At 49.7% G+C, this 267,249-nt stretch overlaps 3 protein-coding genes across 4 annotated transcripts; 1 reads left to right on the top strand and 2 right to left on the bottom strand.

The window, feature by feature from the left end:
- Positions 1-10,513: 10,513 nt before the first annotated feature.
- On the top strand, positions 10,514-64,849 carry DGLUCY (D-glutamate cyclase; the record flags this gene model as incomplete). The annotated part of the gene is given in 13 exon segments (XM_079699197.1): positions 10,514-10,621; positions 15,736-15,890; positions 18,423-18,621; positions 20,425-20,492; positions 24,220-24,311; positions 25,891-26,094; positions 30,235-30,495; positions 35,865-35,964; positions 39,412-39,560; positions 42,523-42,587; positions 42,591-42,645; positions 57,409-57,560; positions 64,700-64,849. Coding segments are annotated over 13 exon segments (1,758 nt in total).
- A 7,571-nt stretch (positions 64,850-72,420) lies between these two features.
- Positions 72,421-73,536, bottom strand: GPR68 (G protein-coupled receptor 68; the record flags this gene model as incomplete). Its single annotated transcript, XM_079698966.1, has 1 exon — positions 72,421-73,536. The coding sequence occupies one exon, from the start codon at positions 73,534-73,536 to the stop codon at positions 72,421-72,423; it is 1,116 nt and encodes a 371-aa protein (XP_079555092.1).
- Positions 73,537-102,046: 28,510 nt separating this feature from the next.
- Positions 102,047-227,970, bottom strand: CCDC88C (coiled-coil domain containing 88C; the record flags this gene model as incomplete). 2 transcript variants are annotated; one of them, XM_079699613.1, is made up of 30 exons in its annotated part: positions 102,047-103,201; positions 106,626-106,918; positions 107,705-107,773; positions 110,010-110,078; positions 113,977-114,165; positions 119,066-119,304; positions 120,651-120,740; positions 123,394-123,539; positions 125,342-125,528; positions 127,535-127,678; positions 130,910-131,187; positions 132,320-132,481; positions 133,616-133,804; positions 134,216-134,357; positions 135,620-135,747; positions 138,249-139,292; positions 140,767-140,904; positions 145,661-145,845; positions 148,944-149,088; positions 149,736-149,882; positions 156,791-156,949; positions 157,307-157,388; positions 158,053-158,237; positions 158,630-158,770; positions 161,623-161,706; positions 162,465-162,523; positions 175,686-175,755; positions 219,912-220,020; positions 227,056-227,156; positions 227,908-227,970. In XM_079699613.1, 30 exons carry the CDS (start codon positions 227,965-227,967, stop codon positions 102,203-102,205), a joined length of 6,033 nt encoding a protein of 2,010 aa, XP_079555739.1. In that variant the 3' UTR covers positions 102,047-102,202. The 2 variants fall into 2 exon arrangements, with proteins under 2 accessions (XP_079555739.1, XP_079555738.1); XM_079699612.1 differs by lacking the exon at positions 107,705-107,773 and having other exon boundaries at positions 157,295-157,388; positions 227,908-227,967.
- Positions 227,971-267,249: the final 39,279 nt, after the last annotated feature.

The raw sequence follows: 267,249 nt of genomic DNA on the forward strand, positions 1-267,249 counted from the left end.
TCACTTCTTGTGCGGGCTCCCTCCGCCCCAGGAATTTTCTATCTGCAGCAAGTAGAGTGCAGACTTCCCGGAGCCTCGGGACACATCACCCCCAAGATGATGCTGATGCTGATAGTAAGCCTTTTATTTTTTAAGGCCAACTACAACAAAAACACGGAAACTGGAAATGAGCAAGGTCCACGTGAGCAATCACAAGGTATAACAACAGCTGCGGGAGAAGGTGACTGCAGGGAAGTGGATTGCCCCCCTTTTCCTTGTGTTCTGTTTTTAGCCTGTGTTTTTCAGAGCAAGTAGGTGCCATGGTGATAGGTGCCATAGAAATAGATGGAGCACACCGCCCAGCGTGGGGCTGCCGAGCCAGCCGTTCCCATGGAAATGCACAGAGCCCTGGGAAGAGCCCAGGATTCTGCTGTGTTCTGGCTGCAGCGCACAGCAGGCCCCCTGAAGGGCCCGGCTCCAGTCAACCACGTGACACTGCTTTAGGATGGCCCCTTGAGGCTTCCAACTTTCTCACCAAGTTTGTCCAAGGTCCCTGATAGCACACCCTCCCTCCGAGGGCACCCATGGGAGCTTCTCTCTGAGTCATACCAGAGACTGTCTTATGGAGCTTTGGCTTTGCCCATCTGGGCCAATAGTGGCCTCTAACACTGCCGGCGGTCCTGTCCCCACTGTTGGGAACACACTGTCCCCATCCTGACTAGATGTGGAACTGTCACTGGTTTTTTGCAATGGTAATAAAGAGCTTTTACCACTGGGATTGAGTCCCAGACATTTGGTAACCAGGAATACTCATAAAATGAAATCTCAGAGGATCTCAACATGAAAGCAGAGCGGGGAAGGGCGTAATCAATCACGTCTGAGGTTGTGCTTTCAGTTAGTGAACCTCGGACAGTGCAGACTCAGGCCCAGCCTCACAACTGTTTCCGGATGCAGCTTTAATGCACTGAAAGACCCTTTGAAACAACTGCTCAAGCTGTCCCATAGCATTTATATAACCATCTTAGCATCGCTGTCTGTAGATGTATGTAAATGATCCTGTTGGAGCTTAGCTTGTTTTTATTTGGATTTAAACCAATTACACGTCTTCTGAAATATAACCCATGTGTACACACGCCCTTTAAACCTAACTGTCTTATATTAGGCCTGGCATAAGAGGGTGAAGTTTAAAGGACATACGTTATAATATCTGTTCCATCATATTTACTTCTGCAATGGGGCTCTATTACATATACTTGTTTCCATACATTTGTACTATCAGATGGCATACATCCTTCAGGGAAGCGGAAGTATAATTCTGGACTAAAGTATAGTCCTGAGACCAGTAATTCTAAGCATTGACCAATTGAAGTTAATTTTACTCTCAATTAAAGAAACACATACACACGTACCCTTAACAAAGGAATTTTTTTTAAAAAAATTAATAATCCATATCACCATCAACTCATGAATTATTGCCCAGGTAGTTACAGATTGTGAAAATCATAACATTGGAAGGCGCTAAAAGTAATGTCTATCCTGGCATATCTGGCATTTGACATGAAGACACTGAGCCCCAAAGAGTCGAGGTGCTTTGCTGTTTAGCTCAGCGTATCTTCTGTGTATGCAGGCGGTGTGTCAGGTCATTACCACACGGCCAGCCCTTTCCCAGCAGTGGAAATGCATGGAGTCTCCCACCCCTCCAACTAGCGAGTGGTGCTCACAGTGACCTTGAAGTAGGCCTGTAGGTCATGCTATTTGTGGAGCTGTGCAGTAGAAGGGTAGCCAGACATTAAAGCAACTTCCTGGTTTGTCCCTAGGACTCATCCGTGAAACCATGTCACTCCACATTTACTGTTCATAGCATCATACACGTAACCTGCATCTGGGTTCTGTATATCATGTTTTGTGGTTACAGGAATTTGGTGTGACCAAGCATTGCAGAGCCTCTGAATTAAATAAGCAAACACGTGTGCTCTAGTTTTACAGGCGAAGCAAACTATGAGACAGAAGGGCTTGCCTTTCTTGCCCATAGCGCTCTCATACCTTGGAGTTTTGCCACTTGGTTGGATTGCTTTCTTTGGCCTAGTAACTAAAAGCAGATTTGCTTTGAAGAACAAGGCTCTCAAATCTTCTATAACTCTCTAAGAATGGACATTCACAGTCATGTTTGGCAGACAGAGTTTTCCCAGATTTTCATAGAGTCATAAAGTTAATGTTTGGCCATGTGAAGCATAAACAAAGAAACCTTCCTTTCCTAGATAAGCTCCTTTCCATGGAGTTGGAACAGGAAGCCTGAGTTAGAGAATAGTTGATATTTAATTCAAGAGACACACAAACCCTTGTGTCACTTTTCCCAACAATTTGTAACTAAACATTTAATGTGACTGCACCTTAACAATCACAGTTTCCTTTTAAAATTTTAATTAAAACTTTTTATCGTGGGAAAATATGTACAACACAAAATTTATACCATGTTAACCAGTTTTAAGTGTACGGTTCAGTGGTATTGAATACACACGCATTGTTGTGCAACCGTCACCACCACCCGCCTCCAGATCTTTTTCTTCATCCTTATCTTAAAATCTGTCCCCATTAAGCACTAACTCCCCACCCCCAGCCCTTGGCAACCACTGTTAATATTTTCTGTCTCAGTGAGTTTGGCTATTCTAGTATCTCATATAAATATAATCATATGGTATTTGTCCTTTTGTGGCTGACTTATTTCACTTAGCATAATGTCCTCAAAGTTCATCCATGTCGTCACATGTGACAGAATTTCCTTCCTTTTAAAGGCTAAATAATATTCCATTGTTTGTATATACCACATTTTGTTTATCTACCATTTCACTTTTCTATAGTTTATTTCTTATCATTTTAAAATTTTGAAACAATCACAAAGTGACAGAAAAATTGCAAGGGCAGTACCCCCCAAAAAAACCACCTCTTTTTTTCTTGAACACTTTGAGAATAAGATGCCCTGATCCTCATCATTTTCCCATACTTTTCTGTGTTTTTCTATAAACAAAGACACTTTCTTACCTCGCCACAATGCAACCACCAACACCAGAAAGCTGACACAGATTCATAACCACCATGGAATCCTCAGACTCCGTCCAAGGTTTGCCAAGCATCGCAATAGTGTCTTTTATCACAAAAGGATCCAGCTCAGAATCACTCTTGCATGTTCGGATGTCTTTTTGTCTCCTGCAGGCTAGAACACCTCCTCAGCCTCTCCTTGACTTTTATGACCTTGACACTTTTGAACATCACAGACTTTGTAGAATGTCTGCCTAAGGTTTCCTCATGGTCAGATTCAGGGGATGCATCTCTGGCAGAAATATCACAGCAGTGACACTGTGCTCTTCTTGCACCCTGCCAAGGGGTTCACCATTGTGATTTGTTTCTATACTAAAGATGTGCACTTTGATCCCATGATTAAGGTGGTGTCTACCAGGTTTCACCACTATAAAGTTAGTCTTTTCCTCCTTTCTGATTAATAGGTATTTTATGGGGAGGTACTTTATTTATTTATTTAGGCTGCACTGGGTCCTAGTTGCGGCACACAGGATCTTCATTGCAGCATGCAGGATCTTTTAGTTGCATCATGTAGACTCTTACTTGCGGCATGCATGCGGGATCTAGTTCCCCAGCCAGGGATTGAACCTGGGCCTCCTGCATTGGGAGCAAGGAGTCTTACCCACTGGACCACCAGGGAAGTCCCTGGGGAGGTACTCTGAAACTAGGTAAATATCCCATGCCTCATCAACTTTAATTATTTTTTATATCCGTATAGACTTATGGATTCCTGTATTAGTGAGTTATACTCCATTCCCATCATTATTTAAAGCACACCTTGGCCCCAGTTTGACCAGTGAGAGCCCCTTCAATCTGTGTCCTTTCTGTATGGGCCCATCATTCTTTGAGCACATCCATGTGCCATGTGCATGACAAGATGTTCAAGGCTTATCTTCTGTTCTTGCCCCAGTTCTGGAAATCAGCCTCTTCTCCAAGGAGTCTTAATTCATTTTAATGGAAAATGGTATTTAGAATCCAAGATCTGGGCAGTAGATGTGCTCATTCCTATTGAGATGTTGCTGCTCCCAGGCAGGGCTAAGGAATATACGTTTCTCTGCAAACACACACACACACAGATACACTCCTTACTCTCTGATACCATTTGCCAGGCTGCCATTCCCCAACACCCTGAAGAATCCCCCCTTACCCTGGTCAGGCTGTGACACCACAGGCCAGGCCACCCTCTGTGGGGATGTCCTCCCCCACCTTCGGCCTTCGTGGCTTCCTGCCCTCCATCCCCGCCATGGACTCCTACCTCTCCACTCCGCCTAATGACTTTAGGACCAAATTGTTTAGGAAGAGGAAGTGGAAGGGACCGCCACTGACTTTGGTTGAAAGTTGTTGTACTGCTAACAATCCTTTGCATATTGGGAACACTTGTATCTGACCTATTAAATAGACAATTCTAATCGTGACTGCCAGCATTTCCCCGATCTTTTGTCTCTGTTATTGTAATGAAAAAATTTCTATGAAATATTTATACAACCAGGATGCCTTCTTCCTTACAGCAACATCTACTTTGCAAATTCGCAGTTGTATTTAGGCTGCCACCAGCAACTTTCCTGGCAAACATTGAACAACTCCCACCCCAAAAATTAATGAGTGAAGACAAGGTCTGTACACCTACTTAATTCCGGGCTTCCATTATCAAGTTATAGGACTCTGGGGAGGTGACCCAGGGGACAGCTACAGAAACCAGACATGGAGTTTTGGAACACTGTGAACTGCCTTGTAGTGAATAATGAGATCTTCCCGGCTGGACGGTGAACATCAAGGAAATGGGCTGTGTCTTCTACTATTTTCTGTACCCCTCAAGGTCAGGTCCTAAGTATGATCTGTGTACGTACATACGTGATGCTTCTCGGGCTTGCTGGCCGACAGAGCTGTGACGGCTTCCTCGTGGCAGTGAGGGAGAAAGAGCATGAGTTACAAGATCCGACGGATGCCTGTTGGACTTTATCCGCCTTGACCTCCGTGATCACAAATTGTTCTTTAAGACACTTGCTTCAGGGCTTCCCTGGTGGTGCAGTGGTTGAGAGTCCGCCTGCCGAATCAGGGGACACGGGTTCGTGCCCCGGTCCGGGAAGATCCCACATGCCGCGGAGCAGCTGGGCCCGTGAGCCATGGTCGCTGAGCCTGCGCGTCTGGAGCCTGTGCTCCGCAACGGGAGAGGCCACAACAGTGAGAGGCCCACGCACAGCAAAAAAAAAAAACCCACAACAACACTTGCTTCTTTGGCTGCTGAGCCACATCTCCTCCCTCCCTGGCTGCCTCATCCTGGTTGCCTTTGTACTGATACATCCCATTTGCTCTGCCCATCCCCCGCCTCCCGGACAGAGGACATTTATTGGGTGCCTTCCATGTGCCAGGCATTGTTACAGGTGCTGGAGATACTGCAAGGAATAAAACAGACCAAAAGGCCTGTCCTGGCAGAACTGAAGGGAAGCAGAAAACCTTCTCCCTTGTGTGTGTGTGATCCCGTGGTCCCACTTCACAGGAGCAACTTCCGCTGAGCGCTGGCTGGTCCAGCAGGGCACACAAAGGGTTAAGGCAGCCTCTCTCCTGCCAGGTTCTTTTTTGGGAGGGAGGCCTTCTAGACACTCATGTCTCTGGCCTGGCCTCCTATCTCATCTGCCAGCTTCCTACTTTGCCTGCCCTGCAGTCCGTCTGCTACCTGTAGCCAGAGCCATCTTCATAAAGGGCACATCTTACCGAGTCACTCTATTGCTGAAAACCTTCATGATTTCCCATTGCTCTGGGGACAAATCCAAATTCCTTCGGGAGCTGGCCTCTGCTTACCCTCCCAGCCCCTGCTCCGTTCACCTCCTCCCGTGCAGTGTATACTCCAGCGGCACCGGAAGCTGGATCCCTGCACGTGCTTCCCTGCCTTCGCTCGTGCTGTGCCCTGGCCTAGAGCGCCCTTCCTCCCTGCCCTTCTGCTAGTCTGACCCCTACTCTTCGTTCTAGACTCAGCCCCTTTTTCTCCTCCACCTGCAGTCCACGTGGCCCAGGAACGCTCAGCACATGCAGTTATAGTTACCTATTTATTTTTCTGTCTCTCCCTGGGAGATGACACAATGGTAATTATGTGTTTACTGTCTGTCTCTGGGGGATGGTAAACCCTCTGTGTGCGTGGGCTGTGTCTGTCTCATTCCCACTGTATCTGCGGCACGCTGAGCTGGGCGAGGAGGAATAAACATACACAATGCTTGCACCTTGCTACCTGTGGGCCCGGCCAGGAATTGTTCTAAGAACCTCACAAGCGTCGCTAAAATCCTCACCACAACTCAATGAGAGCAAACGGTTATTAGCCCCTGTTTACAGGTGAGAAAATAGGCACAGAGCAGTTAATGATGCCCTCTTAAGTGTAGAGGCAGGCTTAGAATCCAGACAGTTTACCCCAAAACTGTGCTCTGGACCACAGTGCCTGTTGCATGGATGGGTGGTGGATGGTGCCTGGACCCTGGGCATCGAGCAAGCACTTGGTGAATGACAGCTGTTGTTATTATCACTGTGGTGTTCACACTCCCAGGCATCCACGTCTTTCAAATGGGAATAGGATCTGTTTTTCTCACCTCCGTATATTCAGCATACCCCACATGGTTGGGACTAAATAAATATTTCCTGAAAGAGTGAAAACCAAGTGACTCAGATCCTCAGAAGTATAAGGAATAACTTATTTTATCATAATGACCTGATTCTACCTTCCTACTGTGTGTTTAAATTAAATTCCTTTTTTTTATTATGTAATACTTACATGTTGTGCTATTCAAAGTTGCAGAGAGTCCCTATTCCACGAGGGCCACCCCGTGGCACAACTCCAGAGGGTGCCATTCACGTAAAATCGTGTAGCAGCCACTGCTCCTGCTCAAGCCCCCATCTGCTCAGTTTCCCTTTCTACAGCCACCACTGGTACCAAGCTCATCTCCATCCTTCCAGAGCAGGTCTCTGTGCGTTTGAACTGATCGGTTGTGTGTATGTTATTCAATACAGAATTCTTCACCTGGCCTTGTTCATTTTACATCTTTGGGAGATTTTGCATTTGAGGCATATAGAGTAGGCTTATTCTTTTAATGGTTACATATTATCTATGTATGGTTTAGATGGATGGCATGGATGTACCATAGTTTAGCTACTCCTCTACTTAACCAGTCCTCCGTGTATTTAAGCAGCCTCTATTAGGTTGTTTCTAAATTGTTTCTATTATAAACAGTGCTGCCTCTGTGCTGGCATTATCTCATCCACTTTTGAACACATCTGGAGGTTATATTCCCAGAACTGGATTGCTTGGGTAAAGCAGAGGAATGACTTTCTAATGGTAGAATTTCAGTCATCCGTGACAGGCACAGATAAGATATTTTTACACTGAGGCTTTGGGTGTTTCAGATCCTGCTAAGGAATTGATTGGCCATGGGTCCTCCTCTCTGGCATATTCGATACTGGGGAATGCTATCTGTGGGTTTGATAGTTTGTTATTCTCTAAAGAGAAAAGAGAGACCTCACAGCAGAAAGGTGGCTTCTTGGAGTCTGACCAAGTCTTACTGACTGGATCCCATCTTCCCTGACTTCTAGAGTAAGACCTTGCAGGACAACGCAACACCTGGGCCACTCAGCAGTGAGTTCACCGAGGTCCTGAGAAGCCTGAGTTCAGGGATCAGTCCACAAAGAAACATGTTTGAACTCTGGCCCCAGAATCACCTTGTGGGGAAAGGGACAAGGCCTCTGATGTTCCTGAGGATGTGATTCCTATTAGCACCACAGGATAGATGATGGATGGGTGGGTGGATGGATGGATGGTTGGATGGATACATAGATACATAGAAAATATCCATAGATAAATAGGTATTGATCAAGCAAGCATGAACTTAGACTTGCTTTTGAATTTGGGCTCTGCTACTTCCTATTTATGGAACTTCTTTGATTTCCCTCAGCCCCAGTTTCCTTGTCTATAGTGGGAATGTCTTCTTTGTGGGGCAGTGATGAGGAGCCAGTGGTTATAAACCAATGAGGGTGAAGGGCCTAGCACAGTGCCTGGCCCACCGTGCTCACCCCTGTGTGGTTGTAGCTGCTATCATTTATTTTATGACTGACTTGCTCTGGTTGGTTTATTGAGGGCATTTCTTTGCCAGGAGCCAATGAACATGTACTTCACGCTCGGTTTGGCCCCTGCCTTCAAGGGAACGACCCTCTTGAGTGGGGGTCCTCGACCTACTTCCCCTCCCAGCGTGCACGGCCAGTGACATTCAAGTGTCTGGCACACTCGCCGCATGCACTGCACAGGGCAGGATTTCTAGCTACACTCATCTATCTCCAGGCTAGGGAAGTAACATTATTATAGGAATTACCTAGATCCACTTACATTTATATTAAAACAATAAATAAATAAAGGAAAGAAAAGGCAATTACCCTCAGATTTGGGTCTTCTGGCTGCAATTTATTTGCAAAAGAGCATCCAGCTTGCATCTGCTGCCTTATAGAGCAATCATGGGGAGCAAGGGCCCACAGCTACCTGTGGGGTGTCTCATTTCATTGGGTTTGGGGTAAACTCCATTCTCTCCTCCAGATGTGAAGTGAGGTCAGTTATCAGAGGGGTCTGGACACTGACCCACATGATTATGGAATGGTTCTCTCTTCAAACTTTGCTGAATGCCTGGCTGAGGTGCTAAGCCCTCCACAAACCTCAAGGGAACCACAGACATCCAGGACCTTAGCTGGTACCTTGGATGCTTGGCTAAAAGGTCAGGCCTGCCAGGCCCAGTGGGGGCTTGCTCAGTCCGGCAGGCAAGCACAGGATTGACCTGCCAAATCAGCTGCTTTAAGCCTCAGTATCTTCAACTGGGGTATGGAATCCAATCTCACCTGACTCTCCCGGCACCCCTACCCCAGCCCATGGGGACCGACCGTCCTCTCCTCTGTGCCTCCATGGCCCTTTGTTCCTGCAGCTATGAAAGCACCTGCAGTCAGTTTCAAATATATCTCTACCCCTTCCAGGACAGTATCATTTATACTTTTTGTGTTAGAGATTTTATACAATCTCAAATTCTTCATGAAAATAGCCATGCAGTTTACATGTTCTTCTGTCTGGGAGATGAGAGTTGAAAACACACACTGGGGGCTTCCCTGGTGGCGCAGTGATTGAGAGTCCTCCTGCCGATGCAGGGGACACGGGTTCATGCCCCGGTCTGGGAAGATCCCACATGCCACGGAGCGTCTGGGCCCGTGAGCCATGGCCGCTGAGCCTGCGTGTCCGGAGCCTGTGCTCCACAACGGGAGAGGCCACAGCAGTGAGAGGCCCGCGTACCGCAAAAAAAAAAAAAAAGAAAAAGAAAACACACATTGGTGATTTGGAATTCCACTGGGCTCGTCTCTGTAGATAGAAAGAACTGTGGAAAATCAGGCTTGTCCAGAACCTTCACTATGGACACTGCCCTTGAATCCTGCTTTCAACCAGCCTGCAGTCAGTCATTCAACAAACATGTATGAACTCCCACTTTTGTGTCAGGCACGTGGTATATTTAGATGAGGAAGGCGTGGCTGTGCCTTGGAGGCCAACACAACATGGCTATCTAGCCCTAGATTTTGCTGACATATTGATGCCTCTCTTTCTAGAGTATAAGAAGTCAATTTATAGGATTACTTTTTGAGCATATTTTCCTAGAGCTTTGAGACTATCTCTATATTTTAAAATTTACAGTTTTTATTCATTCACCAAAAATCTGTGTAAGACACTGTGCCTATAGTAGTGGTGAGAGGAGGGGATATAAAGAAGAAAACATAAAATCTCTACCTTCTATGTCCTAAATCTAAATAACAAGTCATCTGTAGACAGAAAATCTAGCCTATTAATTCCTTTGTGAGTTCACGTGGTATGCATTCATTTCTTCAGTTACTCATAAGTAGGTTTGGTGTGTGCTACGTGCTTAGGCTGTGATAAGTGCTCTGGGGGCTGAGGAAGAGCCCTAAGTTATGGACTTACCCTCTAGGCACTCGGGGTCTCTCTGGGAGAGAGAAAGGGGGTTCAGGGTCAAGTAGAACATCAGGCTGACTGCAACTCCAGGCCAAAATCAGTGGCTCAAAGAATGCTTTGGGGGCAAGGCAGCTCAGCGCCAGCCAGCACGAGCCTGTTGGGTACATCTTGGAGGTAGAAGATTCTGAACCAGTTCTGAGGAGTGGAAAGGCCTTCTGGGAGGGAGGCAGGGAGGACAGTCCAGGCCAGAGAAAGAGCACAAGCAAAGCTCTTGAAGTGTCAGGAATTTCTCATTAGAAACTGAGACATGAAGGGGATAGGGCTGGGGGAGAGCTTGCTCCAAATAACAGCCACGCCAGGACAGGGCCAGGAGCAGCCCTGGGCAGGTCGGGAGGTGGTCCTGATGCTGGATCTGCTGCCTTCCAGGGAGCTGTGCTTTCTCATCTGTCCCTCTCTGTCCTATAACCCAGATCCTCTGTAGCCCATTCAGGGATGACCTTCACACTCCACTTGAAGTCCTGCCTTCCCTCTGCTGTGAGGAGTTTGATTCTACAGAAGAAGCCAAACATCAGAAACATGTCCAGCATGGCTAGGGGTGAGTGGTGCTAAGATGTTAAAAAAATATTCCCCTTGGGCTTCCCTGGTGGCGCAGTGGTTGAGAGTCCGCCTGCCGATGCAGGGGACACGGGTTCGTGCCCCGGTCTGGGAAGATCCCACATGCCGCGGAGCGGCTGGGCCCGTGAGCCATGGCCGCTGAGCCTGCGCGTGCGGAGCCTGTGCTCTGCAACGGGAGAGGCCACAACAGTGAGAGGCCCGCGTACCGCAAAAAAATATATATATATATATTCCCTGGAAATAGCAGCCATGTAGGGCCCAGGAACTCCTGAGACGCTTAGCTTCTGCACGGGAGACGGAAAGTAAGAGCAGAAGGAGATTCTCGCTGGTCACTAATTAACTTTCCAGAAGGAGCGGGCACCTTGGACCAGACTCAGGTGTGAAGTCTATTACCAACCAGCTCTGCTTGGTCCCCATAGCTCCATAGGGAGAACCGCCAACGACCTCCAATGATAGAAAGCTTTTCCCTTCTGGGAAAAGTGCCCCCATATTACGCTGCATTTTAATCTGCTTTTGATTCAGACCAAGTCTCCCTCCTTGGACTGGTCTTCTTGGACTGGTGGCACCCATCTCCCTACTACATCCCAGGAGTGACACCCAAGGCTCTAAAAGGTCCTGCAAGAAAAAACAGATATCCAAATTGTCACTGACCTGAATCCCAGCAAAATTTCACAATGAGAAAGACGTTTCTGGTTATGGTGGAGTCACCAGCAACACAGATTAAAGTACTAAAGCAGGACAATTGTCCTTGTTTATGGACACGTCCGGCCTCTGTTGCTATTTGTGGGCCAACAATTATCTAGTCTTGCCTAACAAACCACCCCAAACTTAGTGGTTTAAACCATAATTCTGCCCTGAGGCTGGGCTCCACGGGTGTCCGCTGGGCTAGACCACGAAGGTGGCTTCTTCCTCACATGTCTGGAGTGTCCACTGGGATGGCTGGAACCACTGGGACTAGCCTCTCATTTCTCTCTCTAGGAAGCCCCTCTAGCAGTGGAAGCCAAACTTCTTTACGGAGTAGCTCAGGCCTCCATGGGAAATATTCCACGAGGACAAGCCCTAATGCACAAGCACATATCAAGCCTCTGCTTGCATCACACCTCCTCATGTCCCGTTAGCACAGCAAGTCATGTGGCCCAGGCCAGCGTCAAGGGGGAGGGGGCTCCCAGTGTTGTGAATACCGGGAAGTGTGCTTTACAGGGTCAGCAAGTAACAGTGGACCACAACCCTTCGTACACATGATGGACCAGTAAACTCTAGCTCAACCAGGTCAACCCTGCTCACTAGAACCTTGGGGGGCCAAGGGCGCAGGCGGCTCCTTACTGGCTGTTGCTGTGGGCAGACTGTGTGACCTCTCTGAGCCTCATCTATTACTGAAAGTAACCACGGAATCTTCCCCACAGAGCTGATGTACATAAGATGCGGGACCCACGTTAGCTGCTGTCTGTCGTGGATTCTCCACAAGGGAAGCAGCTCATTTTGTGGAACAGCTGGAGCTCTCCAGCTTGAGACTACGTCTTCCAGGGCTTTAGATCAGATTAGGAACTTTAAAAGGCTTTTGCTTCTTCTTCTTCTTTTTTTTTCTCTTGTTATTAAGTTAAAAAAAATGAAAACATTGCTTTTTGGGTAAAAGGACTCAGAGGACTCACTTCATTTCTCGCCACAAAGAAAAAGCTATCGTGACCTTAGATGGAGCCCGAGAGAGCTGACCATAAAGTAGCCCCACCTCGTGTGTCCACCGCCCCTCCAAAAAGGCACCACGGAGCCTTCTATTCCATGTCCTGTTATAATGGGGATGACGCGGGGACTTTCTATGACCAGCAGCAGAGATGAGCAAAACCAAAACACAGTGCCTTCTGAAGAACATTTAATTAAAAAGGAAACAGAGAAGCTTTGTGCACATAATACCTCGTGATTTATGGTATTAATCCAGTTTCCTCTTGAAACAGGCTTCGGAGGTAAGAAAGGGGTGGGTAGGGGATGGGAGGCCTCTAGGCTGGCTGTATTCCCTTCCCTCACTCCAGATTATTTTTGGAGAATTCTGGGCTTGCTTGAGCCGTGCAACCAGCTTCCTTGAGCTTTCGGCAGTGGGGGGTGTTCAGTTTGACCTCCTTTGGAAAGTCTGTAGCATTGGCAGGCTCTGTAGGGTTTGAGGTAATGAGTTCCAGGCAGTTAGAGCAGGAGCCAGTCCCAGACTTTCCCTGCAGAGGGTCACATCTGCTTCACTACCCTATGCCCAAGGAGGAAGATGCTGGAGGTGATGGACCCATCCTGGGGAGGCCCATGCCCGCAGCCCAGTGGTGACCTCAGAGGGACACAGGGGTCATCTGTCTGAGGCTTAAATCCTGGCTGTGCCACATACCAGCTGTATAACCCTGGGAAAGTCACTCTATCTCTCTGAGCCTTACTCTCCTCTTGTATAAAATACAGATGATGGATTACACATGTAAATTACTTAGCACAGAGATCCTGGTACATAATAAGCACTCAGAAAATATTAGCTGACAGATATTATTGCAGAAAAGAAATGTCCACTTGTTGATAGAGCATACCTGGCATTTAGGAGATTTGTCACCAAGGTTATTTCTCCAAAAGAGTATATTTTTCTTTGGGATGATCTTTTTTTTTAAGGAAATAGTCCTTTTTTTTGAAACATAACTTTTCTTGTTTGTTTTTCCTCCAGTTAGTTTTCCTCCAGATACCTATTTATTGCATAAATTTTAGAATATTGAGGAAAGCACAAAGAAGGAAATTAAAATCACCCACAATCTTGTCAGCGGAGATAGCCGTGATTAACATGAAGATGTGTTTCCTTCTAGTTCTTTCTCTTATCTCCTTTAAAAAGGAGAATATGCTGAACATAATGTTGTGTTACCTAGTAATGTTCCTTTAACAGTACATCCCAAATATCTTCTAATATCTTTAAATATTTCTTCTGTACCATAATTTTAAATGTCTATACAAGATTCACTGAATGAATGTAACTCCAACTCCTACTTTCCGAATACCTGTGTTAGGTAATTTACACACAGGAAAGGACTCAAGGAGTTCTCTTTGAGGTCGGTATGATTACTGCCATCTTATCCATGGGAAAACCAAGCCCAGGGTCACAGCACTGGCCAGAGGCAGAACCAGGATTCAAACTCAGGTTTGTTTGCCTCCAAAGCCAAAGGACGTCCCGTTCCAGAGGTGCGCTGGTTGCCCCCAGAGGAGATTGTGGCGTGCACGTGGGGGTCTTCCTCTAAAACTCCAGTAAGACTATCTCTTTGGAGGAGAGTTGAGGATTCTGAGCCTGCTCAGTTAAGAACCTGCCCAGACAAAAGAAGTGAACAGTCTCTTTCCCAAAAAGGATACCCAAATGGCCAATACAGCATACAAAAAGGCACTCATCTGCATTACTCATTAGGAGGGTGCAAATTAAAACCACAGTTCGATGCCACTGGAAAGGCTGGAATGAAAAAGGCAGGTAATACCAAGTGTTGAAGAGGATATGGAGCAACCACGAACTCACACGCCACTGGTGGGAGTATAAACCGGTACAACTGAGATAGGCTGGGACCTGGGACCCTTTGCTGCAGTGCTGCAATGCTTGCACCTGGACAAATGTCTCCTCGAGCTACAAAATGCAAAGAAACTATAAAGGCTAAAAATAACTGTGTGCATGCGCAGTTGGGGAAAATTCTGGACAAAAGATACAAAAAGACCGAAAAACCCAACTGCCACTTCTGAAGAGCTGGGAGCAAAAACAGGGTGTCAGAAGCAAAAGCGGGGTACTGTGCATGACCCCTGCACTCAACGCCACCAAAAGGCTGGGCAAAACACCTAAGCCACCGCTCCGGCCCAGCCCCTAGACACACCCCTACCCTCACCCCATGTAAGGAACCAGCTTACCCTGTGTCGGGAAGCGAGCAAGAGAACCTGTTACTTATTTTCGTTCCCTCCTGTGGCCGCAGGGGCCCCAATAAAGGGGCCAATCACCAAACCCAGAATTTCTTGATTGACCTCTTATCAATTTCTATTGATTGGGGAAGGCCAAGAACCTGTCAATATCACAACCACTTTGGAACCTGCTTGGCAGTATCTACTAAAGCCGAGCAATTATGTTTCCTACAACTGTAGGTATGTGCCAAACAGAACCGTGCACATGTGTGCCCAAAATGCATGTACTAAAATGTTCACGGAGGCACCATTTGTAATAACCTGACACTGGAAGCGATTCAAATATCCATCAGCAATAGTTTTAGGTAAATGCATTGTAGTAATGAGTATACCACAGAGCAATGAGAATGAACCCACTATTGGTGAGTGAAGGAAGGTAGGCTGAAAAGACACATACTGTGTGGTTCCGTTCTAGGAAGAACATGTACGGAGAACAGGCAAAAGTAATCTGTGGGGCTTCCCTGATGGCGCAGTGGTTGAGAGTCCGCCTGCCCATGCAGGGGACGTGGCTTCGTGCCCTGGTCCAGGAGGATCCCACATGCCGCGGAGCGGCTGGGCCCGTGAGCCATGGCTGCTGAGCCTGTGCGTCCGGAGCCTGTGCTCTGCAATGGGAGAGGCCACAACAGTGAGAGGCCCGCGTAACGCAAAAAAAAAAAAAAAAGTAATCTGTGGCGTTAGAAGTCAGTGGCTATCCCTGTGGGGGGGCGTGTGGAGGATGATGACCAGAAGGGGCATAGGGGGTCCTGGGATGCTGGTAACACTCTGTGTCTTGACCAGGATGCCGGTTCCATGGTGTGTTCATTTTGTGAAAGTTACCAAGCTGTACACATACGTGCGTTTTTCTGTGTATATGTTATGCTTCAATAAAAAGTTAAATTAAAAAGCCTCTACAGGGGCTTCCCTGGTGGCGCAGTGGTTGAGAGTCCGCCTGCCGATGCAGGGGACACGGGTTCTTGACCCGGTCTGGGAAGATCCCACGTGCCGCGGAGCGGCTAGGACCGTGATCCATGGCCGCTCAGCCTGCGCGTCCGGAGCCTGTGCTCCGCAACGGGAGAGGCCACAACAGTGAGAGGCCCGCGTACTGCAAAAAAAAAAAAAAAAAAAAAAAAAAAAGCCTCTACAAGAAGGAACTGACTGCATTCTTCCCTTCTCTCACCAGACCCACGGCTCCAGCCAGTGTGGTGGTCCTGCCCAGGTCCCTTGCTCCGGCCTTTGAAAAGTTCTGCCAGGTCAACAGTGGCCCTCTGCCGCTGCTGGGCGAAAGTGAGCCAGGCAAGTGGACGTTGCCTGCCCTGGATGCTGTCCCAGGTACCAGGTAAAAAACCTGAGTTTTCGGGGTTAAATCTTGGGAGTGGCCAGATGCTGCAGCCAGGTGTGTCTGTCACCAGGGACCTCTTTGTCCAACCACGGGGACCCCATGGTGCCTGGCATGGAGCCTCACTCCATGTTGCTTTGGAAGGGGCTGACGTCTTCGCATGTCCACTCCTAACCCTGTCCCCTGCCCCTGCCCCTGCCCTGGGAAAAATCTTTGGGACTACCAAGAAAGTCCAGCCCTGGACAGATGGCACTGCCATCCGTCCACTTCGTCACCCAAGCTAGAAACCTGACTCCACAGGATTAAGAAGGAAATAAAACCACCTGCAATTACGTCCAGAGACAGACATTGTTAATACTGTCATGAATGTTCTCCCAGACTTTTTTTTTTTTTTTTTTTTTTGCGGTACACGGGCCTCTCACTGCTGTGGCCTCTCCCGTTGCGGAGCACAGGCTCCGGACACGCAGGCTCAGCGGCCATGGCTCACGGGCCCAGCCACTCCGCTGCACGTGGGATCCTCCCAGACCGGGGCACGAACCCGCGTCCCTTGCATCGGCAGGCGGACTCTCAACCACTGCGCCACCAGGGAAGCCCTCCCAGACTTTTAAAATACAACATATGGAATAAATGGCCCTACTGATTCTGCTTCCAAGGAGCACTTGGGGAGCCCACATTTCTCCTGCCCTCCTAGCTCAGGCTCACATCTCTCTCCGAAAATCCTGTGACATCTTAACTGCTCTCCTTGTCCCACTCTTTCCCTCTGCTATTCTCCCACCCCATCCCCATCTTCTCTCCCACTGGAGTGACTTTTTCTACATCTGATCACGTGACTCCCTCGTTTAAAGTTCTTCAGTGTAGGGACTTCACTGGTGGCGCAGTGATTAAGATTTCGTGCACCCAATGCAGGGGGCCCAGGTTCGATCCCTCGTCAGGGAACTAGATCCCACATGCATGCTGCAACTAAGGAGCCCACATGCCACAACTAAGGAGCTCCTAAGACCCAGCACAACCAAATACATACATACATAGATAAATAAAATATTTTAAAAAGAAAAAGTTCTTTGGTGCCTTCCTGTGGCTTGTACTTTACTTGATATCAGGCCCTGGCTCAGTACCGACCCCCCTCCGACAGTCCAGTCATCCCCAACCGTCTCCTCAGAGAAAAAGTTCCCAGGAACATTCTTCTCTTATCATTTGTGGACTCCAGGGGTGGCAGCGTCCTTCAGAGCCCCACCTGGGTCCGAGGTCAACTCCTTTACTAGCCCCTCCCATGCTGCCATCTCAGCGGCTTTTAGGGGCTTGATGCCTCCATGCTGTTCACATTGCTGCTCCCCCTGCCTAGGATGTGCTTTCTTCCTTGTCAAACTGGTGAACTCCTATTCAGCCTTTAGGACCCAGCTCCAGCATCTCCCCATTTGTGGGAGAGAATAGATTTCTCCCTTCTCTGAGTTACTCCTCTATCTAGGCAGTTAGCACTCACTGCTCTGTATTGCTAGCATCTGATTTCAATGGAGTCTCGCCTACCAAAGTAGGATTTCATGCTTCTTAAAGGCTGGCCGTTATCCTCTCCATCACTATAGCCCATCACCTGGCCTGTGCCTGGCACGGAGGAGCGACTCAGCAAAATGGTTTTGGAGTGAATGAAGAATAGGCTTGGGCCTCCCTGGTGGCGCAGTGGTTGAGAGTCCGCCTGCCGATGCAGGGGACACGGGTTCGTGCCCCGGTCCGGGAAGATCCCACATGCCACAGAGCGGCTGGGCCCGTGAGCCATGGCCGCTGAGCCTGCGCGTCCGGAGCCTGTGCTCCGCAGCGGGAGAGGCCACAACAGTGAGAGGCCCGCGTACCGCAAAAAAAAAAAAAAAAAAAGAATAGGCTTATAACTAAAGACTTTCAACCCTGTGGAGGCGTTTCTCTAAGAAAGCAGAGAAAGGCCTTTCCACTGCTAGCACTGAGAGCTTCCTTGTCCCTTTGGTCTGCGGGCCTCGCCTCGATGGCAGAGAGGGCGCCATTGTCTTTTTCTTGCTGGTTTGGCTGGTTTCCGGTTGAGGTTACAGGGAATATAATAGGGCAGAGGCAGGAGCTACAGTATATTCATGCTGATTGGATAGTTTCCAGTCCGGAAAGGATGAAGGATGTTGAAGGATGCCAGCAAGGCCCCCTGCCCCAAACTGTGCTCACCACCTCGGTGCTGGTGTCTGAAATTTCAGCCCCAGGTGTCCTCTTCTCCCTCCCCAGTCCCTTTTTAAAATGCATTGTCAGGGCTTCCTGGTGGCGCAGTGGTTGAGAGTCCGCCTGCCGATGCGGGGGACACGGGTTCGTGCCCCGGTCCGGGAAGATCCCACGTGCCGCGGAGCGGCTGGGCCCGTGAGCCATGGCCGCTGAGCCTGCGCGTCCGGAGCCTGTGCTCCGCAACGGGAGAGGCCACAGCAGTGAGAGGCCCGCGTACCACAAAAAAAAAAAAAAAAAAAAAAAAAGCATTGTCAGAGTCCATACCGAGTCTGGGGGCCTATGAGCTTTCCCTTGTGTCTCCAGGACGGGCTGTCCCCAGTTCTGGAAGTATAAGTTCAGCACCTGCACGGGCAGCCTGACCTCGCTGGAGGAGTCCTTGGAGCAGCTGAAGGACACGGTGGCCTTCCTCCTGGGCAGCAGCTTCTCCCTGGAAGGGGCCTGGGAGAAGGGGGGCCTCCCCAGAAGGGACTCAGCAGGCCACGGCCACATGGGTGCATACAAGGTAGGGACGCAATCCACAAGGGCAGAATGACATGAGAATGTGGGTCATCTTGTATTGTCCTGCAGTGGGGAGAACCATGGTGCAGGAGGCAAGAGACCTAAGCTCTGGCCACTTTCTAGCTGGACAACCCAGGACAAGCGGTTAACCTCTCTGGGCTCTTTTTCCTCATCTGGAAAATGGGACCACCAGCCTCTCCCCTGCCCACCTCTGGGACTGCTGTGAGCACCCAGCATGCCCTTGGGAGTGCGAGTCAAGCCCTTCCGGACAGATCATTGTGCTGTGTAAACCAAACCTGTTTGGATTTGTCTGGCTCCTTTAACTTCGGGCACCTCAGTGAGATTTTTGAAAAAGCTCCCTGGCAGCGGGGAGAGTGCGCCTGGCTGGGTAAACGCCCAGGGATTTGTGGCAGAGCCTTGGCCAGGCTGTTAGCTGCTAGGTCACGTCTCTGTCAGGAAAGCTGGGTCATGTTCTTGGCCAGAGGCGGCCGCTGGTGGTCACTAATGCAGAGTGGCTGCCTCTCGGGGGACGTGCCCGCCATGGGGCTGCCTCCCTGCTGTGTTTGTGAGGTTTCATTCCAGCCACTGCTTGTCACGGGGTGGGGAGATGGAGGCAGTGGAGAACCCGATCCCTCAGTCCCCTGACCCCCTTCTGGACACTTGTGTGAAGTCTGGGAATGTACTCTGCTCGATGGATGGGCAGCCAGTGTCAACAGCCAGCCCCGGGTTTCTTTACGGAGGACGCAGATTGGAGATTTCATCTTGGGTCTGAGACATTTATTAAAACTTGCCTGGTTTGGGCTCCTGCCAGAGGGGCCCAGGCTGCCTCTGATGAGAGACGAGGCTGCCCACAGTGCGTGCTGCTTTTCATGTGTGAAATATGTGTCTGAGCGGTTTTCTTGACAGTTGCGAAGCGGGGCGGGGGTTGGGGGTGGGGGTGCAGAATCGCAGCTGCTGGCTGGGCCCCTGCAGGGCTGACCCTGGAACACACCGCAGTCTGTGGCAGGTAGGAGCTGGGAGGGCCTCGCGGCTCATCCTGGCCAGCCTTTCATTTTAGACGCAGAAGCTGAGGCTCGAGAGAGAAAGGGGCTTGCCTAAATCCCAAAGCCAGGCTGGAACCCAGGACTCCTGGCTCCCATCTGTAAGATGCCCCTAGTGGAGGTGTGACAATCACAAGATGCTTTGCACAGAGGTGCCCATTGCTGCCCAGAGGCAGCGCTCTGCAGAGCCACGGTCTAGCCACACCTCACCATCCCAGTGGGTACCAGACAGCTTTCTGTTTAACATCGATGCCTCTGCCCGTTGGCTGCTGGGAGAAATGGCCAGGCTGCCATCATGGATTCAGTTGGCGGCCTTGAGGGGATGCAGGGAGTCCCCCAGAAGGAGGCGCCTTGGCCTTGAGGAGTGCTGCCGGTCTCTTGTGAGTGTCCCTGGCATGTGCTCCCTCCTGCGTGCTGTTCTTCAGACATCAACCTGGCAGGCACACCAAGGTTTCATCCTGCTGCTGACAGGGTGCTAACAGCACGCCCTTCAGGCAGTTGCCAAGACTGTCCCAGTGGTATATCCTCCTGGCCATGGCCTGAAGCTTTCATAAGCCCCACTACAGGGACCAGAAAACATTCGGGGGTCGGGGGGAAAAACCAACATAAGCAGGGAAAGTCACACAGGTCATCCTGGGCAGCTTCTACTGAGGCAGGAGGAGTGAGCAGGGCTCAGTGGGGTCTGTGGACTCATAGGGCAGAGGAGACCCTGGGGCCTCCTTCGAGGCTCCCGCTTCCTGGGGACCCTCTGCCTCTGATTCTCCTAGAGGTCTTCATTTGCGTTCACGGGCCCCTTGAGGTCGGCGGAGAAAATTCAGAGGGTCTATGAAATTGGGTGGGGAAAAAATTTGCATTTTTTTTCATAGCCTCAAACTGAAATTGAGTGTTTCCTTCCCTTATGATTGTAATGAAAAAAAAAAAAGAAAAAACCAGCACCACGTCAGCAGCCCCTGTGATTTGGTGGCTGCCCAGAGAAATCACAGACATGCTCATGTCACACTCAGTCCTTCCTGACATCTCAGAAATATCCTGTATGGGGGCTTCCCTGGTGGCGCAGTGGTTGGGAGTCTGCCTGCCGATGCATGGGACGTGGGTTCGTGCCCCGGTCTGGGAGGATCCTGCGTGCTGCGGAGCGGCTGGACCCATGGGCCGTGGCTGCTGGACCTGTGCGTCTGGAGCCTGTGCTCCGCAACGGGAGAGGCCACGGCAGTGAGAGGCCCGCGTACCGCAAAAAAAAAAAAAAAAAATCTATCTATCTATCTATCTATCTATCTATCTATCTATCTATATATATATATCCTGTATGTTGATCACTACTTCAAAATTCCAAGGGTAGGTCTGCCATCTTGTTCCTTGCTTGAATTGCTAATGAAGAAGCATACCTATCACCATATGGTAGTTTTTTCATAATTTGATAACTGCTTTTGCAGCATAATTGGTTTCCTTTGTAATCCTATGCATTTCCTTTTACACTGTTAAAAATACTACTACGCAGGTCCATAGCTGCACCAGACTTCCAAAGGGGTCCAGGGTGAGTACAAAATTAAGATTCTCTGGTTTAGACCAATAACTACCAGCAATCTTCCTCAACTCTATGTCACATAAAAGTAGAAGCTATATCTTTATGATGGCTACTTGGACCTCCTCCTTCACTGAGCTGCTTTGAGCTCTTGGTCCTGAGGGCTTTCATCCGTGCTGCTTCTATTTTTTAACATTTTTTCACCTGATTTCTTGACAGAGGTGCCTTGTGCCACCATTGCTGGCTTTTGCTGCCCTCTGGTGGTCACAGTGAGGCCAGTTCCCAAGGACAAACTGTAATGGCTGGTGCAGGCCTGTTGCTCCGTGGGGGGTGAGCATGGACAACCGGTTCTCATTGGCGACCCAGGTCAGTGTCCACTCTCGTTCATGATTCTGACAGCTGCACGTGGACTTCTGCCTGAGAAGACGGGAACTTGCTGTGTTCCTGAGTTCCCCTGACTTGTCCTCATCTTTCCCAGCGGTCCTGGGGGTTAAGGCCCTGGACAAGACCCAGATTCCTGCAGTAGCACCAGGGCTGGGTTTGCAGGTGCCCTTCAGGCCTGAAGGTGGCACCCTTGGCAGAACAGCCAGCCTCATCCATTGGTCCCTGTGAACTTCAAGTGAACCAGGGGTTGGGGAAGCAGGTGGTGGAGGATGTCAGCAGAGCTATTTGTCTTGAAATTTGAAATCATAGTAACTGCTAATCTAGGCAATTGTTCAGTGGCATATCTGGGCAGGGGACAGCTCACTTCCAAATGTTAACTTGAACCAAAAGCCATTGATCCCCAGTGTATTAACTCAGTCTGATGGCAAGTGAGCAGATTCAAGCGTGGAAGCTTCCCAGGCCTCTTGGAGGCTCTCAGAGGGCCTGATGAGAGCTTGGGATTGGGTCTTGGGTGAGAGTCAGAGTTCAGAGTAATTGAACTCACTCAGCTGCTTAACAAACAAAATCAGACAAAGCCCGGCCTTCTGTAAAAATGCAATCAGCACTTGTCACCTCCCTCACAGAAAGACGGTCTCAGGACCACCCAGAGCAGAGTGTCGGCCGTTTTATCATTAGTGGGATGAATCGAACCCAGTACATCCATCTTTGCTGTCTTCGTGAGCGCTCTGAGATCGGCCAGGGGTAGGGATGCTGTTGGTCGTCAAGCAGCAGAGTTTCTGTCTAGGTTATGTGACTCGGTCTGCACCAAGATACGCTGAAAATCTCAACCTGTATGATGACAGTGTTGGACTAAATGCCCCCTAGTCTCCTCCAGCGACCACACCAAGCATTTAAGATTCCATGCTCTGAAACTATGCACCTCAAAATGGACTAGAGGTCAGCAAGCATTCTGGGTTGGTAAAGTCCTGACTCCTGGCGTCCTCCCTGGGCTTCTCCAGTTTACAGTGGTTCTGTGACTAGAGCTGCTCTTGGAGAAAGAACCATAAACTACTCAACATGTTCAAATCAGATAGTACCAGCCAGTGCAGGACCCAGTGCAATTCACTTTCTTCTTCCATTTTTAAAAATATTTTATTTTTTTTTATTTAGTTTATTTTTTACTTTTTGGCTGCATCGAGTCTTCATTGTGGCATGCAGGCTTCTCTCTACTTGTGGCGTGCGGGTTTTCTCTCTCTAGTTGTGGTGCGCGGGCTCCGGAGTTCTCAGGTTCTGCAGTGTGCTGCATGCGGGCTGTCTTGCTGAGGCGTACGAGTTCAGTAGTTGTGATTCACGGGCTTAGTTCCCCCGTGGCATGTGGGATCTTAGTTCCTCTACCAGGGATCGAACCCGCGTCCCCTGCATTGGAAGGCAGATTCTTTACCACTGGACCACCAGGGAGGTCCCTTTTTTTTTTTAATATAAGACAATTTTTAAATAATTTTTATTTTTAAGATTAAGCATCCTCATTGACAATCCAGAAACAGTCCGTGCTCTTTGGATGCACACACTTAAAATGGTTGAAAGTGATTCCCCAATTTTCAATGGCAAGGTATGAAAAAAGAACATGTTCACAAATGCAGATGAATTCCTTTGTTGGGTATCAAAGATCTTTCCAAACCTGACCACGGGGAGCCTGTGGTGTGTCAGCCAGGGCATGTTCCATTGTTCTGGCCTTCTCAGCTGACCAGTTTTGAAGCTGCCAGCGCCTGCAGTACGTCTGGGCTTAAGGGGGCTGTTACTCTGACCTAGGAGGGAATTGGGTGGGTTTCCAGTTCCTGAATGCACAGGCTTATGGTGCAATGACTTAAGGAATAAAGTCATAAAACACAGGCCTATATCCCACAGCAAAGATCTTTCTGACTGTTTTTCATCCCAGTGCTGGGTCTCACCAGAGAAGCTTGTCTTTCAGCTCAAATATGTTTTGATTAAATATATTTCTATCAGAGGAAGGCTCACGGTCCAATCTAACAGAAGTGCCAAAGTTTTGTTTGATATTTTGAGACATCTTGGAGGTTAGTGGGGCTTTGAGAGCAAAGGTGAAGGCAAGCAACTCAATTAAGCAAAGCATTTCACGTGGTATTTGCCTGGTGTTTGAAAGCAATACTGTCGGTCCATTTTTTCAAAGGCCAAGGGTGCTATTACACTGAAGCGACACACGAGGGCCCCCTAACTAGCACACAGTAAGGTAAGGATGTGACAGAGACGTTAAAAATAACTGTTGCAACCCATTGTTGTAGACAGAGGAAGGTTCTAGCCAGGTCAGCCCGGCTTGCACTACAAATAATAGAATTTAGTGCTACTTTCAATTTATTTTTAAAGCATTCATGGGCGCTTAGCTATTAGAATGGCCTCATGATAGGGGAAGATTATCTCTAATATGGCGATAGGGCATAAACACCAAGATCCAGGGGATTCTATTCGTTTATTCACACAAATGTATTGGGAGCCTACTCTGTGCCCAGATCTTAGGAATAAAATGCCACAGGAGACAAGGTGCAGTTCTCAGGGAGCTTGTGGTCATTTACAAGTGTGTGTGTGCTCACGTGTGTACACACATCCACACACCCACCGTAAACATCCTCCAGCACGATGGTCTCAGCCCTCTCCTGTCCCCTGCCAGGGGGATGCCCTGGAGAAGAGCTCTTACTGCGGCTGGGATCCCAGTGTTCTGGCCTTCTCAGCTGACCAGTCTCGAAGCTGTCAGCGCCTGCAGTATGTCTGGGCTTAAGGGGGCTGTTACTCTAACCTCGGAGGGAATTGGCATCATTGGTCAGGGACCACCTTGAATCTTTCTAGTTTATAAAAATCATGCTCAAACTTCAATATTTCAACTTCTATTAGCAATAGATTAATTGCTGCACATCTCACCACAGATGGGCCAAAACCCCATGTCACACTTCGAGCTGACTGTTCTAGTGTGTGATGGCTTTAGAGTGACCAATTTTAGGTTTTGCCCCAGACACAGAAAAACAATTGCATTCATCGAAATCCTTAGTTCTTCCACTTTTTATCACAGCTGAAAGTTAAGTTAGAATGCTTGACGCATCTGTCAGTAGGTTTTCCTTCTGAAGTGTTGGCTGACTTTGGCTTTCTGTTAGATCTGAGAAATTTTACAGTTTCCTGTGAAATCCAAGACGTTGTTACTTACTCAATTCATGTCTACATTGATTGAGCACTTACTGTGTGCACCTGTGAGATGGATAAGCCATGGTCCCTCTTCTCTGGGACTATACATCTGAGTGGGGTTGAAGTACTCAAGGATCATAATGACACTGAAGAAAGCAGAAGGTCTAAATTAAGTTATAGTGAGGATTAAGCACCTAACAGGCCAGGCACAAGGACATGAGAATGGATAAGATATAGCACCTGGTTCAATAATGCAAAGCATCACTTATACCGAGGGCTTACACTGGACCAGGCACTTTGCGAAACACTTTTATGTGCATTTTCCAGTTCACTTCTGACAACAACCAGATGAGGGATTATCATTATTTTACAGTTGAAGAAACAGGTTTACAGAGGACAAAGTCACATCTCCTGCTCAAGTGTGTTCACCATGCAAAGTCCTGTCTTAATAACTGTGCTACAGGGCATCCGTTGCCCAGAATCTAGTGGGGGAGAACAAAATTAGCATAGGGCTTCCCTGGTGACGCAGTGGTTGAGAGTCCGCCTGCTGATGCAGGGGACATGGGTTTGTGCCCTGGTCCAGGAAGACCCCACATGCCGCGGAGCGGCTGGGCCCGTGAGCCGTGGCCGCTGAGCCTGTGCATCCGGAGCCTGTGCTCCGCAACGGGAGAGGCCGCAGCAGTGAGAGGCCCGCGTACCACAAAAAAATTTTAAAAAATTAGCATAAACCAAAACAAAATATACGGGACATGAGAAAAATAGAAGCTATGTTCAGAGAGAACTATTTGTCAGCAGATCTAACAACGGCTGCAAAGTAAAGCAAGATGGCTTGATGCGTTGTACATGTTTAGTAAGTACTTTCTGATATCCATGGGATTGCATTGGTGGAAACTCCTAGAGCCCCAACTGTAGCTGTGGGTACCTCACTTCTTTGCCCACACTCAACCCATCTTCACTTTCCTAAAAATCTGGGGCCCCCGTTAATGTGGAACTTGATTTAGTCGTAAGCCAGCTTGTTCTGACCTGGTGCCAACAAATGGTTAAGGAGTGCCGTTGGCTAAGTCAAGGCATGGGCGCCATCTTTCCCATTAACGGTGGGCTAGATGGTCATGGACAGGGTTTGATGAAGTGGTCTGGGCTCAGCCCCTCCTGTTGTGTGCCTTAGAAATGCCCCTGGCTTTCACCAGCTCACTGGGTTGCACAGTTATGACTGACCTGAAGGGTACAGCAGCTCCAGCCAGATGTCTCACCCCTGAGGGAATGCCAGAGATCCATCACATTTCCCAGGATCCTTTGCACTGCAGCATGGTGTCAGCTTCAGTCGCTCAGAAGATCAGAGAACTGGAGATGATAATTGCCATCGACCTAGGTAAGAAACCAAGCAGTCACACCTCAAGGACCTGGAGAAGTTCATCACTGATGAATGTTCAGGGGAAAAAGCAGCATGCCAACTGTATTTACAGTATGATTTTTTTTTTAATGCTAATACTGTGCATGAATCCGGAAAAGAAGTAAATGCACCAAAATACTAACAGTGAAGATCTCTGGATAGCGTGATTGTGGATGATTTTTGTTTTCTTCATTTTTTTCCCCCAAATTTTCAACACTCAACGTATGAGGGAGTTTGGGAGGTGGGCACGTTCCCATCCAGAACTAAATTGGGGTTGACTAGGGAAGAAAAAGGGAGAGGAATGGTTCCTAGGTAGTCAACTACCACCATTTAACCAATGTCATCCGTCATTCCGTAATAATGTCCCTAATCATCTTCTTTTGTGCCATTGCCTGGGGTTGGGCGTAGACCAGATTTTGTGCACCGGGCAGCGGAGACAGGAGGTGGGGAGGGGGTTGGATTGATCCTCCTCAGTGGATCCTTGGTGGGGCAGGACCCTGCAGAGACAACCTCACCACAGTTTGCAGCCGACATATATATTGTATTTGGTGTCTCAGAAGATAGCCCTTCTGTGGTTTGAGAGCCGCTGACTTTCTAGACATGAGACAGGGCTGGTGGGGTCCAGTAGGGGTCTGCTGGTTCCAGTTAGGAGGAGGTTTGCTGGAAGGTGCTTGTCTGTTCGTTCATTCACTCATTCATTCATTCATGCTGCAGAAAACACAGTTTCCTTTACACGAAAACGCACAGTAAATTTGGGATACCTGCTCATTACCGAGGCACCTTTCAGGACACACACGTACGTAGAGTCGTGGCTGTGTATACACAGAGTCTCTGACATAGCTGGTCTCCTTGGTGAATAGTTTTAAAACTTCTGCAATACTTTCTGTCTCACAAACATGCTTACCCAGGCTGACGGCTCTCCCGCTCAGTACAAGCGTCATGAGGGAAGATGTGTTATTAGCTCTGCCATTAGCTCAGATAAAGAAGTAACTGGGAAGCAAATTTACTGCAGACACGGTGCTCCCGTTGCTTAATCAAAATGATCTGGGAGGTCGTCCACAGCAGTACCCTCAGTGCTTGGGTGAACTGTGTGTCAAGGCTTGAAGCATGAGGCTCGGGGGATAGGCAGATTTATGACTGTCCAGAGGTGCCAATATTGTTTATCAAGGAACGTCTTTAACCCTCAAGAACAGCAGAGGCTTCTGATTCCCACTGTATTAAATAAGCAGGTATAAGGTTGATGGCCATATATTGAACACCAGTCACTGAGCCTAATAATAGAGCCACTCAGTCATTTTTGAGAGGACCTCAAATGGCTGGCATTTGGGGTGCCTGGAGAAGATGAAGAAATGCAGGTTTATAATGGTAATGTTTGTGCTAATGATAACATCATCATAGATGCATGGACTGCTTTCAAGTTGACAAAGGTCTCTCTCCCCTCTTCTCTCTATCGGTGCTCACCACATCCTATTAAATAGATTACATTCCAATTTTTTTCTTTCTTTTTTTTTTTTTTTTAAAGAAGATGTTGGGGGTAGGAGTTTATTAATTAATTTATTTATTTTGCTGTGTTCGGTCTTCGTTTCTGTGCGAGGGCTTTCTCTAGTTGTGGCAAGCGGGGGCCACTCTTCATCGTGGTGCACGGGCCTCTCACTATCGCGGCCTCTCTTGTCGTGGAGCACAGGCTCCAGATGCGCAGGCTCAGTAGTTGTGGCTCACGGGCCTAGTTGCTCCACGGCATGTGGGATCCTCCCAGACCAGAGCTCGAACCCGTGTCCCCTGCATTAGCAGGCAGATTCTCAACCACTGTGCCACCAGGGAAGCCTCCAATTTTTTTCTTTTAAGATGTTGTTATTCTTCTCCCCACTTATCAACAGTAATTCATTTTTATTGTAGAAACATCAGAAAACATGAAAGAGGCAATAAAAATTACCAGGATCCCATCACAATTAACCATTATTAACAGTTTTATGTTTGCCCTTAAAGTCTTTTTCTTCAGTCTTGAACCTATAAGACTGAATGTATATATATATACACACACACATGTATATATGTATATTCCAATATATATATTGGAATCATACTGTGATACTATTTTAGGACTTGCTTCTTTCCCTTTTAAATATATTGTGAACATCCTTCTATATCATTAAATATCACCACAACATCCTTTATAGTGTTTGCATAGAATTCTATTTTATGAATGTTCTACCATTTTATTAATAGCCTATTATTTGACACCACAAGCAATGCTGCAATGAACATCCTTATGACTACATTTGTGTACATACCCATGATCACTTTATTAGGATAAATTCCTAGAAGTAAATTGCTGGCTCCAGTGGAGTGTACAAATCTAAGGTACAAATCACCCTCCAGACAGATGTTCCCGTTTCCACTCCCACGGGCGGTACGTGAGGGGCCCTTGCCTCACAGCCTTCCTCCACCTGGACCACCCCCAGCTCCATGTAGGAAAACTGATGTTCAGAGCCATCAAAGGACGAGGCCAAGGTCACGCAGCTGTGATGTGCCAGTGCCTGGACTTGATTGTACGTTTCCAGATGCTGAATCTGGAGCTGTTCCTCCATAATCAGAATCCACACCCTGTGTCCCTCCACGTTGTCCAGGTACCTCGAATGCAAGTTGACGCCCCCCGCGTCCCTTAGGCCTCCCCCCTCATTTCAGCCGCAGCTGGGGTGGGGGTTCTAAGTCACATCCCCCCCTTCCACGGCACAGATACGCCCCGAGGTGGCCTGAGCATGGACAAAGGCACAATGGTATGTGATGAGAGTCCGGAGGCTGTGCTGCCTTCTGGGACTGGCTTGGCAGCCACGGTGGCATTTGTAGGATGCAGCTGGTGCCCGGCCCAACCGACCCCCACCCCCCACCCCCCGGTTCACTGCAGCTGCAGTGGGCGGTTCCCAGCACATCAGCTTCCCACCTGGGCCTCGGGTCTCTCTGTTTCTCCAGGAGAGCAGGCGCAGCCCCGAAGTGCCAGGGAGTCAACGCCCCGACGGGCAGCCTTCACCCAGTAGGGGGCAGAGCTGGTGCGTACTGCTCAGTCTCCCTGTCCTCTGGCAGGACAGTCCCCAGGGGCTACTGCTTGGTTTCTTTTTCTTTTTTTTTTTTTTTGCGGTACACAGGCCTCTCACTGCTGTGGCCTCTCCCGTTGCGGAGCACAGGCTCCGGACGCGCAGGCTCAGCGGCCATGGCTCACGGGCCCAGTCGCTCTGCGGCATGTGGGATCTTCCCAGACCGGGGCACAAACCCGTGTCCCCTGCATCAGCAGGCGGACTCTCAACCACTGCGCCACCAGGGAAGCCCTGCTTGGTTTCTTAGAGGATCTCGAGCAGGATTGAGCCGCCGTTGCCTTCGGAGTTAACCTGCTCACTCACACATCCTTTCATGGCTTTTCACCTCCTCCCTCTTCTGACTTCTTTCCTGGGCTCCCTCTCCACTGAAATACCTGCCCCCAAGCCCCTGTCTTAGGGTCTGCTTTGGGGGAATCCCCAGCTAAGACAGCCCTGTTTCCCTTCCTCCTTCTGTATTCCCTGTATTGGTTAGAGCTTGCTAAACTGCTCTAACAAATGACCCCCAAGAGGCTTTGCTCAAATACAGCAGAAATGTGTGCCTCTTTCACACAACGGTCCAGGGCGGGTCCTCCAGGGTGAGTGTTCCAGCTCTGCAGGAGGGGAATCTGCTCCCTCGCGGACACTCAGGGACCCAGCAGCTCCGCATCCCATAGTGAGACCCCCAGGGGGCGCTGGCTGTCAACAGCCCAGCTCCCGGGAAGGGAAGAGCTTGGAGTAGAGACTGGAGGTGTATGACCAGGCCAGGGGGAGCCCACATCACCACTCCCACTCTCTTTCCACTGCTCTCCAATTGTCACATGGAGAGGACCTGGTCTCGAGGCCACACTTAACTGAAAGAGAGGCTGATGGGTCCCTTACCCAGTGACCCTTCTCAACTGGCCCGGGAGGGGTCTGCCACACCTTCAAATCCACTTCTGAAACAAAAACAAACAAACGAACAAAAAACCAAGCTACTGTCCCCATAAGATGCTACTTGAAACACAGTTATGTGATTTTGCGATTTGATTTTGTTTTTGCGTAATTTTAGGCAGCCGGGGGATCGGGCACCTGCTCCGTCCAGGCGAGCTGCTGCGGGCCTCCCGGTCTCCGTCCCACGCCCGCTCTGTGCCCCTCACCACCGACTTCCCTGAGCATCTCAACCACGAGCCTCCAGAAGAGACAGAGTGCCCGCCGGGAGCCGTGGCTCTGGCTGCCTTCCTGCAGGCCTGGGGGAAGGGGGTCTCCATGGTCGTTGACCAGAGAGCCTTGAATTTGCACAAGAAGCTTGTTGACGAGGCTGTCCAGCGAGGTGAGCAGTGAGAGGAGGGGAGTCCCTTTACCCAGATGAGGCTTCGTGGGCGGAGGGTGGAGGGAATCAGCGTTTGTGGGACTTCCTCCGGGTGCCCAGGCACAGTGCTATGCACCTGACACGGGGCGTTTTCCTTAACACTCAGAACAACTCTTTGCTATAAACAGCATTATCCCCATTTTACAGATGAAGAGACTGAGGCTCTGAGAGGGCCAGGTGATTTAACCAGGAGGGGATGATGAGCTGGAATTTGAAGCCGGGTCCACCAGGCCCCGTGCACATGCTTCCCCCGTGAGAGGCAGGGGTGACCTGCAGAGGACACTGAGCCGCCCGGGACAGGCTTGGACCCCCGAGTTGAGGGTAGAATGGTCGAGAATAGAGTGGTGGAGAGGCTGAGACAGCCGTGTCCCACAAAGCCCAAATGGGCAGGATGCCCCACGCTTCCCAGGTTCCCAGAACACCCAGATGGGCATCAGGGCCGAGAGTGCTGACCATACGAGCCTGGGGCGCTGCTGTCAGTGTGTCAGGACCGGCCTAGGGTGCAGGGTGAACAGCTGCTCCTCATCTCTCGTCGTTCTGTGGGTGTCACTCAGGCGTCAGCCAGGAGCCTGGTGACTCTACGGCGCTTCCGACTGCCTGTCTCTCTGTGTCCCTCAAAATGCATTCTTCAGAGAAGTGTTTTTGTCTTCTTAGCCTCTAAAAAGGGCTTCCACCTCAGGAAGCCATATCCTAAAGCGCCTGCTACGTTAGAAGTTGTGAAAAGGCTGTGTCTGGACATACAGAACCCATTTCACATGATAAGTGGGTATTGAGTACCTAATATGTGCCAGGCGCTCTTTAAGGCTCTTGAGATCCATCGGTGAACCAGACTGACAGCCACCCTGCCCTCATGGAGTCATGGAGACGGTAAACAGCATAGGAAAATAATACAGTGCGTGTATAGTGTGTTAGAAGGTGATACGCTATGGAATAGAGTGGCCCGGGACCAGGGGGACGGGGAGTGATAGGCCAGGCGTGAAGGGGGTGCACAGGTGTGGGCTGCTCTCTTAAACAAGAGGGTCAGGGAAGACCTCCTGGACAGGGTGCCATGTGAGCAAGGCTTGAAGTGGGTGCAAGAGTGAGGCCTGGGCTGGCTGCGGGAAGAGTGTCCCTGGCTGTGACAATGGCCATGAGGTGGAGTGGGGGCCGGCAGGCTTAAGACATAGGGACAGGAGATGGGCCAGGTTACGGCAGGTGGGAGATGAGGCTGGTGCCCTGTGGCGAGTCCTTCTGTTCCCCCAGTGATTTCAGCCACAGCTGGGGTGGAAGCTCTGAGTCACACAGACGGCCCAGGCCAGTGCTCTGTGGGGAATTCTCCAAAAACCCCTGCAAAACCACCCAGCCTGGAAGTATGGGGACTAATGCCTCCAGGGCCCCCTCAACCCGTGGAGGGTGGGAGCTGCCGTCCTGCCTCCCGTCTTTTGGAGACACGCAGGTCCCGGAGGAACTGAGACCCCATTGCCTTGAAAAGGCACAGACCCTCCTGTTGGCTTTTCCTCCTTCCCGTCCTCACTGTCCCTGTTCCCTCCTGGGATCATCTCCCAAATAAACCACCTGCACCCAAGTCTTTGTCTCAGACTCTGGTTTCAGGGGACCCCAAAGAGATGAATGGTAGAGATGGAGGTTGTGAGAAGCAGCCAGATCTGTCTATGTTTCGAAGGTAGAGTCGTGACTGCTCTCATGTTCGGGGCAGGGGACTGAGAGGATGGAACTGGCGTGGACTGGGACAGGGAAGACCATGGTGGAGCAGGCCTGACCTTGCACCCTGTTGGTGAGGGTGTAAAATGGGGCAGCCGCTGTGGAAAACAGTATGGCAGTTCCTCAAAAAATTAAAAATAGAAAATACCATATGATTCAGCAATGCCACTTCTGGGCATGTACCCAAAAGAACGGAAAGCAGGGACTCAGATATTTCCACACCCGTTTGCACACCCAGCAGCATTGTTCACAGGAGGCAAAAGGTGGGAACAACCCAGGCGTCCATTAACGGATGACTGGATAAACACAGTGTGGTCTATACATACAGTGGAATGTTACTCAGCCTTAAAAAGGAAGGACATTCTGACACCTGCTACAACACAGATGAACCCTGAGGACATTATGCTGAGTGAAATAAGCCAGTCACAAAAAGACAAACCTGTATGACTCCACTTATATGAGGTAGGTAGAGTAATTAAAATCACAGGGACAAAGGGTAGAATGGTGGTTGCTGGGGACTGGGGTCGGGGGAAGGGGTAGTAAGTGTTTAATGGGTACAGGGCTTCAGTTTGGGAAGATGTAAAAGTTCTGGGGATGGGGCTTCCCCGGTGGTGCAGTGGATGAGAGTCCGCCTGCCGATGCAGGGGACACGGGTTCGTGCCCCGGTCCGGGAGGATCCCACATGCCGCGGAGCGGCTGGGCCCATGAGCCATGGCCGCTGAGCCTGCGCGTCTGGACCCTGTGCTCCGCGATGGGAGGGAGAGGCCACAACAGTGAGAGGCCCGAAGTTCTGGGGATGGATGGTGGGGATACTTGCACGATGATGTGAATGTGCTTAACGCCAGAGAACGGTACTCTTAAAGATGGATAAGATGGTAAATTTTACGTTAGGTGTGTTTTACCACAATTACAATTTGAAAAAATTTATAAGAGTGCAAGTTTGAGCCTGGGTAAAGGTAACTGAAAGTGTGGGTACCTATTAGACGTGCAAGTGGGGAAGAGAGCAGGCAATCAGATCCACGAGTCGAGTTCAGGAGAGCCATCTGGGCTGGAAAGAGAAACTGGAGAACAGTTGCCATATTGATGGCCTCAAAGTCAAGACACTGGATGACATCATGGAGGGAGTAAGTGGAGACAGAGAGAAGGACCCAGATTGCGCCCTGGGACGCTCCATGCCCAGAGGTCAAGGGGAAGAGCAGGGTCCTTCGTCCAAGAAGGATCAGCACTGAGGAAGGAGGAAAACCAAGGACCGTGTTGTCACCAAGGAGAAGGGACAGCCAACTGTGCCCACTGCTTCACAGGCCAGCAGGCTCTTCCATCTGGCCACCGCCCTGCTGGGTGTTTTTTGCTGCCCACTTTCCCAGAAGTCACTCTGCCCTCCTGCTCACCTGACCGCCGGCTCCATGCTGGACCTCCGCTCAGAACTGGGTCTTGCCCACACAGTGGCTTGGAATTTGGAATTCGCTGTATTAGATTTTGCACAACTTTCATTACATGTGGACGAAGAAAGTAGAAGCAATTTGGCCTTTTAATGTCAATGATTTCAGTTCTTTTTTTATGTGAAGCCTGGGAAAGGTTTAAAGAAGAAAATTCAGTCATTGATTCCCTGTCTTGAAGATAAATTGACAAATTGGTTCTTTATAGCTTAGGTGCAGGGTCTCCTCTTGCCCCGACCTTCCTTGCCCGGGCTTCTTTCTCTCTGTGCGGCCCCCTTGGGGATATGCTATGTTCCCCACCCTGTGTGGCTCCCTGCTGCCCCGTCTTACTAGTATCCTGTATCCTCAATCCAATTTCAAAGAAATAAAGAGCCAGGCTTTACACAGCACCTGCTTTGTGCCAGGCCCCCAGCTTGGTGCTTGGCAAACATCACACCATTGCGTCCACAGCAATCCTGGGAGAGGGCCTGATTGACCCCATTCTGCAGAGGGGGAAACCAAAGCTCAGAGAGGTCCCATGGCTTGCCCAAGGTCACACAGCCAGGAATTGTTGTCTGGTTCTATTCAACCCCCTTGCGGGGCCAACAGCCTGCCCCTCACAGCACACAGAGGGGCTGGGTCTTTCGACCTGTCGTGACTGCCCCCCATTCCCCGGGGTGTCACGTCACACATAGACTGTGCCTCAGGAGTATCCCTTGATGGACCTACTGCCCTCCACTTGTCTTTCCCCCTAGGCGGGGGGTGGAACTGGAGAAGGGGGGTTGGGAGAGCCCCGGTAGGGGCACTTCAGGATCTCTGACAGCTCCTTGCCCTCAGCTTGCCCCATCGACCCACTGGGGTGGCCGCGACAGCTCCCAAAGGGCTTGGGGTGACAACGTGGGGCAGCTGGGGTGGGAAGCAGTTGTCTCGAGGCCATATGGTTTTAACATAGACAAGGTGCTTATTTGGGTTGGCTTTATGTGAGGGGGTGAGGGGCTGATGATGGAGCTTATGGGGGTAACCAAAGCTCCCCCAACCGCCCCTTGATACTGCTGCTGGGCCACAGAGCAGTCCAGGAGCTCCTGCAGAACCAGCAGGACCGTGAGTACTGGGTGCACCATCCCCGTCCCAGGCCTTCTGTTAGCCTCTGGATAAGACTTCGTCCTGGGCCAGCGAATATGCAAAGATTCTACCTCAAAAGGCTCTGAGGGGGGTTAGTTAATGGAAACCAAATCAATTTTATTTTATTATGGGATTTGTGTGTGTGTTCCACATATTCTACAATAATATGTATTATTATTACAATTAGCAAGTGTGCTTTTTTTTTTTTTTGTGGTACGTGGGCCTCTCACTGTTGCGGCCTCTCCCGTTGCAGAGCACAGGCTCCGGACGCGCAGTCTCAGCGGCCGTGGCTCACAGGCCCAGCCGCTCCACAGCATGTGGGATCCTCCCGGACCAGGGCACGAACCCATGTCCCCTGCATCGGCAGGCAGACTCTCAACCACTGCACCACCAGGGAAGTCCGAAAGTGTGCTATTTTTAAGAGTCAAATTCACTTTGGAAATCACTTGATGCCAATAATTAACTCAAGGCCCAGACGCTGGGATTTTTCCTCTGTTTTCTTGAACTTCCCTAAAGATAGTCAAGGGGGTGGGGTTGGGGAACAGATGAGAACTTAAGTTGGGAATTAGTCACGACACCAATCTACCTACTTGGCTTTGCCCAAGTCATTTAACATCTCTAAGCCTCAGTTTTCCTCCTCTGTAAAATGGGGAAATAATGGTTCTTATCACACATAATTGTTGTGAAAATTGAGAGTCTGCGTGTCACATGCTTAGCAGAGAGCTGGCTCACTGTCACGACGGGCACCTAACCGAGTCCCCAGCACTCACGATGGCAGCGCGCCAGGATAGGGCTCTGGTCACATGGTACTGCGGGCATCTGTGTGCAGCATATTTGCTCACCTACAAGACTGGTGACACTAGCCCGATTCCACTCCCATGCCGGCCAGCTCTAGGGTTTACTCAGGACTGAAAGTAAACTTCAGTATCCTCTGTGTCTAAGTCTTGGCTTACCTAGCAAAGTATTCTACAGGTAGATGTGATTCAATAATGGTAACTAATGGATACTTTCCAAAGAAGCTTTTGAAAAGCCAAAATGAATTCCCCAAACGCAGCACTAGGGCTGATGGCTCCGCCCTCTGCCTTTATTTTCAAGGTGTTCTGAAGAGGCAGGTCCCAATATTAACCTACCAAGGCGGATCGGCGGGAGCTGCTCAGGCGTTTCTATGCAGAGACGGGAACCCCAAGTCACCCAGGTATGTGTGTCCCATCCCAGTTTAAGTGGGTGACAGTGGAGAAGCCCACGTGCTGTTAACTTTGACAACAGCATTTCTGCACACCTCAGTCCCCCAGAAAGGACAGAGCTAGGAGTCCAGTGTCCTGATGGGCCAGACTCACCAATGAGGCTAGGGGGTTTCAAGGTGTCTGGGGCCTTTGCAGAGGATTGCTGGACGTAGCAAGTCCCTGAGAGATGGCATGTCTTCCTGACAGAGGGAGAAGATCGGAAAATTATAAAATAAACAAAAACTAGCAGTTTCTCAAACTCGGTTACCACCCATTAAAGAGAAGTGAAATCATTTCAGTGGGGGGTGACCAGCATCTTTGGAAAATGAAATAGAAATAGAAATATCATTGTATTTCTTGTGTAGTAATGGTAAGTACTCTCTTGTGAAACTGTGTGCGTGTGTGTGTGTGTGTATTTTTCACTGTGTGCTGTGGTCAAACATTTGTGAAAAATACTTCTTAATTATATGTAGGGATGTATTTCAGATCTTGTAACTTTTAAGAGTGTTTTGCAAACTTTTTTGACAACAATCCACAGTAATACATTTTGCATTGCAAACCAGTACACACATACACATAACTAAAACAGAAATTTCAAAGAACAATATTTACTCTTGCTATGTTCAATATACCCTGATATTTTCTATTCTATTCTATTCTATTCTATTCTATTCTATCCTATCCTATCCTATCCTATCCTATTGTATCCTGTTCTAGTCCACTTTTCAGAAAATGCTGACCTGGCCTAATAAGTTTATTTCACATAAGCAGAAACACACCATTGTAAAGCAATTATACTCCAATAAAGATGTTTAAAAGAAATAATGTTTATTTCACAACCACTAACAAGTATCCACTTCAAATGTTAAAACACTGCTTTAAGAGGCCTGGAGGGCATAGCTGCCCTGCAGCTCCTAGCAGAACCTGGCGCTTATAATGAGGACCCTGAGTCAACAAGGAAAAGTTTGATGGGGGATCCAACATGCTATTTAAAGCTGCCAGAACATGTGTGGCACATATTAGAAATGTTTATTTCTCCAAAAGGTTGGCATACAAACAAAGCTCTGGCAAATCAGGGAGAAACTAGAAAATTCTCTCAGGTGGGACCCCTGATGCCAGATAACACAGGTATTGCTCTGCTTGCTGCGTGGAGGGGGGCTGAGCCAGATCTGACTGTGCAGAGAGAGGATTCCGCTGTCTTTGGAGAAGATGCATTAACTCTTCCCAAGGCGTAGGCCTCCCAGGACTGGATTACTTCCCGCTGTATCTCAATGGACCATTATGGCCTAAAGCAATCAATCCACTGTCACAAGGTATGTAATGAGTTCCCCTGGGGGAAAAGTCCAGAGCAGAGGATGTATTCATCTCAACTGGAGCTCTTGTTCTGAACTGCCTTTTCGGCGCCATTGATATACGTCTAGAGGAAATTCAGCGTCAAAGCTCTTTCCACTTCCTGGTTCTGCCTCTCAGAAAAAGTGATTGCCTTCTCCTGCACTGGGCATGTAGCCTCAGGACCACATTCTAACACCTACTCCGTGGCCTGCCATCCAAGCATACGAGGTGCACCACCTTCTAGCACAACCAAAGGACATGGACAGGCACGTAGATTTTGATTTTTAAAACATGTACAGCAGGGCTTCCCTGGTGGCGCAGTGGTTAAGAATCCGCCTGACAATGCAGGGGACATGGGTTCAAGCCCTGGTCTGGGAGGATCCCACATGACGCGGAGCAACTAAGCCCATGCGCCACAACTACTGAGCCCATGTGCCACAACTACTGAAGCTCGTGTGCCTAGAGCCCATGCTCCACAACAAGAGAAGCCACCGCAGTGAGAAGCCTGCTCGCCGCAACTAGAGAAAGCCCGCGCGCAGAAACGAAGACGCAACGCGGCCAAAGATAAATAAATTAATTAATTAAACAAACAAACAAAAAAACATGTAGAGCAAAAGCATTCAGAGTGAAGGGTTCTTTTTTGATATTGTGGTAAAACATGCATAACATAAATTTTACCATTTTAACCATTTTTTAGTGTGCAGTTCAGTGGTAATAAGGTATATTCACATAGCTGTGCAACTATCACCACCATTCATCTCTTGAAATTTTTCATCTTCCCAAATGGAACTCTATCCCCATTAAATAATAACTCCCCATCCCCCCGTCTCCCCAGCCCCTGGCAACCACTGTCCTACTTCCTGTCTCTAAGAATTTGACTGCTCTAGTATCCCATATAAGTGAAATCATGCAGTGTTTGTCCTTTTGTGACAGGCTTATTTCACTTAGCAAAATACCCTCAAAGTTCACGCATGTTATAAGGTGTCAGAATTTCCCTCCTCTCTAAGGCTGAATAATATTTCCTTGTATGTACAGACCACATTTTGCTTCCTTGTTCATCCATCAATGGACCGGTTGCTTCCACCTTCTGCCTAATGTGAATAATGCCACTATGAACATGGTTGCATAAAGACCTCTTTGGAACCCAGCTTTCAATTCTTTTGGGTCTATACCCAGAAGCAGAATTGTTGGATCATACGGTAATCCTATTTTAAATTTTTTGAGTAACTACCGTATAGTTTTCCACAGCAGAGTTAAGATTTTAAAGAACTCCATCTTGGGGGGGATTTAGAGAGACATAAAAGTGCAATTTTCATGTTCTTAAATTAGATTTTCAAAACAGTGTTCCTCCTAATCATGATAGCATCCACACCAGTAACTCTTAGCGGGCCCTGAGTAGGTGTGGAGGTCTGTGCTAAGTGTCTCTTGTGCATTTTCTCACTTAAGCCTTTCGACACAGTATGAGACACGTACTGTTGTCAGGTCCTCTGACAGATGCAGAAAATGAGGGCTAGAGGGTTTAAGAGACTCGCCCAAGGCCAGCAGCCTCAAGACCTGGAACTGTACACGATCTGATTCCGCAACCCACCTTCTTACCACCATCCTATCCGTGCCCTTTCTCTATCTCCTGCTGTCTAAATAAGTTTATCTTGTGTTAGAGTCATTTGTCTTCTATTTCAATTCCTTTTGAGTCTGTTTTGTGTCTGTAAAGTGAACAAGATCCTGGGATAGGGCAGCAGTGGGCCAGTAGCAGCCAACACTCAACCCACTGGGCGCTGATGCCCCTCTGGTTAACGGAGCCCTGGGCGGGGCACCAGCAGCATCTACCATGGTGACCCTGACCGTCGGCCTTCCTGCTCTCACAGCCTCTGTCTCTAATATGCTGCCAGAGATTCTGATACTGTTTCTTAAAATGATCTGAGAGACCAACCCCCAGCACAGGCTCTGGCACACAGTGGATGTTCAACCAAGTTCTGTAGGAAAGAAGGAAACGAAGACGGAAGGGTCCTTCGCACAAACACAGGAAGGCATGAGCCAGCCAGGCACCTGGCTCTCCATAAGGACCCTGTGCCCTCACCCCCCGGCAGGTTTGACCATCTGGTGGTGATCGAGCGTACGGGAAGGGCTGCCGATGGCAATTACTACAACACAAGGAAGAGGAACATCAAGCACTTGGTGGACCCCATTGACGATCTTTTCCTTGCAGTGCAGAAGGTTCCTGGAATCTCATCAACTGGTAAGCAGGAGGCACTGAGAATGCGACAAGAACATGTCAGCACTAAAAACCTTTTTTATTGACTGTTGAACACATGACAAAAAGGAGTTATATGGGACCATTGTTTTCCACTTCAGACATGGTCTTTGTTTATTCTGGTTGGTATAGACAATAACGATGCTGACGTTTAGAAATCCAGTGTTCCCACGAGCAGGAAAGGGAAATGATGCTTAACTGAGCATATTCTATTTGTCCAACTCTAAAACATCAAAACTAATAATAAAATAATGACAATGATAAGATCAAGCCATGGTATATTATTTTGGTCATACAGGGTGAATGTACCATATGTATTCTGTATCATCTTATGAAGTTTATTCATTTTTAACTATATCTTGAATGTATGATCAATGTGATATTTTGATTGCTAATAATGTGATCATTCATGTTTGTATAGAAATTTATGGTATTCAAAGAGGTTTCACAATCATTGTATTGTTTAAGCCCCTCTTAAAACCTGTAGGTAAGGCAGGTATAGTTTCCAAATGTGAGGCCTAGGGAGGTATCTCGAGGTTGCCTAGTTAATTAGGAGTAAAGTCCAGACTCCCAGGGCCCTACTGACTATGCTTTTCGTGGGACCGTGTTGCCTTTATGAATTTCTGAAAGGCTTAATGTGACTGGGACGCCAGCATTCCTCCCCTGGGGTGGGAACCAGAGCGTGGAGAAATGAAGGCACGTTTGTCGTGTTCCATATTTACTTTTTCTGTCCATTCAAACACTTCAGAGTGTTTCCCAGACTCCTTAGTTGCCTTTGGCTTTTGGGGTTTTGATGAGACAATGAAAGCCTTCCTGGCTGAGTAGAAAACGTCCGCAAATCGCCCTGGTCTTTCCCAGAAGAGGCCTTGGGTGTGGTGCCCCCAGTGGGGCTGGCTTCGTGTTTCCTGCCTCTCTGGACTGGGGAGGCCTCCCAGGATAGAGCGGAAGGGCTTTCTGTGTCCACACGGGCCAGCAGGGTCCACAGGAGCTGTAGAGCAAACACTCTTCCCCGACTGAATGGACCCCCGATCTGTGCTCTTCCCCCTAACGATGCCCACAAGATCCCAGAGGAAGCCCCTCCTGTGGCTGCCCAGCCCCCTGCTCAGCAGAGTTACCCCCCAAACCCTCCTTTCCCTGCTCTTCTCCATCAACACCCCTATTCCTCAGTTCCACAGGCAGCTGCCTTGTCAGGGAATCACACTCAATTGAGAATCAAGACACCCATGTCCCACTCACTACCCGGCTCCTGCCCCTCTCAGAGACTCTGTAAAGTGAGGTCAAGTCCACAGACAGGACACACCTGAGGAGTGAACAAGACGAGCTTCATAAAATGTTAAAGGGCAGAGACAGAAATAGACAAGATATCAGTGCCACGTGTTGTATTTCCTTTCATTCAATGGAGTGTCATGGATCTAGAAAACTGTTCTGAGAAAAATCCTCAGGGTGAGGACCTAAGGCATCTGGTCATCCACAATCATCCCATTCTTTTGGCCGAGACCAGGTCTCTGATGCCCAAGGTGAGTCAGCTCCAGGCCCCTCTCCACCGTCACGCAATGAATGCTTGCCTCTGGTGGAATTCTTCCACATATTTGTAGAAATAGACACAAAAACAGTCATACAACCATTCTGTAGGCTTGAGGGGCCCAGCCCTCTGTCCTTGGGGCACTGGGATAATCCCCTTGGTGAATGGTTATCTTGAGGCAGCTGCAACCATCTTCCAGAGGCAGATTCAGCTGACCTCTAGTCTACGGAATCCTCCAGAAACACGTGGACGCAGGACCAAATGGTGTTCCTAGGGCACCACCTCAAAGGGCACAGGCTGCAGGGCTTGTTAGAGTTTTTATCATCTTGTTCCTGCAAGGGTGGAGTTACCTGGTAATTACTTCTAGCCAATCCACCTCTCTTGAACACCTTTTATTTCACCAATGAATTAAATAATTTCCGACAGGGCTTCCTTGGTGGCGCCGTGGTTAAGAACCCGCCTGCCAATGCAGGGGACACGGGTTCGAGCCCTGGTCCCGGAAGATCCCACATGCCGCGGAGCAACTAAGCCCGTGTGCCACAACTACTGAGCCTGTGCTCTAGAGCCCGCGAGCCACAACTACTGAACTCCGCGTGCTTAGAGCCTGTGCTCCACAAGAGAAGCCACCGCAATGAGAAGCCCACACACTGCAACGGAGAGTAGCCCCCGCTCGCCGCAACTAGAGAAAGCCCACGCCCAGCAACGAAGACCCAAGATAGCCAAAAATAAATAAATAAAATTAAATTTTAAAAAAAGAAAATTTCTGACATTTACTTATTCTAACATATTTATTCTAGCATTTATTATGCTAGAATAATTAACAAACCTTCTGGTGCCTAGCAGATTGGCCTTTATTCTGTGGTCGCTTTCAAATGCTAACAGGCCACCCCTGGGGTGTGAATTCCTCATTATGCTGCTTCACATATTAACCAGGCGCCTATCTGGTGTAGATTAAAATTAACTAAAATGACACACATACATTCCACATACTTGAAACAGAAGGCTTTAAATTACAGAATTGACTTTAACAACCTATACCCGTTCCCTTCTGCCAATGGAATGCTGTCTGGTCACAGTAATGAGACTCAGGGCCTTGTGGCCCCTCCCTGAGCAGGAGCTACTGGCAAGGAGAGGAAGTCCTGGGTGTCACCATCTCTCGTGGACCTGGCGCCCCATCTGTGACTGGAGAATGTGACCCAAGAGTGGACACAGCCACACTCTGCTGAGTTCCAAACCTGGACTCATTTTTAACTGGAGAAGTTTCTAGAATACCTGAAGAAGTCCAGCATCTCCTGGTAGAGTGAAAATGTATCCAGAGCCAACCCCTTTCCCCACCCTGAGGCACATGTGAAGGGGCTGCTCTGCCCCATAACCACGCCACATTTTGCCTGATCCTCTGCCCTGACTCAGTTCCCTTACCTCCAGGGGTCGGTGACGGAGGCAACGAGCTTGGGAAGGGCAAAGTCAAGGAGGCCGTGAAGAGGCACATATGAAATGGGGACATCATTGCCTGTAACGTGGAGACTGACTTTGCAGTCATCATCGCTGGTGAGTGCTCAGACGGCCAGCCAATCAGGCAAGGCTCCCTGGGGGAGGGACCTGGCTTGGAGCCTGTCCAGCCAGAAACTCATCTCCTCCATGAGTGGAGTCTAGAGGGCACCAGGGTAAGAAGGGGACCTGGTTCTTAGCCTCTGGCCTCTCAGTCAGTCATTCAACAAACATTTGCTGTGGCCCAGACATGGCTCTGTGTACTGAAGCTGGAGCAGCAAGGGCCCTGCTCCACGGAGTGCCTGCTCTCGTGTTGGGAGATGGACATGAGCCCTAACAAAGAAATATGCCAGATGGTGCTAAACAGTGAGAAGAGCTACAGGTAGATGAGAGAGAGTGACAGGCAGGCCACTTTAGATCAGTGCTCTGAAGAGGGGTCACCTCTGCTTTTATCTGTACCTCCTGTGGGGTGGAAAGGAAGAGAACAATCTGACAAACTTTGGAGGATGCAGGAGGCTTCACGCTCTCCTTTCACTTACCTCTGCCCCAGGCTGCCCTGCCCCTCCCTGCAGCTGGCCTTCCCATCAGGACCAACCTTTCCTGTGTCTGGGTCCTTCCAAGCCCCACCCTTCCTCCCTTGACTTAGTCACAAGTTTCAGGAATTTTGACCGATACCTGAGAAAGGCCCTCTCCCTTTTCATCGTCTGAGTCAAAAACAGCCCCTGAGATAAGCAGAAATCTCTGAGGGTACCAGTGCCTGGGTAAGTAAACCTGAACTGTAATGGACAAGTTGCTGGAAGCTTCGTGTGGACAAGTCTGAGAGTTAGAAGCTCCAGGGGGACCTAGTCATAGGAGGCTCCCACCCTTCTGCGAGCTTTACCTCCACAGGCTCTACCAGGTCCACACTGAATATTAGAGAAAAATCCCCTCATGCTTTAGGTAGGGGAGGGGAAAGTGAGCCATTTTTGAAATACACCAGAGCACCTGTTCTTCTGAACAAGGCCTGCCCTCAGAAGAAACTATTTTACCAGAACCTAGCCTGCTAGGGTTTTAACAGAGCCTAACTTACCTAGGGGAGAGAAATACCCAAAAGTAGATAACATGCAATAACAGATGGATAATGTAAGCAGAGAAATGGAAATTCTAATAAAGAATCAAACAGAAATGCTAGAGATAAAATACACTTGTAACAGAATGAAGAATGCCTTTGATGGGCCCATTAGTAGATTAGACATAGCTGAGAAAATAATCTCTGACCTTGATGATATGACAATGGAAACTCCCTAGACTAAAAAGATAAGAGAAAAAAGACTGAAAGGAACAGAAAAGCATATCCCAAGAATTGTGGGATAACTACAGAGCTGTAACCTATTTGTAATGGGAATCCAGATGGAGAAAGAGAAAAGAAATATTTGAAGCAATAATGACTGAGAATTTTCTCCCAAATTGATGTCAGACACTGAACAATAGATCCAGGAAACTCAGAGAATACCAAGCAGGATAAATGCCAAAAAAACTACACCTAGACATATGTTCAAATTTCAAAAAATCAACAATAAAGAAAATATGTGGAAAGAAGCTGGAGGAAAAAAACTCTTTACCAATAGAGGAGCAAAGATAAGAATTATATCCAACTTCTCCTCAGAAACCACACAAAAAAGAAGAAAGTGGAGGGAACTATTTAAAGTGTTGATAGAGAAAAATCACCAACCTAGAATTATGTATCCTGGAAACTTTTCCTTTATAAGTGAAGGAGAAATAAAGAATTACTCAGACAAACAAACATTGGGGGAATTTGTTGCTAGTAGACCTGTCTTGTAGGAAATGTTAAAAGAAATTCCTTGGTGGTGCAGTGGATAAGACTCCGTGCTCCCAATGCAGAGGGCCTGGGTTCTATCCCTGGTCAGGGAACTAGATCCCACATGCATGCCACAACTAAGAGTTTGAGTGCCACAACTAAGGAGCCCGCCTGCTTCAACTAAGACCTGGCACAACCAAATAAATAAATAAATATTAAAAAAAAAAAAAAACAGAAATTCTACAGAGAGAAGGAAAATTATATTGGTCAGAAACTTGATCTACACAAGAAGAGCATTGGAGAATGAACAAATGAAGCTAAAATTAAAATTTTTATTTCTCTTATTCTTAATTGATCTAATGGAAAACAGTTTGTTCAAAATAATAATGGCAACAATGTGTTCAATAATATGTGCTTATGTGTATATATGGGCATATATATATAATTATATATATATATATATATATATATATATATATATATATATGAAATGAATGACAGCAATGATACAAGGGATGAGAGGGAAGAATTAGGAATATTTTGTTATTATAACATGCTTGAGCTACCTGTGAAGTACTTATTTGAAAGTGGACCTGGATTCATTGTAAACATATATTGCAAACTCTAGGGCAACCACTAAAAAAAAATTTTTTTTAAAGAAGTATCATTGATATGCTAAGAAAGGAGAGAAAATAGCATCATATAAAGTGTTCAATTGAAACCATGAAAGTCAGAAAAAATGTGAAAGACAAAATAGGAAAAAGAACAAGGGCAACAAATAGAAAATAGCAACAAGTATGGTAGATAGTAATCCAACCATATCAATGATCACCTTAAATGTCAATGGTCTAAATATTCCAATTAAAAGACAGAGATTGTCAGAGTGGATCAAAAAACAAGACCCAAATATGGTTGTCTCAAGAAACCCGCTTTAAATATAAAGAAATGTATAGATTAACAGTAAAGGTTTGGAGAAAGATATATCATATTAACACTAGTCAAAACAAAGTAGGAGTAGCTATATAAATTTCAGACAGAGCAAACTTCAGAACAGTTCAGGAAAGTTACCAGGGTTAAAGGGGCATTACATAATGATAAAGGGGTAAATACTCCAAGAGGACATAACAATTCTTAATGTGCATACTCCTAAAGTGTCAGGCAAAGACTGATAGAACTGCAAGGAAGAATAGATGAATCCACTATTATAAGTGGAGACTTTAACACAGCTCTATCAGAAATGGACAAATCCAGCAGGCAGAAAATCCGTAAGGGCATAGTTGAGCTCAGCAACACCATCAATCCACTGTATATAATGGACATCTTATGCCCTACTTCATCCAACAACAATAGCCTATGCACTCTTCTCAAGCTCACATGGAACATTCACCAAGATAGACTACATTCTGGACCATAAATCCCACTTTAACAAATTTTAAAGACTAGAAATCATAACATGTCTGCTGTCAGATCACAGTGGAATCAAACTAGAAATTAGTAACAGAAAGATAGCTGGAAAAATCCCAAAATACTTGGAGATTAAACAGCACTCTTCTAAATAACACATGAGTCAAAGAAGAAATCTGAAGAGAAATTTTAAAGTATTTTGAACTCGATGAAAATACAACTTATCAAAATTTGTGGGATGCAGTGAAAGCAAGGAAAGTTTTTATATCGAATGTGTATATTAAAATCAGTAATCTAAGTGTTCACCTTAGGAAACTAAGAAATGAAGAGAAAATTAAATCCAAAGAAGGAAATAAATAATATCAATTAAAGCAGAAATCAATGAAACTGAAAACAGGAAATCAATAGAGAAAATTAAGAAAACCAAAAGCTGGTTCTTTGAAAAGATCAACAAAATTGATAAGCCTCCAGCCAAGCTAACTAAGAAAAAAAGAGAGAAGACACAAGTTACTAAAAATAAATGAGGGCACATCACTACAGATGCCATGGAAATTAAAAGAGTAATAAAAGAATGCCATCAACAACTCTGTGCCCATAAATTTGATTAAAAATGACATACTTAGGTATAAATCTAACAAAATATGTACAAAATTTAGATGAAGAAAACTGCAGAACTCTGATGAAAGATATCAAAGAAGTAAATTGAAAGATATTCCATGTTCATGGATTGGAAGACTCAACATTGTCAAGATGTCTGTTCTTCCCAACTTGATCTATAGACACAATGTAATCCAAATCAAAACCCCAGGAAGTTATTTTGTGGATATCAACAAAATGATTCTAAAGTGTATATGGAGAGACAAAAGATCCAGAATAGCCAACACAATTTCGAAGAAGAAAAAGTTGGAGGATTAACACTACCTGGCTTCAAGGCTTACTATAAAGCTACAGCAATCATGACAGTGTGGTATTGGCAAAAGAATAGACAAATAGATCAACTGAACAGAATAGAGAGCCCAGAAATAGACCCATACAGATAAAGCCAAATTATCTTTAACAAAGGAGCAAAGGTAGTCTTTTCAACAAATAGTGCTGGAACAACTGGACATCCTTCACAAAATTTCATTCAAAATGGATCACAGACCTAAATGTAAAATTCAAAACTGTAAAACTCCTAGAAGATAACATAGGAGAAAACCTTAGTTTTGGTGATGGCTTTTTAGATAAAACACCAACGCGTTATCCGTGAAAGAAAGAATTGATAAGCTGGACTTTATTAAAATTAAAAACTTCTGGAGAGTGGCCAAGATGGCAGAGTAGGAAGACCCTGAGCTCACCTCCTCCAAAATTACACCTAAATTACACCAAAATTACAACTATTTACAGAGCAACTATCAGTGAGAACAACCTGAAGACTAGCAGAAAAGATCTTCTACAACTATGGATATAAAGAAAGAACCACAATGAGATGGGAAGGGAGGTGAAGATGTGGTATAGTTAAGACCTATACCCAAGTAGACAACCCACAAATGGGAGGATAAGTACAATTACAGAGCTTCTCCCCAAGGATCAAGGGGTCTGAGCCCCACCTCGGGATCCCCAGCCTGGGGGTCCTGCACTGGGAAGACCCTATGAATGTTTGGCTTTGAAGGACAATGGGGCTTTCTTTCGGGAGAGCCAGAGGGCTGTAGGAAACAGAGACTCTGCTCTTAAAGGGAGCACACAAAATACCACACACTCTGAGACCCAGGGCAGAAGCAGCAATTTGAAAGGAGCCTGGATCAGACCCACTTGCTGATCTTGGAGAGCCCTCCAAACTATACTACAAAGCTACAGTAATCAAAACAGTATGTTACTGGCACAAAATCAGACACATAGATCAATGGAACAGAATAGAGAGCTCAGAAATGAACCCACACTTATATGGTCCATTAACCTATGACAGAGGAGGCAAGAATATACAATAGGAAAAAGACAGCCTCTTCAACAAATGGTGTTGGGAAAACTGGACAGGTACATGCAAAACAATCAAACTGGACTACTTTCTCATACCATATACAAAAATAAACTCAAAATGGATTAAAGACTTAAATGGAAGACTTGAAACCAAAAAATTTCTAGGAGAAAACATAGCCAGTACATTCTTTGACATTAGTTTTAGCAATATTTTTTTTGCATCTCTCTCCTCAGGCAAGGGAAATAAAAGCAAAAATAAATAAATAGGGCTATATCAAACTAAAAATTTTTTACACAGAAAAGAAAACTGTCAGCAAAAGGCCACCTACTGAATGGGAGAAGATATTTGTAAATGATATATTTGATAAGGGGTTAATATCCAAAATATACAAAGAACTCACAAGACTCAACATCAAAAAACCAAACAAATAGCATGATTAAAAAATGGGCAGAGGACCTGAACAGACATTTTTTTTCAAAAGAAGACATACAGATGGCTAACAGGTACATGAAAAATGCTCAACATCACTAATAATCAGGGAAATGAAAATCAAAACCACAATGAGATATCATCTCATACCCGTCACAGTGGCTGTTATCAAAAGACAACAGACAACAAGTGTTGGCAAGGATGTGGAGAAAAGGGAACCCCGTACACTGTTGGTGGGAATGTAAATTGGTGCAGCCACTATGAAAACAGTATGGAGATTCCTCAAAAACTTAAAAATAGAACTACCATACAATCCAGCAATTCCACTCCTGGGTATTTATCCAAAGAAAATTAAAACACTAATTAGACAAGGTATATGCACCCCCCCCCATGTTCATTGCAGCATTATTTTCAATAGTCAAGATACGGAAGCAACCTAAATGCCCATCAATAGATGAATGGATAAAGACGATGTGGTATATATATATATATATATATATATATATATATATATATATATATAATGGAATATTACTCAGCCATAAAAAAGAATGGAATCTTTCCATTTGCAACAACACAGATGGACTTAAAGGGGATTACGCTAAGTGTAATAAGTCAGACAGAGAAGGACAAATACTGTATGATTTCACTTATGGGGAATCTAAAAAACAAAACAAATGAACACACATATCTGAACAGAAACAGAGTAATAGATACAGAGAACAAATAGGTGATTGCCAGTGGGTTGGGGAGGAAAGAAATAGCTGAGGGAGATTAAGAAGTACAAACTCCCAGTTACAAGATAAATGAGTCATGGGTAGGAAATGTACAGTTTGAGGAATATAGTCAATAATTACATAATATCTTTGTATGGTGACAGATATTAGCCAGACTTCCAGTGGTGATCATTTTGAAATGTATAGAAATACAGAATCTCTATGTTGTATACCAGGAACTAACATAGTGTTGTAGGTCAATTACACTTCAAAAACAAACAAACAAACTGACAGAAAAAGAGATCAGATTTGTAGTTACCAGAGAAAAAGGGTGGGGGGAGGGAGAATTGGATAAAAGTGGTCAAAAGGCACAAAGTCCCAGCTATAAGATAAATAAGTACTAGGGATGTAAGGTACAACATGATAAGTATAATGAACACTGCTGTATAAGTGAAGGTTGTTAAGACAGTAAATCCTAAGAGTTCTCATCACGAGGAAAACTTGTTTTCTGTTTCTTTAATTTTGTTTCTATATGAGATGATTTGAGTTGATGGATGCTCACGAAACTTGTGGTCATCATTTCATGATGTTTGTGAGTCAAATCACTGTGCTTTACACCTTAAACTTATACAATGCTGTATATCAATTATATCTCAATAAAACTGAAAGAAGGAAATGTAAAACTTCTGCTCTGCAGAAGACAATGTCAAGAGAATGAGAAGACAAGGCATAGACTTGAAGAAAACATTTACAAAAGACGTTTCTGATAAAAGACTCTTACCCAAAATATACAAAGAACTCTTAAAACTCACTAATAATAAAATAAACAGCCCAGTTTAAAAATGGGCAAAAGACCTGAACAGACACCTCACCAAAGAAGACGTACAGATGGCAAGTAAGGATATGAAAAGATGTTCAACATCTTATGTCTCAGGTCTCAACCCTGGGTTAGCTTTTCGGCTGGGACACCCAGACAAACCCTACCCCTCAGGTGTGCCGAGCTTGCTTGCTGTCGGCATGTCTATTATTTATGAGTCCCCTTTATCCTGGGGTCTTGGATCTCAGTGGAAGGGAGCCTCTGGAGAATCTCTTTGGAAGTCCTCAGATTTCCTCAAGTTTATCTGCCACCCAGAATGTAGGTTCCCTGTATAATTGAACAAATCTCAAGGGCTTGGCCAACTGTGTCACTGATGTGATTTTAGCAGCAGGTGAAGTTCCCCAAAGAGAAAAGGTGATCCCAGTTGGCAGTGGGGAGAGAGGGACTGTTATCTGGAATGAGAGTTTCAGATGAAATTCTGTGGTTTGGGGCTGAGAGGGATGGAAAGGGGCCCATCCAATTAGGGTTGGGAGCTGCTGGGGCCTGAAAGCAGAGAAGTTTGTCTGCTCCTTCAGCTCAGCAAAGACAAGAAAGATCAAGGGCTCTGGAATCAGTAAGGAGATGGCGGCTCTTATTTCCAAGCTTTGCTGGCCTCACCCAGAAAGTGAGTCTCTTTGAGGATTAGAGAAAGCCTTTCCAAAGTCATCCAGGCTGGCCCTGGGCTGGCTAGTGTTTCTAACAAGTTCCCAGGTACTATAGGTGCCACTGGTCTTGGGACCATTCTTTGAGTTCTGCTGCTTTTAGAGGCAGGGTGATGAACCTGTTCGGGAGCAAAATTTGTGACCCCAAAATCTGTCTCCTTGGGGCTTCCCTGGTGGTGCAGTGGTTAAGAATCCGCCTGCCAGTGCAGGGGACACAGGTTTGAGCCCTGGTCCAGGAAGATCCCACATGCCACGGAACAACTAAGACCGTGCACTGCAACTACTGAGCCTGCGCTCTAGAGCCCATGAACCACAACTACTGAAGCCCACACAGCTAGACCCCGTGCTCAGTAACAAAGAGAAGCCACCACAATGAGAAACCCGCGCACCGCAACAAAGAGTAGCCCCCGCTCACCGCAACTAGAGAAAGCCCGCGGACAGCAATGAAGAGCCAATGCAGCCAAAAATAAATAAATAAATAAATCTATTAAAAAGAAAAAAAAGTTAAAAAAAAAATCTGTCTCCTTGGCCTGAGGATTAATTTAGGATGATCTTTAAAAAATGTTTATTGGAGTATATTTGATTTACAATGTTGTGTTAGTTTCAGGTGTACAGAGGATGATGATTTTTAAGAAACAGAAGACTCAGGAAGTTTTTCTTTTTAGCTCCCCCTTAGCTACATAAAGAATTTAGTTAAAAGGCCTGTTCCCAGAATAGAGCTATAACCAGAGGTTTCTGCAGAGAATACGGGCTAGGTGTAGTGGGGGAAACTCAGCATGGCCTAGAGATCAAAGTCCACCCTGTGTCCTGTTGTCTCTACATGACCCAGCAAACATTTATTTGCCAAACATTTGCTTTTCCATCTCCATGTGCATTGCCTTCCTCCCCTTTGAAGTCCCAAACCAGTACCCCCAACATCCTCTTTTGTCTTTAGCTGAGGATGGTATTTAAGATGAAGGCTTCGGCCATTTGGGTGAATTTTTCAGTTCTCCTGGGCCTCTCCCACGTATACATGTTATTAAACTCCTGTTTTATATTCTCCTGTTTATCTAACTCATGTCAATTTAATTCTTATACCAGCCAGAGGAACCTAGAAAGATGGAGGAAAATTCCTTTCTCCCCGACAGTTGTCATAATCAGCGGGATTTCCCTTTACTGGCTGGATACTACTCTCCCTGAAGCTGCTGCGGCTAAGAGATCCTGGGACAACTGACAGAAGCCATAGATGGTAAGAGTTCTTACCTGTCAGTCAGTCTCCCAGATCTCTGCTTGCAGGGTCTATTGGAAGTGAGAGTGGTAAGAGCCCTTTATTGCTTTTCTAAAGTTAGGTTAACAGGAGAAATATTTATGGAGTTAGTTCCTTGGACCCAGAGACTCTTGTTCTGAAAACTGGCAGAGTACTCTTGATTTGTTGATCCTTTTCCTCCCAAGATGGTTATCGTTTTTCTTTATCTCTCTATTGTGTTGCTTGTCGTAAGAAGGAAATTCCATAGGGTAGGACGCAGGCGTAGGTCCATTAAGCTTGTTGTCCAGGCTGGCCCCGCAGACTGGTGAGTTTGCTAGTCTCACCAGACCACTATCTATTTAGGCAAGCTACGCTTGGTGAGTTAATATTCATGAGATAAGAGCTACTGTTAAGGAATGTCTTGGAAGTCACAGCTGCACCACTGGTGGGCAAGGGTTGAGGATTGAGCGCCCTGAGGGCGCTCACCACCTCAAGTAGGCACTCGTGAAAGGCTAAGTCGGTCATGGAATGGGTTAGATCAATACTAGGTCACCCACCAACCTCAAGAAAATTTCTGTATCACGAGGTACACTGTAAAATACCTCACAATCCTCAGCCCCACAGTACATCCCTCTTAGGTATTAGTTTGGCTCCAAGAAACCCAAGACTTAGCTTAAAGCTGTTAATGTACATATAAGAAAAAAAAACTGGATGAGTTTTTTCCTTCCATCTTATTATACATCCTGAAGAGCTTGGTTTGCTGACCAGTGAGAAAAATCTCTCTGGTCTCTGCCATCAGAAGGCTATACATACTGGTATGCATTTTGCAGTCAGATAGACTGGTATTCCAAGCAGCTGTAGCCAACTGGTCAGAAGCCCAGGTAACAACCCAGGCTTCTGACTGGCGTCTCTTTGTGTGGCCATGCCAGCTCTCAGGGGAGTTTGTCATAAAGGGTCAAGTCCATAAGGGGCCTTTGTTGTTCAACCTTTGTTGCTTTATTAGTGATGCAACAAAAGTCTCCACTTTCGGGGGTTTCCCTGGTGGCGCAGTGGTTGAGAGTCTGCCTGCTGATGCAGGGGACACGGGTTCGTGCCCTGGTCCGGGAAGATCCCACATGCCGTGGAGCGGCTGGGCCCATGAGCCATGGCTGCTGAGCCTGCACGTCCGGAGCCTGTGCTCCGCAATGGGAGAGGCCACAACAGTGAGAGGCCCGCGTACCGCAAAGTCTCCACTTTCTTAGACTGTTCTGGGGAGTGAAATTTCTGGATCTTGTTAGGGCTGTGTCCTTTACATTCTTATGGGATGCCCCTTTCATCCACAGTTAAGGCATAAAAAGACTTATTGGTTTGTGTTGCTATTAAGATACTATTCGTCAATAGCAGATGATGGATCCTTTGAATTGGAAAAACTTCTAAATTGGTAAATTTTTTAGAGAACTCTCATTGTAAACAGCTGTTTTATTGGCACCTGTGGAAAGACCAAATTAAACGGTGGAAACAAAAAAATATAATGGCTAACCCTAAGAACTCCCTTAATTAAAAAACAAAACAAAACAAAAAAGATTTGGGAAACCTTATCAAATTTGGTGTCTCAGCTTCCCCTCATGGGTCTTACAGATGGTAATAAAAGCATTCAGTTAATTAACAAGAGAATGGGAAGAAACCAAGGGGAAAGTCAAGGTACTCTTCCCAAAAAGGTAGAAATTGTTGAAGGGTTATTAAGAAGGTAAATAAAACAAATATTGAAAGTTGCAGAATAAAGAGGAATCAGAAAGAGAAGACTCACGGGACTTGTCCCAGCAGGATGGAAATCTTCAGATGGCTATTAAGAAATGGGATAAGTAAAATGGACATTGATGGGATTAAAATAAAGGTTTTTAATACAGCACTATCTAAGATTAGGTGGGCCAAAGGGACACCTTTTGATCCCCAAAACATTAAAGGGCCCCAAACAAGTCCACTCTACTTACTCCAGTTTGGAGAAATTTTTTAAACTGGAAGGCAAAAATTACAATGAGAAACCTAACCAACAATCACTTGGGGCAAGAGTTAGGTCGATTAATTGAGTTAAAGATTGACAAAAGGGCCTGGGTCCCTTGGCTCAACCCCTCACTGCAGACCCAAAGCCTTTTACACAAGAGTGGGGAGATGGCAGGGGGATGGAGAGAAGTTTCTGGAACTCCTTGATGCCAGACCCTCACAACCTGTGGTACCAAAACCCATTAGTGGAACCCTGACTTGGGCTACAACAAGATTGAGAAAAGTAAAAAGTACAAGAGTTGATAAGATTATAAAAGTCGGAATGTTTGAGTGGGTGTTATATGAAGAGGTTAAACAGCGTTGCTGGAATGCTTTATGGGAATGGATGTCATGTCTGGCCCGGAACACTTCTCCTACCCAGTATTGCAAGACTGAGACTTATTGATGGGGTCCTAATGGAGGCTATGGTCAAAGGTACAAGAGTTGATGAAACTGAGGTGAAAGCTTGTAAGAAAACTGCAATGTTTGAATGGGCTTTATGTCAGGTGGTTATGTCTCTTTTGCCTGATTGTATTGTCGGGGTAGATATTGCATCTCCCTGGGAAATGTTTCCACTGCTTGGTATTGTAAGACAGGGCACATAAATCCCCCCTTTGGACAATGTTAATTAGACATGCTGATGAGAGTCAGTAGGGTTGCCTGAGCCCACACAATGTGAGATGAAAACTGGGGACTGATACTGGGGCCTGATAGGAGCAATGGTGGAGGCTTTTTGCCCCTCGGGTGAATTGGTCTGGGGTTGACTTGAGCACTCATAAAGAGGGCCTTTATTGAATACCTTGTGCAGACTTTTTGAAGGCATGATGCATTGATCTCTGAAGTTCTAAAACATAGAAATCTTTTGATTTCCATTTTAATTGGAAATCTTCTCCCTGATATAAAGAAGCAAATTAAAGAAAATATAGTTGGATGAGCAGATCAGCCTTTTGATATTATTTAAGCAGTAGCCCAGTTCTTTGTGGAATTGAAAGCAACTGTCTTTGTCTTGTAAATCTCTACAAAATCAGAAATGTAAGCACAGCCCACAGTCACCTGAGACTGAGCCTGGGGAATCAATCAGTAGAACCTGGGGGAAAAAAAAGGGAAAAAGACCTTTTCAAAAGTACTAACTGGACTTCCCTGGTGGCACAGTGGTTAAGAATCCGCATGCCAGTGCAGGGCACATGGGTTTGAGCCCTGGTCCGGGAAGATCCCACATGCCGCGGAGCAACTAAGCCTGTGCGCCAAAACTACTGAGCCTCTGCACCAGAACTACTGAAGCCCGCGCGCTCTAAGTCCCATGCTCCACAACAAGAGAAGCCACCACAATGAGAAGCCTGTGCACCACGACGAAGAGTAGCCCCTGCTTGCCTCAACTAGAGAAAGCCCGCTCACCTCTACTAGAGAAAGCCTGAGCGTAGCAACGAAGACCCAATGCAGCCAAAAAAAAAATTACTAACTGCTGGAAGTGCTCCCTCACCCAAAATCTAATTCACAGCTTCTTTAATTAATATTACTTGTCAAGGACAGATACAAATCTTAAAAGTCTTTTCCACGTATAGGAAAAAGCCTTTGCCATCTGAGTGGATAAACTTAACTTACTGCAACTGATGTTTAAGAACTAGTGAGTTTTATATTGCTATACCTGATTCATGACTAAAGTCTTAAAATGAAAGCTATGAGGTCTCTGGTTGTGTCTTGTCTGTATATCTATGCATGCATGTTATAGATAGGGTATTTTTCTACCTTCTGATGGTATTGCCAAAAGTAACTTGTAGAAGAACTCTAATTGGCTTAAAAGTAAACACTTTTGAATTAAATATTTCTAAATATAACAGACTAACACAAATATTTTTCGAGTTCACATGATCTAAGATTAACCTTTAGTAAATAAAAGCAAATTTAAAGTTACTTCTTTAATGGGCTTCCCTGGTGGCGCAGTGGTTGAGAATCTGCCTGCTAATGCAGGGGACACGGGTTCGAGCCCTGGTCTGAGAGGATCCCACATGCCGCGGAGCAACTAGGCCCGTGAGCCACAACTACTGAGCCTGCGCGTCTGGAGCCTGTGCTCCGCAACAAGAGAGGCTGCGATAGTGAGAGGCCCGCGCACTGCGATGAAGAGTGGCCCCCGCTTGCCACAACTAGAGAAAGCCCTCGCACAGAAACGAAGACCCAACACAGCAAAGATAAATAAATTAATTAATAAACTCCTACCCCCAACAAAAAAAAGAAGAAAAATTTACTGCTTTAATTAAAATAAGCATGTCTTAGAGTTATCAGCATTAAATATAAAACTTTTATTCTACCTGGGTTTACTAGTCAAATAAGTTCACGTTATGTCTGTTACGAAGTTTATCAGCAGGAGGAATAGCTTGGGATGATAGTTGACTTTAATGTCTCATGAAGTTTTCATGCGTACTCTAAACGTAATTTTTGGGAACAAATGATTTAGATAAATATTGATATAAATGGGATAAGACTTGAAAATAACTTCGAAAATCTTTTGGTAATTTAAAACTTTAGAGTTTTTCTAAGTTAAGTTAAATGATGGGAATTCATTGAATGTCTAGATCATTTCCAAATAAGATAAAATACTGAAATATTAATTGCTAAACAAGTCTAAGTTTACCTACTTTTGTCTTCTTATTACAAAAAAAAACCCTAAAGATGTTTGGGTCTATTATACATTATACATTATGAAATGTATTTAAAAAATACTGGCATAACAAACAGTTCACAATTGCTTACTTCTTAGTCTTCACTAGAAATTAAGTTTTCTAAGGGTTAAGAATTCTAATTAATATACCATAAAACTACTAAAATAAATAAGGAAAACATCTTCATATGTAAGGAAAATTTTTAAAAGGTATAAGGAATGGGAATGCATTTTGTTAAGGGAAAATAAAGTAAAAAGTTAAAAAAGGGCTTCTCTGGTTGCACAGTGGTTGAGAGTCCGCCTGCCGATGCAGGGGACACAGGTTCGTGCCCCGGTCCGGGAAGATCCCACATGCCGCGGAGCGGCTAGGCCCGTGAGCCATGGCCGCTGAGCCAGTGCGTCCTGAGCATGTGCTCTGTAACGGGAGAGGCCACGACAGTGAGAGGCCCGCGTACCACACACACAAAAAAAGTTGAAAAAAACAGAAAAAGCATAGGACAAAGTTTGAATGTGAAAAAAAAAAAAGGATTTGTAGAAGGTTTATGGAACAGGAACTCTGAGAAAAGAGTTTTGTGTGTGGTCAGGACTGGCAAAGATTAGAATATATTCAATTGAGTGAATGAATTTTAATATTAAAAGTAAGCTGATACAAAATTAGAATCTTGTTTTCTCTCTGTGTTAAGAAGACAAAAGTCTGCTCTTGATAATTTATAAAATGTTTTTCTTTACCTTTGATTAGTCTGCCTATAAAGAAGGGATTTTATGTTTTATCAAAATAATTTCCTATGTTGTTTTTATTAGGTCTTTGATTACTGGTTTGGTCCCAAACCAATGCCCCTAAAATCCTTTTTTCTTTAGCTGAAGATGGTATTTAAGGTGAGGGCTTCAGCCATTTTGGTGAGTTTCTCTGTTCTCCTGGGTTTCTCCTGTGTATACGTGTTATTAAACTTTGTTTGACTTTCTCCTGTTAATCTGTCTCATGTCAATTTAACTGTTAGACCAGCCAGAGGAACCTAGAAGAGCAGAGGAAAATTTCTTCTCCCAGGCAAATGACATGACTTTTGCGATCCTATGATGGAATCTTTTTTTTTGTTGTTCCAGGCGTTTCTAACTGGGGAGGTTATGCCTTGGCCTGTGCGCTGTACATCGTGAACTCATGGGAGGTCCACAGACGTTATCTGAGGAAGGCAGTTGGGCCCTTCAGAGCACCTGGAGAACAGAACTGGACTCAGGCCCTCCCATCCATCACTAAGGTCACATAGCCCAGCAGGCAACTCTCATGGATGCACCTTTTTCCCCAGATGAGGAGTAGACATAGTAGTTCAATCCATAAGCCAGGGGCCAGCACCACTGCGGCCCATCAGAAGCCAGAGGCAGAGCCTGCCTTAAAACAAAGGTCTCCCGGGCTTCCCTGGTGGCGCAGTGGTTGAGAATCTGCCTGCTAATGCAGGGGACATGGGTTCGAGCCCTGGGCTGGGAGGATCCCACATGCCGCGGAGCAACTAGGCCCGTGAGCCACAACTACTGAGCCTGCGCGTCCGGAGCCTGTGCTCCGCAACAAGAGAGGCCGTGATAGTGAGAGGCCTGCGCACCACGATGAAGAGTGGCCCCCGCTTGCCACAACTAGAGAAAGCCCTTGCACAGAAACGAAGACCCAACCCAGCAAAAATTAATTAATTAATTAATTAACTCCTACCCCCAACACCTTCTTAAAAAAAAAACAAAGGTCTCCCATCAGGCAACCACTGGACTGGACTTTGACCTACTAGTGACTCTAAATCATTATGAAGGATCTCATATAAATGACCATTTTCCTTCTAATTTGACTTTAGGCAGGTTGCTTAACCTCTCTGAACCTCGTTTTCTTCCTCTGTGAAATAGGGGCCGTCAGCATTCTTGGAAGAACGGAATACCTGACCCATGGTAGGCACTTCATAGCGGTAGCTGTAGGTGTCCTTAGCATCTCCCTCCAAGGAGTTTACAACCTGGCAAGGGCACTGAAACCTCCGCTGGCACCGTCAGCCATCCTACACAGTGCTAAGGTGTGAGGGCCCAAGGTGGGAAGAGGGCCCTGTGGGCTGAAGGCTGGGAGGGATAAACCCAGTGGAAGGGGAGGCATCTGGGCAGGAGGAACGGCGGGAACAAAAGCTGGGAGATGGGGACCAGCTTAGTGCTGGTTTGGGGAGACTGCTCTTGAGGTTGGTGGCAGCGAACCAGGGTGTGATAGGCGCAGAGGAGGGCTCCAGACCCCAGCGTCCCCAAAGAGGGGGCCTGCAAGTCCTCCGAAACAGTTTGCAAAATTGATTCATACATGGATTTTACTGGGCAAGAGTCTCCAAGTAGTCTAGTTTTGTCAGAGTCTCCAAGTAGTCTGGGGCCATTAAGAACCCCTGGCAGGGCTTCCCTGGTGGCACAGTGGTTGAGAGTCCGCCTGCCGATGCAGGGGACACAGGTTCGTGCCCCGGTCCGGGAAGATCCCACATGCCGTGGAGCGGCTGGGCCTGTGAGCCATGGCCGCTGAGCCTGTGTGTCCAGAGCCTGTGCTCCGCAACGGGAGAGGCCACAACAGTGAGAGGCCCGCGTACCACAAAAAAAAAAGAACCCCTGGCAGAGGGAGGTCACATTAGCCAGATCCAAGCAAACCACGACTCCTGACTGAGGCTTCTACCTGAGAAGTAACAGGGAGCCACACGAGGGCTTTGAGCCAGGAACTGGGGTCCCACTGGGTGGCTTTTGAGTGAGCTCCTCTGACTGCAGAGCCAACTGTGAAGGGCTGTGTGCAGTTCCAGGCGTTCCCCATAGACCAGTGCAGAGGCAGGACACACACGCACACGTACACACACACACACACATGCACACTCATGGCTGATTTACGTGAACTCACATATACGTGCAGGGAAAACAAAAAGAGAGAAGGCCAGCCAGCCCTCTAAGTGGTTCCAGCATTCTGCTCCCGGTCCTGGACCCCGGGCAGCGAGATGGGCCCCTGGAGACTCGGCTGTTCCTACCTCAGGCCTCAGTTCCCACGGCTCTCGTGACACCGATTCCAGCCTCAAGCCCCCACCCCAGCGGGTGCCCCTCGCAGAGCTGGGACCCGCCCACCCCGGAGAGAAGCTGGTGGCACGTCAGTCTCTACCAGGCACCTTCTAGGAGAATTCTCCAGAGTAACTGGGTCATGGGAAATTAGGGCCAAAGCCCAGACTTTACATCTAAATCCCAGGTCACGGGTGACTTCACCTGTGAGCGGACAGCTTCGCCTGAGGGCAGGCAGGCAGGAGGGTGGGAGGGCTGGGGACACCTGGAGAACAGCAGAGGGAGCTGGGGTGTTTGGCCTGCTGGAGAGGGGATTTGGGGGGGCCTGAGATCTCAACAGCTTCCTGGGGGAGGGGCACAGATACCCTCCTCGGCCGCGTGAGAGACAAAAGCAGGCCAGAAGGCAGAGGGTCTGGTTCAAGGTGAGGAAGAACTTGTTCTCCTCAGAGCGACTGCCCAAGCCTGCGAGGAGGGAGCTCTCGGACACAGGGATCGGGTCAGGGTCGGGGGAGAGGTTTCTCAAGTTCCGTCAGGCTGACCACAAGGCCACTCCCAGACAGTCCAAACAGTCTCATGCAACTTAAGGCTGCCCCAGTCTTATTCCCCCCAAAGGCATAGATGGCTAAATGAGGAAAAAACAAAACAGAAAAAACCTCTTGGAAATCAGGAACCAGGTCTTTCATATCTGCTTTCCCAGCAACTAGTGGAGGGAAACCCAGTGCTTGGTAAATCCTTGTTGAATGAATGATTGTATGAATGAATGAATGCCGTGCTTTATTAAAGCAGTGAGTCTTCCAAGTTTAGAGGCATCTAAAGGACCTTCCAGACAGCAGGAATCACCTCAGGGGCATCTTAAAGCGCACAGTGGGGCCCACCCCAGGGTTCCTGATTCAGTAGGTCTGAGATGGATTAGAGAATCTGCATCTCTGACAAGTTCTCAGGCAATATTGCTGCTGCTGCTGCGGGGACCACATTTGAGACCCTGGACTAGAGAGTGGGCTCTCAGCGTCGTGGCAGAGGCTGGTGTGGGGAGATGGGAAGGCGATCCAGGAGACAGGAAGGTTCCTGAGCGTTGAGCCTGGAGACAGCAGCTGAGATGGGGCTGGTGCTGTTGCAGGTCCCCCAGCCCGCCAGCAGCTGAGGCCCTGGGGCCCCTCGCTTGTGCGAAGCATCTGCATCCAGAGCCCCTCCCTGCCTCCTTCCTGTCCTTCTTTTACATTGTCTTGCACCCTGTCTGCTCCCTTTTTCCTTCTGCCTCTGTGTCTGTCTCCCTCCTGCACCCGCCCCCATTTCTCTCCAACACCTCCCCGGATTGGTTTGTTATCCCCACTTTACAGAGGAGGGGGCTGAGGCTCTGAGAAGGAAGGTGGCTTGCCCAAAGCCACACAGCTAGGAGGCAGAGCTGAGTCTAGGCTCTCTGACTCCATACTCTGAGCTCTTCCTGATGTGGCTCAGTAGTTTCCTAGTTTCTGGCAATGCCAGGGCACAGGAGAGGAGGGGAAAGGGGAAGCCGCGCAGCTAAGGCGACATTTTCAGGGGAGATGGTCTGCCCTAAAGGGGCCCAGAGAGCCTTCTATGCTTTCTGTACACTTCCTGGATCTGAATTGGAAAAAAACACTCAGAGGGCCGCCTCACACATGATTCCTGATTCATGCAGACACAAAAGGCTGAACCCAGCCAAACAAGTTCACGCAGCCTCACGCTTACCCTCTGGGGATGGAAATTCTCCTTCCACATCTCCAACCCAGTCTTCATAAATATATTAATAATGTACCACCCTTATAAAGAAAATAAAAGGGAACATCATTAAACCAAAATTACAAACACATTTTTGTATAGCCCCTCCTCTGGGCCAGGTCCAGGCTTGTTCTGGGAGATAGTGAGGGGTAAAGAACCCAGGGTCCACGGGGGAGGTAATTTCAGGAGCTGGGATAGAACTGTGAACACTGCTTGTGGGGACACAGAGAACAGGTGCTTGGCTCGTTCAGAGAGCTCAAGGAAGGCTGCCTGGAAGAGGTGGCACTGAACTGGGTCTTGGAGGACGAGTAGGATATAAGGAGCCAGGTGAGAAAGGGTGGGAAGGACCTTCCAGACAGCAGGACTCATGGAAGTGAAAGTGCAGAGACATGAGGCAGTGCGTTGTGCAGGGGATAACTAGAGTCGTCCTACTGGAGTTCAGTGGGTCGCTCCATGGAGACCCCTGGGTCATCAAGAGATGCCGGACAGAGCTGTGGCCTGAGTTTTGGTGAAGTTTGGCTGGTTAGGAGTGGAGGAATGTCCCTCATCTCTGTTCCGTGTGTTGCTTATAAGAAGGGCCTCTCATATTCAGGGGATGTGCTCATGACTGTAGCAGGAGTGGGCACCATGCTGAGGTGCCCAGGGAAGGTGGCCACCACCATCCAGGGCACACCCTGCCCACTCTGGCCCTTGGCTGTGCCCCAGGGGTTTTACTTGAGGGCAAAATAAATTGTTGGAGGACATTTCCCAGAGCTTATCAGGAGGCAAGAGCTGATTGATGACACCTTACAGGAGGGGCTAAGGATGGATGGATGGATGGATGGAGGGAGGGATGGAGGGATGGACAGACTGCTGGTAGGCTGGCTAGCTGGATGGATGAATGAATAGCCCGATAGATCAATGGATAATGGTTGGATGGATGATACAGAGAGGCAGGAACATGACTTCTGGCCTCATCCTGGCTACCATTCTCTTCCAGCACTTTCACCCCACTCCACTTTCGTTATATTTTTTAAATTGAGGTATAACTAACAGAGTAAAGCACATAAGCTTCAGCGTACAGTGGGTGAAGTTTTACACACGTACACATCCATGCAGCCACCACCAAGGTCACAATGCAGAACAGTTCCAACTTCCCAGGAGGCTCCTTTCTCCCACCCCACTCTGAACAGCAGCATCACCTGAAAATCAGCCCATTACGCTCCAAACATGAATCAATAGTGACCGCCCACACACTCAGCCTCGACACCCAGAAGTCATCCTGGGGCCTCTTTCCGCATCCACAATGAACTAGGCCCCAGACCCTGCCCCCTCTGCCCACTTCAGGCCTCTGTCCCTCTCCTCCTGCCCCACCGTCTCAGCCTGGACTGGTGTGGCAGTCCCCAGGCCCTCTGTCTCCAGCCACTCCCTGGTCAGTTCTCCTCCCCGCCCCACCACCTCCTCTTGGTGGGGCCTCCTTGAAGATGGTCTGGTCGTTTAGGGATTCCTGGGAATTTTCAGGCAGTCACCGTTGGCCCAGCTGGTCCCTGTGGCTCTTGGAGGCTGAGTGCCAGCCAGTTGCTAAGCTGTTGACTGATCTCGTGCACCCTGAGGACCCCCAGGGCTCTGCTGGGACCCAGAAGGATGTGAATGGTGGGGGCAGGCAGTGTGCTAGGGGGAAATGGCCCTGTGGTCCCAGGAGCCTTGCCCCACAAAGAGAGGATATGTCCCAGTGGAGGAGAAATGGGAGAATAAAGTCCAGACAATTGACAGAAGATGCCATTCTAGGCTGGGTACCCCTGGGAAGGGGCTCTTGGACAAAGGGCTTGCCTGGAAATGCTCCGGGCCTCCCTCCTACCTTGGGCCCCAGGGAAGAGTGGAAATGCAGGCTCTCGGGCCAGGTGCGAGTAGAGACAGGTCCTAGGTGATATTTGTCAACACTGTCTCCCTGTTTTGAAGTTTTCCGTGAGTGCTCCCCATAGCCCCTGGCTTGGTTCACTCCTGCTCTTGTCACCTGCGGTCCCAGTTGCCCCTCGTCCAGAAAGTCTTTCTTGAGTCACTTCAATAAATAGGATTGGTGGCCCCTGCTCTGTGCCGTGATCTCCATGGACTGTGCCTGCCTGATCAGTCATCTAGAATGTGACGCCCCCGGGAGTGTGGGGGGCAGGGACCATGTCACATTCACCACTGTATCCCTGGATCAGGTCCTGGCACAAAGCAGGTGCTCAATAAAACTTTAATGGGTGATGGAATGAATGAGCAAATGCCTGAGCAGGAAGCTGAGAACCTTTCTCTGGTCTGTCGTGATCCTCCTGCTCTAGATCCTTTTGTCCCCTTCCTTTGTTTGTAGAGGAGGAGAAGGAGGTTGTACTTGACTTCTGCCCCTCGGGCACCATCTTCTCTCCTGTGTCTTCACCTAGGACCCACCTTCCTCAGGGGGACCTGAACTGCTCAACAAGGGACAGACACGTTAGTGGCTTAGACAAGTGGTTCTTTGGCACCTTGGTTTTGGAGGGAGATGGAAGAAAGCAAATCAGATCACTTTTTTTAAAAAAATCAACAAGTCAAAGGAAGAAAGCTCTGGGCTAAAGACCAGGGGACCCAGCCCTGCCGATAATAATCCACCTCATTTCATGAGCACCTACTGTGTGCCAAGGACCGTGCTAGGTGCTTTACTTGCATTTTCTCTTTTTTTTTTAATTAATTAATTAATTTTGCCTGCGCCGTGTCTTAGTTGCGGCATGCAGGATCTTTAGTTGCGTCATGCGGGCTCTTAGTTGCGTCATGCGGGCTCTTAGTTGCGGCATGTAGTCTTCTTAGTTGTGGCATGTGAACTCTTAGTTGCAGCATGCATGCGGGATCTAGTTCTGGGATTGAACCCAGGCCCTCTGCATTGGGAGTGCAGAGCCTTACCCACTGGACCACCAGGGAAGTCCTGCATTTTCTCATTTAATCCTCACAAGAACCTTCTAAGGAGGCATTGTTATTATCATCCACCTCCCCATTATACAGATGGGGACACTGAGGCACAGAGAGGTTAACACACCTGCCAGGAAAGACCCAAGTCAGATCTGTCTGATTCTAAACCACTCTGCCTGCTGGGCCCAGGGTAGGGTTGCATTTTCTCCATGGCTCTGCTCTCTCCAGATTCTCCCACAACCGCACTGGGTAGAGTCTAGAAGGTGACTGAAGCAGGGCTAACAGAGGCTAATAGCGAGGAGGAACTCTCAGGAGGAACAGGGGCCTTCCTGGCACAAAGGCTATTGGCAGATAATGCAGAGCGGGGCAGGGCGAGGTTGGCAGGAAGTAGCCAAGCTGCCCCTGCAGAAGTGAATCTTTAGCGTCTGTTAAGAAAATGCAGATTTCCATAAAAAACATACTATATAGTTACATGAAGAAACAGCCCAAACTGTTCAAAGTAGCAGCTTCTGGGGAGTGGACTGGGGAGTCCATGAGGTGTGATGTAGGACATTGTTATTTTTCACTATGAGTCTTCCAGTGGCGTTAGTATTTTTAAACAACATTTTACTTTTAAAAAAGAGACTCTGTCAAGTCAAATGTTCTTTTTCCACTTATAAAGGTATGTATTTCTTTCTTTTTCCTCCCCCTCCACTGCTTCTATCTCTGCCCCATTTCTTTCCAGGAAGAAAAAATGTTGGGCATCCTGGTGCAGCATGGAGTCCGGAGCGGAGTCTCGGGCACCCTAGGCATGGAGGTGGACGGGCCGCCCTTCCATGGCACTCACGCCCAGATGATCCAGAAGCTGGTAGACGTCACCATGGTGCAAGCGTGACCATGCACATTACAGGCATGGGGGGGGGTGTACTAGACGGATCTAGAGAGGAGTTCCCTGAGGGCCCCGGCTTTCTTGTACAACAACCTTGCAAATAAATACTGGCCCTGGGTGAGCAACGTGCTCCACAATGGCCTGGGTCACGGCGTGCCCACCTCCTGGATTGGGGTTCGGGGCGGCGGGTAATGCAGGTGATGTGGACCGAGGAAAACAGTCCTCTGGGGTCCCTAGTTTTGGCTTTTATTCCTAAATGCCAGGAGGCATTGATTTCAACCTCCTCACCATGGCTTCTTCAGGCCACCCACGCGGTCTGCTCTGAGAGTCTTCTGACCAATCACTAATGGGGACGCCAGTGAGCAATGAACTTCCAGGCAGACACAGAGGGTCCTGAATAATCCCCCAGGCTAATTAAGAAACAGCAAAATGTACAAGTGTGTAGTGTATATTACGAAGCTCTGGGGCTTCACTAAAGGTTTACTCATCACCACCACCAACAAAATATTTATACCTTCGACATGCCCTCTTTTTCAAACAACATTCTGTTTATTTAGGCAAAAGATTGATCTCCATCCTTACATTTGTCTCCATCACTTCCCCTGTGCCCCTCCCCCTCCTTTACCCCCTTACATCCTGATCCCCCGCCGCAGAGCCTGACATCTCTCCCACCTCCTTCCCATCTGCTCACCCCCCCACTCCAGAACCAGACTCTGCCCTCCTTGCATAGAAGAGCAGCCACATTCCCGGAGCCCAGGGGTGGGTCAGGACCTTCCAGGGCTTAGATGGCTCACAGAGTCCTCTTGGACAGCTTATCAGTTTGCCCTTATCTCCTTCACAACTTCCCACTGTACATTCCCCGACAAAATCCGAAGCGGAATCACTGACCACGTCCCATTACATTCACATACTGAACCAGTACAGTATCTTGTGCTGGATCATCTAGATGGGGTAATGTAAGCAGCTTTTGGCAGGAAAGAGCTTTTGTCTTGCACTTTAGCAAAATTATATTGTAACTAACCTTAAACCAGGCACCCCCTTGCTCTACTCATCTCTGGCCCAAGCACACCTTTCAAATCTTTTGCTCACACAATACCATGCCTAAGATGTTGGTTCTTTCTGTAGATCAAAGAAGTAAAAATGAAGGATAATTAACAGACGACCAGATCTCTTCTCTAGCTTCCCCTTCAGTGATCTCAAGAACAAACTATGTGAACAAAGTAGCATCTAAAGAAAGATCACAAGGAGTCAGCGAGCCTTTCATGCAGTGGGAGATGTCAATGAGTTTGATCCCCTATCTCAATGATTAACTGAGATGACTTTCCCTTTTCCCTTTAAAAACTTTCAAGGGCTTCCCTGGTGGCACAGTGGTTGAGAGTCTGCCTGACGATGCAGGGGACACGGGTTCATGCCCCGGTCCAGGAAGATCCCACATGCGGCAGAGCAGCTGGGCCCGTGAGCCATGGCCGCTGAGCCTGCGTGTCCGGAGCCTGTGCTCTGCAACGGGAGAGGCCGCAGCAGCGAGAGGCCTGCGTACCACAAAAAAAAAAAAACAAACAAAACTTTCAAGGCCAAGCAGAATCTTTGGTGCTGGTTTTGGGGACACTAATCCACCTTCTCCCCAGATTTCAGGCTTTCTGATTAAAAGCAACGTTTTCCATTTCTACCAACACTTGTCTCTCGAGTATTGATTTTTGAACAGCGAGCAGCTGGATCTGAGTTCAGAAATAGTAGTCCTGCTTCCCAGCTATGGCCCCAAATGTTTATTGTGCCTGTTTTATTTCCTTAAGCATGTCAAGTTTGATTCTTTTAGGGGCATACATTTTAAAGCGTGGAACACATACTATAGAAATTAAATTGTACACTCCACAGCAAAACCTAAGTGTGTAGTTCAATGATCTGGGGTTAACTTCCAATGCTCCCTACACCCGGTGTGGTGAAGCCTTTGGCCAGAAGCAGCTGGGGTGGGTGCTGTCCTGACATCCCTTTGTCATTCTGGTGGGGAGTCCCACCTACGTGTCTGTGCTCCTGCTGGTGTGACATCAGGACCACTGTAATGTGTTCACCGTCCTTCTCCATTTGTGACGTCTCACAGATCGGTGAACCCACCTCAGCTCTAAGCCTCACTGACCAGGTCTCCTCCAGTTACAATTTGTGTCCCTGATTTGGGTCTGCAGAGCTCCATGTAATGGGGGCCTCTGATTGAGAGTGCATCCTGGCATTGCTGAAATCTTGATGGCTAGGGAGAGATGAAACATCACCTGCTAAGGCTCCCAGGACTTTTCTGACTCATATTTTTGGGGAATACACACTAATGGGCCTTTGGTTTTGCAGTAGTAATAGCAGAATTCTATTCTGGCATGAAGAAGTTTGAAGCCTGACTGTAATAGGCTTCAGTTACTGAAGATAACTGTAATAGGTTATCTTCCCTGTGGACAGAAGTTTATGGGGAGAGATTTAAGTCATTTGGGAAAGAGGCTAAGACCTGGGTGGAGCCCAAAGAAAGCTGAGAGTACAGGTCCTAGTTCTGGAGCAAAGCATTCAAAGGTCCCCCTGCAGGGAGAGACAGTCCTGTGGCCCTGCGGAAGGGGCTAAGGTGCAAGAAAGGGCCAGGAGAAGATCCCTTAGCAGGATCCAGCCCAGGGACCACTGGAGCTCTGAGTTCTAGGATCCAGTTTTATGCTTTTCTGTCTATAATATGATTCCCACTTAGGCCTTTAGTAAAGTTTTGCTCAAGTTCACTCTAGTCTTGGCTGTCTTTTGGGGAAGGCCTGTGTCCACATCTGAGGTGGCATTGTAGGCATGGCTCTGACCTTGAGAAACTGGTTACAGGGGGACAAGAGGTGACCTACAGGAATAGTGGGGAGGCCCAGGGTGAGAGATGGGCTGGGGTGTCCACCAGGATGGATTCCTGAGGTGTGTGAGCATTCCTGGGCATTTCTAGGAATATTGAGAGAGGATCCTGGTAAGCAGTAACTGGGATGCTCTGTGGGTGTTCAAGGGCAGGCTAGAGACCTTGGGCACATCAAGGTGCACATGCCCCACAGACCCTGCAGGTGGGATTAGAAGTTAAGCGAGCCAGGAAGGGGGTCAGGGCTCCTTAGCCCCCGGATATCCTCTGGCCAAGTGCCCCCCTTGTCGCTCAGCTGGGCAAGGCAATCCTCTGAGGTAATTTCCTGACTCTCATTGCACAGGCCCTGCTGACCGCCAGCCCCACCTTAGTCCAGCCCTCTGCATTCTACTACTTTCTGTCCATTCCATGTGGGTTCCACTGGCTCCACAGAGTCTAACTCTCAGATTCAAAAGACCACTGCTCTAGGCAGGACGGAGGTGTGGCTTAACAATTCACATAAACTCAGTATATGTCAGTGATGTGATGTGCTTGCCAGGAAGGCCATTACGTCAGTAGAAGCACAGTGTGGTAAATGGTCCCTTTCTCCCCAGCACAGGTTGGACAGACTGTCTCACTTCAGATCCAAGCACCACAATTGAAGAAGTGGGTGTTGTTCAGATGAGGTACAAGAAGGTGAATGCTCAAACCCTAAGTGGAGGTGGCTTGAAGATCTGTATGTCAGAGGCTGGCTGGATGCTCACTAATTCTGCTTCCTCTTCCTGCGTACATAGGAAAGCTACATTTCCCAGCCTCCCTTGTAGTTAGGTTGGGGCCATGTGACTCGGATCTGGCCAAAAGAACGTGAGTAGCAGGGATACCAACTACTTCCAGACTTGGCCATAACCCCCCTGTGAGATTCTTTTTGTGCTGCTTCCCCTGCCTCTGTGGATGGAAGGGGAAGACCCCGAGATGAGGGAACCTCTTGATGAACAAATCCTGAATCACTGCCATCACTTGGGAAAAAGACTTGCCAGAAAATAGTTGCTCTTTGGACTTTGCATGAACAGGAGATAAACTTTTATTGTTTTAAGGCAATGTGATTTGGGGGTATATTTGTTACTGCAGTATAATCCAGCCCTGTCTAATACAAGCTTGGAGATTTAACACTGAGAAGTAGGATATGAGACTTTTCTTCAAATACCAGTACCTAAAGGGTCATGTCTTTCCAGAGGCCAGAACTAAGGCCAGTGGGAAAAGTGGTTCCACTTTGGCTCATTAGGAGTTAAGATTTTCTGCCCAACCTTGGAATAACTTGTCTTGGGTAGTAGTGAATTGGTGTCATTGGTGGTACTTGCAGAGAAACTGGGCTGTCGTTTTGGGGAGATATACAGGGGATAATTCATAGGGAAGGAATTGGAGATCATGACCTCTGCAGGATTTTCTAACACTGATATCTAATGTCTAATCTACCAAGGTCTTTCTGATAGTTGTTGAATTAAAGCAAATGGAATTGACACACCATTTCCCCAGAGCACTGGGCACCATTGTGACCCCAGGGTTATTGCCATCAAAGACCATCATCTTGCCAGATGAATTCCTGGAGGCTGCAGGATCATGAGCTGCAAGAAGCACATTTTTCAGAAAAGCATTGAACCAAGGAGGTCCAGATTCTGGCTCTTTCTTGGTTGTACCAGCCAGAGAAAAGCAGCAGATGGGGATGTATTCTGTGCTGAAAATTTCTCCCACACTTGTCTGGCCAAACCACAGACCAGTGTGTATAAACAGGAAGATGAGCCCTCATCTTACTAAGCAACAGTGGTTAATGAGAAAGGAATCTAATTGCTTTTGCCTCCTTCAGTCCAAACCAGATGGACCTTTTCTTCCACCTTTTATCTTAGGAAAGAAAGGAGTCTTAAATCCCAATATCCTTATTTAATCTGTTTGGAAGAGGATCGATTCTTCCAGAGCACTCCAGGACTCCAGGAATCTGACTCCAGGGAAGGATTAAGTGACTAAAGCCAAATTTACATTTTAACAGGATGCATTTAATCTTTCATGATAAACATGGAGGTGCCACTGTTGAGAAGATGCTGCAGCTTCAAAAGGCTGATCACTAAATGTGGGGCTCCCCAAACAGTAAGAAGAGCCCCCCAAGGGGTGGGTACAACAGGCCTTCCTGCTTTGGCAATCTTCACTAGTGATGAGGGGACTGATCAACCCCTCCCTCACCGTGGGGAGCAGCTATTCACGGGGTAGAAGGGGTCCTGTGTCCAAGGACAGGGAAAGATATTTTCCAAACTGCAGGGCTGAGTTCTCTCTTCAGAGGGGAGGTGGCCAAATTAAGTCCCAGAGTGGATTTGCAACAATGTGCTGCAGAGCTCAAGACACTTCATGAATCTCAAGAGGGAGAAGGCCCTACTTCATTTGAAGGCTTCATCCTTCTTGGCCACTACTGGATAATCAAGGACAAATCCCCTAATTGCTGTTCAAGTTTTCTCTGAGAATGTCAATCCCTGGACCTTCCTGACTCTGTTGGGTATCTCATGGGCCCTCTAGATCCCCCTGGTGTTAGAAGACCCTCCCTCCCCATAAGAACTGCAGCACACTCCAGCTGTGGCTGGTTACTTTACTTTATTTGAAGACTCAAGTTTGCTACATAAATCCATCGCATGGTCCAACACACGTATACTTGGCATAAAAGAGAGGACAATACAAAAATACAACTCTTGATAGTAAATGGAACTGCCCTCAGCTCATGCCAGTTTATCCCAATGGGAATGTTCATGTTTAAGATCAAAACAGGAGGAAATTTGGAATGAGGAAGCATGGAGGTCTCAACCAGTGTCATTGCCCTTGTAAGATCTGGTCTGGGGCTGGGTGGCCTTTTTTTGCTACCTGCAGACCTGGTCAGTTCCTCCTCTGTGAAGGGGAAGAGAACCTCCCCAGGTTATGGAAGGCCATCCAGAAGGAGCTAGAGCAAGCCCTGGAACCCCACTTCCTTAGGGCACACCCACCCTGGGCTATCAGTCTTTGGACACCTCTGATGGGAGGGTTAAGAAACTCAGGGTGAATCTACCTCTGGGAGAGGAGAGGGGAGACATGAAGAGAGATTGAAAACAATGTTCTCCCTGGCAGCCCTTTAACAGATTCCAGAAATCTTCTACTGATGCCAGCTTCTATCTCCCCATCCCTGGTCCCTCCCCGGGCTTGAGCCCACCTAGCCTCTTAGCTGTGAGAGCTCAAATCCCAGGTCTTTGGGGGAAGTCAGAACTGGCTCCAGCCCACCGACCAGGAAATCTGAAGGGCTAGCATTTCTAAAAAGGTGGGCAGGTCCCTGGAGGAGCAAGAAGCTCCTCTGGTCCTTGGTATATCCCCCAGGCAGAGGCTTAATATGATTGGGCACAAAGTTGCAGGAGCCCTGTCACCAGCTTTCCAGGGCAGAACAAGAGATGGCGGTCAGTACCCTGGTCTGCATGTGCCCACTGTCACTCTCCAGGTGGGTGGGGTGGGACATCTGGCAGAGGAGCAGTGCTGAAGGACCAAGGAGGCAAGGCAAGCCCAAGGCCCCCTCCTCTTCTTGTCACAGGGGCTATTTAAACCACAGTGGAGCTTCACCCTGGGGCTTTGGGCTGAGAGATAACAGAGCATGCATCTCCCAGTTGTTTGTTTTGTTCTAAGAACTTGGGGAGAATGTCATGCTCCTCTCTGAGATTGCTAGGCACTCCAGTCTGTGTGGCAGGGGACACTGCCAGCAGTCACATGACCCTAGCCTCAGTGGCTTGGGGCAGAGGTGTCACGGAGACCCTGGCATTTTAACCATGGACACACACACACACACACACACACACACACAGTCGCAGGCTTCCGGGTCTGGTGTTTCAAGGTAGATAGAAACAGAAGATGAATTGAGGTGAATCTGTGTAGGGAACTCAGCTGGACGTACTGCTTTAGGCCTCTGTCCTGACCCTTGAACTTCAGTGCTGACTTTAAAGGACCACAGACATCACCCTATGGAGCCCCAGGGAGCCCTAGGATTTGTTTTCCATCAGCCCTGGGGCTTGGGGAATCTGCTCAACTCTCCTTGCCTGTGAAACTGTGACTTGGCTGTATCTGGTGCCTCTCCTCTGCCTGTTACTCCCCCACTGTCCCCCACAAACACACACTCCCAGTGCCCCAAACCTCTCCCTACATTCCTTCTCCCCATCCAACCTCCAGGCCCACTCATCTTCCTTCCCACCCCTTCGTGGAGTGAGGCTCAAGTATGAATGATGACAATACACTTTCGTGTGTCACCTCCCCCGATTACACCAGTGCATTTGGACCGGTGTCATCTGTGGCAACGGCATTGGAAGGCCCTGGCAGGTGTGCCCCCAGGTACCCACTCTCATCTCCCAGGCCCCTCTCTCCATGTCCTCACACTCTGTGTCCGTAACCCGAGCTTCTCTTTGAAAACCTCCTGGAGGTGAGCAGGTCTTCCTCCCACCAGCTGCCCAGCTGGCAGCAGACGACCCCCATGCACTGTCGGGGCTTATCCCCACACTCAACAAGCAGCCCCGTGGGACTCGGCAGCCACAGCAAGTTCCCTGGAACCAGAGAGGTTGTGCTGCGGCCCAGACCCAGGGCCCCGTGGCCCAGGTCCATCGTCCCCTCCAGCAGCAAGAGGCACCTGCCTTGGCCAAGTGAGCAGCTGTCGAGCAAGCTCAGGCCTTGCTTCGCCCCGCACGTGGGTGATGGGGCGACACAGCTAGGCCAGTCCGCCCGCTGGGGACCCTCCCGCTCCGGGTGGTTGAGAGGTCTGGAAGGCCGGGTGGAGCTTCGTCAGTACGTTGGGCTCCTCACTCTTCCCTGGGGCCTCGGGGGTGCCCAATGGGTAGGCCTCCCGGGCCCGGCCACTGCTGGCGCAGGTGAGGAAGGCCAGGCAGGCCCCACGAAGGCGGGCCAGGTCCCTGTGCGTGGTCTCGCTGACGAAGCAGTAGAGCACGGGGTCGGCCACGCAGTTGAAGCTGGTGAGGAGTAGGGAGAAGTGGTAGGCGTTGAAGATGCCCTTGGCGAAGTGGCAGCTGGACTCCCAGAGGCTGCGCACGAGCAGCAGCGCGTGGTAGGGCAGGAAGCAGGCCAGGAAGATGACCACGGTGCTGAGCACCAGCCGCTGGATCTGGTCCTTGCGGCTCTTCTGGGTGCCATGGCTGCGGCGCACGGCCCGCAGGATGCCCCGGTACGAGGCCAGTAGCAGGCAGATGGGGAAGAGGAAGCCCACCAGGAAGCGGTAGTAGTTGATGCTGCGCTGCCGGGGCTCGAGCGGGTAGTGCTCGAAGCAGACGCGGTGCCGGTCCCGGTCCTCCACCACCTCTTCGTGCATGAGAAAGTAGATGCTGGTCAGCAGCTCCTTGGCCCAGATGAGCACGCTGACTCCCACGGCGGCCTTCAGGGTGCGGAACTGATGGAAGCGGAAGGGATGGGCCACGGCCAGGTAGCGGTCGATGGAGATGCAGCAGAGGAAGCCCACGCTGATGTAGATGTTTTCGTACAGGAGGATGCCGCACAGCTGGCAGGACAGGTCGCCGTGGGACCAGTTGTCGTGCTGCAGCACGTACTGCAGCCAGAAGGGGAGCGAGCAAATGTAGAAGAGGTCGGCCACTGTCAGGTTGCACAGGTACACGCCCAGCTCATTCCGGGCCTTGATCTGCAGGTAGCCGAAGTAGAGGGACAGGCAGTTGGCTGGGAAGCCCACCACCAGCACCATGACATAGACCACCGGCGCCAGCGTCTGGTGGATGGTGTGGTCGATGGCACAGCTCAGCGAGCCGTTGTCTCCAGTGATGTTCCCCATCTTTGGGCCTGGAGGGGCCTCACCCCTCATGGGCTCAGGAAAGCACCTGTCTCTCTACCGCCATCTTGTTTCTAGGATGTGGTTCAAGCCATAGCAAAGGCTGGGCCTCATTGCTGATGGGTAAGGCCCTGAAAGTCAAAAGTGGAAAGGCTTAGGATAAGAGGAGCTAACATTTATATAGCACCTACTGTATGTCAGGCACTCTTCTAAGTGCCTCACTTAATTTAGAAGATGATCCAGCCAACCAACTCCAACTCAACTGAAATGTGACTTATGTCTCCCCATCCCCCTTCCCTGGCTTCCTGTCCCTTATTTACTTTCCTGGTCCCTTGGTGCAGCAAGCAAGGCCTGGAGCTGGCTCCAGGGAAGCTCAAGGTGGAGAACAATTCCAACCCACATAACAGTGAGGGCCCCAGCCACTCTCTTCTGCAGCATTCAGCTCCATTCACATTTTTTGTACTTGCTCACAGGAATGTACCAGGTCAGTAAACTCTGAGGCCACAGCCCCTCCTCGGGGCCTCTCCATACAGCACAATAGAGGCCCAGCCTGGTCCACATCCTGCCGTGCTCTGGCAAGAAAAAAGGCTAAGTTTCCCACAGGGCACTGCTACCTCACCTCCGTGGAATTGGGAACCTAGCACAGGGGGCCAGGCACCGACAGACATGAGCACCAGAGTAGGGTCAGCTGCTCACAGGCTGTGCAAGTCGTTTACACTTTCTTAGCCTCAGTTTCCTCATCCATAAAATAGGGATATGGGAATTCCCTGGCAGTCCAGTGGTTAGGACTCGGCGCTTTCACTGCTGGGGCCTGGGTTCAATCGCTGGTTGGGGAACTAAGATCCTGCAAGCCGTGCCACGAGGGCAATAAATAAATAAATAAATAAATAAATAAATAAATAAATAAAATGAGGATGAAAACACCTGCCCTCAGGGTCTGTATCAGGGCCACATAAAATATGTCAAAATGCATGTCATTATTTTTCCAAAGGCAATGAGGCAGAATAAAAGATGTTAGTCTTACTTGCATTAGTGAAAAGTTCACATTGCTGAGAATTTAACAAAGAAAATGCTATTGCTGTATATACAAATACATTTGAACAAGACAGAATAAAAATTTTTTGTTGTAGACCTACTTTATAAATTAATATATCAGAATGAAAGGACTGAGCTGCTCTATTGATTTAACACTTCTGTCTCAGATGAAATATCACACTGTGTCTAAATTAACTTTTTTGTTGTTGTTGTTTGTAATCATCCTTCCAAGAAGACTTTTCAGACATTTTTTTTTCCTAACCACCTGCTCCCATGAAATTTGAATAACCCAGATGTATTTCATATCTGTTTATGTATCATGGGCTTTTGGAGGATGACAAATCACTATAATATCTAAGATTTTTTTCACCCCACCTAAGAACCAATTTTCACCCCCCCTTGAGAATGCATCGTCTCTCTGGCTGCAAATTCCAAATGAACGGGGTCTGCATTAAGTTGTTTTGTGGTATTAGCAGATCAATCTTGCCCTTTGCTGTCTCTTCACCATAGTCAAGCTGGGACTCACAGACCAGATGGGAAACCCCATTCCACAACCAACAACGTCTCATCACCTGCTGACCAGGGTCCCTCCCTCCGCAGCCTCCCTCCTGCTGGCTCCTGACTGGCCCTGTAGGCACCAGAGCCCGGGCTCAGCCTGGAAGTTGGCAGAGCCTTCTGGGAAGGGGCCCAGAGATATTCCAGCCCAGCAGTTCCAGTCCTGGGGCTCATAGAGGATAAACTTGAGGGCTTCCCCCGAAATCACAGGCTCAAACTTGTAAATATGTAAGTATGTGCATTTTTCCTGGAAAAGGGTCCTGTGGCTTTCATAAGAGTCTCTAAAATGGGCGAGAGATGGGTCTGGCCCAAAGCTGCCCCCTCTCACCTGGACTCCCTGTGGCTCTCTCCGTGGCCAAGCCTCCTCCCGCCCCAGTGCTCCCACTCACGCCCCTGACCATTATCCCCCGGGCAGCCACAACAATCTTTCCAAAATACAAACTGGATCTTCCTCTTCCTTGTTTAAAACCCACTGAGACAGTTTCACAATGAGTTATCACACCCACAGTAAAACTCCCAGACTCTTACAAGACCCAGCATGATCCGGCCCCAGCTCCCCCTACCTTGTCTGCTGCCAGCCTCACTGGGCAGCTTTCTGGGCCTCGTCACCTGGCCTCGCTCCAGTCTCTCCTGGAGTGCTGCCCCCTGCCCTCTCCCCACCTCCACCTCCACCTCCACCTCAAGGCTGCTCCTTTGCCGCCGGTCTCAGCTTAAACACCACCCCCTTGTGAGGCTCTCCCTGACCACCCCACTAAAGCGGCCCTCCCCCATCACCATCACGCCTTCCTGTTTCATGGCTCCGCAGAGCTCCCATCAGTGTCTGAGCTTTTTCTTGTTTATTTACTTGTCTGCTTGCTGATGATCTGTCTCCTCCACGAGGATGTAAATTCCAAGAGGGCCCTGTGCACCTTGAACAGTGCCTGGCACACCACAGGCACTCCTGAGTACTTCTAGAATGAATAAGTGAATGCCACTTCCCCATTTTACAGATGAGGAAAATGAGGTTCGAAAGGGGAAATGACTTGCCCAAAGCCAGTCTAAGGAAGGAAGCATGGGCATTAGAATCCAGGTCTCCTTTCTCCAAGTCCCACCTTCCTGCCGCGTCTAGTCCCCACCTGAGCCTCCCCGCACCCTCTCAGTCCCTGGAAGACGAGGACGGACTCCTAGGAGGGCTCACCTCCCCATCCTCTCCAGGATACAGGCCCAGATTTCAGTGTTGGTGGTGGAGGGAGGTGCTTCTTGTTGTTGTTTTCAATTGTGGTTTGATATACATAACATAACATTTACCATGTTAACCATTTTTAAGCTCACAGTTCAGTGGCAGTACATACATTCACACTGTTGTGTAGCCATCACCACCATCCACCTCCAGAACCTCTTCAGCTTCCCCAGCTGAAAATCTGTACTCATTAAACACTAACTGCCCATCCTCCTCCCCCGAGCCCTTGGCAACCACCAGTCTACTTTGTGTCTCTATGAATTTGACTGCCCTAGGTACCGCATATAAGTGGAGTCGCACGGAATTTATCTTTTTGTGGCTGGCTTATTTCACTTAGTATAACATCCTCAAGGTTCATCCATGTAGTAGCATATGTCAGAATTCCTTCCTTTTTAAGACCCAATAATATTCCATTATATGTATAGACTGCATTTTGTTTCTCCATTTATTTGTCAGTGGACACTTGGGTTGTTTCTACCTTCTGGCTATCGTGAATAATGCTGCTGTGAACATGGGTATACTACTTGAGTCCCTGCTTTCAGTTCTTTTGGGTATATACCCAGAAGTAGAACTGCTGGATCATATGGCAGCTCTATTTTTAATTTTTTGAGGAACTGCATTCTGTTTTCCACAGAGGGCTGCACCATTTTACATTCCCACCAACAGTGCACAAGGGTGTTTTCTTGTCTTTTGTTTATATGTTTTGATGGTGAGAGGAAGGGGCGACGGGGCAGCTGAGGCCTGTGACCCCTAAACTCTGCACAGCCCCGTGAGTCACAATTTGGCCCCATTCGTCCTCCTCTTGCCAGCCCTCCTGTCCCTGGATCCCAGGCCCACACCTGAGCGGTCCCCCAGGGACACCCACCCAGGACGTCCGTGTCTCTGAATTTACGTCGGGTTCTCCGCAGTCCACATAAAATCTACCCACAGGAAGATAAAAATTCATTCATCAGCACAGGCTCCCAGGCACCAACAAAATCAGGCAAAGGAAACCAAAGTGAAAACACGTCCTGTCAGGTCTTAGGAATTTGTTGAGAGTCACCTGGCCGAAGCCTGTTGTTTGCTAGGGCTGAGTGTACGCCTGTGTGAGGCGGGCTGGTGTGACCGTTTGTGGGTTCCTCTTTCCCGGGCCGACGATAAGCGAATTCCGTCAAGCAAAGTCAGAAATACTCAAGTCTGCAGGGCAAAGAAGCAACACATACGACGTTTAGATGAAAACACCTCCTCCACACACACGGCATCACCTCTGTGATTTCAATGCCGTCACACTCTGATGACTCCCAGACGCCTCCCCACACCCAGGTGGAAGGCTGACAGAACCAGCTTCCTTCCGCTGCACAGGGCATGCTCTGTGAGGTCCACCCTGCTTTCATCGTTTTCTCCACTAGTCTGTTCTTGGAGGTGGCATCTCCTCCTGCCCAGTCACTCATGTTGGATGGCTGGCCTTCAGCTTCCTCCCTCATCTTCGTCCACAGCACCCACTTGATTACTCTGTTCTACCATTTTCAACTCCTAAATATTTCCCACATCCGTCTCCTCCTCTTTAGCTGCCTCCCCAGTGTCCCAGATCGGCTTGGTCAAGACTTCCTCCCCAGAATCAGTGCACGGCCTCCTATGGGATTCCCTGTCTCCGCCTCACCACCCTCAAAGCCATCCTCTAAAACAAAAACCTAACCTAATCACTGCCGCTTCCAACCCTTCAGTGGCTCTCCAATCATCCATCCATCTGTCCATCCATCCATCCACTCATTGACTTATTCGCTGTTACAGCAAATACTTATTGAGTGTCTATGATTATATGGAAGGCACCGTACTAGACACTGGCTCCTGGCGTAATTCAAGTTGCTTTTAGTCTCATGGGAGAGGGGAGAAGCCAAGAGAGGATTAGCTCCCAGGGAGAGTACAGGACATTAAGGGAGTTCATAGGAGGTGAACTAACCCAGCTAGAAAAGCCTTCCTGAGCAGCACTTTACTCGGAGACCAGAGGAAGGGGGCAGGGCAGCCAGGGAAGAGGGGAGTTTCTGCCTGTGGCAACAGTGCATGCAACAGGCCAGATGCCGGAGAGAGAGAACGGGCACCTGTGTGGAACTGAAAGTAGCTTGGCACAAACAGCTAGGTGTGAGGAGGGCGTGGCCAGAGAGGGGACAACAAACAGCTGTAGAAGCTGCCAACTAATTAGAAGGAGCTGGGGACAATCAGGGACACATCTGAGATGTTCTTCAGTGCTTGGTCCTCATAATCTCCCCCAAATTATCTGTTAGATGGATGGATGTGTGAAGAGGTAGGTGGGTGGATGAGTGGATGGATGGATGGGTAGGTGGATAGATGGATGAGTGAACAGGTGGATAGATGGATGAATGGGTGGGCGGATGGGTCAATGGGTGGATAGATGGATGAGTAGATGGATGAATGGATGGATGGGTGGGGGGTTTTGAGGGTGGGTGCTGGGACAATGGAAATATTATTAATAGAAACAGAAAAGTGAGAGGGAGGAATCACTGTGGCCTCCTCTCCAGCCACCTGGCCTCTGTTTAAGCTGCCTGAGCTGGTCGCAGAGGGCCCTGCTTTTTCACCCGGGCCTCATCACAACCAGCTCTCCCTTCTGCCACTCCCTGAGGACAGGCACCCCTCCATGGAAACTACACCTTGCCAGGAATGTCCCTTCTCTACCTGCTGTCCACAGAAAGCTTGTTCCCCCAAATCAAAGGCACAGTGGGCGCAAAGTGTTCTATAAATGGAAAAACGTAGATGGGATGGCAGGACCAAGCCATACCGAATGAGAGCCCTCCACATGCCAGGAACCTGAAAACCTTTCAGGAACGTTTTTGCACATTCATTCTCTCTCTCAACACTACTTCCCACCAGCGCCCATTTTACAGATGAAGAAACTGAGGCTGCTCAAGATTCTGAAACCAAGTGAGGCCCTGCAGGGTTCCCAGGCATGGAGGCCTTTTTTTGTCCCCTGTTTCTTGTAGGCAAGACTCCAGCCTCCATGACCTTCCCTGAGTTCCAAAGGGCGGATTGGAACAGTTGCTAATCAAGGGAGGAGCAGCCAAGAAACCACCTGAGACAAAATTAAAGGGACCACAGAAGCTCATCAAGATTAGGAGGCCAATCACCTGAGACAAGATTAAAGGAGTGCAAGCCCTGTGCACACCCTAATCTTGTCGGAGATCCCACCCTTGAACCTTTGCTATAAAACCCTTCATCAGATCCTCTGGGATTGGAACACATAGTTTTTCGAGGTGGGACCCTCCCCCCCGCCTAGGGTCCCCCTTTGCCTGGCAAAGTAATAAAGCTCTCCTTTTCTACTTCACCCAAAACTCTGTCTCCAAGATTCGATTCAGCTCTGGTGTACGGAGAAGCTGAGCTTTCGGCAACTATTCCACAGCTACGACGTAGGCCAGGTTTTGAACTCAGACTGGTCCACGCTTTCCTTCACACCATGCTATCTTTCTGTTCATCACAGTTGTTACAGAGTGACCGCCCTCACCTCCAGGCTTTGCCAGGCTCCAGTCCATACATATGCCACCACGAGGCCACCAGGCTTGGGCCTGGGCCAGCCCCCTGCACCTGGCAGGTCAACCATTTCCTCACCACCCATGGAGGAAAACCTACTGTGTGTCCGGGGCTGGGATCCCCAAGGTGGAGGGGATTGGGGCAAAGAATCAAAACACAGAGCTGCTGCATCTACCTCATTTTATCATCCAGCTAAGAAACCGAGAGACTACACAGGAAGCAGCACGACACTAAGAGTAAAACTGTTAGACAAATGCCCATCAGCAGAGAGGCCTCCGAGGACTTGTACGTCCAAGAGCAGTTAAGCTCCCAAAGACATGAAGGGCCTCTGACTCAAGCTGGGAGCCGCCTGCACATTCCAAACCAGAAGGCAGAGGTGCCCAGTGCCGTTCAGCTGCCGCATAAACAGTGGTTTAATCTGTCGCCGGTCTCTTCCCAGTGGTGGCACACTGGCACGCACACAGTTAGTCACTGGCCGGGTGGCCCTGATCAGGGGAGCCCCCAGCACGCCGAGCTGGGGAATTTCCTCAGCATGTTTAAACACACTTTAAACAGGGCTGTTTCATTTCCTAAAAGTACCCTTTTCAGAGGCTGTTGATGTTTCCCTCTGGGGTGGGAGTAGAATCAGGCTGCATTTTCCCCTTAGTCCCCGGCTTTCCCTTAAATAGCCTCAATCCAGCAACAGCAAGGAGACAATCTCATTTCTAAAGCCCTCATAACGGTCTCACAGTTCAATCCCATCTGGGCTCACAAAGTTGCTGTGAGTCGATGGGGCTGACACTGTGAACCCATTTCACAGAATCTGAAGCCCAGAGAGGCTATCCTAGTTGCTCAAGTTCATACAGTAAGTGGGGTGGATCTGAATCCAGAACCCAGGCTTCTAGGCACCAACTCGCTGCCTTTGAGCTCTTTTGACCACAGACCACAGTGAGGAGTGCACTTGTCATTGTAACCAGCACAAAGAGACATCACACACACAGACACACAGAGACCCAGAGCAGTACTTACCCTACCACTTGCCATGCACTCTGATCATTCCATTCTATTTTGTTTTTCTTAAGGGCGTGAGCTGCTGAATTGATTTCTGGAGCCGCTCACGGGTCATGATCCTGTTTGGAAACAGCTGGACTGACCCCCGCCTGCTCAGGGTCCAGACCCCAGGAAGGGGACTGTGTTTGCCGCCAGGTAAGGGAGCAGCAGCCTCAGGGGATCTGGGTCCTCTCTGACTCTGCCCACCAGCTAAAGCCCTGCCCTCAAACCTCAAAGAGCCGGCTTCCTCCCAGTGCTGGCTGGCTCGCAGAGGCCCGGGGAGGAGACTGAACGCCCCTGGCCCAGCCCTGGTGGACCCCCATCGGGTGACCCTGCAGCCGGGACCCAAGCTCCCCTTCCTGCGATCTCCCGCTGGCCACTCCTCCCAGCTCAGCCTAGAAAATCCCAGCTGGAGGCTGCCCATTCCTGAGCTGAGGCAGAATCATGTGAACTCAGATCTGGTGCCAGGCTGGGTGGCTGTGAGGAACGCTCGCCAGCCAGAGGATGAGGGCGGCAGGACAGCTCCCTCCAGGCACCCCGGGCCTGCCTTCCGCACACCCCAGACCTTGCAGGGAATGCTAAAGCCTGAATTAGGGGCAGGGACCCCAGGGACTTGGGGGATGCAGGAGGAGCGGGGTGAGCTGATTCTTCCCATCCAATCACCTGTGAGCACCTACAGGACACCAGGAGACACAGGATGTTGAACCCCTGAGCCAGGGATCTTGACTTGAGCCAGACAGGCTGACACTCAGATAACTAGAAAGTACCATGGACACAAGAGCAAAGGCACATCAGCAAGGGCAGGAGAAGCTGTTTCCACTCCCACCCCCGGGCAGTCACCCTTCAGCCGCTAGCAGCCAACATCTGGGTCAGTGGGTCACAACTACATTAGCAAATACCCGGGGAGCTTATAAAAAATAACACCATTGCTCAGGCCCCACCCCAGATGAATTAAATCACACTCTCTGGAGACAAGGTGCCAGCGCCAGTGTTTTTAAAAGCTCTCTGGGCGATTCCAGAGGGCGGCCAGGAGGAGAAGCACTGATGTGGAGGCGGGTGGATCCTGTTCTGCAGACCAACAGAGCTATGGCATCAGAGGAATTCTCGCATCACAGGAATTCTCTGAGTTGTTGAGTAAGGCGAGCATCAGTGTCCTTAAACAGCGTGGCCCAGAGTGGGGAGCAAGCACGGGGCTCTGGCCTCATGGGGTCTTCTGGCTCTCAGGGCTCTTTCCTAAACTCCCTCAGCACAACAGGGCCGACGGGACCCCTGGAGGTTACCTGGCTCAGCCTCCTCATTTTACAGATGGGGAAACTCAGGCCCAAAGGGGCAAAGGCTCTAGATAGGGTCTTACAGCTAAATGATAGAGCTGTGATTCTCCAAATCAGCTGCGGTGTTATTTCGGCTTAACCTCCTCCCTCCAAGGTGTCCCCTTGGAAGCTGACCGTAGGAACGTTGCTAGAGCCAGGAAGCCAACGTCCACCATGAGTGGGGGTCACTGAGGATGTGCATTGTCCCTATTTTGTTGGGTGATCTGTGGTTTCATCTTCTCCAGACAGTGAATCACTACAGTCCTGATGGGGGGGCTGTTTTGGTAGGGGGCCCAGGAAAAATCCCCCTATGCGGGGCCTGGGTCTCCAAGCAAATGCTCCTCTGCCAGCTGCACCAGAAGCCTCTGCCTTGTTCCAATGCAGTGGTGCCTGTAGACATAGAGGCTATTTTTTCTTTTTTTTTGGCTGTGCAGCGCGGCATGCGGGAACTTAGTTCCCCAGCCAGGGATCGAACCCGTGCCCCCTGCAGTGGAAGTGTGGAGTCTTAACCACTGAACCGCCAGGGAAGCCCCAGAGGCTGTTTCCGAGTGTAGAAGTCTGTGGGCTCTGCCTGACGCCATATGAAAGGACAGGAGTTGTGCGGGGAAGAGTGCAGACCCGGTTCAGTGGTGAATGCCTGGCTACCCCCAGGACACACCGACCAAAGAGCACACCCCTGGTTCTCTGTACAGGGCGGCCCAGCCTAACAAGACTCGCACAAACAGGCTGTCTACACCATCAGCATCTATACCTGTGGGAACCACTGATGGCACTGTGTCCCACCCCTTTCCCCAGGGCCAGGGACCCCCTCCACCTCCCTTCCTATTTGGCCTTTGGAACTGCAGATGGAGAGATGAGGCTGACATTGAATCGGCTAGCCCAGGGCCTCTGTGAAATGCCCACTCAGGAAGAGAAGAGAGCACCCTTACTGTGTTCTACTTTGGTGCTAAGGTGTTCTTCTTTAATCTAAAACAGGAAGGAAGCACTAGAAACTAGCATGAACTAGGATGGTGGTGGCGGTGCTGGTGATGACACCACTCCCTCGGGCTAGAAAGTCCTGCCTCACCCTCTGAGTCTCCCTAGCCAGGGTGAAGGATGGGCAGGCCCACTTGGTAGGACGTTTGTTATGGTGTCCTACAGTATTCCCCACGGGTACCCTACTGATTTGGGGCGAGTTGGGTAAAGGCCTTGGGGGCTCCCAAAGGGCTCTGACAAATACAAGAAGTGCCTATCATGAGCCGTCTGCTGTTTGACTGCAGGGACCTTCACTGACTTGTGCATTGAACGCTGGTCTTGGCCTTCCCAGGCCTTACACATCAGCACGCATCTCCGTCAGAGGAGCCGATGCAAGGCGCGCACTGTTGCAAGTTCCAAAGTGGCCAGGTGTGAATTAGGATGGCTTTAAAAACCCAGAGGAGGACCAGCAGAGAAGCTCCCAGAGTGCCTGGCACTGCTGCCCTCCCTCGTGGCGTCAGAGAAGAGGTGGGAGCAACTTGGGATCAGGGAGCAAAGTCATTGCCATTTTGGGAGCACGTGCTGAGTGCCTTCCAAATGTTTCCTGTTTTAACCCCCACCTCAACCCTATTTTGTAGGCAAGGCAACGAGACTCAGAGGGCGCCAGCATCTTGCCTAGGGTCACACAGCAGGGAAACTGCAGAGCTGTTGGACTCCAAAGACAGGGCTCTTGACTAGTTTCCTGTTGCTGCTGAAACAAATCACCACAAATTTAGCAGCTTAAGACAACACACATTTCTTATCTTACAGTCTGGCAGTCAAAAGTCAAAGTGTCAGCAGGCTTCCATTTCTTCTGGAGGGTATGGGGGGAAATCCATTTCCCTCCTTTTCCAGCTTCTAGACGTTTCTGTCATTCCTTGGCTTGCGGCCCCCTTCCATCTTCAAAGCCAGCAGTGGCAGACTGAGTCCATCTCACATTGTACCACTCTGACCTCTGCTTGCATCTTCCCATCTTGGCAGCCACAGTGATCAAACACACAGGCCTCACCGCTCAGAAGTCTCAAGCTGGCCAGGGAGCTGGGACCAGGACTCTTCATACAGACTGAAGGTGGCCCGTGAGATCCGAATGACAAATGGCACTGGACAAGGGCACAGGGGTGGGTGCTTACATGCTGTGAGCTACCGCAACGTACAAGGCACTGTGCTTCCATAAGCTGCCTTGATGGTGCCTCACAGCAATCCTGCAAGGAAATTATTATTATCCCAGCTCTACCACCAAAGAGAACAAGGGTCACCGGGCTGGCAAGTGGCAGCGCTGGGATTCAAGTCAAGGTCTGAATTAACTGTTTTTTTTTTTGTTTTTTTTTTTTTTGCGGTATGCGGGCCTTTCACTGTTGCGGCCTCTCCTGCTGTGGAGCACAGGCTCCGGACGTGCAGGCTCAGTGGCCATGGCTCACGGGCCCAGCCGCTCTGCAGCATGTGGGATCCTCCCGGACCGGGGCACGAACCCGTGTCCCCTGCATCGGCAGGCAGACTCCCAACCACTGCGCCACCAGGGAAGCCCAAACTGTATTTTAATAATTCTCAGTGCAGTGCATGGAAATGTGTATGATTGTGTGTGTCAATGTCCATCTCCCCCTCCGGACAGTAAGCTCCATGAGGAAGAAGGAGCTGGGTCTATTTTGTTCTCTGTTGGAGAGAAGGTGGTTTGGCTCAAAATGCACAACAAAAACGTGTTGAACATTTGAATGAATAAATGAATCTAAACTCCATTGCTTTCTGCAGCCCGCCTGGAAGGCCCGTGTGGTTGAAATTGAAGTTAGGAGCTAACAAACTGGGGGAGGCTGTCAGGATATGGGATGAGGCAACAGGAAGACGGTTGACTCTGAGGGCATGTGGGTGGGTGGCCACGTGTGAAAATGCATTACAGCAGAAGCCTGACAGACTTTGGTATATCTTTGGAGACTCTGTGGTCTGTCTGAGAAGGTCTGAGCTGTCTGGTGCATCCTTCCTGCTCTGAGGCCAGGGCACGAACCACAGGCCCCAAGATCGCCAAGGCAACCCCCTCCCCACCTGCCACCCCCACCAGCCTCCTGCCTCCAGCCCCAGAGTGCTCCAACCCATTAATTAATAACCGAATAATGTCTGACAGCAATCACTCCAAACACCCGGGGAGCAACCCTCCCTTTTGAGAAACAGACTTCTCCAGTGAGTAAGAGCTATAGAAATGCTCATTACGCTCAGCCTGGGCCACCTGCTAAAATCTAGTTTTCTGAATTCAAATTACTCTCTCTGGCTTCTCCCTCTTGTTTGAAAGGCATGGGGTTGGCAGAGCTGATGACTGAAGCCTCAGAGGTTCCAAGGGAACAGACACTAGAGGAGTTGCCATGTAGCATGCCTGCTCCCTCAGCCCAGAATCAGACCCAGGGAAACTGATCCTGACCAAACAAGCTCTGCGATAAGGCCCTAGTCATGGATATTTGTAACTCTGCTGGTCTTCTCCTAGGAGAAAACCTATGTCCTCTGCCAAGATTAATTAATTTGTTACCAAGGCACCCAGAAAAAAAAAAAAAAAAAGGAAAAGGAAAGGCTTTCGAGTTGTAGTGGATTCAAGATGGTTGGAAATTTTTGCTAATCTTCTCACGGAGAGGTGGGGTATAAGTCCCCTCCCCTTGAATCTAGGTGGGCTGTGTGACTACCTGACCAATAAAATAAAGTGGAAGCCACACTGTATCAGCTTCTGAGTCCAGGTCTAAAGAGGCTGGCAGCTCCCACTTCCTGTCTCTTGGGATAGTTGCTCTTGAAACCTAGATGCCATGCTGTGAGGAAGCCCAAGAAGCCTCAGAGAGGCCCACATTGAGAGGAACCTAGACCCTGGGTGACAGCCCCAGCTGCCAGCCAGGGTCAACTGGCTTACCACACGAGTGTGTGATTTTGGAGAAAGACCCTCCAGCCCCAGCTGGGTCATCTCAGCTAATGCTGCAAGTAGAGATAAGCTATCCCCATCAAGCCCTGACCAAATTGCAGATTCATGAGCAAAACAGCTGAGCTATTTTAAGCTACGATCTTCTGCAGTGGTTTGTGATGTAACAAAAGATAACTGGAACAAAAGTTTTTTTTTTTTCTCCAAGATCACATGAGGGCTTATCACACTGTGTGAGATGAGTGTAATAGTCTCCATTTTTCCCATGCGATACTAAGGGTCAGAGAGGTAAGGTATCTTGTTTGAGACCAGCCAGATAGGAAAGATGAAACTCTGTTTTTCACTCTTTGTTTGCTGTTAGACCAGGCTTCTTTCCCTACAGTGTGTCCTGTACCCAGAAGGGTGCAACATAATAGTAATAACAAGAATACTCAGAATAGTTAGGGGGCACTGCAAGGCTTTTAGGGCAAGATCTTTACCTGCATGATCTCATGCTCTAGGAGGTATACTCTATTATCATGCCCATTTCACAGATGGTGGTACTGAGGCTTAAAAGAGGGTATGTGACTTGCCCAAGGTAATAGCTCTAGGTGTTAGAGTCCAGATTTGAACCCAAGCCATCTAGTTCTGGAACTAGGCTCTCGAGTGCAGATACTCTAATCTATATAGTCTAAAGCAACCACATTGCTCCAGTCGTGCTTCCTCTGTTAGGCTCAGGAATTCTTTTCCCTCATTCCTTCTTTTGGAAGCTTATGTGTGTTGGTGGGCATGGGGGTTGAAGCCAAACCTAACCATATCATCTCAGCTTTGTAGAGTTTCAGACCATTCCCACATCTCTTTTGTCCCACAAACCCTCTGTGAAGTGGCGTGGCCAGTATTAATCTCCATTTAACAGAGGCCCAGCCACAGCAAGTGACCTGCCCAAAGCCACACAGCCTCTGGCTCCAAGTCAGCGCTTTCTCCTCGGCCCACCGCTAAACCCCAAAGAGCCTTCCCCCGCGGCTCTCTGTTCTCCAGCTTCGGGATTACCTGGGCCCGTTTGATTGCAGGCGGGGCGGGGGCGGGTGTGGGGGGGTTGCTGCCAACCAGCCACCCCACCCGCGCTCCTCTGTCCAATCACGGAAGCTTTCCCCTCCCTCGGTGGCAGGGGGTCTTATTCTGGCCCCTGTAATCCCGCCCTGTGCCTGATGAGCTGCGCTTCGTGTGAGAAGGACCGTGCAGATTTGGGGCAAGGAAAGGAAAGCCTGGCCCACACGGCATCTCTGGATCACCTGTGCCTTCGAGCTCTAGGAGGAGAAGAGTTAGCTGTCTGACTTTTGGTGGGGGGGGGGGGGGTGGGGCGCGGGGAAGGGAAGTAATTACCAGGTGGCCACGGAGCCAGCCAAGGGGGTGGCTGCTAAACCCGGCGGCAACCGCAGGAGGAGACATCCCGCCCGGCCGCCTCGCCGCTGCCATGCCTGCCCGCCGCCCTCATGCACCTGCGGAGCCCGCTCCCGGCGCCCGCCCCGCGCGCACCTGGGGCCGGGTGCCCGCACCCTCGCCGCGTGCTGGCGGGGCCGCGCGGGGGAAGGCGCGGAGCTGGTTGCTGGGGACCAGGGCCGGCCGCTGCCCGCACCACGGTGGCGAGAGGAAAAGGACTGGCCCTGGGGATGGGGGGGCACGTACCTGCGCGGCGAGATGCCGGGGCGCTGGCCGCAGTCACCCCGCGCGTCGCCCGCGTCCCTCCTACGGCCGGCGCGCGGCAAGCGGGGTGGACACCGCGTCCTCGGGCTGCCGGCCGGGGTGGTCTGGGGACGCTGGCGGCCCGCTTCCCGGCCAGACTCCCCTCCTCCTCTTCGGAACACGGAGCCACAATGTGCCCGGATTCCCGCCGCCCTCCCCCCATTCCTCCCGTCCCCGTCGGGCACACCCAGCCCCGCCCGTCAGCGCCCTGCCCTTCGCTGTGACCACAGTCCACAGCCTAGGCGCCGGCCAGGAAGAGCCGCCGAAATTGCGCAGACCCGGCTTGGAGGTCCAGCTCTCCCGGGTCCCGGGGACAGGCTCCGGAGCTGCCAGTGTGGGCTCACTCCGCGCGTGGCTGCAAAAGGACCAGGGTCCTTCTCCAGCCACATCAGAACCTCTAGGTAAGGAGAGTCCATGAAGCGACCTTTCTGTACCGTTCACCTCTGTGTCCCCAGCACCAGCACATCAGTGGCCACTCAGTACATGCAGTGTCCTGTTGCTGTCAGGGCCTCTCTCCGCCTCTCCCCGTTGCTGGACCTCGGTGCCGAGCCCGGGGATGGGGGGAGGGGGCGATGGGCAGTAAGATGGGTCTGCACTTAGGTTTGCCGTCTCCTGGATCCCTGTTCGGGTGCCTTCCAAGGCCTGAGTGGGCCTGCAGCAGAGGTGGCCAGGGACAGCATAGGGGGCCTCCTAACGGTTTTGCTGAGAATGCAAGGAGGCTTTAGGGTCCTCTGCCCCACAAGCGCACAGACAAAATCACTAACGATAGTCACAGCTCTGAGTGTCTGAGTACTTACTGTGTGCCAAGCACTGTTCTAAGCACTTAAATGCATGAACTCATTTGATCCTCAGCATATACTATTATTATCCCCATTTTACACATGGGGGAAGGAGGCACAGAGAAGTCAAGTAACCTGCCCAAGGTCATACAGGTAATAAGTAGAGGCGATGAGATTCAAACCCAAGCAGGTGAGTCCAGAGCCCTCATCACCACCTGCATCCTATCCCAAGCCACCCTTTGCTCTACCCTCAGCATCTTCTTTCACATCTGCACACCTTACCTCCTGTGTCCCTCTCCACTCAAAAGGCCTCCTGCCCCCATCTCCAGAACTCTTGCCGCAGTTTTAAGACGTGAAAGTCACCTCCCCTATCAAGCCTTCTTGGTTGTCCCAGGCAATTTGTGCTGAGCCCCCTCCCTGGTCCCTTAGCTCCCTTCCCAGCATTCTCTGCACTGCCCACTGGGGTCACTGGCCCACAGCTACCCCTCTACAGGACCCTCATTCCGGTTCTAGTGCCGGGCTCAGAGCCAGGCGCCCTATTCCTGTTTGAGAAGCGAGTGTCTGGGACTGGGTGCTGCAGGAATCTGCAGAAGCTTGTGTGGCTGGTTGTCAGGACAGACGGTCGGGGGTTAGGGCTGGAGGGCGGCTGGAGTGCACGTAGGAAGGTAAGGAGGCAGATTGATGGCTCACCTTCTGCGGACTCTTCTGGGCACCTCAAAGCTCCACACTTTGTGACGTGGCTGCTAGGTGAGTCTCTGGAAGGAAATGGACAGTGGGCAGGTGGGCCGAAGATACCCTGGAAGGAGAGGCCGAGGGAGCAGGGGGAGGCAGGGCATTTTGCTTTTCCTGCTGGGCACATGCCCAGCAACCTCCCAGCAGGCTCTTCTCACAGGCTGCATCAGCCTCTTCTGCTGGTCCTCATTTTGAAATTCCCCCTTGCAAAATCTTCACAAATGGAGTTTTCTGGATTAACTATACTCATGCCATAAAGATGCACAGATACTTTTTAAAGATTGCCATACTGAAAGCAGTTGTTAAGAGTTTGGCTTGGACCAAATCCAGAGTGCCTGAATTCCGGAGTTTGAATTTCAGCTCTGCTACCTGCCAGTAGGGTGACCTTGGACAAATCCCTTAACTTCTCTGTGCCGGGTTCTTTGTGTGTGAAATGGGGACACGGAAATTATAGCTAGTGGGAAGCAGCCGCATAGCACAGGGAGATCAGTTCGGTGCTTTGTGTCCACCTAGAGGGGTGGGATAGGGAGGGTGGGAGGGAGACACAAGAGGGAGGAGATATGGGGATATATGTATACATATAGTTGATTCACTTTGTTATACAGCAGAAACTAACACACCATTGTGTGTTAGCAATTATACTCCAATAAAGATGTTAAAAAAAAAAAAAGAGGTTGAGATGATTGCAAGAGTTAAATCAAGTAAAGCCCTTAGCTCAACACCCAGCACTTATTAGGGCTCAACAGATGTTAGCTGTTATTATTGTACACTCCAAATACCCTTTTATATATAGTTCTTATCTTTTGAATGTTTACTGCAGTTTTATTCTCTGCATTTTGCAGATCAGGAAACTGAGGTTCAGTGAATTGCCTAAGGCCACTCAGTTCTGAGTGCCTGAGCCAGGACTTGAATGGAGGCCCAGCCGTGAAGCTGCTTCCTGCAGCAGTTATGTTCTGCCTCATCCTATCCCTCCTGGAAAGAAGTGGGGTGTTAAAACCCATCATCAGTTGCTAGATCCAGGATTCGGACTCTCAGGGGTACAGTGCCTGCCGTGTAGAAAGTTTATTACCAAGTGAATCCTTCCAGGGCTGCCACATTGCACAGTTCCAAGGGTGGGCCCATACACGTTGTAACCTATCAGGTGGTGGCCTCTGGAGTTGGGGCCGTGTGGCAGTACTTGGTGTTCCTCTCTCCCTGCCTCTCTTTTTCTAGCCCGCAGTCTCTGTTTACAGATGTCCAAACATATCTAGAACCTTCCACAGTCTAAACAGTCTTCAATTAAAACAAACTCTATTTTGACTGACACTTCATTTTTTAGAGACGGAACAGCAGGTACCTATACCACTTACTTAAAGATCCAGAATTGGCCTGTGGAATAGAGGGTTGGCATCTCTGGCTATGTTCTTCCTAAGAAAATGCTAGATTTGGAGAAGCAAAGAGATTCATCGCACTGCCTGCAAAGTCACCTTTTGGCTAGACTTTGCTGTGTCTCTTGGTGTCAAGATGTCCAGTCCTTGGCAGGGCCAGCAGAATTTGTAACAAAATCTGGCATTGGCCATATAAACAACAAACAGCTTGTTCAGTTAACATGAAGCATGTATTGTTTTCCAGAAGCTTTCGGGACCGAGAGAATGGTAAATTATGGCCCATGCTCACGGAATGCTGATTTGAAATGCTGCACTAATAACTGTCTTTCTCGCCCACAGAAATCCTCTCCCACATTGGGCTGGGCTCCGGAGACGTGGTCAGAATTTCTCCATACCCGGCGCAAGTGACAATTATGTCCATTTCTTCTTTTGCAGTCTCTTGTGGGTTTTTGGCCTTGGCATTTGCATTTTACTGGTGTCAAGCCTGAGGAGGCACACAGCAGGGGCTCAGAAATGGCAGCTGATGGAAAGGATGGAAGAGCTTGTTGCCTGAGACTGGAAGTGTGTGGAGGACTTTTTATTGGCCCACCCAGATCCACACTTCACCCTTCTCCACCTACTCCACTGACTGTATCACAGGGTTCCCTTGCCCTCTGGCTTCTGCTGGGTTTGGCCAAGGGGGAGCACTCACTGGGATCAGAGGATGGCTGGGGAGTGGGGCTGGGGGCGTATTTATCCCCCAGCCAGTGTTGCTTCTGGCTGGCTGCCTCTCTTTACTGAAGTTGTCTGCTCCCGTTGGAATCTCTCTCCCGCTCTTCTCTCCCCGCTTCCTCCTCCAGGCCTGGGGACAGTAACAGCTCCCCAGAGATGCTAATCCTGAGGTGCTGCACCATCCTGCGTTGATTCCCTTAACCCTACCCACACCCTTGAAAACCATCCCTGTGTTAACCTCTCCCCAGTCACCCCGCCTGAGTGGCCTCTGCTTCCTGCAGAGACCCTGACTGATGCAGAAGTGGATGTCGCCAGATGCATCTTCATGGCGAACTCACGCTAATGGAAGGATGTGTGCATATTTCACAAGGCATACAGATTATCTACTTTAAAACACTACTGTTTTTCCGGTTCATTCTTCCAATTAGCACAGCTGGCCAGACTCACAGGAAATCTCTCCTTATCCCCCAAACGAAGGAATGAGTCCCTACCTCCTCACTCGGCTCCAGTGCCAGCTCACCTCTGGCACCGCTCAGCCCCAGGCCTCCTCTTGCAGATTCCCCTGTCCTGGACTTCCTGTCACCGAGTGCTTCCTAGTTCCTCATTCAGGTGGACAATTTTCTTTTTGAGAAATACTTGCCACTGCTGAGTCAAACAACTCCCACGATGGTTTCAGGCAACAAGGAGCTGGTTTTTCTGAAAATTATCTTTTCTGGCATCAACCACACTCCAGCAGGCTCGGGCCTGAGCTGATTAATCAGACGACTGACCTAACGCCACAATGTTTCCGCTCCCACTCAGATAATCTGTGGGCTCTCAGACAGAGTGTGACTAACGTGGACACCCAAAGGCAAGAAACTCTGAGCTCAAGTCCAGGTGAAGCATGAGCACACACACCTGGAGAGCTGGGGAACCCGTGTCGTGTTCCTGGCTAGGCTGCAGACTCCTGGAGGAGGACTTCAGGCTAGGCTTCTCAGGCTGAGGCAGTTGGGAGATGCAGTAGCATCTGAATCTCTGGGTTCAAATCCCGTATCTGTTGTGCTCTGGTTGTTAGAGCTCTGGCAAGTTACTCAGCCTCGCGGAGGCTCAGTTTCTCCTTGAAAATGGGGTTAATGATGGAGATGGGTGTAAGAATGAAATACAAATCTGGTTGACACAGAAAGCAGGAGCCCAGCCTAGCAGGTACAAAGACAGTAGGTTATGCTGGGAAGGCACAAAAGAGGGCTTGGCTGACTGAAGTAGGGTGCGCCAGGCCAGGCTGGGGTTGACCAGCCTCTTCCTTGGTTCTCTTGCTTATGGAGAATGGATCAAATCGTGGCTCTTCGCACTGGCTGTGTGACCTCAGAAAGTCACGTGACCTCTCTGTGCCTCAGTTTCCTGATCTGTGAAATGGGGATAACAACAGTGCCTCACAGGGTTGTTGTATTAAACGAGTTAATAAGAATAAATCTCTTACAACTATGCCTGCCTTTAGCTGGTGCTCACTAAATGTTAGGACACCCTCTTCATCCAGTGCCTGCGGAAGCCTTCTGTGTGCCCCTCCGGCTCAGATTCCCTGAACTCTTCCAGACTTACTTGTCCGGAGCCCCTAAAAGGAACACTTGTAAGCTCCCTTCAGCTTCCCTGGATAAGCTTAGGTGCCTCTGATGGGGTGTGGGTGGTAGGATGGTGAGAAAGGGCTGAAATGAGAGATGACTGGCAAACAATTCGTAGCCTATATGGGGTCTCACCCAGAAAATCTTGACGAAAATTCTCCCTCTGTGTTGGGCTTCAGAACTTGCCTGGTCTTCTCCCGGGCTGTTGGCTAGTGTCCTGGGGGTATAATGGTGCCAGAGAAGCCGTGTAGCCTCAAAATTAGGAGATGTTCCTTGGAGCCAGACGGCCTGGGTTCAAACCCCAGCTCTGCCACTTGCCAAGTTATTTAACCTCTTAGGGCCTCACCTGTGAAGTGAGGCTGATAAGAATGGCACCTACCTCACAGAATGTTGTGTAATGTGCTCCCAGCGGTTCGTGGCCCAGCGTAAGTGCTCGGTAAATGTCAGCTGTTGTTAATATACCACCAGCCACAGTGCCCTCAGACTACCACGGGATAGCTGTTGTGGTAGCCAGAATAATGGCCTCTGTCAAGGAGGCCCATGTCCTAAGCCTTGGAACCTGTAAACATGTTGCCTTACATGGGAAAAGAGACTTTGCAGATGTGATGAAGTTAAGGATCTGGAGATGGGGAGATTATCCTGGGCTATCCAGGTGGGCCCAACGTCATCACAAGGGTGAAAGATGGAGGCAGATGAAGGAGAGCATCAGGATGATGTAGGGTGAGAGACACCAGCCATTGTTGGCTTTGAAGATGGAAGTTGGCCCTGAGCCAAGAAATGCAGGTGGCTTCTGGAAGGTGAAAGAGGCAATGAAATGGATTTTCTCCTACAGCCTCCACAGAGGAACTCAGCCAGGAATCCCATTTCTGACCTCCAGAATTGTAAGATAATCAACTTGTGTTGTCTGAAGCCTCTGAGTTTGTGGTAGTTTGTTACAGCGGCAACAGGGAACTCAATACAGCTGCCGAGACCCAACACAGCCGCATCCTTGAAGGAGGCACTATGTTGACTCACTCCACGGTAGTTATCGAGTACCTGTGGTGCCACCCATACCGCTTTCCTTCTGGACGTGTGGGGACACGCTGGCCCCTGGAACCGAATGTCCCCTGGGCATAGGCACAGCCAGGGAGCGACTATTCAGGGGCAAGGGAGCTCAGGGCAGGCTCAGTGGGTTGAACAAGGCCTCCTGGAGAAGCTGAACCCTCCGCAGGGCCTTGAAGGATGGAGGGTGTGGGGTTTGGACAGCGAGGAGGAGGAGGAAGGTGAGGCATTACTGGAAGCAGCCCCGTGGGACCAAAGTCAAGGAGGTCAGCCTAGTTATTCATTCATTATTCATTCATCTGTTCATTCAACACCTGTGCTCCAGGCCCTGCGGGGGGTACCTGGCTAGTGAAGTGAGACAGACCTGGTGGAAGTCAATATACCATTATAATCAAACACGAAAAGCCTTACAGCAGGAGGTATGGCTTGTACAAAGGGGCGCAACAGGATGGGCTTCCTGGAGGAAGTGACCCTTCATCACAGGATGACCTGAAGGTTTGTTCTTTATTGCTTTGGGCTCTGTGTGGTACTCTGCACTCAGCAGGTGCTGACTGATAGGAGTTTAGCCATATAAAGTTTGTTATTCCCAGTCCAATTCTGTCCTAATCCATTTTATCACACTAAGGAGAAAGTCTCAGGTGGGTGCCATTATGTCTGGAGCACCACTTTAATTCTTGCTAATCTCCCTTTGTAACCTAGAGAGCCAGCCTCAGGCATAGTCTGCAGGCAACAGGTGCTAATTAAAGTTTCATACCATGGCTTGGTTTTCCTTGTTTTTATTTGTTTAATCACCTTCCTTTTGTGGCAGGGGGCACTGATTTTCCACTTCTGAGAGTAGATCACAATTTCTATTAAAATTTTATTAAAAATAAGTGTATTTAAGTATACTAGAACCATGAGTTGGGGGTTCTTCCTCTTGCCCTGGAGTTGACCACTGGGGTCCAGTTGAAGGCAGCGTCCCTCAGCGATGGGTCTGACCACTCCTTCAGGACCTCCCCATTCTAATCCCCACCCCCAACACACACACACACATGCTCAGTACTGGGGAGGGGGGAGTGGGAATTGGGATCTGAGGTGAGCACTGATTGGCTATGAGATTCTGCAGGAGAATTCTCCTAGAGCTGGGGGTGGGGGGGCTGCTGCAGGGAGAGGAGCCCAGGGGACAGGGTCTGCTTAGGCAAGGGATGTGCTAATCGGCTCAGTGTGCCTTTTTGGACAGGGAGAAAAGCAACCTGGAGAGAGACAGGAGGCAGCCAGTGGATAGTGTGTGGCCTACACGCCCTGCAACTGTCATACAGGGTTATGTGGCTGAGTGGATGAGGAGAAAAGAGCCGGCAGCTCCCAGGAGGGCTGTCCAGGGGCGGGAGCTGGCCAGCAGGGAACCTCTGAGGAACTCTGCCTTGTGCCCCTGAGGAGCCACACAGGGGGCAGCAGGGCCAGCACAGGCTGGACAGTGAGAAGAGATGACCCAGGGCAAGAGGACCTCAGGGGTGGCAGGCTGCATCATGGGACACAAACTCCTGTCCCTCTCCCTCCTGTCCCCAACACACTGAGGCCGCCAGGCCCTGGAGGAGTGGAGAAGAAGGAGGGGCCTTGGGCCTTGACCTCTCTTTAGAATGTGGGTTCTTAGACCCTCTTTGTCTTCAGTTGGGGACCCCAGGGGTCATTCTGAGGTAGGAGGGTTTGTATCCAAGGTACCAAAACAAGTGATGGACTCAGCCCAAGAAGCTGTTGAGCACAGGGGAGATCGGAAAATAGTGATGACAAGTTTCAAGTTTCTAGTCCCTGAATAGAAGTTCTGCAGCAACCCAGTCTCCAAAGTAAAATAGTCACAGAAAAACATCATGCATATAATAAAATGGAACTTGAATGGCTGAGTTTTTGAAACTCTGATTTAGAAGGGAAAGCTGGGATTGACACAGCAACTCCAATACTCTGATAACAGCTGTGATTGGAGGATTGTGGCAGGAGGAGCCACACTGTGGGAGTCCAACATACAAAAGCACCTGATCAAGAGCAAGGCAGTCAGGGAAGCCTTCCTGGAAGAGACGACTTCTCAACTGAAACCTGCAAGGGGACTAGCAGGTATCCTGGGAATCTTCCTAGAGACTGGTGTGTGGATACAGAAGGGGCCCTGTGAGCACTGATGGCGTGGTGGGGGGGGGTTGCTAACTGGTCCAGGGCTGTACTGCTGGGGGCAGGTGCTCCCTCAGTCAGCTTAGTCTTTTGGCACAAAAAGGAGAAGCAAGGCCGACCTCCCCCCAGTTACTTCTTGAATTACAGTCTGTCTCCCCAGCTATAGTATGAGTTGTCTGGGCAGAGACAGCTCCCTCCACCTGAGGCGACCGCGGAGCTGAGGGCCCATTTGCTGAAGGTCTAGAATGGATGGAAGGATCATCCGAGACAGTTAAAGGAGACGAAGCCTGAGAAGCGCCAGGCACCAGCAGGTGTTCAGTAGATAGGAGTCCCCCTACCCTCCTCCCCCTCAGGAAAGCGCTCAGCCTGGGACTGGGTCTTTGGACTTCTCCCCCAGTGCTCTCCCCTGGACCTGCCTGCAGGTACCCAGGGGCAGGGCACGTCCCCAGGGGACCTGGACGGTGTTGGACTTGCAGATCTGCCTCCAGGGACCCTGGGCAGGGCAGCTCCCTCTGGCCCGCAGCGCCCCAAACGCCACCCTTGCGGCACACCCTATGCGAGGCGGGACCCCAAAGCACCATCAATTTGGACCCTGGAATGACAGGGACCTCCCTCCCGGCCCTTCCCCCTCTCCACTCCCCCCAGAGGCCTTTATCCGAGACTGGATTTTGAATCTTCTGTCCCAGGAGGGGGCGGGCCCGGCCCTGCTGAAGGTCGGAGGTCCCCTGCGCCGCCCGCCAGCTGTCCAGGCCCCACCCGAGCCGCCCGGCGCACTCACCTCTCTCGGGTCCCGGTGCCGGAGGCCAGGCCGCGGCTCCGTCCGGCCCGGCTGAGCCCGACGCCGGCGGACGGGAGGGGAGGACGGCGGAGCGGCGGCGGCGGAGACCAGGGACCGGCGGGGGCGTGGCGCGCTCGGCCAGCGCGCCGGCTCCCGCTCCAGCTCGCCCCCCCGCCGCGCCGCCACCTGGAGACGGAGGAAGGGGCGGAGGCTCGCGGCAGACCCGCCGCGGCGGGAGCAAGGCGGCCCCAGCGGCCTGGGCAGGGTGCGGCTTCCAGAAGGGCTCCTAAGGGCCATTGCTCTCCCGTGGGGAACACGGAGGGGCCCGGAGGCTTCTTCTCCACCTGCTTATTTGGCGTCTCTTGCGTGGAGGGGAGATGGGGAAGCAGGTGGCCGGTTTGCCACGTGACTCTGTGAACTTGACCTCAGTGGGCTGGGCCCAAAAGTCAGAGCTTGGAAAGGGGAGGACTTCTGAGTCCTGCCATGACCCCCACCTCTTCCCGGGCGTGCCAGGACCTCCTTTCCCTCCCCGCGCCCCCGCTCCCCGCCCGAACCTCCCCTCCCCCGCCCCTCCAGGCTCCTGCCTGACTTCATGTTGTCCACCCTGCCCTGCGGAGACCTCTGCCCCCGTTACAGATGGAGAGGTTCCCCTGGCTCTCGGGTCTATCAGCCGCCCCGGGCCCACTCCTTCTGCTCTACTCGGTGGAGAAGGGCAAACAGGGAAAATGGAAGGAGCGAGAAGCCTGGGGCAGAGTTTCCAGCCTCCAGACTCAGCCCAAGTGGCCTCTGTGTGCCCTGTGCCGAAGGACACGGTTTGCGCACAGCAGCATCCATCCGCTAGGCTGGTCAGCTCTGCAAACCAGCTGCTCTTCTCTTTCACGTTCCTCCTCCTTGGCCCCTTCTCAGTTTTCTGTCTCTTCCTTTTCAGCCCATCCCTAAAAGGTGGCGCTCCCAGCGGTGCGCTGGAGCCAGCCTGCACTGGCATGTGAGAGCAGATTAGTGAATTTCCCGGCATTTTGCAAGTCAGTTGTTAAACACAGCCGTCATTAAAGATGAACTTATGTAAACGTACGAATAATTCATATTAAAAACAATGGTAAACACTCAAAATGTGCCACTTCCTAATTATTTTACTGTTACCTGTGCTCTTGAGGTTATTTACACCTGTTGCATCTGTATGGAAGCAATATTATATAACAGGGTACACTGCACATCTCTTTCCACCTCTGGTTAGGAACACTGTGGCGGCAGCTTGAACTCGACCATGGTGAGAGTGTTTATGCCACAGAAATTGGCAAGTGTTACCAGTTAGGGCTTGATTTATGTCTTCTGTAGTATCTAGAGTCTCTTGACTTAATTAAGAAAGTGATGGGGGCTTCCCTGGGGGCGCAGTGGTTGAGAGTCCGCCTGCCGATGCAGGGGACACGGGTTCGTGCCCCGGTCGGTCCAGGAAGATCCGACATGCCGCGGAGCAACTGGGCCCGTGAGCCATGGCCGCTGAGCCTGCGCGTCCAGAGCCTGTGTTCCACAACGGGAGAGGCCACAGCAGTGAGAGGCCCGCGTACCGCGCAAAAAAAAAAAAAAAAAAAAAAAAGTGATGGGGAAAATGTGAATAGTAGTACAGATTAAACTTAAAAGTGTGTCTTCGGTGAATATTCCAGCATGTAAACTATATGTCTATTTTTTTTTTTTTTTTAAAGTGTGCTGTGTCTCTAAGCCATTACAATGTGAACAGCACAAAAAATTGAGGAAATTTGGCCAACAATCAGAAACTGCTACCTGACGGAGCAGTCATCAACAGATGAGTGAAGTTCTGACATACATCTTTGGCTTGTTTCATTTTCATCTTACTTGCTAACATAAAGAAAACATCAACGGACATTCACATTGGAACTACACTCGTTCGTCAGTTGCAAGAATAGGTTGGCTATAAATACACAAGTTTGGCAAAAATCAGTGAGAGCATTCTAAGAGAATCAATCGGCTGTATGGATTTTACAATAAAAAGTATTATGTATTTCATATATCGTATAGCTTATTTGTAAATTCTGTGTCACAATCTTTTACATCCGTAACTGTGTGTGTGTGTGTGTGTGTGTGTGTGTGTGTGTGTGTGTGTGTGTGTGTGTGTGTATTCCCTCCCCCAGGTTGGTTGATAAACATTTTGGCTGGATGTTTAATGTTGGCTGGTGCTTCATAAGGTTTGTCCTATGCTTTCTAATTTTCTCACTTTCATGTTCTCTGCAGGGTGAGCCCCTCTTGTCTCACAGATGACCCCAAATCTCCCTCCAGGCAGAACTCACTGCTGAGCCGTGGGCATGAATATCCAGTGGCCAGCTGGATATTTCCCAGACACTCCCAGGCCAGTGTGTCTCCCAGGCCAGTGCAGAGAAGGTGGGGCCTGGGAGCTCAGGAGGGGCATGATCTGGGCTGCCCCCCTCAGTAACAGGACCCCGGGGTACTGCCCAGGACCATTGCCTGGGGTTGGCTGTGTATGCGAGTGAGGTGTCAGAATTGGAGCCAGCTGATGGAGTGATGGATAGGGTATGGGGAGGAGGGTGGGGGACATCAAACGCTGTCTCGAGGAACGAGATGGGGGAGGATGGGGAACTGCGTGTTGAGAACCTTGCGTTGGTGGTGTCTCGGGACATCCAAGCTGGAACCAGATCTGGAGGTTCCGGGGAGAGGTTGGTGTTGGATACATCTGGAGCCTCTGGGAGCAGACTGTAAGGAAAGTTGTGGATGTGTATGAGCTTGTCTGGGGCAGAGAAGGGAGTGAGAAGAGGTCTGGGTGCGCCTTGAGGTGAGCCAAAGGACCAAGCCACAAAGGGATGGGTGTGGCAGGTGTGGAGGTCACCTGGGTGAACCTCCCGAGGTGCCATGAGGGCTGAGCTGTCTGAGGCAGGCAAACTGGTTGGCAGGCTGCTACCAAAACCCAGGGTCAAGGGTATGTGTGTGACCTAGGATGAGAACAGCTGGCTAAGACGAGGGGGGCCAGATTCCAGACACATTCTCAGGTCCAGGATGTGACCTAATAAAACGTGGGTTGTGGAGAGGAGGGATGAGGCCCGCATCACAGGCATCTGTGATTGTGCGACAGCTGGTGTCGCTGGAGAAGCCAGGGAGAGGAGGTGAGGAAGCCTGCCGTCCAGGCAGGGGCTCTGAGGGGCAGTCGGTACTCCGGGAGCAGGGTGGGACCAGCCCCGGAGGGGTGCAAGGAGGGAGAGGTCTCGAAGGCGCAACCTAGGACTTGGCAAACAGGACACTTCCAGTGACCATCTGTGGAAGGAATGAGTGCATGAACGAGGGGCCGGCAAGTCTGAGGGCTGAAGAGCCATCCCACAAGGGGGAGAATCATGAGGCAGAGACTGGGAGTTCCCAGGGGAGACTGGCCAGGGGTCAAATGCTGCAAAGGCCACAGGGAATGAAGCCTGCAAGGTGGCTGCCGTTCATATGCTGGAGGAACTCTGCTGAGTGGTGAGACACCCAGACTGCAGAGGCTCGGGAAAGAACGGGTGAGAAGACAAGAGGAGACCCTCTCGAAAGTCTGGTGAGAAAGCCAAGTAGGCGCTGAGGCAGCAGCTGGACAGAAATCTACTAGAAGAAAGATTTTGACATGTGTGGATATTCATATGCCTGCCTTCCTTCCTCCTTCCCTCCCTCCCTCCATCTGACTTAAGCCTCCGATCTGAGGCCCCCAAGGTCTAAATTCCAGGTCTGGCACTTCCTAGTAGAGTAGCCTTGGGAAAATCCAACGGACTACTTCAAGCTGAGCTCCTGCCATGACACAAATCCCATATCAAAACAGGATCCAATTTACACTAAGTTAAAATAAATTCAAGTCTGGAAAAAAGCTTGTAAAGAGAGAAACCTTGCCCTCCACATTCTCTGATGACCTAGTGGCCAAGGGAGCTGTGGATTCCAGTGACTGGTGCTGAGGCAGGGACCCTGAGCCCCCAGAGCCCAGTCAACGCTGCCATAATGTGCAGTGAGGAAAACCAGGACTCAATACTGTTCCATGTCCTTTTATTACAATTGTCCTTGTGTTCCAGAATGAATGGCTATTTAATACACAACCCGAAGCACTCCTAAAAATGATCTTAGCTTCCCATTTCTTTATTATATTGAATCAAAGGGAAAAAAAATCTTCAAAAAAAAAAAATCACCAGGTTTAGTGTATCCCTGGAAGAGCACCTTTACTAAACAGGAAACAAAACGTGCCAGGAATCTGACCAAATACACAAAGCAGCAGGTGAGATTCCTGATAGAAAAGAATGACTCCCCATGGAACATAAATAGATCCCCTCAAAGTACATATATCTCACATGAGTGTGTACATACATATGTAATATATTAAAAGAAATTTGGTTTCTACCACGAGAAGTTACTCAGCAATAATAAATCAACATCTCACCTGAGACAGGGAAGTGGGGACACTGCAGCCACGTTATTAACCGAGGCGCACCTCACTCCTGTACACGCCTCCCCTCTGTATGCTGTGCACACTTGCTGGGTGGGCTTCTCTCTGCCCGGCCCCCCAGGCCCAGCAGATCCAGTGTTTGTAGAAAAGCGAGTCAGGGAAGGCAGGTGGCCCTGTGGCCTCGGAGCCCACCCTGCAGAGCCCAGGAGCTGGCTGCAGCGGGGAGGCAGACACCCGAGGCCACCGCCGCCTGCCTGGAAGGCCGCTTCGGCTCTGGGGTGAAGGGACGCGCTCGGGACCCCAGCAATGGCATGGCAGCGCGCCTGGTTTTCAACAGCGAGCCTGCCTCTGGGGTCCACCCAAGGGCCTCCAGATCTTTGTAGTTTGGCCAGTGGGGGCTTCCCCTAGGATCAAATGGCTTTTGGGAGGGGAGGAGAGTTTCCAGAGCCACCAGGGCTCAGCCCTGTGAGTGTGTGTATGTGCGTGTGCACACGCCCGCATACACACGCGCTCCAGTGGAGGTCAGCAAGTTGCAAACGAGTGTTCTACAGGGGCGCGCTCAAATAGTGTCTGCTTTGGGGTCAGTTTGTCACTGCGTTCTGAGTGTCCCTATGCCAAAGTGGATTTGTTCAAAAGATACCAGTTGCTGGAGGCTACAGATACAGAAGACAAGTTACACACCGGGGAGAGGGTGCAACCCTCTCAGGGCTTGGCACGGTGTTTTAGTAACAAAACAAACAGAAGAAACGCACGGGAACCCTTTCCTCATTGTAAAGCCCTTTCCTGGCACCACAGGCAGACGGGGAAAGGCCATCATGATGAGCAGGTGCGTCAGTAGCTTTAAGGTTTAGGAGCTGCCGGCCCAGGAGCCAAGTCACACGCAGCCGTACTCGTACCACACGGTCTGCTGGTCCCCAGCCGGCTCGGGGGATGCCGGCGTGCTCTTCGAGCTGCTCCCACGACTGAAGTCCTCGGAGGCCCGGCTGCCATGGGGAGCCAGGTCGGGGGACCTGCCCGGGCCCTTGGCAGGGAGGCCCTCGCTGTGGCCCTGCCCCGGGGCCCCGTCCCCCTCGGAGGGGCTGAACCCCGCCCGGACGGGGGCGATGGTGGCCGCCTCTCCCAAGTGCGGGGAGGCTTGGGGCTTAGTCCTGGCGGCCGGGGCTGCGGCAGGTGAGCAGTGCTGGAACTGGGAGTTGCTGCCACTGCCAGCTCCAGCGGCGATGGCCGGGGACGTGGCAGACTGCTGCAGCGGAGCCGGCCTCTCCTCCTTCGGGGGAGCCAGAGAGAAGCGCCTCGCGTCCAGTGGCCGGCTTCGGGGGCCAGAGCCCTGACAGGAGCCGCCAGCCTTTCCCACAAGCGGGGTCCGCTCCCGGGCCAGGCTGTGGGAGCTGGGAAGTGTGGAGCTCTGCAGGCTATGGCTGCCTGTGTCTCTGCCCGCCGAGGCCTCGGGACCCCCTGGCTCCTGTTTGCAGGCCTCTGGCCCGCTGGCCCGGAGGAGGTCGGCGGAGGCCAGGCTGAAGGCCCGGCTCAGGGATGCACTCCGGCCAGTGGGCGTGTGGGAAGCGGGGGGCATCGTGGCCTGCCGGAGTCTGCCCAGGGACAGGCTCTGGGGCGGCTGGGCCTGCCTCTGGGGGGCAGTGGGCAGGGCCTCGGCCTCAGCGGGTCTGAAGTTCGGCTTCACGTACTGCCCGGGCTTCAGTGGCTTCCCCTCGGAGGTGGTGACAGGCATCTTTATGGTGGGGGCCACAAAGCTGGTGGGCATCTTGGCCCCTTCCTTCCTGGTAGGTGGGCCTGGCTGGCCTCCGATGGCCGGGAGATCGCTGGCCTTTCTAAAATAGTCACTAAGCAGGTCATCCCGGCAACTGGGAGCGTCCTACAGGGAAGAGAGGAAGAATTGAGTGAGGGCCAGAGGGGCGTTGGAGACCCCTCCTCCCACCCAGGATGTCCCCTGTGCCGCCCGCATGGCCAGGACTGAAGTTTCCCGCTCAGCCTGTTGAAGGCCTAACTTCCCCACCATACACACTGCTCTGGTCAGGGGTTAGGACAATACACGGCTCATCAGGGAGAGGACCCAGAGGCCACTCAGTAGCCCCCTAACTCTTTTCTTTCTTTTTTTTTTTGGCCGCGCTTTGTGGCACGTGGGATCTTGGTTCTCCGACCAGGGATTGAACCTGTGCCCCCTGCAGTGGAAGCGCAGACTCCTAACCACTGGACCGCCTGGGAATCCCCAAGTAGCCCCTTAACTTTACAAGTAAGAAAGCAGATGCAGAGAGGAAATGACTTCCCACAAGGCTCATCCACTTTATGGAAGGGTCAGGCCAACTGTTTCAACCTGGTTCCCATATTTTCACCAAGCAGAGCAAGTGGCAGAAAGCTGACCGGCAGGACCGGACCTTCTTTGTCAGCCCACCAGGGTCAGCCACACTGCAAGGGCTTTACTGTGGGCCGCAGAGAGGAAGAGAAACAAGACCAGCTCCCAGAAAGCCAGAATCAACCACACTCAGGACCCTCACTGCCTCTCAGATGTTTCTCCTCATGTGAGAAGTAAGGGAAAAAGGAGGCACAAGGGGCAGGGGGAGGGCGGTGGGAACCAGAAAGGTCGACCGTCCAGGAGAAGAGGAGGTGACCCAGCCCTCTAGACTGTCCCCCTCAAGCGGCCGCCCCCTGCCATGGAGCTGCCACCTAGCTGGGCTTCCCCTGGCCAGGGAACCGGTGTCCTTTGCCACCATCGTGGGGACAGGAAGAGCCGCCAGGGGCCAAGCTCGATGGCCGTGTTCAGGCTCACTTCAGCCTTCTGCCAACACCTCACAGCCTAGACGAGCCAAGCGGAGGTTTCTCCTGAGGCCGACGCTGCAAGAGGCGGAAGGGAAGTGAGTCTGCATCAGCGATGAGATCAGGGGCCGAGAGCTGCTGCAATGAGACCCCAGCCCGCTGTGACCTGTCAGGGGGCATCAGTCTGCAGGACGGGTCAGCAGCTCAGGAACCACTTGCTAACAACTCCTGGCCCCTGACATCTGGATGCTCAACTTGACAGAGGTGCAATCTGTGGTTTCATGCCAGTTTGAAGCCTCACTCTTGGCGTGTGTGCAGTAAGACCCTGGGTCATCAATATGGACAAGAACCATGTATCAAGTGCTTCCCAAATGCCAGGTGCTGTGCTAGGAACCAGGGGTATAATCGCAAAAAACTTAGCTTAATTTTGAAAGCAACCCTTGTAAGGGTTGCTTAAGGTTGTATTAAAACAATATTTAATATGTAAGAAAACTGAGGTCATAGAGGATAGACATCTAGAGAGTGGCAGATTGGAGATTAGAACCTGCGGCTGTCAGACTCTGCAGCTGTTTTCAGCACCTCCTGGTCCCTTTCGGCACACTTCTAACTTCTTTAACACCCACCTTCAGGGCCACCCAGGGAGCCCATCTTGTGACACTCCCTCCCCCCAGCATCATCAGTGCTTGGGGAAGGGGGTCATGGGTGGCTTCTCCAGACCTGCTCAGAGGAGGGTATAGGGGTGCCAGGTGGGGCTATGGGGGTGAGCACCTGGGCAGAGGGGGAGAGGACGGGTGGCTCTCAGAGGGTGAGCGTCAGCTTCCAGCAGGAACAGGTGAGCAGCGGTGAGTATCTGGACAGGTCTGAGCTGAGCGCGGGGGGGCCCTGCGCCTTGCTTAGGACCCACCCCCTAAGATCTGCCCAGAGAAAGGAAACTCACGGGGACCAGCACATAATCAGAGAAGGACTGAGAAGAGGAACCATCCAGTTGCAGGCACCCCTGATTTCTGGATGCTCTTGTTTATTCCATTAGATCAGTGCTTCTCAGTGCGTGATGCCTGGACCCACACTGACAGTGAGAGCGTCGTCTGGGAACTTCATAGAGATGCAAAATCTCAGGAACTCTGGGGTCCAGCTTGTGTTCTGCCAAGCAAGTCCGATGCACACTGGAGTTTAAGACCCACTGCATCAGACCGTAAACTTCTGGAGGGCAGGTTTTCTGTCTTTCCCACCTTGGGTTCTCCAGCTTCTAACACACAGTAAGTGCTTGATACACAGACCAAACCACGAGGCCTGCTCAGAGGAGGGTAGGGGTGCCAGGTGGGGCTATGGGGGTGAGCACTGAACCACAAGACCAAACACCTAGCAAGTATGCGATAGAAATTTGCCCATTAACTGGTTTGCTTTGTTTTTTTTTTAGTGCAGGCACCGTGCATACCTCCTAACACACGGTAGCTGCTCAATAAATATCTCCCAAACAAATATTTTGTATTCTGTGTCACTGTGACCCATTAATGTGGGTCACAGAGTTTACTATAGGGCTTGAGAAAGTTCTACTGTATTTGTTTAAGGGAAATGAGAGAGAATCACTGAAGCATTAAACCTTAAAAGGTCTCAATTGCAAGACAGTGTATGTGTCATCTGTTGAATAACCCAATCGCTCATGGGACTGAATTTAGACAGAGTATGTAAAAGACAGACATGCAGCTTCAGAAAAGCTAAATGGAGACGCTGGAAAGGTGACAGCGGAGGGAATCCTAATACAGGTGATGTTTGGGGGTTAGAGCTGCAGAACAGAGGTCAGCAAACCAGAGCTACGGGCCAGGTCCAGCTGGCTGCCCATTTTTGTATGGCCTGCGAGCTAAGAATAGTTTTCACATTTTTAAATGATTGAAAAAAAATTTTTTTATAGAACGGTCTTTTGGGACATGTGAAAATTATATGAAATTCAAATGTCCATGTCCATAAGTAAAGTTTTACTGGAACACGGCCATGCCCACTCATCGACAGATGGTCTGTGGCTGCTTTCCAGCTAAAGCGGCAGAGTCGAGTAGTTGCAGCAGAGACCGTCTGGACTGACACGCCTAAAATATTTACTATCTGGCCCTTTATAGAAAAAACTTGTTGATCTCTGCTGGTGAAGGCTCAGGGGAAGTGGGCATTCCGAGCTCTGCCACAAAACCTGGTGAGATGCTAACTCCGTGAGTGGGGGGCTGGCCACTCTTCTCCCGAGAAGCTCCCAGCGGGGGGCGCACAGCACCCCTGCCCTCCATGGCGGCACCACGTTCCGCCCACTCACTTCACAGATGGAGAAACAGCCTCCGAGGTCTGGGGCTGGCTGCTGGCACCCAGGGATCTGCTGGCTCGTGGGTTTGCTCCCCACCCAAGCAGCCCTGCACCTAGGCCACGCACCCCCGCCCCATCCCCTTCTGTGACTTTGCTGCCACGGTTTCTGCCTACTGTCCCAGTTTGGGAGATAGCAAAGGAAGAGGGATTCGCTGTGTCCCTTTGAGCCCGGGGCCACTCACGGAGGAAGGGGAGCCCCGGTTGCTCTCTTCCAGGAACTCCTCCAGGGTGACCATCTCACTGCTCGGGGAGGCTGCTGAGCAGGGCCGCACCCCGCCATGGGGCTGGGCTGCGCCCCTCTTCCGGGTGCCCTCTTGGGGGAGAGGCCCATTCCGGGGTGGGGGGTACTCATGGCGGCTGAGGGCAGTGCGCCCCGGGGTGCTGGCATCCCGCGGCAGAGTGGCTGTGTCCCTACTGGGGATCAGGTCTTCGCTGCTGAAGCTCTCGGACCTGCCGTGGAGCTGGTCGGAGGAACCTGGGGTCGGGGCGGGTGACACAGAGAACACACGTGAGTCCCCCTCTCTGTCTCCAGGTGGCTCTGTGCTGCCCCCAGCTCACTTAAGACAGAGAGGACGCTGCCTGAGAACCCAGGGCGCACTTCTCCCAGGCTGGGATTTTGGATGTTAAGGACACTCTGGAATGCTTAGAATTCAGAACAAAGTGACTTGAGATAAAAGTGGAAAGCTTCTGCTAAAGTTTCAATTGTTAGGAGCTATACGGCACCACACTCATTAGCTCTTGTCTGTTCATACAGTTAAAGGTTTACTTAGCACCTGCTTCGTGCCAGGTGTTCTTTAGAGGCTGGTCATGTGGACTCTGAGAAGTGAAAAGATTTGCGTAAGGGTTTATGGTCTTGGGACAGCAGACACATTCTTTTCAGATGTGCAGGAAACATTCATTAAGACAGACCACATTCTGCACCATAAACTTAAAAAGAATCAAAGCCATCCACTATGTTCTCTGACCACAGTGGAATGGAACTAGCGTCACGCTCTCCATTCTAAAGATGAAGTAACTCGGATTCAGAGGATGGGTGACTCTCCCAGGTGCCCAGAGCCTGTCAGAGGGGGTGAAGGGATTTGAACCCCAATCTATCCAAACTCCGGGCCTTCACCTGAAACCGCGTGATGTGGCCTGGGAATGCAAACGCAGAATGCATGGAGGATCTTGGGAACTGTATCTTTAAAATTACAAGTATACTATAAGCCCAGAGTCAGAGATCCACACACTGCAAAGTGCCCAGAAGGAAGGGCTGGCTCACCTTTCAGGTTAAGAGGTGAGCTGTCGCTGGACGCATTTCTACTGCTCTCCAAGCTCCCCGGCCGGGATGCTGAAAGGAAACGCCAACATATAACCTAAGGGCCGATGGTAAACCATCTAATCTGAGAAAAACTATGGAACAAAGTAACTCTGTGCCAGAGTGAAGCTGAGCGCCCCCAGGAAGGGCGGGCTTAGGGATCCTCTGTGTTCTCCCACAAGGACAGCTAACTTCCCTGAGTGCCAGGCGTGGCACCCAGTAGACTGTCCAGAAATGACAGCCTATGGTATATACATATTTTTTATTAGGTCTAGGGCTGTGGCTTAAAACAATTTTGTTAACGAGGAAAATCTCATGCAGAACTGAAAAAGCAGACAAAAAAAAAGAACGGCTGCTCTGGGTGAGCCAAGGGTTGGGGTGGGGATGCCCACCCCTATTACTGCACAGAGCTTTCTGGAACACGTGTGAAAATCTCCTGCCTAGACCATGACAGTGCAGCTCAGTGAGGGCGGCAGCCAGGAAACGGCAGCGTGTGCACACGTGTGTTATGTGTGTGCAAGGGAGTGTGTACCCGTGTGCAGGTGGCTTCAGCTCCCTGATCCCAGGAGTGGGACCCTCAGCAGGAGAGGGAGCACTTGCTTTTCCCAGCTGCTTGCTGTCCTTTGGCTCATCCATGTCAAATTCACACCTGCCCCAAAGGGAAAACCTGACCTTTATGGTGACAAATGCTGGAGGGAACCAGCCCTCCCGGCTGCTGTCTGTGCCTGAGCGGGTCTGCGGTGGCGGCTCTTGGATCCCAGGGTGAATAACCAGGTCCAGGGAGGGACCCCGCCCACAGGGCACAGGGCAGGCTGAGTCTTCAAGGCCTGCAGGGTACCTCTCCCGGTCCCCTCCGCCAGCAGCACTCAGCATCACAGCCCTCGTCAGCCTGCCCTGTGTCAGTGTTTGTCCTGCTGGACCATGAACCCCTGGGGGACGGGGACTGTGTTTCTGTCATCTCTGCATCCTCCCAGCACACAGCTGGTGTTGACCGCACTGAGAACTGGAGACGCACTATGTACAAGCCACCTCCCCTCCTGCCTGCAAGTTTGCTTTTGGTTTTCTGGGTCTTTAGGGCACCCAGTTCCCAAGTGCTGATGCGTTCTCTGCAAATAGAAGGCATCTGGAAAACACTTACTAGCAAACGGGGTTTGGGGACGAGCCAAAAAATACATGGTTTTCGTGCATGGTATAAAAGCAGAATAAGTCCTCTCTTTGAGAAGGGAATATTTGAAATTAAAAAAAGCACATCCCTCTTTAAAAAGGAAATAAGTTTCACTAAAATTGTGATACAAATCAATGGGACCCCAAAGCACTTTTGTTTATCTAAGCATTGCATCAAAAACCCCTTTCCCTTCTTTTTCCCCAATAAGAGAAGCTCAAGGAATCAGAATACTTAGGAAGAAAACCCTTTTGGTCAGCTGACAAGCATAAATTGGGCTACTCAGGTTTACCAAACGTTGCAGGAGATGCCTGCTGTTGTGTTACCCACCACTCAATGTAAAGACATAAGGGCGCCCTGTGTCAAACTGTTTCATCACAGAGCCGGTCTTTCCTCATGTCAGTTGGAAATGTCTGTATTTGTATCATAATACTTTTAAGACAATGGATAGGGTAGAGATAACACTTATTGTCGATCAGGAATAAACTGAATTCAATGTAAACTTTGAGTTTTTTTTTTTTAAGAATTACCTTCCAACCCTTCTATGACTTTTTTTTTTTTTTTGCAAAACTTAAAAAAAAAACCCAAAGCTGTTTATAATTTTTGAGAAGGTTGGTATAATTCCTGGTTTCCCTTCTGCCTAAGTTTACAATATGCCTGAATCAAGCGGCAAGTGCTTCTCACAATTTCTAAGACTAAATATAACTTGGAGCCACTCTGGTCAACTAAAATCCAAGTGAGGACAGTGAGAGATCTTCCTGAAATCAACGCTCCCTGTGCGGGTCACCAGAACTTCCTGGCAAACACGAGGGGTGCTTTAAAGCAAAAGGAATGAAAGTCTCCAGAAGTGGGATGCTTGATAAGTAGTGACTTCCCCGTCACTGGAGGTATGTAAGCAGAAGTCACATGCTCAGGCCCTGGGGAGGGCCACGAAGGAGCCTGGAGGAACTGTGGACCCCCCCCCCATTCCCACTTCATACAACAACTTCACTTTCACCTGTTTTGTGTGTTGGACTTCCATACAGGACTTAGCTTAAAGGAAAAGCACTGTTGATAAGAACAAGACTGAGAACCCAGGAGGAAGGGGACATCGCACTGACCACTCACCGTACTGCCTGTGGGGAGTGAACTCGAGCTCCAGGGACGGTTCGCAGAGGCTGTCATCGGAATTATAGCCTGTGGTGAAAATAAGGTGATGATACAGGGGTCCCGGAACATCCACAGGGAAACACGGGGTCCTGTGTCGGACGGCCACCTCTGACTGGCACCTGAGCCACGGCAGCGCCCAGCCCTTGGAGGCGAGTGAGGGACGCGTGGACGTGCCTCTTCCATCCCTCCCCTTACTCCTCCTGCTGGCACAGCCCTCACTCCTGAGTCCTGTTAAATTTAACTTCGAATCCCATTTCCGCCTGTGCAGTGACAGGGACTTGAAGACTAAAGCAGTGATCTGGCCAAAGGATTACACAGCAAAAGGAGGTGAGTATTTAGGGCCCTGGGGAGCGCCTCCCAACCTCCAAGGCCAAGCCGTGCCAGCAGTTCTGGTCTGGAGACCACACTTGTCTTCAGGAGGCGGGAGGAAGGCAGAGGAAGAATCCAGCACCTGAGGGGAGAGGCTGACTCCCTGGAAACAGCCCTGCCGCAGCAGCTCCTCATCCGAAATAGAACTGGAGGCACAGGCCACCCATCAACTGCCCTTTCCCCGAGAGGGACTCAGATGCCCTCTGCCTCAAGCCTGTTACCTTCTCTCTGACAGTAGACCCTGGGTCCCACCAAATGGCAAGAGGGTTTCCGCCCTGTCCCCAATTCCTATTATAAAAGTTCTGGCAGTGAGATACACCCAAAGTTAGGTATGATTTACACACTACTATATATAAAATAGGTTAACTAATGAGGACCTACTGTGTAGCACAGGGAACTCTTCTCAATACTCTGTAGTGACCTATATGGGGAAAAAAATCTAAAAAAGAGTGGCTATATGTATATGTATAACTGATTCACTTTGCTGTACAGCAGAAAGGAATACACATTGTAAATCAACAATACTCCAATAAAAAATTTAAAAAAAAAGTTAGGTATGATCTAACTGCTTCCTTTGCAGGTTTTGTCTCCTGGAGATGAGGGCGGGACGACTCCTTTTTTTAACTCATTTGAAGGCAGAAGAATCCTACATTTTGAATTCTCCCCTAATGCCCAACTCAAAGTAGTGGCTTAATGAAAACTTGCTGCCTTGATTACTACAGTATAACATGGCTAGTGATATGTAGGTTATTGGTCGTTAAACCTGGCTAATATCAGAATTTTCTGGAAAACTTTTTTTTTTTTTTTTTTTTTTTTTTTGGCGGTATGCGGGCCTCTTACTGTTGTGGCCTCTCCCGTTGCGGAGCACAGGCTCCGGATGCGCAGGCTCAGCGGCCATGGCTCACGGGCCCAGCCGCTCCGCAGCATGTGGGATCCTCCCGGACCGGGGCACGAACCCGTGTCCCCTGCATCGGCAGGCGGGCTCTCAACCCCTGCGCCACTAGGGAAGCCCCTGGAAAACTTTTAAAAAATATGGAATCTCATTTAGGAAAAGCATATCTGTATTTGTCCTTTGACCCAGCAATTCTACTTCTAGGAATAAACTCTGGGGACTGGTTGGTTGAATGAACTGTCATACCACCATTTTAATTATTATGCGCCTCTTAAAAAGAATGAGGAAGATCTCCATGATATATGGCTAAACAAAAAAAAATCAAGGTGCATTATTTTGTTTATTTTTGCAAAAAGAAACACTGGAAGTATAAACAAGGAACCAAAAAAGATGGTTATCCATAGGGTGATTTTGGAATGGAATGGAGGGGAAAGGGAGAGATGTGAGACTCAGAAATCTAAGCATGCCTTCCTACGTAATTTAGCTTTAAATTACATAAATATTTTATGTATTAAAAAACAGGATTACTTTAAAAAGAAAAAATTCTAACTGAAAACAGAAACAAATGAACCTTACTGTATATCAAACTGCTAACATAATCACCTAGAGAAAAAAATTCCAGTGAATTTTGAATATAAAACTGTGCATCCTTAGTGAGATATAAGCTCAGAACTTAAAGAACTACAAGAAAACGAACATCACTTAGTAATTTTATTGTTAGTAATATAAATTTTTTCCCATTACTGCATATTTTCAGGAAAAATAAATAGATGTTTCGAGAGACAAGACTTCTGTGTAAGAGAAGGACATGCATATGAAATTAAAGAAAAAATCCCTGTAATGTTAAATTGGAATTGGAAATATTGATATGAACTGATAATATCTATGTGTCCTTTCTTTACTGAAAGGGTCTAAAAGTAATGACAACTCTGTAGTGTCCAGATCTTGATTATTAAATTCTGCTCTAAAAGGAACTAGATTTACTTGAAGAAATGTTGATTCTAAGGGCAGGGAGTGGGGGCGGGGTGCTCCATTTTGAAGACGGTTACATGCCCACTGGCGATGACTACCCAGAGAGTGTGAGAACTGGGCTGCCAGGGAATCGCCATGGGCAGTGCTGGGGTTACAGTGCTGATGGACCCTCATGCACGCTCTGCAGACGTGTGACTGGCCAGTGATGTTTCCAGGCTGGTTCAGGGATGGGGTCCAGACTGAGACAGCCCAGGGTTAGCCTGGAGGGCTGGACCTTGAGCCACACAGACCACAGGAAAACTGAGGGGAGATGGTGTTCCCAGCTCTTTCCCAAGACCAGGCAGGGCCTCTGTACCCCAGAGCCCAGGAAACCAGGGGAGACTGATGACTGTGGACAACAGACACCCTTGCCACACCTGGCTCAGAGCATGCCTGTTCCAGACAGCACACGGCACGGCTCCACTGACATCCAACAGTAAGTGACTGCGCCTGCAGTGTCTGGCCAGCAGTGGGGAGAGACTGTCCGGCTGCCCTGTGCCCACCCAACTCACCTTCTCCCCAGCGGGGCTTCCTACTTGTAAGCAACTGGGACGAGGGCAGGGACCCTGTCTGTCTTTGCTTTGCTTGTCAAACCAAGGTTGTGCAAGTCCCTGGTTTCAAGAGCCGAGTGGGTGGTATTATTATGAAAAATAACAACCACTTCTTGTTCTCCAATTTCTAACACCCCAGAGGCAATCACTTTCAGTTCTTTCAGCTGTTTCTTTGGATAGTTTCATATCACTAAATTATCAGCAGAATGTCTTTTTTGGTCGGAAGTTTCATCTTTTCCTCTCTGTTGGCATATTTTAAATTTCCCAGTGCTTGCTCCACCCACCCCTGACTGACTGCTCTTTTGGTAGCATCCCATTCTTGTTTCATGGGTGCAACAGCTTGGCTCATCTCTGATTATATTAATGACGGGCATCGTAAAGCTTTCATCTCCGTGCTTCTGTTTACTCTATTGCCTCTCACACTGGTTTTGGTCTCTGGTACTGGAGGCTCTCCTCAGGTGTCCGTGGGCTTCACCTGGCCAGATCTGACAGGGACATTCAACTGGGAATTCCTTAAGCTGATCAGATGACTGGAAGCATGTTTTAATCTCACATCTAAAGATGTGAACACACATGGCTACTGGCAACCTGGGAGACCTTCAGTTTGTAAAGCCTTCCCTGCAACCTCCTTGCTTTTCATTTGGGAAACTTGCCTCCCACTTTACTAACCTCCAGTTCAGAGACCCTCTTGTGTATCCTCCGTAGAGAATAAACCTCCAGACTTCTACCAAGTTGGGCTGAGGGAGGCTGCCTGCTTTTAGCCCAAACTTGGACCTCCCCTTCTGGAGCTGCTTGGTGCCACCAAGTCCTGCACGGTGGTGGTGAGAGGGGGTCCCGGGGCTTTCCCACCAGTGGCTTGGGATCAGGCCTCCAGACGGTGAAGCTGTCTGTCCAGAGTCACCCACCCAGCTGGCAGGCAGGGCTGAGGCCTGAACCCATGTCTGTGTGACGCCAGAGCCAGCCCACAGCTTAAGCACTCTGCTCTCCGCCTCTCAGCCTGAGACCCCTCCTGGCCCTGAGAGCCTGGGGTCTTTAGGAAGGAACCTGAGCCCCAGATGCTCGGCCCTCTTGTTTCTGGACAGGTGAGGGGCCCACGACTCACCTTTGGCGCGGCCTGGGTGCCGCGAGATGGGGGTGGAGCTGGAAGGGGTTGTAGTGATGGCTGAGGACGAACAGGGCCGGGGGCCCGGCTCCACGGGCCAGGGTTTCATGGCTGGGTCAGCAGAGGCATCCTTGCGGTCAAGGCTGTCTCTGTGCGGGGACCCTCGCTTTGGCTTTAGGTCCCCAGGACCTGGGGCAGAGAAGGACACTGAGAAACAGGGCTGCAGAATCCTGTGCTCAGGCTGGGCTACCACACGGAGGCCTAGAAGCAGGGGTGGCAGGGCACACGGACCACAGGTACAAAAGCTGAGCTTCCCACCTCCCGGGTTGTGGTTTAAACAGGAGGGCCCACCTCCAACGATGGGCCAAACTGTGAGCCCCGAGATTTTGGCTGGGAGGAAATAAAGGAAAAACTCAAGAGGACAAAGAAAATGTTGGTAAAAGTCCAACATACTAACTATAGAGCACACCTGCTGCACAGCACTGTATATAACTCAAATCCCTGATTTAAAAAGATCCTGGCCGATGTCTGCTCAGGATCACTCGGATCTGAGGCTGAGGCCCTGAAGGTCCAGGACATGCAACTTGCCAACTGGCTTCACTTATAATCTGCGAAAAAAATTCACTGTCACCTTAACAACAGGGTAAGAAGTCTTTAATCTCTGTATGGTGAGACTGAGTACAAGAAGGATTTTTACCTTGTATCTTATGCTTTTCTACAGTCTCTGAATTTTCTACCATGAAGACATACTCTTGTCAAAGTTAAATAAAATCCTATATAAAAACATTAAAAAAGAAACCCTCCAACTGTCTAGTAATAAGAAAGGGGATGGGCTCTCCAAATATGAGACAAAACTTAATGCAGTTGGAGTTCCTATTAGCATGAAGACAGGGCTGTTTTGCATAATGTCTCACTCTAGGCACCCCCAAGGCTGCAGGCACAGAGCCACGACCACCGTGTCAAGATCTCGGTCCCTCTCCAGCCTCTTCCATGGACCTGACTGTGCCCCTTAGCCACTCCAAGTCTGGACTCACTGTGAAGTTTTAAGCGCCTACATCTTAGGACTTGAAATCAACGTAAAATTTGGATTTTGAAAGATAACCTTGATGAGAAGCAAGACTCAAGTCTGGTGGGATGGATGGGACAGACATCCAACAGGTGGTTAAAATGAGCAGAGGGGAGGCGGAGATGACCACACGGTTAGCACGAACAGCAGAGAAACAGCCCCATTCCAGCAGCATGCTCGGGGGACAGGCCTGGAAGGCCAGGACCACAGCGGCCCAGGGTTCCCAAGGCAGGGTGCGTGAGATGAAGTCACTGCCACGTCAGCCGACTTCAGCGTTTTAATATGTATGTATGTATTTTTTATAGTTACCTGATTTTTACGGTACTGGTTTTCCATTTACAGTACAGGTAATAATCTTTCCTTTTAGGATAAATTTAAGTGGAAACGGTGAGTCAGTTCAAGGGAAAATATGTAAGTAACCACATAGGTGATGTAAAGATGTGGCCGAAATCATGAAGATGGTACAACAATGACTGCAGACAGAAAAAACGGCAGTAGCTAAAGGCCTCTATCGACCAGCCTCTCCCCCGCTCTGGGTGTGACTGGCGTGCTGATGTTCTTTCTGTCCACTGCTGCTTTAACTTCAGCATCCAAGATGTCAGAGAGCGACAGTACAGTCATAAAGCTTCATTCTGGACTGAACTCTGGCTGGGCAACATCGATGCAATTATTCGAAACGCTTGAATGGAGCACAATAAATCCTTCAAAACACAGAGCACCTCTAAAAAGGACCTTATTGGCAAAAGCCAACAATTCAGAGCTCTGACAAAGGAAGAAGAGAAAAGGGCAGCGGTTTTAAATTTAGATGCTTAAAGGTAAGTCTTAAAAAAACTCACTTGACAGAGGCTGTATATTTTAGGAAGCATAGCGACAACAGACCAGCTCTGCTTTACACGCGGGCGTGACAAAAGCCTGCAGGTGCGAGAGAAGGGGGGCAACACACGGCCCCTGGACTTACTCAGCACGGACATCCTGGCCCAAGGACCTGTGCACAGATGTCCCGAGGCCCCCCTACAGCTGTGCTGTACTGGAGAAACGGTCCAGTGGGTGTGACAACTCATCTTCTCATTTGAACTCAGAATCCACGCTGGCTACTTTAAGTTTGGCTTGGAACTGGGGTCAGGAGGAGGGGTCCGCTATAGGTCATCTGGCCTTTAGGTACTGTTTTTTTTTGTTTGTTTGTTTTCGTTTGTTTGAATTTCAGAAATGAAGGAGGATACACGATGAAGACACATGGTAAAGGAAAAGGATTAGAAATCTCCAATCTCTGGAAAAGGGAGAGGCTCATTAGGAGAGGATGGGGTGTCAGAGGAAGACCAGAACCGCAGGTGTTTAGAGAGAGCCGGGTGGGCCATTGGAGACTTGTCTTTGTCCTTGCTTTTGCTTCTCAAAAAGGGACTCTTTTTGCGCTGAGTTGCTAAATCGTTATCCCCAGGATAACCCGAGAGGAAGGAAAAAAAAAAAAAAAAAAAACACAACAAATAAATGAAATGAATAGTAACACATGACTCTAAATTAGCTCAATGTACTTAGGAAATCAGTATCCTGTCCAGCCCAGGAAAGATGGAAACAATAGCCACGACCAGACCGGAATCAGGACTCAGTGAGTCACTTATGCCCTGCCTCAATTTAATTAATTTAGCAGCACTTAGTGCCAACACTTTACTTACTCAGCACGTGAAGAGGATTACGTATCGCTCAAGGAGCTGAAGGGCTTAGACAATTTTTCAATTTCAAAGTGTGAAATTATTAAATAAGAATGTTTATTAATTTAGGAGCCGGCTTCTCTTACTCATCTATTTTAATGACTGACTCCCTGACAATTTGGCTCACGTGCTCCACAGTACGTTTCTGGCCCGCTGTAATGAAACAGTCTACCTGAAGTATTCACTAAGAATCCTTGTATATCTGAAATAACCTCTTTTGGCAGGATGAGTTTAAAAATAATGAAAGTACCTCTTTTTCATACCCCAAAGCCCTCAACACCAAGAATTATTATATGCTTTTAGATCTCCTATGCATCTTCTAATTCATGACCTTTAAATCACAGAGTCTTATCAGAGCATACAACTGGTCTAACTTTTTGAACATGTCATACAGAAACAACCAGTATATCCAATTTCTGATTTAGAGTTAAATTTGGTACCAGAACCTCCATTATTTCTTCCTCTATAGCACCACCTGGTGGCCAATGCTCACACCACAGGATAAGGGACTGACTTTATGTGATGCTGGGGCCCATGGCTCTGCTGGGGCCCCTGGTTAGGCAGCATGTTGGTTCAGCTTTAACTGCAGGCAGTGCACTTGTTGGGGAAGAGCTCAGGCTCCAGAGTTGACAGACCTCTGTTCGAATCCAAGTTTTGCCACTTACTATATCAGCAAGTGTTTCGCTTCGTCAAGCCTCACTTTCTAAGCTCTGAAAAGGGGATGATTAATCATGCCTAACTCACGGGGTAGTTAGGACTAAACCCAAGGCAGATAAAGTAAATTAGCTGACAAGGTACTGAGCCCAAAGAAAGCGCCCAATGCATGGCTGCTGTTATTGATAATCATCACTGACTTGCTCATTCATGGATGGGTACAAGCATTTTTTTTCCTCTGAAAGTTTTCCTGACCCAGTTAGGCTGGTTATAGTTAATTAAGTCAACTTTAATACAAATTGAGGTGATAAATGTCAAAACATTTAAATAGTCAAAATGAAAACCCGGGGCCACAGATCCCCTCTAGATAAAAACCAATGTTAAGCTTCATTATCATTTATCTGCACAAGAGCCTTTTACCTAATCTGACCTTCTGTAAAGAACGGGAGTGCAAGCATTAGTCCCCAAACAATGTGTGCATGAATGCATTTTCTTCTGTGCATTTGAAAGTGACACAGCAGTACCTGAAGTGGTGAATGTGGCCTCCTGAAAGGCTTGTGCACATGTCACACTCAGAGGGTGGCTTGTCACAGGCCCTTAGTGCTATAATGTCAGCCACCACCCCTGACAGTGTGTGGGTCTCAGGCATAGGCCTGATCTTCAGAAGGTCCTGGTGTCTTTCATAAAAATTTAAATTATTCAGGCTGCAGTTTTGGCATAAATAATCCATGAAATGATATTTAGAAGTAAATTTGGAAATTTAACCTTGTTTGAAGTAACTGCTGTGTTTAATCGATTCTAAGATGCATATCCCCACCCCCCGCATCTTAACATCACTGAAATCAGGATGCAGCTTCCACAGTGTCTTATAGTCACCACTGGGGCCAGATGGAACTGTGACAGAACCGTCACTGCCGTGACCAATATATTTTACTCATATTTTCCTTTTATGTGTGTACACAAAAATCTGTCTAATTAAGTCTTTTAGAAGAGCTCTTCAACAAGAGTATAATAAAAATTCTAAGTGGTAAAGCACTGCATCATTTGATTGCCAGTGGTAAATAAAGTAATTGGGCAGTTTATAACTGATAGCCTCTTAAGAGTTTGACAGAATAAAGCACATTCAACTAGAAATCCATTTCAGAACCCCTGGCAAACTCCAAATGACAGCCCTCATGGAAAGGTAAGCCGGGCCCCCCCTGGCTGGTAAGACGGAAGACCAGGTCAGGCTGGAGAAGAAAACCTGACTGCCTATTTAAGTGCTAAAAAGACTGCAGTCACACGTGGACTTGCAAAAGATCGCACATATGCACATTGCCCGTTAAATGCGTCGGGCATCTCCCTACAGAAATAGTCTACTCTAAATCTCTGACACGTACAAGGAAACCCCCAAACATATGCTACTGAGCTTGCCTCTGGTGCCTGCGTGGTTACCAGCTTTGGTTTGAGTCCCTCCCACAGGATTAGCGATGCTTCTCGCTCGACATGGGTTTGTATTTTCTTGGTTATTAACACACCTACGGAGGCAGATGTGCGTGTACACAGCACACCCCCTTCACGCTCTTACACACACACAGGTGCACATCCACACGCCGTCTCCCTCTATCCAGCCCAATGAGAGGGTCCCTTAGACCACCCCCTGCAGCCAGGTCAGCCCGCCTACCTTTTCCCAGGGTCCCGTTGTGGATGTCACGCTCTTCTGCACAGCTTGAGCCCAACGGGGTGGCCTCGGGGTTCTCCGGCTGGGATCTGAGCGGCTGAGAAGTGGACGGCGAGGCTGGGTCTGGGGACTCCAGCTGCCGGGGAGGGCTGTCTGTAGTTGACTTCAATCGTTCTCTGGAACCCTCTTTCTTTGGTTTGATGAGTTTGACTAAAGCTTTGGCTCCAATCCAGTGGTTTTTCCTAGTTAGGAGTAGATTTTTAGGACACAGTCAACCCTCACTGCCCCCTCCAGCAGGTTACTGGGTGCCCTAACATGGGCTGGGATTCCCATCACCAGCCTGGGAAGCTGGCCAGTAACCACCACCATGACCACTGTATTTGGGGCTCAGGAGGCAGAACGGAATTCTCGGTCACGCATGCGCTCGGGGATAGTTAGAAGCATGTATCGGGTCAGAAATTCCCACTAGTCTCTCGGGAAAACAGAACGTCAAGTACGCCCATTAACTCTTGATTATCTCTGGGAAATAAAGGAAGTAATGCTCTGCTAATGTGATCTATTAGATGGCAATTTTTCTGCCACAATGCCCTTTTCAGCGTCACATTCCTCCTCATCCTCTGCTAAAGTTCACAGTAAGCGTAATAAGCTGGCATTCCTAGACCACTCCCGGCACCGAGGAATCCGGGTGAGATGGCAGAGGGCAGGGAAGAGTGCCGTGTTAATTAAAAACAGGGAATTCAATGAGTAAGCGATGAAGCTGTAGCTAACGGGAAATGGAGGCTTCTGCTGTTACAAAAAGAGAACCACACCCGAGTTCTAGTCCTGCTCTGAACTGAACTGTGTTTGTGTTTACACAAATCACTCCGTTTCCTCGTCTGGACCTCAACTTCTCCATCTGTCAAAGAGGAGGCTGAGACTGAGGTTCTGAAATTCTGTGGTTGTGTGATTTCAACAGAGAGGCCTTGAAGGGTGCACAGTGATCCTGACTTTGAGGCTGGGCTGGGACAGGACCACGTGCAGGGCCGACTCCTCGGGGAAGCGGTGCTGGACAAGGCTGGCAGTCTTGGGGGATGGAGCCAGCCCTGAAACCCACTGCCCTCTGGAGAAGGGGAAATGTCTGTGAAGCCGCCCTGGGGTTCAGTGAATCCAGAGGAATTTGTATACGGCCAAAAGGTGCCCCTGTTTGAAGACTGTGAGTGCTGGGCCTGGTGTCCTATCCAAGGTTCCTTCCCTACACAGAAACATGGTTTTCTACACCCCGTTAAATCCTGAGAAGAAGCTGACAAGGCAACCCTTCCATCCCGCTTTAATGGCTCCCAAACCACTGACTCTCTGCCCCCTTAAAAGGGCTGTGGCTCAATTAAGCCTGTGTCTCGTCAGGGTCAGCCGGCATTGTGCCACCCCTCACAGGACAAGCATGAGGATGGGGCTGAAAGAAATTCTAAAATCTTTCTGATGTGGGAGGGATGTGCACACGGGTGACCTGTCACTGTGGAAGACACAGGCCCTACAAAAAGTTTCACCCTGAGCGTGAACAAGGAAGGTTTTCTGTTCTGTGTTCTAGTCCCTGAAACTTAAATCAACTCACTTCTTTGGAGCAGGATCATAGAACTTGTACTGATCCATGATTTTTTCTTCCAGTTTTTCCTTATGTCTTCGTAAGGCATTTAACTTGTCTCTGTGGAGAGAGGGAAAAGACAATCAAGCCAGTTTTAAATAAAACAAATGAACTTACTCACCAGCTCGGCCTGGGGCCTGGCCCAGCGGACATCACAGTGCTCACGACCGTCATGGTCGCTGAGTTGGGAATTTGCGACTGGAAGCGTCTGACATAGGTCCAGAAGCCCTAACACCTTGAAGAGGCCTCTGCTGAAGCACCCAGGATCTAGCTGTGAGTGAACTCATGGGAGCAAACCCATAACCGTCTGGCAACCCAAGCTCGGAAGCAAGGATTCTCTGGCCAGGCCATTCAGGGTGTGGGACACCCCAGGGTCAGACCCGAGGCCAGCTGCTGGGCGTGCACATCAACAATACCTTGGTGGTGGGAGAGGTCTGCCCTCAGGGAGTTGGGTGGGCATAAAGGTTGAACAAGTCATTTCAGCAAATTCAGACCTCTGACCTGGACCCGTTCCAAAGCTGGGTTTCGGATAAAACTTCCATGGGAACAAACTCAAAAGATTTTAGAGAAGATACGGAGCAGAGTAGGCCTGGAAAAACCAGAGGGGGTGGTGGGGACTGAGGCGCGACTGGGCCACTGCAGCAGATCGCTGCCTGGGGTGGCACATAGACCTTCCCAGTTTTCAGAGCAGCCAGAAACTCAGACTGTGAAGCAAAATCTCCTGACTTGTAAATGCTGGAAACCAGTTTGTATTTTCAAAAACACAGAAGAGGGCTTCCCTGGTGGCGCAGTGGTTGAGAGTCCGCCTGCCGATGCAGGGGACGCGGGTTCGTGCCCTGGTCCGGGAGGATCCCACGTGCCGCGGAGCGGCTGGGCCCGTGAGCCATGGCCGCTGAGCCTGCGCGTCCGGAGCCTGTGCTCCGCAATGGGAGAGGCCACAACAGTGAGAGGCCCGCGTACCGCAAAAAAAAAAAAAAAAAAAACCACAGAAGAGACCAAAGAGATACCTCTTGAACACTGGGCTTCCAGAGGGCACCTCTGCTTCCTGGGAGGGAAGTTCCAGCCTTCCTGATACGAAGGGTGTGCTTCTGTTTTATCTCAGGGAGTCAGGCAGGTGGACTCCATACAACACTGCCCACAGGGCCACCAACTCCTGTCCCCTCTGGCCTCTCACCACCTGTGCTGTCTTTACAGCTCGGACCCTTGGCTTCCTCACTGGAAAATGAGGCCTCGGGGCCAGAGGCAACTTTCTGCTCAGGCTTCTTTCTGTCAAGAAGCTGCCAAGGTTCCACCCAAACTGGGGACTTTCCCAGGAGCTCCCCACGGAGGGGGCACATCATGAAAAGTGGCAGTTTTGCGGACCACTGGGCCCCGACCCCCAAGCCCCAACCCCTCGCGGCTCCTGGCCTCCCTGACTCGACGGCTGAGATCTGTTACTCTGTCCTCACGGCCGTGCTGCCCCGCCTTAAGCTCGGAGTGCTTTCGCGGCTGGATTCACCCCAGAGATGCACACAAACTCAGAGAACAGGTTCCGTGGCCCTCTCGGCCCCCAGCACAGTGCTCCGCTCAGAGCAGCCTCCGGGAAGCCTGCCAACTCCTGGCCCTCTGCAGACGCTCTCGAATGCACAACTGTCATCCAATCATCCCCCTGGGGTCCAGGCGCCTACTCTCCTAGTTAGCATCTGCCCAGTGTCTGCTGGCAATTATTATCAGCTGGATTATAGAGGGCCAACTTCAGGCAACGGTCATTTCTATCCCAAAATTACAGTGCGCTTTGCAAGGTAAACCATCTCCTGGTAGATGGCGAGCCACCTCTGACCACGTCCCTCTGCAGCCTGTCTCCTCTTGCCTTCCCCACGCTGGCCAGCCATTCCCACCCGTGAGCAAGGACAGTTCAACCACCACGGCAGAGCGGTGGAAACCCGCTGGATCCACGGATGCATCCTGGATTGTTTCACTTCCAAACCACAAGGTTCTCGGTGCCAGGCTCTTCCCCTTGACCTCATCTCTGGCAGCTTCCTAGGCCCTGCGAGACCAGCACCCTTTAAACACTTCCCAATGAGTCCCGACTCGTTAGCCAGGCAGGGCAGCCTCCTCCGCTGAGGCTCCCGCCCGTTCCCTGCACCCAGAGCCCTGCCGTGCTCCACCTTCATGTCCCCCCATCTGCCCTGCCTTCGCCCCATCCTGTGTCAGCAGCAGAACCCCAACTCTTCTTTCCACTTCTCCGTGAAGCTCCTCAACCTCTGTCTGGTATGCCCACATCCCATCACCCCCACTAGTCCCTGGTTATCACCACGGGGGCCACAGCAAAGCCCACAAAAACAAACACCGTGGCACACAGGTAACCCACCGCACCAGATGATCAGGGAACACAGCCACAGGCGATAGAGATGGGGTATGGCACCTGTGCTCAGCCTCCGATGTGAATTCTTTCCCTGAGATACTTCTCTTGCTGGCATGGCTGTATTTTTAGAAGTGCACTTAATTCCAAAAGCAGACTAAGACGCTTCTGGCGGTGGGCAGTGCTTTTAAAAAGCAAATGAAAGCCAACCACCACCACTTGCAGAAACCCAGAAACACTCCAGGGCGAGAGAGAGAAGGACAGGCTGTTGAGAACAGGCTCCGGGGCTGTTCTCGCCCAGAACGGGGCAGGTCTTGGCCGCAGAAGCCAGGACCCCTGTGTCGACAGGCATCCCCCGCCCGGGCCCCTTACATGTACTGCTTCTGCTCCTCGTGGTACTGCTCTTTGTTCTCCAAGTTCTGTTCTAGAAGCATTTGGTTCTGCTGGCTCAACAGCTGGATCTGGCTCAAGAGGTGATGGTTTTCTTCCTCCAAGTTCCCCTTGAGGCGGGAGAGAAGCTAAAACACAGACCAACAATGTCTTAAATACTGTGTGGCCCCGTGAGTCTGCTGCTGGGAACCTAGCTTCCAGAAGAAGGCAAAGGCCACGTGCGGCAAGATGTCCATCTCAGTACTATCTGCACTCGTGACAACTTGAAAGGACCCAAACGGCCTCTTCCCTTGGCAGCTACGCTGTCCAATCCGACAGCCGCGGGCAACGCGTGGCCGCTGAGCACTTAAAACGCAGCTAGCCCACGATGAGGTGTGCCACAAGGGCGAATACAGCAGATCCTAAAGACTTAACTAAAACAAAAAAAAAGGATGGGAAAGATCTCATTAATGAGTTTTTTGTGGTTACATGTGGAAATGACATTTTAGATATACTGGCTGAACAAAATATATTACTTAGAATTAATCCCACCTGTTTCCTTTCACTTCTTTAATGTGGCTACTAGAAAATTTTAAATTACATCTGGTGGCTACATTGTTATTTCTAGTGGCCAGCTCCGTCCTAGACGAGGGTCGGCACACTTCTCTTGTAAAGAGCCAGGTAGCAAATATTTTAGGCTTTCCAGGCCAGACGGTGGTCTCTGTTGCAGCCACTCAACTGTGCTGTTACAGCAGGAAAGCAGCCAGAGACAATATGTAAATGCACAGGTGTGACCGTGTTCCAATAAAACTTGACTTATGGACACTGACATTTAAGTGTTACACCATTTGAACTTGCCACAAAACATTTTTTTTCACTTTCTCAACCATTATAAAATGTAAAGTTCATTCTCAGTTCACGGCCGTATGGAAACAGGTTTGGGGGCTGGATTTTAGTTTTGGGCTGAGGATGGCCATCTCTTGCTCTAGAATACATTTATCATGGCTGGTATAGCAGGAAAACAAGCTTTGGCTTCAGACAGGCTGGGTGGCAATCTCCTACTGCAGGCCCTGGCCTGAGGTCCCCTCAGAAATCCTAAAGCAGCGTCCTGTGAGGCACAGCCTGTGGTGACGGGGCTCCCTCGGCCAGCGTCTGCCTGTGTCCTGGCCCCCACCTCCTCCACAGGCCCCAGCCCCAGCCCAGAGGGGCCTTTGGGCGCCCCAGAACCCTGGCCTCTGCTTCCTCATCTGTGGCGCCCTGTGAGCTACCGTGAGCTCAAAGGAAAAGGCTCCCCGGAGGGTTTTTCAACAAACAAAGGGCAAGAGGAGCTGTGTCCAGGGTCCTGGCCGTCCCGGAGCTGGGACGGGACCCAGCTGCTCTGCCCTGAGCCATCCACTTTGCCTGTCTTACTTGTCCCGGGGTCTGCTTACAATTTCATCTGAGAGGGGTCTGCTGCTTGAGAAGGTACTTTCCAACCTAGTGCACCAGAAGGCAGGGCTCTGCCCCTTTGGCAACCAAGGGATTTGTGTGCAAGTTCCATCCCAACTACCCCGGGACCAGGAGCCAGTCAGCCAAACCCAAGCACGGAAAAAAATCTGTGACCTTTCTCTAGACCAGTGCAGCTGCTACATGCAGAGAAATGGAAAAAACATGTGGACACAGCCAAGAGGACAGAAATAAAACAGTACTCAGTTGCTTCCGTGCGCCTGCCCTGACCCTTTGCAGAAAGCAAAGGTCAGAGGCAGAGGTGTTTCCTAATGCATCCCTACCAGTCGTGGTGCCTGTCCCCCTTTCAAACGCCTCTGGTCTCCTCTCAGCCTCTGTACCACCTTCACACAGTCTTCGAGCACAGACGCCAAGAAGGACCCATCGCAACCCCTCTGAGCCCAAGGCTGTCACCCCAGGGGACTCGTCCCGGTGTCCCGAGACCCTGCCCAGCCCCAGGCCCCACCTCGCAGTGGGTGTCCAGCTTGGTCAGAGAGATGTCCATGCTCTGGTGCTGTTCCTTCAGCTCGTCAAACCGGGCCTGCCAGCGGCTCAGCTCCAGCTGCGAGCTGTTCAGCGAGGTTTTCAGCTCCTTGGTGTGGCTGTGCAGCTCCTCATGCTCCCCCTTCAGCTGGTGGTGCAGGAAGCTGACCCTGGCGGGGTGGAGAGCCACAGGGCTGAGGCCTGAAGGGTGCTCCCGGGCCCTTCACAGCTGTGCAACCTTAGACGGAACCATAACCTCTCTGGGCCTCACAATGAGGGAGGTGAACAAAATCAGAGGCTTTCAAACTGGATTCTTTGGGGTTCTATGAAGGTACCCCTGGTGTCCCCACCTTGCACTGGGGGAGACAGAACAGGCAGGCTCGGACACCCACTTCAACAGAGCATCACTGTTAGGACCTCTTATGTATTTAGAGCTTTGGCATATCTGCCTACTTGGAAAAAAAGGTTCTGTTGTTAAAAGCTTTCTTTCTGAATGCTGAACCAGAACATTTTTGCTCTAAAACTCTTTGTCTATGCCCAGCTCTTCTTCTCAATTCCAAGCCCCTTTCTAATTTCAACTCCCGAGATAAAATATGAGATGCTGGGGTATGATGTAAACCCACTAAAATTATCACCATCATAATAACTATTATCCAACTGGGCTTTCTCGGGGGAAGATTTCTAACAGAAAGCTGGAAGTACCAGGGGCTCATGGACTCAACTTAGACACAGATGTGTCTTGTTTGGCTACAGTGTTTTTTAAATGAATTAGTGGGCCAACATCTAAAATTCTGAAAGTTTCACATCAACATTCCAATGTCCAGCTTCTCTTAAGAGAAAAAGCATAAACCAAGGGATAATCTGGTGGTCCCAGGCCTTCCTCCCAGCTGACAACTGTTAGTGTATATTCTCCATGTCACTCACGTCCGGTCTACCACTGGCACTCTTCACCCACGTGCCTGACCTGCCTGGCACCTGAGTCTGTAGCCCCTGGTACACATGAACGCAAGGAGGTGGGGAGGAAGCAGCACCCATGGCCATGCCAGAGACAAGACCTGCTTCAAATCCTGACTCTGCCATTGACTACAAGCATCCACTCTGAACAAGGCATTTCATCTCAGCCTGTTTCTTCATCTGTTTTAAAAAAGGATAATAATTCTGTAGAATTATTCTATAAGGTCCCTGAGACACTAAATTAGCTCCTGGGGGAAACACACAGGTGGTTCCTGTGAGTCTGGTCACACAATTCTGTCAGCTGATCAAGACATACCTCGTTTTATGTGGCTTCTGTTTAAAGACACCTTATGTGATGTACTCACAGCCGACAGCACCGTAACTCATGCCTGAAGGAAGCTTATCTACCTCACTGACACATATTCTCCGTAATGTACATCACAGCCTTGCACTTGGGAACACGAGACAGCATTCTGCTCATGGGCCATTTTAAACAGCGAAATCCTCACCCAAAAGCACAAAAACACGAAAACCATGGCACTAAACAGGCCACAAAAAGGATGCTCGTGGGCTTCCCTGGTGGCACAGTGGTTGAGAGTCCGCCTGCCGATGCAGGGGACACGGGTTCGTGCCCCGGTCCGGGAGGATCCCACATGCCACGGAGCGGCTGGGCCTGTGAGCCATGGTCACTGAGCCTGCGCGTCTGGAGCCTGTGCTCCGCAACGGGAGAGGCCACAACAGTGAGAGGCCCGCGTATAGCAAAAAAAAAAAAAAAAAAAAAAAGGACGCTCGTTTGCAGAATGAACTGCAGGGGTCGAACGCCTTGTTCCTCCTCAGCTGGAAATGTGTGCATCAGGCGACCCCAAATGTCTCGCCACCCAAATGTCCATGATAGCTCCACGAGCGCTGATTTGGGGCTTAGAGATCAATGTCAGCAAGGAGGTGAATTCACAAACAGGGAACCCGTTAGATGACGAATGTACCCGTGGCTGACACCACCACCGGCGTCTCAGGGCAGGAGGTGAGGACCACCAGCTTGGGCGACGCGCTGTCCCTGGGCACCACACTGGCCCTTGCATCCCAGCACCATCCCTTTGACCTCACTACCATCCAGCTGTTAGCATGACAGGGGCCGTATTAGCGGGCTGACCTCCGCTCGGCGGGAGCAGAGTGAGTGAGCCGCTGCTGCCGCGGGCGGGCGGCCCCGGGCCCCGGCGTCTACCTGTCCAGCTCCTCCTGCAGTCTCTGGTTCTCGCTCGCGACCGCGGCGCTCGTCCTCTGCTCCTGCTGCAGAGCCTCCCTCTCGGCATTCAAAACCTTCTCCAGCTCATCCAGCTCCGCCCTGCGCTTCAGCATGTCGCCGTGCCTGTGGGAGGGGACACGCCGCTGGCAGCCCGTCCCGGGCTTTCTTTGCCCACGGGCGACGCACACCCCGGGAGACCGCGAAGCCTCCGCAGAGAAAGCGGGGCTCGTCTGGCGGCTTCTCTCTGCAGAGCTGAGGGGGGCGGGCAGGGGGCAAGGCTGCATGGCAGGGAATCGGAGGGAGGTGGCTGGGAGAGGCGCCAGGGGTGCGAGCAGCGCCTGGGCGGGAAGGTTCGGGGTCCCCTCCAGCCCCAGGGCCAGAGGCCTCGTCCTCCCACCCGACATGCCCCCGTGGCCCCCTTGATTCCATGTCACAGTAGCCTTCCTCCCTTGGCCCCCGGGGAACGCCAAGACAATGTCCTCTGAACCCCACACCCCCCTCTCAGGGAGTGCAAATGACTTAACATGGGGTTCACTCAACACAAACTGATCTAAAAGAAACCACGGAATAAACAGCTGAATTCCACTGCACACGACAGCTCATCTCACAGCAAAGCCCTGCTCACCGGGGACGGGGTGAGCCCTCCTCTCCCTCGGGAGCCCTTCCTGCTCTTGTCAGACCTCGAGTGGGGGGCAGAGGCTTGCCTGGGGGGCCCAGGTAGCTGCCGGGGGACACGCGCGCACACACACACACACATACACACACGCATGCGCGTGCACACACACACACACATACACACACACACACCCCTCCTTCCCGCCCTTTCATTTTCCTCTTTGTATTTTCTCCTCTGTCTCTCTGTATGGGGTACTGCACAGCTATCTCTGGAGGGCAAAAGAGCACAAGGACAGAGTCCCCGATAAGGCCAGGCTGTTCCTCCCGCCTGCTGGAACCTTCCAAGCTCACGATGACTCAAGAGCCCTCAAGTCCAGGGGCTTCCAGCCTTTGTCTCCAGACCTCTACCCTGACCCGACCTGTCCCCGCGCAGCTGTACTCGCACCATCTGACTGGAACCCAGACTTGTGCCTGTGTGGGAATCAAGCTCAGAAACCTGCTCAGGCAGCTGCTTACAGACAGACATCTGTGTGGCCTTTAGCTTCAGAGCAGAGGATCCCCGACGTGGTTCTGGGCGTGGGGCTCTGCCTGGCTCTCAGGGGTGACCTTTCCATCCAGATGAACGATTCTGGGAAAAGTCATCCAAGGTCTGACAAATTAGGGCCTCCGGCTGACCATCAAGGTCCCCGCTTCCCGCTTCCCTGCTGTAATGTCTTGGAAAAGCTCACTGATCAAGCATCTCTCTGACCATTAGTAAACTACACCACTGCAGAACAGAACCTGGGCGAGTCTGGCTCACCACCGAGTCCCAGTATGAGGCACAGTGCTCAGTAAGTATCTGTTAAGAGAACGAATGAGTGAGTGTCTGATTTAAGTGTCAAATGAAATGAATGTAGAGCCATCATCCCTGTGTTCCAGGTACCCAGACTCCTGAACGTGTAGCCCTGCTGCAGACAGACCCAAGGGGCCACCAGCCTCTGTCCAACCAAGTACTGGGTAACACAGTGGTTCTGTGCTGTACTAAGCAAAGAATTACAGGGAAAGCAACAATGAACTCTTCCTTCAGAGCCAGTCCAAATTCCACCTGCAAAAACCTTCTCCTGCTGAGCAGACATGAAGAATATCATAAGATGTTATTATAACACATAATAGGACACCTGAGTGCCTGGTGAGTGCTGGGCGCTGTGCTAGCTTTAGAGTTGAGCGAACACTTCTCACTCCACATCATTAGTCAACTGGATGCCTCTCCTACCACAGCTAGAAACAGCACCCCATACACAGCAGGTGTTTACTAAGTGTCGCATGGATCCAGGATGGGTGCAGGAGGAAGCAGAAGACGCTCATTTGGGCTAGCAGCCCCTGAAGGACGGCGATCCGCGTGGATCAAAGGGGTGGAGGACTCCAGACAGAGGCAGAAAGGAAGCACCGGGTGAGGGGATAAATGAACGCCATCACCCCCTGCCCACAGCATCCTCAGATGCCCTCACGAGGCTCTGCTGGCCCAACGAGCCCCCTGGGTCTGTGATGAAACACCCTGCACTTCAGCTTTACTTAGCATCTTGAGGCCGAGTCAAGGAGAACACTGGCAGCAGGGCCGCCTCACAAGCACAGGACAAGGACAATTTCTCTTCCTCACCCACCCAGCCACCCGTGCCAAGTGTTTGAGAGCCTCTCTCTCCTGCATTAGAGCCATGTGCACACCACACCTGCTCCCAGACTCTGGGTCCTGCAACCCCTGCCCAGCAGCCTGGAACAATCAAGGATCCGCCAGGGCAGGAGCTCAGGTGATGCCGGTTGACTGAATGCACACAAAACCCAGGATCCCGATTTGTCAAGAGTGCAAAGTTAAGACTCGTGCATTTCAAGGTACGTAGATTTTACCTACAAAAAAAGAAGAGTGTGGGGCTGGAGAACGGGAGGTAAAGGTGAAGCGAGGGTGGCAAAATAGTGATAAGTGCAGAAGCAAGTCGTGGGTATACAGGGGTTTCACTCTACCATTCTGTTTACTTTCTATATACTTAAAATTAGGGCTTTCCTGGTGGTGCAGTGGTTAAGAATCCGCCTGCCGATGCAGGGGACACGGGTTCGAGCTCTGGTCTGGGAAGATCCCACATGCCGCGGAGCAGCTAAGCCCACAAGCCACAACTACTGAAGCCCACGTGCCTAGAGCCTGTGCTCCACAACAAGAGACGCCACCGCAATAAGAAGACCGTGCACCGCAATGAAGAGTAGCCCCCGCTCACCGCAACTAGAGAAAGCCCGCACACAGCAACGAAGACCCAACGCAGCCAAAAATAAATAAATAAATTTATTTTTTTTTTAAATTAAAGGTTAAAAAAAAACGCAGCCCAGACCTTGACAGGCAAGAAAAGAACTGAGAAGCCAGGGCAAGATGCGTCATTGTAAATTGGCAGCTGTGGTGAACTTCCTCCTCATTCTTAGTTTGGAGAGAAAAGGGAGGAGAGAAGAAAATCCTTAGGGGAGCAGGGACCCCACACCAACAACAGGTTTCCCTGAGCCAAGACTGGCCACGACGCCCCTTCTCCACCTGGAGATCCACCAACACTCGGTCTCCAGCTGCATTAACTCCAAATTGCTAAGGGTGACTTTGATTTACTTCCCTTTTGGAAAGTTCCGGTGCCCCAGATGGTGTGAAGCTGCAGGCCAAGAGGAGACCCGAGGGGCACAGAGCAGAGGCGGGGACAGGAACCCAGGGGAGCCCGCCCCACCGGCACATACCTCTCCCCGAGCTCCCTGTGCTCCAGCTCCAGGTTGCGATGCAGTGTTTTCAGGCAGCTGTGCTGGCGGATGAGGGCCTCGTACTCCGTGGACTGCCGCTCGTGGAGCGCGCCCAGGTGCTCGTGGTCCTGCAGCAGGGCCTGGTAGGCGGCCGTCAGCTCTTCCTGCTGCTTCTGCAGGATCTCGATCTCGCTCTCCTTGGCTGTCTGCTGGTTCTGGAGCAGCGCGTACTGCGCCGTGAGTGAGGCGCTCTGGGAGCCCAGAGTGGAATTCTCCACCTGCCGAGAGGGAGAGGGGGCTGGAGGCTGACCCCGAGGTCACAGGGACCATCGGCGCAGGCAAGACGCAGCTGGGACCAAAGACAGCTCTACCAGCACTTAAGGAACTGCTGGAGGAGGCCAGACGGCATCAACAGACTGTTGCGTGGCGCTTCACTCCTGAGCCCCTCTCCGCAGACGTGACCTTTTGGGGCAAATAAGGTCCTCTCTCTGAATAATACCCTCTTTGAATACTTTTAAAAGCCTATTTTTAAAAGATAGAGCATCACTGAGGACACAAAATACCTGAACAACCTACCTTAACCTTAACCTAACTGACGCTTACAGAACATCCATCCAACATCCAAAATTATTAGAAATTCAGGAGAAGGGAACACTTCCTATCTCATTGAGGTCAGAATTACCTTCATATCAAGAGCAGACAAAGATATGATAACCATAACCAAAAACCCCAACAAAAACGAAACTACAAACCGACATCCTATTTGCTTGTTTTAATAGAACAAATCCCAACCTCTTTGACAGTCTCCTATTTATTGTCTCTGACCCACACGTTACATATTTTCAAACACCTTTCTCAGAAACGGCAATAAACGATCATTTACTTTCCCACAATCTATTAACAGTAAATAAAAGCCAACATCCTAAAATGTGTGGTCCAGAACACTCTTTTGGCTGGATGGTCTCACCAGCCCTGGAGCTACTTCACACCTTCCACTTGACTCGTAGAGATCAAAAATTCACATTTGCTTCAAAAAGGCTCTGCCAGGCCCTACAGTGAAGAAATGTACTTAACTCTGTTGAACCAAACTTATTTGATTCCAGAACCTCTTTTCCAAGTCATTCCTAACAGCATCTCAAGAAACGGATTTTGGGAAACAGACAAGACTGCAAGGGAAAAGCAGGGAAATAAACTTTTTTTTGCCTGGGCAGCCGTGTTCAGTCACTGAAATCCAACTTCAAAGATCCTGAGGCTCGGAACCGCGGTTTACAATGAGTCTATCAAAAATAAAACAAAACACCGAACCCTCCCATGCTCTGTCTTACTGATCAGGAGTCGTCAGAGCGCTGGGGCCAGTCTCTAGGAGACACAGAGCACCCTCCCCCAAGGGCTGCCCAGCCACGCCCTCACCTGCAGCTTAGCCGTCTGCGTCTGTAGTGTGGTGTTGTGCTCCTGCAGGAAGGCACTCTGCTTCTGCAGCGTCAGGATCTGACTGCTGAAGGCCGTGTTCTGGGTCTCCAAGTGCTGCAGCTGTTCCTTGAGCAGCTGCTTCTCAGCCTGCAGAGCCGCGTTCTGGGGAAGTGGGAAGCATGAGACCAATCAGACACCGGCTCTGTACCTAACCAGCCGCAGGGACGGCTGAGTTGTTAGGAACCCTCTGGGGGCCAAAGCCAAAATCCACCGGATGAGAGAAATAACATCTTCCCTCTTGGAAAGACAACAGAATTGGAAAAAAATTTTTGTGTACGTGCTTTCACAATAGAAGTGAATACACATGATGGAGAGACTGCAAAGAACCTGAGCATGTGAGTGTGAGGCAAGGGCGAGCTGGAGCTAAAGCTGCTTCATCCTTTCTGTCTTTCGTGCTCTTCTCTGTTTTCTGTTGACCACCCCGAGAATGCATGTCTGTGAGCTTCTCGCACAGAACAGGGAGCCAGAGCCTGCCCTAAAGCCTCACCCCACTCGGGTGACAGCCGGTAGAAGAAGGCAGTTCATGCTCCATGAGACGGATACAGGCCGAGCAAGGTATGCCACCGACTGGGCCCGGACGCGTGGGGTGTGGTCTTGCACTCTCCCTGACCAGCATGGGGCTTAGGGTCAAGTCTCTTAAACTCCGTCTCACCTTTCTCATCTGTCAAAGGAAAATCGTCACTATCTACTTCATAAGGCTGTTGGGAGACGTCAAACAAGATCAGGGGTTTAGACACGCGTGGACAGACTTGCTCTGTAAAGGGCCAGACGGCAAATATTATTTTGGGGTTCGCCGGCCATAGGGTCTCTACCTCAACCAATGACCCCTGCCATCACCGTGGGAAGGCAGCCCCACACGATATGTAAGCAAAGGGTGTGTCTGTGGGCCAATAAAACCTTATTGATGAAAACAGGGGGCGGACCGTGGTCTGTCGACCCCCAGAAGAGCACCGAAACACAGAACACTGCGGCAACAGTGCTGGTGGAGATGCCCCAGACCCAGCGCAGGAGGCACAGAGCAAGTCCCCGGGGAAAAAGGAGACCTGCCCCATCAGTCAGAAAGGTTGAAGGGACCGCAAGCGGCAAGGAGCAAACGGGACTCGCCAGGAAACTCAAGAAGAGGCCAACGAGACCTGGATAAATCTCAACGGCTTCTGACACCCTGGGTCCTTCCCGGTAATGGGAGTTCCTGCTCCGTCTGCGGGACTGTCGGCGGGACGGCCTCTCCCCACTCACGTTGCGCTCCAGCTCGATGGCCCGGTCCTTCACGCGGAGCAGCTCCATCGTGGCCTCCTTGGGGCTGGGCCCCCAGCGCTCCTTCCCCGGGTGACCCTCGACCAACGGCCCCACAGGGTGTTTGAAAGAGTTCTGCACCTGCTTCCCCTCTTCCTGGCTCTTCCTGAGGATCTCACACTCGTTCTTCAACTGCGGGTGCGGGAACGGGAAAGCGGACTTGGGGCAGGAAGAGGCCGGGCTCGGGGCCCCGCACCAAACCCATCCGCCCTCAGCATGCCCGACCCCTCGCCTGGCACTGGACCCGCCAGACTCCTGCCTCTGCTCTTGGGGGAGGGCACAGGACCTCCATCCTGCATGTTGCCCCCTCCCTGCAGAGGTGACTGCCGGACAGCAGCTGGGACCCAGTCCCGACTTTATAGCCACGTGAGCGCGGCCAGTCTTCTCCCTCCCCTGAGCCTCAGGGGTCCACTCCATGGACACTTGCTCCAGAGCACGGGCATCCAGGCCACCCCTCTGCTACCCAGGTGAGGGGCTGGGAAAGGTGAGGCAGGGACCTCACAGCCAGGACCCACAGCCTGACCCTAAGGGGGCTGCTCTTACCACCTGGAGCTCGTTCTGTAGGTGGTGATTCAGGCTGGCTTTCTCTTCCATCTGCGCTTCTAAGAACACAATCTTTTCTTCTTTCCTGGCTAGTGCTGTTTTGAATGCTGATTCATTTATGCTCTCCAAAATCTTGTATTTCCTGAAAAATACAAATATACGGTAGTATTCATCTGCCTCTTCTACCCACAAGCTCCCAGTCTCCGAGCTGCCAACACATCCCTCCTCCACTAAGCTGGTTTCCGCAGCACGCTGCAAGATTTGGCCCAGGGCTTCCCTGGTGGCGCAGTGGTGGAGAGTCCGCCTGCCGATGCAGGGGACACGGGTTCGTGCCCCGGTCTGGGAGGATCCCACATGCCGCAGAGCGGCTGGGCCTGTGAGCCATGGCCGCTGAGCCTGCGCGTCTGGAGCCTGTGCTCCACAATGGGAGAGGCCACAACAGTGAGAGGCCCGCGTACCGAAAAAAAAAAAAAAAAAAAAAAGATTTGGCCCAGAAGAACTGCAGGAGTCAAAAACCATCACCCAGAGCTGTTCCCCAGACTGTTGGCATAGATATGTCTGGGACACCGTCAATGAAACATCACTGCTATAGTTTTCCAGGTGCCGTTTCATGTATTGTTATGGCCATTTTACAGATGGGGAAACAGAGTCTCAGAAAGGTTAAGGAATCCATCCAAGACCACAGTGCTAGGTAAGCGGTAAATCCGTGTGGCCTTTTCACCACACCTAAAGGACATCACGTTGGTCACAAGTCCAACAGAAGTCCAAGATGTTGGATTTCCTTGAAAAGCAAGATGATTTAGGAAAGCACTGCTGGCAAAGGCAGCAAGAGTTAAAATTTAAACAAATTAAAGGGCTGTTGGAGGGAGAGGAGAACGAACAGGTGGAACACATGATTTTTAGGGCAGTGAAGATACTCTGTATGACGCTATAGGGGTGGATATAGGTTATCATACGTTTGTCCAAATCCACAGAACATGCAACACCGAGAATGACCCCAATGTCGACCGTGGACTCTGGGTGATGACGAGGTGTTGGTGTAGGTTCACTGAGCGTAATGCATGCACCATTCTGGTGGGGGGCGTTGATGGTGGGGGACGGTACGCATCTGGGGCAGGGGGTCTACGGGAAATCTCTGCACCTTCTCCTCACTCTTGATGTGAAGTTAAAACTGCTCGAAAAAAGCCTAACTAGAGAAAAGTTAAGAAGCCTTTTCACTGGACAAAAGAATCTCCTTCCACTCCTGCCTGGGAAGGTCCAGGAAGGAGGCCCGGGATATAAAGCACCACGTGACAACAGGCCCTCAGGTGTGAAAAGTAAACTGAGCTGGGGGGAGGCGGGTGGGGTGGGGTGGGGGTGGGGCTGGGACGTGGAGCCTGCAGCCACCCAGGGAGGGGTCCTCACGTGTCACCGTCACTGCTGTCATCCTGCAGCAGCAGCTCCTTGTGGAGGCCGAGCTTCTCCAGTTCCTGGCTCAGCTTGTCCAGCTCACTGCTCAGCTGCTGGCTCTTCAGCTTCTCCTGCACCAGGTCCTGTGGGGACAGTGAGGACAAGCGTGGGAAAGGAGCCCAGCAGAAACGGCAGGAGGGCCTGACGCAGGCCGGTCTCAGGGCTGAGCCACCACCCTCTCGAGCTGTGGCCAGCTCGGGTGTCTCGAGGGCCAAGCAGGCGGTCCTGTGGGGACGGTGAACCTCAGGGATGCCTCCAAAGGGAACGGATGAACACACCTTCCCAGCCCCCGGAGTTCAAGACACCAGACCACGTGGCAGCGTGTCCAGGAAGGATCGAACGTGCTCCAAACACATCCGGACAGGTGTCTGAAATACCACTTATGGTGACCTCTGAGGAGCGGGTTTGAATTCTGTGAACGTGACTGCCTTTTCCGCGAAGTAAAGGATCAATAACCATTTAGTTAGCTCATTGCAGAGAACTCAGAACAAAGTATAAAGAGGAGAAAGATTTTACTTTAAACACTGGTTTTGATTTACTTTTCAAAAGTGGATGTTGACCTCATCTAGGGGTTCACTTACTCTAGTCCACACCTCTGTAGCTCTCCAGGTAGTTATACCGTTTTTTGCCCAGCGTCACAGCTACGTGCACACACGAGGACACCCTACCACACACACCCCAAGGTCTGGAACGGCAGTGTGACGGAGGGTGGCGCTCGCCAAACATCCCAGGGTCGCTCCCTGGCTGCAGCGTGGAAGGGCCAGTGTGTGATCTTCCAGCTGCCTCTCCCCTGCCTTGGGAACTGCCCGAACCCCACATTGAGATGGTGGAGCCGTGAGATCAAAGCCGCCTGGGATGCTGAGCCCCAGCAAAGAGGACAGGCTCTCCAGAGAGTCACCTGGACTCTTGTGAAAGAGAAACCAGCCTTGGATGTGATAAGCCCTGCGATTCTGGGGTAATTCGTCACTGCAGCATAACCTAACCTAGGCTTACGGAGGCAGGGGCTATGGCTCAGGTTGGTGTCTTGCATCTCTCCCTGACAGCGTACCGATCTGCCTGCACTGACAGTCAGTGATCTTTTTTTAATGTGGAGACCTCTCCGTGGTCACCAAGTCTATTTCTTTTTCTTCCTCAGCACACAGCTGCAACACAGTTCCCAACCTCCCTGGCAGTCAGGTGCGGCTATGAGACCATATTCTGCCCCATGAAGTGGGGTCCTTCTCTTCTTCATCTATCTGCTGCAGGTAGAGGAGCCAGAAGAGGGCTCCACTATGGGACAGCCGGGCCACATTATGGAGGGTACCAGGTGTCTGTGAACAGTCACATGGAACTTCCACACATGTGGACACTCGGCTTCGGTGATGGGCCACTCACACGCTGGAGTCGTTTACTAGAGCAGTGACTCACCCTAAGTCGCTGCAGGAAAGCCCGGGTGAGCTGTGCAAAAACTACCAGGGAAAAGTAAGACACATATTTACCAAGAAACTGTAAAACGGTCGTACCCTTTCATCCTGTAATTGCACTTCTAGGCATATATCCTAAGAAAATAAATACATTCGCAAAGGTGCACGTGTGCAAGGATGTCCAGTGTTTTTCTAAAATTAATTAATTTATTTATTTTTGGCTGTGTTGGGTCTTCATTGCTGCACGCGGGCTTTCTCTAGTTGCAGTGAGCGGGGGCTACTCTTCTTTGCGGTGCGTGGGCTTCTCATTGCGGTGGCTTCTCTTGCCGTGGAGCACGGGCTCTAGGCACGTGGGCTCAGTAGTTGTGGCATGCGGGCTCAGTAGTTGTGGCGCACGGGCTTAGTTGCTCTGTGGCCTGTGGGATCTTCCCGGACCAGGGCTAGAACCTGTGTCCCCTGCATTGGCAGGCAGATTCTTAACCACTGAGCCACCAGGGAAGTCCCAGTGTTATTTAAAATCGTGGGAAAAATCAGAAACAATCTAAATGTCCAGAAAGCAATCACAGTAAGTCCATAAAATCAATATCTCACTGCCATTAGAAATCATGGCTTGAAACCTATTTAATGTAATGAGAAAAAGTATAGTAATAGAGAGAAACAGAACAGGTCTAGGATGGAGAAGGTAGGGTATCAAGTGTGTGTATACACAAACGCACAAGGAGAAAGAAGAAATAAAATATGCTGGACGGGCTTCCCTGGTGGCGCAGTGGTTGAGTCTGCCTGCCGATGCAGGGGACACCGGTTTGTGCCCCGGTCCGGGAAGATCCCACATGCCGTGGAGCGGCTGGGCCCGTGAGCCATGGCCGCTGAGCCTGCGTGTCCGGAGCCTGTGCTCCGCAACGGGAGAGGCCACGGCAGGGAGAGGCCTGCGTACCGCAAAAAAAAAAAAAAAAAAAAAAAAAAGCTGGACTATTAGCCCTGGTTATCTCTGGGCCGTAAGATCATAACAGGTGATTTCCACTTCTTCTTTATGCTTTTGGGCCTCATTCTGTTTAGAAGCAGGGGACAAGTGCCAGGGGCCTCTCCCTGTCTCACCTCTATTGCAGAAGCACCTGCCGGGCAGCACGGTGACCCTGCCCACCCCCCACCAAAGGAGCCGCCCGCCCCCACCCCCGCCTCACCTCCCTCAGGGTGGTCAGCGTCCTCGTGTGCATGGTGACCTGCTTGGTGAGGTCCCTGTTGTCCTTCTCCAACTCCTTCAGCTTGCCGGCCGCATCCCGGCAGCGGGCCAGCTCCTTGTCCAGCGCGCGGCTCTCCCTCTCGGCAGCGGACAGCTTGGCGGAGCTGTCGTCCAGGACGGCGTCCTTGAGCTCCACCTGCTGCCACAGACGCCGGGCCTCCTTCTCCAGCAGCTTCTTGTCTTTCTCCAGCTGGGCCACTTCCTGCTCCAGCGCCTTCCGGTCCTGGCCGGCCCGCTCCAGCTGCCTGTTGGCGAGCCGGAGGGCCTCCAGGTCGCGCTGCAGGGCCTGGTTCTCGGCCTCCAGCTGCCCCAGCTCCCGCTCCAGGGCCTGCACCTTCTGGCCGCCGCTGTCCAGGCTCTGCTGCAGCCGCAGGTTCTCGGCACTCAGGCTCTGGTAGCTGAGCTCCAGGCGCTCGGACTTCTTGCCCAGCGCCTTGAGCAGCTCCACGCTCGTCCTCAGCTCCTGCTTCTCCCGCTCCAGCTCCTGCTTCTCCCGCTCCATCTGGGCCACCTTGGCGCCCGTGAAGCGCATGGCCTCCACCATCCTGCGCAGCTCCAGGTTCTCCTCGTCCAGCTGCCTGTTGTCCAGCTCCAGGCCGGCCAGCTGCACCTGCACGTTCTGCAGGGCGTCCAGGGACTTGCGCAGCTGCCGGTTCTCCAGCGCCAGCCCGCGGCTCTCGCGCTCCACGGCGTCCGCCCGCTCGCCCGCCGCCTGCAGGGAGCTCACCCTCTGCGCCAGCCTCCCCTTCTCCTCCTCCAGCCGCCGCAGCTCCTGCTGCAGCTCCTCCGCCCGCCCCGCCTTCTCCTGCGCCCGCTCCAGCTCCAGCCTGCTCAGCCGGCCGCTGGCCTCCGTCACTGTCCCCGGCGGGGCTTTGCTCTCCTGCTCGATGTCCTTCACGCGGGCCTCGCTGCTGACCTGCGACCTCTCCCGCAGCGTCCACACCGTCTGGTTGAGATGGTCCTTTTCTTGTTCAAGGTCCCTGATCTGCGGGAAGACACGACGGGAGCGACAGTGGCTGCTGCACAAACGTATTTTGGTAAGTTGCGGCTAAAGTCTGATTTAATCTGGGGGACTAAAGCATAGGCCCTGAAAGGCCATCCCATCATGTACCCCAAAAACATCCTAACGGTCCTACTGTATAGCACAGGGAACTATATCCAATAACTTGTAATCATCTATAATGGAAAAGAATCTGAAAAAAGAGCGCACGCACACACGCGCGCGCACACACACACACACACACACACCGAGTTGCTTTGCTGTACACCAGAACTGAACTATACTTCAATGAAAAAAAAAAAAAGTAGTCCTAATGTTCCCAGGGGTTAATATGGACACAAGGTGAAGAGCATGGAGACCCCCACGGAGACAGCACGGCGGCCAGGATTATTCAGAAACATAAACCCCATCTCTCTCCCTCTCACGTAAAACAACGATAGGGATTCCCTTGGTACGTTTATCGTGGCCGCCACCTCTGTGGGCTCCCCTTACGCCTCTCCCCTCCTGCAGCCCCTGCACAGGATCCTCCCTCTGCCCTGGACACCCCACCCCCACCCCAGGGGTCTTCAGCATCACTGGCTCCCCCTCCTTCTCCAGGGCTCGGCGTGAGCAGCTCCTCAGGACAGCCTTGCACCAGGGCTCCTCAGCGCCTGCATCCAGCAGGGTTCTCTGCGTTATTCCCTTAAGAGCACACATCGGAAACTGCCTTGCCTGTCGCCTGTCCTGCCCTCTACGTAAGCCACATCTGGGCAGAAGCCGTCTTTTCACCAAACGTGGCATCATCCCATTCCCCCCATTTCTGCTCTACATCAGAGGCTGAAATACTCAAATACTGGATACCCCAGGCTCCCTCGCAGGTAGCGGTGGTCACGCGTTGGGTGTGGCCAATAAGACGTGACAGAAGGTCCCGGGAGGGTTTCCCTCTGCCCCTTGCCCTCCACCTTCTTCTTCCCGTTCCCTGAGGATGTGTGGCAGCCACTGCTAAGACCGGCAGAGGGAGGAGAGGCCTGGCCCCTGCACGGCATCACAGAGCCTTTGCACCAGCACTGGACTGCCTCCTATCTGGGACTTCTTGTGGTGTGAGCCTAACAAACCTCAGGTGCTCAGCGTGACGCTGTGGACGTGTGGAGCCGGATCATTCTTTGTCACACGGGGCTGGTCCTGTGTGTTGCAGGACATTTAGCTGCATCCCTGGCCTCCACCATCCACACGCCAAGAGCATCTCCTCTCTCCTCCCCAAGTCATGACAATCAAAATCGTCTTCAGGTACCGCCAATGTCCCCTGCAGGGCAAACGTGCCCCCCACAGCTGACTGAGAGTTGCTGGCTTGAGCTGCAGCGAGGCTAGGTACCTGGTAATACACGTTTTCCCAATGGATTCCCAGGAAATGGCTAAATCCTGGACTCTCCCTCCTGCAGGCAGGGGTTCCAGGAGAGGCATCTGTTCCGGGGGTGCCTACCTGCCGGGCTCTGTCAGCCTTCAAGGTCTCCATGTCACTCTGCAGCTGTTCTTTCTCTTTGATCAGCTCCTCACTCAGGGTCTCCAAATCCTGGTTACTCTGCTTCTCCCTCTCCAGCTGGGTCTGTAACTTCTCCATCTGCAGACCCAAAAGACCCAGCCGGGCAACAGTTGGCTTCACGAAGTGAACTACGTATTTTTTTTTTGCGGTACACGGGCCTCTCACTGTTGTGGCCTCTCCCGTTGCGGAGCACAGGCTCCGGACGTGCAGGCTCAGCGGCCATGGCTCACGGGCCCAGCCGCTCCGCGGCATGTGGGATCTTCCCGGACCGGGGCATGAACCCATGTCCCCTGCATCGGCAGGCGGACTCTCAACCGCTGCGCCACCAGGGAAGCCCGTGAACTACGTTTTAAAACAAATCCAAAACTCATCAGCCCCACGGAACACTTTAACGGGCCTTTTCTCAAGGGAAAGTGTCCAGGCATTGCTCTGAAGGGACCTCCCTGCCCCCTCGACCCTCAGCTCCTAACCCACGACTTGCATCTCCAGCTCACGGGCACCACCAGTCAGCCTCCTCCCAGCCCACCTCTCCTCACCCTCACTGCCATGTGCCCAAGTGCCTCCGGGCTCCCTGCTCCCATCTCAGGCCTTGTCCGCTTTCCCAAGGGTCAGACCACACGCCCGGGGCCACCACCACTGGATGTCCTACGGGCTTCACTTGGTGACACTCCTATTCGCCCAGCTGCTCAGAGTGGTCTTCTGCTATGTCCCTCCTTCCTCTTTCACCCTCCAGTAACTCTGTCCCCAAGTCCTGCCCCCTCTACCCAAGCCGCTCTACCGCCACTGCCTGGCTAGGGCCGGGCCACCTTCCCTCTGGCCTGGACAACCATCCAATCACCTCCCTGACACCGAGCGCTTCTGCTGGGGTCACCCCGCCCGACCTTCCTAAAACATGAACTAGCTACTTCATCGCGTCTAACACCTGGATCAGGTGGTAAATCCTGATCCTCACTCAGTAGGTCCAGGGCAGGGCCTGAGATTGGGCTCCTAGGCGATGCCCGTGCTGGTGTCTGCACCGCGAGGGCTTCAAGGCTGCTGGTCCCCTTCCCGCCAACGCCAAAGCCCTCAGCGTGGGGGACTGGAGTCGGGAAAGAGGCATATGGCTCTGGTGTCACAGGGACAGAGTTCAGAGTCCAGTCCCTCCCTACTAATGACGTCACCACGAGCAAGTTTCTGTAACTGACGCAGGACCAGCGGCGAGCATCCCTGAGAGCTTCTGTCACTGTGCTGTGCTCGGCACGTGCCCAGCAGACAGCGGGTGCAGCAGTGTTCACTGCCCCTCCCCCACGAGAGCTCTGGGCCTGGCCACCCACAGAGCTCCTGACTAGCCGGTCTGCATTTTGACATGGTCCTAAATGATCCTCATGTGCTGGTTCGGGATGGCTGTTCTGAAAACATAGATTGCAAAGACCAGATGGTTCTCGAAGCTTTGAAAAGATCTTGGACCTCGGGCCACGACCCTGAGATGCCCAACGACCCCCGTGAGCAGCAGGTCTGAGCCTACTGCAGTTTAGCCCATCTGGGCCGGGGCCTTGCACAGAGAGGTTTCCAAAGCTCCCGGCAGGATCGCTGCTCTAAAGCAGACTCTGCGTACTTGTCCTTGGCTGAGGGGCACCCTGCCTTCCTGGCTCACAGATCTGGGAGCTCTCAAACCCTCACAGGAGGAAGCAGCAGGCAAGCTTCTTCCCCTACCGGCGGGGAGAGCTGGGCCGAGCTCATACTCCTACTGTCATGTCACGTTGTCAGCACCTCAACCCCCCTGCCCCAACCCGGGGACCCCAGGACTGGGGAGCCCCTCCCAGCTGGGGTCGACAGGAAAGCACGCTATGACACGGCAAACATCTGAGTGGTTCTCAAAAGCAGGAACGTATTTCTAATCCTTCCTTATCTCTTCCCCACTTCCCGGCACAGGGCCTGGGACTCGGCAGGGCACCAGGGATCACCTCCGATGGCAGAGCCTACATCTGAGACGACGGCCTTCGGGACTAAAGGCAACGAGCAGCTGCTATTATTAACCAAGTACTCAGGAGGACACTGGGCCCAGAGGGGCTCTGCGACTGGCCTGAGGCCTCGAGGACAGGTCAGAGCCGGGACCCACCCCCCCGTGGCCGACCCCCCAGTCCTCACTCACAGTCAGGGGGGCCTGCTGGCTTTTACCCCCAACCTTACTGTTAACAGCCTATCCCTGCCGCCCCTTCTCTCCCAGAGGAAGGAACATTATTCCAACCTTTGCATTTCTCGTTGCTGTTGCTTCTGGTCTAAAGATGCGATCTCCCCGGGTCCCACACCCACGCCATCTCTCTCCTTTTCTGGTTCCTTTTGCCATGGAACCAGAGCCCATCCCCGAAGGACCCCGGTGCCCCTGGAGTGAACTTGCTGGGCTGAGATGTGGGCTGGCTGCAGGCCTTCCAGCCCTGAGAGGTTTCCTGTCCTTCCCCATGAAGCTCCTGGCTTGGGCTGCAGGTGCCACTCCGGGTCCCAGAGAACGTGGGTGCCGGGGGCCTGCCTCTCAGCCCCAGGCTGTTCTTCCCTTCTAGCAACAGGCCCCCACAGGGCTGCCCGCTTCCCCTGAAAATAAGGGTTCTTAACTTCTTGGCTTAAGGAATAAACTCGTAGGACATCAACGCAGATTCACCGTCGCAGGAAGGAGGCAGCTTCTCTAAGGTCCATGGAAGTTTTGTGGGTTAGAGGGGAGGATATTAACTTCAGGGAACTAGGGTTTCCACAGACTTTTCAGACCTAAGCAAGCTCGCAGCCTGGGCTATGCTTGGGGTGTGCTAAGAGCCAGGCTGGCACCAGCGGGACCTGGGGGTTCACTGATTAACTGAGGAGTGTCAGCTGGGCCCCAGACAGGCCACGTGGGGAGGTGCCAAGGAGGGTGGGATGGCTGAGGCTGGAGGAAGGAAAGTGGGGTGAACTGAGCTGGACTAGGGTCCAGTGAGCCCTCCAGCTGGGGCTGAGGTGTCCACCCATCCAATGGTAGGGGGCACCGTCAGTGCTGGGCTCTGGGGGGAACCACGCCTGCTGGGCCAGGACAGGTTTGGTCAGGCCGCGGGCAGACTGAGCAGGTTGGGGAGAGGCGCTCTGGTGGGCAGAGGGCCGCCTCCCAGGGATCCCGGCACCAGACACAGGACGGGCCTGGGAACTGTGGCACCTCCCTCCTGCTGGGGAGTCTATGCCAAGACATGCCTCCTAAGGACCGTGGCAGGAGAGGGCTGGTGTCCCACCAGGGAAGTGACCCCAAGAGGAAGCAGGAGGGTGGGGCCCGAGAGACAGGGGGCTGAGGAGTAATGCCGGGCAGGCAGCCCCCACTGCCATCCTGTTTGTGCAGAGGAGGGGCCAGAGTGAACCACGAGGGCGGGGAAAAGCATGAGGGGTCATCTCAGAGGGCTGCTGGGAGCTGGGCCAGCGCTATTACATTGCGGGCTTTCTGCAGCAGACCCGTGAGGACCCACGGAGTCAACGGTTCTCATCTTTCTAAAGGCTGATTCTTTTTTTATCTTGGCCAAGGTCGAACTGCCACTTATAAAGACATTTCCCGTGCTAGGGCCATGTGAATCTAAAAAACCTAAACTGTCTAGCTGCCTTCCCCATGCTGTTTTACACTGAGAGACACGGCATGAGATGGGGTGGGGTTTTCTATTGTCCTACGAAGACAGGACAAAATGCTTGTCGGCTGAAAGGCTGCATGGCACACAATGCTTCAAAGGGACAAGAAGAGCGAGTACTCAAGCCTGGGAGGTCCCATGAGGGGGCTCCAGAGACCAGTTCACAGAAGAAGGGGCTGTCCCAAGCCTCACACAGAGATAAGAGACCAGCACAGCCTGGACCAGCGGAGCCCAGGTCTCTCCCTGAAGCCCGTGCCCCTCCCACGGCCTGTGCAGCAGTGAATGACACTAGCAGGACTCACGGGCAGGTGGGACACCCGATAGCACCAGGCCTGCACAGCGGTCAGCAGGCAATGGGGCTTGTGTCCTCTTCCTCAGCTAGACTCTGGCAGCTGGTGTGCTTGGAGCCCACGATGCAACTGCACTATCACAATGTGGCCTAGGTGTTCTGAGGCCCTCTGACCTGGAGTGACCAAGACTTGAAGGTGATCCCTAGCCTCTCAACGGCCCCTTCCTGCACCTGAGACTGAACCCCCAGTGCAAATGGGGGGGGTCCTCCTAACTGTAGAAGGAAGACTGCTCTGTAAGCCTCTGTCTGTTCTCCCAGATGTCTGGGTTCTCCTGTGCTCCTGGGAAGACCCAGCAGCTGTCCTGAAAGGCAAATACAGTTCAGCCATCTCTTCTTCCCCATCTCATAAACTGAGAGGAAGGAGTGAGCACTGATCCTGTTTTACCACCAGCAGTGCCCTAAAATGCCCATCGATGGTCCCTACTCCCCACACACGCAGGTATGTCTTACATCACTGCCTCCTCTCCCCTGTGACCCATCCTATGCTTTTTCACAGTCCACTGGTTTCTTTTCACTGAGCCCTTACCACGTGCCAGACTCCTTACAAACACTAGCTCATGGAGTCCATGCAACATGTGTTAGGTGGGAAGCCCACTAACCCCATTTCACAGATGAAGACAAGGAGGCACATAGAGGTCAAGTACTGTCCGAGACATACCCTCAAGGCAGTGCAGGCACAAGCCACGCTGCCTCCTGACTCCTCTCACCTTTGCTCTTGTTCTTCTATTATTGTATAATTAACTGCGGCTGCACTGGCTTCTGCTTTTCTCCCAGCGGTGCATCCTCACTGACACGACTGCCCTGCCTGGCCACTGACTAGTCTCTCTAGGGCGGACCGGGCTGGGGGAGGGGTGTCCACCCGCCTAGGCCGGGTTACCTTCTTGTTGAGCTGGTGATTCTCCTTCTCCAGCTCCCCGCACTTGAGGTTGCTCTCCTCCAGCGCCAGGGAGGCGTCCCGCAGCCCCTGGATGGTGCTCTGGAGGCTCTGGTTCTCCTTCTCCAGCTTCAGGATGCGGCTAGAGGCGCACTCGTTCAGCTCAAACACAAACGACTTCCTGGAGGCTGAAGCACAAAGTTGAGTCAGGCCCAGGATCCAGGAGACTCTGCTTCCGGCCATGAGCTGGGGCCATTGGGCCCCCATGCCCTAGGTTTGAGGGGCCTGGGAAGGGCCCCCATAGGTTGGCTGGGTGCCCCCCATTTCACATGCTGCCATCGCTGTTACTGCCTCAAAGTCCCTCAGGCAGTTTTGGTCCCTCTGCTGGCTCAGCTGGGCCCAGAGCTTAAGAGGAAAGCAGATTACAGTGAAAAAGCCAATGCAAAAGTTAAGACTGTATTAATTGCTGGGACCTGTTTCTTACCAAGCTGCTAACCAAGCTGACCCTTGAGTACAACTCAAGGGTCTTAGAGCCTAACAGAGATGGCAAATAGGCGACATTTTCTGTGCCAGCTCTGAGAGTAGTGGAAGTCTGGGTGGCTCAGCAGGAGGGGCAGGATAATCGACTCGTTATGTCTGCCACTGGTGGCAGAAGGCTCTGTGGGCACGTATGCCCAGTACCTGCCATCCCTGAATAAGGTTCTTTGGGCAGAGATTTCATTTTGTAATTTCACGATTACATTGACAAAATATGAGATGCTACATGTAAACTGCTTTAAAAATTCTAAGTGCGATGAAAATATAAGCCAAAGATAGAAAAAGAGAGATTATCTACTCTGCTTTCTTTCAAAGAGCTCGAATACAAATGGAGAAGGGGGCCTAGACCTGAGAGTCACGAATCAGAGTTCTTAGCTCCTTCCTGCCACCAGCAGGTGCATGACTTTAGGTAAGTCATGGGGCTTTTTCAGGAGGAGAAAGGAACGTGTATGAAAGTCCTTGAAAGAAGTGGTTGGTGTTGTTCCGTCCCCGCCTGTCCCATCAGTGCCACGGACTCAGCTCTGGGAGCCTTATGACACTGCTAAGAGGGCTGCGCCCCGACCTGCTTCTTACTCATCACCCCAGGGGCAGGGGTACATACCGGACGATGGCTTCCATAGTGAGCACATCAAGCTAGAAACAAGTGTGTGTGTTCAGATCCTCTGGGTGATCGCAAGGATTAAAAGGCATGTGCCAGCCTCTCTGAGTTCTCATCTTCCACCGAGGATAGCAGTTCAGACCCAACAAGCTTGAACGTCCTCAAGACCCCAAGCAACAACAGGCAGTGAAGCAGTGGAGGTGGACAGTGTCCGCGGCTCTGACCCAGGCCCAGCGCTGATGCACATAAGCACACATGCTTGCAACATATGAAACTATGCTACAAATGAAACAAACCTCAACTAAAACTCAGCTAATTCTCAGCCTGGGATCACTGGGACAGTACCTTGGCAGCATTCATGAAAAAAGAACATTTTCTAATCAGGGTGAAATATATTTAACATGAAATTTACCATTTTAAAGTGTACAGTTCTGTGGCATTAGCTATATTCCCACTGTTGTGCAACCATCACCACTATCCACCTCCAGACTTTTTCATCATCCCAAACTGAAACTCTGTACTCATGGGGACTAACTCCTAAGGTCCTACAAGTTAAACAACAGCATTGACCATAAGCCTCCTTTCTTCTTCCATAAAAGCCAGTGCTTCAAAGACTATTACTATGACACAACAGTTTACTACTGAGTGCTATGCTCATTAGCACCCCCAAGCAGCCAGAGTGATGGGATGTGTTTCATTAAGACCTTGGCAACAAGAACAGCTGTCCCTTATTGTTGGCCATGGGCCAGGCATGGCATCACGTTTCACTGTCTCCTCCTATGAAGCAGCTTCATTACCCCCATTTTGCAGATAAGGAAACTGAGGTGTAAAAGAGGTCACCCAGCTAACCTCCAGTGGAGGAGCCAAGACTTTAAGCCAGGTCTTTCTGAATCAAGAAGGCAGCACACCACCCATGCAGAAGTATATTCAGGCTCTGCCTGCATCAGGCCTTCATTCAAGTCAATGTTCATTAGCTCCCAGCTAAGCACCAGGAGTTGGGAACACCAAGAATAAACCATGCTCACTGACCTGAAAGGGCCCACAAACTATACTGAGTAGTCATCTAAAGGGGGGAGGATTTCTGACCCCACAGGTCACCCTGGTTTCTAACAGAAATACTCTCGTTTGGTCTGGGACGGTCCCAGGAGGCCTGCACCGCTTCCCTGCTCCGCCAGGGGGCAGTGGTCCTCCCCGATGGACCTGTACTCCTCCCAGAGCCGGGAATCAGGGTGACCCCACCCTCAGCCCCCCGCACAGTGTGCGGGCACCGAAGCACAGATACGACTAACTTCCCTCACGGATGAGCAGTTTAATAAGCTGATTTTTTGTTTGGAACTGATGGGACCCCTCGAAGAGAAGACGTTTCCAGCTACAGTCGACGACCTGGCCATTATTTGGGGGGGTGTTTATCAGAACTGAAAAAGCAGCCCCCAAACCAGCCAAAAGCCCCGCCTCGCTCTCTCCAGCTCTAAGTGAACAATAACTCGCACTACCAGGGGCACGTGTGCTATTTCTGAACACAGGAACTGGCTTATTGTTTGCTGGGCGCCGAAGCTTCCTGCTGCGGTGCTGACTGCTGCCCCACCCACTTTCCCCTGGCCGACACCCCATCTGTCTGCGCAGGGGCAGCGGTGCAAGCATAGGAGGGACAAGAAGAGGCCTGGGTCCTGTGAGAAGCAGCCTCTTAGCAGCGCCCACCCAGAGAGACAGAGAACAGACTGCATCCGTCTTGCCCAATTATGCAAATGGATGGAGGAAATAATGCCCAGGGTACATTTCTAGTGGGGATTAGTGACCACTGGGGACGTCTCCTGCCATCCAGAGCTTTCAACCGTCCACAGACAGGCCTATGATGTCCTCCGGTGTCAGCGTGCTGTAATCTGGAAGCTCCTGGGACCGTCCATATGGGAACTGGGAAACCTGGCAACACTTGATTTGTGTTTCGTGTCCTGACATCAAGGCTGCCAGACCCCTCATGTTCTCCTTGGGGAGAAGGGTAATGAAACAGTTCCAAATGGCACTTGAAGGAAATCCTACTTACTTGGGGTGAATGGATGGCCTGACACGGAAGATATAGAGCTGAGGGCTCCGCTCCTTGGCTGAGGAAGCGGCCTCAGCCAGGCTGGCTCCCAGGCGCCGGGCGCTACCTACCGTCGGACAGGTCTGCATTCTTGGACAGCTGCTCCAGCTCCCAGCCGAGGTGGGCGGATTCGTTCATGCTCTGCTTCTGGGCAATCGCGAGGACCATGTTTTCTTCCAGCAGCTCCTCTATTCGCTTCTTGTCCGTGTCCCGGTCCTAGTGCAGGAAGGAGGACGGAGTGAGAACGTGGCCGGGGGGCTCCTCTGGACAGGCCCCGGCCCCTGTGCATCCACCCTCATTCCCCGAGGATGAACGGACCCCAGGCACCTGCTCACTTCCCTGCACAGAAATGAGTCCAACACAGGGCCCAGCTGTGAGAGTTACAGCCACCGAAAGATACCTTGACTGGCAATGGAGGTGATAAGAGAGCCGAGGTCTCTAACTGAATGCTGCCTGAACAAAGTGACTTACGGCCCAGGGCTTTAGAGCAAGTACCATGGTGACAGGTGGCTTCGAGGCTCTAGGGCACCTAACGTGCCTTGAGAAGCCTGTAAAGAAACTCACAAATCACAGCCCAGCCCACGCCATAAAAGCCAGCAGAGACCCTTCTTGCAGAAGACACACACGTTAGCTCATCTGTACAGAAAAGCAACCCAGAAGTACCGTCCTATCCATCTGTGGGCGTTCAGTGGTGCCCACCCGAGCCCGCTGAGCGGAGCGAGCCACGCTCTGCAGTCAGCGAGTCCCTGTGTCGGCAGTGGCACCAAACCCAGCGACGGAAAAGCCAGAGAGGGGAGCAGCACAAACCCGAAACCTCCCCAATCTGTTTAGACAGATCTGATCGAGACAAGAGTCTGCAATACCAATTCCAGGTCGTGAAGCTTTGATTTCAGCTGCAGGTTCTCTTTCTCCAGCTCATGCACTTTATCGCCCCGGGCTCGAGCGGCAGTCAGCTGTTCCTCCAGCATGGCCTTGGTTTCAATTAAAATTATATTATCTTCTCTCAGCTCCTGGGCAGCAAAAACAGACATGAGCACCATCAGATAAAGGCACCTGGTTCAGGACGACAGGGCTCTGAGACCAGAGCTCCTCCAGGCCTCTGGACCAAAACAAAAAATCCAGGGATAAGGCTGCTGCTGTCAGAGTTTTGTCTCCACTTTTGAGCACCTGCACCTTTTTCATTGGGTCAGGCCAAATGGACTTTCTCGACCGAAAGAAAATATTTAAATCCGGAAAGGTAACTTTTCCTATGCCGGCCACAGTGCAAAGGCACGTGACGTCTATAACCTGCTCTGGTCGGACAAGTGGACTCCACTGACAGATCCGGGACCTTGCTGAGCCTCCATTTCCTTAACAAGGAAGGGGTGGGGCTAAGAGTCTGTCCCAGGTTCAAGGACTGAGTCTAGTGCTCTCAATTCAACATTCATTCCACTGATCAGGGTCTTGGGGAAAAACAGCTATTCAGACAAGCTTTCATTCAATGCACAGCTCGTATTTGAACATTTTACACACATACTCTTGGAAAAACAACAGTTCTCAGCGATGTCCTGGAAACAGGGAGCCTTTAAGACTGTGAACCCCATAAATAAGTCCCTAGGCCTCCTGTGTGCCGGGCACGTGCTGGGTGTAGAATACAATGGCTGTTCCCTTGCAGGGTCCCTCGCAGGCAAGGGGTCCGAGGAACTCTTGGTCCTGTGCATGCAGCCCAGCACACACAAGGGATTCAGATCTTTCACCTCATCTCTGCTCCACACCCCCGCCACCGGTTAAGGGGCTTCTCGGTTTCTCCTCTCCCCAGAGTCCTTCCAGCACCACTCAGCATCTCTGGGGGACTGAGATTCCCGAGTGCCTTCAGCTGGTGAACACGCACACAGGGGAATGTGTCCGTTTCTCCCGGTGGGCAGTGTTGTAAGGCTTGCCCCGCTTTTGGGTTCTAACCGCTGGGAGCTGGGTGGGGAGCTCTGCTTATCCACCACCCATTCATTCGCCCTGCAAAGGCCAGAATCCAAGATACTTGGTAGAGAGAAAACTGCAAGCCTTCCGGTCAGCGGACATAGGTCTGATCAAAGCCCGGCAGCCGTAAAAGGTATAATCATTGAAATTCTAAATTCCCTGGGCGCCCTCTCTCTGCTGGAGATGACGTCCGCTATGTGGCTGGGCCTGCACTAGGCACTCCCTGTCCCTGCCCCGCTCACTCGTCACAGTGGCCCTTGGGGGAGGTAGGAACAGTGTCTTCCGACGGAGGAAGAGGCTGATTTGGGTAAATTAAGGAATAAGCCCAAAGTCACAAAGCCAGCAAGGGGTGAAGCTGGGACTCGAACCTGGGCCAGAGAGTTCCAGACCTGGGTTCTCTCCACCGCCCTCAAGCTGCCTGCAACCCATCCTCAAGGGGCTCGTGCGGATAAGAGGCCCAGGCTACCAATAACAGTGTGAGCCACAGCTCAAACAGAGGGGTTTCAAGCAGGAAGAAGACCTGGTCCACCCTCTCTGGCCACCGTCCCACCCCCACTGTTCTCACCTGGCATTCCAACAGGTCTACACACCAGCACTCCCAGCCCCGAGCTCCCACAGCACAGGCCACCCCTTCATCCTCATGACCAACTCCTATTCAACCTCCAAAGCCCAGCGTGAGTTGGCCCCTCTGAGAAGTGGTGGCAGATTCTCTCTGTCCCACCTGCCGAGTCGGGTACTTGGGCTCCCAGAGCACCCTGGGTATGCTGTGAGGCAACAGTGAGCTGGCCTGTCCTTTTCCCCCAGACTGTGAACTCCTGGGGGCAGGATATTCCACTTCCCTCGTGGGCCTCACGGAAGTGTTCAATGAACACCTGTCAGCTGAATCATGCCATGAGGGGGAACCACAGGTGGCATGCGAGGTGGGCCTTGAAGGCCTCAGAGATTTCCAACAGGCAGGGACAGACAAGGAGGACCAGGAGCAGAATATAGCACCGGGTAGGAGGACTTCTAACCGTCAGTACTGTTCAAAAACATCTTAACTTTCCGGTGGTATCAACTTCCACCATATATTAGGCAACAGAAATAACCAGCCTTGCACACCTCACTGCCTCAGAAGTGAGAAGCCAGATCTGCAAGGAAGTGAGCCCAAGCTCTCGCAGCAAGCCCAGGGCTCGGCCCCCAGGGAGACGCCCGCCTCCTTGCCTCTGGGCAGCTGCCCGAGGCCAGCCCGCCGCTGAGGACCTGACCCCAACTGAATCAGGTGGCTATTTATAAAGGCCTGACCCAGCCCGGCAAACAGCTGAGGGGCCACGTTTAGGAAATCACAGGCCAGGCCTGACGGCTGGTCCCCAAATGGCTCGAGAGCTGCCCCTGCTCGTCTACGTGATGACCAGGAGCAGTGACTGGGAACGTGGGCCGATGGCTCCGGTCCCCCGTCCGCCACGCGCGCTACCAGCCGTGGCGCCTGAAGCAAACGCGTGTCTCTCAACCACCGATCCCTCGTCCTCTGCTGGGCATGAAAACAGGGCTGAGGTGGGGATCATAGGCGATAACGCACGTGAAGGAGTCCGTGCACGGGGCCCGAGGCCCAGTAAGCAGGTCGGCTGCCGTTCTCACCATCTTGTCACGCCCCCGTGAGACACTGTTCAGGGTAGCACCCAGTGAGCATCACCAAGCGACAGGCTAACAAAAGCACCGAACTCCAGGAGGTGGGATAGAACCAAAGAAAAAATGGGCTCCTGCCCACTGCACCTGGGACCGCAGCACCCAAGCCCCTCGCTAACCTCCGTCTGGTTCCGCTGCAGCCCCTTAAGCTTCACAGAGCACCAGCCTGCTTTTAAATTTCTGATTCGAGGAGCGTGGTGGACTGAACCATAAACCAAGCATCAGGTCTGTCCTGCTCTAACTTCTTCTGCTGCTGAATTTTATCAAAACTCCTTAAAAGTCATTAGGAAACACAGAGTCCCAAGTGGGAACAGAGGTCTCCTTGCTCAAGGCGATCTTAGTTCCCTGCATTTCAACATTCTCAGCTTACAATGTGATGTCCACGTGCTGACATGAACTGCCAGAGGCCGGGCGTCCCTTTAGCCCCCATGGCGTCTGAGGCAGTGGCCGCCATCACCCTCTCCCCCAGCCACCCTCCCCTGCACCCCTTTTGTCTGCGTGACCCCACCCCTTTTATTTCCTCCTTCCTTGGCAAGGCTGGGGTCCCAGAGGTGGAGAGAGGCATTTCAACGCCACCTTGGTCCACCTCTTTACCAACTGCGATGTTGGGCAAGTTATTAATTTATTCTCAGTTTTGTTATCTGAAAAAATGAGAGGACCTAACGCTGGCTGCTTAACCTCACCAGGCCACCAGGAGGCTTAAAGGTGATGATACGGTTTGAGCTTAACACACTAAGTTCCTGGTGTGTGGAAAAAGCTGCATAAACACACAGTTATTGCTGCTCATTTAAAACCTCACTGCACCCACTGTGGGCCAGATCATGGGTCTGTAAAGGGCCAGAGAATAAATATTTCTGGCTTCTCGGGTCCTAAGTCTGTCACAACTACTCAGCTCTGCAGGCACAGTTCAGAAGCAGCCATGGGCCGTGTGGATGAGCAGGCGTAGCTGTGTTCCGGTAACACTTTATTTCTAAGAGCCGATGGTGGGTTGGACACCGCCCCAGGACTGATGGTAGTTTGGCCACCTCTAAGCTGGACAACGTGGGCACCAAGGACTCAGACTCAAGGTCAGGAAGGCACAGATCCTGTCTTCAAGGAGCTGGGAAACAGGCGATGCATCATTACGACACCACGCGGTGAGTCTGCCTGGGGGTAAGAAGGGGCCTAAAGGAATGGGGGGCAGGGCTGGGGATGCAGCCCGCAGAGCGTGGCCTGCCCACCCCTCACCGGCCCTCCCTGTGTCGGGGAGATGCGCTGGGCCGAGGGGCCTCAGGGTGGGGCACCAGCGGACCTGAAGGGGACTCGGTTTGGCCAGGGCAGAGAGTTCCACGGGGACCAGAGTGGGTGTCAGAAGGGGTGGAGTGTGGACTTTTATCCCAAGAGCAACGGGGAGGGGCCTGAGGAGCTCTTAGAAAGGCCACTCTGGCAGCAGCCCAGGCGGATGTGAACGAGAAGAGGCGGGGCAGAACGGCCCACTCAGATGCCTGTGGAGGGCATTCTGGAATAAATATAATGTTGTCCCCGTGCAGGCACTGGAATAATGTGAACAAGCAACGATGGAGAAGGCCGGCCGGGCACTGGGACTCACTCTCCAAACACCCGCCTCGGCCAGGGACAGGCTGGGAGGTGGGGAAATGGGCTCTGGAGGATGGAGCGCACCTGGGGCTGCAGCAGCGGGTGGAGAAGAAAGAAGAATCAAGGCCGAGCCGGCTCTGGCTTGAGGACCTGCCTCGGTGGATGGTGAGTCCAGTCTAGAGACAGTACGGGCGGGTTGGGGGGAGGGAGGGAGGGAGGGAGGGACACTGGATTTGGACACGCTGACCTTGAGACAGACTGAGGTCTGGGGTGCGGGAGAAGCCCAGCCCAGAGGTGAAGATGTGGGACCTGTCAGTCTGTACGTGCCAGCTAAACAAGGGGCAGGAGGCAGAGGAGACATCGTGGAGAAAGGCCAGATGGCAGAAGCAGAGCAAGGGGACCACCACCCGCGTGGGCCCAAGAAGATGAAGTTCGGGACTCGGGAAAGCCAGGCGAGTGAGCGGTGGAGGGTGGTGGTGTCCGAGCCCACAGAGAGGGTGGGCGAGGGAGGCTGGGAAGTGCCCCCTGGACTGGCACAGGAGCCGTGGACCCTGCGGTTTCAGGTGAGCAGAGGTAGAGGCAGACCTGGAGGACTGGGTCAGAAGGTGAGGCAATGAAGGACACAGCTGGTGGTCCCTCCTTTCAAACAGGCTCGGAGAGGGACCGGGGTAGCTCGAGAGGGTCGGGGGACAGTGGGAAGCGTTCGATTTTCTTTTTAATTAAAGGTGAAAAAAAAAAAAGAAAGGTGAGAGCATCCTGAGGATCCTAAGCATGGGACTCAAATCAACAAATGTGTCTTGAGCACCTCCCCCTGCTGAAGATGACAGAGATGTCGTCTCTGACTTCACGAAGTGCACTCTGTGGGGAGAGCTGCTGGAACCCCAGAGCGCAGGTGAGCGACCCTGCCTGGGGTCAGAGGGGCTTGGCCAGGGCGGAAGTCGAGCTGGGGCCCCATTCCCCAGGCCCAGCCGGATGGGCAGGGCAGACCAAACCATAGCCCATCTCCCCTCCTGAACCTGGGCACTGCGGGGGGATATCATAAGAATGTGATGTGTGTGTGTACCGCACCCCAGGACTGACCATTAACCCAGCTCCTGACTGCCTTGCCAACAACACAGCAATCACTGCATGGATTGGTTCCAGGGTCCCCCATCTCTGTGGAGAGCGGCTTGCTAGCGTAAGCTCATTGGAAACGTGCTCCTGTGTCACGAGACGCCAGGGCACAAGGGTCTCAGAGACGCCCAGACCACTCCTCCTTTCACAGATGGGGACAAGACTTGCCCAACACCCACCAAGTTGGTGTGGCAGCTAGGACCGTGCCCTGCTATGTGTCTGCCTCTGAGACTACTGTTTCTTTCAGAGCCAGCACAGACCAGGAAGCTATAACTCCCAGACAGGAGTGGAGACAGGCCCACCTTATCTTCACCCAGGACGCACACGGCACCAATGCACCTGTCCTCAGTGTTGGGAATTTCAGACAATAACAAAACATGGGACAACAGGAATCTCCCAGGCCATCTTTCTGCCTTTGTCCTCCTCCCACGCGGCCCTCTGGACAGCAACCCCCGTGCCCTGACAGAAGTGAGGTGCGACCATGCTTTGCAAAAGCGAGTCAAGGACCACTCCGTGCATCCACCCCACATAGTCCCACTGTACCTAGGGGTGCCCACGCCGCTTTCCTCTCCTTGCTGTTTTAATCCTTATGTAAACTAGACTAGGACCCACATGAAAGCCACCAGAAGTTTAAAAACGAAACATGGAAGTTTGTGTTCCATATTATTCTAACCAAAATTAACCTCGCCCTCACCCTGAATCCCCGTCCTCTACCTTTCCTCCCACGTGGCACTAATGCATTCTTCCTTCTGTGACAGGCAGCTGTTTCTCAGCGGTGAGACTGGACAGGCTCTGGCGGAGGGCACCTGCGCTGCCTGTCACTCCCCCTGTATGCAGAGGAGCGCCCCTGCGTGGCGGCTGTCCACAGCCGTGAGCGGGCTCGAGAGCACGGCCGCGCTCCTCTCTCTGCCCGTCACACCTAACACTCTCTTGTTCCAGAAGAGACAAAAACTCATTCTTCTTCCCCGAGTAGTCGGGTAGGACCCAGGCCCTGCCCTCAGGGCTCTGGCTAAGCAGGGCGGATAGCTCCTGCAGGTGGTCTGCAAGGACAATGCACCGACTCCAATGTGCCACTAACATTCCTCAGGGAACAAACACTCCTTAAGTAGGTCTGAGGAACTCACGGGCCCTGGAGCACAGCCTTCCCCATCCCACCTCCGCCCAGCCCAGGGGCCCCAGGGCCCGTCTACAGCGGGGGGAGCATGTCAGGGCCAAAGAGCCGACCCCACGCACGCCTGCCGGCAGCTCGGCAGGAGGCCTTGAGCAGGGAGAGGGCAACACAGGGTCCCCGCGACCTGCGTTCAACCCCTTCAAAAGCCACCGAGGTGGCGAGAAGAGACTTGGGGGTTATTTCTTACCGTCAAACAGGCCACTCAGTACGTCCTGACATCCTGATCTCACCCCGCTCGTTAAACCCATCTCCAAACCCCAAGATTGGCAACAGGGGCAAAACACCTCATTTCTCAGAAAAGAGTGTCCAGGAACCTGTAGCTGATGCGAGGCAGTCAGGATTGGTGGGCAGAGCATCAGTGACCCCACCTGGATCCTGGTCTCTGTGCCCTCTTCAGCCCCGACACCCTCCCCTGCATCCACCCGGGGGCTGGGCGCGTACCTCCATGCGGGCCTTGTAGAAGTCCACGTCGTGCAGCTTCTCCCGGCAGCGCACCAGCTCCATCTCTAGCCTCTCCACACGGTTCGCCTTCTCCCTCAGAGCATCGAGCTCGTCGCGATAGGCACGAGCAGACCGGGCGTCAGCCGCCAGCTGGATGTTCTGGGAGACAGGCAGAGACAGGGGAGCCTAGCTTAGGGCACCCCTCTGGGGAGGGAAGAGGGGGCCAAGTCTCTGAAGCGCAGCGTTTCCAGGACATCTCGGTGGCCGAGGGGCTCCACGTGCAGGCCACCGCGTGGGGTCCCCACTCGCTGTCACTAAGAAAGTCACCCCCTCAGCCGTTCTCAGGACAAGCGGCTCTCGGGCAGTGTTACTCTGAGCGGGAAGGAAACAGAAGCCTTTGCTGGAAGCTCCCCCTGCTGCATGCCCGAAACCCTGGGCCACTGCTACCAGGGAGTCCCAGCCCACCCCCCAGTCCCCTCGACACACGCAGACACACAGACAGGCCTCCCTGCTCACCTCCTGCTTGACTTTCTGCAGCTCCAGCACCAGCTGATCTACCTCATGCCTGGTGTCCACAAGCTGCTCTGTCTTCTCCTCCCTGGGGGCGATTCGGAGCGAGCGTGGTGAAGGGGCCTGCTCGGCAAGCAGCGGAGCGGCCCGCCACCCTGCAGGCCCCCAGCAGGAAAAGGAAAGGGAACTGCGCTTCTGGGGATGAGGAGGGGAACCGGCACGTGGGGCTTGCAGAAACGTTCCTGACTCAAAGTCTTTTCCATTTTTAACTTTTCAATGCCCACCCTCAAACTGCATCCATTGGGCAGCGGGTTTCCCTCTGGGGGTACAGAGAGGTAAGGAGACCCCGGCTGCAGTGGCACCACTTCACTGCCAGGCAGGCAGCAGGGCCCACTGGTGACGAGGCGGAGGCGGGCAGCTCCCGAGGTGATGGGCAAAGTGGCACATTCGCCAGCCGCAGGCAACGGGGACGGCTCACTAGACGTGGGCGAGCCACATCCTCCCTCCAGCCAAAAACCATACCAGTGGGTAGTCATCTAAGCCCAGACGGCCTGAGCCCTAGAGACCTGGTAGAACCCCTCCTGGCGCAGGCCCGGGCAGGGTCGCCAATGGAGCTCAGGGCGGAGCCCAGCTGACTCTATAGGGCCCAAGTCAGAGCTCTCCTGTTCGCTGCACCACACGTGCTAGACACGGGTGTGTGTGACACACAGCACAAGAGCAGGACAAACAGCCCAGCCCAGCGGAGGACTCACAGCTCCTGCCTGACGCGGCGCAGCCTGGCCTTGGTGTCTGCCAGCTCCACGGCCAGGTGCTGTTTTTCCTCGCTGGAGAGGCTGCTGGTGGGGCTCGGGGTGGACTCGGCGCTGGAGGACTTGAGGGGGCTGGGTGGGTGCTGGGCCTGGAGGTAGTCCCGCTCCTGGGTGAGGTCCACGATCAGCTGCAGCGGGGCGGGCGGGGGAAGGGAAGGAGCGCTTGCACCCGAACTTGGGGCACAGTGGTCAGCGGACCAGAAGGAAGTGAGAGGCGTCGGCCGAGACTGAAAAACCAGGAGGCAGCAGGAGTAACGGGATGTAAAAAGGAGCACGTGAACGAGGAGGGTCTCTGAGCTCCATGTTCGATGAACAACTAACGACCTTCCCATGCGGCTCTTGGAGGTGACCGTTGGCTGCAGGGAAAGTGCCCGGTTCCCACCGCCACCAGAAACCAGAGAGACAGGCCCAGGGGGCAGCAGGCTTGAGACAAAGAGTCAGCACGAGGAGGGTGGCCACGTGGCCAGGGCCCAGGCGTCCCTCCCAGACCTGCCGGTCCGCCACCCACCCGGAGACGCACCTCCGTGCACTCGTCCCTCTCGTCGATGAGCCGCCTGAGGTGAAAGACCATGTTCCTCGACAGGGCCTCCAGCTCCTCCGGGGCCACGTCCGGGAGCTCCAACCACTGCAGGTCGAACACATTCTCCTGGTTGTGGGTCACCTGCGGGCACAGGTCAGGCGCTGCAGAGGTGGGCAGGGCATGGCCGGAGGTTCTGGGAGCTCCCCGACCCTGCAGCCAGGGGGTGGGGTCACAGCTGACTCGGTCCCCTGATGTCATTCACCCTCATTGACAGATCTTCCATGGAGAGCAGGGGGCTCCTCAAGCGAGTGCAGACGCCCCTCAGCCAAGTTCCACTAGCATAGGTCAGGCCGGGTGATAAGTCAGTCTCAACACCGGCTCCAAGAGGACACGGATTTTTTTTAATACCAGAGAGCTCTCCTTACAATATAGTATTTCCCTAAAAATATACTGTCCTCAGATATTCTTTTTTTGTTTGTTTGTTTTTGTTTTTGTTTTTGCGGTACGCGGACCTCTCACTGTTGTGGCCTCTCCCGTTGCGGAGCACGGGCTCCAGACGCGGCTCACGGGCCCAGCCGCTCCATGCATGTGGGATCCTCCCGGAGCGGGGCACGAACCCGCGTCCCCTTCATTGGCAGGTGGACTCTCAACCACTGCGCCACCAGGGAAGCCCAGATATTCTTACTGAAGCATCAATTTACAACACAAAGAAGGTAAGTCCTAGGGATGCCACGGGTGCAAAGAGGGACTATATGTTAAAAAAGATAGAATCTAACACGAATATGGCAAATGTTAAAAATCTTATGTTGGAATGTTGGGTGCATAACGATCTTACATGACTTTCTGGGAAATATTTCATCATCTAAAACAATTTTCAGGTAAGCCTGTATCTCATCCCCACAGCTCACAGAAGACCTCCTGGATCTTCCCTTTCCATCAGATGTGAGCGGAGGCCCATGGCTATGTCTACACTGGGCAGCCTCTTCAACGACTCTGCCGACCTGACCCTCTCAACCCGACACCCCCAGACCAGCCAAAGGAGGCAGAAGATCAATTTCGAGTCCCCATCCTTCCAGTTCAGGAAGGTATCAGCACACTCAAGCCTCAACGTGGGAAAACGAAAAGAAACCAGGGACATCCCTTCCGAGAGGCACACCAAAAAAAGTTCTTAAGTTTTTCAGAGCAGTACATGGAGAGAGAGAATAGTTTAAAAACAAAGACACAAAGACAGGGCCCTCCAGTTTCTCAAAAGACACCTGCTTTCTTACCTCTCCTCCTTATTGAAGAAAAGCTGGGATTCAGTAAATCTCAGAGAATTAGGAGAAATCTCACCCCATTGTACGGGGCACCCTAAAGGCCCGGAACTGGGATTGAGAGGCCGGGTTCCAGGCCTGCTCCATACCAGTGTTTGGGAAAGGCCTATGGTAAGGGGGTCCAGGGGTGCAACCACAGCTGCACAGCAGTAACTCAAGGAGCTTGTAATTAAAGGCTTATGCTCCTGCTCCCAATTCTGACTCAGTGGGTCTCCCGTGGGGCCCGGGCACCTGGATGTTTAAGAAGCACCCAACTGGGTTTCCTTGGTGGCGCAGTGGTTGAGAGTCTGCCTGCCGATGCAGGGGACATGGGTTCGTGCCCCAGTCCGGGAAGATCCCACATGCCGTGGAGCGGCTGGGCCCGTGAGCCATGACCGCTGAGCCTGCGCACCCGGAGCCTGTGCTCCGCAACGGGAGAGGCCACAACTGTGAGAGGCCCGCGTATCGCAAAAAAAAAAAAAAAAAAAAAAAAAAAGCAGCACCCAACTAATTCTGAAGTCCTGTTTCCATAGCCAGTCACCGAACTCGATAATCTCGCAGGGCTTCTTTTTTGGGTGCATGCTTTAAAAAAAAAAATATCCTGCTGGCAGAACAGGGAAGGGGAGACAGTGAGTAGCGAAGACCTAGCTAGTCTCGAGGACCTAGTCCCCAGATACATTTTCAAAACACACGGACACACGAGGAAAGTTAAAAGGCAGAATGGTTCTTAGGCCAACAGGTCACTGACACGAATGGTTGAGAATATTTCCTACAATACTGAGGGGCTTTGCTGGACCCTCTACCTGCCATAAGCTGCATCCATCTCCTGCTTCAAATCCTGACTCAGAGTCTGCAACCCACAGTGCCCTAGCCGGCTGCGGAAGCCCAGCAGCCTGTCCCCAGAGCCGGCGTGGGGAGCTCTGTGTTCAGCTGCCTCTGCCAGTTACACACCTGCTCCTACGTGCTCCTGCTCATGTCTTTTTCATGCATTTATCTCATCTGTCCAATTAGATGGAAGGCTGAACCATACCTCCTAAGATAATTAAAACGTACAAGGCTTCTTTTGGAGGAGGGTGGGGTGGAGGTCAGGGAACTAACTTTCAGGTGGGTGCTTGGTTTCCAGGGAAACTACCCCTTCAGTTGATACCACCTCTGCCAAAGTCAACGGCGGAGGGGCTGCCCTTAGTGCAGAGCCCTCCTGACCCCACCCAGGGGGCCGAGTCTCCGGAAACAGCCCTTCTGGGGCTCGCTGGTTTTTAACTTCCCAAGGGGTGGCAGTTGTTTCTCTGCCATGTCACTGACAGAAGCAGTGAATCTCTCTCTATAAGGATCAACCATTTGAAGCAGGGTGACATTTGCCAGAATACATTTTCAGGGACTGTAAATCAAATTCTGAGCCTAAACCACTTGACAGCTCTTAAAATAGTCTGAGTCCATATTAGGCAAGAAGAAGAGGCAAAAGACGACTTGATTGAGGTCTTTAAACAATTCTTTTTCATTTTAGCCGCCCCTTTATTTTAGCTTGCTGACAGCCACCTTTCCAAATCGAATCAATTTGTCTGTAGTGTCTGAAACCTAAAATTAGCAAAATCATTAATGGGCGATGTGCTCTTTAGACTTTTCACTGGTGGAGAGGGCCTGCCTGCTGGGTGCCATGGGAGCAATGGTCCACGGCTAAGCCCCACAAAGCTCCCCACCTACCTCCTGTATATGGGCCACGATCCCGGCCTGTGTCTCAATGTCCAGCTGTTTGATTCTTTCGATAAATTCCTCTTTCCTCTCACACTGTGGAGGGTTACAAGTGTTAATGAAAAGTGTTTTACAAGGGCAACCTGGGGCCTCCAGGGCCACAGAAATAGTTTCAAAAGGAGACACCTACCCCACCCCTGGCTTTTCCTTCTATAATCAAGAGCGCTCTGCCCTCCTACCAGCCAGCCCCTCACACTGAGGTTTCTCTAGAAGCGGCTCAGACTACCTATATGACAATCACCTGGGGGGTTGTCTGTAAAAACGCCTGGGGTGTGGGGGGGAAACACAGACAAGCTCTCCAGGGGATTCTTAAACAAGTAAAGATCAAAGAACAGCTGGTTTAGGGCAGCAGTTGGTAAACTTCATCTGTAAAGGGCCAGATGGTTAAAAAAAAAAAAATCTTAGACTGGACAGGCCATGGGTCTCAGCTCTGCTAGTGTAGTGTGAAAGCAGCCACAGGTAATATGTAAAGGAATCAGCATGGCTGTGTCCCCCTAAAACTTTATTTACAAAAATAGGTGGCAGGTCAAATTTGGCCCACAGGTTGTGTGCTGATCCTTGCTCTAGATGTTCCTACACTGGGGACAATTTGCTAATGGCACCCGGCCCCAGGGATCCCCACCTGGCCTCTTGCCCAAGGTGCTAGAAATGGTTGCCACCTAAGTCAGTGTCACGTCTCTTTTCCATCCTATTGGGCTGAAACCAGCTTCACTCCTACCTCACCTAAGGGGGTGTTTTATCCCCACAAACCCAAACCTAAGAGCCCTCCTCTCTGCCCCCTGCCCAATCCCTACCTGGACAGCACAGCCCAGCACCAACAGCAGCACCTTCTTAATCTCCTCCATACTCTTCCCTAAATCAAAAGAGCAACATAGTTAATTAAGCTCAACTGTTTGTAAAATTTCACCAGTGATATATACATATCTGCTGCAGGGGGAAAAAATCAAATAAGCTAAAAAAAACCTCTCTACCCAGTGATATGCACTTAAGGTGTACACACTCCATCTGTTTTCTCCATATGGGTTTGTTTTTTTCTTAAACCAAATGAGAATGCTGTCCATAACTATTTGTGGCCCTTTTCCGTTCACATATATCATAAAATCTTTCCATGATAATTAATGAATATGAGCATCGCTTTTTAGCGTGTGTGGTTAAGCAAAGTACAATGGATGAGAACAGTCCCCACAGGAAAATACTCAATCGAGTCTGAAATAAGAATGGACACCAACTTGCCTTTCCATCCTGCAAAATCTCAAACAGACAAAGGAGAAGAGTAAAGTGCACCCCTATGCTCATCACCCGCTTCACGTTACCAGCATTTTGCACATTTATTCCATGTCCTCCCCACCGCCGCCGCCTTTGTTTCTCAATGTCTGGCTGGAGCATCCCCCAAAGCAAGTCCCAGACACCACACACACATCATTTTTGATGGTCTCATACTTACTTTGTACAAAGGCCACAAACGAATTCAACCACCCCCTTTCCAGAGATCTGATTTTTCAATATTTTAATCGAAACGATGCTACAAAGAACATCTTACAGCTAATTCCTTATGGATATCCTGACTCCCTCCTTCAGGATAAACTCATCTTTCAAGCTTTTCCTACTTCCAAACTGCCCTGCAGAAAGGCTCTGCCGTTTTTCTCTCACAACCAATATACCATAAGTCCCACTTCCCCATGCCCAGACCAACACTGTTTTAATACTCCTTCTCAGCTTTGCCAATCAGGCCAAAAAATCGTATTTCATCATTTTACACTGTGTCTTTTCCATTATGCTTGAGGCCAAATGCGTCCTCATCTGTTTATCAGTTTCAGTCACTTAAATAAACAGAGTCAGGATACAGGAGCTCCAGACCTGAGTTGGTCACCAGGAGGCCTGTGACGGGAACAAGCCATACTCTGTTTCCCAGTCTCAGTTTCCACATCTGTGAAAGGGAGGCAGCTGGCCTGGGTGACGTGCAGGGTGCCTTTCAGGTGAGAAGCTCTATGGTTTTCTGCCCTTTTCATAATATCCTGTTCTCTTTGGGGGAGAAGGGACATGCTAGAAAAAGCATTGTTTTCCTGAAAGGCTTACCAACACCCACTCACATTGTGCTAAAATGGTCCAAAGCATCATCCATGACACCTGGGATGAAGAAAACCAAACTCATGTCCAAGAACTAGTGCTGTGGTTCACTTTGAGTCCTTGGGTGTCAGGTATGTATGGAGTAACATGTGACTTCCTCCTAATATCTCTCACCTGAGAAATAGCTAAAAACAGCTTTTCCTGAGATGGCATCATTATGGTCGAGTCTCAGAACTGGGGGCTTGGCACCCCCTTCCTACCGCCTAGTCTGAAGGTGGATGGGATGGGCTGGGGGGCTGGACCAAAGGGTCCCTGCAGAGCATTCAGATTCCACACTCTTAAGAATCAATCAGGTCTGGTGTTGCAGATCAGCCCATGATGATCAAACCTTCTCATTGCTAATAAGTGTAGCACTTCATCAATGTTTGAAACGGAAAAATTCTCAAAGACTTTAATGGATTCTTTTCCCCCACCTGAGGCCTTTTATTTGGCCCAAGAGGCTCTAATCCATAGACATAAACACGTGTAACACCACAACGACTCACTTCTCTATTAAGGCTGAGGTGGTGATCAGTCACGGTTTTAGTTCTCATAAAAAGAGAAGGACATGCCCACCGGAGTATGAAAAACTCCCATCAGCCTCACGAAACTCTTGCCCTGGCCACAGTGCTCATGCCAGCCCACGTGGCTGTCCTCACCTTTGTCCCTTCACGGTCAGTCCCCAGGTGACTGGCTAAGGGACCCTCGTAAGCCCTTTGGTGGATATAACAAATACAGACCCCCCCCCAGCTGTCACCAGCTCCTCGTCTGCAGTGATTCACCTTTCATAGGCCAAGTACCCGGTGCTGTAGCCAGCAGAGCTGACACACAAGAAGAAAGCATGTTAAGGGCCCTGGATCAGCTCAAACAGAAGTCAGAGTTCACGAAGAACCTTTATGTACTCTTCCCAGCAAAGGCCCCAGAGGACCTAATTATATCATACTTTGGATAACTTAAACAACTCTGATGATCCATTCCCCCAGTCTACAGCGGATGAAAACGGCAAATTAACAGTGGAAAGGAGCACGAGAAAGGCCCACTGTGAGGAGCAAGGGCATAAGCCGGTCATGTGATAGCAGGGAAGAGACGAGAAACGCTGCCCACATCCACGAGGGCTTCAAACTACAGTCGGAGGCTGTTCGGTGAAAGAACGAAGGCCTCTGCTCCCCCCGGCATCCCGTAGTTAGACACAATGACAACCGTGGGTCATTCATTCATTCCTTCATTCATTCATTTACACCCATCAGACAGCAAGGAAAAACGAAATCTGATCCAGAGCACCGTTGGAAAAGTATGGAATTCCAGTTGGCTAGGTTTTGTTACAGAAGGGGAAAAAGGATTTTAAAAGTAGAGAATTAATTTTAGAAAAATGTTCAGGGAATAATTATTTAAAATAAGCTTTTTGGTGGTGAACAGGGCACTAGGGAATTCACCTCTGCCTTCACTCACGTGAAGCAGTGCTGTGCTCATTCTCACCAAGCTAAGCGAATAAAAACATGTGCTATAACAAATGTATCCTGCGGTTTTTACCCCTACACGATTCCTAGGAAACTTAAAAAAAGAGAGAGAGAGAGAGACAGAGAGAGAGAGAAAAGCAGAATTTCCCTCATTTCTCATGGAAAGCTGATGCCCAATTTCTCTCAGGATTTCTGCTATTTTCAAAATCTACCAGATTGTAGGTTTTGAGTACTTCCAAAACACATCATAAGACTCTCTACTGGGTCCTTGCCGGCAAGGATGGCTCAGTGACGTAGTTACACAGGCAAAGAAGAAACAACCCTACACACAGCTCCCTCCCAAGCACCTACTAGGTGCTGGGTGCTTGCTGAGAACATACCCATAATCAACACAGTCCTCTGAGCTCAGACCAAGAAAACCAGCAACTTCTACAGGAACCCAGAGGAAGGACAACCAGTTTGCAGTAAGGATCAGTTAAGGCTTTTCCTAAAGGAAATGACTTCTGAGCTGAGACCCCAGGATGAGGAGAGATTTGGGGGCTTTTCAGGCACAGGGAAGAGCATATGCAAAGGCCTAGACACAAGAGGATATGGTGCTTGTCAAATTATAAACGCTTCGTGCTTAAGCTCATTAAAGTGGGTTTTCATGAGAAATGGGAGGCAGGGTAGGAAGCAACGTGGATTTCTGTACCTAGTGAGTCACAAGCAACCAGTGGATGGGGGGAGGGCCGAACACATCAGACACCCTTTGCACCTCCCCACAACCCCAGGGGGAATCCCATGACAGCCTGAGCTAATGGTCGAGTCTAAGAAAAATCTTACTTACTTACTTTACTACCTGCTTCCTGGAGTCCTGACACAGAGAAACTCACTCCAGCCTTTCTTAGCATAAATGGAATGCATATAGGCTGACCTAAATTATACATAAAGCTACAGATGTTTGTAGTAATCAGCTTCCAAAACAGAAGGGAAACTGATACCGCACGTGTGATAAAGGTGGACCTGGGGATAGAAATATAGTGGGGCAATTAAAGTACATCAGCCTCTAAAATGTGGAGACTGAATCAGATCAAGATTGGAAAATTTCCTGACTTTCTAATCTTTTTTTTTTTTTTTTTTTTTGCGGTACGTGGGCCTCGCTGCTCCGCGGCATGTGGGATCTTCCCGGACCGGGGCATGAACCCGTGTCCCCTGCATCGGCAGGCGGACTCTCAACCACTGCGCCACCAGGAAAGCCCCTGACTGTCTAATCTTGAGTCTGTGGCAGACATAACTAGCCAATCATAACACTTTCTTACCGAGCCTGGAAGGGGGCCTCAGAATCCTTCTGAACACAGCACTGCCTGATGCAGCCACTGCCTGACACGCAATGAAAGCTGGCACATGGAACAAAACCCAGCTTCCATGCCTGGTACACAATCAGTGGGGTCCTTCTGGCTCTACTCTTTGATTCTCTAAGATGCAGTCATTTGAATGTTCATACATTCTCTGGATACGGAAAATCAATCTTGTGTATAAGTGATCACTGGGGTGTCAAGGTGGGGATTTAGACAAAGGAAGGCAAACAGCCCTTTCCAGGAGGACCACAACCCCAGAGGCCCTCGGTCCGTGAGTCACCCGCCAGGGTGAGGGTTTAACCCTCTCAGCCTGGAAGGACTGACCCACTGGAGTTAATCCTGCCCTCCACAAGTGCCCTTCACGTCTACAGACCATTGCAGCACTTTCATATAACATGCTATCACTTGACTTAATCCCCAAAGCAATCCCCAAAGGCCAGTATTAGCTCCATGTTACAAACAAGAGGAAGCTCAGACAAGCTGAGCCACCGAACCGAGATTTGGTCACCACCTGCTCTCTCCTAACTCGCTCCCATCCCCCTCCCTGAAACTGCCATTATTTATTTACATTTCCTTCCAGAGCAGGGCTCTCTCTGGTTTAGCTTCTGATCCCAGTGCCACACAGTGCAGGTCTTTAGCCAGTGTCTGCTGACTGAGTGACCGATGGTAACTGTTAGCATCATGTCCCAGGGAGAAAAACAAAGAGGACACTTTCAGTTTCCAATCTTGTTGGGATGGAGATATACCTGTGTGTGTGTGTGTGTGTGTGTGTGTGTGTGTGTGCACGCGCATTTTTTTTTTCTTTTTTTTTTTTTTTTTTTTTTTTTTTTTTTTTTTTTTTTTTGTGGTATGCGGGCCTCTCACTGTTGTGGCCTCTCCCGTTGCGGAGCACAGGCTCCGGATGCGCAGGCTCAGCAGCCATGGCTCACGGGCCCAGCCGCTCCGCGGCATATGGGATCCTCCCAGACCGGGGCACGAACCCGTATCCCCTGCATCGGCAGGCGGACTCTCAACCACTGCGCCACCAGGGAGGCCCCATTTTTTTTTTCTTAATAATTCTACATTCTGCTCTCCTCTGACTTATGTGCTGGAGTCAACCACTCACTGCGCTTTCCCTGGTTTCTTAGTTAAAAACCAGTCATTTCATAAGGATGATTATGGGGCTGTCTCATTGATTTGAAAATAGCACCGCACTGAACGTGCCTCTGTTTCTCCTCAACGCATAATGACATCTCAAGACTCACCCACACGGGCACAGTTCTATGGGCCCTCCTGGGGGCTCTGCTTACACTGAGAAGAACTGTTATTATTTTAACATGGTTACCTTGGGTTCCATGAGGAACAGTGTGGACGGTAATTACTCGCGGGTGGGCACTTAGGGACCCTCCGTAATACCCGTCGCAGGTCATGGGATGGGAGGCAAGCACCTCTACATACCACCTCACAGCCTGGAGAGCGACTCCTAGGAAACCCTCACTTAGATTTCTTACACCTAGAACGTTACACGTGTGACCCCCACCAGGCACTGCCCCATTTATTAGTCATTCAGCAAACATTTATCACATGTGGACTTCACAGGCACGAAGCCACACGTCTGTTTGAAACGATGTGGGCGGCTCCAGCCCCGTTATCCCACCGTCTCTCCTTCACCCCCTCCCCCAAGTCTGCCCCCCACTCGCAGGGATCCCTCACACCACCCTGTGTGGGTAACGAGAACCTCTGCCCAGATGCCACAAGGCAGCCACTCCCAGAGAGTAACTTCAACAGCCACATCAAGCCCCTCGGACAGCATCATCATCAAACATGACTCCTTAGCCCAGCCTGCCTAGGCCACAGAAGCTGAGAACTAATTCATTCCCTAGCACCAAACGACTGAAGATCAGAAAAGGAGCAGCAACCACAGAATGCAGCTTGCGACCCAGAGTCTGCACTGGCTGGAAGCGAGACAGTGGCAGAGGCAGGAGGTGATCTGAGAAAGGGTCCCTCCCACGCACCAGGCAGAAAACGCAAAGCCCCAATATTATCGGTGAACATAGAGACCTTTGACAAATAACAGCTCATCCCTCCTCCTCGGACAGCCACGGCCACAGAGAGCAGTCCCGTTGGACGCCATGCACGGTCATGCAGCTGGGGAGCCCCCTCTCTGTGTACAGCCCATCACTAGGAGGTGACCAAACAAAGTCTGGTTTCCAGGCAGGTCCCGCGGCTGCTCCGAAGGCTGGCATCTGGCCGTGCTCTAACGATTGCTGTGCTTGCTGCTAACCAAGCTTTTCACGTTCTTAGAAGAGCCAAGTCCTGGCACTCAGCTCAAGGACCCAGAAACCCCCTGTGCTCTACATGGACTGGAGAATTCAGTTCTCAATCCAGCAGGCAGCACAGAAGCAAAGGACCAGGCCGCAAGCCATGCCGTGTGAAATTGCGTGTGGGTGCTTTTCTGAACGTGCTCCCTCCAGGAGAAAACAGGAAGCACGAAGAGGACTGAATGCCTACAAGATTAGCTTTTCTTTATTTACTTACTTCTTCCCTCCTCATTTAAAGGACCTAAGGTTTCTGCAAACACAAAAGTTTTATACATATATATAAACAAGATCAGAATTCAGGAAAAATGAAAAAATAGCTTAGAGTTGGGAAAAAGAACTCAAGGGGCTTCCCTGGTGGTGCAGTGGTTGAGAGCCCGCCTGCCGATGGAGGGGACACGGGTTCGTGCCCCGGTCCGGGAAGATCCCACATGCCGCGGAGCGGCTGGGCCCGTGAGCCATGGCCGCTGAGCCTGCGCGTCCGGAGCCTGTGCTCCGCAACGGGAGAGGCCACAACAGTGAGAGGCCCGCATACCGCGGGAAAAAAAAAAAAAAAAAAGAACTCAAGAATCGCCCATTAACACCTAATGGCAGACACTCAACCCACCCTGTCACTTGGCAAGCAGGGCACTGGGGCGGGCAGAGCCGCAGGAAGGTGGCAGCGGAGGGAAGGCAGCCCGCCCGCTTTCTAAAAGAACAATCTCAGCGGCAGGAAGACTGTTTGTAACAAACCAGACTTGGAGCCCTCTCTCCGGTCGCCGGGGTTGGAGGTGAGCCAGCCCCTGGGTGCACTGGCCCTCGGGGCTTCCAGCTCATCATCAAAAGGCAGAGCGGTGCAGAGAGGGAAGGTTTCCATGGGATCCGAGAAGCACTTCAAGGACACCCTTGATGGGAGAGCAAGTAAATCCCAGAGGGTTAAATATTAAATTCCAAGGAGTTTCAGGAGTTCCGTTTCCCTCTGGCCTTTGAAACCGAAACTTCAGCTGTGACAGAGACTTCCTCCCTGTGCCCTGAGCTTGCTGCTCCTCGTGGGACTGCCAGCACACTTGCACTCCTCTGAACTTGTCACACCTGGACACCTCCCTCTGCTGCTCTGTCGAGGGTTCTTCGAGGCCCTGCCACATACCGCCTCCTCCAGGAAGTCTTCCTGACCTGCCCAGGCAGAAGTGATTGCCCACCTTGCACTCTGTGGGAAGCATGCTCGCACCGCTTCTCGCCCTGGAACAGGCTAGTCATGGACACTTTCCTCCCCTCCTGCCCCAACGCAGACTGGGGGCTCCTTGAACAGAGACAGCCTATTCGTCTCCATGGCCACTGGACCCATGGTGGGCATCTGACAGAGAAAGCTGGAGGGGGGCTTGGGCTGAGCTCCTCTGTGAGGAGGAGCGATGCAAGCGCGTTCCCATCTTCTATTTGGGAGGGTCAGAAATTGGCCTTCTGGTTTCTTTGGCCAGAGCAGCAGGAGAACAGAGGTCTGCAAGAGCTGTGAAGGAAGGACGTGTACAGAACCTGGGGGCACAGAATCTCAGACTCCTCAAGGTGCTTCCTCTGTCCCTGCAAGCCCCTTCCGTAACCATCACGAGAGAAAAAACTGAGGACGAGGACCAGATCACCGAACAGCCATTACTGGGAGGCTATCCTCAAAGGTTCCAGCTGTATTCACAGACAGGACCCTGTAGGGTGCGAAGACGGGCTCAGCCCCTCCTTGGACCCAGGAATCTTGCCTGGCATTTAGAACTCAAGAGACACCAGGCAGAATAATGACAGTGGCTGGTCCTCCTGCTTGAAACCAGTGGCTGACTGTCCACATATATAACCATCTGCGTAACTTATGGTAATAAATACCTCTTTTACCTATGGGACCACCACGCTGTGTGCCTCTGAACGAGTTCCCTCCCCTCTCTGGGCTGGGTTTCTGCACCTACATGGCTCCACCCTTTCCATTCTAAACAGCTTAGGAGTGATCAGCAATTCCCAAGTCTGAAAACCACTACTGCACTTGGATACAAACCTTGGAAGAAAAAACTGTGCTCTCTTCCAGCATGATTGCTCTATGATTCATTGCAGAAATTAATTTGCTAACACCCTGGCTTCCTGTCAGACAAATCTAGTCTTTTCCGTGTGTGTGGCACAGTGACAGGCCTGGCTGCTGAGAAACCAGAGGCTGAAGTTCTGGCCAACACCTTCCCTCATTTTACAGATGCCGCAGACATTGTGATCTCTTGGTTCTCATGTAGAATGCACTCTTCGATAAGCCATGTAAATATGCTTAATGGATGCACAGCTGGCAGGATGGGGGTACAGGCAGTTTTCAGTGCTTCACTACCGGCCTAGGGCAGCCACACACATGGTGTTGGGCAGAGGTCGACTCTCACTTGACCCTGACCACTGACCCTTGACCGCTGTATCTGTGAGAGCATGTGGTTGACATGTGTAAGGATCACTAGCTTGAGGCAAGAGGGAAGTGGGGACAGGAGAGGGAAACGACAAAGTGCGTCTCCAGCACTTATGCTCTATTTATTCAGCACCTACTATGTGCCAGGCACTGCTCTAGACATGTAGAAGACATTGGCAACAGCAACAAAACCCCCCAAGATTCCTGCCTTCATGACAGATTACATCCTAGAGGGGGAAAAATAAGCAGCACAGCAGACATGAAAAATAAGTAAATCAGGGAGTATACTGGAGGGCGTTGTGTTATGAAGAAAGGGAAGGCAGAGCAGGATAAGAGGACTGGGAGTCCTGAGGAGGAGGGAGGGATGCAGCTGCAGACAGCGAGGTCATCAGGATGGGCTGCACCGAGAAGGTGATATTCAAGCAAAGACTGGAAGGATCTGTTCCTGTGAGTATCTGGGAAAAGCATTCCAGGCAGAGGGAACAGCCAGTGCACAGCACAGGGAGAAAAGTGACATAATCTACCTTTCTAAGAGGACCGGCTGCTGTGTTGACAACAGACAGCAACAGACAGCACAGGGCAAAGGTAGAGAGGCAGGCAGACAGAAGGCCACTCCGGTGCTAGCCAGGAGGATGGTGGTGGCTGGAACCGGTGGGCAGCAGAGCAGGAGGAGAGAAGAGCTCAGCTGTTTGGAAATTTAAGCCAGGGCACTGCCTGAGGAATGGGTGTGGGGTAGGAGAGAAGGATACATTTTGGCCAACTGGAAACAAGACAAAGGACACCTTACAACATCCAGTCCTGGGGGTCCACACACGGCCCAGCCACCGGGGAAGGCTTTTCTGTATGGACTGTATGGACGTGAGGGAGGGTTAGAGCAGGGTCCTGCAGGACCCCAGGCCAGGCTCCAAGAAGTGGCATCTACAGTAACGAGGCGCTGGACAGATGCTTCCCCACGGACGGGTATGAGGGAGATGATTATAAAATCACGCACAATCAGAGAGGAAATCCAGAGGTCATTCGAGGTACAAACAGGAAATAAGAGAATGGGGATTGGGGGCCAGGAGGGCAGACATTGAGGATGGATTTTTAAAGTACATGAAGTGTTTTCTCACATTCACTAAACGGTCCTTGAATCCCATCCAGGGTAGGAAAAAAGAGAACATCTTTTTGTCTGATGGGTGCAGGAGGATAGGCATACAGAAAAATCTTCTAATAGTATTAGTCATGACAGCTTCCTTTTTTAGGTCAGAGGAAGGGGGCGGATAAATGCTTGGTGTCTTGGGATCGTTTAGTGTGAGAGAGAAGAGAGAGAGAGAGAGAGAGAGAGAGAGAGAGAGAGAGAGAGAGAGAGTGTGTGTGTGTCTGTGTGTGTGTGTGTTTGGACTAGATGTTCTGCTGGGATCTGTCCTGCCCCTGCCCTGGCTCCATGGAGGTGCCTTTACCAAAAACAAAAAATAACCCCAAACTGAAATGTTATAAATAACAGTACAGTGTCAACATCAGCCAAAAGGAGCACAGGCATGCTCCTGAGCCATGAGGCAGAATTCGCAAAAAAAAAAAAAAAAAGCCGTGCCACAGGAGAGAAACCAACTTTGTTCTTTATTTTAAAAGAAACCCCAAATGCTTCACGCATCTATTTTTAAAATTTAAAACAGAAAACACTATTCCACAAATATGCCTCTGGCACTCATGTTTGCGTCCTCTCGCTGGCGCACCTCTCCTGCCAACCTCCTCTGCTATCGGAGCCCCCGACACTCCTGTCAAAACCTACCCATGCGTGCGCCCAGCTCTCCTCCCTCCAGCCCTGACTTCAGGGGAGGCAGCCCCTCCCCCTTCAGCAGAGCCCGCAGAAGCTGCCGTCAGTCAGGCCCTGCCTGCCAGGGGCCTTCTGAGCTTGCTGCAGCCATTGGGATTCTCGTCCTTAACTTTCCCAGGGCTCCCCATCTCACCTCTCCAACTTCTCCATCAGAACTGGGGCCAGAACCTCTTCAACTGATGTGCACTGATTCTATATGGTGCTGGGGACAAGAGGGCAGGCAATTCACCTGTCAGCTTAAAAGCGGCTTCCCCACAGTGTTCCAAAACTGGATTGCTGGGGAAGGTTGCACAACTCTGTCCATTTATGAAAAAAAATCACTAAATTGTATACTTAAAATAAGTGAATTTCATGGTATGCAAATTATACATTAATAAAGCTATTAAAAAAATCAGCGTCCACATATCTGCAGATGTTTCTGTCCAGCGCCAGACCCGAGGTGCGACCTGGGTTCCTTGCATGTGGACAGTCTCTTGGCCCCATGTGGTTCAAAGGGGCTAAAACAGAGACTCAGCTAGGGGGAGGGCTGGAGCCAGGGTTCTGGCGAGTGGAGGTGCCTGCCGGAGAAGGGGCGCCCAGAGGGCAGGCTTCCAAATGGCAGCAGGTGGTGGGGGGCACTGACGACAGGAAGGTGGCAAACTACGCAGTATGATGGGGTGATGGGGTGACAGGCTGCCTGGGTGGGGGAGGAGGACGTGGTTAGTATTAGACTGAATCATATGCCACCGTCATTTTTGTAGGTCAAATGGTTGAACACTGGCAATCGCCTACAGCTCAACCTAACACCTGTCCGTGTGTGATACGGACCGGAGCTCAGGCTCGTGGGTTGGATGGAGCAAATTCCCAATCGGCCCCTCTGCTCATGGGCTAAGTGACCGAGGGCTTGTCACTTCAACTCTGTGAGCTGTCGTCCTCTCATCTATAAACGGGATGGCACGGTCACACCCCGGAAGCACATTTTCCTTTCCATCTTTAAACACATGTCCAATGCCCAGCACACGGTAGCCTCACCAAAGGCTCAAGCAGGGAGCACCCTTCTTTCCTGCTCCGCTGCTTTCCTCTCCTCATCTTGCGATGCTGTCCCTAGAGCAGATGGAATAGTAGAACTAAGCCTGAACCACCAACCTCTCCAGGCATCTCTCTTCTAACATCAGCCCCTCAAATGAGTCAAGACAAGCAGCACAGTTCTGCTCAGCAAAGCAGACCCTCACTTTCCTGACGTTACTGCAGAAGCACAAGAGTCCCAACTGTCCCTGGAGCCCAGGGCTGCATCTGAGTCCTCTACGTGGGGGAACCATGAAATAAAGCCAGTACACGAACGGCCCTAAGGCAGAGCTGGGGGTGGCGTGAACCAAGGGCTGCCTGTTATTAACGCACCAATGGGGAAGGGTGTCCACTGCCAGAGGCCACCAGGTGTGCCTGGGTGCGCTCTGCAGAGCCAGTGTGTAAAGCTGGGGGTGCTCATGGGTCAGTGGCGCCAAAGACGAACAGGAGGTTGAGGAACTCCCTTCCTTTGGCTCCCGTAGAGAAAAGGGAAGTGGGGCCCAGGAGGACCCAGGAGGCCCGCCTCCACGAACAAAGTGATTAAATGCTCAGCTGCCCTCGACCCGGTGGCCCCAGAAGCTGCTGCTGCTCTCAGGGCCAGGGCTCCTCTATGAGAAATGTCCCCGACGGGTCACTTGGTATACTTCTCCTTTCCTCTCCAGCCAACTGAGCTCACATGGACAGGAGCAAGGACAGCAAGACTCCAGGGAGAGCAGGGCGGGGAGGTACCGACAGAGGGAAGTTTCAGTTCCTTCTGCAAAAGGCTCTAATGTGTGGGAGCCTTCCTGCATTCCTTGACTCCACACCTAGACCAGGAGGCTAACAAAGTCTCCACGGGAACCAGGGACGTTCCAGTCAGCGAGCCCATCTGTCCCTGGGGCCTGCGAGCTGCCATCCATGAGCCATGGGTACAGGTGAACGCACACAAATGTGGAGGGGAGGAAATCTTTCACCCTGTTTCACCAACCCAGTGTGTTAACTGTCAGGGATGAACTAAGCTCTGGTTCTCTGGAAGGCGTCCAGGAGGACATTTCAGTCTTTCAAAGTCACACCGAGTGTCCGAGACTAGGACTTAGAACCTTGCCCACTCGGGCCTCAGAGACCAGAGGGAGACGTGAAAACAGACACACGACAGGATGTCCCGGTGAGATCTACCATGGGGGGGATAAGGCAGCACAGGATCCCAGCGGAAGGGACATGAGCTTCCTCCAAAGATTCTTTCCTGCCAATAGAGACCACACCCCACGATGGTGTGAGGAGAGACCCCTGGGGGTCCACCATACAACTCGGGCCCCTAAGCCCGAGGCCTCGCCTGCCTCTGTGCTGGAATCCCAGGGGTCAGAGGATATATTCTTAAGGAAGAAATGTGCTCTTGGCGTGATGCCTCAGGGTAATAAACCCACCCTTTACAATCACACCCGAACGATCACGTGCTTTCGCTGTGCTGGCTCCAAGCTGGCAGCCAGAGCTCTGCCTCTGACAGCTGCCCAGGGCCGATGGCACTGCCCAGGCTCTACGGGGGGTGGGGTGGGGTGTCGGTGGTGGGGGGTGGCTTTCACTCACCAGACAGCGGGTCTTTGCCAATCATCAAGACATTGGGCAAATTCATTACAATCAGCTGCTGGAGAACTTCCTACAGAAACAAAGGGGAAAGGATACCATTAAGAACAGAAAACAAAATAAAGACTGATTAAGACAATTACAGTTTACCAAGTTGCTGGATGAGCGTGCCAGCCATTAAACAGTAACTATGAAAACACTGTATAACAGGAAGGAATAGTTCAAGATACCAATAAATGAAAAGTCAAAAAAGCGAATTGTGCTTCCGCCTTGATTATCACCAAATAAAAATTAGGTCTGCGTGTGTACAGAGACTTTGGGAAAAAGAAGATATATCAGATGCTAGATTAGCAGGATTAGGAGTTTCTTTTTAAAAGATGTCTTTATTTTTACGGTATGGTTTGCTTGTGTAATTAAAAAATACAGAATAAAGATTAAAGGGATGCTATTGCATCTTTACAAGCTGACGATTCGGGATCCTAGCTTTCAGCAGGTCTTTGGTACAGGCTGTAAGTGAGATGTCTCTCTTTTCAGCAGTGACTTCCCTGGGGGAGGGATCAAGCACAGCTACTCTGTGCCCGTCAGAGAGGGGGCACACGGGAAGTGAGCTGCCCTCTGCCCTCACACCAAGGGCCTCTGAAAGCAGGCCCAGGCACCAGCCATCGGCCATGTCCCCTTGGGGTAGGGATGGCTAACGAAGTTCTCCTTGGAGTGTGCCGACCCACCACTCATGCTTCCCAGAGCAATTCTCAGGGCACGCTGGTCTTCCCTGCCCAGATGTGCCTTGCTTTTCACAAATCGGAAGATAAAGAAATCTAATTTTACAGCAGACAAGCAAGGTAGTAGGATTCATAAGTATTCTTGGTCTTACAAAAGTGGTCACTATAGAAACTCTTGACCAACAAAGCTCCTCTTATGCCTTTAAAAAAAAATGTTTCCATTGAGACACGACTTTTTTTTCAGCAGTCGCTCTACTGATGACGTGATGAATCTCTGTACTCAGTACACTGCCAACCAGCACTGATGAAGAAAAAGGGGATGATGAACGCAATCGGCTAATCCCACAGGGCCCAGCTGGACACCTCAGAGCTCTCTGAATCCTGAGAATGGTGGCCTAGGCAAGCACACCTGGAGAGGCCAACACCTTCACAGAATGTACAAAATGATCTGAGCCACCCTCCTTATTATCTTTCCCTGGCTCCTGCCACACCAGAAATTGAGGGGAGGGGATGCTAAACCAGGAGTACCCCACTCCCAAACACACGGGCCCCTCTGCACTCAGTGTTGGAGGATGTCTTTCTTTACTATCTGAGGTCACGTGTCACCGCATCAGAGATGGCCAATGTTTTCTCAAACAAGTCTCAGTGTTGGACAGAGTCTGAGCTGCGTTACAGCCTCAGCTCTCCTTCAGGGCTTGGAAAAGTCAACGCGGAAAAAACTGTTTCTCAATTGAATGAGCTCACCAGAGGATTCCACAGTCCCTGCCTGGGGGCAAAACACACACTGTGAGTAAAACCAGGTAAATCCACTTCTAGCAAAAGGAAGGACTCCCAACCAGATGGGTCCATTCTGTCATGGAGTCCCTATCCAGCCTCAACACTAAACTCAAGTGCTCAGCCCAACTTCTAGAAGATCTCCTTCTTATCACTGTCCGAACAGCTACAGTTCCCTTTGAAGTCTTGGCTGGTTTCCTCTGCCATGGTCCAACTGTCTGGAGCGCCAGCCCTGTTTATCAGGGTGCTTGAAGAAGGGTGCACACATTTATGAAGGAGATACAGAATGAGAAATCATCTTGAAGGTCTCTGCCATAATGCAAAGTGGTATTTTTATGCTTATGATTAACTAAGCAAAAGACTGCTGGAAACATTGCTAGAAAATATTGCTGGAAAATCCATGTTTTCTCCTTCCAAAACTGGATGGTTAATTCTGTCTAATCAGTATTTTCTAATTTTCCCACAAGAAATATGTATCACTTGCACAACTAAGAAGTAATGTTTTATTAACAATGTTTCATTGATGTGTTCCTCTCAAAACATCATGGGCCTCCCAAAAGTTAATCCAAAATTTGGGGGCCAAAGATACCCCCAAGACCTTAACTGCTCCCCCCAAAGGACCACCAATCACATTTCCAGCAAAAACAGGCTCAGAGGTTTGAGTACCAAGGTCAGAGCTGGCCAGCAGAAATACAACATGAAACACATTAATTTCAAATGTTCTAGTAGTCACCTTAAAAAAGTAAAAAGAGGGCTTCCCTGGTGGCGAAGTGGTTGGGAGTCGGCCTGCTGATGCAGGGGACACAGGCTCGTGCCCAGGTCCGGGAGGATCCCACATGCCGCGGAGCGGCTGGGCCCGTGAGCCATGGCCGCTGAGCCTGCGCGTCCGGAGCCTGTGCTCCGCAACGGGAGAGGCCACAACAGTGAGAGGCCCGCATACCACAAAAAAAAAAAAAAAAAAAAGTAAAAAGAAACAAGTGACAACATACAAATAATATACTTTAATTAAAGCAACATTTCCAAAATATTGTTTCACCACATAACCAACATAAAACCATGAGTGAGACACTTCACATTCTTTTTTCACACTAAGTCTTTGAAATCCAGTGCGTAGTTGACACTCACAGCACATCGCCGTTCAGATGCTAAACTGTCGTTGGAAACATGATCTGAATAAGCAGAGTCGCAAACCAAAGTTCTTCCAAACACACTTAAAAATTTTCCAGTAACCGAATCCAGTATCAGCTTTTAAATCTAAACAAATTAGAAATTCACTTCCTCAGTCACACTAGCCACATCTGGAGGCCCCGCCAGCCACATGTGACATGCTAGCGGCTGCCAGGGCTCTGCAACACTGGTGACAAGGGGACTCCCTGAGGAAAGCTGAGCAAATGCGTCCCCTCGGGGCGGCGGGGCCTCCAGGGCGACAGGCCAGGCCCTCCGGCTACGTGAGGAGGCTGCTGACGAGGGGCCCCTCCTGCCTGGTACTCAGAACAGAAAGCCACTGTGGAGACCGCAGCTGACACACCGGCCGGCTGGGCGGGCACTGGTCACACCCCGGCCGGCTGCGGGAGTGGGGACGGAGCGAGGATGGAGAGCACAGGCCCCAAGGTGTGCTCTGTGCGGCCCCCAAATTTGCCAACAAGCCTTCCTGGTGCCACCAGGGCCTTTGCAAAGGCAGAAACAAAGCACACCGTCACATCCCGAGGCCAGGACGAGGCATAAGGGCACACACGAGCCTTGCGGCCTCTTGTCTCATCCCATCCTTGCGGCCTGATGGCAGGAGGGAAGAGTCAGGCTTGGGGTGCAGCCCTCCCAGAGACCCCTGCCCTCCACAGAGAACTGGGCTGCGGAGAGGCAGCAGCAGGGCGGGGGGTGGGTTTAAGCGCCGAGATCCAGAGCAGGTTTTGTACCCCCGTCCCCTCTCCTCCGTGCACCTGCTTTAGGTTTGTTCTGAGATCCTAGTATAAGATGCTGGGGAAACCCCAGATTTTCCTTTTCATAAACAAAACTGCACTAACTGCATCCTGGAGGGACCTCATTGCTAACCACTTTAAACAAACTAAAAGAAAAGTCACAAAAGTAGGTCAGAGCAGGGTGATGGTGCTTGGATTCTCCTGTAGCAAGGGGGTCGGGGCTAGAAAGCGCTTTGTAAAGTACAAGGGGAAAGAACCCACCTGACCCCCCGCCCCAGGCTGCAAATCCAAAACTTAGATCATATCGACTCTGAACTTCCTCCCAGGGCTGTCCTGACACAAACAAGGGCCTTACACCCGGGGGAGGGATGGGACGGGCAGGACACTCTCCAGGAAGCGTCTGGCACCTCGCACACAGTGTCAATAAGCCCAGAGACTCAGACTGCCCTCGGATTGACAGCTTCCTGATCTGGACCCTCCAGAGGCAACCTGGGTGGGGTGGGGGGCACACGGGGAGTGCAGAGGGGCCGTCTCGAGGCCGTGGCACTGGCTCCCAGGGGTCACGGGTGGAGAGAAGTGCTCAGAACAGAACCAGGAAGCCAAGTGGAAGGAAGACGCTCCCTTCCTATTGGAATTCTCTCATGACAAGTACAAACGTACCCAGTGGGGAAAATCCAGGACACAGGAGGGGGTGCCCCGGTCCAGGCTTCACAGGTGACAGAGCTCTGCTAGTGGCAGGAAGGACGATGCAGGAGGGGGAGGGCAGAGTCCAGAGGCACCAGGCCACGCGCAGAACCCACACGTGATTACAACTAAGCAAGTGGCCTGGGTGGTGGCAGGACCTCCCAGCCCCCCGAGAGTAAACGAGACCAGCACCCAGGCGCGTGGCTTCACTGAACCCACGACACCAAACGCTCGTCCCTGCCGGTGAGCACGGCGCCCCACATGTCAGGACCCAATATGGGGCCCAGGCTGTGATTCCCAGGTGGCTCCGGGGGTCACCTGGGCCCGCGCCATCCCTCCTGTCACCAGCCTTCACACAGGCCAGCGCTCCAGCCTAAATGTTTCTTCCCTCCCAAACTCCCTCAAACCTCACTCCTCCCAAGGAAGCTTTGAGGTTTCCCGAGTGCCTGCACGTTATGTGCAGGTGGTGCTAGGTCTTGAGATAACAAGATCTGGGGGCTCCGTCACTGCCCTCTGGAGGTGGGGCTCTGGGAGAGGCAGGGGGACAGGGGGAGGGAAGGCAGAGGCTGGGGGCCGCACAGAGGGAGCTGGGAGGGACCCCAGGACAAGCCTGGACGCCTCACTCCACCTGGTTTGTCCCTCGGGCCAGAGGTGACCTGCGGTTCCCGGGGCTTGCAGGTGAAGCTCATTTTCTGCGTGTCGCCCAGTTGCCTCCATCAAATTGTTCAGTCCCTGTGGGAGATGGGCCTCCTAATTCCTTTCTAGCCAGTCTCTATCCAGGACTTATAAATAGAGCACCCACGGAGCCATGGCAGTGAACGTCCTGGAAGCCCTCAGGTAAGCCGTGCTTTCTCCAGGACCTCCTCCCTTGGCTGAAACAGGAGGACTCAGCTCTGGCCCCCCCAAAACCGACCCCCTCAACTTACCTCTGAGAGTGTGTGTACCCCAAAGTCCTAGCAAGCTGTCTACTTCACCACAAAACTGTCAACAGCAGAATATTAAATGGAGGCTCTAAAACACCCACCTTCAAAATACAAATCCAAGTATGACGGGGTGTGTGTAAGGGAGAGGCACTTGAATACTTATGCCGCAAACTGGGGACTGGTTAGGTCATGGAAGGTACGGCCGCGATCCTGGGTAGGAAGAGGGCAAAGAATGCTGAAATGAATAAAAGGATGCCTAAGTGAATGTAGAAAAGTAAAGATATGCTAAAAAAGAAGAAACCCTCAAAGGAAATACACTAAAATGACAGAACTCTCTTTATTAGACTGATCAGGACAAGAGCAAGCTTTCCCAACATTTAAAAAAGATTCTGTAATGCGGTTCTAACACCTTCAATTATTTTAACCCTGTGGCACGGCTTCCCCCAAAGAATGTCAGCAGCATTTATTTACCAGATATTGAACCGTGAACGTGACAGATCCACTAAAAAAAAAAAAAAAAAAAAAAAGCCTTTCTCCTGAGACAATTCACAACGTATCCAACATGAACAACGATGTGGATTATTGGTTCTTTCAATCACCGCCCCCACCCCCCCAGTCAAACTGTATTCCAGCATCCCCCATCAGAAATTGCAAAGCCACCATCGGCCGGGAAGAAGAGATGCCAGCCAGGAGAACTGAGGGATGAGGGCAGAGGCTGGCTTACAGCCCTGGGCCCTGCGCTGGGACCTGAGGCAGGAGGCCCTGGGGGAAGGGGTAGGCTCTCAGCGCACCAGTCTCTGGAAAACGGAGGCCCAGGGATCCCAGAGAAGTTCACCCACCGCCTGAGGCAACGTAGGGGCCTCGCTGAAAAGGCTTAAAATCGTGCCAAGGCTCAGGTCAACCTTTGTGCATGCTCAAACAGAAAGGCCACTTTCTCCGCTGGTGGAAGAAAGGAAAGGTCCCGGAAAGTTGCAGGGTGGAAACACTCTGTGTGTCTGTGGCAAAGGTTATCTTCAGTTTCCATGGGAAACGCTGGGATTGTTGGATTAAGCACAATGATTTCACAACGAAATGGGAAGAAATCCTTTTCTCTTGCCAAATGAATTTTATGGCTCGAGGTTTTGCCAGGAAGGAAGAATGAATGCTGCTAAATGCCTTGAGTGTAGGTGCACGGAATGACCCTCCATGAGAGTTTGAAAAGGAGTTGTTAATATAGAGGGAATGAGAGGGAGATCCCAGAGAAGTTAAGACAAACACCCACACGAGGCATCCAGGAGGAAGATGATGCTCACGGTTGCCAAGGAGATCAGGATGGTCCAGACAGCAAAATGTGCAGTCCACACAGCCCAAGCAACACAGAGACCTATCCAATACTGAGAATCAGTAACACAAGTAATAACAGCTTTGAGTGCGCACCCAGCACACCTTTAAGTCTGGGGTTCAGATACTCAAAAACACATACGAGCGGCCTAGCTGTGAGCTGAGAACTCTCAGCTGGCGGAAAAGGCAGGGAGGTAGACCGTCACAGCACAAAAGGACAGGTGTCAGAGCAGCACAGCACGGGGGGCACTGCCAAACTCTGCCCAGGCAAGTCTGGGAAAACGTCTCAGAGGCAGCAGCGTCTAAGCTGGGCTGCGGAGAATGCTTAGAGTCCCACAGGTGAAGGAGAGAGCCAGGAAATGTATTAGCTGCTAAGTGTGGCCAGCAAGTCAAACCTTTGGTTACAGTGTACTGTACATACTCTGCATTTCCCACTGGGGCGCTCTTTCATCCTCACACGTCACGGGTCCCGATCACCACCAGTCAGAATCCTACCCATCCTCCGAAGCTCAGCAAAAATGTCACCTCCTCCATGAAGCCATCCTTGATGCCCTTAATCACATACGAGTTTCTTTCCCCTCAACTCCTCATGTTTCACCCGCCCACTTCTGTGGCACTTTCACCTTTTGCCTTGCCAGTGACTCCCCACGCACAGGCAGCAAAAAGCAGCTGAGTGACAGCTGACAAAATGAGACTGATCAGAAAATATTCCTCAAAGTTTATACTGAGTGAGGTTTTATTCTTTTTCAAGTCTCTTTTTTGGAAGTGGTGTCTTCTCTTTCTCACATGAACGAGGGGACCAAGTCCTGAAGACTAACGACTCTGCTGCACTACTACAAGTTACTTGACTCCCCTGTTAAGCTCCTTCCTATTTTACCCAGCCAAATCGGCCACCATGTGCCTGAGGATCCCACAGCTTGTAGATGTTAACCAAAGTTCAAAACATCTCGAAGTAAATTTGTAACGCTGGTTTGAATATGCCAGGCTTTCCAACTGTAAAATCCCAAATGTGGTAGTTTTATGAGCAAACAAAGCAAAGCAAGGGGAATTTAAAATTCCTCAACAGTAGACGTGACTCAGATGGGAAAGCCACCACACGTATTCCAATGTCCCCAGCGTCTATTCCAGCGCCCCCGAGAGAGGAGGATAGACTGCAGACCCCACGGCCGTAACTTTTCCAGAAACCGCACAGCTAAGGTTCAACACAGGTGAGGTGCCTCTGGGATTCTGAAAGGCTGAGACGCTCACACGGACAGACCTAGAAAGTCAGGAGCAGTATTCCTGGCAGTCTCTGCACACATCACAGGGCTTACACTCCTGCCACCGATTAGCACTCCTCCAGACTCCCACCTCGATTTGGCCAAGAGGGGCTCCTGAACTCCCTTCCACAACATCCTGGCCCAAACAGAAACACACACCCAAGTACAGGGAGGGTCCCCTCTCTTTCCTCCTCCCAACATCACGTGAGGGGGTCAGGACAAGAACCACTAGGATTTCCAATCGGAGGGAACCACAGCACAGCGCTGGGAACGGGGTTTAACGGCGGGATGCAGAGCGAGGGCCAGGTTGGGTGCTCTGGGCTGGTGAGCTTTCCCCGAGACCACAGACCGGGGCACTTTCTAGAGTTAACACTTGTCTCATACCTTCCCTAGTGACAGCCTGCTGCCTCCACCCCCAACCAATCATGCCTCCCTCGATGCTACCCCACCTGAGAGCAACGGGGACTAGACCCCCGAACGCAGCGACACAGCCCACGTTCTGCGATGTTACAGCCAGGAGAACGATTTTTTTAATTTAGCTGCTGAGCGGAGACGTAAGCCTGATGATTTATCCTCGTCCGCCTGTTCAGAGACGGGCCCACAGGCCACGTGCTCATGATTCCATCTGGACGAGGGGCTCTCGTTTCCGCCACGTTCCCTCCGACTGGGGCAGGAAGCCCCGGCGAAATGAGTGGGTAATGAAGTGCATTTATGTTAAGAGACTGTCACGTAAAGCTGCTGATAGACTCAGCCCATCTGTTCCACCTCGTTTCAATTAAGCCTGGGGTCCCCAGGGCTTGAAACCAGCTCAGGTCCGCACAAGCCTAGGAGCACCGGCTTCCCTAATGAGGCCACACCGAGTCTCAGAACCCAGTGATTGAGGGCCACCAACCTGGGCCATCTGCGGTTCCCAGATCGTCAGAAAACCCCCTACCCCTGAACACTTGGTGACTGCCTCTCCTCATGGCTGCGTTCACAGAAACAAACCAAGCCCAGCCTTTGTTCCCAGAGAGGAAAACAAATATTTCCTTTGAGCTGACCCAGGAGGAAGAGACGTGTGGGAAGGAACACCTGGAAGCTCAAACACCAAGTGAGGGCAAAGCTACTCGCTGTGTGACCTCAGGCAAGTCACAGTCCCTCTGTGAGCCACACCCTCGTCCTCCGTAACAGGAGGAGGACCATCTCTAGGGGATGTCTGGCTCCTTTAGAGGGAGGGTGGGATGAGGGTGCTGGCACAGAGAAGCACAGCACATCTTTATAGTTACTAACTCAGGGCTGCCAACTCTGAAAACAGCCACGCACCCACACGTCCCAGAAGAGCCAGGGGAAATCCACAGGGACGGGAGTGGAGGACAATTCAAATGTCCCCGAGAACGCCTGCCACCCTCCCTTTGGGTTGCTCTGATGCTAGGAAGCATCTGTGCTGAGTCCCTGGACCAAGGAAGGTGGTGGGGGCGGCTCCAGAAGCACGGGCAGGGTACCACATTCATCTCCTGAGAAGAACTTCTGCCCATAAATGGTGTCTCAGGAACCATTTTCCATGGTATATACAAGCCTCGTCACCAGCAGCTAAAGCTGGGCTCTAGGGAAGAACGTCTGCGGTGAGGCCACCAGCAAGCAGAGGGGCAGCGGGGCGATGGCAAGCTGGACCCACACCACCCCAGCCAACGGCAGAGAGTGGTGAGAATCGCACTCAAAACCAGCAGAGGGGGCTTCCCTGGTGGTCCAGTGGTTAAGAATCTGCCTTCCCATGCAGGGGACGCAGGTTCGATCCCTGGTCGGGGAACTAAGATCCCACATGCCGCAGGTCAACTAAGCCCACACGCCACAACTACAGAGCCCACGCGCTCTGGAGCCTGTGCGCCGCAACTACTGAGCCCGCATGTCACAACGAAAGGTCCCACATGCCGCAACTAAGACCCGACACAGCCAAAAATAAACAAATAAAGATTTTAAAAAAGAAAAAATAAAACCGGTAGAGCCTTATAGATTATCTACGGAACACAGAAACTGAGGGCTGGCGAGGAACATCACAGGGGTGTAGCGTCCCCATTTGGGTCTATAAAGCCAGGATTTCTCAGCTCTGCCCTGGGGCTCCTTTCCTCTGCCCCAAGGAGCTCACTTCTATTCAACAGTGTCTACTGAGGGCCTACTACACGCCATGACCAGGCTGCAGTGGGGATCTGGGGGAGGGAGAAGAAGGATTTAGAGGTTTAGGCAGGATGGGGAGGGAGGGTGGTCCTATCCTCACACTTCAATGCCCAGAGGGGCTCAGGGCTGCCCTGTCCTCTCTTCCCAGCAAAACAGCAGCATCCGTGCTTGGGGTTGATGCGAAGACCCTATTTTATGGTGGTGAGGGATCCGGAAGCTACAAATCAGCAGCTGTAGAGTTCCCTTCCTTGGGCCTCTTGCAAAAGTTAACATTTTTGTTGATGGGCAGAGGGAGGGCACGGGGCTCACAGCCGGCACCACCGTTAGGCCAGAGCGCCATGTGCGGGGTCACAGCAGGGTGGGGACACCCGTCATGCGGGGCTGGTGGAGCCACCAACACCACCAGGTCCATGGGACCCATCCCACTCCCCCGCACCCTCGCCAGGTGGCGGCTCTAGGCTGGTTTCCTGGCACCGTCTGCCCTGGGCATGCCCACAGAGCTCAGCGGGAGAGGGGCGGCCGTCCCCCGTCCCAGCAAGCAGCTGGGCTGGGGATCGTGCGTCTCTGCAGCCACTGTGCCCCACTCTGCTCCACCCACCACTCAGGGCAGGGCAGGACCGGGGCGGGCGGTACGCCCCGGCAGCCCTTACCCACTACCAGACGGTGCTGCACCAGTTCCCTCACTCCCGGGGGACACGGGGGTGCAGAGTGTGCGTGGGCGCATCAGCGGCAGGTGGCAGCCTGCCAGGACCTGTGAGGGCAGGGAGAGGCAGGCAGGGAAGCCAGGCCACCGCTGCCACCTCAGGGCATGAGCATCGCAGGCCTCGGGGCATCACTGCTCCCGAGTCAGCCGGGCCTGACGCCCATCGCCCCAGGGCAGGGGGCTGGCGGGCAGGGAGAGCCGAAGGGTAGCCGTTCACTCTGTTAATTACACCACGGTATTTCCTGGGCACCTACTGGGGGTCAGGTGGTGTGCTGGTCAGGTGGTGGTGGCAGAATACATAGACAAGATCTCTGTCCTCCAATCTAGGAAATGCAGACAGACAGACAAGCTCAACAAAACCGAGAGGGAGCAGTGAGGGTGTCCAGGGTGTGTGCATGGGGCGGGGCCCTGCCCTCGGGGAACCCACAGCCTGGCAGGGGATGGGCCTGCTGGCAAGCCTGGTGCCGTAACAGAGCGGAAGTGAGGCATCTGAGCCGGGGGATGATGGGAGCACACAGGAGGACTAATCCAGAAAGGCTTCCAGGAGGAGGGAGCGCTTGGCTGAGATGGAAACAAAGAGCAGGTGCCGTCCAGGTGGCAACAAAGGCAAAGGAAGTAACAGAAGACCCTCCCCCACCCTGTGTCTCCCCCCACCCCACCCCCACCCACTGCAGCCCCAGAATGGAGAAAGAGAAGCCCTGCACAGGGAGCTGGGGCCTGGCACCCGCTCTGTGCTTATCTCCACAGTGGCAGCAGTGGCTCTGGAGTCCCCTCGCCAGGTCCACCGCCAGCTTATCACTGCTTCAACCCCCCCAGGTGGCTGGGCAGGGGGGTATCACACCCAACCCACAGGAGCGCCTGGCATGTAATTAGGCCCCCAATGGATGCTGTCCCAGACACGCTCAGGGAGAATAAGCACGCCTGCCTCCTCCTGCCTCAGGGGCCCCAACTTAGAACAGCCCTGCGGTGCACACATGCAGGAGGCCTGCAGTGACTAGAAAGCGAAACCCATAACGAGACGGCCACGGCTACTGGGGTGCAGGGGCTTGTCCTGGAGATCCCCAGGCCCAGGGAAATCCTCCCCACCCCTGGGCTCAACCACACCCCATTCCTGCTCTATCCCTCGGGGCTTAGGGCCAGGCAGGAGGAGGGGTTGAGCAGGAACATCTCAATGTCCCTCCTTTGCTCTTGCTTTCTCTCTTTCCCCTCTGGTCTCAAGAGGAAAAGCACACCCACGACAGTTTCTACTGCGAAGGGTGGCAGAGGTTTCAACTCTGAAGGGCTGGCGGGATGCTAGGCTGAGAGTTCTCAGCGCAGGTCTTGGCTCCAGGGGCAAAGTGTGCAAGGTTGATTAGCGATCCCTGCCTTGGGCACAGCAACAGAACTTGAGCCTCAGAGAATGGTAAAGGCTGGAGAAGTGGGTCAAGTTCCGTGGGAGCACTGGGGGAGCAGCGAAGTCTCCGTGGCGGATAAGGGAGCGAGGTGAGACCGTATTACTGCTTCCCTCGCCCCCGCGTGCCCCTCCGAAAAAGCTGCCGGCGAAACAGGTGGTGCAAGCAAACAAATCCTGCAAACCAGTCACTTCTCGTCATCATGGGAGTTTGCCAACAAATGGTCAGACTTCACCCAGAGAGCAAGAAACTCTGGAAGGTTCTTTCATTCTGTCACCAAGAACTTATTCTATAGCAGGAAACTGGGGGAGGGCAATTCAGGACACAGCTGAAAAACTGGGGAGGAGAAAGGTTAAGAAACAAGTTTGTAATAACTACCATCTCAGCAGGAAGTGAAAATCTCAACAGATGGTATCGACTTCAAGGCAGCTGTACACGCTGGGGGGGTGGGCACCTGATGCAATCCTCTCCACCCCTCCACCCACCTCCAGCGCCTCCTTCCCTGCCCAAACCCTTTGGCTGGAAATAATCACTTCATCTGTGCCCCCTGAGCCCCAGCGCAGTGTACCCCATGTTCGAGGTGACTGGGAACCTTGGGTTCCGGGGGTAGGCACTGTAGCGTGCTCACTTCTGAATCCTTGCCCACCCCGGCCTCTGCATGTGCTGCCCGCAACAGACGCGCTCGCCAGCTGCTGGCTAAACCGAACCAACTGACCACAGGGAGGAAGGGTCTCAACTGAACACGCCCTCCCCCTGCTAGAGTGCAAAGAACACTTGCTTTTGAACGATGCTAAAGCAGAGCCTGGGCTCCACACTTTGTATTATCTCATTTAATCCTAACTGGCAGGGGGTACACCTGGCCCACTAGGATTTGCCAACACAAGATGCACTTGATCAAATGTTTTTGATTGCTGGGGATGCCATAGTAAATGAGGGAGATAAAGAGGTAAATGAAAAGGTCATACGATGTGCCAGGAAGTAAGAAGTGCTAAGAAGAAAAATAAGGGTAGGACGACCCAAGAGTGAAGGAAAATAAAGCTATTACAGACAGGTGGTCAAAGAGGGTCCTCCGATTAAGCAACAGCTGAACAAACGCAAGTGGAGAGAGAGAGAGAGAGCATGCCAGGCGGACATGTGGAATAAGAGACTTACAGGCAGAGGGGACAGCAAATGGGAAGGTGGCTAGAACATGCTGTGCAGTCCCACTGAGACCGACACTGGTGGTGGCCCAGCCTAACCAGAGCCAGCAGTGCAGTGGTCCTCACGGTCTGACAGCCCATTCTGAAGCCTTGGGAGGCACAAGGAGTGCTCACACGAGTAACTCACCACGACATCAGGGGTTAGAAAGAGGGTTTAAGCTTGGGTGTCAGGCACAGGTGATTGGTAGCGGTATCTGGAGTGCTGTGTTAAGAAGGATTCTGAGGCCAGGTCTGGGCTCAGAGGCAGAGGGTGCGATGATTGATTAGTGATGTCTGCCTGAGCCAGGACTTAAGCGGCTGCGGCACACCCTTGTGTAACCCAGCGTGATAAGCACTGTAACAGGGTATAAAACTGTGAAGGGATGTGAGGGAGGGAACAGTAATCCTCTGCCACTAGTTATAAACACGAGACCTGAACTTCCTCTGCTAAACCAGCTTCACTTTCCAAGTCTTCTTACCAGGCTGCAGGCTCCCCAGGGTAGACACTTGGACTATCTCCCTCCCCACTGCCCCCCCAGGGCCTGGCACACGCAGGGGCTCACTTGGCATTTGTCAGATGAGCTAATGAAGGGCCACGAGCCCCAGGCTGGTGTGTGTGTTCACGAGGTGAAGACCTTGAATGTGGATCCTGTAGGACAGAGGAAGAAACAGTGTCCCACAGTTAGATCACTGGGCCCTACGGCATGAGGCTCTGATCCGAGGACCAGAAAAAAAAAAAAAGCCCCCCTTTCTTTCTTTCATTTTTTAAAAAACTTTATCCTCTTTATTTAAAAAAATTTTTTTATTGTAGTTGATTTACAATGTTGTGCCCATCTCTGCTGTACAGCAAAGTGACTCAGTTATACACATATAAACATTTTTTTTCATATTCTTTTCCATTATGGTTTATCACAGGGTATTGAATATAGTTCCCTGCGCTCTACAGTAGGATCTTGTTGTTTATCCATCCTATACATTGGTATACTAGTTTACATCTGCTAACTTTCATTCTCTAAAAAAAAGAAAAGGGCAGCTTTTCTTCAGATGTGAGCAAGGTGGGTGTGAGGACCACCAGATTTAAAGAACATTTCAGAAGAGGCAGGAGAACTAAGGCACGCAGACCTGCCCCAGCACCTGGTCACAAGGCAGACCAGCGGCCCGGCCTCCCGCAGGGCCAGCTGAGAGCCCACACTTCGAGCAAATACAGGCACCCTCACCAGCTGTTCCTGAGCCCGAACTGAGCAGGATGACAGTCTGTGCCCACCTTGCCACTGCAGCAGGTGGACTCTTCCAGGCTAAGCCAAAGAAAATTAAAGGCTCACCTCTGCACATTAAGTGAGCACACAGTAACATGGAGGCTCTGTTAGGCATGGGGTGGGGGCGTGTGTGAGGAACATCTCACTCTGGTCCAACCCTTTCCAGTGTGTCCACACCATCTTGTGTCCAGTGGGGCAGGTGCTTGAACTGTGACACAGGAATAAACTGAGATGCACAGTTGGGCCTTAGGTCACATGGCTAGTGATGACCAAGCCGGGGCTGGAACCTAGGGAGTTCACAGCAAGGTTGGCGAGAAGAGACGTGAACCCAGTGAGCTTGCAGCCCATGGGCATCCTCAGAAGGGACCCCAAGGTGTTGGGAGGTGGAGTGGTCCCCGCAGGCTGCAGTGGCCAGGAAAGGCTTCACAGGTCACTCAGGCCCCGGGAGAGGCTGTCAATAAACACGTCAGGCTTCTCGCCCTGAGCAACTTGTCCTGCCCTCTCAGAGCCTCAAAATACCTAAGTGCTTCTCTTAGGGCATTTGTGCAGCTGGCTTTGGGGGCTACCTTATTTGCATCTGGTTCCTCAGACTCAGCCACAGTCCTCTGTGTTCCCACAAACTGCCTCAATCTTACATTCACTTGTTCATTCCTCCATACATTCAGCAGGCACTTACTTGTTAAAACAAGCCCGGGTCTACTCTGGGCAGTGCACTAGGAGCTGGGGGTGTGATGGCGAGCGAAAGCAGATGGGATCTCTGCCCGCCTGGAACTCAGACTTGTGGTGGAGATGGGCATTTGTCAACCACGCCCACTATCAAGCGCAGAGTCAGGAACGGGGCTCTCATCGGGCATGGGACAAGCTCTAAATACACGTTCCCTGAATGAATGCAAAGGAGAGAAGGAACGCTGGAAAGCTGGCAACCGGGCATCATAAATCCCCAGGAGCAGAGAGGAAAGATGCAGAAAAGCAGGATGTGCTGTGCCTCCCAGCTGGGGCCACGAGCCCGGGGTAAGATGGTGGCAGCAGGATAAGCCACGGCGCTGGCTCAGGCCACGGCTGACGGCCCACAGACACGCCAGGCCTGCCGAGGTAGGAAAGGCCTCTTCTGCCGATGGTCATGCTGCCACTACCCTGGCCACTCAGACCCAGGAAAGCAAGGCCGAACGCGGCCGGACACGGTAGAGAACTGCTCCGAGCAGGCCTGGCTCTGGCTGCAGCTCCACGCACACATAAGCTGCCCCCTCTGTCGCTCGCCACACACCAGCACGGCCGCCAGCCCCCCTGCAAAGAGCGGCTCTCACCCTGTGTCCACCGAGACAGTTTGCTAAAGAAAAAAAAAATAAACAGAAGCTACAATAAAGCTCCCCCATCAGAAAAAGCAAGCTCATCTCATCTCACACTGTCCGCAGAGCTGAGGAGTCGCAGTGAACAGGGAGCGACAGAAGCATCAGGCCGGGAGGGGCATCTTCAACATGGGCAGATGTGTCGTGGAGGCCGCAAGTCCGTTCCGGGAAAGTGAGGCCGCTGCAGGGGGCAGGCCTCGAGGGCCTTCACGGCTCTGCAGTGGAGCCTGCCGTGAAAATTACACTCCGAGCAAGTGAGCGTCTGGGGCACGCGGCACTGGACGGCTGACCATCTCTGCCGCTTTACCTCTGCTGTCGCAGGCCCGGTTCCCAACTTGCAGATCTAGTGGCGTTCACAGGAGTTAGGTGACCTGCCCAGGTCACCTGCAGGGGGGTGGAGCCCGGGACCCGGTGCCGGCTCCTCGGAGTCCAGGTGCCAATTGAAGGTGCTACTGGCCTTTTGAATCCACAGGACTCAGGGTGCAATCATTACGCACTCACGGTGCTCAGAGCCACGGGGGCGGGGTGGTGACATGCTATATCCCTGAGAATTACATTCATCTGTGAGCCACGAAGACATGGGAATAGGGACTTACCCAGGGTTCAAGCTATTAGAAGACCAGCATAACTGATTCACTTTGTTATAAAGCAGAAACTAATATACCATTGTGAAGCAATTATACTCCAATAAAGTTGTAAAAAAAAAAAAAAAAAGAGTAACCAAGTGCAGTGATCAGACACGGTTTCAGCCTATTTACCCAGGGACTCCACAGCTTTGGAGGCAGCAACCATGCCCATTTGTTACTATCTGCAAAATGATGTACACCAAATATGGGCTTTCTGTAAACAGATTAAAGAGTAATAAGGTGGTCCCATCAGCATAAAAAAAAAAAAAAAAAAAGACCAGCAGACCACGAGACCCTACCCCCCACCCCAGGGTGTCAGGGACCTGGGCGCTGCTCTGCACTCCAGGCAGCAGGAAGGGGGAAGGAGGAAAGGCATGCTGCCACCTCCTCTTAGGAAGGATTCTCAGAAGCAGCGCTCAACACTGCCACTTCCGTGTCCCTCGGCGGCGTGGCCATGCCCAGCTGGAGGGGAGGCTGGGGGCTCCTTTATTAAGGAAGAAGGAGCGCGTGAACAGGAGCAAGGGAGTGGTCTGCCACAGAAGAGGAGATAAAACGTGACCTCTGGCCTTGTGGAAATAACCATCGCGTTAGAAAGATACACACATGTGGAACCGATTAGTGGGTGAGGCCATATATAACAAGGCACCGATTGTGGGACACAGATAGGAAGCAAGCGGCTAAGGGAGAGCAAAGCCACAAGCCGGCCGCGGTCATTCCAGCCAGCAGGCACCGTGCAGGAGGGAGGCCTGGGCCGGACAAAAGCAGGGAGTGGGGGGTAGGGCAGGACAGCAGTGGGAACGTAGGCTCCGCCCCAGCCCAGCGAATACTGGGCCATCACAGCCTTTGCTAAAACGAGTTGGGGTGGGAGTGGGGGAGTGCTGGACCCGACAGGCACAGAACTGGGTTAATTATTCATCGTAATCCCTGGCTCCTGACATTCACCTGTAGTCACACATGACTCACTTTCACTTAGTTTTTTTTTCACAACGTACTAACCACCTGCAAACCCACCCCCCCCAGCAAAGGCTGGGACCTCGACAATAACCTACATCTAACCAGACGGTGCCCCATTCCACACCCAGACCCCTCCCATCCCAGATACCACCAACCTCAATCAGAAGTGCACATTCCCCTGCCTTTTTTTTTTTTTTTTTTTACAGTTTTACTGCATCTGTAAAATGTTTCTAAAAAGCACATTTGTTTTAGTTACTTTTGACTTTATCAGAAAAGGATTAGCGCTGTAGGTAATCTTTGGGAGCACATCCTCTTTTTACCTAATATTTACGACACTGCTAAAATTCATCTACATCGTTGCGTGCCACTGCAGTTAATCTGTCTGGACAGCTGTATAATATTCCATTGTACGGTCACGTCTCAGCGTATTCATCCATTCCCCCACTGACGGGGATCTGGGCTGCTTCCAGCCTTTTGCTGTTGTGCACAGCAACGCTGTGAACACTCCTGTACAAGTCTCCCGGAGTCCACGCACAGGAGTTTCTCTCCAGTATACACGTAGGCGTGAAATCAGCTGGGCCGGAGGGCATGTGGATGTTGAGCTTTAGGCTTTAATGCCAGACTTTTCCAAAGTGCCTGCACCGATTTGCACGCCCTCCGCAGTGGATGAGAAACACTGCAGTGATCACTGGCCACACACTAGCCACCAAGACCTTTGATCCGTCCCAACTCCCTGGGTCGGCGCCTCCTTCACAGGGAGCAAACGATGACCCAGCATCACAAACTAGTCTGTGCGAGAGCCGGCTCCTGGCCCCCAGCCAACGTGACTCTAAAACCTGGTGTCCCTCCCGCCAAGGCCTCCCACTCAACAGGCCAATTCTTGCCGGAGGGAGAGGGTTGGAAGGGCAAGGATGACATTGCAGTCAGAGGATTACATCAAGAAGTGCATCCCAGGGCTTCCCTGGTGGCGCAGTGGTTGAGAGCCCGCCTGCTGATGCAGGGGACACGGGTTCGTGCCCCGGTCCGGGAAGATCCCACATGCCGCAGAGCAGCCGGGCCCGTGAGCCATGGCCGCTGAGCCTGCGCATCCGGAGCCTGTGCTCCGCAACGGGAGAGGCCACAGCAGTGAGAGGCCCGCGTACCGCAAAAAAGAAAAAAAAAAGAAGTACATCCCAGTAGGGTCAAGCTTGGGGTCAAGGGCTGAAACACAGACACCCCAGGACAGTCTGAGTACCGAATCTGGCCTTTGTCTCTGGGGGCCCACGGGACGAGCCACTGCGAAGTCTGACCCGGCCTCCCGTGGCCAGCATTTCCTCAGTCCGTCATTCACTGCCCCTGACTCCTCATCTCCTCGCGTTAAGCCCACATGAGCAGGATGGGACAGTGCCCCAGAGAGGACTCCGTGAGCTCACCTCCTTCCACTCCATTCCAGCACCTCCTCTCCTAGGCGCCAGGTGCCAGCGGTGGCCTCCCATGGCCAGGTCTGTACCTGCACCGGCACCTGGGCTTCCCACTGGAGTGCCTGACTCCTTCCCCATTTCCAGTGGGCCTGTCTGAAACCAACATAAAAAAAAAAAATCAACTTTCTCTGCCTGTAAGAAGTTTAATTAGTGGAGAAAGAGTTTACCCTGAGAACAGGATGAGAAAACTTAAGTAAAGGCAAAGGTGTTTGGGGTTGAACATAGGTGTTACAGTCTCTTAAAAGGGAGTGAGATGCTGGGGCCTGAACAAACCCACTGTGAGAAAGCACCTCCGTGCTACGGGACCCGCACCTAAAAGGACCCGCGCCTCCCAGCTTCCAGTTGATCTTGAGAGTGGCAGGGCCCCTGCCCCACAGCATTCATTCCCTCATATGTGTTTTGTCTCCATACAGAGATGCTCAATAAATGTTTATCCAATAAAAACAAAACTCACATTACCATTTATGCAAGAGTACCCAAAACCTTTGTAAAATGTTATTGAGAGAACTCTCGTCACGTTGGGGTGGTTGAATGTACTATCACTTTTCAGAAAACGCTACACAAAGGAGCACATCAGTTTCAACAAGCCGGAGGAAGAAGCAAGGCCACAGAGCAAAGTGCTGGCACGTCAGCCAGACGTGCATCTCTAAGCAGGTTAAAGCAGTTTTACGGAAGAGCACCAAAAATTATACACACAAAGTTTTCAGTAGAATCTTATACGTTCTTAAACACTGTTAACATGAAAATTTTCAGATGTAAATAAAAGGAGAGACAACAGTAAAATAAACCCCCACGTACCCAGCATGCCAATTCAACAATGTGCAAGATTTGCTTCATCCATCTTTCTTCCCTTTGTTATAAAACAAACAAAAAAATTTAAAGCAAACTCCAGCACCTTGTCATCTCACGCCTCCATCTGAAGGCATCTCTAAAGAATACTGGTGTTTTCTTACATAACCACAATTACATGCTGTGAAATTTTTTCCCCTACGTGCTTATTAAAATGAAGCACTCTGAACGTTTTTTTGGAGGACAGCCCAGAAGTGGGAGAGAGAGAAGGGTAGCGGGCAGAGCATGGATACAGGATTCCTGCCGGTGAACCTGCAGAGGCTCCAGGCAGCGCTTCTGACTTGCACCCCACCCCCCACCCCCGCCCCGAGCAAGTCTCTGTGCCTCCAACCACTGGCCAAGGAGACTGTGAAATTGGGGGAATGACGACACACAAGGGTGGAGTAACGTGGTTGGTGGAAACATCAAGCAACTCCTGTAAGGGCCAAACTGACTCCTCATCCTGCAAGAAACATGAGCTAAAAACGGGGACGTGAAGCAGCGTGTGCCTTGATCCACCCTTTGTTTAACCCGCTGACAGCAGCTACTTGCATCACGGAACACGCCACACCTGCATCACACAATGGCTCCCCGAGAGGCACTGGTTGGGTGGAAGCTAAGGGTGCAGAGGCTACTCTGTGGGGAGCCTGTCCTGTGAAGGGGGCTGTGACCCACCAGACGCATCACACGCTACCCAAGGGACCACAAGGGCTACAAACCCCAAGTCTCAACACCACCAGAGCACAGGTGCTGGGCAAAGGGCAGGTGGGACAAACCGGCTGGCAAACGTTGGGAAAAACCTCTGGGGTCTAGGATTTTGTCTTCTCTGCATTCTCAGTGCCCAGAAAGTCACCCATTCTTCCTGCTCCTGACAAAAAGTACTTTCAGACCTGACACACTGAGAGAGTTGAGGGTGGCAGCTTTTGCACTTTCTGCCCACAGCCTTGGTGAGAGCCCTCATGGAGGGATGTCAGAACTGTCTTCCATCCAAATCAGGCCTTTCCTGCAAGACCCAGCTCACTCCTCTCTCCTGTCAAAGCCCATATCCCTGCCTCCATCCTGATTCCTTCTATGGTGTATTTTCTGAATGGCCCAGTCTGGTACTTTCTCCTCACTGCTTCACGCCTGTACGTCTGGCCTCTTGCGAGGATGGGCTCTTCGGTGTCGGGGCAGCGGGAAGACCGTTGGGTTGGGAGCAGCAGCCTTAGGCTCCGGTTCCAGACCCAACACCAAACACGGAGACAAGTCACAGCTTCTCTGGGCCTCAGTTTCTTCATCTGTAAAATCAGAGATGACACACACTGTGCAGGGAACACTGCTCCCCTCCTCGTCTCGCCTGCGTGGCAGACATCGCTAATCGATTAAAGCACTCTTGCCCACAGATCCAGGGCAAGGCCTCCTAGCTCTTCTCAACACAGCACTCTGAGCAGCCACAACTAATCCATCTGCACCCAAGAGATGCCATCTAAACCCACCTGCCATTCCCTGGACTAGATGGTTTCTAAGGACACCATAAACATGGTGGTCCCGCGACACAGCACCTAGGAGAAGACTATACAAAGAGTGGGAACAGTTAATTCTTCCCCAGAGTATCTGGACTCTGAATTGGTTGTTAGGAATGAAGGCCTTTACAAAGCTGTGTCATCTCCAGCCCAGCCTCCACTGTATCCTGCGGTGTCTTAACCCTGAGCTCCTCCAGAGCCGGGAGGACGTCTGCTCATCTCTCCATCCCTCCTGGGGGCCCAGGGCCGAGCTGATCCATGCTGGGCCCCAAGGAAGCCAACCAGCAGGTGAGAGAGAGAAGAAGGGAAAAGACACAGCCCCCACAGTTGGGGAATAAAACCAAGTCTAACTTCAGTCTGAGAAGTGGGTGAAAGCATGAGCGGGTGGCCCCGGGGTCCCAGACTGTCTGGTGTTCTACAGAAAACTCAAGGGGAGACCACAGCTTTCCTGGACACGAGGCACAGACTCAACCACACCCTCCAAACCTGGCCCTGCCACCAGGTTTAAATCCTAACCTGTACCCACTCAGGACGCGCGGCATCATCCTGACCGTACCTCTGTGGCACAGGCCTATGGTCACCCCCAACTGCTCCAGGAGGGAAGGAGGCCCTCACTCCTGAAGTCGCCTCCCTTGTCCCCCGCAAGGCTGGGGCTGTCCTCCCTCCTCGCAGCCCCTCCAGGCACTGACCGCAGCCTCGGAGGTAAGGTGAGATTCTGGCTGAAGACCCCAGGGGATCTGGCTCCCATGCTCCGCTGCGTCCCCTTCTCAGCACCTGTCAGGCTCCCAAGCCCCAGGGCCTTCCTGCCAAAGCAAGTAAAAAGCTTACAAGCCCACAGCTGCCTGTAGGAGCCCCTTCTCCTCACCATCAGCTGCAGAGCTGGAGACGGGGTGACTGGCTCTGCCAGGCCCCTGCGCCTGGAGCAGTCTGCTGGACAGAGAGGCCCATCTCCCAGGGAGTCTATTTAAGGGCCAGGCCTGGCCTGCTCCAGTGGGGGTCGGGCCAGGAACTTCAGGGGGCGCCAGTGGGCCCCAGGCAAGACCGGCTTTGTTCGATGGAGCGAGCCCTCCTCCCCACTTGGAGGAAAGGGGAGGCCCTCCCTCCTTCTGCTTGCCCACTCGAGTGTTAAGAAACAGGAGAGGTGACAAGCCAGGGCCATTCGGCCTCCTCAAAGGTCCGCCGGTGACTTATTAAGCCGCCCCATCCTTATTCGCCCAGGATGCCCGTGGAGGTATCGGTTTACTTGGTAAAACCAGTTCTTGCTGCTTAAGGACGGTGTGGGGCTTGGTGAATGGCAGTGGGAAACCGGACACCCCTGGGAACAGCGCTGTTCTCGGGGAAACGAAGCGCTGGGAAAAGACACAAGCATTCCCACAGATTGTAAACCATTTTATTGTCCGCTGCGTGCTGGGGCAGGGAGGAGTCGCCAACAGAGAGGGCTGTACCATCGGAATGCGGCCACATCAGACTTCATGAGGCCCATTTTCCCGAGAGTGAGGCAAACCAATTTATCTGTGCGTGTAACCTTTTCCAGTAACAGGTGATGCTGTGAAACCTGCAGAAAGGCAGCATCCCTCTGTCTCCACTATGAAGGCCAATTCTGCGTCCGTGTGAGGGAAAGGCCTTCTGGGGACCAGGCGCCCTGTGCATCCTGGGAAGACATCCTCAGGGCACCACACTTGGGGGACCGTGGCACCCTATGCATCCTGGGAAGGCATTCAGAGGGCATCACACCTGGGGACCACGTGCACTGGTGCGTCCAGTAAGACTGAAGTGAGAGAATCAATGCATCAAAATCCACGCCACGAGGATCATCCAAATATTCTCAGGAGAAAAGACCCTGACTTTCACTATTGTGCTGTGAACCGTGCACTAGCACAAGGAAAAAGGCAGCTGACTATCCCCCCACCATCAGCCACTCTCTCCTGCACTGCTGGACTCTGGGCCCTGAGGTCCTCACTTCCCTGGTCCTGACAGCTCCCAGGTGGACCCAGGCCCACTGGCACACCCTTGGTCACCAGAGGAGGACATGTGGCTGCATCTGATGCTCTGAATCCTGCCCCTCAAATCCACAGCATGAGGGTGGCTCTTAGGTCACCATCCACCCAGCATCAAAGGACAATATAGTCCCTACTCTCTACAGACAAATTTTTTCTTTGTTTTCTTTCAAAGTAACATCTCCCCGTAAAGCAACGCAACGTGATCACTTAGACCCCCATGAGCCTTTTCCAACAAGCCACCTGGTGAGACCTGCGCCGCCAAATCCTCCCTTTCTGACACAGGAGCACAGTGCCCCAGGCTGGGTTTGCTCTGAGGTTTCGGTTCGCAGGTCTGCAGGACCCCAAACTTCAGAACCCCAGGTGAAAAGTTCAGGCTGTTGGCCAGGGATTTGATCTATAGGACTCTGGATATTTCTAACAATCTAGGCAACAAAGAGGTCCACCAACAAATGTCATCCAACCACTGTCAGGGTCCAACACGCCTTTCCATCTCTCCCCTACCCAGGGTTCTGCTGTCCAACCGAAGCAAGTAACTTTAATAGGGGAAAAGATGCCAGGGCCGCACTCCCTGTCACCCCTGCCCCCTGGGGCCCATGGCCCATGTCACCTCCAGTTCGGATAGACAGTGGTACCCAGGCATGCATCACGAAGGCGGGAGCCTCCTGCAGCCTCAATGAGAAAATGAGCCACCAGGCAGGATTGAAACCTGTGCTTGGAGACAGGCTTCAGGTCACCAGGTGGCAGGTAGCTTTGAAGGCAGGAGCCGGTGCCCTTCCTAGGTAGTCCAGGGGGTGCCAAACAGGGGTCTGGATATTCTGGGGTTTTAAAACCCCAACTATTTTTGTCCTGGTTGGGGAACATGGCTTGCTGCTTATGGCACATCTCCACCCACTTCCTCATCTCTGAAAAAACTATCCACGTGTGTTATTACAGAGGCCATACGGCGCAGAAGAAAACACTGCACCAGGAGCACAAAGGCCTGGGTGCCAACTTCAGGCCTGACACCCACTAGCTGTATGTGACCCTGAGCAAGTCAGTTAACATCCCAGGGCCTTACTTCCTCATCTGACAAATGGGGGTAATAATACCTGAATCATCTACCTCATACTTTTTATAGTCCTTTAATGACTGAGTGTTCTCTCTCCTATGATGAACCTATAATTAAAAAAGTAAATGCAGCAGCAGACTCGTGTTAGGACAGGGCTTGTGTCTACTTGCACACGTGGGCACACACACAATCCTCGTCACGGTCACATCCGGATTCCTCCCTGCCCTGGTAGCTGGCAGTTTCCATTCTAGAGGGTAATCTGTGTCTTCTGCCCACACAGCCTGTGTGTCATGTTATAGGCTTCCCACGACACCCACATCATAGTGTGTGACATGACTGTTCAACCAGAAGGGAGTCCTCACTGATTCCCTAGGGCCTTCCTCCTCAAGCCCAGCGCTGGGATGGCCTGCGGGATCCAGGGCTCTGCTGTCGTGGGTTACGAACCAGTCTAGTCCCCTAGACCACCTCAGGGGCCTTAGAACCTACTATGGCACCAGAGAGGGCAACCAGAGCCCACTGCAACGGGCCAGTTCTGGGCATCCTCTGCTTTCAGTTGCAACCATAGCAGTGATTGCAAATACTGATACATTAAGTGCCAGGCCCTCCTCTTTTATTTTAAATACACTGACTTATCCTCAGCGCAACCTTGTTGTGACTCCCATATTATAAATGAGGAAACTGAGGCACAGGGAAGTAGAGAGATCAGGCCCAAGGTGGTATCAGCTTTTGGTGTAGCCATTCACATAAAAACTGCACAGCCGCTAACGCAAGGACGTGTGTTGGAAAAGAAAATGAACCTCAGGGCTGGAAACACAAAATGTTTACACAAGTATTGTTTAATCCGTTTGTGGAATTTGTCATCAGATAGTTTGGGCTCTGAACCTGGTAAAGGTGTTTCCGTGGCCGAGTGACGTGGCTGAACCTCTAGGTGGCCCCTCAGTTCCTGCATCCGCAGCACCTCCCAGGGTGGCCCTGGAGACGGAGGGCACACAGCAGGTGCTCAGGGGAAGGAGGGCCTTCTCAGAGGCTGCCAGCCTGGAGCGGGATGGGGGTGAGGAGCACCCAGGGCTTTCTGCAAAGGACTCTCAACGGAGAAGGGGCTCAACGGGACTAGAAGCACCTGATATTCCTGAACCACCTCTCTGGATGCCTGAAATTTTTTTTTTTGCGGTACGCGGGCCTCTCACTGTTGTGGCCTCTCCCGTTGCTGAGCACAGGCTCCGGACGCGCAGGCTCAGCGGCCATGGCTCACGGGCCCAGCCGCTCCACGGCATGTGGGATTTTCCCGGACCGGGGCACGAACCTGCGTCCCCTGCATCGGCAGGTGGACTCTCAACCACTGCGCCACCAGGGAAGCCCTGGATGCTTGAAATTTAAAACAAGATAAGTACATCACACGGCAGCCAGAGCAGGAGCGATACGTACGAACCGTCACCCAGGTCTTCAACAACAGTGTGTGTTTTCCAGCCTTACCGTTGGGGGCTTGAAGACAAGCCGGTCAGGTTCAAAGGCCCGTGTTGAGAAGGTGAGCCCCTGGGGGCGCCTGTGGAGCTCCACGCTCTCCTGACCGCGGTGCTGGGACCCCCAGGTAGGGGCAGCCAGGCCTCAGCCCAGGGAGGCCTGGCCCGCGGGCTGCCCCACGTCTCCTCCCTGCGACCCGCTCAGGCCCAGCCTCCAGGGCAGCATGTGCCACAGAAGCCACACTCAGATGGCACCGAGCCTGTGAGCGCTCTCCTCAAAGTTCAAAGCCAGGTGCCAACAGAAAAACCCGAGCTCTCTTGCCCCGCCCTGTCACGCTGGAAAAGTCACCAGGAAGCAGACTCAGGTGTTCTCCGATCCACCTGCCCGCGCCAGGTACACGAGCCAGAGCCCCTCCAGCGACTTCCACGAGGCTTTCCGCAGCCTCGTGAAGATCCCCGGCTGATGCCTGGATGCCTGCTGGGAAGGCAAGGCCAGGAGGGGATGAGGTGACCTCAGGGGACAGGAGCCCAGACCTCAGGTCCTGGACTCAAACTGCCTGTGACTTCGAATCGCTGAAAGGACCAAAGAAAACCACTCGATGGCCCGTGTTTCTCTTTCCCCATTTGCTGAACGAGGAGCAGGGGGAAGAGGGTTAGTGGTTCCTGGCCTGGCTGCACATCAGAATCATCTAATCAGAAGCACCTAAGAGAGCTTTTAAACGATACTGATACCCAAGCCCACCGACCAGTTACATCAGAATCTCTCATTCTCTGGGGAGGGGGCTTCCACACTGAGTGGAAGGAGATCCCCGGCATCCTGCTATGTGGCCGGCAGGGCCAGAAACACCCATGGCCACTTCCGGCTTTAATATCCCACCAGCCACACGCCATCGGAACTCGTTCAAAACCCTCCATTAGAGTCACCTGAGCCTTAACAATGCAGAGGAACATTTATGAAGCCCAGGGATGTCCCGACTGTGCCCCTGGCCAGCAAGAAAAAGAGAGGATGGGTGGTAATGAGCCCCAGCCAACTATGACCAGATTTCTGTCGTGTCACGTGGGAACTGGCTTCCAGCTCTGCTAGTAACTCGCCACGTGGCCACAGCCCATCTCCCCATCTTCCCCACCCCCACCCAATCCCCCTCCTTGCAGCTCTGGGCCTCCTCAGCCCAGCTTTCCACAGCTCCTGATGCCACCCTCTAACCCCCAGGCCTCCTGCCCTCTGAAGTCCAGGCAGGTACCAGGCGGCACTTGCTCTGGAAATGCCCCAGGCTAGGGTGTCTGTCATCTCTGCCACGGGGACTCTAGATCCTGGCTGAGGGCCTCAGCCCTTCCTGTGTGACACAAGCTACAGCAACCTCGAAGAACAGACCGAGACTGCGTCTGTGCTCAGGCTCGACTCAGATGCTCACAGTACGCTCTCAAACAGATCTGTAAACAAAAGACGCACATGGCAAAGCCGACAGCCACTTGTGGAAGACGGAAGATGACTTAAAAAAGGAGCGCAACACGTGACATTTCAACCGAAGAAAGAGATGTGTTCTCACAGCGGGCCGTGGCCCAGAAGCCTGCTTGGGGAGGAAGACGTTAACCCCTCCCCTTTGCGGCTGGCACAGAGGACTTCCTCGGGGTATTAATAGCCATCAGCTGTCCCCATGAAAGCCACAGATTCCCTTCCCAGGGAACAGCCACGGGCTCCAAAGGATAGTGAACTATGAACTACTTTAATGTGCTGAGTTGGCAGGATGGTGGGGAACATCTGCCTTCTCTCTTCTTAGGCAAAGGTTTATTCTGATTACTATCATCTATGTGATAAAAACACAAGGCAGACAAGAAAGCATCCAGGTTCCTGATTCTGCACAGTGGGCCAAGGTCTCCCTCACAGGGGCAGGGAAAGCTCATTCCCAGATGGAATATGACCCCTCCCCCAGTAACTGTTCACCAGCCCAAGGCAGGATATTAGTCTGGATGCCAGACCAGCGCCAAATCCAAGGAAAACCAAGCGTGCAGGGAACACTCCTGTCCTCTGCCTGGACAAGGGTCAAATTAGTTCATTTTAAAGCCTCAGCAGCTAACGGCTAATGGAGTGGGGCCTTTACAGGCCGGGCAGGGGTAAGTAAGGAGAAAGAAGAAGTGGCTCCATCAGCCCTCCGTCCAAGTCCAGACACTAAAATGGGAATAGTGGGCACTGTGCACCCTGACCTCTTCCACCACCTTCCCCCTCATCCTCCCCGGCTTCGTCAGGGGCAAGTCACCAACTGCTCTTCTAGACACATGTGATTCCAAGTCCAAAGCTGACATCAGTGACCTAGACCCAAAAGACCTCAAGAAGAAAGGGATGCTTCCATATATCCAGACAAAACTCTAATCCAGAAAGATACATGCACCCCTATGTTCATAGCAGCACTATTCACAATAGCCAAGAAGCAACCTAAATGTCCACTGACAGAGGAATGCATAAAGAAGACGTGGGGCTTCCCTGGTGGCGCAGTGGTTGAGAATCTGCCTGCTAATGCAGGGGACACGGGTTCGAGCCCTGGTCCGGGAGGATCCCACATGCCACAGAGCAACTAGGCCCGTGAGCCACAACTACTGAGCCTGCGCGTCTGGAGCCTGTGCTCTGCAACAAGAGAGGCCGCGATAGTGAGAGGCCCACACACCGCGATGAAGAGTGGCCCCCGCTCGCCACAACTAGAGAAAGCCCTCGCACAGAAACGAAGATGCAACACAGCAAAAATAAATTAATTAATAAACTCCTAAAAAAAAAGATGTGGTACAAATATACAACGGAATACTACTCAGCCATGAAAAAGAATGAAATAATGCCATTTTCAGCAACATGGATGTGACTAGAGATTATCATACTAAGTGAAGTAAGTCAGAAAGAGAAAGACAAATACCATATGATATCACTTACATGTGGAATCTAAAATATGACACAAATGAACCTATCTGTGAAACAGAAACAGACTCACAGACAGAGAACAGACTTGTGGTTGCCAAGGCGGGGAGGTGGAGTGGGAGATCGGGGTCAGCAGATGTAAGCTATTACATATGGAATGGATAAACAACAAGGTTCTACTGTATAGCACCAGGAACCATATTCAGTATCCTGTGATAAGCCATAATGGAATAGAATATAAAAAATGAGTGTGTGTGTGTGTGTGTGTGTGTGTACAACTGAATCACTTTGCTATACAGCAGTAATTAACACAGCATTGTAAATCAACTATACTTCAGTAAAAAAAAAAATAAATGAAGTTCATTGAGCATCAAAAAAAAAAGAAAAAAAAGAAAGGGATGCTTCTGTTTCTGACAGTTTAATCACAGTTTGATTTAGCCATGAACTGCTGAGAAGTCCTCATACCCTAGGACTACCCACCACCAAAAGGAGTATCTTGGCTCTCCAGGCTTAAGACTAAGTGCTTCAATGTGGAAAACCCCCATGCTGACTGCAAGCGAAAAGGTTTTTTCTTTAAAACAAAAAAAAAAAAAAAAAAGAAGGAGTTTAAAAAAAAAATGGAAAGGAAAGAAATGCTGAGTGATTCTGCTCAGCTAGCCATGTATGGTCATTTAGCCACTAAGTGGGAAAGACCCACCACTTTTAAAGCCGGGCCTGAGGTTCCACACCCTGTATGATTAACATCACGGACATTCTTATTGGATGCCCTCTTCATTCCTTCAGAAAATACTTGAGACCAGCATCTGGCACACGGCCATACGTTCCACAAAAACCTTCTATCCTCCTCTCAATTCATGCTCCTAGCATCTCCACCTCATTACCATATTAGAGAGGGTGGGGACCCATCTAATTCAGTGCAATGCCCAAATCACGTCTCATGCTCTATGCTAAATGCAGAGATGACACAGCTGGCACCTCAGCTGTATCAGTGTTAACTTAAGCCCCAACTGTACAACCTTGGGCTGGAGCACCCAGCAGTCCAACTTCTTGGTTTTCTAACTGGCTGTTCCAAGTCCACACTGCTGGAACCTAGGAGGTAACAGCCCACGGTCACACCCACCGCATCCTCCTAAAGCTGTCCCCGAAGCCACCTTCCAGGTTCCACACGCAAAAAGCCAACAGCTGGTCTCATTCTATTCCCAGAGCCTGAACGAGTTAGAAACAAACACAAAATCCCAAACAATACAGAAAATCCTCAGGTCCATAGAATGGAGTGGAAACATCCTATTATACTTCCTTTGCCTGCATCACAGGTGCACCTATCTGAATGAGAAAATGGAGAGAACAAGGGCCTCCAGAAGGAAAAAGTGTGGGTTCAGTCCCTTTTTGGGTAAAATTATGGTAGGATACACATAACAGAAAGACCACATAAAATACACATTAACATTTACCATCTTAACCAATTTTAAGTGTACAATTCAGTAGTGTTAAGTGCATTCACACTGTTGTACCAATCTTCAGAATTCCTTTCCTCTGGCAAAACTCAACTCCATCCCATTAAACACTTAATTCCCCATTCCCAGCATCCTTTCCCCCAGCCCCTGGCAACCACCATTATACTTTCTGTCTCTCTCAATCTGACTACTCTATAAGTACCTCATGTAAGTGGAGCCTTACAGTATTTGTCTTTATGTGACTGGTTCATGTCACTCAGCATAATGTCCTCATGGTTCATCTATGTTGGAGCATGTGTCAGAATCTCCTTTTTTAAGGCTGAATAATATTCCATTGTATGCATGTACCACATTTTCTTAATCCATTCATCCACAGATGGACACTTGTGCTGCTTCCACCTTTGGCTTCTGTGAATAACACCATGAAAGTGGGTGTAGTGCCTTGATTTTTAAAAGTCAAAGATGATTTCCAAATCAAGCAGCTTCCTAAAAGACCAAAAGTCAAGTTCTCCTGAGCATACCATATTCTTCCTTTCGTATTTATTTCTGGTCTACTCTAGAATAAAGTCTAGCTACCTCTTCTCACACATTCTAAACTGTTTCCAACCACAGCTGAACGTACACTTGGATTTCAAAGCCACACGATGAACACACCCCCAACTCCATCTGTCTGCTCCCAAACCTCTGGGATCTCTCAGGGTGGCAGCCACTGAGCCACCACAACAGCTGCTCCAGCTCACCCTGTTCCCACCAACCTGGCCGTCTCCAGGAGTTCAAGCTCTCCCTTCCTGAGACTGCACCTAGGAGGAGTTCAAACACACCCTGGAATTTAAATGACCTATGAACTTAGGCACTGGATCACCCCTTCCCAAATGTGTCCCCCCATTCCACCCCCAAAACCAAACCCAGTAACTTTGGAGCTGGGGATGGTTATGGACACGGAGCTCTGAGGTCCTGACTTTGACCTTCCAGAGCAAGGGAGAAAACCTCGATCAGAACCAGAGAAGAATACTTCCAAAGGGAAAGAACAGAGGAAGGCTTCACTGGTCCCACTTCCAGTTACTTTCTGTTTAAAAAGCACGAGATTAAAAGGCTTATCAAAGCGGCTTTGCCTTTAGAAATCAATTTATCCCACCTTTTGAACCCCAGGGTCAATAAAGACCCAGAATTTCAGTACAGGCCACGCATTAAAGTAAGAACATTTGAGAGTCCAGCCCATCACATAAACGTGCCCCAGGGAGGACCCTCGGCCCAGGCGGGCACGGTTGGGCCAGTCACGTCTGCTTCTTTCGGACCCAGTTCACGGGATGGAAGCCGGTATTAGGGCAGCCCATCAGCTGGCATTTACTGTGCTCCTAGACCCTGGGAGAGCAAAGGTCGCCAAAGTCCCTGCCCTGAGGGAGCCCGCAAACTCCTGCAGGACCCAGAGAAAGCAGATGAGAGCTGAAAAGTGTGATGACGGTGATAATGAAAATAATTAAACTCAGGTTCAGAGCATCTGCGTGGGCTTCACAGACGCAGACCAAGGGAAGGTGCGCCGGCGGGAGAAGTGCCCAGGCACGATGCCTGAGTGCAGAGGACGGGGCAGCACAGACAGCACTGCAGCCCAGGAACCAGCACAGTCCACCCCCACCAGCTCCAGCTCTACAGCAGCACCAAGCCAAGGCAGCTCACACGCAGGCGCCCTCTCCGAACTGTCATGACCCAGGGCTTCGAGTTTGGTTGTTATCCCCACTGGACAAAGGAGGAAACGACGTGGAGGGGTCGGGCTGCTGGCCCCGGGTCAGAGCGCCGTGTGTGGTGTCGCCGTGTGTGGTGTCGCCGTGTGTGGTGTCGCCGTGTGTGGTGTCTGGTAGGTGAGGGGGTTCCCACTTGTGCGGGAGGAGAAGGAGCCCCTGGAGGGGCTGCGGGGCGGGGAGGGGTGACAGACACAGCTGCCGGCTGTTTCCAGAATGATGGCGAGGACACTGGCCTGAGGCTCCCCTGGGACGCAGGTGAGGGGCTGACAAGGTAAAGGCAGCCTGAGAGCAGTTTCCCTCCCAAAGGAAGAAACCAGGGTAATGGTAGGTGAGAAGAGAAGCTGGACAGACCCGAGCGCGGCCATCCTCCCAGGCAACCCACACCTCAGTCCTCCTCTGCTTTCCTCTAAAAGTCTGGACAAGCTTCAGTCTCAGGTGGCTCAAGGAGAGCGTGGAGTCATCAGAAACCACCATTTCTTCTTCTGGCATCTCAAGCTTGGGACATGCACAGCTGAGACTCAGTCCATTCGCCTTGGAAAAATCCAATTTTGTAAGCTCTACTCTGTAACATTTAAACGTCACAAATTCTCATCCGAACAATGGGGGGAGGAAGGTGTTTAGAAGACCAACTTAGCACAGAAATGCCAAAACTGCTTTAGAGTTTCTGATGTCTTAAGCAACCATAATTCCACAGTGTAAAGGGAAATCGACTTTTCTGACTGGTTCCAAGAACAGGAGGACCACCTGTTTGGTGACCGTGGTTTGGAAAAGGAGGCATTTATTTTTAAAGTTTCAAAGTCATTAAGCCTAAACACTGGCAAGCTCAGGGGAGCCAAGCCGGCTAGACTAAGTTGAAAACAATCAATTTAACTTCCACCCCCCAGGGACCGAGCCTCCCGGGTACCTGACATATGGCATCTCCATCAACAAAGCAAACACCACGTGAAAAGCCTGCAGGTTGGCGTGAAAGCCGCGGGGGACCCCTGTAAGAGTGGGATTCAAAGGCTCCGGTCTTCCCCTCACCCCACGGCACTGCATCTCCATCCTGGTTTGCCCCCCTGGACCCCCTTAACAGTCAGGTCCTGAGTCCCTGACATGTGTCAGGCACTCAAGGGACAGAGAATGAATAAAGGAGGGCCCTGTGCTCCAGTTATTCAACTGTCTAGAAATGGGGAAGGAATCGAGGACTTTTATAGGGTTATTTTAGCCTGGAGATAGATCCTGGGCCCGGGCCAGTAATATGTTCCCTGAGTGCAATGACGTTATTCTCTGACTTACTGATTCCACTGAGTCACGGCTTCTGTGGCCCTGTATCTTGTCACTAGCACACGCTGACTGGTGGCAGGCATGTTTCCACGCTGGTGCGGTAAGAGGCGAACAGAGGCAGAGATGCGGTACCTACTTTTAAGGCGTGTCACTGCTGGTGGGAGAGAGACATTCATGAGGCTGCCAAGAGATAATGTGCCTCAGACAGTCAGTTCACTGGAAGCAAACAGTATGCTTTAAATTAAAAATTCATATAGGAGAAAAATGTGTAGGGCAAGAGTCAAGCACGTATGCGCACGCGTATTGGACTAATCCAAGTATATCAGAGTGTAACCTCTGGAAGGGCCCCTCCATGATCCGATCACTAACAAACGAAGGAAGCGCAGCCCAGAGTGGCGGGTCTCTGTGACGACCCCCCACCTCTGCTAGACTGGTGGGCATCTTAGCACTGCCAGCATGAACCTGTCCAAGGCCCTTCCTTAACCCTCGCTGCAATGCTGGAGGCAGGCACTATTAATATCCCCACTTTTTGGACAAGAGAGACTCTCAGAGGTGAAATTACCCAAGGCCACAACTCTGAGAGGTGGGCTCAGTGGAGCCCACGACTCCACCTTCTGCCTCTGCAGACAAAGGAGCTTGCAGCTGCTTTTCCTCCTCTCTTCCTATTTGCACCTGGTGTGCATCTCCCGTGTCCCCGGTCCTCCACCTACACAAGCGACGTGGCCCCTCCATCTGCAGAGCGTGAACGCACGGGAGCAGCCCCGCAAAGTCAGCCTGGGAGGACGAGTTTGCGCTATTACTGTTCTTCACTGACTCAGAAACTAGGCAGTGTTTCACCTGAGCCCCACACGACCGGTAACATGGTGTTACCCACATTTTAGAGGTGAAATCAAATGATGCACCCCAAGTCACATGGTTAGGAACAGTGACACACAAGTTTCTAGACCCTTGAAAAAGTGAAATGACTCGCCCTTACTTGTGCCCTCTCCCCTTCCATCTTGTTCTTCCTCCTCTGGCTTCACCTTCCTGACCTTCTAGGGCACTGGAGAAGCGACCCCACAGAGCTAGCTCAGCCTCTTCCACTGGGCGGCGGCTAAGCGCCTACCCCGAGCTGAGAAAGCAAACCTGACTTCTCCCTGCAGAGCTGGAGCCGATGCCAGGGCCAGCCCGGGGGGTGGGGGGCAGCTATGGGGGGCAACGCAAGGCTCCTCCCCGAAGGTACACCGTACCCCCCTTTTCCCACGGAGAGTGGCCCCATATTCAGAGCACCATCCCTCTTCCCTTAACCTGCTGAAACCCAATCCCAAACCAATGGAACCCTCGCGGCATTCAGCTGACAGCCTCTTTACCCTCCTGAAGCCTCCACCTCCTCTCAAAACTTCACACTCAGAATTGGGGGTACAAGCTGTGGCCTCTCCAACAATCCCAGCTGAGCCCACCAGCTTAAGACAAGCGCTTCCTCATCCTCATTACTTTGTCATTCTCATTACTAGAGAAATAAGACTGAAGTTATATCGTAAAGGACCGAGGTCCTGAATGCCACGGCAAAGCAGCAGAGAAACTGCCTTTCCACAAAGAACAGTTGAGTAAGAGAAACTGTTACTAGCCCTGGACGCGAGCCACGCAGCCGGCTTTATGGAGGGCAAAGCCTGCCCAGGCAAGTTCTCCCATGAGTCCCTCTCACAAACCAGTTATAATATCAAACACGCTGATCTTGGCATTTAACACCAAAACCCAAGGCAAGGGAGAGACTCTTTTTCTTTTTAAAAACTTGAGAAATCCATTTCCCTCCTTTTTGTTACAAAAGGAATTGGGTGCAAGGACCTTCCAGGAAGGGCTCGAAAACTTAACACTTTAAACGAATGGCCATGGATTAAGAGAACAGTTGAGCAGAAGATAAAAAAGTAAACACATGGCGAGAGAACATGTATCAGAAACACTGAGGAAGTCCAGATCTGTAAACGTGAGGTCTTAGGGCCAACTGTGTACTGCGCATCTGGGCTCAGCTCCGTGTAGAAGAGACCAAAGCGAGGCGGCAGCCCACGGGGGCCTCGGGGGCCATCCCGGGTACAAAGGGAAGACTCCAAGTGAAAGCTGCTTCCTTTCCTTCAAGGCAAAGGAGAGCCTGGCCGCTCAGAGAGAGCAGGGAAACCCCCAGCAATTCAAGGTCTGGACTCAGGGCCAGGAGGAGGAGCCCAGAGAGACCAGAAAGATTCTGTCAACAGCTGTGCATGCGCACGCACACACACACACACACGCACGCACACACACACCCCACCTCCCACCCCCCACCCCCCCAACACCGGGTCTCTGGGCCTTAAGCCGCCAGGGCCTGGTCAAATTCTGGCTCCGCTAATTACATCAGACCCACTTTCACGCCTCCCCACCCTCTGCAATTAGCCCTGATTCTCTGCTTCCTGCTGCTCTGGGGGGTGCAGCAGGGTGAAGTCTGAGGCCAGCTGCTGTCCCACCCACTGCCCAACCCCGGAAGTGCTGGTTTCAGGAGGCGCCTGAAGCAATCTAGCCCCTTCCTCTGGGGCTCCCGGCTGGTGTGAAATCTGGTTGATAAGGGGGAGCCCAAGCAGGAGACCCCGGGGAGGCAGCACTCCCAGCCTGGCCCACCAGACGAGGCTTCGGGCTCAGGACCCATCCCACACTGGTGCAGATATCCTGAACGGCCTTGACCACCTTCACAGAACAGCTGGTCTGCCCACAGCAAGCCATCTCCCTACATGACTTCAGAACGCTTCATTTTTAGACGTTTCCCCAAGCAGCCGATGACCAAGAAAACTTGCAGCCCCCTGGGGCTTCCGCACCTTACTCCACGAGCCTCACTTTCCTAATCTGTAAAACAGGGACAGCAGCTTCTTCCTCACCGTGGCAGGGCTGAAAGCTCCTAGCATAATGCGTGGCTTACGGCAGGCACCCAGTTGTCTCCTCTCAGCCTTTTGACTGGGGCACAGAGCTGGGTCCCAAAGTTCCTGCTTACTATTCAATACGCCTCCATAGCATTTCTTCTGAAAACAGAAAAAAGAAACCAAGTCCAACTGGCACTTGGTCTCACATCTTGCAGAAACCAACCTGCCTCTGGAAAGGTGTGGGACTGAGTGGCCCATGACCAGGTGTCCAAAGCCCTGTCCGCTCCATCCTTGGCCAGCACGACAGGGAGGGTCACAGGTCAGGACTAAACGCCTTCTGCCTAGTGTGGACAAAGAGAATTCGGGTGGCCCTGAAAGCTGCCACCCTGCTGCAGCCCGCCTCCAGATCCTGTCGGGCTGACCTGGAGCCACTGCCACTCAACCCCATTGGGCTCTGCCCTGAAGCCTGGGGGGCAAGCACCCTGCTGCAGGGCTCAGCTCTCCCGGGCCTGAGAAAGCACTTTATCCTCCCCCAGATGTTCGCTCTGGGTGGGGCACCTAGCAAGCTGCCGTCCACGGCCCCGCGTGGCCAGTACCGCTCTCTCCTCTGCGCCTGCTTTGGTCCAGGCCGCCACGCCCTGCCCTGACTCCCCTCTCTCTCCTGACACCAATCCAGTCTCAAGACGGGTGTCAAGAGTTTTCTGTTTTAAACTTTCTTCTTTAAAAATGCTATAAAGACTCCCAAGTCCTTCAGGATGAAGTTCAAATTCATTAGCATGGCATCCGCCCTCTGGAACCTCCATATCCTTTCGAGCCTCACCATCACCACTCCTCACAGAAGCCCCAAGCTCTAGCCACTCAGAGGTGACAGCCTGCTGGCTGCTTTATGTCTCTACGTTTTGCAGGTTTTGCTCTCCCATGCACCCCATTTTCTGCCAGTCTAGCTCCCTACCCATCCTTCAGGACTCAGGCCAAGCGTCACCCCCTTCAGAAAGCTCTCTGTGAGCTTCGCCCCTTCCCAGGCTGGGAAACTCCCTCCTGTGTCCCGTGACGTCCGTGTCCTGTGCACACACAGGTGTTTTAGCAGCTGGTCTACCTGCTCCATCTCCCACCCCACAAGACACAGCATCTCAGGCATGGAGACTGGCCTTAAGAACAAGGAGGGGGGGGGACAGAGAAGTGGGTGAGCCCCGGCAGGGCCACCAGGGCTTCCTCATCCCACACTTCATCACCCTACGCTAGAGAGAATGGGGGACGGGAAGCAAGAAGAAGGGAAGGGGAAAGGTGGGGTACACACAGACCACCGCCCTCCCCAGCCTCACCTCCCAACTCAGTCTGGAAGGCTTTCTCTTGAACTTTAGACTGAGACCATTCACAGGGAAGTCGGTAATCTCCTGGGTCAAGTCCGCGGCAGACGAAGGCTCCCACTGCTGATATGGGGATGGGGCACAGGACCCCCTCTGATGAAGGCCTCCCGGTCCTAAGGCCGGACCACCCCGCCTCACTGCTGTGTTCGGTCACCACGCCACAACCCCGCTGGAGATTCCAAACCAGGATCCAGTGACCCACCAACTCAAGGTAGTTCGCCCAGATGTATGGTAAAAATAATCTCAGACCTTCATCCACGTGGCAGAGACACAGAAAACTTCAGTATTCAGTGGCAACACAGAATACGTCATTGTAACAGGTACCATCACAATGGGTGAAGGGCACAAAGGTGCAATTCAGTAAAGAAAAATAAAAGGCCTGTAAAGAAGGTAGTTTTGGCAATAAGTAGCAAAAGTCCTCCAAGTGTTCATGCCCTTTGACGCAGGAATTCCATGCTAGGAATTTATCCTAGGAACATAAAAACAGTTGTTGAAAGATTTATGGACCAAGTATGTTCATGGGGTATTGTTTATAATTCTAAGACAGAAATAACTCAGTATCAATGATAGTGGTACAGCCACATAATGAAGTGCCATGTAGACACTAAAACTCATATTATGAAAGAATATTTAATGACATGGGAAAATCCTCAGTACACAGTAAATGAAAATAAAGGTTACATATAACCCACACCTTGAAACACATGTAGTAACAGACGCAAAGTCAGGAAGCATAAATACTAAAATGTTAACAATGGTATGCCTAGGTGATGAGATAGTGGGCAGATATAATTTTCTTTATATTTCCCAATCTGCAATCAGAAATTATAATCATTGCAAGAGGGAAGAGATATGGGGACATATGTGTAACTCATTCACTTTATTATAAAGCAGAAACTAACACACCATTGTAAAGCAATTATACTCCAATAAAGATGTTAAAAAAAAAGTTAAAAAGATCTTATAATCAAAAACATTACCTTTAATTTCCTCAGAACATAGATATAAGCTACAACAAGAATACCCATCTCACAGCCTTACTCTTCAACCTTTAAAGAGTGGACAAAGTAATTTCTCCCCTACAAATTCAATACACTGTATTACTCATAAAGCAAAAGCCACTGGTACCTGTAGACAGGGCCTGAGCAGACTCTAAGTTCCCTTGAACCCTGTCTCTATCCACCAAAGCAAAGCACATCACACCCACCTAAGGAGACATCACTTTACCTAAAAACCCTGAGGCTACACGAATGAGACAGTTTACTTTGTTCCCACCAACAATGTCAAATACACATTTCCTTCTGTTCTTACTTTTGACAAGTCTTTCAAACTGAATGCGCACATTCCTAAAGATAATTCTAACTTTCAGTAGTCAGCCCATGGTTATCTAATACAAATGCCACAGAAAGCTGACAGATCTCAAAAGCAAAAGCAAGGATGAGTGGACAAGAGGTACAGGCAGTATATGGAGGTTTTATCTGAAGAGATGACATAAAACAATACGTATACGCACACAGGTTGACAACAGCAGTACCTCCAGGGAGGGAGGGAAGGGTAACTGGATGCAGTAGACGCACACTGGGGACTTCAATCAGAAAAAAGATTCTTGAAAGAGAGGTCTGAAGCAAATATGAAAAATATTCACATATGTTCCTATTTATTTTGAGCAGATACACAGGTGTTCATTATAACCATTTGTACTGTTTTATTTTTAATTTTTCAAAGCAATGAAGGAAAAAAGAGATTATAGAAGATAGGACAACCCTGAACTGTTTCTTCTGCTGAGAAGAAACTATTCTGAGACAAAGAACAATATTCTGGGTCTATAGCCTTCCAACCATGTGAGAAACCAGAAGAGCCGAGTTCCAGGCACTCGTAATACAGAACCACAGAGCTTCCTCGAGGTCACCTGAAACTCTAAATGTTGGTGGTCTCTGGCCATTATGCGACTGTGGAATTTCAGAACCACAAGGGCCCACCCTTTTTCGGATAGATGAGAACTCAGGAGGCCCACAGAAGGAAAGCTGCCTGTCCCAGTGCTTGGCCAGCGAGGGGAGATGCTCAGAGAAACTCAGCCAATTTCCCATTTCAGAGTCAGTCCTGCAGGCGGGTCCCTACATGCACCTGAGGGTCCCGATTTCAGGATCGATATCCATGTGTGAGTCAACAATGAAGACTTACATCTCCACCAACACACACTGCACTTGTCCAGGCCGCTGTGTGAAGTGCTTCGCACCAGCAGAAAGCCAAAGAAACCTCAGAAACTTCACATGACAATTAGGCTCTAAGAGTCGTGAGAAGGAGCTAGATCACAGGTGTCCAGGACAGAGGACGGCAGTTGACACCATGAGCAACCCCCCAAGGATAAACATATATCAGCCATCTGCTGCACCGGGGATTTCTGCATATACTACTAGCCTTATTTTCCTACTGATTCCACGATCAAATGAACATGCATTCAATATCCACACTCAAGGCTCTGAATGTCAACAATGAACCATTCTATAAATCCAAATTTTAACTGAAAAGGACTCAGATGGAAAAGAGTTTGGCTGTTGAGTGAGTAAAACAAGCCTCATGTGGACTTCCCTGGTGGTCCAGTGGGTAAGACTCCACGCTCCCAATGCAGGGGGCCCAGATTCGATCCCTGGTTGGGGAACTAGATCCCTGCATGCCACAACAAAGGGTCCGCATGCCCCAACGAAGATCCGGCACAGCCAAAATAAATAAATAAGTAAAAATAAATCTTAAAAAAAAAAAGAAGTGAATTGAGGGACCAATTTAAAAAAAAAAAAAAAAACAAGCCTCATGTGATGCTGGGCTCAACGCTAACCAGCCAGGCGGCTCAAAGCAGCGTGCAGCTCTGGCCCAGGCCCGCCTTTCCTCCAGGCCTCTCCGCAGGTGTCCCATTTGTGGATGCTCATTCTGATCAGCCTTTCCTTCCTTAAATTCACAGACTGAACTGGGAGCTCTTCCCAAGGTCCTGTCCAACTCTGGCTTCCTCTCCCCCCTCCCAGCAACTCCCTCAGTGACACCTATTCCCTCCGGTCACCTTCTCATCTTTGCAACCTCTCTCCTCAGAGCCTCTCCTCTTCCCGTCCTGGGGCAGATGAGATGTGTGTCCACTGTATGTGACGGAGAGGAGTTACCTGGTGAGAACTGAGCCCTCTCCGCCCCAGGAGACCTGGCTGAAGGTGCCCCTCCTAGACATCACTAGAAATGCTCTAACCCAATAGTTCCCACGAATGTGCATCAGAATCACCTGGAGGGCTTGTTAAGATGCAGACTACTGGACCTCCACAGCAGGTCTGGGGGAGGGGCCTGACAACCTGCATCTCTAACAAGTTCCCAGGTGATGCTGATGCTGCTGGTCTGGGGACCACACTTTGAGAACCACCTCTCTATCTCCAGCCTGCTGATTCCCCATCCTGTCGGAAGGATGTTAAGACTCAAACAGCTGGGGAACTTCTGAAAATGCCGATTCCAGGCGCCAACCCCAGAAGAGTTCGAGCAGCAGGTCAGAGGGAGGCCCGAGACACTAGTGGTCAGACTGAGCCTGGCCCTGCTGGCTCTCACCCACTGCCTGTCCTTTGCCCCAGAAAAATGTCAAGGACCTTTTCTGTCTCCACAGCTTTTCAGGGGCAAAACTCGAGCTTCCTTGTGAAAGAAGCCCATGCTATTCACGAGAGGCCCCTGTCCCTGCTGACTGTCCCTGCCCCACGTGCCTCAGAAAAGAAGGGGACAGCCTGGGGGCGGCCAGACCACTGTTTTGCAAACAAGACCCGGGGCTGGACTCCATGACCTTGGTGTGTCTACTGAAAAGCCATGGCAAGAGGAAGTCCCCGTCCCAAAGGGGTGACCTCCCACCCTCCCCAGCCACCCCAGCCAGAGTAAGAACCACGTTTGTCTCACTTCACCCCAAGCCCTTACAACCTGCAGGGTCTCTCTCACAAGGGGATGCTGGGCAGTACTTCTTTTGGAAAACTTCCTTGAATGTCCCTTTACAATAATAACCAATTATTGTTATTGTATGTTTATGCTACAATTGTCAGGTGGTAAGGAAAACAGGCAGGGTATGCAATTGTATATATGGCCCGACCGCAACGGTGTAAAACAAAAACTATTCAGGCATCTGTCATACAGAGTGAAGTCAGTCAGAAAGAGAAAAACAACTACCGTAGGCTAACACATACATATGGAATCTTAAAAAAAAAAAAAAAAGGTCATGAAGAACCTAGGGGCAGGACAGGAATAAAGATGCAGATGTAGAGAATGGACCTAAGGACACGGGGAGGGGGAGGGGTAAGCTGTGACAAAGTGAGAGAGTGGCATGGACATATATACACTACCAAATGTAAAATAGATAGCTAGTGGGAAGCAGCCGCATAGCACAGGGAGATCAGCTCGGTGCTTTGTGACCACGTAGAGGGGTGGGATAGGGAGGGTGGGAGGGAGACGCAAGAGGGAGGGGATATGGGGATATATGTATAACTGATTCACTGTTATAAAGCAGAAACTAACACACCATTGTAAAGCAATTATACTCCAATAAAGATGTTAAAAACAAAAAAAACTATTCACACAAAAACTGGAAGGAAGCTCTAAAAATGTTAATAGTGATTGTCTCTGGGTGGTGGGGTTATGAGTGGTTCTTTTCTTCTTGCTACTTGTTTGTTTTCTAAGCTGTTTATTAAGAGCACATATTACTTATATAACCAGAACTAAACTTTATTTTATTATAAGTTGGGAGGAAAAAATACACAACAGAACACTGCCCACACCTAAGCTGTGTCAGCCCAAAGGGCAGTGTCCTGCCAGCTTCCTCCAAGTGAGCAGGGCTGGCTGAGGGTCAGGAACGGCTCATGGCCTTTAGCAAGTGCTTTCAGCAAACATTTGCTCCAGGTTGGAGCTGAGGCTGCCAATACACAGCAGCCCTGCCCTCAAAGAGCTAAAGCGCAGAAACAGAACAAGGATGCAGGGTCCTCTTTTCTACCCATAAGTCTTTCTGGGCCCTGAGAATGGACTAGTGATCGCTTCCTTCCCGTGACTGTCTCCCATCTTCTGGAACTCGGCACAGTGCCCTAAGAGGGGCACGTTACCTCCAAGCAGAGGGTCTCAGGCCCTTTGGCCGGCCCAGACTGGACTGTCAGAGCTGCTGAGTGCCACCAGCATGTGTCCTACTGGGCCGCCAAGCCCAGAGGGCAGCACCTGCCAGGCCAAACAGCTTGCAGCAAGCACCTGACTGTTCCATGCTGCGTACAGAGCCAGAAACCTCACCTCCACCCCAGTGCTGGCAGGGAGGGTTACCACCTCCCAGCCACACCTGGGGCAGGAGACTCACCTGTCCAGAGTTAGGGGTCTTGTCTCCAACTATTAGCACCACCTGCTTCCCCTGGCACTTAGCACACAGCATCGAAAGCACTGCTTACCATGAATGGTGCCTGCAGCCAGAGATCAAGCCCCGAGTAGCTGCTAAACAATCACCATGGCCACCAGGCAGCCCCCTCCACACCCAGGCCCAAGTTCACTGACAGCACCCGTTTCCCCTGACTATGGCTGTCATGAGGGAAGCACTAGTTGGGACCCACCTGCTGACAGCACGCCCAGCCCTGACAGGGGCTCTCCTCAGCAAGGAAACAAACCCCCATCACCCCTATAGATCCAGTTCTCACAGGGCTCTCCCTCACCCCCGGACCCCTCCTCAGCACAGCTGGCATCTGTTACTAAAGCATGGGCCTGGTGCTAAGCCTCCCAAAGGCCGCCTGGAGTGTCCACAGTGCTGTGCCACCAACGGGCCATGGAATGAGCACAAGGGGCTTGCTGAATTGGCCACACAAGCAAATCATCCCAGCACCCCAAGCCCCCTCTCATGTACCCCAACCCCAGTGGGAGGAAAATGGAAATAATCATCTCAGAAAACCCAAGACACTGTCCACTCCCTCCTTTTCCCTCCTTTTTTTCAAATCCAGCAGCAACCACAGCCCTCTGCAGTAACTGGACCCAGCACCCAGTCCAATGCCACAATGCAAACTCCACCTGGCCGCCTGGCCAGTGACCTCAGAACCAGCACCACTGCATGAGGGCAGAGAGGGAAGCCACAGCTGGGTGGAGGGCTTCCTCCTGGTGACAGGGACCTCATGACTCTGAAGATGCTCCCAGGCCCCAGAACCAAGACTAAGTTACAGCCCCGGAAGCTGAGTGCTGGGGGAGGCCTCAGAGGCAGAGGGCTCAGTGAAACCCCAGTATGAATCTGGAAGGGACTGGTTCTTGAGCAGTGATTCTCAAACTGTGTTCCCTGGGGTCGTGGGAACCCACAGAGATGCCCTGGAGAAAGAGGGGCTGAGCCGAGGGCTCAGAGTCCCCCAGCCCTCAAGTCAATCAGAGTTACTAGGGCTTCACCTGGGGACTCAAGAAAATCATACGGGGGAAAAAGTTTCACTGCTGAGTTTGACAATCAGGGCTCTGAGGTGCAAAGTTTAAATCTGCTTCCCATCAATGCCGGCTATCTAAAGACCATGAACATCATCCAAGATTCTCACCCAACCTTCCCGAGGCTGGGATGGGGATTTTCACAGCCCTTCCCCCTTTGGGCCCTCTTGTCTGACCCACCGACTACCTGCTAATGGGATATGGGGAGCATTTCACAAGCAGACATCCCATACTGTGAACCCGGCGCTCCTGTCTGCCAGCTGGGAGCTCACTGATTATACATTTGGCCTGAACATAACCCTTCTGTGGTCCCTTCTCTCCCTCAACCCTTTGAATCACTCCTGTACAGACTCACGGAGCTGTGGGTGACAACCGTGTCGGGATGCCCCTCCCAGAGCCCGTGCCAGCCAGTCTCCACTCAACTGTGTGCTTGGGCCATGGCTGCGAACCAAGGCTCGCCTCTGGGGCCCTCACAGCACCAGGCACGATGCTTTGCACACGGCTCAAAGAACATTCCCTGGACAAAGTAGAGCCATCCCACCTCTGACCCTTCTCACAATGCCAAAAAAAGGGATGCATGTGCAAACGCACCAAGTTTCAACGAGCAGATGCCTGACCACCGTTTCCTCTCGGCTTCCTGTGGGGAAACCGTTCAAATGACGGTATTGCCGGACGCACAGAACCCGGGGAGGGCGGCGCGGGGGGGCCCGCCTTACCTGGTAGTAGGTCTTAATGTTTCTCACCAAGATGGTCAAGTTCTGAATGCGAAGATTCACATCATTGTTGACGTGTTTGTTGATGCGCTGATTTGTTGGCCTGGGATCTCTAGGGGAGAAAAACGGGAATGGAAAACTGCATCTCCCAGCATCCGTCACACCCCATCCTACCCCAGCCGCTACTGCACGTTCAGTCCTCTCCAAGCCTAGGTTACTATGCAGCTGTGACAGACTGGCTCAAGTCAAGTCCTAATTCTGCCACACTGCCAAGCCGTGGAACTCCAGGGAGCCACATCACCTCCTGTCCCCCCCAAGCACCTAGCCCCCCACCGGCCCTTAAGCAATGTTATTTCTGGCCCCAGAGCACCCGTAAACAACCAAGTGTCAGTGCAGACCCAAAAGTGGCACTGTGTAAACATCAATAACCTACCCCCAAATATATTTGAAGATTAAAAAGGATTCAAAGCTGACCAGAGCAAAATACGTGAAATATCAAGAAAGATGGAAAAGGGGAAAATAGTACACTTTCTGACTTCATAAACCAGTAAAATCACTAATGTTCCATTTCAAACCGGTCTCCTGCCTGTCACCGAATTGCTCTTGCCTGTGATTTACATTCCAGGGGCACAATTCTATCTCAAAAAACCACCACCATGAGTATGCGATACTACGTGATGTACAACACACTCTAAGAGAAATGTGAAGAGACACAAATAATTCATGTGGGAAACCCCCAAAGGGTCATTTATTTTCCAATCTCAGGCAAAAGTCAGGTCTGCTTGTGATGAAACTAGAAATCTGAATTAAGTGATTTATAATTTCACTCATCTACATACAGGACATTTCTCAAAAATTCTCAGTGTCAAAAATATCTCCTATTTGAAGAGCACAGACTCAACGCAACGGATTTCTCTTCCCTCTCCCCATGTACCCCACACAGCTTTTCCTAACATAGCCCTTCCTGCCATTCGACTGTCCCAAGGCACCACAAAGGATGTTTCATTCAAATGAGGGTTGTCTTCACAGTTTCTTCTGTCATCCGAGCCCTGTGCTAAGGGTGCTGAGCCTCCCAGGGGCTGCTGTGATGGAGGAGAGACAGGCCTCTTCCTCCTTCCTCGGTACTCGGGCCCCTCGATGATGATGATGATGATGATGATGATGATGATGATGGTGATGATAGCACAAGAAGGGGAATTTGGGGAGTTAAGCAAATCAATTTCAATGCCATTCAGCTCATTCAAAGCCAATAATTTATACAAAGTTGACAAACAGGAAAAAAATAGAAATTATTTCAAATGCCACTATAAGCACAATTTCTTAATAACACAAGCTGTTTAAAATTCAACCATTAAGTAAATATTTGATATCAACACTATGAGTCCCTACACTGTATTGTGTATATGCAAACCCCTTTATGAATCACATGCAATAATCAGCCATGGACTTTATTCAATCATCCTGTATCTCCTAAAACAGTCACATGGGCTCCTTGGGACAACCAGAGGACCTCTTTTCAACTGTCCTGGGACAAAGTTTCTTTTTTTTTTTTTTTGCGGTACGCGGGCCTCCCACTGTTGTGGCCTCTCCCGTTGCGGAACACAGGCTCCGGACACACAGGCCCAGCGGCCATGGCTCACGGGCCTAGCTGCTCCGCGGCATGTGGGATCCTCCTGGACTGGGACACGAACCCGTGTCCCCTGCGTCAGCAGGCAGACTCTCAGCCACTGCACGACCAGGGAAGCCCGGGGACAATGTTTCTTATTGTCCCCACACAGTACTAGAGTCTGGCCAAGCCATTTACATGTTACATGTTTCTTCTGGAGCCATTCATTACTGAGAAAATAAAGGTTAACAGTTCAGTGGCAATTAATTTAGCAGCAGAGGAGGCATTCAGAATTGAAACCACAAAGGCATTTTAGCTACAGAAGTGCACCTAGCACGACAAAGTAATTTATCTTAAGGATGCAGTTCTCTTCCCTTTACTATAGACACCTTAAGAGATGAGAAACAATTTCATAAAGTAACAAACATGCTTCCTAAAATAGCAGAACTTCGAGAACATGCAGGGCTTTTTCTGTTTTGTTGTTATTGTAGTCCCAGCTTTCATTAAGTCAGATGGGGACCCCCTGAGGAGTGCCAGAAGCTGGAAGACCTTGGCAAACATGTGGACATTCACTGCACAGGTAATGGCACAACACACACCCAGGATCCAGGGTCAGGGCCTGGGAGGCTGTCAGGTGACGGGGGTTGGGGAGGGGGTTCTATATGAATAATTAGACTAATTATCATGATCATTAGCACTCCCTCCTTTAAATCAGGCTCTCAGGGTAAAGAGAGATTAGGAAACAAATCGAACAAAAGTCAATTATGGTGAAGGAAGGCCTATGCCCACTCTGCCCAGCACTGTGTAAACCCGACCTGTCCCTCAGCAGGAAGTGGGTTAGGAGCTACTGATTCTGGTTTGGAAATGGGGCCAGGACTGGCCAAAGTTCTCTGGGCCCCACTGTGCTCATCTGCAAGATGACCATAGGATCCTTCCAGCACTAAAAGGTTATCATTCTAGGGAGGCCAGGTCCACACTGGCGCACGTGGTACCTGGTTCTTGATCACAGGAAGAGGACATCAAAGAACCACGGCAAGACTGTTTCCCTGAAAGCCATGATTGAGAATAAGGATCTTCTTTGTATGACAGTCCTAGAAAGCAAAGCCACACAGCCCCACATCAGGATGTCAGAGGACAGGAGAGAGACAAGGGTGCAACAAAGCATCTGGTAGCTTGTCCGAACTTGGAGAGATACAAGTCCAAAGTGTGGGCCCCCGGGGCTTCCTTCTGATAAAAACTTAACTTGAAAAAAAGAAATCAACTCTCCCTAAAATTTTAAAGAGAACTATAATTTAGATATATAGCAACCTTGCCTCCCTCCTTTGTGAAAAGGCCAGCCCCCAACTTTCCATCATATTCCAAAGACTTCCTAAATTTAAAACTGAATCCAAAAAACCCTGAATGGAGAAACTATGTTTGATACAGATGATGGAGATGTTGATAATCTATCACAGGTTAATAAAAAAAGGTGTTAAACAGTAGCCTGAGGCCAAATTTGTATAAGAGTACATTAGGAACATATATTATACGTATATACCATAGACAACATCTGGGAAACACCAAAACATTAATTCTGCTACCTCGTCATGGTAAAATTATAGGCGATGTTTGTTTTGCTCATCTGTATGTTCCGACCTCCCTCCAACAAACGTGAATGTTTTTGTGTAATTTTTTACAGACTCAAAGGCCCCATGAAGAGTGTCATATGCTGCAGCCATGAAAGAATATCACTCAAGTTCATGAGTAAAAATCTTTTTTGCTCCAACTCTCTAGCACCAACACAAACTCATTCAACTAATCAGTATCTGCCCCTTTATCCTCAGCTTTTACATCTGCAAAATGGGAACATAACTCCTCTTCCAGCACACTAAGGAAAAAAATGATCATTCAAACGCTTTTGAGAAGCCTAAGAAACTCTCGCATTGGTCTGAGGCTATTTCCAACTTCTGAATAACTAATATATTATCCATAATTTTGCAGCTAGTACAAGGGGTTAGAAAGGAGTCTGAACAAAGCAAACAGTGCTGGATTTAACGCAGGCCTTGTCTAGGCACAAGCTCTCAGCCCCAGCCAGTCCTAAGTTCTCAGCTGAACTCAACAGCCATTGCATCAATTCAGGTGTCCACTCTCACGTACACAGATGTACACCATCACACGCACGTGGGCACACACACACAAACCCAGCTCTGGGCTGCACGCTAACAATAATGATGATTGACATTTGTTGGGCATTTCCTATACATGCATGATGCATAATCTTATTGAATCCTCCCCAAATCCATAAAATACCATCCCCCTTATTACAAATCAGGAGATTGAGGCTTAGAGAGTTTAAGTAACTTGCCCAAGATAAGAGCACTGTAAGTGGCAGAGGGAGGATTTGAACTTGTCTACCTGATGCTAGAGTCGAAGCTCTTGATTTTCCTATGAGAGCATGAAAAATGTGTCCAAAGTGAATCAGACACCTAGTTTTTCCCTTGACTACCAGTAGGTACCCAGAGACACTGCATTTACAGAGGAGCTATTCAGCAAGTTTTCCCAAGCATCTCCATCCACGCCACTCAATGCCTCACTTTCATTCAGGAATTCTCCTAGACCTGGGCCTCCCCTGAAAGCTGAGCCCACAGGGCTTTCCAGCTTCCAGGCACTGATGTCACTAGGAGGCCAGGGCCCAGAGACTACTACCGCAGCCTTCTTCAGTTGCCAGAGACAATGCCCAGGTGCAGTCACGTGACCCCCAGCCAGCCTCCATATGGCTCTGAAGTGTTAGGTAACACGCCTCTTATCTGAACTCCAGCAACAGGTTAGCACATTGCTCTCTGCAATTTTCTCAGGTCCTACCAACTTGGAGAGAATTTATCAAAATAGGCGAACTGAACACAGTTGGGGCTACTAGCATGGGAGTGATAAGGCAGAACAGCCTTATCACCCACCTGCTAGTTAGCCCAACATGCCTCCACCTGGGAGAAGTGAAAACAGGCTTGGCTTAAGTAGTATTAGATGTGGGGCTAGGATATGGGTCCCAGAGTCCAGTTTTGCCCTAGATCTTGTTGGGAGAGAGCTAAGGCTAAGAAGTATGCGGTAATCTAGGAGACTAGGAATGTAGGAGAAAAGTAGACAGAAAAGAAAAAAAAAAAAAGAACTCTTAGGGGGTGCCCCAAATCCTTTCTGGATTAAGAAGGTGGATACATAACTACATAACCAACGCCAATACCTATTAAGTGGCAGGCACTGTGCTAATTACTAACATCATTTAATCCTCACAGCCATCTCTTAAGGAAGGTACTTTCCTTCCAGCTTTACAGGTGAGGAAGCTGAGAGGTCGAGTGATGTGCCCAGCGTCACAAAGCGTGCATGAGAGAGACCTAGGATTTGAACCCAAGCTGGCTATCTAGGCTTTCAACACTAGGGTTGAAATTCGTTGTTGTTTTTTTTTTTCTTGAGGTAATTTTTTATGTGGGATCTTAGTTCCCCGACCAGGGATCGAATCCGCACCCCCTACATTAGAAGCACAGAGTCTTAACCACTGGACCACCCAGGAAGTCCCCTTGAGGTAACTTTTACATTTAGGGTGAAATGCATATATCTTAAGTTACACCTTGATGAGTTTTGAAAGATGAAATATACTCCAGTCAATAGATGGAACATTTCTACCACCCTCAGAAGTTCACTCGTGCCCCCTTTCCAGTCAAGCCCTGCCCACTTTCAAGAGCAAACAATGCTCTGATTTCTATCACCTGGAGCAGGATCATTGCGATCACTCAGTCAGTAAACTGCGCGCTGCTTGTGCCTCTCCCTCCTTGATTTCCTCCTTCTGGAAAGCCACCCGTCTTCCCTACTGTCCCCTCCTCGGTGTCCAACCCTGGCCAGAGGACCCAGAAGCACTGCTTGAGGCCTGAAGAGCTGCAAACATATCAGTTCCCACTTCCAGCACGATTACCTCGGTGAAGCACAGAGGAGAAAATAACGTTTAAAAGTGTCAAGGGAAAGGGAGAAGCCCTTCAAACTGAATTTAGCCGCGAGCTGAGTGTGAACAAGTGATGAGCTGGCATTTCTCAAAGGAATGGTCCAACAGGGTTTCCTGATTTACAGGCAAGTGGTAAACGCTTCAGGAATTCCAAAGGTCAGGGAAGAAAGAGAAACAGTCCCAGGGCTTTTGTTCTCCCCTCGCCTGGGTGTAAAAGCTGAATGAAAAGGCTGGGGGACACTGCTGCTTTTTTTCAATTAAACAGGACAGCTCTAAGTTTCACTGGTTGCTGTACCCATGGAATCCAGCAATTTTCGGGGTCTAACAGGATGAGGGGGGAAGAGGTGCCAGAACCTGAATATGCCACAAGACAACCCGAGGAAAACTCCCTCTCACCAATGTTCTCGGAGATGTGCTGCCAAAGCTGACAACAGATTTGTCTCTTTAGAATCTAATCAAACTCAAGACTGGTAACAGTGGTAGTGCCTTAAAAAAAAAAAAAAAAAATTAAGACTGAGATGTCTCTCCCAGAGCACGACATCAGGTAACTTCTTAAACCAAAGAAGCAATGTTCTCGGGAAATTTTTTAAAATAGATCTTTGTAGGTAGATGTATTTAAACCACTTTCTGAATATACCAAAGCTGACTGTTACTCCTCCCACGCGGGCCAAAAACGAAGCTGATTCTCATCAGCTAACGGGTTCATGCTCCAGTATGACAACTTGCTTAGTTGCAGCTGAGTAGGTGAGCATAAGGGCCTGATCCACAGAGAACATCAGGATGTTTTATTTTGCTTCAAGTGCCTGTGAATCATACTGACACTCAGTGCCAATATGTTCCTTGCAGTTCGTGAGTTAAAAACAGAAAGCAGCGGCAGGAGCCAACACCTACATGTGGCAGGCTGTCAATCAGACAGGCTCTGCAGAATTCAGCAACAGGAAAGGATGTGGTCAGACCAACATGCTAGCAAGTGTAACTTCCACCAAGACCCTGTTTAAGCCTCAAGCTTCAAGACAAACAGCACCACAGTATTCTGGCTCCCTGCGCCTCTCCCAACACAGTGACTTTCGATCCAGTTCCTGAGAAGGGACTTCACCAACTGTACTTGCTCTGGGGCAACCGAAAATGGAAGATGAAGGGGAGCTCAGAAACACAGGCGTCCTGACCTCGAATGAAACTTTATAGTCACTCACGGATGCTCCGGTCCCACCCGACACTTCCTGTAACCAGACACTCTCCGTTACAGTTCCTTGCCCCCAAAAAGAAAGGGTTTTTTTCGTGTCATTACTCAAACAACAATCAAGTCCCTGAGTTCGAAGTCAATTGCACTATCTACACCATGTGGATGACAGTCACTCAATTTCAAATTCCTTTCATCAAACAAGCTGCCAACCTACTGTCCTGGAGTTCTCCATACCCCACAAACGACGAAAAGACACGTTAATGCTGAGATAACCAGTGGCCCGACGTGCAAAGAACCCTCCACTGCAACTTCACATTCCATTTCTACAACCTTAAAGTTCGACTTGCTGAGGCATCATTCCCTCCTTCCTTCTTCCCCGAATATAACTTACATTTGCAACATGATTTGGTTCAAAAAGATGCCGTCCGCTAAATCCATGTACATTGTCAGGTTGTCCTGGTTGCCGCTTCCGAAGGGGCCAAAAGTTTTCACCTGCGGGGAGGGGACGCGGAGAGAAAGGCAGGAAAAGTCACCTCCACGCGCACAGTCTAAAGCTCTCCAAGCGGGCAGCGCCCCTGTGGGCAGGAGGGGGTCACCCAAGACCACCCACCCTTCAACAGCACCCTTCCCTTCTCCAGGGCCTCGCTCCCCTCCCCGCGCCAAGCAACAGACGCGAGACAGCAAAAAGAAAACTTCCTCGCCACTTTTCTCCGGCGTGTCAGAGGGGGAAAAAAAAAAATAAAAGGGACTTTTCAATAAATTTCTCACGTCTCAAATCCATTGGAAATCAGTGCGCCCAGCGCAGCCTGTACACGTTCTCACTGGGAACCCCCTAATCCCCACCGCCATCCACCCGCTGGTCTCAGGGGTTCAGAAACTACACGAGGATATTTTGGGGAATGGGTCCTTTTCTCGAATGGTCAAAGCCATGGGGGGCCAGGGTGAGCACCGGAAGAGTGTCGCTCCAGGGCCTCCGGCCCAACGCCCCGGTGGGAACAGGTGTACCCGCTCAGCCCCTAGCCGGGCCGAGAGCGCGGCGGGGTCCTGCACCGGGCGCGCCGGCTCCAGAGCTGGAAATACCCCCGGACTCCGGGACACTTGATGACCGGCCGGGGGCACCTGATGAATCCTCTGCGTCCAAGAGCTTTCCGGGGCCCCAGCCGGGTCGGGTCTGCTGCGACTGCAGGCGGGCGGGAGAGGAGCCAGTGCCCCAACAATGGGGCGAGGGGCCGGGCACACTCACCCAGGTCACCAGCGGGCTCTGCAGGAAGAGCTCCATGAGCTCCGAGACGGTCACGTCCATGCTGAGGCTGCGCCCGCCGGGTCCGCGCCCCGCGTCCCCGTCCCCCGCGCCGCGTCACAAAGCGGCTCTGGCAGCGAGCGGCGGGCGCGGGGCTGCGGCGGCTCGCGCCCGGGAGACAAAGGCGGGGCGCGAGCCCACGTTCCGCGGCTTCGGCGGCCCCGCGCCCCGCCCGGGACTCGGGGAAGGGGAGGGCCCGCCGCTCGGGGAGGAACAATGCGGACAGCGGCTCCGCCCCTCGGCGGCCCTGGGCGATTGGCGCGCCGCCTCGCGGTGCCGGGGCCAGGCGCCCGGCCGCGGGCGCGGCTGCGCGGGTCGCCCGGAGGGGGTGGCGGCCCGCACGTGCGTAGGGGGAGGGGGCGACCCGGCTGCCGGCACCTGGGGCGGCCGCCGCGCGCCTACGCCGAGCGCAGCCTCCGCGCGCTTGGGGCCCCAGCACTTGGCTCCTCTCTGCGCGTGTGCGTCGGCCACAGGGCCCCAGCGCCAAGTGCGGGCCGGAGCGCTGGAGCGTGGGTCCCGGCCTGCTCTTCCCCCGGGAGGCGGGTGACCGGGGCGCCCTGCCCGCCGAAGTCGACCCGGTACGCTGGGGGCCCAGCGAAACCCACCAGCCCGAGACTGGCGGCCCCAGGAAAGTGCAGCCTCCCAGGTGCTGCCGAGGCCCCGCCCGGCTCCGTGGCGGTAGGGCCAAGCCCGCGTGCCTCAGGTGCTGGGGTCGGTCTCGCGGGCAGGTAGAGCGCAGGCCCGGAAGTCAAAGGAGGAAAGTTTGTGTTGAGTTTAGACCTTAGGAGCGCGACCTCTTGCGCCCCACCGTGCCACCTCCCAGGCTGCCCGCCTTTTAGAAGTGCCCGCAGGAAAGCGGTGATGAGGCTGCCCCGACCTGGACCCGCCCCAGCTGTGACACCCTTTCCTCCACCCACCAACACCACCGCCACTTTGCCAGAGGGGAGCCAAATTCCGGATCCCAACTTGGAGGACGTACCAGCAGCTTGGTGGTAGGCGACAGGAAAAAGGACAAGTGCCCCAACTGGATGGAAAGCAAGCCCTGGGCCCAGACGCCGACCTCGCTGCTGAGACGGCTGCGGTGGACCCCGGGTGGTCTCCGCCGCCTCACCTTGGGCCGGTAATAATTTGACACTACGATTTAGCCATTATGCAAAACACTTTATACGATTTAACGAATCGAATCCTCACTCGTTTCCCAGATGAGCCCACCGGTGCGGTATTGACCTGAAAGCGCCTAGCATAATTGTCCGCGAGTATACAGTAGGCGCTAAATGGCTGCTGGTTTGCTTGTCAGTAATGTGAACGTAGACTCTGTCAAGTGTTAGGGCTGCGACATCTACCGGTGAAGTGTAGTATTGCAGCCGAGTTGTGCAGTATCTTGTTGAGCTGGTGAGAGGGGGTGAGATTGTGGCCCCAGTAGCCAAGTCGGCTGGGGGGTCGCTAAAGAGAAGTGAGGAAGTCAGGGTGACAGAAAAGAAAGCGGGAGACTGCAGAAGAACTAAAATTTCGAGCTTATGTGGTTTTCTTGTGCACCAGAAATTCATTAATTCCTTGATTACTTAATTGCCTATATTGTAAAATCAGTTGGAAAATAGGTAAAATGTGTATCTATGCCCATCTCTGTTTAGAAGCCCCGTTTTGTGCACGCAAAATTTTTTTCACATTGACTCCAACTCTTCTGGAGAGACAAGGAGGTGATCTTTAAAGTTATTTGATAAGGGCTTCCCTGCTGGCACAGTGGTTGAGAGTCCGCCTGCCGATCCAGGGGACGCAGGCTCGTGCCCCGGTCTGTCAAGGTCCCACATGCCGCGGAGCGGCTGGGCCCGTGAGCCATGGCCGCTGAGCCTGCGCGTCCAGAGCCTGTGCTCCGCAACGGGAGAGGCCACAACAGTGAGAGGCCCGCGTACCGCAAAAAAAAAAAATGTTATTTGATAAGCATACTCTTTCACACTGAGAAATACATTGGACAGATGCTTTCTGACATTTGTGGTAAGACATTTCCCTTCCTGGGGAGAGAATTTGTCACCAGGGGATACTGACAGTCCCTGCGCCACAAACACGTCAGGAATTTCTGTTTTGGGGTCAGTTAGCTGCTGTGTTGATTCATTATCATTGATGCATCAGCAGTTCATTGGCTCAACCCTATCTCACCCCATTCAGAAGGAGCTGGCTTAGCATCATTGTTCCTACATGAGGCAGCGTGTCAGGTAAACTGGATGGTGCCCAGGTTGCAGGCGTGGAAGGCTTCAAAGGGCTGGATGACCTGGACGAGGCACTTCCTAGAAATCCTCTTACTCCATAAAATCAGAATAAGAACATTTTCCCTGTATGACGTTACAGAGTAATTTTGAGGTTCAGGTGATGCATGTAAAAGGGTCTATAAAGGTATTTTCCTCACTGTCGTCTCATCTTTTGCCCCCTTCTACCACTACTTTAATAAGAGTTGTTTCCCCTAAGTCTCCATCGGGTTGGGGCGTAAGCTTCAGGAAGCAAACACACAGACCATCTACTAAACGCTAAGCAGTAGCCCTCTATCCCCTGCCTGTCCCTCCAGACTTTGGCTTTCAGTCCATGTGTCTGAGACTTACAGTTTTTTCTTGTTCATTTCTGCATGAGAAATAATTTCTTTACTTTATACATTGCTTCTTAGACAGAAGTAGTATTTTAATTATGTTCTTCATTCTGCTAAAGGAATTTTCTCCCCTTCTCAGAAAATGCTGGCTCGGCAATGTAAGCTAATGGCTTCTCTGTAATTTGATAGGAGCTTAAATAATTAGTACAACTTTGAGGAGGGGGGGAGACTGGGTATTTGTTAATGTCTGTAATTACTTTTTGTTATGATGAGCATATGTTAATTTCATAATTAAATTTTTTGTGTTAAAATACACAACATAAAATTTACCATCTTAGCCATTTTTAAGTGCACAGTTGAGTACAATTTAATTAATTTTATTAAATACATTCACTTTGTTGTGCAGTCCTCACCGCCATCCATCCCCGTAGCTCTCTTCATCTTGTAAATCTGACTCTATACCTATAATTTTCCATTCTCCCTCCCTCTAGCCCCTGGCAAACCTAATTCTATTTTCTGTCTTTATTATTTTGACTACTCTAAGTGGAATCATACAGTATCTGTCTTTTTGTGACTGGCTTATTTCACTTAGCATAATGTCCTCAAGATTCAACCATGTTGTAGCACATTGCAGAATTTCCTTCCTTTTTAAAGCTGAATAATATTCCATTGTATGTATATATTGAATTTTGCTTATCCATTCATCAGTGGATGGACACTTGGGTTGCTTCCATGTTTTAGCTATTGTGAATAATGCTCCTGTGAACATGGGTGTACAAGTATCACTTCAAGACCCTGCTTTCAGTTCTTTTGGGTATATACCCCGAGGTGGGATTGCTGGATCGTATGGTAAATCTATATTTAATTTTTTTAGGAACCTCCGTACTGTTTTCCATGGCAGCTGTACCAGTTTACAGTCCCACTAACCGTCCACAGGAGTCCTTTTCTTCACATCTTTGCCAGCATTTGTCATCTCTTGTCTTTCTGAATCTAGCCATTCTAACAGGTGTGAAGTGATCTCTCGGGTTTTTGATTTGCATTTCCTTAATGATTATAATGATGCTGACCATCTTTTCATGTACTTGTTGGCCATTCATATATCTTCTTTGGAAAAATGTCTGTTCAGGTCCTTTGCCCATTTTTTAAATTGGATTATTTGGGTTTTTTTCTGTTGAGCTGTATGAGTTTTTTAAAATATATTTTGGATTTTAATCCCATTATCAGGTCTATGATTTACAAATATTTTCTTCCATTCTATAAGTTGCCTTTCATTTTGTTGATGATTTTCTTTGCTGTGCAGAACCTTTTTAGTCTGAGTTTATTTTTGCTTTTGTTGCCTTTGCTTTTGGTGTCAGATCTAGAAAGTCATTGCCAAGATTGATGTTAAGAAGCTTACTGCCTATGTTTTCTTCTAAGAATTTTATTGTTTTCAGGTGTTACATTCAACTCAATCTATTTTGAGTTAGTTTTTGTGTATGGTATAAGATAGGGGTCTAGTTTCATTATTTTGCAGGTAGCTGTCCAGTTTTCCCAACACCGTTTATTGAAGAGAACGTCCTTTCCCCATTGCATATTTTTGGCTCCTGTGTCATAAAATAATTGACCATATATGAGTGGGTTTATTTCTGGACTCTATTCTGTTCCATTGACATATGTGATGTTTTTATTCAATACCATTCTATTTTTATTGCTACCGCATTGTAATATAGTTTGAAATCAGGAAGTATAATGCCTCCAGCTTTGTTCTTCTTTCTCAACATTTCTTTGGCTATTCATGGTCTTCATAGTTTCATATAAATATTAGGATTATTTTTTCCTATTTCTGTGGAAAGTGCCATTGGAATTTTGATAGGGATTGCATTGAATCTGTATATTGTTTTGGGTAGCTCGGACATTTTTTTTTAAATAAATTTATTTATTTATTTATTTATTTTTGGCTGTGTTGGGTCTTCGTTTCTGTGGGAGGGCTTTCTCTAGTTGCGGTGAGCGGGGGCCATTCTTCATTGCGGCTGCAGGCCTCTCACTCTCTCGGCCTCTCTTGTTGCAGAGCACAGGCTCCAGACGTGCAGGCTCAGTAGTTGTGGCTCACGGGCCCAGTTGCTCCGCGGCAGGTGGGATCTTCCCAGACGAGGGCTTGAACCCGTGTCCCCTGCATTGGCAGGCAGATTCTCAACCACTGTGCCACCAGGGAAGCCCCAGCTTGGACATTTTAACAATATTAATTCTTCCAATCCATGAACATGGAATATCTTTCCATTTTATTTGTGTCTTTGATTTCTTTCATCAATGTCTTAATAGTTTTTGGTGTATAGGTCTTTCACCTACGTGGTTAAATTTAGTCCTAAGTACGTTACTTTTTTTGATGCAATATTTTTTTTTTTTTGGTTGCGTTGGGTCTTCGTTGCTGCGTGCGGGCTTTCCCTAGTTGTGTTGAGTGGGGGCTACTCTTCATTGCAGTGCACAGGCTTCTCATTACAGTGGCTTCTCTTGTTGCAGAGCACGGACTCTAGGCACACGGGCTTCAGTAGTTGTGGTGCACGGGTTCAGTAGTTGTGGCTTGCGGGCTCTAGATTGCAGGCTCAGTAGTTATGGCTCACGGGCTTAGTTGCTCCGCGGCATGTGAGATCTTCCTGGACCAGGGCTCAAACCTGTGTCCCCTGCATTGGCAGGTGGATTCTTAACCACTGCACCACCAGGGAAGTCCCTTTTTTGATGCAATTTTAAATGGGATTATTTCCTTAATTTGTCTTTCTGATAGTTATTAGTTTGTAGAAATGCAACAGATTTTGTATATTGATATTGTATCCTGCAACTTTACTGAATTCGTTTATTAGTTTAGTAGTTTTCTTGGTGGGGTCTTTTGGATTTTCTATATATAATATGTCATCTGCCAACAGTAACAGTTTTACTTCTTCCTTTCTGATTTGGATACCTTTTATTTTTTTTTCTTGCCTAATTGTTCTGGCTAGGACTTCTAATACCATGTTGAAAAAAAAGTGGTGAGAGTAGGCATCTTTATCTTGTTTCTCATCTTAGAGAAAAAGCTTTCAGCTTTTCACAATTGCGTATGATGTTAGCTGTGGCCTTGTCATAGATGGCCTTTATTATGTTGAGGTATAGTTCCTCTCTACCCACTTGGTTGAGAGTTTTTACCATAAACAGATGTTGAATTTTGTCAAATGCTTTTTCTGCATGTATGATTTTTATCCTTCATTTTGTTAATGTGGTGTAACATTGATTGATTTGAAGACTTTGAACCATGATTGCATCCCTGGAATGATCCCATTTGATAATGGATATGATCATTTTAATGTATAGTTGAATTTGGCTTGCTCATATTTTATTGAGGATTTTTGCATCTGTGTTCATCAGTGATATTGGTCTGTAATTTTCTTGTGGCATCCTTATCTGGTTTTGCATTATCAGGGTAATGCTGGTCTCATAAAATGAGTTTGGAAGTGTTTCTTCCTCTTATTTCTGGAAGAGTTTGAATAGGAATGATATTTATTCCTTGAATGTTTTGGTAGAATTCACCAGTGAAGTTGTCTTGCCCTAGACTTTTTTTTGTTGGGAAGTGTTTGATTACTGATTCAGTCTCCTTATTAATGGTTGGTCTATTCAGGTTTTATATTTCTTCATAATTCAGTTTTGGAAGGTTGTATGTTTCTAGGAATTTACTCATTTTTTCTAGGTTGTCCAGTTTGTTCTATAGTTGTTCATAGTAGTCTCTTACCATCCTTTGGATCAGTTGTAATGTCTCCTTTTTAATTTCTGATCTTATTTTTTGATTCCTCTCTTTATTTTGGTCAGTCTGGTTGAATGTTGGCCAATTTTGTTTATCTTTTCAAAGAACCAACTTCTAGCTCTTAGTTTTATTGATCTTTTCTCTTGTCTTTTTAGTCTGTATTCCATTTATTTCCACTCTGATCTTTATTTCCTTCTTTCTACTAACTTTGGGCTTTGTTTTTCTTTTTCCAGTTTTTTGAGGTATAAAGTTATTTGTTTGAAGTTGTTGTTTCTTGAGGCAAATATTTATCACTGTATTTCCCTCTTAGACTTGCTTTTACTGCATCCCATAAATTTTGGTATGTTGTATTTCAGTTTTCATTTGTCTCAGGTTTTTTTGTTTTGTTTTTTTTTTGCAGTATGCGGGCCTCTCACTGTTGTGGCCTCTCCTGTTGCGGAGCACAGGCTCCGGATGCGCAGGCTCAGCGGCCATGGCTCACGGGCCTAGCCGCTCTGCAGCATGTGGGATCTTCCCGGACCGGGGCATGAACCCGTGTCCCCTGGATCAGCAGGCGGACTCTCAACCACTGCACCACGAGGGAAGCCCTGTCTCAGGTATTTTTAATTTCACTTTTGATTTCTTCATTAGCCCACTGGTTTATCAGCATGTTGTTAATCTTCATATATTTGTGAATTTTCCAGTTTTCTTCTTATAATTGATTTCGTTTCATACCACTGTGGTCACAAAAGATGCTTGATATGATTTCAGTATTCTTAAATTTACTAAGACTTGTTTTGTGGCGTAGCATATGATTTATCCTGAAAAATGTTGCATGTGCCCTCAAGAAGAATTTATGTTCCGCTGCTTTTGGATGGAATGTTTTGTATATATCTGTTAATGCCGTATGGTCTAAAGTGTCCTTTAAAGCTGATGTTTCCTTACTGATTTTCTCTCTGGATGATCATTGATGTAATTGGGGTATTAAAATCCCCTATTATTATTGTATTGCTGGCTATTTTTCCCTTTAGATCTGTTAGTATTTGCTTTATAAATTTAAGTGCTCCGATGTTGGGTGCATAAATATTTACAAATGTTATATTCTCTTGTCAGATTGACTCCTTTCTCATTATGTAATGCTATTCTTCTTTACAGTCTTTGTTTTAAAGTTTATTTTGTCTAATGTAAGTATAGTTACCCCAGCTTTCTTTTGCTTTCCTCATTTGCATGGAATATCTTTTTCCATCTCTTCACTTTCAGTTTATACGTGTCCTTATATCCGAAGTGAGTCTCTTATAGGAAACATATACTGGGGTGGTTTTTTTTGTTTTTTTATCCAGCTGCTCTGTTTTTTGATTGGAGAATTTAGTCCATTTGCATTTAAAGTAATTATTGATAGGTATATACTTATTGCCATTTTGTTAATTGTTTTCTGGATGTTTTGTAGTTCCTCTCCCTTTCTTCATCTCTTGCTCTATTCCTTTGTGCTTCAATGACTTTCTTTAGTAGTATGCTTAGATTCCTTTCTCACTGTCTTTTGTGTATCTACTACAGGTTTTTGCTTTGTGGTTACCATGAGACTTACATATAATAACATATTTGTTACAATCTATTATAAGTTGATGACTTAAGTTTGAACACACTCTAAAGCTCTACATTTTTACTCCCTCCCAAAGTTTTTTGTTTTTGATGTCATATTTAACATCTTTTATCTTCTGTATCCCTTGACTAATTACTGTAGTTATAGTTATTTTTACTACTTTTATCTTTTAACCTTCATATAGCTTTATAAATGAATAGTCTGCTATCTTTACTATATATTTACCTTTACCAGTGAGATTTATACTTTCATATGTTTTCTTGTTACTAATTAGCACCCTTTCTTTTCAGTGTAAAGCAGTCCCTTATTTCTTGTAAGCCTGGTTTAGTGGTGATGAACTCCTTTAGTTTTTTGCTTGTCTGCAAAACTCTATCTCTCCTTCAATTCTGAATATTAACTTTGCCAGGAAGTTTTTTTCTTTTATCACCTTGAATATATCGTGCCACTCCCTTCTGGCCTGCAAAGGTTCTGATAGTCTTATGGGGGTTCCCTTATATAGAAGAAGTTGTTGTCCTCTTTCTCCTTTTAAGACTCTCTTCTTGTCTTTAACGTTTGACATTTTAACTATAATGTGTCTTTGTGTGGGTCTCTTTATGTTTATCTTATTTGGAACTGTCCGTGCTTCCTGGACCTGGACGTCTGTTTCCTTCCCCAAGCTAGGGAAGTTTTCCACCATTCTATCTTCAAATAACTTTTCTGCACCTTTCTTTCTCTCTCTCTTCTCCTTTTGAGACCCCTATAATGAGAATGTTAGTGTGTTTGATGTTGTCCTATAATTTCCTTAAGCTGTCTTCATGTTTTTGTTTTTGTTTTTTTTGCCATGCCATGTGGCTTGTGGGATCTTAGTTCCCCGACCAGGGACTGAACCCAGGCTATGGCAGTGACAGCACCGAGTCCTAAGCACTGGGTTGCCAGGGAATTCCCTGTCTTCACTTTTTAAATTCTTTTTTCTTTTTGCTGATATGATTGCATGAGTCCCACTGCCCTGTTTTCAAGTTCAGAGGTCTTGTCTTCTGTTTCATCTAGTCTACTGTTGAACCCCCCTAGTGTCAGTGCAGTTAGTGTATTTTTTAGCTGTGACTTCTATTTGCTAATTTCTATATTTTCTCTGTGTTGAAGTTCTCACTATGTTCATCTATTCTTCTCCCAAGTTTGGTGAGCATTTTTATGACCATGACTCTTTATCAGGTAAATTCTTTATCTCTTTCATTAAGGTTTTTTTTGGGGGGTTTATTCCTGTTCTTTCATTTGGAACATATTCTGTTTCCTCACTTTGTTTGACTATGTGTTGGTTTCTGTGCATTAGATAAAACAGCCACCTCTCTTCATCTTGAAGGAGTGGCCACATGTAGAAGATGAACTTTGTCATTCACACTTGCCCTAGCTCTTGGTTGTCTTTCAAACCTTTATGATTGTGCAAGCAAGCTTATTTTACTTTTAATGGCTCCCAGTAGTTGAGGATGTGCCAAGACCTGTTCATGTCTCAAAGAGGAGGATCTCAGCACCTAGATTCAGGCTGATTGGAAGCCAGACCCTCAGGCAGCAGCTTTTAAGTATGCAATTATAAAGTATCCAACTGTGCAGAGTTCTATAGACCTGCAAGCATACGCCCTGTTGGCCACCAGAGTCCGTCAGTTTGGAGGTGTCCCCTTGGTGAACGTTGCGAAAATTGGGGCTGTAAATGAGTGTAAAGCTCTTCTCTGGGAGATACAGGCAAGCTGGAACAAGGCAGAGGGAGAACGTAAAGACGGAGTCCCCTGCCCTACGTTCCCTGAGCATCTCTGTAGGCGCCTGGACGTGTGCCAGACGTGAAGCCTGCCCCTCAGGCAGAAGCTCCAGGACAAGCAAGTGGGCCTCTTTCACAGAAAGACTGGGGGTGTGTTTCAGTCTGCTGTCTGCACACTGCCCTGGGGGTGGTGTCTGCCAAGAACTGTCTCTCTAATTGTTATTGTGCTGTGAGTCTCAGGGACACAAGCCCCCCAGGCCACCAGAGCCGGGTGATCAAGAAGCATTCCCTGGGGGAAAACCACAAAATCCAGGGCACCAGACATGTGTAAGAGCTCTACTGGTGCTCTGGGGTTGCAGAAGAGGAAGAGCGTGAAGATGGCACTCTGGAAAGGCTTACAGTCAACTCCCCTCAGGCTGCAGCTATGATGATAAACTACTAGGCTGCTTTCAGAGGAAGACTGAGCTCCTGGGGTCTGTTGCTTCTTGCTGTGCCCTGAAGGTCATAACTGTTTACGAACTCTTGCTTTATTGGTTACAGTCCTTTGGGACCTGTAAGTATAAGCCCCACTGACCACCAGAGCTAAATGATCAAGGGGTGTCCCCTGGACAGCAGCCACAAAAACCTGGGAACCAGACATAAAAACAGGGGCACCTGACATGTAAAAGCTCCCCTCCAGGAGCTGCCAGTGCTCTGGATTACAGCAGAGACTGAGTGTGAAGATGGTGCCCACTGAGGATGGGAATAAAGATGATGCCCCCCACCTTTAGCAAGGCAGAGGGGGAGCATAAAATGGCACCCAACAGCCTCCATCCCCAGAGAGTATCCCAGAAGACTCCTGCCCCTCTGGCTGATGCTTTAAGGTTATCAAATGAATCTCTTTCGTATAAAGTTTGGGTACTTTTCAAATAGCTCCTTCTGCACTGGGCCCTGGGGTGAGTAAGTTCACACATGAGCCCTTTAAGAGTCATTTCTCAGTTTACTACAGCCCTGAGGGTCTTATGAATGTGAGCCCCGTTGGTTTTCAAAGCCAGATGTTTTGGGGCTTGTCTCTCAGGTGCAGATCCTAAAAGTTGTGGTGTCCAGAGACTTCCCTGGTGGCACAGTGGTTAAGAATCCGCCTGCCAATGTAGGGGACACAGGTTTGAGCCCTAGTCTGGGAAGATCCCACATGACGTGGAGCAACTAAGCCCGTGCGCCACAACTACTGAGCCTGCGCTCTAGAGCCCATGAGCCACAACTACTGAGCCCAAGTGCCACAACTGCTGAAGCCCGCGCACCTAGATCCCGTGCTCCTCAACAAGAGAAGCCACTGCAATGAGAAGCCCGCGCACCACAACAAAGAGTAGCCCCCACTCGCTGCAACTAGAGAAAGCCCGTGCGCAGCAACTAAGACCCAACACAGCCAAAAAAAAAAAAAGCTGTGGTGTCCAGTGTAAGGTAGGGACCCTTTGCTCCTCAGGGAGAAGCTCCAGGTTTGTGAGTTACCTCCCAACTGTGGGTCACTGCCCTAGGGGTGGGGTTTCTGGCAAGATTGTGTCTCAGCTTTTCCTACCTGCTTCTGTGTTTCCTTTTTCTCATTTGCCTAATGTGAAGAGTTGCTCAGCTAGTTTGTAGGTCTTTTTCAAAGAAAATTACCCCAAATTTAGTTGTAGATTCGGTGTGTCTGAAGGAGGAGGTGATTTCAGGATCTTCCTATGTTGTCATCTTGAACCACCTTCAAGTTAACTCTTGTAAGGGATAGAGATCTAGTTCCATTTTTTTACATGTGAATATCCAATTTTTCCAACACCACTCGTTGAAGAGACTCCAGTGAGTATTCTTGGCTACCTTGTCAAATATTGGTTGACTGTTTGCACATGGATTTATTTCTGGAGCCTCTATTCTGTTCCATTGGTCTGTTTCCATTGTGTCTTTTTTTATGCTAATACCATACTGTTATGATTACTATAGCTTTAAAATATAGCTGGAAATCAGGATGGGTGATGCCTCCCACTTTGTTATTTTTTTTCAGAATTGCTTTGACTATTCAGGCTCTTTTGTGGTTCCATATAAATGTCAGGATTGTTTTTTCCACTTCTAGAAAAAAATGCCATTAGAATCTTGATAGAGATTGCATTGATTCTATAGATGGCTTTTGTGGTATAGACTTTTTTTTTTTTTTTTTTTTGCGGTACGTGGGCCTCTCACTGTTGTGGCCTCTCCCGCTGTGGAGTACGGGCTCTGGATGTGCAGGATCAGCGGCCATGGCTCATGGGCCCAGCCGCTCCGCGGCATGTGGGATCTTCCCGGACCGGGGCACAAACCTGTATCCCCTGCAATGGCAGGCAGACTCTCAACCACTGCGCCACCAGCGAAGCCCAAGTGGTATAGACATTTTAACAATATTCTTCCAATCCATGAATACAAGATACCTTTCCATTCATTTGTGTCTTCTTCAATTTCTTTCATCAGTGTCTTATTGTTTTCAGTGATTAGGTATTTCACCTCCTTGGTTAAATGTATTCCTAGGTGTTTTGTTGTTTTGGTGCTATTGTAAATGAGATCATTTTATTTCTTTTGCAGATCATTCATTGTTGGTGTATAGAAATGCTGCTGATTTGTGTATGTTGATTTTGTATTCTACAACTTTACTGAATTCATTTATTCTAGCAGTTTTGGTGGGGGGAGTCTTTAGGATTTTCTATATATGAAATCATGTCATCTGCATATATGAACAGTTTTTTCTTCCTTTCTAATTCTGATACCTTTTATTTCTTTTTCTTGCCTGATTGCTCTAGCTAGGACTTCCAGTACTATGTTGAATAGGAGTGGTGAGAGTGAGCGCCCTTGTCTTGTTCCTGATTTTAGAGGAGGGTTTCACCATTGATATGATGTTAGTTGTGGGCTTATTATATATGACCTTTATTATGTTTAGGTACATTCTTTCTATACCTAATTTTTTAAGAGTTTTTTTTTTTTTTTTTTTTCCCGGTACGCGGGCCTCTCACTGTTGTGGCTTCTCCCGTTGTGGAGCGCAGGCTCAGCGGCCATGGCTCACGGGCCCAGCCACTCCGCGGCATGTGGGATCTTCCCGGACCCGGGGCACGAACCCGTGTCCCCTGCATCGGCAGGCGGGCTCTCAACCACTGCGCCACCAGGGAAGCCCTAAGAGTTTTTTTAAACCATAAATGGAGGTTCAGTTTTGTCAGATGCTTTTTCTGCATCTATTGAAATGATCATATGGTTTTTTTTCATTCATTCTATTAATGTGATATATTACATTGATTTTGTTTATGTTGACCCATCCTTGCATCCCAGGGATAAATCCCACTTCATCATGGTGAATATTTTTGATGTGCTTCTGAATTTGGTTTGCTAGTATTTTGTTGAGAGTTTTTGCATCCATATTCTTCAGGGATATTGTCCTGTAGTTTTCTTTTCTGGTAGTGTTCTTTGTGACTTTGGTATAAGGCCTCATAAAATGAGTTTTAGAGTATTCTCTCCTCTTATATTTTTTGGAAGAGTTTGAGAAGGATTGATGTTAATTCTTCTTTTTTTTTTATATTTATTTATTTGGCTGTGCCAGGTCTTAGTTGCAGCATGCAGGATCTTCGTTGTGGCATGTGGGACCTTTAGTTGCAGCATGTGGGACCTAGGGGTGGAATCTGGGCCCCCTGCATTGGGAGCGCAGAGTCTTAGCCACTGGACCACCAGGAAGTCCCTAATTCTTCTTTAAATGTTTGTTAAAGTTCACCTGTGAAGCCATCTGGCACTGGGCTTTTCTTAGTTGTGAGATTTTGATTACTGATTCAATATCCTACTAGTGTTTGGTCTATTCAGATTTTCTGTTTTTTCCTAATTCAGTCCTGGTTGGTTGCATGTTTCTAAGATTTTTTTCCATTTTTTTAGGTTGTCTAGTTTGTTTGCATGTAGTTGTTCATAGTAGCCTCTTATGATCCTTTTTGTTTCTGTGGTATTAGCTGTAATGTCTCCTTTCTCATTTATAATTTTGTTGATTTGGTTCTCGTCTCTTTTTTCCATGGTTAGTCTAGCTAAAGGTTTGTCAATTTTGTTTATCTTTTCAAAGAACCAACTCTTATTTTTGTTATACAGTAGGTTTTGAAATCAGGAAGTGTGAGTTCTTCAGGTTTATTCTTTTTCAAGATTGCTTTGACTATTTGGGGTCCCTTGAGCTTCCATATGAATTTTAGGGTGTTTTTTATATTTCTGCAAAAAAACATCATTGAGATTTTGGTAGGGATTGCACTGCATCTGTAGATTGCTTTTGATAATACAGTTGACCCTTGAACAACAGGGGGGTTAGGGATGCCACCCCCCCAACATAGTCAAAAATTCACATATAACTTTATAGTCAACCCTCTGTAATCAAGGCTCCACATTTACAGTTTCAACCAACTTCATATCATGTAGTACTGTAATACATATTTATTGAAAAAAAAATCTGCATGTAAGTGGACCCATGCAATTCAAACCCATGTTGCTCAAGGGTCAACTCTATTGACATTTTCCAAGTCTTGCAAATGCATGAACATGGGATGTGTTTCCATTTATTTATGTCTCCTTTAACTTTTTTCAGCAATGTTTTGTAGTTTCCATTATACAAGTGTTTCACTTCCTTGGTTAATTCCTAAGTATTTATTCTTTTTGAAGCTACTGAAAATGGAATTGTCTTCCTGATTTCCTTTTTTGATTATTCATTGTTAGTGCATAGAAAAACAACAGATTCTTGAGTTTTAATTTTATATTCTGTTATTTTGTTGAATTCATTTATTAGTTCTTTTTTTTGCAGAATCTTTATGATTTTCTACATTTAAGATCATATTGTCTGCAAACATAAATAATTTTATTTTATCCTTCTCAATTTGAATGTATTTTATTTCTTTTTCTTGCTTAATTGCTCTTGTTAGAACTTCCAGTACTATGTTGAATAGAAGTGGTGAAAGCAGACATCCTTGCTTTGTTACTGATCTTAGAGGAAAAGCTTAAAAACATTTTTAAAAAGTCAAACCTACATAAGAAAACTTGACCTTAAAAAATAAGTGGAATGGGGGCTTCCCTGGTGGCGCAGTGGTTGAGAGTCCGCCTGCCTGCCGATGCAGGGGATACGGGTTTGTGCCCCGGTCCGGGAAGATCCCACATGCCGCGGAACGGCTGGGCCCGTGAGCCATGGCCACTGAGCCTGCGCGTCCGGAGCCTGTGCTCCGCAACGGGAGAGGCTACAACAGTGAGAGGCCCATGTACCGCGCAAAAAACAAAACAAAACAAAACAAAAAAACTTGAATGGATATTGATGCCTGCAGGGTTTGTCACAACTGTCCATTAAATGGTCAGTTCTCAGTTGAATTCATTTAACTTTGATATTTCATTTTTCATTTTAAAGGTTTGATTTAAATACAACTTTTTCAGAATAACTTCTGCATAAACCAGTGTAAAATAAATGAAATATAAGCATATAGAATAAAAAGTCATCTTCTATAATAGTTCTATATCCCGTCACAGATCTGACATTTTGGAAATTCTTGAAGTATTGAAATAAGTGGAATTATAGAGGAGAGCAGCCAAGATGGTGGAGTAGAGAGACCCTGAGCTCACCTCCTCTCATGAGCACACCAAAATCTGCAGAACAACCACTGATTTAAAAGAACCAAAACCTACCAGGAAAGATCTAGAACTAAAGATATAAAGAAGGAACCACAACCAGATGGATAGGAGGAGGAGACTTACAATGTAATCAAATCTCATACTCCCCAGGTGGGCAAATGACAAACTGGAGAATAATTATGTTTCAGAGGTTCTCCCACAGGAGTGAGAGTTCTGAGCTCCACATCAGGCTCCCCATTCCAGGGGTCCAGCACTAGGAAGACAAGTCTCCAGAGCATTTGACTTTAAAGGCCAGCCGGGCTTAACTGCGGGAGCCCTACACGACTGGGGGAAATAGAGACTTCAGTCTTGAAGTGAACACACAGAATTTCACATGTGCTGGGACCCAGGGCAAAAGCAGTGATTTGATATTAGCCTCGGCCAGGCGTACCTACTGGTCTCAGAGAGTCCACTGGAGAGGAGGGGGGCAGCTGTGACTCATGCTGGGAACATAGACACTTGTGAATATTAGGGAAAATTTAGCTGTGTGAACACTCCTGGTAGCTGACATATTGGATTTTTAGGTTGCCTAAAGACTAAAGAGCCCATAGCCACCTTTAGACATGGCCTAGCCCACCAGAGGGCCAAGACCCAACTCCACCCGCCAGGTGCAGAAGCCTCTAGACCAGCCTCATCCACCAGTGGGCAGACACCAGAAGCAAGAAAACTGTGATCCCACAAAGCAGGCCCAACCTTACCCTGAGCCCATCTGGGCCTTGGCCCTGCTGACTAGTGGGCCAGTGCAACCTTCAGGACACCGCAGACCCCACACCCAGTTGTGTCAGGAACCAGCCCCACTCCACAAGTGATTTAAAACGAGCTCTGGAATCCCTGGGCCCTGCAGCCAGATTCCAGGAACCAGCTCTGCCTGCCAGTAGTCTGGCACTAACCCCAGGATCTGACTTCACATGCCAGGGAGTGGGCAGCAGCCCCAGAGTCTTCAGGACCTTGACTCCACCCACCAGTGAGCCAACACTAGCCCTGGGGCCCCCTAGGATTCTGCAGCCAGCCACCTTGTGACCAGGCCCCACTAAACAGCAGCCAGTTGCATCTATACAAGGCAGGGCCTGGCAACCTATTCAGACTAGGGGCCAACCAAGCCTACCAGACCACCCTCATCGTTAGCCTGCCACAACAGAAGTACCCATGCAGCTCTCTTAGGGGGAACCCCTAGAGCATATAGCTTGGGTGATGCAAGGGGAGTGCTCTGCTGGGATGCATAGGACGCCTCCTACAGAGGGCCAAGAAGAAGAACTAAGTGAAGTGGAGATAGGCAGTCTACCCAAGAAAGAGTTCAGAGTAATGGTCGTAAAGATGATCAAAGAATTCGGGAGGAAAATGGACATACAGAGTGAGAAGTTAGAAGTTTTTAACAAAGAGTTAGAAAATATAAAGAATGAAACAGAGATGAAGAATGCAATAACTGAAATGAAAAATACACTAGAAGGAATCAGTAATAGACTAAATGAGGCAGAAGAATGGATCAGTGAGCTGGAAGACAGAGTGGTGGAAATCACTGCTGCTAAACAGAAAAAAGAATGAAAAGAAATGAGTTTTTAAGAGACCTCTGGGACAACATCAAATACACTGATACTCACATTAAAGGGGTCCCAGAAGGAGAAGAGAGAGAGAAAGGGCCCAAGAAAATATTTGAAGAGATAATAGCTGAAAACCTGCCTAACCTGGGAAAGGAAATAGTTACCTAAGTTCAGTGAAGCACAGAGAGTCCTATACAGGATTAACCCAAAGAGGAACATGCCAAGAAACTGTAATTAAAATGACAAAACTTAAAGAGAGAATATTAAAAGCAGCAAAGGAAAAGCAACAAATAATATACAAGGGAACTCTTATAAGGCTATCAGCTGATTTTTCAGCAGAAACTCTGCAGACCAGAAGGGAATGGCATGATATATTTAAAGTGATGAAAGGGGAAAACCTACAACCAAGAATACTCTACCCAGCAAGACTCTCATTCAGATTGGCTGGAGAAATCAAAAGCTTTACAGACAAGCAAAAGCAAAATGAATTCAGCACCACCAAATCATCTTTACGTCAACCGTTAAAGGAAGTTCTCTAGGTGAAAAAGAAAAGGCCACGACAAGAAACAAAAAAATTATGGAATGAAAAAGCTCACCAGTAAAGGCAGACATATAGTAAAGGTAGGAAATCATCCACACACAAAGTTAGTAGGGAGGTTAAAAGACAAAAGTAGTAAAATCATCTATATCCATAGTAAGCAGTTAAGGGATAAACAAAACAATTAGATGTGAAATATGATGTGAAAAACAGTAATCATGAGGGGAGGAGAGTACAAATGCAGGGTATTTAAAATGCATTTGAAATAAAGAGATCAGCAACTTAAAACATTCATGGATATACATAGACTGCTATACAAAAACCTCATGGTAACCACAAGACAAAAATCTATAAGAGATATACACAAAAAAAGATAAAGGAATCCAAATATACCACTAAAGATGGTCATCAAATCACAAGAGAAGAGAACAAAACTAGAAAGGGAAAAAAAGACCTACAAAAACAAATCCAGGAACTTCCCTGGTGGTCCAGTGGCTAAGATTCCACACTCCCAATGCAGGGGGCCTGGGTTCGATCCCTGGTCAGGGAACTAGATCCCACATGCCACAACTAAGAGTTTGCATGCCGCAACTAAAAGATCCCACATGCCACAGCTAAAAAAGTCCCTCATGCCACAATGAAGATCCTGCATGTGGCAACAAAGATCCTGCATGCCACAACTAAGACCTGGCACAGCCAAATAAATAAATAAATAGTTTTTTAAAATCTGAAACAATTAACAAAATGGCATGCATATTGATAATTGCCTTAAATGTAAATGGACTAAATGCTCCAACTGAAAGACACAGAATGGATGAATGGATACAAAACAAGATCAGTATATATGCCTCCTGCAAGAGACTCACTTCAGATCTAGAGACACATCTGTACTGAAAGTGAGGGGATGGAAACGGGTATCTACGCAAATGGAAATCCAAAGAAAGCCAGAGTAACAATACTTATGTCAGACAAAACAGACTTTAAAATAAAGATTGTGGGCTTCTCTGGTGGTGCAGTGGTTAAGAATCTGCCTGCCAGTGCAGGGGACATAGGTTCAAGCCCTGGTCCAGGAAGATCCCACATGCTGCAGAGCAACTAAGCCTGTGCGCCACAACTACTGAGCCTGTGCTCTAGAGCCCGTGAGCCACAACTACTGAGACCATGTGCCACAACTACTGAAGCCCGCACACCTAGAGCACATGTTCTGCAACAAGAGAAGCCACCACAATGAGAAGCCTGCCCACCGCAATGAAGAGTAGCCCCTGCTTGCCTCAACTAGAGAAAAGCCAGCGTGCAGCAACAAAGACCCAGTGCAGCCATAAATAAATAAATAAATAAATAAATAAATAAATAATTTCTAAAAAGTAAAATAAAGATTGTTACAAGAGACAAAGGACACTACATAATGATCAAGGGATCAATACAAGAAGAAGATATAACAATTGTAAATATATATACACCCAACATAGGAGCACCACAGTATATAAGGCATATATTAACAGACATAAAAGGAGAAATCAACAGTAACACAACAATAGTAGGAAACTTTAACACCCCACTTACATCAATGGACAGATCATCCAGACAGAAAATCAATAAGGAAGCACAGGCCTTAAATAACACATTAGATCACAAGGACTCAATTTATATTTATAGAGCATTCCATCCAAAAGCAAAATACACAATCTTTTCAAGTACACAAGGGACATTCTCCAGGATAGGTCACATGCTGGGCCACAAAACAAGCCTCTGTAAATTTAAGAAAATTGAAATCGTATCAAACATCTTTTCCAACCACAATGCTATAACACTAGAAATCAACTATACGAAAAGAAACTGCAAAAAACACAAAACACGTGCAGGCTTAAAAAAATGCTACTAAACACTCAGTGGATCACTGAAGAAATCAAAGCAGAAATCAGAAAATACCTAGAGACAAATTAAAATGAAAACACAATGATCCAAAACCTATGGAGGCAGCAAAAGCAGGTGTAAGAGGGAGGCTTAAAGCAATACAGGCTTACCTCAGGAAACAAGAAAATCTCATATAAACAACCTAACACAACTAGAGCAACTAGAGAAAGAAGAACAAGCAAAACCCAAAGAATGTAGAAGGAAAGAAATCATAAAGATCAGAGCAGAAATAAGTGAAATAGAATGAAGAAAACAATAACAAAGATCAATGAAACTTAAAGCTGGTTCTTTGAAAAGATAAACAAAACTGATAAACCTTTAGCCAGACTAGTCAAGAAGAAAAGGGAGAGGACTCAAATCAATAAAATCAGAAATGAAAAAGGAGAAGCTACAACCAACACCACAGAAATACAAAGGATCATAAGAGACTACTGTGAGCAGTGATATGTCAATAAAATGGACAACCTAGAAGAAATGGACAAATTCATAGAAAGATACAATCTCCCAAGACTGAACCAGGAAGACATAGAAAATATGGACAGATGGATTACCCGTACTGAAATTGAATTGGTAATTTAAAAACTCCCAACAAGCAAAAGTCCAGGACCAGATGGCTGCACAAGTGAATTCTACAAAACATTTAGAGACGAGTTAACACCTATCCTTCTGAAACTATTCCAAAAAACTGCAGAGGAAGGAATGCTTCCAAACCCATTCTGTGAGGCCACCATCACCCTGATGCCAAAGCCAGGCAAAGATACTACAAAAAAAGAAAATTACAGGCCAATATCACTGATGAACATAGATACAAAAATCCTCAACAAAATACTAACAAACTGAAACCAACAATACATTAAAAGGATTATACACCATGATCAAGTGGGATTCATCCCAGGGATGCAAGGATTTTTCAATATTCGCAAATGAATCAGTGTGATATACCACATTAACACACTGAAGAATAAAAACCATAAGATCATCTCAATAGATGCAGAAGAAGCTTTTGATATGATTCAACATCCATTTATGATAAGAACTCTCCAGGAAGTGAGGATAGAGGGAACCTACCTCAACATAATAAAGGCCATATATGACAAATCCACAGCTAACATCATAGTCAACAGCGAAAACCTGAAAACATTCCCTTTAAGATCAGGAACAAGACAAGGGTACCCACTCTCCCCACTTTTATTTCACATAGTTTGGGAAGTCCTAGCCACAACAATCAGAGAAGAAAAACAAATAAAAGGAATCCAAATTGGAAAGGAAGAAGTAAAACTGTCACCGTTTGCAGATGACATGATACCATACATAGAAAATCCTAAAGATGCTACCAGAAAACTCCTGGAGCTCATCAATGAATTCGGTAAAGTTGCAGAATACAGAATTAATGTACAGAGATCTGTTGTATTTCTATACATTAACAAAGAACTATCAGGGACTTCCCTGTTGGCGCAGTGGATAAGACTCCGTGCTCCCAGTGCAGGGGGCCTGGGTTTGATCCCTTGTCAAGGAACTAGATCCCACATGCATGCCTCAACTAAGAGTTCGCATGCCACAACTGAGGAGCTGGCGAGCTGCAACTGTGGAGCCTGTGAGCCATAACTAAGGTGCCCACCTGCCACAACTAAGGAACCCATGTGCTGCAGTTAAGGAGCCAGTGAGCTGCAACTATGGAACCCATGAACTGCAACTAAGGAGCCTGTGAGCTGGCAACTAAGGAGACTGCCTGCCACAACTAAGAGCCAATGCAACCAAATAAATAAATAAATATTAAAAGAAACAATGAACTATCAGAAAAAGAAAAAGGAAACAATCCCACTTACCATAGCATCAAAAAGAATAAAATACCTAGAAATAAACCCACCTAAGGAGGAAAAAGATCTGTACTCTGAAAACTATAAGACACTGATGAAAGAAATTGAAGATGACACAAACAGATGGAAAGATATACCATGTCCTTGGGTTGGAAGAATCAATACTGTTAAAATTACCATACTACCCAAGGCAATCTATAGATTCAGTGCAATCCTTGTCAAATTACCAATGGCATTTTTCACAGAACTAGAACAAAAAATATTTTAATTTATATGGAAACACAAAAGACCCCAAATAGCCAGAACAGTTCTGAGAAAGAAGAATGGAGCTGGAGGTATCATGCTCCCTGGCTTCAGATTATACTATTGAATATAAAGCTACAGTAATCAAAACAACATGGTACAGGCACAAAAACAGATACGTACATCAGTGGAACAGGATGGAAAGCCCAGAAATAAATGTACACACTTACAATCAATTAATCTATGACAAAGGAGGCAAGAATATACAATGGAGAAAAGACAGTCCCTTCAATGCTGGGAAAACTGAACAGCTACATGTAAAGAATAAAATTAGAACATTCTTTAACATCATATACAAAAATAAACTCAAAATGGATTAAGACCTAAATGTAAGACTGGACACTATAAAACTCCTAGAGGAAAGCAAAAAACAAAAGCAAAAGTAAACAAATGGTACCTAATTAAACTTAAAGGCTTTTTGCACAGCAAAGGAAACCATGAATGAAATGAAAAGATAACCTACAGAATGGGAAAAATATTTGCAAACAATGCAATTGATGAGTGGTTAACATCCAAAATATATGAACAACTCATACAACTCAATATCTTAAAGAAACAAGCAAACCCAATCAAAAAATGGGCAGAAGGCCTAAATAGACACTTCTCCAAAGAAGACATACAAATGGCCAAAAAACACATGAAAAGATGTCCAGCATCAATAATTATTAGAGAAATGCAAATCAAAACTACCATGAGGTATCACTTCACACTAGTCATGTGTGAAGCTATCATCGAGATGTCTACAAATAATAAATGCCGGAGAGGGGCTGGAGACAAGGCAACCCTCCTACACTGTTGGTGGGAATGTAAATCGGTGCAGCCACTATGGAAAACAGTATGGGGGTTCCTTAAAAAACTAAAAATAGAGTTATAATCCAGCAATCCCACTCTTGGGCATATATCTGGAAAAGACAAAAACTCTTAATTCAAAAAGCTACGTGCACCTCAGTGTTCATAGAAGCACTATTTACAATAGCCAAGATATGGAAGCAACCTAAATGTCCATTGACAGATGAATGAATAAAGAATATGTGGTATTTATTGATATAGATATAGATACAGGCATACACACACAGTGGAATATTAGTCAGCCATAAAAAAGAATGAAATAATGCCATTTGCAACAACATGTATGGACCTAGAGATTGTCATACTAAGTGAAGTAAGAAAGAAAGACAAATATATCACTCATGTGGAATCTAAAATATGACACAAATTAACTTATTTACAAAGCAGAAATCAACTCACAGACATAGAAAACAAACTTATGGTTACCAAAGGGGGAAGTGGGGGCAGGGATTAATTAGGAGTTTGGAATTAACTGAAACACACTACTGTGTATGTAACAGATAAACAACAAGGACCTACTGTATAGCACAGAGAACTATATTCAATATCTTGTAATAACCTATAATGGAAAAAATCTGAAACGTGTATATATATATTGGATGAGCCAAAAAGTGCCTTTGGTTTTTTAAGTAAAAATAAAAGACATTTTTCGTCTTCACCAAGAACTTCATTGAACAATGCATTCACCCTTTTGTTCCACTACCTTCTGCCATTTTTCAGGCAACTTCATAATTCCATCTTCCCAAAACTTTTTATCTTTTTGAGCAAAGAACTGTTCCAGGTGCCTTTTACAGTCTTCCAGGGAATTGAAATTTTTTCCATTAAGAGAATTTTGTAAAGACTGAAATAAATGGAAATCCGAAGGTGCAATGTCTGGTGAATACGGCAGATGAATCAGAACTTCGCAGCCAAGGTGTAATAGTTTTTGCCTGGTCATCAAAGAAACTTGCGGTCTTGCGTTATCCTGATGGCAGATTATGTGTTTTCTGTTGACTAACTCTGGACGCTTTTTGTCGAGTGCCCCTTTCAGTTGGTCTAATTGGGAGCAGTACTTGTTGGAATTAATCATTTGGTTTTCTGGAAGGAGCTAATGATAGAGGACTCCCTTCCAATCCCCCCATATACACAACATCACCTTCTTTGGATGAAGACTGGCCTTTGGTGTGGTTGGTGGTGGTTCATTTCGCTCACCCCACAATCTCTTCCGTTCCACATTATTGTACAGTATCCACTTCTCATCGCCCGTCACAATTTGTTTTACAAACGGAACGTTTTCATTACACTTCAGTAGAGAATCGTATGAGGAAATATGGTCAAGAAGGTTTTTTTCGCTTAACTTATGTGGAACCCAGTCAAAATGATTCACAGGGCTTCCCTGGTGACACAGTGGTTGAGAGTCCACCTGCCGATGCAGGGGACACGGGTTCGTGCCCCAGTCCAGGAAGATCCCCCATGCCGTGGAGCGGCTAGGCCTGTGAGCCATGGCCGCTGAGCCTGCGAATCCGGAGCCTGTGCTCCACAATGGGAGAGGCCACAATAGTGAGAGGCCCGCATACCAAAAAAAAAAAAAAAATGATTCACATAACTAAGTTGATGCAAATGATTTTCAGTGCTTGATTTGGGTATATTGAGTATGTCCGCTGTCTCCCACATGGTATCATGTTGCTTGTTCTCAATTATTGTTTCGATTTGATTGCTGTCAACTTCAACTGGTTTACCCAACCGTGGAGCATTGTCCAGCAAGAAATCTCCAGCATGAAACTTTGCAAACCACTTTGACATGTTCGATCAGTCACCTTCTCCATACACTGCACAAATCTTTTTGTGCCTTTCAGTTACGTTTTTACCTTTCTTGAGATAATAAAGCATAATATGCCAAAAATGTTGCTTTTTTCTTCCATCTTCAATATTAAAATGACTACACAAAAATTCACCAATTTTGATAAGTCTTTTTTTAAATGCACCCTGATATGACAGCTGTCACATACAATCTAGCAAAATTGTTTCGAATGAATGGCTCTGAGTGCTACTAGAGCCATCTTATGGAAAAAACTGAACGAACCTTTTGGCCCACCCAATATATATATAAATAACTTATAATGGGGACTTCCCTGGTGGCTCAGTGGTTAAGAATCCGCCTGCCAATGCAGGGGACACGGGTTCGAGCCCTGGTCCGGGAAGATCCCACATGCCGCAGAGCAGCTAAGCCCGTGCACCACAACTACTGAGCCTGCACTCTAGAGCCCGCGAGACACAACTACTGAGCCCGTGTGCCACAACTACTGAAGCCCACGTGCCTAGAGCCCGTGCTCCCAACAAGAGAAGCCACTGTGACGAGAAGCCTGTGCACCGCAACAAAGAGTAGCCCCCGCTCACCGCGACTAGAGAAAGCCCGCGTGCAGCAACGAAGACCCAACACAGCCAAAAATAAATAAATAAATAAATTTATATTTTAAAAAAAGACATGAAACTTTTCTCAACAGGGAGTAAGAAATGAACACAGGTCAAGTTAAATCTTTAGTGTTTTTAAAAGCTGCATCTAGGCCAATAAAAATAAAAGTTGTCATTTGTTATGAAGCTGGATTATTAAATGAGGCAATACACCTTTATGTATTGAGAAAACCTTACATGAAACCTGACTAGAAAATGTGTGCATTTGGGGCCAACAAAGATTTGGGTTTGAGTCCTGGCTCTTCCACATCCTCGTGGTGTCCGTTTAAATGAGCTTCTTAACTTTTCTTAACTGGTTTGCCTGTCTGCACAGTGGGCTCCTACTACCTTCCTCACACAGATGTTGTGAGGGTTGGGAGCTTGGCATACCAAAGGTGACCAATGAAAAGTGACTGTTTTAATTGGTAAAATTATTACAGCGCTTGATATCTTTCAAAGCATTCTCACTTACGTCGTCATTTATCATTGCATCTCAGTGGAGGAGTTAGGTTAAGTGATCTGCCTAAACATGCGGGGCGTTGGCAGATTCGCGACTGAGAGCCAGGCCTCCAGCATGAGTCCCTTGCTCTCTCCTCCTGGTTCCATGGAAGACATGAGCCAGGTCGCAGAGCTGTGTGTCCGCTCAGAACTCTGTGCTCAGTGAAAACACAGTGAAGACTAAAACGTGGTTCTCGACCTTGGGAGCGTTATGGTGCATAGGAGGATGGGGGAGCAGCGTGTGAATCAAGTACTTTAAAAGAACATCTTGGAAAGCCTGTATGAGGTATAGAAATAGTATAAAGGAGAATGTGGTTAACCCTTGGCTTTGTTGAGAACATGATCTCTGACCAGAGTTTTCAAGCATGAACAAGAGTTCGTCTTGCAGAGAGGTGGGCATTCCTTGTGCAGGGCATGTGGAGGGAACTGCAGGTAACCCCACACGGCACAGACGTAAAGGGAGGTGATGCTGGCGGGGCTGGCAGGGGCCAGCTTGTGAGCGGCCTGAGGGCGCCCAGTTAAGGAGTTTAGACATTATCTTAAGGAATAGAAGGAGTCACCTAAAGGGCTGAAGCAGGGTGGGACTTGGTTAGGCTGGCATTTTAGGAAGATCATCTCTGTGCAGTCTCAAAGAATGGATCAAAGAGGGGAAAAGGCAGGTAACTCGGGGGAGTTTTGCAGTCACCCGCCTGAAGGATGATTGGAGCAGAAGACGTGGAGAGAAGAGTTGGTGATTCCCTGAATGTTGGGGTAGGAGGAAGCCTGCGTTATGCCGCCATCCCTGGGAGCCCGACCCAAACGCCTTGCACAGCCTGTGGCTTCGCAAGGCCTGGTCTGTGAATCAGTGTCACCGGGGAGCTTAGTAGGGGGTGCAAAACCTTAGAACCCTCTCAAGATCAACTTGAATCAGAATCTGCATTTTAACAAGATCTCTGATTGATTCTTGTGCACTTGAAAGTTGGAGAAGCAAGGCTCTAGAACGCACTGCTTCCATTCACCCTTTCATTGCCAGCTGGCCTCTAGCATGAGCCTCCATTTCGGCAAAGGCAGATTTACTGTAAAGATGCAGGATTAAACGACACATCACAGTATAAACATGTTCAGTTGTGTCTGGCCTCAGAAGTATGTGGGTAGTGGAGGAGAAACAAGGTTTGAAATGTACAGGCCTACCCAAGGGTCACAGAGTGAGGAGAGAGATGGCAGGAAGAAGCAAAGAGGGCAGTTCTCTGAGCCCCAGGCCGGGCTGGTTCACTTCAAAACTCCAGACTTGTAGTATGTATTCATCTGGAACAGTCTATAGGTGAGACTGGTGTCTGTTGTTCAACACTTGAGAGTGAGCATATCTTCAACAAAGGCTTACTTGTTTAAGGGGATTTTTAAAAAATCAACAGGAAATCGACTTCTCCTGGCTGTTGGAAAAGTTACCTGAAAATCTCTGCTCATACGGCCAAGGCAGAACAGGACAAAGCGTTTTTAGAGCCTGTTGCAGGCTCTGAGTGGTGTCCTAACTCTCGGGGTCTGAAAACACCGTTTTATGATCAAGTGTTCAGACCTAGGTACCTGTTTGCACCACCACGCCACCAGTAAAGGGTGCTGTCAAGCTTTTGAGCCTTTGCAGTCCCATCAGAGAGAAATGGAATCTCAGTGTAGTTTGCATTTGCATTTCTCTAACTGTGAGTGAACTTGAACATCATATTCATAGGCTGCCTTTGAATCTCTATTTGTGAATTACCTGTTTAAATATCTTTTTTCCATTTTTTCTATAAGATTATTGGATGTCTAAAATTTTTTTAAAGGTTCTTCGTATAAGATTTTTTTGCTCCTTTATCTGTGATATATGTTGTACTATTTTCTGCCAGTTTATCATTTATCTTTTGACTTTGCTTATGGTGTTTGTTTTTGCCATGAAAAAATTATATATTGTTACATAGTCACATTTATCAATATAGTAGATTACATTAACTGATTTTCAAATGCTTCACCAGCCCTGCATTCCTGGGATAAACCTTACTTGGCCATGATGATTGGTTATTTTTATGTGTTCTTAGATTCAATTTGCTAGTAGTTTGTTAAGAATTTTCACATCTGTATTTATGAGGGATATTGATATGGAGTTTTCTTTTTCTGTAATGTCTTCGTCTGATTTTGGTGCCAAGTAATGCTGACCTCATAAAATGAATTAGAACATGTTCTCTCCTCTGTGTATCCTCCCAGAGGTGTACAGTTGGCATTATTCTTGCTAAATATTTGGTAGAATTTTCCAGTGAAGACATCTTGGCCTGCAGTTCTAATCGCTGGAAGGTTTTAAACTACAAATTTAATTTCTATAATAGGTACAAACTATTCAAGTTATCTATTTCTTCTTGATTAAATTTTGGTAGTTTGTGTCTTTTAAGGAATTTTTCTGTTTCATCTAAATTGTCAAGTTTAGGGCAAAAAGCTGTTCATACTATTCTCTTATTTCCTTTTAATGTCTAGAGTGTCTGTATTGATGTTCCTTTCGGCTTTCAGTTTTGCTGTTTGTTATTTGTATCTTCTCTTTTATCTCCCTTGATAATTCTAGGTAGATGTTTATCAACTTTGATTTTTTTTCGAAAGGAAAAAAATTAGTCTGTTTTTCTGTTCTCAATTTAATTGATTTCTATTCTTTATTTTCTTCTTGATTTGGGTCTCATTTCTTCTTTTTTTTTTCTAGCTTCTTAGAGTGGAAACTAGATCGTTGTTTTGAGACCTTTTTTTCTTTTTAAAAATAGCTTTATTGAGATAATTCACATACTGTACAATTTACCCATTCGAAGTGTACAACTCAATGTATTCCTAGATATTGCACTAATCACCACAGTCAGTTTTAGAACATTTTCATCACCTCAAAAAGAAACCCTGTATCCTTTAGCTGTCACATTCCTTTTCACCGCTTCCTCTGCCCTAAGTAACCACTAATCTACTTTCTGTCTCTATAGATTTGCCTATTCTAGACATTTCATAAAAATGGATTCATATAGTATGTAGTCTTTTGTTACTGGCTTCTTTCACTTTGCAAATATTTTCAAAGTTCCTTCATGTGCTAATATGTATTAGTAATTCATTCCTTGTTTTGGTTGAATTTTCCATTGTATGGACATACCACATTTTTTAATCTATTAATCAGTTGATGGACATTTGTGTTGTTTTCCACATTTTGACTCTCTTTTTTTTTTTTTACATCTTTATTGGAGTATATTGCTTTACACTGGTGTGCTAGTTTCTGCTTTATAACAAAGTGAATCTGTCACACATACACATATGTTCCCATATCTCCTCCCTCTTGCGTCTCCCTCCCTCCCACCCTCCCTATCCACCCCTCTAGGTGGTCACAAAGCATCGAGCTGATCTCCCTGTGCTATGTGGCTGCTTCCCACTAGCTATCTATTTTACGTTTGGTAGTGTATATATGTCCATGCCACTCTCTCACTTTGTCACAGCTTACCCTTCCCCCTGTGTCTTTATTCCTGTCTTACCCCTAGGTTCTTCATGACATTTTTTCCCTTGGATTCCATATATATGTGTTAGCATACAGTATTTGTCTTTCTTTTTCTGACTTACTTCACTCTGTATGACAGACTCTAGGTCCATCCACCTCACTACAAATAACTCAATTTCGTTTCTTTTTGTGGCTGAGTAATATTCCATTGTATATATGTGCCACATCTTCTTTATCCATTCATCCGATGATGGACATTTAGGCTGTTTCCATCTCATGGCTATTGTAAATAGAGCTGCAATGAACATTTTGGTACATGACTCTTTTTGAATTATGGTTTTCTCAGGGTATATGCCCAGTAGTGGGATTGCTGGGTCATATGTTAGTTCTATTTGTAGTTTTTTAAGGAACCTCCATACTGTTCTCTATAGTGGCTGTACCAATTCATATTCCCACCAGCAGTGCAAGAGTGTTCCCTTTTCTCCACACCCTCTCCAGCATTTATTGTTTCCAGATTTTTTGATGATGGCCATTCTGACTGGTGTGAGATGATATCTCATTGTAGTTTTGATTTGCATTTCTCTAATGATTAATGATGTTGAGCATTCTTTCATGTGTTTGTTGGCAATCTGTATATCTTCTTTGGAGAAATGTCTATTTAGGTCTTCTGCCCATTTTTGGATTGGGTTGTTTGTTTTTCTGTTATTGAGTTGCATGAGCTGCTTGTAAATTTTGGAGATTAATCCTTTGTCAGTTGCTTCATTTGCAAATATTTTCTCCCATTCTGAGGGTTGTCTTTTGGTCTTGTTTATGGTTTCCTTTGCTGTGCAAAAGCTTTGAAGTTTCATTAGGTCCCATTTGTTTATTTTTGTTTTTATTTCCATTTCTCTAGGAGGTGGGTCAAAAAGGATCTTGCCGTGATTTATGTCATACAGTGTTCTGCCTATGTTTTCCCCTAAGAGTTTAATAGTTTCTGGCCCTACATTTAGGTCTTTAATCCATTTTGAGCTTATATTTGTGTATGGTGTTAGGAAGTGTTCTAATCTCATACTTTTACATGTACCTGTCCAATTTTCCCAGCACCACTTACTGAAGAGTCTGTCCTTTCTCCACTGTACATTCCTGCCCCCTTTATCAAAGATAAGGTGACCATATGTGCGTGGCTTTATCTCTGGGCTTTCTATCCTGTTCCATTGATGTATATTTCTGTTTTTGTGCCAGTACCATACTGTCTTGATTACTGTAGCTTTGTAGTATAGTCCGAAGTCAGGGAGCCTGATTCCTCCAGCTCCGTTTTTCGTTCTCAAGATTGCTTTGGCTATTCAGGGTCTTTTGTGTTTCCATACAAATTGTGAAATTTTTTGTTCTAGTTCTGTGAAAAATGCCAGTGGTGGTTTGATAAGGATTGCATTGAGTCTGTAGATTGCTTTGGGAAGTAGAATCATTTTCACAATGTTGATTCTTCCAATCCAAGAACATGGTATATCTCTCCATCTATTTCTATCATCTTTAATTTCTTTCATCAGTGTCTTATAATTTTCTGCATACAGGTCTTTTGTCTCCTTAGGTAGGTTTATTCTTAGATATTTTATTCATTTTGTTGCAGTGGTAAATGGGAGTGTTTTCTTGATTCCACTTTCAGATTTTTCATCATTAGTGTATAGGAATGCCAGAGATTTCTGTGCATTAATTTTGTATCCTGCTACTTTACCAAATTCATTGATTAGCTCTAGTACTTTTCTGGTGGCATCTTTAGGATTCTCTATGTATAGTATCATGTCATCTGCAAACAGTGACAACTTTACTTCTTCTTTTCCAATTTGAATTCCTTTTATTTCCTTTTCTTCTCTGATTGCTGTGGCTAAAACTTCCAAAACTATGTTGAATAAGAGTGGTGAGAGTGGGCAACCTTGTCTTGTTCCTGATCTTAGTGGAAATCTTTTACTTTTTCACCACTGAGGACGATGTTTGCTGTGGGTTTGTCATATGTGGCCTTTATTATGTTGAGGAAAGTTCCCTCTATGCCTACTTTCTGGAGGGTTTTTATCATAAATGGATGTTGAATTTTTTTGAAAGCTTTCTCTGCATCTATTGAGATGACCATATGGTTTTTCTCCTTCAGGTTGTTAATATGGTGTATCACATTGATTGATTTGCATATATTGAAGAATCCTTGCATTCCTGGAATAAACCCCACTTGATCATGGTGTATGCTCCTCTTAATGTGCTGTTGGATTCTGTCTGCTAGTATTTTGTTGAGGATTTTTGCATCTTTGTTCATCAGTGATATTGGCCTGTAGTTTTCTTTCTTTGTGAAATCCTTGTCTGGTTTTGGTATCAGGGTGATGGTGGCCTTGTAGAATGAGTTTGGGAGTGTTCCTCCCTCTGCTATATTTTGGAAGAGTTTGAGAAGGATAGGTGTTAGCTCTTCTCTAAATGTTTGATAGAATTCGCCTGTGAAGCCAGCTGGTCCTGGGCTTTTGTTTGTTGGAAGATTTTTAATCACAGTTTCAATTTCAGTGCTTGTGATTGGTCTGTTCATATTTTCTCTTTCTTCCTGATTCAGTCTTGGCAGGTTTTGCATTTCTAAGAATTTGTCCATTTCTTCCAGGTTGTCCATTTTATTGGCATAGAGTTTCTTGTAGTAATCTCTCATGATCTTTTGTATTTCTGCAGTGTCAGTTGTTACTTCTCCTCTTTCATTTCTAATTCTATTGGTTTGAATCTTCTCCCTTTTTTTCTTGATGAGTCTGGCTAATGCTTTATCAATTTTGTTTATCTTCTCAAAGAACCAGCTTTTAGTTTTATTGATCTTTGCTATCGTTTCCTTCATTTCTTTTTCATTTATTTCTGATCTGATCTTTATGATTTCTTTCCTTCTGCTAACTTTGGGGTTTTTTTGTTCTTCTTTCTCTAATTGCTTTAGGTGCAAGGTTAGGTTGTTTATTCGAGATGTTTCCTGTTTCTTAACGTACGATTGTATTGCTATAAATTTCCCTCTTAGAACTGCTTTTGCTGCATCCCATAGGTTTTGGGTCATTGTGTCTCCATTGTGATTTGTTTCTAGGTATTTTTTGATTTCCTCTTTGATTTCTTCAGTGATCACTTTCTTATTAAGTAGTGTATTGTTTAGCCTCCATGTGTTTGTATTTTTTACAGATCTTTTCCTGTAATTGATATCTAGTCTCATAGTGTTGTGGTCGGAAAAGATATTTGATATGATTTCAGTTTTCTTAAATTAACCAAGGCTTGATTTGTGACCCAAGATATGATCTAGCCTGGAGAATGTTCCATGAGCACTTGAGAAAAATGTGTATTCTGTTGTTTTTGGATGGAATATCCTATAAATATCAATTACGTCCATCTTGTTTAATGTATCATTTAAAGCTTGTGTTTCCTTATATATTTTCATTTTGGATGATCTGTCCATTGGTGAAAGTGGGGTGTAAAAGTCCCCTACTATGATTGTGTTACTGTTGATTTCCCCTTTTATGGCTGTTAGTATTTGCCTTATGTATTGACGTGCTCCTATGTTGGCTGCATAAATATTTACAATTGTTATATCTTCTTCTTGGATTGATCCCTTTATCATTATGTAGTGTCCTTCTTTGTGTCTTCTAATAGTCTTTATTTTAAAGTCTATTTTGTCTGATATGAGAATTGCTACTCCAGCTTTCTTTTGGTTTCCATTTGCATGGAATATCTTTTTCCATCCCCTCACTTTCAGTCTGTATGTGTCTCTAGGTCTGAAGTGGGTCTCTTGTAGACAGCATATATATGGGTCTTGTTTTTGTATCCATTCAGCCAGTCTGTGTCTTTTGGTGGGAGCATTTAATCCATTTACCTTTAAGGTAATTATCGATATGTATGTTCCTATTCCCATTTTCTTAATTGTTTTGGGTTTGTTATTGTAGGTCTTTTCCTTCTCTTGTGTTTCCTGCCTAGAGAAGTTCCTTTAGCATTTGTTGTAGAGCTGGTTTGGTGGTGCTGAAGTCTCTCAGCTTTTGCTTGTCTGTAAAGGTTTTAATTTCTCCATCAAATCTGAATGAGATCCTTGCTGGGTAGAGTAATCTTGGTTGTAGGTTTTTCTCCTTCATCACTTTAAATATGTCTTACCAGTCCCTTCTGGTTTCCAGAGTTTCTGCTGAAAGATCAGCAGTTAACCTTATGGGGATTCCCTTGTGTGTTATTTGTTGTTTTTCCCTTGCTGCTTTTAATATGTTTTCTTTGTATTTAATTTTTGACAGTTTGATTAATATGTGCCTTGGCGTGTTTCTCCTTGGATTTATCCTGTATGGGACTCTCTGTGCTTCCTGGACTTGATTAACTATTTCCTTTCCCATATAGGGAAGTTTTCAACTATAATCTCTTCAAATATTTTCTCAGTCCCTTTCTTTTTCTCTTCTTCTTCTGGAACCCCTATAATTCGAATGTTGGTGCATTTAATGTTGTCCCAGAGGTCTCTGAGATTGTCGTCAGTTCTTTTCATTCTGTTTTCTTTATTCTGCTCTGCAGTAGTTATTTCTCCTGTTTTATCTTCCAGGTCACTTACCCGTTCTTCTGCCTAAGTTATTCTGCTATTTATCCCTTCTAGAGTATTTTTAATTTCATTTATTGTGTTGTTCATCATTGCTTGTTTCATCTTTAGTTCTTCTAGGTCCTTGTTAAATGTTTCTTGCATTTTCTCTATTCTATATCCAAGATTTTGGATCATCTTTACTATCATTATTCTGAATTATTTTTCAGGTAGACTGCCTATTTCCTCTTCATTTGTTAGGTCTGGTGGGTTTTTATCTTTCTCCTTCATCTGCTGTGTGTTTTTCTGTCTTCTCATTTTGCTTATCCTACTGTGTTTGGGTTCTCCTTTTTGCAGGCTGCAGGTTTGTAGTTCCCGTTGTTTTTGGTGTCTGTCCCCAGTGGCTAAAGTTGGTTCAGTGGGTTGTGTAGGCTTCCTGGTGGAGGGGACTAGTGGCTGTGTTCTGGTGGATGAGGCTGGATCTTGTCTTTCTGGTGGGCAGGTCCATGTCTGGTGGTGTGTTTTGGGGTGTCTGTGGACTTATTATGATTTTAGGCAGCCTCTCTGCTAATGGGTGGGGTTGTGTTCCTGTCTTGCTAGTTGTTTGGCATAGGGTGTGCAGCACTGTAGCTTGCTGGTCGTTGAGTGAAGCTGGGTGTTGGTGTTGAGATGGAGATCTCTGGGAGATTTTCGCCATTTGATATTACATGGAGCTAGGAGGTCTCTTGTGGACCAGTGTCCTGAAGTTGGCTCTCCCACCTCAGAGGCACAGCACTGACTGCTGGCTGTAGCACCAAGAGCCTTTCATCCACGCAGCTCAGAATAAAAGGGAGGAAAAAGTAGAAAGAGAGAGAGAGAGAGAGAAAGGAAGGAAGGAAGGGAGGAAGGAAGAGGATAAAAGAAAAGAAAATAAAGTAAGATAAAATAAAATAAAGTTATTGGGCTTCCCTGGTGGCGCAGTGGTTGAGAGTCTGCCTGCCGTTGCAGGGGACACGGGTTCGTGCCCCAGTCCGGGAAGATCCCACATGCCATGGAGTGGCTGGGCCCGTGAGCTATGGCCGCTGAGCCTGCGCGTCTGGAGCCTGTACTCCGCAACGGGAGAGGCCATAACAGTGAGAGGCCCACGTACCGCAAAAAAAAAAAAAAAAAAAACAATAAAATAAAGTTATTAAAATAAAAAATAATTATTAAGAAAAAAAATTTTTTTAAGTAAAAAAAAACACAATAAAAAACAAAAAAAACGGACGGATAGAACCCTAGGAGAAATGGTGAAAGCAAAGCTATACAGACAAAATCTCACACAGAAGCATACACATACACACTCACAAAAAGAGGAAAAGGGGAAAAAATAATAAATCTTGCTCTCAAAGTCCACCTCCTCAATTTTGGATGATTCATTGTCTAATCAGGTATTCCACAGATGCAGGGTACATCAAGTTGATTGTGGAGATTTAATCCGCTTCTCCTGAGGCTGCTGGGAGAGATTTCCCTTTCTCTTCTTTGTTCGCACAGCTCCCGGGACTCAGCTTTGGATTTGGCCCCACCACTGCGTGTAGGTCTCCGGAGGGCGTCTGTTCTTTGCTCAGACAGGACGGGGTTAAAGGAGCCACTGATTCGGGGGCTCTGGCTCACTCAGGCCGGGGGGAGGGAGGGGTACAGATGCAGGGGCGAGCTTGCGGCGGCAGAGGCCAGCGTGACGTTGCACCAGCCTGAGGCGTGCCGTGCCTTCTCCCGGGGAGGTTGTCCCTGGATCCCGCGACCCCGGCAGTGGCGGGCTGCACAGGCTCCCTGGAAGGGAGGTATGGACAGTGACCTGCGCTCACACACAGGCCTCTTGGCGGCGGCAGCAGCAGCCCCAGCGTCCCACGCCCGTCTCTGGGGTCCGCGCTGTTAGCCGCGGCTCGCGCCCGTCTCTGGAGCTCCTTTAAGCAGCACTCTTAACCCCCTCTCCTCACGCACCAGGAAACAAAGAGGGAAGAAAAAGTCTCTTGCCTCTTCGGCAGGTCCAGACCTTTTCCCGGACTCCCTCCCGGCCAGGCATGGTGCACTAACCCCTGCAGGCTATGTTCATGCCGCCAACCCCAGTCCTCTCCCTGCGCTCCAGACCGAAGCCCGAGCCTCAGCTCCCAGCCCCGCCCGCCCCAGCGGCCGAGCAGACAAGCCTCTCGGGCTGGTGAGTGCCGGTCGGCACCAATCCTCTGTGCGGGAATCTCTCCGCTTTGCCCTCCGCATCCCTGTTGCTGCGCTGTCCTCCTCCGCCACCTGCAGTCTCCGTCCACGAAGGGGTTTCCTAGTGTGTGGAAACCTTTCCTCCTTCACAGCTCCCTCCCACTGGTGCAGGTCCCGTCCCTATTCTTTTGTCTCTCTTTATTCTTTTTTCTTTTGCCCTACCCAGGCACGTGGGGAGTTTCTTGCCTTTTGGGAGGTCTGAGGTCTTCTGCCAGCATTCAGTAGGTGTTCTGTAGGAGTTGTTCCACATGTAGATATATTTCTGATGTATCTGTGGGGAGGAAGGTAATCCCCACATCTTACTCTTACGCCATCTTCGTAGGTGTCCCACCTTTTGACTCTTAACGAATAATGTTCCTATAAACATTTATGTATGTTTTTGATCTCTAGGAGTGGAATTGCTAGTTCATGTCTTTCATTAATTTTAGAAGCTTCCAGACTGTCTTCCAAAGTGCATCATTTTACATTCCCACCATTTATGTATGAGGGTTCTGATTTCTCTACATCCTTGCCAACACTTGTTATTATCTGACTTTTTCATTCTAGCCATCCTAGTGGGTGTGAAGTATCATCTCATTTTGGTTTTGATTTGCATTTCCCTGATGGCTAATACTGTATAGCATCTTTTCATGGCATTGGCCATTTGTATATCTCTCTTGGAGAAATGTCTATTCAGATCCTTTGCCATTTTTTTAGTTGGGTCATTTGTCTTCATTTCTGAGTTGCAGGAGTTCTTAATATATTCTAGATACAAGTCTCTTATCAGGTATATGACTTGAATATTTTTTTCCCATTCTGTGTGTGGTCTGTTCACCCTCTTGAGTATCCTTTGACATACAAAAGTTTTAAACACTGATTAAATTTCAAGTCTAATTTATCTGTTTTGTCTTTTGTTACTCATGTTTTTGGTGTCATATCTAAGAATCCATTGCCAAATCCAAGATCAAAAAGTTCAACCCCTATGTTTTCTTGTAAGAATTCCATGGTTTTAGCTCTTACACTTAAGGCTTTGATCCATTATGAGTTAATTTTTGTATGAGGTAAGGCACAGTTTCATTCTTTTGCATGTGGTTATCTGTCATTTCAGCACCATTTGTTGAAAAGACTATCCTTTCCCCATTGAGTGATCTAGGTATCTGTATTAATCAAGGTTCTTCAGAGAAGCAAACCAATAAGATGTGTGTGTATCTGTACTTATGTCTATCTATAATATATATAGAGAGATGGTGGGGAGAGAGAGAGGGAAAGAGTTACTTATTTTAAGGAATTGGCTCATGCAGTTTGGGAGCTGGTAAGTCCAAATGTTCAGGGCAGGCTAGCAGGCTTGAGACCCCAAGAAGAGTTGATGTTGCATCTCGGGTCCAGAGACAATCTGGAGACAGAACTCCCTCTTCCTGGGGGGACCTCAGTCTGTGTTCTCTTAAGGGCTTCAACTAATTGGATGAGGCCCACCCACATTGTAGAGGGTAATCTGCTTTACTCAAAGTCCACTAATTTAAATATTAATCTCATCTAAAAAATATTTTTACAGCAACATTCATATGTTTAATGAAATCTCAGCATATCATGGCCTAGCTAAGTTGACACATACAATTAACCATCTCAAGTGTAACCCTTATCACCTTGGTACCCAAACACATCTCCTTAAACCATACTTGATCTCTGAATAAAGACAATAACAAGGTTACACTGCCATCTAACATGGTAACAGATACTCTGCATACAACCAAGAATGTACTAATTCTTTCCCCAGAAAAGAATGCAAAGTCCTTGGGTGATATTCACTTTTCTCCTTGAAATCCTGTAACTTAAATACTATGATGCAGTTAACAACACTTAAATATATAAAGTCAGAACATTTTATGTTATGTGATAAGGGAATGAGGAAGGGGAAAAAACAGAGAGAGTTGTGACATATATATACACAGAAACATACACATGGACACACATGTAACAAAATAAGGAAGAAGTAAATATTCATGACCATTACAGGCCTCATTTTTGTAACTGGTCACATGGTCAGAGCTGGTATTTATAACTTTCTTCCTCCACTACCCATTTCATATACCCTTTGTCCTCAGCAAGTACCTCAGAATGGCCATGGCTCTTTACCTTTATTAGTTGGGTGAGGTGACTCAAACCTTCATTCCTGAAAGATCCGGGCCATTAGAAGTCCTGTCTGGATTGTGTGGTAGTAGTTTTACGTTGACTTTAATCACAGGGCATGGTAATACTAAGAGATGCCCTAAGGGTTCTCCTTTATTCCAGATACACTCTTCCTTACGTCCATTGTGGAGAAATAGTCCAATTTCTCCTAGGTAATCGGGATCAATCACCCCAGCCAGCACAGAGCTCCCTTCTTTGCCTGTTGATTCAGAGGCATGAGGAGCCCAAAGTGGCCAAGTGGCAGAGACTTAACTTCCAGTTCAATGGAATCACCCTCCCTTCGGGACTAAGACCTCTAGGCTAGCAGAGCATGAGGCTTTAGGGACAAGAAGCAAAATTTTGCTGGTGGGTCACTAGGGGTAATAGTGGTGCCATGCTCATTTCCAGCCCTTGATTGCTGGAGCCTTGAATCCTGGCTATTGGAAAAACAGCAAGCATTCATATTCAGAACATATATAGCTTGCTAGAGAACCTTGCCCCATCCCTACATGGTACTGCTACCTAGCTGATGCTATAACTGAGTCTTCCAAAGGCCATTCCAACATCTTCTATCAAGCCAGCTGCTCCAGGATGGTGGGGAACATGGTCAGGCCACGGAGTTCCATGACCACGAGCCCATGCATTTACTTCATTTTCTGTGAAGTGAGTTCCTTGATCAGAAGCAATGCTGTGTAAAGTTCCATGGTAGTTGACAAGGCATTCTACAAGACCACAGTTGGCAATTTTGGCAGACGCATTATGTGCAGGAAGGGAAATCTGTATCCAGAGTAAACATCCATTCCAGCAGGAACAAAACATTGCCCCTTCCATGGTGGAAGCTGTGCAGTATAATTAACCTACTACCAGGTAGGTAGCTGGCTGGTCATTCCAGAGAATGGTGCCGTATCGGGGACTCCGTATTGGTCTCTGATGCTGGCAGATTGGACACTCAGCAGTGGCTGTAGCCAGGTTGACCTTGGTGAGTAGAAGTCCATGTTGCTGGGCCTGTGCATAACATCCATCCCTGCCACCATAGCCACTTTGCTCATGAGCCCACTGGGTGATGACAGGGTTGGCTGGGGAAAGAAGCTGACCGATATCCACAGAATGGGTCACCCTGTTCCCTTGATTAAAATCTCCCTCTGCCAAGGTCACTCTTGGTGAGCGTTCACGGGGGAAACAAATATCTTTGTGGCTTTTGCCCATTCATAGAGGTCTGCCCACATACCTCCTCCCAGACTTCCTTGTTACCAGTGCTCCAGTCACATTCCTTCTGAGTCCCTGACCATCCAGCCACACCCCTGGTTACAGCTCATGAACTGGTATATAATCACACACCTGGCCATTTCTCCTCCCAAGCAAAATGGACAGCTAGGTGCACTGCTCGAAGGTCTGTCCACTGTGGGCATTTCCCTTCACGTGCTGTGCGTTGGCCCCTGCCCCCCAGATCCAGTCACCCCTGTTGCGCCGAGATTGCCCAGTTTAATTGCAGCAGCTCCCGCTGAAATTCCTGGCCTACAGAAAAGAATGGTGGATCACGCAGCTCTTCCAGGTGGCTGGGACCCGGCTCACAGATTCCTTGGGTGTAGTGAGAGGTGTATCGTATCCACCCAGGATGGGTTAGCAGATCTCAAATGACAAGTGTCCCTAACATTCCTGTCTCCCTAAGCCATCGGATCCTTCCCTCTGTAGTATCCCAAGGCAGGTCTGGCATTTCAGCTTCGCTTCCTGTAGTCACCTTTTGGTTCGGGTTTCAGCCAGCCAAACTGTTAGAACCCTG

The sequence above is a fragment of the Hyperoodon ampullatus genome (assembly GCF_949752795.1).
Source record: "Hyperoodon ampullatus genome assembly, chromosome: 3".
NCBI classification, from domain to species: domain Eukaryota; kingdom Metazoa; phylum Chordata; class Mammalia; order Artiodactyla; family Ziphiidae; genus Hyperoodon; species Hyperoodon ampullatus.